This window comes from Scyliorhinus canicula, chromosome 20, assembly GCF_902713615.1.
Source record: "Scyliorhinus canicula chromosome 20, sScyCan1.1, whole genome shotgun sequence".
Lineage (NCBI taxonomy): Eukaryota > Metazoa > Chordata > Chondrichthyes > Carcharhiniformes > Scyliorhinidae > Scyliorhinus > Scyliorhinus canicula.
Genome location: NC_052165.1, coordinates 49969928 through 50217966, shown reverse-complemented (window position 1 = coordinate 50217966; position 248039 = coordinate 49969928). Strand labels below are relative to the sequence as shown.

Genomic DNA, 248039 nt, shown 5'->3' with positions numbered 1-248039 from the left:
CTGTCTGTCTATGGTAAGATAGCCAGCTCCACTGGCTTCATTCCAATATCGATCAAATTCCTGCGCCAGAGAGAAAGGGAGTCAGCTTAGTGTTGCAGCTGCTGACCATCATTACCTCCCCTGACCCATTAGCCTTCTGGACCTGGAAGCAACCAGTTCTAGACCTTAGCCTATGGCAACTGCTTACTCACAGCTCAGGTACCCTCCCATCTCTAGAACAGGACTGACCATGGCCTATGTCCTAGCCCACTTAGACTCACCTTTAGCCTCTGTCTGGTTCTCCCCTCCCTTAGACTCTCTAGCACTGGGGGTTGTGACAGTGTGGTTCAATGCTAACTCATCCCAAATGGCCAGGGACAACTGGGTGGTGATGTCCGCCTTTGGGGCTGATGGCCACCCGGTCACGAATGAAGCTAAGGAAGAGGGCCAGAGAGTCAGGCTGGATGACCCCCTCGGTCGTCCTTTGCCTGGACTCGTTAATGGCAAGTTTCACCAGTGTCATGAGAATGTCACTTTAAGAAATGGTAGTCTGCTAAAGTTACTGCAGTGATGTCAGAGTGTGGGTGGAGCTGGGCTGTCTGTCAGCTTTTTAGTTTCACTTTGAGAAAACCTCGGGTGTGTCTTTTTTTGGTTTTGTTTCAGTGTTGGAGCTGCAGTCAGCCACAGAAGGTGTAATATTGTTCTCTCTGCCATGTAAAGATTATCTCTTGATCATTTGGTGAATTAAGAGTGCTAACTGTTCTCAGTAGTGAATTTAAACCTGATGTGCTTCTGTTAAAAGGTTTTTTTTTAAGTCTCATGGATGTTAAAAGGAAAGATGAAGTATTACTTAGAATTTTGTATTCTTTGGGGGTTATATTTGAATTGATGGTTGCTAAGATGTTTACTGTGTTTTAAAAAGGTTAACTTAAGTTCATAGAATAAACATTGTTTTGCTTTAAAACATACTTTTCGATTTCTGCTGTACCACACCTGTGGAGTGGGCCATGTGCTCCCCATACCACAATCAAGTAAAAGTTGTGGGTCAGGTGAACGCCATGATACACTTTGGGGTTCTCTAAACCCTGGCCCATAACACCAGGAGCATGTTCACGAGGACATAAGAACATAAGAACTAGGAGCAGGAGTAGACCATCTGGCCCCTCGAGCCTGCTCCGCCATTCAATGAGATCATGGCTGATCTTTTGTGGACTCAGCTCCACTTTCCAGCCCGAACACCATAACCCTTAATCCCTTTTTTCTTTAAAAAACTATCTATCTTTACCGTAAAAACATTTAATGAAGGAGCCTCAACTGCTTCACTGGGCAAGGAATTCCATAGATTCACAACCCTTTGGGTGAAGAAGTTCCTCCTAAACTCAGTCCTAAATCTACTTCCCCTTATTTTGAGGCTATGCCCCCTAGTTCTGCTTTCACCCGCCAGTGGAAACAACCTGCCCGCATCTATCCTATCTATTCCCTTCATAATTTTAAATGTTTCTATAAGATCCCCCCTCATCCTTCTAAATTCCAACGAGTACAGTCCCAGTCTACTCGACCTCTCCTCGCAATCCAACCCCTTCAGCTCTGGGATTAACCTTGTGAATCTCCTCTGCACACCCTCCAGTCCCAGTACGTCCTTTCTCAAGTAAGGAGACCAAAACTGAACACAATACTCCAGGTGTGGCCTCACTAACACCTTATACAATTGCACCATAACCTCCCTAGTCTTAAACTCCATCCCTCTAGCAATGAAGGACAACATTCCATTTGCCTTCTTAATCACCTGTTGCACCTGCAAACCAACTTTCTGTGACTCATGCACTAGCACACCCAGGTCTCTCTGCACAGCAGCATGCTTTAATATTTTATTGTTTAAATAATAATCCCGTTTGCTGTTATTCCTACCAAAATGGATAACCTCACATTTGTCAACATTGTATTCCATTTGCCAGACCCTAGCCCATTCACTTAACCTATCCAAATCCCTCTGCAGACTTCCAGTATCCTCTGCACTTTTTGCTTTACCACTCATCTTAGTGTCATCTGCAAACTTGGACACATTGCCCTTGGTCCCCAACTTTAAATCATCTATGTAGATTGTGAACAATTGTGGGCCCAACACGGATCCCTGAGGGACACCACTAGCTACGGATCGCCAACCAGAGAAGCACCCATTAATCCCCACTCTTTGCTTTCTATTAATTAACCAATCCTCTATCCATGCTACTACTTTACCCTTAATGCCATGCATCTTTATCTTATGCAGCAGCCTTTTGTGTGGCACCTTGTCAAAAGCATTCTGGAAATCCAGATATACCACATCCATTGTCTCCCCGTTATCTACTGCACTGGTGAGGTCATCAAAAAATTCCACTAAATTAGTTAGGCACGACCTGCCCTTTATGAACCCATGCTGCATCTGCCCAATGGGACAATTTCTATCCAGATGCCTCGCTATTTCTTCCTTGATGATAGATTCCAGCATCTTCCCTACCACTGATGTTAAGCTCACTGGCCTATAATTTCCTGCTCTCTGCCTACCTCCTTTTTTAAACAGTGGTGTCACGTTTGCTAATTTCCAATCCACTGGGACCACCCCAGAGTCTAGTGAATTTTGGTAAATCATCACTAGTGCATCTGCAATTTCCCTAGCCATCTCTTTTAGCACTCTGGGATGTATTCCATCAGGGCCAGGAGACTTGTCTACCTTTAGCCCCATTAGCTTGCCCATCACTACCTCCTTAGTGATAACAATCCTCTCAAGGTCCTCACCTGTCATAGCCTCATTTCTATCAGTCGCTGGCATGTTATTTGTGTCTTCCACTGTGAAGACCCCCAAAAAACCTGTTCAGTTCCTCAGCCATTTCCTCATCTCCCATTATTAAAACTCCCTTCTCATCCTCTAAAGGACCAATATTTACCTTAGCCACTCTTTTTTGCTTTATATATTTGTAAAAACTTTTGCCGTCTTCAGCCCCATGCTCCTACTCTATGGGTACCGGGTACCCATAGAGTAGGAGCATGGGGCTGAAGTGCAAACAAAACTGCAATTAAAAGGTTTATTAAGAAACTAAAAAGGGGGTACAGCCAAAAACATGTTATGTAAACATGGTCCACGAACTCCACAAGGCCGCAAAAAAGGCAGGCATCTTTGGAGTATGTGAACGGTGTTGACTTTGAGACTGTGGGCAGCTGACATTGTTAAGAGTTAACTCTTGATGGCCAATTAATGTGACGAGCCTCAGTCTCAGGAATGTTAGAGGGCGGAATTGATTAATGCTTCGGGGAGAGGAATAGCTAATAGGCACCCTTCTTACTCTGGCTGCATCATTCAGAGATCTCCCCACCCCAGGATGGGCACTGCGGTCTCATCCACCCAGCCCATTGGGTCCGGCTCCTTGACTCTCATCACACCCGACCCCATATGCCCCACAGCCGCCTCTGCTCCATGCTCCCATGTTACAGATGGCAGCCCTAAAACAACACATACAGCAGAGTTTAGGACCAACCCCACCAACCTTAATCCCTATCCGGACCTGCGAGTGCAGTCTTATGTCCCCAACAATTGCCCAAATCTTTCTCTCACATCCTCCCAATGCCCCTTTCCAAACACCTGACCCACCCCCTCCAAACACCTGACCCACCCCCTCCAAATCCTGAGCCCCCCCCCCACAACCTCTGGAGCTGGTCAGCAGGCTCTGCCCCGTTGGACTCCCTGGTGCTCAGTGGAAACAGTGGTGCTAACTCCCTTCCTCCCTCTCGGAGGTCATGGCGCCTTGCCTCCAGTTTTTAAAAAGCAGTAATGATTCATGCCAGTCTGACATCATGCCTGGTGGGTGGGAAGATTCGATGAGGGCTGAAGATGCAACATTCTAAGTACGTTAACCTCATTGCGTCACTGAGGAGGGCCCGGGAAGATCGCGATCGGAAACCTCTCCAGCACAAATCCTGGGCTGAATTCTTCGCACCCCGATGCCGAAATCGCGGCCAACGGCTGGGTGGAGAATCCATTTCCCCGCACGGGATCGGAACCGGCCCAGTTCCCCAATCTGCAGGCCCTGAAAAGTGGCATACTCACCAAGCCCCGCCCCACCATTCTCTGCCCCCGACTGGCCAAAGTCCCGATGGCGTGGATCTAATGTGGTCCTGCCAGTCGGGATACTAGCGCGGCGGCTGTGGACTCAGTCCGCGGGAACCCTGGTCGGGGGCGGGCCGATCGGAGGGCAGGGGTGGCTTTATATGCGGCCGGGCAATGTTTGGGCAGGCAGTCAGGGTCGGGCGTGCAGCTTATCGGGGGGTCTGTTTTTAATGTCCAGCTCCGCGGTCCGAGTCCACCATGGAGCACAGCGTGGCCGCTGGAGGCCACCGCCATGTGCATGCCCCCGACCTGGAAGTGCAGGGGCCCATATCTGCAGAAAAAGCTGCTGGCTTTACGCCGGGTCCCTGCTCGCCCCCCTGCAGGACTAGGAATATGTGGCCCTTTCAAAAGTCCACAGTTTTTACGACGGTTTACGAGAACCAGCCCCCTGTTTTTGGCCTCTCGCGAGATTTAGCTGCCATGAGGGGTTTTGTGCCTGGGGCAACGTGGCTGCTAAATCCCGCCTCAGGAGATTGGAGTTTAGAGGGAAAGGACATGATTTGCCAAGATTTAATAGGATTTTGCAGCCCTTAAGCAGGCTTTCACATTCCATACCCATAGAGTTCATCTTAAAGTTGCTGCTGTATTTCATTCATTCACCGCCAGTGTAATTCCACTTAATGAAGCACAGCCAACCTCAGCTAAGGCATTTTATAATTAACAGCCCAACAAAGAGAAAAGTGATTGTTCCATGAAAGTAAAGCAAGTCTGTCTGCTGTGGAGGTTTAGGGTGCCAGATTGGAAAACTTCCTTTTTTAAAAATCCTTTCTGTTACTTGCTGCAGAATTACCAGCCTCTTATAGCCACAGTTTTTATATGGCTGGTCCAGCTTAGTTTCTGGTCAATCATAATCCTTAGTGGGGAGGTTCAGAGTAGTTAATGTCATTGAATGTCATGGGTAGATGATAGAATTCTCTCTTGTTGGAGATGCTCAACACCTGGCAATTATGTGACACAAATGTAACTTGCCACGTATCAGCCCATGCCTGGATATTATCCGGGTCTTGCTGCACAGAGACATGTACTGCTTCGGTTTCTGAGGAATTGCGAATGGTGCTGAACATTATGCAAACAGCAGTGAACACCCGACTTCTGACCTTACGATGGAGGAAAGGTCATTGATGAAGCAGCTGAAGATGGGTGGCCCTGGGATACTACCCTGAAGAGCTCCTGTAGAGCTGTCCTGGGACTGAGATGATGGACCTTCAACAATGTGCTCGGCCTGACTCCGATTTGGCAGGATTTCCTCCCGATTCTCATCAACTCCAGTTTTGCTCGAGCTCATTGATGTCACACTCGGTCAAGTGCTGCTTTGATGTCAAGGGCAGTCAATCGCACCTCACCTCTTGAATTCAGCCATTTTAGGGCAGCAGTGGTTAGCAGTGGTTAGCAGTGCTGCCTACAGCCCTGAGGACCCGGGTTCGATCCCGGCCCCGGGTCACTGTATGTGTGGAGCTTGCACATTCTCTCCGTGTCTGCGTGGGTTTCACCCCCACAACCCAAATATGCGCAGGTTAGGTGGATTAGCCACATTAACTTGCTCCTTAATTGGAAACAAATAGGGGCAACAAGGTAGCACAGTGATTAGCACTGCTGACTAAGGTGCTGAGATCCCAGGTTTGATCCCAGCTCTGGGTCACTGTCTGTGTGGAGTTTGCACATTCTCCCCGTGTCTGCGCTGGGTTTCCCCCCACAACCCAAAGATGTGCAGGATAGGTGAATTGGCCACGATAAATTGCCCCTTAATTGGACAAAAAGAATTGCGTACTCTAAATTTATTTATTTTTTAAATTGGAAAATAATAATTGGGTATTCTGAATTTATTTTTAAAAATTCAGCTCTGCTGCCCATGTTTGGACCAAGGCAGTAATGAGGTCAATAGCGAAGTGACCCTGGAGGGACCCAAACTGAGTGTCAGTGAGCAGGTTATTGCGAAGTAAGTGCTGTTTGCTAGCACTGTTGATGACCCTTTCCATCACTTTGCTGATGATCAAGTATAGGCTGATGGGGCGGTAATTGACGGGGTTGGATTTATCCTGTTTTTTGCTGACAGTACATAGCTGGGCACTTTTCCAAATGCCAGGTAGATGCCAGTGTTGAAGCTGTACTGGAACAACTCGGTTAGGGGGCAGTTAGTTCTGGAGCAAAAGTCTTTGTTCGGAAATATAGGTAGTTTTAAGTAAATTATACGTGTGCTGTGAGTGTTAGGAGTGAACTACAGCTTTAAATTTAATTAAATTTAATTTGTATGTTAACAAAGAGGGAGCTGAGTTTTGGTTTCACTTTAGAGTGATACCTGCACATATGTGGGTTTATTTATGTGGCAACTTCACAAAAAGGTAGTCGAAAAAGCTTCATAAGTTAATCTTCTTTAATATATAAAAATAACCAAATTTAAACGCAGTTGGACTCAAAAATGGGAGCAGCTAGTTAAACATCAAAAGAACTAACTGAAAAAAATCAGAACTAACGGCAGTAAAATACAAATAAACAAAGAATATACAAATGAGAAGATGGATAATAATAACACTCTATAACACTTCTCCCCCTTAAATTTGAATCCCCTTTAAAGACAGAAATACAATGAAACTAATGCCTTAATTATACGTCAGTCTTTCAGAAGTTTTGCGACTACGCTGTGATCTTCACAGTACCACTGGTGACTGTCAGTTTTGTTGATGCTTGACTCAGTTCAATTGAACTTGTGGGAGAAGGAGTAGGTAAAACGGAAGCAGCGAGTTAATAATCAAAATAACAGTAACTGAAAAGAATCAGAACTAACAGCAGTTAAATGCAAATATACGTAGGTAACAACAACAACTAACGACAGCACAGCATTTACTGATGACATGAGCAATGGAATTAAATAGGAAGATACAAAATAATAACACTATAACAGGTTGTATACCTGCATTTGAATGAGGTTCTACGACTCTTAAAGTAGGAAAAAAACTGCTGTTGTCTAGCAACAGGCGGCCCACGGACACAGGGAGTAACAGAAAAGAGGTTTTAGTTCAGTTGGTAGGAGGAGCTGGACAGAGCAGCAATTGCAGAAAGCAGACTTCCCAAAAGAACAGCAGGTCCCAGAATCCATGAAGTAGGACAAAAGAGAAGTTGAAGAACAAGAATAAGAATCTGAACAAGGTCCTGTTCTGTGAAGTTAAAGAAAGGAGCAGAGGAAATATCTCTGAATTAAAGAGAGAAAGCTGTCAGAGCATGATCAAAGCAAAGTGGGCTTCCTCCGGATGGTCTGGTTTCCTCCTACAAGCCAAAGATATGCAAGTTAGGTGGAATGGCCATGCTACATTTGCCCCTTGGTGTTCAAAGATGTGTAGGTTAGGTGGGATTACGGAGATAGGGCAGGGGTGCGCGGCTAGGCAGGATGCTTTCTTGGAGGATTGGTGCAGACTTGAGGGCTGATTGGCCTCCTTCTGCACTGTCGCAATTCTATGCTTCTACCTGAGAGTGTGCGTTGAAGGCAAAGCTTGAATCCATGTGGTGATCCAGGGTAGAGGAACAGCGGAAGGAGAGGTTCAAACCTTGGAGGTGGATCCTTGTTGAAGATGTCCGAGTGAAGGCCTAGTTTGGGAGAAAGTTCCAAGGCGAATTCTTGGGGAGCAGAGATTGGAAATCCTCGTTTGAAAGGCAGAGTTTCTGTAAGACCAGTTGGCTCATGGTGTGATAAGCATCTGGGGCAAGTTGATGAGAAATCCATAGAAGTTGCTTTGGGCGGCATCTGTTACTTGGTTTCAGAGTGTGTTGTGTCCGACCACAGGGCACACATTGGGCAGTACTTACTGTGAAAATTAAAGCATAAGTATAGGAAGTCTTCATTTGAAATGTCCCCTTTTAAAGTGGTTCCTTTAAAAGGCTTCATTTTTTAATGTTTGGGTTCCATTTAAAGTGCCCCGTTTTAACAGGAGCAAGCATTATGATGACATCAGCATTCGCCGGATGTGATGACATCACCGTACCCCCGAGGTGATGATACGACCAGGCCCGGTGAATCTGTGCGTGAAGTCTGCCTTGTGATTGTGTTGCTGCCATTTTGTCCTTATTGTGCACTCAAGGAACATAATTTTTTTTGCTGTATTTCCAGATACCCTCTGTGCTAAACTGAATGTCATTTTAAACTTTTTTTAAAACTGTACCCTATACTATTTGAGGAACTCTGTGGGCTTTGTTTTTGAAATAGTTCTTGCTGTACAGGGGTACTGCTCTATACTGTACTGTGCAGTACCTGCATTTTGAGGAACCTGTTGTAAACTTGGTGTTTTAAAGAGGTCTCTGCAAGGAAGAAGCCTGTGGACAAACAGCAATTTTAAAACCACTTACTGTACTGTAACTCTCATTTTAATTTACAAAGTATTTCTGTTATATAAAGTGATTTATTTTATTTTGCAAGCTATTTCAGATAGAAATGCACAGCGCTGTGTATGTATGGTACAGAGGTGCAATATTTATAGTGATTTTTTCAGGTAAGAAGGTAAGAATTGTCCTCAGGAACCAAACTCTAGTTTTAACTCTGATTCCTTTGGGAAACCATGCTTCACTTGGTGATTTTCAGGAATGCAACCATTACTTTAAGTAAGGACTTGCTGTAAAGACAAATTTTGTATCTCATGATGCACTGTATATCTGTAAATGTATAGTTGGGGTGAAGATGTAGTGTAAGAGAATTCTTTTTCGTGTTTAATAAAAGTTAAAAGCTCATCAGCAGACTCCTGTGACTCAGTTCAGTAGCTGCCTCCATATTTCCAAACGAAAGTTAGGATCTATCAAGCCAGGTTTCATTCTGTAATTTGACTTGACAAGTGGTAACATCAGATGGGATCATAGCATCTTCAATACTGTTGCTGGAAGTTTGTCGAGGCCCGTAGTCTTTGCTGTATCCAGTGCCTCGAGACATTTCTTGATAATGTGTGGACTGAATCAAATTAGCAGAAGATTAGCATCTGTGATGCTGGGGACCTCTAGAGGAAGCTGAAATGGGTCATCCACTTGGCACTTCTGGCTGAAGATAGTAACAAATGCTTCAGCCTTGTATTTTGCACTGATGCACTTGCTTCCCCCAACATTGAGGTTGTGTGTGGAAACTCCTCCTCCAGTGAGTTGTTTAATTGTCCACCATCATTCACTATTGCATGTGGCAGGACTGCAGAGCTTAGATCTGGACCGTGATTCAACCAATTAAAAACTAAGTGCTGCCGCCAATGGGAAAACCGGTCTGCTCTTCACTGGCAGCGCCAATGATGTTCTATTCAACGGCACTTGGAAACTTTTGGTTGAGGGGCATGTTTTGCACTTGCCTTGAGAGGGGCAGGGCCTAGACCTGCTGACAGATTGCGCTCATCAGAATAACATTGCAATACCCCCAATCACTGGCAAGCCCCCCACCCCACACCCGTATCACTAGCAAACGCCCCCTGAATTGCGTGGGCTGGGCTACAGCGGCTCAGGTCAGCGGTCTTCCCCAGGTTGGGGGCCGTATAGCAGGTTTTCCCTCTGTAGCTTTGAAAATCATTAAACTGGGTTCGGGAACGGCATTGTCGGGGGGTAATGCCCGGTCCTAAGGGCAGCGGAGGCAGCAAAAGTCGGGAGACAGCACAGGGAGGGGAAATGTCAAAGATCAGCAAAAATACGGCCGTGAAAAAGCGGCTGAAAGCCTGTCGGGGAGTGGAAAGGTCACCGCGGGGTCAGTAAAGAAAATGGAGGCTGGAGCACCAGGGGAGGCCGCATTGCTTACGGCTGAAGAAATAACTAAGATGATGGCCGTGGAAGTCGAAAGGCAGTTTACAAAACACTTGGAGGCTATGAGGAAGGAGATGGGGCGGTTTTGAAAGTGCTGGTGGAGGAGGCAATTACCCCGGTGAGGATGGCGGTGGCGAGCGCAGTGGTGGAGGTGTGGGAGCAAGGCGAGGCACTGAAGGAAGTGGAAGAGACATTATTGCAGCACGGTGATCAACTTACCTCGATGGGGAAGGAGATGTGGAAGGTGATAGAGATCAACAAGGATCTGCGAGGCAAAATGGAAGACCTGCAAAACAGATCCAGGCGACAGAATTTGAGGATTGTGGGGCTGCCCGAAGGAGTGGAAGGACCGAGGCTGACGGAGTATTTTGCCACGATGTTGGCGAAACTATTGGGGGAGGGGGAGGATCCCTCCCGATATGAGCTAGATCGGGCTCATCGGTAGAGGCCTGTACCAAAGCCGAGTGAGCCGCCAAGAGTAGTGATTCTGTGCTTCTGTAGGGACAATGTAAAGGAGACTGTCCTGTGCGGACTAAGCAGAAGCGGGTGGTGCAGTGGGCTGGAGCTGGTATACGCGTGTACCAGGACTTTACGGTGGAGCTGGCGAGGAGGGGGGCTGCCTTCAACCGGGTGAATAGGGCACTGTATATTAGCAAGGTGCAGTGCAGCATTGTATATCCAGTGAAGCTGAGGGTGACCTACAAGTTCAATGAGTTTTATTTTGGAACGGCGGAAGTAGCAGAGGAGTTTGCGAAGGCAGAAGGACTGTGGCAGAATTGAGAAATGGTCATGTACCGATGCAGCCTCATGACCGTATTTTTTCTTTTTTTTTTGTTTCACTGTGTGCTGGTGTGTGGGCTAAAGGAGCCAATGTTGTATATATTTGGACAAGGGAAGAAATGGGACTTTTAGTCGTAATGAGAGTTCTTTGGGGTGTGGGTGTGTATGCGGGGTTTGTGTGCTAAAGGGGATTTCTGGGTTTTTCCTGGGGCCGGGCAAGGGGGAAAGAGACCCGGGCGGGGGCCTCCATGCTGGCCGGTTTAAGCCGGCCAGTGAACGGGGTGAGGTGGGGGGGGGGGGGGGGGGGGTGGCTGCGATCATCGGAGCCTGGCAGAACAGGGTCCGAGGGGTCTAGCCAGGGTGGAAAGTTGGTGGGAAGGAACTGAGGTTGGGGGGGGAGGATTTTTACAGGAGGAAGTGGAGGGGAGGAGTTGGGGAGGGGGGGGGGAGGTTTACAACTCTTGGGTGTCATTTATGGTACTCTTTTGGAGATTGGATGGCATTGAGTGTCGTCGGGGGGGGGGGGGGGAATTTCTATAGGTTAATGGTGACCATGGGAGATTCCAGACTCCTTTCTCTTTTTCTCCTTTTTTTTTCCACCGTGGGAGGGTTTGTTTTACTTGATGAGTATATTGACAGGTGGGTCGTTGGTTGGAGTGGTGGGGGATGGGGTCGTTGTTGATGTTAAGGGTATTGACTTTGTGTTTGTTACCGTTTACTGCTGGTTGGTGGGGTGTTAATTTTGAAGGAAAATGTGAAAATGGAGAATAAAAACACTTTAAATAAAAAGAAAATCATTAAACTGTCTTTCAGCATGTCAAGTTGTAGTTAAATGTTTTCCCTTGGTCTCCTTGAAACCCTTTGATGTCTCTCCCAGCGTGTCAAGTTCTAAGATCTGTCAGGTGAATGTGAAAGTCTTCCTTCTAATGTGTTGGAAATCTTTGAAGTGCTTTTTTCATTCATTCCCCTATACATTTTTCAAGCCTCTGGGCATGCTGAGAAGCTTAAAATATTTGAACTGTATTGCTTACATTCAATTTCAAGGTCCATTATCTTTTAAAAGCCTCTTGATTGACAGATCCAGGCTATTTCAAAGGAGGGTGAGCTTTCTTGTTTTTAATGTGTGGTAATTTAACCTGGATTTTAGACCCAATAAAATTGGAGCTTATAAATTAAGAATTGGACACTTTAAATCAAACCGTAGTCAGTTCCAGCAGTCTGATGGGAATTCGAACTTGGCCAAGTTAAAATCCACTGAAAATCAGACAAGCATCCAGGACATGTCTGGACCTGCCCTATCAATCACCCATCAAGAGAATTAACTCTATTCATATGGTTGAGTAAATCAATCACCCATCAAGAGATCATCAACTCTATTCATGGATGAATTGTTTCGAGTAAACAAGGTTACATACAAACAGTGCACCAGGAATTGGACCCTCAATGTCCTGCTGGGTAACCATTAGTAAATCTATTGGATGGTGCCACTCCCAACCTGTGACCTCAATCGACTGGGGGCCGGAGAAGATTCTGGAAAGGCACGTGGAGGGGTATAAGAATCAAATCCCCGGACCTTCCAGCAGCGAAGACTTGGCTTGGAGGACCGTGACCATTCGGAAGACTGACCAGAGAAGGAAGGAAGCAGCCAGTGAGACCCACCTTCACGACGACAGCCCTGAGGAACACGAGACTCGGAGAATCGGACCAGCAGAACGGCGGAACGGCTAAGTTCATCAGCATGAGTAGTACAACGAGTCTGAGATCTTTTGGTGAAGGTTATTGGGTTAATGTTATTGGGTTGTATACTTGTATACACTTGATTTAACTTTATACTTGTGTTGTCCTTTGTTTGCCTTGCCAAAAGAGACATCTGGGTAAAATTTTGGATTAATACACTGGTCAAGGTATCTTGGGATTTTACAGATATAACAATAGCTTTTTGCAGTCCATTAATCCTGAAGTGTGAAAGGGGTTGGGGGGGGGGGGGGGGGGGGGGGGGAGAGGCCAGGAACAGTGAGCCAGGAGACTCACAACAGGTGTGACACCCAGCCAAAATCCCGATTTGGCACTTCTCCCCCAATTCAACATGCCATTGTGGATCCTGGATGGAGCTCGTGGCCTGATGCTTCTTTTGTTACTCTTCATTATTATCACTCTTCCCTGGCTTGGTGGTAATGGTAGAGTAGGGGATATCCTGGGCCATGGAGTTACAGATTGTGGTTGTATACAATTTTGCTGCTGCTGATGGCCCACAGTGCCTCATGAATGCTCAGTCTTGAGTTGCTAGATCTGTTCAAAATCGACCCCGTTTAGCACGGTGGAAATGCTACATGACACAATGGAGGGCATCCTCAATGTGAAGACACTCCTTCAGATACTGTCATGGATCACAGTAAATTCTTTGCCTTTGCCACCTTCAGTGCTTCGTTCAATTGATGATCAATATGGATGAGTACCGATTCATCAGCTGAAGGGCAGGTGATGTGTGGTAATCAGTGGATGTTTGTTGTCCAAAAAATGAATTACGTATGTGATAATAGAGGAATTCTGGAATAGCTTTGTCAAGATTAGATCATTAATGTAATAATTAGAAGTAAGCATGAATATAGCTAGGATTGCAAGGAATTGTCAGAATGGAGTTCCAATAAGAGAAACTTCATAAATGAAACATCTGTTCTCTTCTAAGGCCACTCTGCCCACTTTAGGCAGAATAGCAAATAAATATTTTGAATTAAACTTTCTTGCACTCTTTCAATTTATTTTGCTGTTGGGAACAATTGGTGTTGGCTAGCCGCCTGAGATTGCAATCTTATGGGAGGCATCTAACTAAGAGGCCACCTCTGCGTCCAATTAAGGATGGCAGGCAGGTTCCCAAGGTTGAGGCCTAATCACGGGGCCCGAAGGCCTGATTAGCTGACAGCCCCAGTGGAAGCAGTAAGCATGACTGAAGCATGCCAGAGTCAGCTAGATCACCTCAGTGGAGGTGCTCTCTGCAGCATCCTGAAAATACAAAAATCATTCAGGGACACAGCTGTAAGACCATCAGTATGTCAGGCTGTGAGGCCCACAGCCCTCGAGATGATGGAGAGGAATTAATAAAACAAACATCCATACTTTTGAGGCTTTTCAGTTAACTTGGCCTGATTTTAAAAAAAAATATTTTTATTAAGGTATTTGAAAATTTTTATCAAAATAACAGACAATGACATCAACATGGTATAATAAGCATCCCCCCCCCCATCTCAATCTTCACACACCCTAACCATACAACAATCTGGCCCTCCTCTCCCCCCACCAACCCCCACCACCCTTGGAATACTGCATCTGCTGACATTTTAATTTTCCCCGAGAAAGTCGACGAACGGGTGAACCCAACCATTGACCCTCTTAAGGCAAACTTTATTATCTCGGGACTGAGAAACCGTGCCATGTCACTAACCCAGGTCTCTACACTTGGGGGCTCCGAGACCCTCCCCATGAACAAGATCCGTCTCCAGGCTACCAGGGAGGCAAAGGCCAAGACGTCAGCCTCTTTTGCCCCCTGAACTCCCGGCTCTTCAGACACTCCAAAGATCGCTACCTCCGGACTCGGCACCACTCGTGTTTTTAGCACCGTGGACATTGCCTTAACAAAATCCTGTCAAAACCCTCTAAGCTTCGGGCATGCCCAAAACATGTGGACATGATTCGCTGGGCTTCCCGCACACCTCGCACACCTATCTTTCACCCCGAAAAGCCTGCTCATCCAAGCCACTGTCACGTGTGCCCAATGGACTACCTTAAATTGTGCCAGGCTGAGCCTGGCACATGAGGTATTAACTCTGCTTAGGGCATCCGCCCATTGACCCACCTCTACCTTTCCTCCTAGCTCGTCATGAGCGACGAGCTGCGTCAGTACCTGCTCGAGGCGATGCCCTTGTCGAGCAGGTACTGACGCAGCTCGTTGCTCATGAAGGACGAACCCCGGTTGCTGTGTACGTAGCTGGAGAAACCGAACAGGGCAAAGATACTATGCAGGGCCCTAATGACTGTGTGGGAGATCATATCGGTGTGTTGTTCCTTGTGTCTTAATAAAGCTCGTAGTCTCAAAGTTGGAGAAGATGCTTTATTGTGATTTTGTTCTGTCTTCAGAGCTTAACTTACAGCTACCTCAAATGCTGCCTGCCTGTGTGTCTTGCTCCCAGTTCTGTGAAGTGTGTCCTCACTTCCTGTCCCTCTGTATTTATAGCTCTCCCGTGCTCCCTCTAGTACTTGCTCAGTTGTATTGCATCTACACTGATACACAATCACCACATCCCCCCTTTTTTCTTTACATATTTTCTGTACATCGTTAAAGAAAATTGTACAAAATAGTTAGATTACTTATGATATGTGGATCTATACAAGTGATGGTGCTATTGCATATTTTACAAAGCCAATTTATATTTATGAGTCCAATCTTAATAAAAACATTAATGAGTCCAAACTTGATGAATTTGTTCACTGAGTTTTTTCTTTTTGAAAGTTGTAAGTTACCTTTTCCTTCGATCTGTACTGGATTTCAGTGTTTTGGCTTTGTGAAAAATTTATTCTTCCTTTTGATCTGTACTTTTCATTAGCGATTTCTTGACTGAACCCTTTCTGTTCTGATAGTGATTGTTTGAGTTTTGCATCACTCAGTCTCTGTGCAGTTTGGCCTCTGAGCATACAGTGCTGTTCAAATTTCATACAGTACTCTTCAAATTTTTTTGTATTATTTGTAAGTTGTTGCTGTCTTCAGCTTTTGAGTATTTAAATCCAGTATATACTTTTCTAGCTTCCTGTCCTGCAATGACAGTGCTATTTTCATTTTGTCTGAGGCTGCTGCTAAATCATTAGCTATCATATAAAAATCGATATTTGTTTAAATATTTTCCAGAAATTTCTTACATTACCGATCATGTTCAGCTGAGGTGGGCGTCCAACCCACATCCTCGAATAAGCGAGGTCTTCCCAAGTCGAATGTCCAGTAGGAGGTTTCCATGCCATTTTGGTCTTTCTGTGTCTGCAGCTGTGCTGTCTTGTAATAAGCGTCTGACGCCACTCCTGGTACCATGTGTTGTTCCTTGTGTCTTAATAAAGCTCCTAGTCTCAAAGGTTGAGAAGATGCTTTATTGTGAATTTGTTCTGTCTTCAGAGCTTAACTTACGGCTACCTCAAATGCTGCCTGCCTGTGTGTCTGTGTCTTACTACCAGTTCTCCCTTCCGTGAAGTGTGTCCTCACTTCCTGTCCCTCTGTATTTATAGCTCTCCCGTGCTCCCTCTAGTGCTTGCTCAGTTGTATTGCATCTACACTGATACACAATCCCCACAATTGGGGCACGGAATAGCAAAAGGGAAGCGGGAGAACTCGTCGATGATATTCAGGAAGTACACATTCCGATTAGTCGAGGGGAGTGGCCCTTTGAAATCGATAGCGAGGCGTTCAAAGGGCCGAGAAGCCTTGACCAGGTGGGCCCTGTCTGGTGTATAGAAGTGTGGTTTGCACTCCGCACAGATCGGGCAATCCCTGGTGATGGCTTTTACCTCCTCAGTGGAGAAAGGTAGATTTCGGGCCTTGATGTAGTGGGCGAGCCGGGTGACCCCCGGGTGGCAGAGGTCATTGTGGATGGCTTTCAGGCAGTCGCTTAGTGTGCTGGCGCACGTGCCGCGAGACAGGGCATCTGGGAGCTCGTTGAGTTTCCCCGGTCGATACATTATATCGTATTTGTAGGTGGAGAGTTCAATCCTCCACCTCAGGATTTTATCATTTATAATTTTGCCCCTTTGCGAGTTGTCAAACATGAAGGCAACCGATCTTTGGTCGGTGATGAGGGTGAACCTTCTACCTGCGAGGTAGTGCCTCCAGTGACGTATAGCCTCCACAATGGCTCGTGCTTCCTTTTTGACCGAGGAGTGTCGAAGTTCTGAAGCGGAGAGGGTTCGGGAGAAAAATGTGACTGGTCTCCCTGCCTGATTCAATGTGGCTGCAAGACCTACCTCTGAGGCATCGCTCTCAACCTGAAAAGGGACAGATTCATCCACCGCCCGCATGGCCGCTTTGGCAATGTCCTCCTTGATGCAGTTGAAGGCCTGGCGTGCCTCAGCCAACAGGGGGAAAAGTGTGGCCTTAAATAGTGGGCGGGCTTTGTCCGCATAGTGAGGGACCCACTGGGAATAGTATGAAAAGAATCCCAGGCACCGTTTGAGGGCCCTGGGACAATGAGGGAGAGGGAGTTCTAAGAGTTCCTGGGTCGGTGCCCAGGACTCCGTTTTCCATGACTTAGCCGAGGATGGCTAGCCTGGTCGTGCGGAAAACGCATTTCTCTTTGTTGCAAGTGAGGTTGAGTTTCTGGGCCGTCTGGAGAAATCGATGGAGATTGGCATCGTGGTCCTGCTGGTCATAGCCGCAGATGGTGATGTTATCCAGGTACGGAAATGTGGCCCGCAGCCCATACTGGTCCACCATTCGGTCCATTGCTCGTTGGAACGCCGAGACCCCGTTCGTGACGCCAAAGGGAACCAGGAGGAAATGGAAGAGGCGGCAATCGGCCTCAAACACCGTGAAGTGGCGGTCTTCCGGACGGATTGGGAGCTGGTGGTATGCAGACTTCAGATCAACCATGGAGCAAATACGATACTGGCCGATCTGATTCACCATGTCTGCAATCCTGGGAAGGGGGTACGCATCGAGGAGCGTAAACCGATTAATAGTCTGACTATAGTCCACGACCATGCGGAATTTTTCCCCGGTTTTGACGACCACCACCTGAGCTCTCCAGGGGCTGTTACTGGCCTCTATGATCCCCTCACGCAGGAGCCTCCGGACCTCGGTTCTGATAAACATCCTGTCCTGCAGGCTGTACCGCCTGCTGCGAGTGGCTACGGATTTGTAGTCCGGAGTGAGTTTGACAAAGAGTGGGGGGGGGGGGGGGGGGGGGGGGGGGGAGATTCGCAGCGTGGCTGGGCTGCAGATAGTGAGTGGGGATAGGGGTCCGCCGAAGGGGAGGGTGAGACTTTTGAGGTTGCACTGGAAGTTGAGTCCCAGTAAGAGTGGGGTGCAGAGTTCGGGCAGGACGTATAGTTGAAAATTAGAGTAGCTATCGCCTTGGATTGTTAGGGTCGCGACGGTGCGCCCTTGGAGGTGAACAGAGTGGGAGCCCGAAGCGAGGGAGATAATTTGCCGTGCAGGAAAAACAGGGAGCAAACAGCGTCTTACCAGATCTGGGTGTACAAAGCTCTCAGTGCTCCTGGAGTCGAAGAGGCACGGTGTACTGTACCCGTTGATTTCACCGGTCATCATGGAGTTGCGGAGGTGCTTCGGACGCGACTGGTCCAATGTAACCGCGCTGAGTTGTGGGTAGTCGGCGGCTCGATCAGCTGTGCTGGAGTGGCCCCGTGATGAATGCCCGCTGAGGTCGCAGTCTTCCATCTGTGTTGCCGAGTTTGGAGAGGATGGAGCCCAATATGGCCGCCCCCGTGGATCGCACGTGATGGGCGGCGAGGAAGATGGCGTCCAAGATGGCGGCCCCATGAGTCACACGTGGCCGGCTGCGTGGTGGGGGTTTGCCAAGATGGCGGCCCCCATGGGTCGCACGTGGTGGGTGGGGGCGGAGTCGGAGTACAGGCCGCGGCGTTACGGGGCCTGCGGGCCTGCGAATTCAGGGAGCGAGTGCTCTGGGCTGCGGGAGGGTTCGAGGCTCGAGCTTTCTTTGCCAGACATACTCTGGCATAGTATCCTTTGTGACCGCAGCTGCTGCAGGTCGCGTTGCGGGCCGGGCAGTACTGCCGCGGGTGCTGGGGCTGGCCACAAAAGTGGCAGGCTGGAGTAGCATAGTGGCTGGGTGGCCGCGCGGCGCAGGCCTGGAGTAGTCGCTGGTCGGGGGCCCATGACGGGGTCGCGGAGAACGAGGTGAGGCCTCCATAGTAGTGGCTAGTTCTACAGTGTCTTCTAAGTTTTGGGCCCCCAGGGCAGCACGGTGGCCTAGTGGTTAGCACAACCGCCTCACGGCGCTGAGGTACCAGGTTCAATCCCGGCTCTGGGTCACTGTCCGTGTGGAGTTTGCGCATTTTCCCCGTGTCTGCGTGGGTTTCACCCCCACAACCCAAAAATGTGCAGAGTAGGTGGATTGGCCATGCTAAATTGCCCCTTAATTGGAAAAAATAATTGGGTAATCTAAATTTTAAAAAAAATAAAAAAATGTTTTGGGTCCCCTTCTCAAGCAACCGCTGGCGCACGTAATTGAATCTGAGCCTGCAACAAATACATCGCGGACAGCGAGTTCCCTATGTTCTGCAGCATTTACAGCTTGGTAATTACAGTCCCGGGAATAGGTTTCTAAGTCTCTTAGGAATTCTTCTAGCGATTCCGTGGGGCGCTGGCGGCGAGTAGTAAAAACGTGGCGCGTGTAGACCTCATTGATGGGCCTCACGTACATTCTGCCGAGCAGGGCCAGGGCCTCTGTATATGAGCCCATACAATTAAGTTGAGTAGATATACGATGGCTCACCCTTGCGTGCAGTAGACTGAGTTTCTGCTCCTCCGTAGTTTCTGTAGTGCTTGCTTCAGCCAGGTAGGCCTTAAAACATCGGAGCCAGTGTGAAAAGATTTCTTTCGCCTCTGCATCCTGTGAGTCGAGTTCCAGTCGATCAGGTTTGAGGGCTGATTCCATGGTCATTCCTTACTGTTTCTTAAAATGATTAAATTGATGAGACCATCAATTCACGCGACATGTGGTTAGAAGCGAACAGTGGTTTTAATCGTCTTACAACAGAGCCTGCCTGTGACAAGATTAACTCTTGATGAACTTGCAGGCAGGCTCACAACAGCAACCTTTATATTCCTGGTTAGGGGGATGAGCCATGGGCGGAGCCCAGTACAAGCTCCTCATCTCCCCCTATGGGTAGAGCCGCGCAACTACACTTGATCTGATACAAAGTACAGGCTCAAGACATGTTGTACAATACAGTGTGGATTATTAGTGTTTATAATTCACCACACTCCGAAAGCTCCTGGTAAATATCTGAAACCTTCCCCTCTCCCACCCAGGTACTGGAGACTACTCTATCCTGTATCCCCCGTGGCGGCAGCAACGGAAAGGCCGGCACCTGTTTTCTCAGGAAGTCTTGCACCTGCAAATACCTAAAACCATTCCCTGCTGGCAGTTCAAATTTATCCTCCAAGGCTTTCAAGCTGGGAAAGCTCCCATCTATAAATAGATCCCCCATCCTTCTAATTCCTGCCCTTTGGCAACTCCGGAACCCACCATCTAGCCTACCCGGTACAAACCGATGATTATTATAAATCAGGGTCCAAACCGATGCTCCCTCCACTCTCTTATATCTCCTCCATTGCCCCCAGATTCTCAGAGCTGCCATCACCACCGGACTTGTGGAGTATTGGGCCGGCGAGAATGGAAGAGAGGCCGTTATCAGTGCTCCCAGACTGGTGTCTTTGCATGTCACTGCCTCCATCCCCTCCCATGCCGACCCCTCCCCCACTACCCATTTCCTAATCATGGCTGTATTAGCCGCCCAGTAGTAATTGCAGAAGTTCGGCAGCGCCAACCCACCCTCCCCCCGACTGCACTCCAGCAACACTTTCTTCACTCGAGGGGTTTTACCCGTCCAGACAAAGCCCAAACTAACCTTATTCACCCGCTTGAAAAAGGCCTTTGGGATGAAGATGGGGAGGCACTGAAAGACAAACAGAAATCTGGGGAGGACCGTCATTTTCAAGGTCTGTACCCTCCCCGCCAGTGATAGTGGGGGCATGTCCCATCTCTTAAAGTCCCCTTCCGTTTGTTCTATAAACCGGGATAGGTTTAACATGTGCACGCCTCCCATTCCCGGGCCACCTGGATTCCCAGATATCGAAAGCTCTTCCCTACCATTCTAAGCGGCAGCTCTCCCAGTCTCTTCTCCTGTCCGCTTGCCTGGATCGCGAACATCTTGCTTTTCCCCATGTTCAATTTATACCCCGAAAAATTGCCAAATTCCCCCAGGATTCGCATTACTTCCCCCATCCCCTCCAACGGGTCTGAAATATACAAGAGCAGGTCTTCTGCGTAAAGAGAGACCCGGTGCTCCAACCCCCTCCGAACCAGCCCCTTACAGTTCCTAGAGGCTCTTAACGCCATGGCCAATGGCTCTGTGGCCCGAGCAAACAGTAACAGGGAGAGGGGGCACCCTTGCCTCATCCCTCAGTGAAATTTAAAATACCCGACCTCAGCTGGTTCGTACACACATTTGCTACTGGTGCCTGATAGAGCGACCGCACCCAGTCAATAAAGCCCTCACCAAACCCAAACCTTCCCAGTGCCTCCTACAGGTAATTCCACTCCACCCGATCAAAAGCCTTCTCTGCATCCATCGCTACCACCACCTCCACACCTTCTGAGGGCATCATAATAACATTCGAACATTGGCCTTGAGTTGCCTGCCCTTTACAAATCCCGTCTGGTCTTACCGTATCACCCCCGGGACACAGTCCTCTATTCTTGTGGCCAGTATCTTAGCCAGCAGTTCAGTAGAGAAATCGGCCTGTATGACCCCCATTGCTCCGGATCCTTGTCCTGTTTCAGGATTAATTAAATCGAGGCCTGCGATATTGTTAGGTCGGGGGGGAGGGGGGGATTATTTCCTCAATCTCAATTGGGGCTCCCAGCCCTTCCACCACATCCTCATCTACCCTCGGGAACCTCAACTGATCCAATAACTGCCTCATCCCCTCCACCCAAGCCGGGGTTCCTTAAACACCTTGTTCACCCCCACTGGGTCCAGGACAATATTCCCGCCTCTACCCTTTACTTTACCTATCTCCCTGGCCGCCTGCCTTTTCCTGAGCTGGTGCACCGACATTCTGCTTGCCTGTTCCCCGTACTCATAAATCGCCCCCCCCTTGCCTTCATCAACTGTTCCACCGCTTTCCCTGTGGTCAACAGCTCAAACTCCGCCTGTAACCTCCGCCGTTCCCTCAGTAGCCCCACATCCGGGGCCTCCGAGTATCTCCTGTCCACCTGGAGTATCTCCTCCACTAATCTATCCCCCTCAGCCCGTTCCGCCTTTTCTCTGAGGGCTCATATCGAGATTAATTCCTCTCTGACCGCTGCCTTCAGAGCTTCCCAAACCGTCGCTGTGGAGACCTCCCCCGTATCATTTGTTTCCAGGTAGTTCTGGATGGACTTGTTAACCTGGGGTTACTGGGTTACAGGGATAGGATAGATATGTGGGCTTTAGTAGGGTGTTCTTTGTAAGGGCCAGTGCAGACTCGATGGGCCAAATAGCCTCCTTCTGCACTGTAAATTCCATGATCTATGATCGATGTTCCGACACTGCGATTGCCGAATACTCAGCATCCACCACCTCCGGTATTAGCGCCCTGCTCAGAACAAAAAAGGTCGATGCGAGAGTATACCTTGTGGACATGTGAGAAAAAGGAAAACTCCTTCGTCCTCGGCCGTGCAAACCTCCATGGGTCTCCTCCCCCGCACCCCCCCCCCCCCCCCCCCCCCCCCCCCCCCCCCCCCCCCCCCCCCCCCCCCCCCCCCCCCCCCCCCCCCCCCCCCCCCCCCCCCGCACCCCCTCTCTGTTCCATAAACCCCTTCAATTTCTTTGCTGCAACCGACCTCCTCCCTGTCCTGGATTTTGACCGGTCCAATTCCGGATCAATGGCTGTGTTAAAGTCTCCTCCCATGATCAGGTTATGTGACTCTAAGATTGGGATCTTACCGAAAACCCACCTCATTAATTCCACATCGTCCCAATTCGGAGCATATATGTTCACGAGTACCACCCGCACCCACTCCAGCTTCCCACTCACCATTATGTACCTACCCCCCTTATCTGATACGATTCTCCCTGCCTCGAATGCCACTCGTTTGCTGATCAAGATCGCTACCCCCATGGTCTTTGAGTCCAGCCCTGAGTGGAATACTTGGCTGACCCATCCCTTTCTCAATCTCATCTGGTCTGTAACCTTTAGGTGCGTCTCTTGTAGTATTGCCACGTCTGCCTTCAGCCCCCTCAAATGCACAAACATGCGAGCCCTCTTGACCAGCCCATTCAGCCCTCTGATGTTCCATGTAATCAGCCTGGTGAGGGGCTTCGCCCTCCACCTCTCCACCTCCTCGAGCCCCCCCTCGGGCAGTCGCCGTTCCCGACCTCCCATTTGTCCCCTAATAACAGTCCCTCCCCTGTCAGCAAATCAGCTCCCCCCTCCCCGAGAAACACTTGAAACCCAACCACCCCCCCCCCCCCCCAGTCAAGCTCCAGCTTAACACCTGCTCACCCCCCACTGCGCTTCCGAGAGTCAGCTGACCCATGCTGACTTGATAGCACCTGCCCCGGCACCAAGCAGTCTGTCTCCCCATTGTTCTCTCACATCACATTCCCCAGTAAACAAACAAACAAACAAACATCACCCAAAAAGCAGAACCAACCCCAAAGCCCATCCCCCTTCTAACTAGCTCCCTGCAAGGCAAAGTTACCGTTAGCCATCCAAACAGCCCCTTATTACACATAACTACTTATATTTATACAACCCCGCACAACAAATTGTCGCCACAGTACTTCTCCAAGGCCTCAGTGTCTTTTAATTCGCCTCCAGCCTCTTTTCTTTAATAAAAGTCCATACTTCGTCTGGCGTTTCAAAGTAGAAGTCCCGTTCCTCATGTGTGACCCACAGACGGGCTGGGTACAGCATCCCAAACTTCACCCCCTTCTTAAAGAGGGCCGTTTTTGCCCGATTAAACCCAGTTCGCCTCTTGGCCAAGTCCGTGCTCAGGTCCAGATAAATACGCAGCTCACAGTTCTCCCATTTGCTGCTCCACCAGGCCCACCACAGAACATGCTCATTGTCCAGAAAACGGTGAAAGCGTACCACCATGGCCCTCGGCGGCTTGTTTGCTCGGGGCTTCATCGCGAGGGCTCTGTGCGCTCTATCCACTTCCAGGGGCAGAGGGAATGCCTCAGCCCCCATCAACGTCTCCAAGGCATCCGTCACACAAGTCCTCACATCCGATCCCTCACTGCCTTCAGGGTGGCCGATAATTCTAAGATTCTGCCTCCTGGACCTGTTCTCCAGGTCCTCCAGCTTCTCCTGTATTCGTCTCTGGTGGTTGTTCATCATCTCCACCTTGGTCTCCAGCATGGTTATGTATTCCTCGTGCTCGGACACCTTATTCTCCACCTCCTGGATCACTCTCCCGTGTGTCTCTTGATTCTGCACAACTTGATCAATCGGATCCAACATGTCCTTCTTCAGCTTGGCAAAGAAATCTTCAAAAATCTTCACCAGCTGCTCCGTCGACCACTGTGCCATCTCCCCGCGGCCCTGCTTGTCCGCCATGCTTTCCCGCGTTACCAGCTCTGCTCACGTCTTCCTTTGTCTTCTCACACGGCCACTCCTGGTCCAATTCTCCATACACCGGAGGGGGATTTCTCCTTACTGTCTCACACTTCACCGATTTATCCCATAAAGTCCATCACAGGCGGGAGCTATCAAATGTGTGACCTACTCCTCTCTGGCCGCCACCGGAAGTCTCAATTTGGCCTGATTAAGATATTTGCTGGAATGCAAAAGCGGATTAGTACATGGAACTATATGTAAAACTTTTGTTAGGCCTAACAGATTTCAGGGTTCTGACCCGAGAATTTCAGAAATAATGAGGATGCACTCAAAAGCTTCAGTTAACCACAAAAACCGTTATTATTCTTTTGCAATGCAATACATTTAACTTAGAACGTACAGAATTATGGAGTTTCAAGGAGCTTAGATTTAAAACAAAAACAGAAAATGCTAGAAAACCTTGGTAGGTCTGACAGCATCTGTGGAGATGTTTCAAACCTGTTTGACTCTTCTGCAAGTCACGTGAATGGTCAGTTTGACATTGATTATAGTCTTCAGGGAGGCAGGGTAGCACAGTGGTTAGCACTGCCGCTTCACAGCGCCAGAGTCCCAGGTTCGATTCCTGGCTTGGGTCATTGTGCAGAGTCTGCACTTTCTCCCAGTGTCTGCGTGGGTTTCCTCCGGGTGCTCCGGTTTCCTCCCGCAGTCCAAAGACATGCAGGATAGGTAGATTGGCCCCTTAGTGTCTAATAAGGTTAGGTGGGGTTATGGGGATAGGGTGGAAGTGTGGGATTAAGTACGGTGCTCTTTTCAAGGTTCGTGACTTTATGGGCTGATGGCCTCCTGCACTGTAAATTCTATGATTCAGATATTGACCAACTTGACTCTCTCTCTCTCTCTCTCTGTCGACTGCATTACCCACATTCAAAAGTTTCTTTCTTTTATACAGTTGAAGTTTCCATCACCATGTGCTAGGACGTGGGTGGATCCTCACCTTCCGGTTGGCTGAACTCAGTTCAGATCGACTATGTGCACAGTTTTCCAGATGTGAAATCTGACTTTTTTGTTGAGCAGCAATTCGTTCTGTTTCTCAATTCTTGAGAACATTGACTGACACACATCTGGTTTTCCAGACCTTGGATGTCTGTTTTCCAGCCTTTTAAAATAATCCTTCATTGTCCTTTTTTGATAACTCTCTGACTTCCAGATGAGAAAGTTACTTCACAAAACATCCCACTGTGGAACAGATTTAAGCCAACCATAGCACTTCCCCAATAGCGCTGTTCTCAATGGTGCAAAATGTGATGGAAGTTCTTAGTCAACCTTAAGCATGAAGTTAATTTTTAAGTAAAGCTATTACTCTCTTGCACATCGTAAATATTTTAATAGTCTGATAAAAACTGAGAATGGTTGGATTGGCGATGCATAATTAATTAACAGCTTTGGACATAAATAACTAATAACAGGTAAATATGAATATTGAGGCCTCTGAAGTCTTAAACAAAGAACCCAACATACTATTAGACACTTCTATTGGACAATATGGTCCTATCAATATAACCCAGGGCTACTGAATTGTAGTTTTATTTTTTATTTTTAAAAAACTCTTTAAATTCTGGAAAAGTCCTAGAGGATTAGAAAATTGCCAACAAAGGATGGAGACAAGAAAAGGTAACTATGTGCCAGTACGTTTAACATCTGTCATTGGAAAAATGTTAAGAGTCTAAAAGTATGTAATTGCATAGTCTTTATAAATACATAATATCATCAAGCAGAGTCGGCATAGCTTCATGAAGGGGAAATCATGCCTAACAAATTTATCAGAATTCTTTGAGGTGACAATAAGCAGGATAGATAAGGGGATCCTTATCTATATGTAATATACTTAGATTTCCAAAAAGTGTTTGATAAATATACCACTACTTAATAAGATAAGAGCCATTTGTGTTGGGGCTAGTATATTAGCATGGATAGAGGATTGGCTAACTAATAGAAGACTGGGGGAAAATTTCCAAGTGTCAAGCCGAAAATGAGCCCCACGAGCTTCTCACCACAGTGGTCTCTCACTGCCTCATTCACTGGATTCATATCTCAGTAACTTGCCACTAACAAGGTGGAGCAGTTTTTAAACACTCCCGCACCACTCACTCCCAGCCAACACACAAGCATGGCAACGCTCAGTCCTTCTCCTCACTTGAGCAATGTTAACCTGGTCAGGCCTTTGGACTCAAGTGGAGGTCAGATGAGACATCCTGTTCCCCCAAGGGGGCCAGAGGCCCAGCAGCAAGGCCACCAATACCACCTGGGAGGCAGTGGCAGTTGCTGTCAGTTCGGACAGCTTGACAAGGAAGACTGCCATACAATGTAGGAAGAAGACCAATGACTTCCATCGAGCTACAAGGGCAAGTTCCACCTCTCTCCTGGCATCAGTTCTGCCAGCCACTCCTAAATTTCCCAACCGCCCCCCACAAATCACTGGCTGACACCTCGCACCTGCCCACATCTGATCTTTGTGCTTGTTCCTTAGCACCTCCTGGCACCCACCAACACAACCTCTTCATGGCCAGTTGCAGAGCGCACAGATGCCACCTGCCATAGACCTTCCTGATCCGTCAAGCGCGCAGCTCATAAAGCCCTCTCTTTGTCCCCGCAGGAGGAGAAGATAGCCCATAATAGGTAGGAAAGGGCCAAGACGGGGTACCAGAGATCTGAGTTCTGATGAGGAACGGGCCCTGGAGGTCACAAGGCTGACTTAGGAGAGAGCAATCACTGACAGCGAGGTTGGCCTGCACCGCAAAGGTGAGGATTCACCAGGATGACATACCACACGCAAGTTGTTCATGTCAGACAGAATGATCCTTCCCTTTCACTGACCACATGTTCATTCTCTCGCAGGATCTCCATCTGATTGGGCTGGGCCATCTGGAGTCCCCAACCCCTGGCACTACCCAAGAGACCGCCTCGGAGGAGAGCTCCAAGAAGAGTATCATCGAGGCGTCACAGCTATCAACCCCACCTTCCACCATCGCAGAGACACTTCCATTGGGCGACATTAATGGATAGGCATCTGGGGCACAATCTGGTGAACACCACACAGTTGCTGATGCACCATCACGTGGAGGCAGAAACATCCAAGGGAGACAGCAGTCGGTGTCTGCTGGATCCCAGGACTCAGCTTAGCCCCAGTTAGATGCCAAGCCTCTGGATAAGGTTCTCCCAGGGCTGATATAGATGCTAGGACATGGTTGTGAGATACAGGAGGGGATGTCAGCGCTATTCTTCCAGGTGCATAGTTGATGGAGGACTTCCAAAAACTATGGGCGCAGGAGATGATGCTGACAATGTGTGGCACCGAGGCCAACACTGCTAGGGTACGACCACAGTGGAAATCCTGCAGCACGAGGTCAGCACCTTTTGAGTGGTGGTGTCCAAGGCATGATTCAGTCTGTGATGACCATGGCTGAGGGCGTCAACATCATGTCCCAGTCAATGAGGGACATGTCCCAGATGCAGGACATTGCCGAGGCCCTGCAAAGCACAGCCTAGTCACTGAGGATGTCAACACCATGGTGCAGGCAATGGGGAAGCGCCAGGACTGGAGGTGTCAGATGACACAGAGGCCTCTGGAACTCACTCCGGCTGCCCCTCCGTCCCATGGAATCCCCCAGGGTCCCAGGCGAGTTATCATCACTCTCCTGCCTTGTATGATCAACCACTGACAGTGACGTCATAGGCTCATCACCCTGGGGTGAGGCAACCACAGACACTTGGGAGGATGGAACATGGCGGTTGGTGGGGGTGCAGGTTGGGGAATGGGGGTGAGCTGATGGTCAAAACCTTGTCCTATGAGAAGCAGGTGAGGTTGAGGGCCACCGTGGTCCTCTGGGAAGCCAAATCCTTGCGGTGCTGCCTGGCCTCCATCCTCCTGCGGTTCCTCCCTTGGCCCATCCATTATCCCCACCTGGTTCGCCTCCTCCTCCTCCCCAGACAAAGCCGCATGCCCCTCCTCCTCCAATGTTACCCGGCTGCTGTGTTAGGTTATAGAGGGCACAGCAGACCACCACAAAGCGTGAAACCCTCAGGGGGGTGTACTGCAGTGCGTAGCCAGAGCGATCAAGTCATCGGTACCGCAGTTTGAGCAGTCCGATGACAACATGTGTGGCAGTATGGCCTTGTTATATCGGGTCTCCGCACTGGCGTCATCAGGCATGACCTTATCCTCCAAGAGCCAACCTGTCATCCTGGAATGGTCCTCGAAGTCGCTGGGGATCTCGAGTGTCCCAGGATGTAGTTGTCATGCATGCTCCCTGGGAAGTGTGCACACATGTGCATGATCCGGAGGTGGTGGTCACGCACAAAGTGAACGTTCAGGAAGTGGAACCCCTTCCTGTTAATGAAGGGCACTCCCTTATGCACTGATCCGCACAAGGTGACATGCGTGTCATCAATTACCCCCCTGAACCTGGGGCATCCCGGCGATGGCAGAGAATCCTGCAGTCCAGGCATCTTGCTGGGCTTTGTCCAACTGGAAGTTGATATAGTCAGCTGCCTGGGCATACCAGGCACCCGTGACCTCAGGGATTCACTTGTGGGCTGTAGCTTAGGAAATGCCGCACAAGCCCCGCTTGAACCCTGGATTGAACCAGTTGCATAAAGGTATGGAGCTGAGGTGACCTTCATGGCCACCGGGAGCAGGTGTCTTCCTCCTCAACAAAGTTCCAAGTCCGCGAGGACATGGTACAGATGCTGCACTGTCTCCATGAAAGACCAATGACACAAGTACACCTTAGGCTGTCGCCCCCTCTGGGTACCTCCTCTTCTGATGGGCGGCTGGGTCTTCAGGGCGTGCAGTGGCTCCTTGCACATGGGGTGCTGCCTCCAGCCTGTGTCGCCGCTGCTGCCTTCTCTGGTGTCTGGCCGACTGGACTGTCGCCAGCACCCCAAGGGCACCCTCGGCGGGATCGACACCACCATCTATTTTGGTATCTGAAAGGAATTGGAGAAGGAAAGAAATCGACAATCAGTTAGAGCTTCCACTCTAGGACCCTCAAATCTTCACTGATTAGTAAGTTTGCGGACGACACAAAGGTTGGTGGAATTGCGGATAGCAATGAGGACTGTCAGAGGATACAGCAGGATTTAGATCGTTTGGAGACTTGGGTGGAGAGATGGCAGATGGAGTTTAATCCAGAGAAATGTGAGGTAATGCAGGTAGGGAATATACAGTGAATGGTAGAACCCTCAAGAGTATTGACAGTCAGAGAGATCTAGGTGTACATGTCCAAAGGTCACTGAAACGGGCAACACAGGTGGAGAAGGTAGTCGAGAAGGTAGTCAAGAAGGCATACGGCATGCTTGCGTTCATTGGCCGGGGCATTGAGTACAAGAATTGGCAAGTCATGTTGCAGCTGTATAGAACCTTAGTTAGGCTTAGTTAACTAGGTTAGTTATAACCTTAGTTATACTTGGAGTATAGTGTTCAATTCTGGTCGCCACACTACCAGAAGGATGGGGAGGCTTTAGAGAGGGTGCAGAAGAGATTTACCAGGATGTTGCCTGGTATGGAGGGCATTAGCTATGAGGAGCGGTTGAATAAACTCGGTTTGTTCTCACTGGAACGACGGAGGTTGAGGGGCGACCTGATAGAGTTCTACAAAATTATGAGGGGCATAGACAGAGTGGATAGTCAGAGGCTTTTCCCCAGGGTAGAGGGGTCAATTACTAGGGGGCACAGGTTTAAGGTGTGAGGGGCAAGGTTTAGAGGAGATGTACGAGGCAAGTTTTTTGTTTTTTTACACAGAGGGTACTGGGTGCCTGGAACTCGCTGCCGGAGGAGGTGGTGGAAGCAGGGATGATATTGACATTTAAGGGGCATCTTGACAAATACATGAATAGGATGGGAATAGAGGGATATGGATCCAGGAAGTGTATAAGATTTTAGTTTAGACGGGCAGCATGGTCGGCACGGGCTTGGAGGGCCGAAGGGTATGTTCCTATGCTGTACTTTTCTTTGTTCTTTGTTCTTCCAAACCTTCCCCACCCTTACCTGTCCCGCCTCCTCTTAGAGCCAGTTGTGCTGGAAAAGCTCACTCTGCACACTCACCCCCGACCACAGCAGGAGCCCCTAGACACCAGATCCCTGCCGGGAACATTAGGGAGGATGTGCTCAGGTGCCCTTCCCTGATCCACACACTCACCCTTTGGTCGCGAGGATATCCCCAGTGCTGAAGCCCAGCTCTGGAGTGTTTGATTATTGGCTGCTGCCTCTATGGTGCTGATGCTTCTAGAGGTCAGGCAAACTGTTCAGGCTTCAAAGTTTGATTGAAATGCGGTGCAATAATCATCATCTGAGACATGGCACATGTACCCACGAGAAGCCACTTGAGAATATTTTGTTTATTAAAACGGTCAACAGTAACAAAAATTTGAAAATCAATTGCGTAACATTCCACATATTAACAGCCACCTCTGCAAATACATTTGTAAATTGGGGCCATTAACAGAAGAGATTGGGACAATGCTGAAATTTTGCTTGTGGCAGAAGGATTCGAGGGGACAGGAGGAAACCTTTTATGCAGAGGGTTGTGGATATCTGGAATTCACTGCCTGTTGGTGGCAGCAGAGACCCTAAACTCAAGTACCTGGATCTGCACCTTAAGTGCTGTGAGCTGCAGGGCTATAAGCTGGGTGCAGGGAGATGGGGTTAGAAAAGGCATCTGGGTGCCTTTGGGTCGGCACGGACAAGATGGGCCGAATGGCCCCCATCTGTGCTGTATTGTTTCCAGTGTTCTTCCTAAGCCTTAGAATGTGTTATCATGTCCAGAACTTTGTTGTAGAAATAATCTGTCCATCAATGTTGACTTGTTCCATGCATCAGTGCCATTCTCCGTCCAGGAGCCGCAGCTGTTCAGGCCCTCTCACACATCCTAATCTCACCGGAACCAAATCCTGCCGTCCACATATTCCATTGATGTTCAAGGTGCAGTTGACCATCCTCGACTTCCAGTGTGTTTAACCCAGGGTGACGTGCCAGTTACGTGCAGCACTCACCACACCAGCAACAAAAGCATCAGCAATCTGTGGAAGCATTTCTTCAACGGTGTTAATAGGTGGACCATTTGGAATAATGTCGCACACAAAGTCCCACAGTGTCTTCTTGCTTCAAACCGGATTGCCTTCTGGACTCATGCGTCCCCCTGAGCTTGGTGTTCGAGGACCCAGGTATCTCAGAAAGAATTGTCCTTCATTCCGACTACAGATAAAGGAAACAGCAACAGCAGCCTCCAGGCACTTGCAGCCACCAGCAGGAGCAAGCAGCAAACACATCCTGCAAATATTTTTAGTTTATTTATAATATCAAAATACAAAGGACAATACAATGAAAACGCCAATCGCTTAGCACCCAGAACACACTCACCCCCTGACCTACATCAGTGGAAAGGCCTCACCAGCCCAGCCCACCAGAAAAGGTCATTCCAACATGAAGCACGATGGAGGAGAGACACAACCATTCCACCCCTTCCAAGTGGGGGCACAGTTCTGTCCAGAACATGTCCGGCACATTATAAACAAAACCCAATACAGAAAAACCACTGAAGGAAAACAAAACAGGCAGGAAGGCAACAAAGACACCAGTCTTACACCAAGGACAAAAAGCAAAACAAAGAACAAATGAACAATGCAGCTGCTGAGGCAACGCACGCCCCCGGCCCCAGCATCAGACCTACATCGGCGGGAGGGAGCTAAGAAGCGACTCAAACCATCGGAACAGGACACCGGACACGGGTCAAGCAGAAGGAGATAGAACACCCCACCCTCTCACCCCACCCCCTCACCAGCACCAGTAGCACGCACCGATAGAAAACACAAAACAGGCAGAAATATAACGAGGACACCAGCTGCACATCAAAATCAAAGACAAAATCAAAACAAAAAAAACAAAAAGCATACAATATCACCAGCTGCCGAGTCACGCATGCCACTGCCTTCTCCCCCTCCCCCCCTCCCCAACCGGGCCCCAACAGCAGACACACACCGGTGGAAAGGCACCCAGCGCATGAATGTCAGTGTGTGCATATTGCCGAGAGATACAGTGGACCTGCATCAGTGGACAGCCGCTTGGTAAACCAGCCACTAGAAGGTCTCACTGACCTGGGGCATAGGGGAGGAAGGAGAGAGCGAAAACCACCTCCTCCTCTCCAGCACTTGTGTCTTCCAGTGACTCCTAGGCTACAGAGGCAGGAGGGGCTGCAACTGGCAAAAAGATAATCCACAGTTATATGGTTTCCATCGTACAATTCTTTCCCCTCCCTCCCAACAGACCAAAACACACCCTCCCTCCCGTCCCTCCCAACAGACAAAAACACCCCCTCCCTCCCGTCCCTCCCAACAGACCAAAACACACCCTCCCTCCCGTCCCTCCCAACAGACCAAAACACCCCCTCCCTCCCGTCCCTCCCAACAAACAAAAACACCCCCTCCCTCCCGTCCCTCCCAACAAACAAAAACACCCCCTCCCTCCCGTCCCTCCCAACAAACAAAAACACCCCCTCCCTCCCGTCCCTCCCAACAAACAAAAACACCCCCTCCCTCCCGTCCCTCCCAACAAACAAAAACACCCCCTCCCTCCCGTCCCTCCCAACAAACAAAAACACCCCCTCCCTCCCGTCCCTCCCAACAGACCAAAACACACCCTCCCTCCCGTCCCTCCCAACAGACAAAAACACCCCCTCCCTCCCAAACAGACCAAACACCCCCTCCCTCCCAAACAGACCAAACACCCCCTCCCTCCCAAACAGACCAAACACCCCGTCCCTCCCAAACAGACCAAACCCAGTGCAAACTGAAACATAGGAACACTCATAACGCGAACAACAGATGGCTATGCAACATAAGTCACCAGTAGTCCATGAAAGTTTCCCGGCGCTGTCAAGCCGGGCCACACACCCCTCCTCTCCTGCAGTATCGACGTCTGATCATCCATCTTCACCCTGTCCGAAGACTGGGCTACAGGAACACAGGGGGCATTAACAGGTGACCCACAAGTCCAGAACAGAAAACAGTCAACACACAAAACAGGTCTTTAAAAACATCTACAGACTGCTCGGGAAAGCCCTCCTGCATCCTTAACCCAGTAGTAGGCCCGCCAAATCCTCCCCTTGCTGCACTCCAGGTAAAAGAAGCCGAAAGGCAACTACCTTCTTTACTCTATCCAGAAAGCAGCAAGTGAGCCCAAGGAGAAGAGGCAGCTGGAAAGTAGAAAAAGCAGCAGCAAGGAGCAAACAAACTCCGCTACAGTAGCCTCCAGGCATTTGCAGCCACCAGCAGGAGCAAGCAGCAAAAACAACTTGCTCTCACAACTAACAAGGCCAATCCCTTATTAACAACAACCTTCAGCTGTGAAACTAGAGGCTGTTCACAGTTCAAGGGAGTTAAAATGTTTTTCAGCATATAACCAGCAACAGGGCTCTTCCCTGGAAGGGTTTGGCAGGACAGGCAGACAGCAGTTGTAGCTGCCCTTGTTATGGATATCCACAACATTTAAAGATAACTTAAAGGCATCACAGATGAAAAGCAGCCCCCCCCCCCCCCCCCCAGCCCAGGGGCGACCACAACCTGGAACGCGTCAGCACCCCACCCCCCCAATCTCTTTTCTACCCCCCGACCAAGCCCAACCCCCCCCCCCCCCCCCCCCCCCCCCCCCCCCTTCCGAGTCTCTTTTCCACCCCCCCATCGAGCACTAGGGCAGCAGCTCCTGTTTGGATGTTTGGATTGTGCAATGCAGTGGAACCAGTAAGAAATAGTGACATTGTATGCGTTTGACAAGTTACTTCATCTCGTCTAAGGTTATAGTTTATAAAGTAAAAACAAGATTGTACTTTTTCTTTCTATGCTTATTTAAATTTCTAAAGAAATTAGAATATATTTAAAATGTTTGTGTGTAAATGTAAAATACACATTGAATTGAATTTTAATTTTCCGTAGTCAAAAATTCATAAACTTGGGGGCAGCAAGGTGGCGCAGTGGTTAGCACTGCTGTCTCACGGCGCCGAGGTCCCAGGTTCGATCCTGGCTCTGGGTCACTGTCTGTGTGGGGTTTGCCCATTCTCCCTGTGTTTGCGTGGGTTTCGCCCCATAACCCAAATGTGCAGGCTAGGTGGATTGGACACACTAAATTGGCCCTTAATTAGAAACAATTATTTGGGTACTCTAAATTTTTTTTTAAATCATAAACTTAGACAAATCAGGTATCGGAAATAAAGCTTCAAAGTAAAAACAGAAAGCCAGCCGCGATCGGCCTTTAAATATGAACGATGGAGTCAGTCATTCATTCAGAGAGAAGTCAGACAGCCAGCACGTACATTGACGCCACTGCCTGTACATCCGTGCTTTGGGCACAAATCACGAAGGAGAGATTCCTCCATTTTGTAGCTGCCAGCAAGCAAGCAACAGGACTGTGTGAATGTAATAAGTTTACAGAGGCAGAAGCCCTTTCACCAGAATTCCTTTTATTTACAAAACCAACAGCCGAACCACCATGTCCATTCAGTCTGCTGTCTCCATTGGGAGTGCAGAGGATCTGACACACCCTATTATATACACAGAAAGGGGTTCCCTCATTGGGCCACTAATCAGGGAACTCATTCTAATTGGCCAATCACAAAGGCCTGGCCTAAGTCATTACACCCGCCCCCACCCCCCCAAAGTCCAAGGAGCCCCTGTGGACCTTGTGACTTACGGGTCTCCTGCTTCGTTTTTGCGCTGGGTCCGGATCCTCCACTTCGGCCTCCGACGTAGGGGGCGGTATAACAGCTAGGTGCCCGTCTTTTCCGATGTGAGCGCCTGAGGGGCTGTTCGCCCCTTTCCTCCGGCGGTAGTGATACAGCTGTGGCATCATCCACGGTGTCCATATACGAGTCCGATGTCCTCACCAGTGGTGTCGGAGGGGCGTGAATAGTTTGTCGGGGAGGTCTCGCCACGATCGTCGGTATGCTGGTCTGAGTCAGCTCTGGAGGAGGAAACGAATCTCAAGGCCCGCACCTGGCCCAGGTGTTTTCTTTTTATTACATGTTTTCCCCACACGTATCTCATACAACACAAGTCTTGTCCTGGCCTTGACTGTTCCTGCTACCCATGTGTGGCCATTGGCATAGTTCTGACCCATATTCACCTGTGTTGAACTGCCTTTCTTGGAGAATGTTGTTGTGGCTCCTGCATTGGGCCTCTTGGTGTCACTCTACTCTTCCGTCTAAATTTGGGACTAGTAGACTCAACCTGCTTTAGAGTTGTCTGCCCGCTGCTGCTATTCCCGCTGTGGCGTGTGGGGTTGTTCTGTAGTCAAATAGACGGCACGACAGTTTGGTGTCCAATGATGCTGCTGACTGTTTCTTCAACCTGACTTTTAGGGGCTTGACGGCTCTCTCCTCCAACCAATTTGATGTCAGGTGGTATGGTGCCGTCCTTATATGCTGAATGCCATTTGACTTCATGAATTTTGTGAAGCCCTGGCTGGTGAAAACCGACTCTTATCCGAAACTAACACTTCCGGGATACTATGTGTTGCAAATGAGGTGTGAAGTTTTTCGATAGTAGCTGTTGAATTTGCAAAGTTCATTTTGTAGACATTCAGCCATTTCGAATGGGCGTCTACTATTACTGAAAACATTGAACCCATAAACGGGCCTGCAAAAGCGACATGAAGTCGCGAGCATGGTCTACCTGGCCATTCCTGTGGGTACAGCGGGGCTGCTGGTGGCACCTTCTGCCCTTGTTGGCATTCTTGGCACCGACCTACCAATGCCACTATATCTGTGTCCAGGCCCGGCCACCAGACATAGCATCTTCATTTTGGAGATTCCAGGGTGCCCATGATGTAGTTCAGCCAGTATGGCTCGACGCCTCGACTTGGAACTATTACTCGAGCCCCCCATAGGAATATCCCATCTTCCACAGTGATCTGCTCTCTTCTGCTCCAGTAAGGGTGGAATTCCTGCTGGACCAGTCTTTCCATCTCCCCCGTTAGCAGCATGAAAATTGGGTCAGTTCGAGTCCACAAACGAATGTTTTGTGCGGTCACTGGAAGGGTGTCCAGGAAATGTAATGTTATCAGAGTTTCCTCTATTCTGGGTACTAATGACGGGGTCCAGTAATGACAGCCTACTTAGTGCATCGGCGGTTTGCCACCCAGGTTCCTGGCCGATGCCCCAGTTGATACTGATACCAGTAGTAGGACCCAGCGTTGGATCCAGGCCGAAGCTATTGGTGGCACCACTTTGTCTTCTTTCAGCAAACCCAGCAATGGCTTGTGGTCTCTGATTATTCCGTCCGTAACTGGCAACATTTCTTCACCGCAAAGATCACAGCCAGTCCTTCCTTTTCAATTTGGGTGTACTCAGCGGCGTGCAGACGGTGCGCTGGCCCCAGGCAGCCATTGGATGGGGGCAGCAGCGAAGAGAACGGAGCGCGCCTGCGAACAGCGGTCGGCCGGAGCGCGCCTGCGCACTGCGGTCGGCCGGAGCGCGCCTGCGCACCGCGGTCGGCCGGAGCGCGCCTGCGCACCGCGGTCGGCCGGAGCGCGCCTGCGCACCGCGGTCGGGCGGAGCGCGCCTGCGCACCGCAGTCGGGTGGAGCTTTGGACTCGGCGGCTGGAGAAGGAGCAGAAAGGGCGCGAATTATCCAGAATCGACGGCAATGCCACCATGGGTGAGTTTTATTTATTCTTTATCTTTATATTTTGATCTATTTTAAAACTCTTCTCTGTAGCTGTCAACTTACTAAACTGTCGTGCCCAGAATTTGACATTTGGGCCAGGGGCACCCATTTGGGACAGAACCAGTATTTTATAAAGATTCATCATGGCCTCTTAACTTTTGCCCTCTTACCCTTTATACTTAAAGCCCAGGGTCCTATAAATGGGAGATTCTCAGAGACTTGACTGCAAGCTGCTGGAGCTCGGATCTTGAACAGAGCTTTTATATCTGGATTTGAGGACCCTTTATGTACTGGCATAGTCCAAAAACAGGCCCCACATGACCAGGGTTTTGTGAAGAAGAAGGGATCTGGAAATGTGTTGACTGTGAAAATTATATTTGTGGAAATTGGGTGAAGTAGTTTGATGAGACTTGGTGCTAAAGCTTTAGAGAAATGAAGATGGAATTTGATTTGAAGAAGTTCAACGTTTTGAAGGATATTGTGGCTGAAATGAAAGCGATACGTGCTGAATGAGCTGACCGAAATGTGTGAGATATGTCTTTGTATCTGCTATGTGTAATTTATCGGTCATATTATTGCAATTTTCCTGTTAATTCATGTTTAATTTACGTTGATTTTGGTGTGATTGCTAATATAAAAGTGAAGTCTTGTATATTGGTCTTAGTTGGGTTGTTTGTAGTTGTTTCCACAAGGGTCATAACAGTATTTCCATGACGTTGCTGCTCTTATCCATCTCCATGGGGGTTGCAGAGGAGGGAGGCACAACTTTTGAGACATAACATCTCACCCATTGCTGCAAAGCAAAATGACTGAAGAAGAGAACAATATCCCTAGAATCCCAGCGCTAAGGGGAAATTGACTAACTTACAGCGCAATTTAACCTCAGGCAGCCGTCCTATACCTTAGAGATGGCAAAGATAAAGAGGTCAGTGAATTGCTCTAGAACGGGTGCAACTACGTTTTTTATAGGTTTTTTGGTGATATTTAATGAAATATTTACGTGGGATGTAGTAAGAGTGAAGCCTGGATGATCAGAGGAAGTAGAAATAAAGGAGACATTTCTGGGATTTTTCAAGTCAACAAGAAAGATGCAGTCAGCCTGGTAAATAAAATTCAGGAAAAATTGGAAGAAGACAAAATTTCCATGAATGACTGTCGTGGTCAAGCATATGATAACGCAGCAGTTATGGCTGGAGTGAGAGGAGGTGTTCAACAAAAAATTCTTGAAGTTAACCCAAAAGCTGTGTTTGTGAACTGCGAGAACCACAGCCTCAATTTGGCCTGTGTCCATGCAAGTGAGGTGCAACCTGTTGTTGTTACATTTTTTGGCATTCTAGAAAAACTCTTTACTTTTTTTTCTTCATCTACTTCTCGTTGGGAAGTCTTAAAATCATTTGTCACTCGGACTGTGAAAAGACAGTGTGACACAAGATGGAGTTCCAGCCATGATGCTGTGCAAGTAATCCGCGAAGAGTGTGACAACGTTATTGCAAGCCTTCAACACCTGCTGGAAGGAGAATTTTCAAGGGAAACTAAATCTGATGCAGGATCGCTACTTAACTCTATTCAACAGTTCCCGTTTATAGCTTTATTAAATTTTTGGTACTCAGTTTTATCATCAGTGGAGAAAGTCTCAAAACGTTTGCAGGATCCGAAAATGGGGTTCCATGAAGCTTCTTGTGATCTGAGAGGACTTATTCATATCTTGAATTTGAAGAATGACGAAATTATCCACAATGCAATAGATTTAGCCAATGAATATTGTGAAAATTGGGGAATACCAATTGCACGAACAAGGAGAAGAAGAAGAATGCCTGGAGAGTCAGCAAGAGATAGTGGACTGACGGCACAAGAAGAAACGAATAGAGTAATGGTAGAGATTGTGAACAGATTAAAAACTGAAATTGAAGACCGCAGTGTCCGTCTTCAAAGACTCAGTGACCGATTTTCTTTTCTTCTGAACTTGAATTCAGTAGTGATTGAAGATGAACAAGAAAGAGAGAAATTAAAAAAGGAATGTTCAGACTTAGCAAATTATTATGACAATGATGTGGTTGCAATTCAGTTATATGATGAAATTATTGATTTTGTGATGCTCCTTCGAGCTGGAGGGAATAGAGTTCCCCCTGATCCTAAAGATGCTCTGGAGTCTTTACTGCAGTATGGGAGGGATGTCTTTCCGACGCTGTGTGTTTCATACAGATTACTGCTTACAATTGCATTTTCAGTCACAAACTGTGAAAGGTCATTTTCAAAACTGAAATTAATAAAAACATATCTGAGGTCTTCTATGTCACAGGAGCGACTGACCAACCTGGCTTTAATAAGCATTGAAAAAGAATTTCTCACAGCTGATGTAAAAAGTGAAGTAGTTCAGGTGTTTTGTGACAGGAGGTATCATTTGGGGAAAAGAACTTAATAAATTTGATTGATTAATATTAAAATCGAATAAAGCGTTTATTTCATGTTTCATCTGTGTTTATATATTCAAAATGTTTTCCTTTCTCATAATATTTCTCAGTATATTAGGCCTTATACTTGAGTCTTTGGGGCATATAATCAAGATTGGCCCCGGGCATCACCAGACCTCTGCACGCCGCTGGGTGTACTTTCATTCTGCTGCTACTGCTAACGTCCTGGAAGCAAACACTATAGGCCGTTCCTGTGTGTTTTGCCCTCTGTGTGCCAGAACTGCACCAATGCCATATGGAGACGCTTCACAAGAGAGCACCAACTCTTTCCTGTGGTCATAGTGTGCCAAGACGTTTTCGGAGGAGAGCTGTTCTTTGATCTTCTTGAAAGCCCTATCTTGGCAGGCAGACCACTTCGAGTCTTGCCCCCTTTTCAGTAGTTGGTGTAGGGGGTCCAGGATGGAAGCCCTGTTCTGTATGAACAAACCTCCAAAGGGTGTAACCCTGTCTTGTCAACCTTGTAGCCAAGATAAGTTACTTGAGGTGCTAGAAAAACACATTTCTCCCTCTTTAGGCGCACACCTGCTGCTGAAAACCTCCCAAGGACTTGCTCCAGGTTTTGCAGGTGTTCTGCCTGCACAGGCTGACGATACCCCAAAGGGTAATCTTGTATACTGAAAAAGGCCTTTCAGGGGGTGTATCGTTGAGAATTTTTGCGAGTCTTCATCCAGCTTCAGATATGCGTGGCTCATATCCAGCTTTGAGGAGGAGTCCTCTAGCCAACTTTGCATATAAATCCTCAATCCAGGGAATTGGGTATTTGTCCAGTTGTGAGTAACGATTAATCGTTTGTTTGAAATCTCCACAAAGGTGACCGAGCCATCCAGCTTATGGATAGTCACCAAGGGTGCACCCATTCTGCAAACTGGACCAGTTTTATTATTCCCTCACATTCCAATCTTTTGATTTCCATATCAACTTTCTGCCGTAACGCGAAGGGTACTGGTCGAACCTTGTATAATTTTGGGACGGCCTCTGGATCTGCATATAATGTCACCTTTGCTCCCTTTATTGTTCCGAGCCCTTCTCAGAAAACCTCCGAGTATCTGCACAGGAGTTCACACAGGCAACCATTTCCCAGCTGGAAAACGTTTACCCAACCCAGCAGGATCTCTTTTAGCCAGTTTCATTCCAATTAGCTTGGTCCCGCACCTTTCACTACCATTAAAGGCAGCTTAACCAGTTGCTCTCCATAAGCCACAGGTACATGTGTTGTGCCCAACACTTTCCGTGGTTCCCCTGGTTTGCCGAGGTCCTGGTTAGGGATAAGGGTTGGAGTCCAGCGCAAATTTTATTAAATACTGTTTCCCCTATCACTGATACAGCTGCTCCCGTGTCGACTTCCAATTGTGTGGGACGTCCATTCAACCTTATGGTTAATTTAATGGGTTTTGATTTCACCATTGTTACATAATTTAGTTGTTCCTTGTCAGAGGTAGCTGGGGCTTCTAGGGTGTGCATGCTCCTGTACCCCAGCCTACACATCCTTCTCCGATATGTCGGTTTGGGGTTTCTATTTCTCCTTTCTGGCTCCGATCTCTGGCAACAACTGCAATTATTTTGCGGGCGAAAGGCTGCCGCCTGTCTGGATCTAATTTTCCCTTGCTTGGGAGCGGTTCGGTGAGTGGGCCTGGGTAACTTAGTATCCGAGTCATTCCCGTGGGTGGCTATGAAGTTGCCTATCCCCCAGCTGTAGTCCCTTAACTCAGTTTCACTGGTGTGGGTGTCTACCTCCATCAGAGTACCTGTAACTCATGTGCTCACCTTGCCACATTTTCCAAGGACAAAGCCACCTGCAATGCTTGTTTGCAATCCAGCTCGGCCTCTGCTAACAGACGTTTTTGTATTGCTAAATTATTTATTCCACATACCAACTGGACTCCGAGCATCTCATTTAGCATCAGGCCAAATTCACAAGCCTCTGCTAATCGCTTTAATCTTGTTAAAACAGTTTGTAACTGACTCCCAGTGTCTCAGAATGCTGAATAAAGCCAGTACCTTCGCAGGATCAGAGGTGGCTTAGAGTCATAGTACTCTTTTACTAAGTCCATCAATTCCTGGAAAGTGTGTGTCCGGTGCCTCAGGAAAAGTGAGACTGCACATAATCGCAAAAGCTGCTGGCCCACACACAGTCAGCAGAATTACCCATTGTTTTTCATCCAGAATTAAATATGAACGAGGTTTGGCTTTAATTGTGCCAATGCAAATCAGACTGCAAAGTCCATGTGTGTTATGTGCAGGGAAGAACTGGCAAATTAAAGATTAAAACCCTCAAATCTTCAAATGCATTTGAAGACTGCATGCCGATTTTGAGGACATACCTCTTGCTTGTTTTCAAAGGAAGTAGCGAGAACTTAAATTATCAGCTGAAGTCCTCAGCAGAAATGCAATATTGAATTTCAAAGCAAGGGAGATTGTGAGGACCAAGCAGGCTCACCTGCCGCATTAAAAGTAAGCAATAATGGTGTGTCGTGAAGGTCGGCCGGCATAGGTTGCGAACGTTGGCCGGTATGGATCCCGAAGGTCCGGCAGTTAGTAAAAGTTGGTCCCGGGAACTAGAAAGACTCCGCACGTTAAGGGCAGCACGGTAGCATTGTGGATAGCACAATTGCTTCACAGCTCCAGGGTCCCAGGTTTGATTCCGGCTTGGGTCATTGTCTGTGCGGAGTCTGCACATCCTCCCCGTGTGTGTGTGGGTTTCCTCCGGGTGCTCCAGTTTCCTCCCACAGTCCAAAGATGTGCAGGTTAGGTGGATTGGCCATGATAAATTGCCCTTGGTGTCCAAAATTGCCCTTAGCGTTGGGTGGGATTTCTGGGGATAGGGTGGAGGTGTTGACCTTGGCCGGTGCAGACTCGATGGGCTGAGTGGCCTCCTGCTGCACTGTAAATTCTATGATTAATCTAGGACAAAGGTTCGGCACAACAGCGTGGGCCGAAGGGCCTGTTCTGTGCTGTATTTTTCAATGTCTGGTACCATCTGTGGAGAGAGAAACAGTTTCAGGTCCAATGTGACTTCACCTTGGTTTCCCTCACCACAGGTGCTGCCAGGCCTGCTGAGTTATTCCAGCATTTTTATGTTTCTATTTATTTTTTAGATGAGCTGATCGTTCCAGTAAATATAGAACATAGAAAAATACAGCACAGAACAGGCCCTTCGGCCCACAATGTTGTGCCAAACTTTTGTCCTAGATTAAGAAAAAATTAATCTACACCCCATCATTCTGCAGGGTAGCATGGTGGTTAGCATAAATGCTTCACAGCTCCAGGGTCCCAGGTTCGAATCCTGGCTGGGTCACTGTCTGTGTGGAGTCTGCACGTCCTCCCCCTGTGTGTGTGGGTTTCCTCCGGGTGCTCCGGTTTCCTCCCACAGTCCAAAGATGTGCGGGTTAGGTGGATTGGCCATGCTAAATTGCCCGTAGTGTCCTAATAAAAGTAAGGTTGGGGGGGGGGGGGGGTTGTTGGGTTACGGGTATAGGGTGGATATGTGGGTTTGAGTAGGGTGATCATGGCTCGGCACAACATTGAGGGCCGAAGGGCCTGTTCTGTGCTGTACAGTTCTATGTTCTATGTTCTAATCCATGTACCTATCCAATAGCCGCTTGAACGTCCCTAATGTTTCCGACTCAACTACTTCCACAGGCAGTGCATTCCATGCCCCCACTACTCTCTGGCTAAAGAATCTACCTCTGACATTCCCCCCTATATCTTCCACCATTCACCTTAAATTTATGTCCCCTTGTAATGGTTTGTTCCACCCGGGGAAAAAGTCTCTGACTGTCTACTCTATCTATTCCTCTGATCATCTTATTTATTTCAGAAGATTCTCATGTGCACGTTATGATATTTAACTTATTGTGTCCATTTAAAAAAAATTAACCGCTACTCGCATATTCATCTTGGGCTGTAAGTTTGCATTTAACCAAAGATCTGATGCCTTTCCTGGAGCTCCAGATTGCTGTGTGGAACCCGGTGCAAAGGCGGTTGTTGTCGCCGGACAGCTTTACTCACGGACCCGGTATCCATGTGAACAAGCGGGAGCTTCGTTTCCGGACACGGGAGGGGGATGCACCAGTTGGATTTGGAGTGAAATCGGTGCCGGGGTTCTGGGGCCGGGACTATGGCCAAGGTGCTGAGGACCGTCCGCAATCACTGGAAGAAAACGGCGGCCGGGGTTTGCGGGCTGAGCTGGGCAGTCAACTGGTTGAACAACCGATACCGGTATTATAACAGCAGCAGTACTGAGAGTTAGAAATGACCCTGTAACTGGGGCAGCAGCGATACAGAGTTAGAAATGACCCTGTAACTGGGCAGCAGCGATACAGAGAGTTAGAAATGACCCTGTAACTGGGGCAGCAGCGATACAGAGAGTTAGAAATGACCCTGTAACTGGGCAGCAGCGATACAGAGAGTTAGAAATGACCCTGTAACTGGGGCAGCAGCGATACAGAGAGTTAGAAATGACCCTGTAACTGGGGCAGCAGCGATACAGAGTTAGAAATGACCCTGTAACTGGGCAGCAGCGATACAGAGAGTTAGAAATGACCCTGTAACTGGGGCAGCAGCGATACAGAGAGTTAGAAATGACCCTGTAACTGGGCAGCAGCGATACAGAGAGTTAGAAATGACCCTGTAACTGGGGCAGCAGCGATACAGAGAGTTAGAAATGACCCTGTAACTGGGGCAGCAGCGATACAGAGTTAGAAATGACCCTGTAACTGGGGCAACAGCAATACAGAGAGTTAGAAATGACCCTGTAACTGGGGCAGCAGCTATACAGAGTTAGAAATGACGTTGTAACTGGGGCAGCACCGATACAGAGAGTTAGAAATGACCCTGTAACCGGGCAGCAGCGATACAGAGAGTTAGAAATGACCCTGTAACCGGGGCAGCACCGATACAGAGAGTTAGAAATGACCCTGTAACCGGGCAGCAGCGATACAGAGAGTTAGAAATGACCCTGTAACCGGGGCAACAGCAATACAGAGAGTTAGAAATGACCCTGTAACCGGGACAGCACCAATACAGATTCAGAATCTCAGAAAAATACAGTGCAGAAAAGGCCGTTCAGCCCATAGAGTCTGCACCCCCGCATGAAAGTCACCTGCCAATCCTAATCCCATTTGCCAGCACTTGGCCCATAGCCTTGAATGTTAAGACGTGCCAAGTGCTCATCCAGGCACTTTTTAAAGGATGAGAGGCGTTTTCTTCAAGTCCCACCTGAACCTCCCACCGCTCACCTTGAACTTGCGTCCCCTCGGACCTGACCCTTCAGCGAAGGGGAACATCTGTTCCTTATCCATCCTGTCCATGCCTCTCATAATATTGTACACCTCAATCAGGTGTCCCCTCAGACTCCTCTACTCCGTGAAAACAACCCAAGCCTATCCAACCTCTCTTCATAACTTAAATGTTCCATCCCAGGCAACATCCTGGTGAAACACCTCTGCACCCACTCCAGTGCAATCACATCCTTCCTATAATGGTGATCAGAACTGCGCACCGTGCTCCAGTTGTGGCCTCACCAATATTCTATATAACTCCAACATGACTTTCTTGCTTTTGTTATCTATACCACGATTGATAAAGGCAAGTGTACCATATGCCTTTTTCACCACCCTATTAACCCCCTTCTGCCCTCTGAGATCTATTTCCAGACACGCCAAGGTCCCTTTGTTCCTCAGGACTTCCCAGTGTGGTGCCATTCATTGAATATTTCCTTGTCAAATTGCTGCTTCCAAAGTGTAATACTTCACACTTTTCGGGAATAAATTTCATCTACCACTTATCTGCCCATTTGACCATCCTGCCTGTGTCTTCAGAGATAGAAGTGACCCTTTAACTGGGCAGAGAATGATAAATGATCCTTTAACTCATGGTAGTTTAATGGGACACCTTTGGGCCACAGGTAATGGGTAGCAGGTATGGACAGGAGTAGCCAAGTGACATAAAAGCAAATTACTGCGGATGCTGGAATCTGAAACGAAAGGGAAAATGCTGGAAAATCACAGCAAGTCTGGCAGCATCTGTAGGGAGACAAAAGAGCTGACGTTTTGAGTCCGATGACTCTTTGTCAAAGCCAGAGTGACATGCTGCCTTTATGGTGGTGTGGTAATTTGCCCTGGGGCTGGGATTTGGCCAGGGTGCGTGTCGGCAAGGAAGAATATTGTGAGGAGGTTGTTGCTTTAAGCCCCCTGAGGCAGTTAGTGATTGGGAATGGACAAAGGAGACACAAGAGCTGCAGTAGGCATTTCAACCTGTTCTACCATTCAGATTGTGCCAGCTGGGTACTTTAACTCTTTCTTGACTTTGATCAGATAAACCTTACTTGTACCAATTGATCTCAATCTTCAAAATTTCATTTGAATCTATAGCCATGGCCTTTTGAGGTAGAGAATTCCATAATTACCATCAAGCTTTGTTTTTATCATTTTGTTCTTGAGTAGTTTAGCTCTAATTTTAAGAATTGCCCCTTTGTTTTGACTCCACCATCCAAGGAGAGGGAAAAGCTTCTCTGCATTGACTATCCTTTATTGAGTTTTTCATCAATCATCTTTTAAACAAATAAACCCAACGCCAGCACCCCCCTACCCCTTGACAGCAACCAGATCCCCAAAATGTAAGATGAACAAACCCCATCTCTTGTGGAACCCCTCATCTGTCCCTCTCAGAGCAAGTACCACCTTCTCCAGATACAGGAACTCCATTAGATCCCCCAGCCACGCCGAGACACAGGGGGGAGAAGCTGATCTCCACCCCAACAGGACCTGCCTGCAAAGGCTAAAACATCTGCCCGCGCACCCGCCTGCAACTTCAAACAGGTCTGACACCCCGAATATGGCGGTTTCGGCTCCAATTTCACATGTAGACCCTCAGACATGGTGGTGAAAAACAACCTCCCAGAATGTCTCCAATTTCGGACAGAAGTAAAACATATGGAGATGATTGGCTGGAGCCCTCCCACACTGCTTGCCCCCCCCCCCCCCCCCCCCAACTCCCACCCCCTCAAATAGCTGGCTCATCCTTGCCTTCGTTAAATGTGCACTGTACACCACTTTTAATTGAATTAACCCAGCCTCGCGCATGAGGTCGAGGCATTGGCCCTTCGCAGCACTTTGCACCATAATCCTTCCTCCAACTCCATCCCCTACTCTTCCTCCCACTGGCCTCAATCCCTTCCACAGACTCCTTGGCCTCCTCCATGATCCCACCGTAAATTGCCAAAATGACCCCGCCTTCCAGTCCCCCCCACCTGCAGCACGTCCAACAATGAGGAGGACAGTGCCACTGGAAAGGTCAGGTAGACCTTTCTTGTGAAATTCCGCATCTGCAAATACCTGAAGCCTTCACGCTGTAGCCCATGCTTCACCCTCAACTCCTCCAAGCCTGCCCCTCCAAAAAAACGATCCTTCATTTCTTTCACCCCATTCTCCTCCCTGGAACCTCTCATTCATCAATCATTTTAATTCATCAATTAAATCACCCTTGATCTTCAGACCGGAAGAAGATATTACCATTTATAATTTCCTCTGGAAGTTGATTTCACCATTCTTTTAGGTAGTGGATTCCAGGTCTTAACCCTGTCTGAATTGCAGAAAGTTAAAGCACAGAGTAAGGCCATTCGGCCTATTCTGCCGTTGCGGCCTTTTTGCTTAGTCACAGGTCCCCAACTTCTATCTGTAACTCATCTCAGATTCAAGTATCTGTCCAGCTCCATTTTAAAATTATTTAATAAATCGTACTCCATTACCTTTTCAGGTAGAACATTCCAGAATCTGACAACTCTGAATGAAAGATAAATCCTTGTTCTCCTCTCAAGGTTTTGCCAGTGATTTAGAATCTGTGAACTCAGATTATTGACCCTCTCATTAGAGGGGGTAGTTTTTCCTCTCTCTCCAATATCAAAACAGCTCATCATTTTAACCTTTTATTAGGTCATATCTTAACTTTCTCTGTTCCAAGGAGAATGTTACTATTTTTTCCAACCTCTTTATAACTAAACATCTTCATCCTTAGCAATATTGTGGTCAACCGTATCTATTTTTTTCAATGGCCTTTACATATTATGCCATTTATAGTACATTATTTTTCCATATTTGTCCTCTCAAAATGGATTGCTTCGTATTTCCTCTCTGCAACAAACTCCATCTAACATGGTGCTTATTTCACTTTCATGCCATCCTGAAGTCTATAACTATCCTCTTTACTCTACTGTGTTCCAAGTTTAGCATAATTTACAAACCGTATAATGTTCCATGCATCCAAGGCTAGGTTGTTTATTAACATTTTAGAGTCATGAACCCAAAACTGACATTTGGGGATCATCACTGTGAAACACCTCAGTCTGAAAAATACCCTCTGTTTCCTGTTACTGAGTCAATTCCATATCCATACTGCAACCTTTTCCCCTTAATTCCGTAGACTGCCATTTTCTTAACAAATCTGCTTTTCTGATTTCCTTTTTGCATCTGACGTGGATTGGCTTAGCTCAGACCTCCTCACATTGACCTCTATCTGCCATCATTTTGCCTACTCAATGTTGTACATCTTAACACCTGGAAATTGACAGATGCAAGATTTTCAAGTGAATTTAGGCCTTGCAAAATCTTCTTGGAATTGCTGCTAATGCAGTTATAATCCTATCTTAAAAAAAGAAACCGACACAGTACTCTAGATGTGGTTTCACCAATATCCTGTACAACTGTAGCAAAACATCACAACTTTCATATTCCATTCCCCTTCCAATAAACAATAACCTTCCATTTTCCTTCCTAATCACATCTGTATCTGCATATTAAATATTTGTGATTCATGTACCAGGACACCTGAATCCCTCTGTACCTCAGTTTTGAAATCTTTTCCCATTTAAATAATATGCTGTTTTTTATTCTTCCTGTCAAAATGGACACGCTCACATTTTCCCACATTACACTGCTGGCTGAAATTTTTGCTCACTCAATTAACCTATCTATATCTCAACTTTCCTACTTATCTTTGTGTCATCAGCAAATTTAGCGACCATACACTCTGTCCCTTCATCCAAGTCATTGATATAGATTATAAATAGTTGAGGTCCGATCACTGATCCCTGTGGCACTCCACTCATTGCATCTGGCCAACCTGGTAATGACCCATTTATGTCTACTTTGATCCCTAATAGCTAACCAATCCTCTCTCCATGCTCATATGCTGTACCCTACATCATGAGCTCTTTCTTTGTGTGGCGCCTTGTCAAATGCTTTCTGGCTTTAAGGACGCCACATTCATAGGTTCCCCTTCATTCACATTGCTTGTTACTGCTGCAAAGAGTTCTAATAAATTATTCAAAGCTATGTTGACTTTGCCTCAGCGGCACAGTGGTTAGCACTGCTGCCTCAACGTTCCAGGGACCCGGGTTCAATTCCCCCGCTCGGGTGACTGTATGGAGTTTGCATTTTCACCCCATATATGCGTGGCAGGTGTTCCGGTTTCCTCCCACAGTCCAAAGGTGATGTGGAGATGCCGGCGTTGGACTGGGGTGGGCACAGTAAGAAGGCTTATAACACCAGGTTAAAGTCCAATAGATTTATTTGTAATCACTAGCTTTTGGAGCGTCACTCCTTCATCAGTCCAAAGATGTGCACGTTAGGTGGATTGGCCCAAAAGGCGTGGCGGGGTGACTGGGTTACGGGGATAGGGTGGAGTCGTGGGCTTAAGTTGGGTGCCCTTTCCAAGGGGCAGACTCGATGGGCCAAATGCACTGTAAATTCTATGACTACATTGAGATTTTCAAAATGTCCCACTATAATCTCCTTAATAATAGATTCCAGCATTTTCCCTCTGACAGATGTTAAACTGACTGGCTTGTACTTTCCTGATGCCTGGCTACCTCCCATCCTGAATAGAAAAGCTATATTAGTCTGATGGGACCTTTCCAGAATCTATGGAATATTGAAAATGTAACAGCAGCTCCTTTTATGATCCTAGGATGAAGTCCATCAGGGCTTGGGAACATGTCAGATTTTACTTCTAATAATTTTCTCTCTACTCTTTCCCTGGTGATTGTAATTGTTTCAAGTTCCTCTCTCCCTTTCACCTCTTGATGCATTCATATTTTTTGGATGTTCTTTGTATCCTGTACAACGAAGACAGATGCAAATTTACTTACAATTTTCCTTATTTATTCATTATTATTTCCCCAGACCGACTGTATTTTATATTCTGTCCAATCTTCTAACCTGTCACTAATCTTTGTGGAATTGTCACTTTTTCTTTTAGTAATGTGACACTTAAATTTACAATGAGCAATTAATATTACTGGATCAGTATTGAAATATTATTTTATTCCTTTGTCACCTGTATTTACCTCAAACTTGTGGCAAATTTTCAGAAAACCTTTGAGATGCCCCATAATAGACAAATGAATAAGGTTAAAGAATGTGGAGTCAGCGGAAATGGCAGAATGGGCTGCCAGTTGAATTCAAAGACAGAATAAGGAGTCTTACTTCACCAGGATAAAGTTCAACAGGTTTCTAATCACTTTTCACTTTCGAATCACTAGCTTTCAAATCACTTTTCACTTTCGAATCACCTTTCACTTTCGAATCACTAGCTTTTGAATCACTTTTCACTTTCGAATCCTAGCTTTCGAATCACTTTTCACTTTCGAATCACCTTTCACTTTCGAATCACTAGCTTTCGAATCACTTTTCACTTTCGAATCCTAGCTTTCGAATCACGTTTCACTTTCGAATCACTAGCTTTCGAATCACGTTTCACTTTCGAATCACTAGCTTTCGAATCACTTTTCACTTTCGAATCATCACTTTTCACTTTCGAATCACTAGCTTTCGGAGTGCAGCTTCTTCATCAGGTGAGCACTCTGAAAGCTAGTGACTCGAAAGAAACCTTTTGGACTTTAACCTGATGTTGTAAGACTTCTTACTGTGCTCACCCCAGTCCAATGCCAATATCTCCACATCACTGGCGATGATACACCAGCATCAAGGTAAGATACAGGCAACAATCTAGAGGTGTATGAATAATGCCTAGGCATAGGCAACAGAAATTTCAAGAGAGACAGTGGGAATAAAGGGGATTTATTCATAGTGGCAGAAGGTAGGAATGATGTTCCACAAGGATTCTTGCTGGGACGGTTGCTGTTCACAATTTTCATTAATGATTTGGACTTTGGAATCAAAAATAGAATTTCTAAATTAGCAGATTACACCAAATTGCAGGGAGGGGGCACACAGGGGAACCAGCATGGAATGTCTCTACGCATATAGAACGTAGAACATTACAGCGCAGTACGGGCCCTTTGGCCCTCAATGTTGCGCCGACCTGTGAAACCTACGTAATTGTATTAGTTACTACAGGATATTGAGGTTATTATGTTGTAGGCCTATTAATAATTTGCCTTTTTGTGAGTCATATTACGTTCTCAAGAAGACATTTTGATAGAAATGAATGGGAGAATTCATTGAGAAAACTGATTCATTTTAGATTTAGATTAGATTTAGATTTATTGTCATATGTACCAAGTTACAGTGAAAATTATTGTTTTGAGTACAGTCCAGGCAGATATAAAATCCAAACGACATTAAAAACTGAGAAAGAATAAAATATTAAGTCGGGCTGAAATAGCCTTTTCAATGAGCATGTCTGCCATTCCATACGGTCACTTGACATATCTTTTTATGTATCATTCAGGGACAACCTCTTGCGCAGGGCAGCATGTCAGGAAGCAGAGGTAAGGCAAACTCAAATTATTTTCTTACTGGTTAGTTAGCTGCTGTAATTAACTCCAATCCTCTTTGCAGGCATTGAGTGAGACATTAGGGCAAAAGTTCAGTTTGCATCTCTGGATATAAATCTGGTATTGCGATTGGCCAGTTGCTACAGAGGCTGCCCACATTTGTCACTCCCAATGTTTGCCAATAGATACTGTATGACTTCTATTACAGGCGGCTGATTTGCAACGGCACTTTTGCTCCTGGGTGAGAAGTAGAAAATCAACCCCATTAACTCTAGTACGTAGGAGGAATAGCAAGAACTGGGTTGACCGAATTTGATATTGCTCTTGTGTATTATTCTGTAAGATATAACTTTATATTGTTCGGCTCAGTGATACCTTGATGCTGCAGTATTATATACTTTCGAGTAACTTGCATACAGGAAATTCAATTTCTGGAGGTGACTGCATAGATTAGTTAATTTTAATCCATGTTCTCCATGTAAAATATTTTTAAATCAGCGATTCGAGAGACAAAAATATACAGATGTGGGACACCTGAAACAAAAATTTAAAATGAGCAAGCTTTTGAGTAATTTTTCTAATATCTTGGGCTGGATTCTCTGATTTTGAGGCTATGTCCCCACGCCGGCATGAGAATGGTGGCTTTTTACCTCCAGAAAAATGGTGTAAAGCGGCCAGTAATCCTCCGTTTGGCTGGGGGCTAGAATCACGGCAGCGTAGAGCATCCGGCTCTAGCTACCGATACGGCCTGGAGAATTGCTGGGTCCATGGCCGCGCATGCGCACAGCAGTGGCCAAGCCATGCAACATGGCACCGGCTGCTCGCAGACCCAGCCTGGGAAATAGTGCCTCCCCTTTAGCCGGCTCGCGTGGCCCGGACAGTGTCCCCGTCTCTGTCAAAGTCCCCTCTGCCCGCAGATTACCCCTCCTCTGACTGTGGCGGCGCTGTATTGAGTCCGTAGCCGCCATGCTGAGTTCCCGACCAGCTGTCCATACCAGCAAAATAGTTTAAAAATAATCGCAACCGATGCCTTCGGGAACTTGGCCGGTCGGAGGCGGAGTATCGGGGGGTGGCCTCGGGCAATGTCCTGAGGCCGTCGATACACTGCTTTGGAGGGGGGGGGGAAGCATCGCGAAAGCAGCACCATCCCCCGTTTGGGCGTGAACGGGGATTCTCAGGCTGATCGGCAAACGTGATTTTGGGGCCAGCGACTGGAGAATCCCGCCCTTGTTCTTTGTTTCGACGTCCATTCTTTCTTTACACCTGTATGTAACTTGGTGCAATGCATTTCCACATTAAGAAGTCTTGCAACACCAGGTTAAAGTCCAACAGGTTTGTTTCAAACACGAGCTTTCGGAGCACTGCTCCTGAAGGAGCAGTCCAATGCCGGCATCTCCACATCATTTCCACATTAAGGCACCATATAAAATGCAAGTTATAGATTTAATTATGTTTATGATCTACCCCCCCCCCCCCCCCCCCCCCCCCCAATCTACAATTAGAACGGGTCCCAAATCTCTACTGGTATAATACATAAATATTGCAGCACGGTAGCATGGTGGTTAGCATAAATGCTTCACAGCTCCAGGGTCCCAGGTTCGATTCCCGGCTGGGTCACTGTCTGTGTGGAGTCTGCACGTCCTCCCCGTGTGTGCGTGGGTTTCCTCCGGGTGCTCCGGTTTCCTCCCACAGTCCAAAGATGTGCAGGTTAGGTGGATTGGCCATGCTAAATTGCCCGTAGTGTCCTAAAGAGGAAGGTTAAGGGGGGGTTGTTGGGTTATGGGTATAGGGTGGATACGTGGGTTTGAGTAGGGTGATCATTGCTCGGCGCAACATCGAGGGCCGAAGGGCCTGTTCTGTGCTGTATTGTTCTATGTTCTATTTGTCAGGGCATCCCCAATACAGTAAAACCAGAAGCACATTTGTCCTGCTCTGTTTTGGACGAAGAACATTTACAATACTTCAACTTCTTGGCTTACCAGGATAAAACTCATCAAATGTGTTTTATAGTTCTTGGTTTAAATGTGTTCTGTTTTTATATAAAGTTTGATGTAAGAAACTAACTTTTTAAACAATCACTTGTGGCTGGAAGCACTGAGATAAGGAGGAACTGATTTTGTTTCTAAGTTTTGTTGCTAGAAGGTTGGCTAACCATTAAAACTGTTATCCGTTTGAGACAATAGGAATTTGTAGCTAACATCTACCTGTAGTATGTTGGAATGGTTGCATTCATCAAGCACAGCTGCAGATTGGCTGTCCACTCCAAGGTTGGTGGTAACTTGTTCTTATTGGCCAAACCAAAAGAGGAAATCTTTTTATTTTAAGCACAGAAGTGAGTAGATGTATAAAAGACGTATTTAGCCCACCAATTGGGGTAGTGTAGCATGCTTTGTTAACGTTATGGAATATATAGAGAAGAGTGCAAAATAGATTCATGAGACTGGTCTCAGGGACGAAGAACTTCAGTTACATAGATTAGGTAAGTTAGGACTGTTTTGCTTGGAGAATGTTGAAAGGGGAATTGATAAAGGTATTCAAGGTTATTATGAAGGTTCGAGACAAAGATGGGGAGAAATTGTTCCCATTGGTGGAAGGATGGTGAAAACGAAGGCACAGATTTAGGGTAATTGGCAAAAAAAGCAATGGTGATGCATCAAATAAAATTTAAGCAGAGAGTGGTTAGGATCTGGAATCACTGCCTGAGTGGTGGAGGCATTTCAATCAAGGCTTTCAAGATTGTTGGATTGTTACCAAAAAGGAGGAATTTGCAGGGCTATGAAAGAAGATGGGGGAATAGCAAAGTAAAGTTTTGCTGAGGAGAGTCAGCATAGACACCATGCCCTCTTGTGTTGTGACAATTCTGTCGCGTTAACGTTTGCTGTAATAATTACTCTGCTCATTCACAGTAAGAAGTCTTACAACACCAGGTTAAAGTCCAACATGTTTGTTTCAAACATTAGCTTTCAGATCACTGCTCCTTCCCCAGGTGAGCAGTGCTCTGAAAGCTAGTGTTTGAAACAAACATGTTGGACTTTAACCTGGTGTTGTAAGACTTCTTACTGTGCTCACCCCAGTCCAATGCCGGCATCTCCATATCATGGCTGCTCATTCATGTATGTGAATAATAATTTGGCTGGTTGATTTCAAATTGACTATATTTCATTAGTATTTACCTGCTTGCCATTTAGAAGATGGAGAGAATGCATGTGGAATTGAGATAATCATATCCTACTCATGTAAAATAGGACTTTCATTTGTTACGACCCTGTAAATGTAAATATCACCACAGTCCCAGAGTACCATAGGCTGCTCTCCCCTTTGAGAGCTGGCTGGTGGTGGGTAAGGTTGAGAAGGCGGGGCCTTCCTGAATGACCTCGGCCAGTATGGGAATTGAACCCGTGCTATTGGCGTTGCTCTGCATCACAAACTAGCCAACCAGCCGACCCTACAATATTCTACTATCATATGACTGACACAAAGGTAATCCCTTGATTTTATGGGACAGTTAGCCGGCATATGCAAGAGACTGGTGATGTCAAGCTCAAAGGCTAGATTGAGCAAATCTGAAGTTTTTGACTGTTCTTGCCTGATAACATATTTTCCTGTCTGTGTGTCTCCTTTCTCTACATGCCCTCTCAACAAATGTGGGCTTTATAGCATGATCTGTCTGTCCAGTTGACTCTTTCATGACATCAAAATCCCCTCTCATACCGCAGCATGGTAGCATGGTGGTTAGCATTAATGCTTCACAGCTCCAGGGTCGATTCCCGGCTGGGTCACTGTCTGTGTGGAGTCTGCACGTCCTCCCCGTGTGTGCGTGGGTTTCCTCCGGGTGCTCCGGTTTCCTCCCACAGTCCAAAGATGTGCGGGTTAGGTGGATTGGCCATGCTAAATTGACCGTAGTGTCCTGTAAGGTTAGGGGGGGGGGGGGGGGGGGGGGGGGGGGGGGTGGGGGGTGGGGTTAGGGTCGGTATAGGGTGGACATGTGGGTTTGGAGTAGTGTGATCATGCTCGGCACAACATTGAGGGCCGAAGGGCCTGTTCTGTGCTGTACTGTTCTATGTTCCTATCTGTGCAGCTGGAAGAGCATTTGGCTAACCATTAAATTAAATTAAATTAAATTAAATTAAATGAAATGAAAATCACTTATTGTCACGAGTTGGCTTCAATGAAGTTACTGTGAAAAGTCCCTAGTCGCCACATTCCGGCGCCTGTTCGGAGAGGCTGTTACAGGAATCGAAACCGTGCTGCTGGCCTGCTTGGTCTGCTTTCAAAGCCAGCGATTTTAGGCCTTGTGCTAAACAGCCCCTATAAATCAGTGCTCCAAGAAGGGCTGTGGTATCAGTGTACCTTTGCCTACTCTTGGCTGGTTGTACTAAGAACAACATACTTCTATCTAAATGAAAAATATGAGCAATCAGTTTTGCTGTTATTTTTGTCGGCTATTACCCACACTTATCCCTATATGACTGTGTCAGCACTACAAACATGGTATTTTCAGTAATATTTCAGTAGCTTTCTGTATATTTCCATAAACTTTAAGCTGGTAAAGTTGGTGAGGCTGTCTCCAATGAGTATTGAACAGCCAGCATTGCATTAGTCTGACATTGCTGTATAGACTTGTTTTTCTATTGCACTGTGTCTTGGGATTACCAGCAAGTTGGATGGCCTGTGGAGTTTTTCTTCTCGAATCCTGAGCCTCGGCTGTCTGGAGTGACAGTTGAGTCTAAATATTTAAAGTGTTCTGCTGGCTACAATTTGGGGTCTTTATGATGTCTCAACTAAAAATATGCGTTTAATTTAAATGCTGATTTGTTTCTTTTTAAATGCCAATTTTAACACTTCCAGGCATTCTAGTTGTGCATGACCTCAGTGCACCACTGTTGTTATCCTATATGTAAACACATGCAGGATGTTGCATTTTTATAAAGTACAACGTGATTCTAGGTTCTATGTTTCTTCAGCTATTGTAAATCCCGTCTAACATTCATTTCTCTTGTGTGACATGTATAGAACACCCGGCTACCATTATTATGGCAGCTGTTGATCATAATGGAAACTTAAACTGAAAGTTAAATAAAAGTAAGCTGCTTATTTGTAATGTTTAAAGTTGGAAAGCAGTATCAAGGCTGTAACTTGCTTTATGGGTTGACATGACTGTTAACCGTATTTTGAGTTGTTTTTTTTACTGCCTTGTAAAGTTTTGTTGACTTTACTAATGTAACCCTAATACCTTATTGCATCAGTCAATTGATGGATACTTTTCCTGAATATACTGTTAATAAATCAATTGAACTGTACGAGTTTAATTTCAACTTGCTGGTTAGAATTCCAACTTGCATTGCTGGATGCATTTTGCGGTTTGCTTTTGTGAAGAAGTGTTTTATTTTTGGAAATATTTTTTATTAAAGTAACATTTTTACACTATATGTAAAAGTAGATGCAACGGTTATGATTTACATGTTCCTCTTTGGCACCTGTCTCTCCCACCCCCCCCATTTCCCCTCTTTTGCTGTTTCATGTCTTAACCTTGGCCTTTATTTCACCATGGGTGGTTGTTCGGTGTTTGTCTGTGGGCAGTGCCCTCCTTCTCCCTTCCCTCTCCCTGTCGCTTGGCATCCCCTCCCTTCTTTTTCGCTCTTCCCTCCTGTTCCCTGCTTGTCGTTTGGGGTTCTTTTTTGTGTGGCTTGTGTTGGGTCCTCTGGTTCCCATGTTGGTCTCTATCTCTGGCTGACCCCTTAGTATTTCCTCCAGGGTCGTTCCCCCCCCCCCCCTTCTCGTTTCTGTTCTCCCGTGCGTTCTCCCCCCCCCCCCCCCCCCCCCCCCCCCCCCCCCCCGGCTGTATCTGTTGTTGGCTTCTGTGTGTTGGAACAGGTTGGTGAATGGCCCCCCACGCTTTGCGGAAGCCATCTTCAGACCCTCAGATGGTGTACTTGATCTTTTCCAGATGGAGAAATTCCGACTGGTCTCCCAGCCAGTCTACAGTTGTGGGTTGCCAGCTGAGCAGGTCTGCCCGGTGTGCGATTAGGGAAGCAAAGGCAAGGGGGTCAGCTCTCTTCCCCATATGAAGTTCTGGCTGGTCCGATACCCTGAAGACTGCCACTCTCGGGCATGACCCCCACCATCACCCCCACAATCTTGGGGCATCCACCTCTTAAAAGATGGAATCTAGCATGGCTGGCAGAAACTTGTGGTTGCTGCAGTTGGGGACCATAATGGACACCTCTGGTAGACCAAAGTTCGGCCTCACCTGGTTCCAGGTTCTGTTTGCAACTACCACGACTGCTTGAGTGTTTTGCTGAGGGGATGGGAGTGATTCATGGCGAGGGTCCGGCGGGTTGTCCTGTACAGGAGGACACCATCTTCATCCATTCCGTGTTTTGGTTCCTTCACCCATCCCCTCACTTCCTCAGCCGCGCCTGCCCAGTGGTGTTACTGCAAGTTCGGCCAGGCCTCCCATGTTTCTTCTCCTTTTCAGTGTTGTTTAGGGATTTCTTGGTTCTTTCCCCCCTGTGTAAGCATTGGAGGCAGGGTGTCCCTCGCTAGCGAGCGCTTCAGCTAGCGGGTTTGTCAACATTTCCCACAGGTGGCAGAACCAGCGTGAATTTTTTTGTAGAAGTCCGATGGGCGGGGGGGGGGGGGGGGGGGGGGGGGGGGGGGTGCTGCTATTCCCCCTCCCTCCTTCTGAGGGGGATCAACCATACTTTTGCTGAATGCGCAGCTGCACTCCGGGGTTTCCCTTTGTTAGGGGGCCATCCAAAATGGGCACGGTCACCATTGTCACCATGAGGCCAGGACCACCCAACATAGCCGGCAACTGTATGTATGTCACGTGGGTGAGCCTCTGCACTCCAGGGTTTCCTGGTGTTTAGGGACCCTCCAAAGTGGCTGTGTTGTTCCATCATCCTGAACTGACCTGCTGAAGCCAGTGTGGAGCCCTTCCCTTCTTTATCATTTGTGTTTCCCCCCTGCCGGGCACTCCCTCTGCTGGGGGATGTGCCGCAGCCGCCTCCCTCAGCTTCCTTGCGCTAGCTTTCCTGCTAGGTGGTGGCCCCACTCCCATGTTGTTTTAAACCCCTCCTATGCTTGTTCCGTTGCTGTCCTCTGTCTCCTCCTCACGCTTTTCTGCGCTCTGCTACCCTTGCCCCTTCCTACCTATGAGCTCGTCCTCCTACTCCTCGCAAGGTAGTGCAGTCCCGCACAAAATGTCCATGTCCATCATTTTTTTTTTCTCACTGTGTCTTCCTCACCGCTGCCCTTGTTTGCCTTTTGTCCTATGCCACACACAAACTCGTCTGCCCCTGCCGGGGTGATGAATAATGTTCTTATTCTGGCATATCACCTAGAGCCTGGCTGGGAATAACATCCCGAATGTTACACTGTCTTGTACAGGGCCGAATTCGCGAGGTTATGTGCCAGGTCCACCCCAAGTTCTCATACACCCTTATTCTGTGTCCTTCCAACTGCTTGCCTGGTCTGCCAAGCCCAGTGCAGGATCCTCTCCTGGTCCTGGTATCTGTGCATCTTGGCTGTTATCTCCCTCGGCTGCTCCCTGGCCATGGGCTTTGGTCAGAGTGACCTGTGGGACCTGTCGATCTCCGGCAGCTTGGGGAAGCTGTCTAATGAAGTTGCCCAGCATCTGGGCCACGTAGTCAGTTGGGTCTCTGTCCTCGATCCCCTCTGGCAGGCCCACTATTGGTATATTCTGTCGCCTGGATGGGTTCTCTTGGTCCTCGACCTTTCCTGTCAGGATCCCTTGGGATGCCAACAACCTTTTTTATGTCTGCCTCCAGGGCGACGCTCTGGTTGGTCGATGGCCTTTTCCAGCTCTTGAATCAGTCTTCCCTGTGCGTCCAGCTTCTTTGCCATCCCGTCAAGTCCCGTCTGCATGGCGGCTATCGCCTCCCCCACCCTGACTGCCACCTTGATCAGTTCCTTAGTTAGGAATGTCTTTCAACTGTCGCCAGGGGGGGGGGGGGAAGCCCACCGTCCTGGTCGCTAGTCTCCCCCTCTCGTGGGTGGCTGGTGACCCCTCACCGCGTGAGTCCGCCGACTCGCTCGCTTGCTGCTCTTGCCCTTTTCCACCATTTCTGGCTTCCCTGCGGCTTCTCGGGCTACTGCTTTCTGGAATACTTTTCTTCTTCCATGTCTTTATAGTTGAGGAGATGAATGAGTCCAAATCTTCGGGCTAATTTCAGCCAAAAGTGTCTATTTTCCCGTGTTCTGGAGGAGAGCCACCTGATGTTCGATTACTCAGCACATCCCCGTCACTAGAAGTCTCCCAAGTGTATTTGTAATGAAACATTTTTTAACTTCAGCACTGGGCACTCCCATGTCGAGTATGAATCTCTATTCCAGCCACGGAATATGGAACCCCCAGCACTCCAGTATATCATTTTTGTTTCCCAATTCAAATCGTTTATAGACTTGTGTGTGACTGATACTTTAGAAGATGTATGCAAGGGCATCTGATCACTAGAAACTGAGTCTAAACTCCCCCAAACGACTTTGGTTGCAGCTGTACAACCTATTGATCAGGGCTACCCATGTCTCAATGGTCACAGAACATCACGCAAACCTGGTTATCTCATATCCTGCTGATACGATGATAGATTTTTGCTTTTCCTTCTGCAGTGTGTGTACTTTTTCTGATCAACTACTTTGTGTCTTTGTTCAGGAATATGGAAACCAGCTTCAACCGATCAGTGCAAAGGTGAAAAAAGCCACCGTTTTTCTCAATCCAGCTGCTTGCAAAGGGTGAGATTTTTCGGAGACTAATCCTGATGGCTGTTTTTTATTGAAGGATCGCATTGTTTTTTTTTAAAACATCTCAGTAAGAGATATTGCACGTTATAGATTCTTTTTATCTGCATTTATCAGCAATGTGGCAACAAAGAACAATCATAAAATCCCTACAGTGCAGAAGGGGGCCATTTGGCCCATCGAGTCTACACCAACCGAAAGAGCACCCTAACCTTGCCCACTTCCTCCCTTTCCCCATAACCCCACCTAACATTTGGACACTAAGGATCAATTTATCATGGCCAATCCACATAACCTGCGCATCTTTGGACTGTGGGAGGAAACCGGAGGAAACCCACGCAGACACTGGGAGAATGTACAAACTCCACACAGTCACCCAAGGCTGGAATTGAACCTGGATCCCTGGCTCTGTGAGGCAGCATGCTAACCACTGTGCTGCCCTAACAATGTTTTATCGCTATGTCAATATTATTCCAGTCTGGCCTATTATGAATATGGAGTGCTTTAAATCTTCCCCTTTATGCCAAGTAATTTTCTCTAGCTCTAACAACATATACTTGAATAGCTTTTCATGTTTTTAGCTAGAAAATTAAACTGTGACCGTCTCTACAGTCAGATGCAACATTAACAAAATATAATCCCTCTGGCGCCTAAACATATTTACAGCACAATGAGTCAGAGATAGAAACTTGGAGGAACACTTGAATAATTGTTGAAATGTATTAAAGGGATGATTATTTAAATATGTTGCATTGGCATCAAGATGGATGTACTACGCCAGACAACAAAAAACAGATTTGAATTTACATGTTGCCATTCTCAACCTAACTTCACAGTTAGTACTTTTGAGGGGTAATCGCTGTTGGAATGCAGGAAACAAGGCAAGCTAATTTAAAGTGGATCTTGTGTATTGGGACTTGCTGAAGTTGCAAAGGTACTATACAAGTGCTCTTTCTTTCTTCAATAACTATGTGAAGTGGAAACCATGCTAAATATGTGGTAATGAATGCACTGCCAATGACAGATTGGAGAGAGATACCAGCAAACTCTGTGAACAGGAAATCAGTATCTGGTTCTAGCTAATTTTTTTCATTATTTTCCAATCTTGATAAAATTTGGTAACATGCAGCTCAGCTATTGCCACATCATCTGAAAGTAAGCTCAAGAAACTTCCCTAAACTCAACGATTTCTGTTTAATTCCTTCAGAAAAGCAAGAAATCTCTTTGAAAAGAATGCAGCACCAATTTTACATCTTGCTGGACTTGATGTAACAGTGGTTAAGGTGAGGATTCAACAAAAAATTGTATTTAGTAAAGGTTGTGACAGAAACCCAGAATGAAGTGACACCCAGTTGTGATTTGCAGCATGAGATGCAAAGTAAATTTTATAGCATTTGTAAATATAGCTGATTCACATTCTTAAACATATCAATCTAGGGTTTTCTAACACCATGCAATCAAATAAATGAAAATAATGACATTTAGTTCAAGTCTTTTGATTAATCTGAAAAATAGGTATTTGTTAGACCTTGATATGTGATCAACATTTTGCTGCTTAGAGAGAAGGCATTTTACTGTGGAATCTTGATTTGCAATGGTTAGATTAGGGTTGCGATGTAAAAGAAATATTGCTGTGACTATCTTTTTAAAATTAATTTACGGGATGTGGGCATCGCTGGTTAGACCAGCATTTATTGCCCGTCTCTAGTTCCCCTTCAGATGGTGGTAATGAGTTGCCTTCTTGAACCGCTGCAGTCTTTGAGATGCAGCTCCACCAACTGTGCTGTTAGGGAGGGATTTCCAGGATTTTGTCCCAGCGAAGGAACAGCGATATATTTCTAAGTCGGGATGGTGAGTGACTTGGAGGGGAACTTCTCGGTGGTGGGGTTCCCAGGTATCTGCTGCTCTTGTCCTTCTAGATGGTAGTGGTTGTGGGTTTGGAAGGTGCTTTCTGAGGAACCTTGGTGAGTTACTGCAGTGCATCATGTAGATGGTACACACGGCTGCCACTGTGTGTCGGTGGTGGAGGGTTTGAATGTTTGTGGAATGGGGAGCAATCAAGCAGACTGCTTTGTCCTGGATGGTGACGACCTTTTTTTAAATTAATTTAGAGTACCCGATTATTTTCTTTTCTCAATTTTAGCGTGCCAATCCACCTAACGTGCGCATCTTTGGGTTGTGGGGATGAAACCCATGCAGACATGGGGAGAATGTGCAAACTCCACACGGACAGTGACCCAGGGCCGGGATTCGAACCCGGGACCTCAGCGCCGCAGTCCCAGTGCTAACCACTGTGCCACATGCCGCCCTGGTGTCGAGCTTCTTGAGTGTTGTTGGAGCTGCACTCATCCAGGCAAATGGAGCGTATTCCATTACATCCCTGATTTGTGGTGGACAGGTTTTGGAGGTTCAGGAGGTGAGCTATTCGCCGTAGGAGTCGCGAAATGTGCTGAACATTGTGCAGGTATCCACAAACATCCCCACTTCTGACCTTATGGTAGAAGGGAGGTCATTGATGAAGCAGCTGACAATGGTTGGGCCGAGGACACTACCCTGAGGAACTCCTGCAGTGATGTCCTGGAGCTGAGATGATTGCCATTCCTTTGTGCCAGTTATGAATCCAACCAGCGGAGAGTTTTCCTCATTCCCATTGACTCCAGTTTAGCTAGCGCTTCTTGATACAATACTCGGTCAAATGCTGCCTTGTTATCAAGGGCAGTTACTCTCCCCTCACCTCTGGCATTTTGTCCTGAACCAAGGCTGTAATGAGGTCAGTAGCTGAGTGACCCTAGCAGAACCCAAACTGACCGTCTGTTAATAGGTTATTGCTGAGTAAGTGCCGTTTGATAGCACTGCTGATTATTCCTTCCATCACTTTGCTGATATTGGTGAGGAGACTGTTAGAGTAATTGGCTTGGTTGGATTTGTCCTGTTTCTCGTGTACAGGACACCTGGGCAATTTTCACATTGCCGGGTAGATGCCAGTATTCTAGATGTACTGGAACAGCTTGGCTAGGGGTGCGGCAAGTTCTGGAGCACAGGTCTTCAGCACTATTGTCAGGGCCCATAGCCTTTGCAGTATCCAGTGTCTTCAGCCGTCTCTTGATATGATGGGGAGTGAATAGTATTGGCTGCAGACTGACGTCTGTGATACTGGGGACCTCTGGAGGAGACAGAGATGGATCATCCACTCGACACTTCTGGCTGAAAATTGTTGTGAATACCTCAGCCTTGTCTTTTGCATATATTTGCTGGGGATATTTATGGAGTCTCCTCCTCCAGGGAATTGTTTAATTGTCCACCACCATTCATGCCTGGATGTGGCAAGACTGCAAAGCTTAGATCTGATACGTCTGTTGTGGAATCGCTAGATCTGTTCAAAGTTTATCCTATTTAGCTCAGTGGTAGTGCCAGACAACACAATGGAGGGTATGTGAAGACTGGGCTTTGTCTCCACAAGGACTGTGCGGTGGTCAATTCTACCAATACTGTCATGGACATTATTATGGGTGAATTACTGCAACAGTATGGAAGAAGTGGTTTCTGATTGACCCAGAGTAAATCTGATTGCACCTGTACACTCCCTTGTGCAATGCCATTGTCTTTAAGAGCCAGAGAGGGTTCCACTATATGAATATTCACAACCAAAATACTGTGGATGTTAGAAATCTGAAATTCAAACAGAAAATGCTGAAACTCTCAGTTGATCTGGCAGCATCGATGGAGAGAAAAACAAAAGTTGGCATTTCTGGTAGCACAGTGGTTAGCACTGCTGCATCACAGCTCCAGGGACCTGGGTTTAACTCCAGCCTCAGGTGACTGTCTGTGTGGAATTTACACTTTCTCCCCATGTCTGCGTGGGTTTCCTCTGGCTGCTCCGGTTTCCTCCCACTGTCCAAAGAAGTGCAGATTAGGTGGATTGGCCATGTTAAATTGCCCTTTGTGTCCAAAAAAGGTTAGGTAGAATTATTGGGATTCGGGGATAGCATGGAGGTGTAGGCTCATTATGTGGGATGCTCTTTCCAAGGGCTGGTGCAGACACGATGCGCCAAATGGCCTCTTTCTGCACTGTAAATTCTACATACTCATAGGCCGGCAACAGTAATGCACATCGCTGGATCCGTACAGACAAGACTGGAGAGATTGCCCTGTCCTCTTTGAACAACCCCAGCAAGGGTTTATGTATCGTCAATACCGTGAAAGTCCGAGAGGCAAATGCGATGGGCCATTCTGTGCCATTATCCATTCGATGAGCCAAAATCTCTGCGCTGTATGGCGAAGCGTCACAGGTGACTATCAGCGGTTTGGCAGGGTCGATGTGTATAAGCAGGCATGAAGACGAGAACTGTTTCTTTATCTCTGTAAAAAGGCCGAAAAATGACGCAGCTGCTGATATAGGTCTATGCTGATATTTGCCATGGACCCCAGCCCCCGGATGGTACTCGACCCCTTCTGGAACACCTTGGGGAATTCGCCAGTATAGCATCTGGCACATTTGACAAACCCGCTGCCTGTTGAGATGGAGATCTTTTCGCCAATCTTGGCCCAGTAAGCTAGGGCCACCTCCTCGTACCACGATTAATGGCAAACAGGCGGATTGCTGTCTGTACTCGATGGGAACCACTGATGTTCTGGCAATTGTTGACTGCTCTCCTATATAGTTGGCTTCAATGTATCTTGCAAAGATGAGGCTTGGATCCTCGACCGGATCTGATTGAAAGTGAAGCGGCTGACGATGGAGACAGCACCTCCTGTAGCCATCTCCATCAAGGTCGGGTGGCAGAGCGTGACTCGTATTGGTTCTACTTTTGGTGTAGCGATGCCATTGGCAGTTGTTAGCTGTCTCGTCCACAAAAAATGTCTGAGCCCAGGGACGGTGGCCGTATCTGGCGGGGTGATGGGAGGGTGAGCCATCTCTCTGGTGCCTCTTACCACGGTCCTGGCAGCCTTCTCTTCCAGGTCAGGAGAAACGCCCGTCTAGCATCTTGGCCCCTCCACCCTTGCTCCAGCTCTCGGTGGTTTCGCCCCCGGGGTCGGGGATTGGAATCATCTGACCACAAAGGCGTTTCTCTGCAGGCGGTTGAACACCCTAGACTGAGGCCTTCCATGCCCTGTAACTCCTGCATGCCTTGTGGGATAAAGCTATTTCAATTGCTCTCTTCAGGTCCAGCCATGGCTCAGCTAATAGTTTCCTGAGTTGCCGCATTGAGAATGACGTAAAGCAGCCTGTGCCAAATTCACAGAACTCTGCAAGCCCACAGGTGTGCCAGAAACTTCAGACATGGATTGCACCTTGGCCTGGTCGGCGGTATGGAAACGGAAAGTCCAAACAATAATGAATGGCCTGGGGTTGAAATGTTCACCCACCAGTGTGACCAAGTCCGCAAATGACCGTGGGTCGGGTACATCAGGTTGTTGATCATGCTGTACGTGGCAGTCCTGTAAGCCGGGAGGTGGATGACCACCTGGAGCTCACTCCAATGATGGCATTGGTGTGAAAAGAATATTACATTCTTGAAATGAAAATGAAAATCGCGTATTGGCACGAGTAGGCTTCAATGAAGTTATTGTGAAAAGCCCCTAGTCGCCACATTCCGGCGCCTGTCCAGGGAGGTTGGTACGGGAATCGAACCGTGCTGCTGACCTGCTTGGTCTGCTTTAAAAGCCAGCGATTTAGCCCGGTGAGCTAAATCAGCATTCTTTCCACACTGTGACCAGTCATCCATACCTGCATCGAAAGCCTCCAACTTTCCTATGTGTGGCATGTCTGCTGTTGGTAAGGCGGCCTCCTGAGGTCTATGAAAAGTCGGCCGAGTTCGGAGAAGATTGCGCCGGTGGTAGCTCCACTTTATCCTCATCGCCAGTGTTCGATCCAGACACACTTACCACAAGGAAACGATAATGAAAGCAACAAAAGTTTTAATTCTACAATAAGCTACGATATCCAATTCATTCGTTCACTCAAACTAGTGGCCCGATGGCTGGATTTCCTCAGGGATCCCTCGTATTCCATTCATAAATTTCCATGGAGAAGGGATACTGAATCACCTCCCGATTTGCACTTCCGGGGTGGTGGTGGTGGCGGGGGGAGGGGGGGGGGGGGGAGGGCTGTAAATTGGTCGCAATTCTCTGAAGGGAGGGAACATAATCACCCAAAGGGAGAATCTTGTCCATAGTCTTAGTTATATTGCAGAAAACTTCAAAAACACATATCTAGTTACGAACACTCATCAATATTCAATGCAACTCTTTACCTGAATCCAGAGTAGATTAGTTGTTGGGGCAGTTGGACCAAAACCTGTCTGCTTTACGATTTCCAACTCCTTGACAACTGGAGAAACATTGAACGGGTTCTCAGTACTTTTTGTACAATGTCTTTGATGTTCTGAAAGGAATCTGGAACATCAGATTACATCATTCTTCAGCAGCAATGGGCGTTGCCTCTTTGATTAACTCTTCTTCTTGGGTGTGCCCTTATTATTCTCTTATTTATTTGTTAAAATATTGTGAGCCAGTATATGGTTGTCATGTCCTAAAATATGTCGTTAATATATTTGCTATTTTTTTCCAATTGTTTTTATTTCTAAAGAAGTGATTTTAAACTTTTTATCGAATGATATTTACAGTCTGGTTTTTCTAATTTGCTACGGTAAGACTTAAGAATAACTCCTGAGTAAATAAGGACAGACAATGCCATCATAAAAGCTTTAAGATTCCTTTGAAAATGACTTTCAAGCTTTTTTTATCTTTGCTTAGTGTGAAGAGAATTTGAAAGGCCCCGCTGTTGTTTTGTGCGTGGAACAGACGAGGTCTGTTCAACACCTGTTGAAATCAAAGCGTCAGCAAGTGCTGGCCATGTATATAATTCAAGTTAAAATGACTATACTTGAATAAGTTTCCATTTTCTCAATTCTAAAGTATAATCCAAATACGTATGAATTTTACCCATTCATATATTTCCTTGTCACCTTCAATCCCTTAGTGCACTCTCTCTGGATTATTATCTTCAATCCCTGAGTGTGAATTTATCTGAATTCATTTTTGGGAGGCATAGAAGTTTTATGAAGTACGGGTTGGTATGTTCAATACAGTGGGACCTGGCCAGGTTCCTCTGAGGAAATTGGCCAAAGAGAAAAGGAAAATGTGTTATGATAATGGCCTTGTGAGCTGTCACCATATATATAGCTTTTAGTTGAAGGAGTGACATATTTGAAAATGAAAAAATGAAATGAAAATCGCTTATTGTCACAAGTAGGCTTCAAATGAAGTTACCGTGAAAAGCCCCTAGTCGCTACATTCCGGCGCCTGTTCGGGGAGGCTGGTACGGGAATTGAACCGTGCTGCTGGCCTGCCTGGGTCTGCTTTAAAAGCCAGCGATTTAGCCCAGTGTGCTAAACCATGAATGTGAGAACACGATAAGAAGACTTTCATAAACCTTTGCTGATGGTTATCATAGAATTTCTACCGTGCAGAAGGAGGCCCATTGAGTCTGCACCAATCTCTGAAAGAGTACTCTACCTAGGCCCACTTCCCCTCCCTATCCCAGTAATCCCACATAACCTCCACATCTTTGGACACTAAGGGACAAATTTTGTTTAGCATGGCCAGTCTACCTAACCTGCACATCTTTGGACTGTAGGAGGAAACCCGAGCACCCAGAGGAAACCCACGCAGTCACCAGGAGAAAGTGCAAACTTCACAACAGTCACCCAAGGCCGGAATTGAACCTGGGTCCCTGGCACGGAGAGGTAGCAAAGCTAACCACTGTGCCACCATGCCACCCTGACATTATCTGATAAAATGAATGCTATTGGTTCAATAACATGGTATTTTTACCCTTTAGACTATCTCCTTTATTTCTACACCGTTACAGACAAAACATGACCGAAGTAGCAACAGAATATGATGGAGTGATCTAGTGTGCAAAACCAGCAAACATTGGGCAGAAATGGCAATAAACCAGGTGTTGTTACAAAGTACATCTGCTTCCTTAATCGATCCACCCTTGTTTCCTCCCTCTCTGTTTCCAGGAAATCCATGTTTTCAGGAAATCCATATGGTTAGAGTCATCCCGTGAAATAATTTGGGTTCAACATTGTAAATTTAACCCTCGAAATAAATTCACTAACCTATGCTAAAACCTAACCTCACCCCAAAATCTAAAGCCAGTTTCACTTAAACGCTATCCCAGGGTTTTATTTGAGACGGTAAGGCAGTCAGCAAAATGGGAGAGTTTGACACCAAAAACACTGAGTGAAGACTGGCAGCAACCTGACAAGAGCTTAAAAATATAAATTAGCCTTTCTCTGATCTGGTAGCACATTTGAATATGTCTGAACATTTCCTGATTAATGAAAAAGGCTAACTTGGAAGTAAGGTTAGATTTCAAGAGCTAGTGTTGTACGTATTGTAAACCTCTGAAAGTGACACATTTTCTTCCATGGTTTACAAATTCCACCTGTAGCACCTGGTTATAAGGTGCATCCTTTCACATTCTGTTTTGTGTTTTTTCTTGTTATCCTCATCAGTCTCGCTGAGGTCTTTCAGCTCTTTTTGAGCTTTCATTACCTTCTTTTACATATTTTTCTCCCTCCAGTCATATATTGTTTAATCTCCTTCACAAGCTACCAAGTGCCTGAGTTTCTGTTTGGTGGTTGTTTTATGTCTGATCTTGTCCATGTTCCTGTTGCAGACTGATTATGAGGGCCAAGCAAAAAAGCTGTTGGAACTGATGGAAGACACTGATCTGATTGTTGTTGCTGGAGGAGATGGCACCTTACAAGAGGTATAGCCTAACTTTAATGTTTATGCTTTGCACCCATATGGCCCATAAAACTCACTGGGATGGCATACTTGTGGCAGAAAGGGAAGTTGCAAGATTGACTGGAAATAATTTCATTGCAAATCTTAATCAGTGGCAATATATGATGTGGAGATCTTGGATTCATGTGTCATTACATTTAACCCCCACCATCTGGCCTGGGCTTGTTCAATCCTACCTACTGTCCTGGCTTGAGACAATTCACACTTCTTTAACCTGTGATTATCCCTCTCTCCAGTTGCACTGCCTGATCTGTAAAGACTTAATTACCTGCAAAGACTCTCATTCAAAGTATCAGCTTGCATCATTGGCTTTGTCTATATATGCTGTGTTTGTGTAACCTACCTCTTCACTCACCTGATGAAGGAGTTACGCTCCGAAAGCTCGTGATTCCAAATAAACCTGTTGGGCTTTAACCTGGTGTTGTAAGACTTCTTACAGTGGTAATAGTACTTGGGCAAATCAGTGTGTTGTGCATGGGAGTGGTAGGATGCAAATTTGATTCTATACAGGATGAAAAGCTAAGCTTTTGTAGAGGTGAGCCAAGTGAAGTTCTGGACAAATCACCCTGAGTTGCCTCCTAGCAGATTGGCAGTAGTAGTGGCTACCCTCCAAACTGAGGATTGATGCATATGGGAAAGGGAGCATCTGCTAGTGGCTGGGCATGTAAAGCACTGGCAGATATTTGCAGTAAATGTTTTGTTGTAAGCTCAGCAATTGATCTGCCCACATCATCTTTGATTTTGCTGCAAAAGCCTCATGTAGATTTTTCCAAAACTTAGTATTTCCAGGATGAAATGTGTCTTTTGTTGTTTCGCCATGGTGGCCTCATCTCATTACAGCCTTCGTTCAAGCATAGACAAAAAGAGCTGAACGCCAGTGGTGAGATGAGAGTGTCTGCCCTTAACAAGGCAGCATTTGACCGAGTATGGCATCCAGGAGCCCTCGCAAAATTGGAGTCACTGGGAATACCTCTTCCTCCTCTTCCTTCTCCTCTTTCTTCTTTTCTTCCTCTGGATAACTTAGGCCCAACCATTTTAGTGCTTTGTCAATGACCTTCCCTCTATCATGATAGAGAAGTTGGGACGATTGCTGATAATTGCATAACATTCAGCACCATTTGCAACTCTTCAGATACTCAAGTTGTTTATGTCCAAATGCAACAAGACCTCAACAATGACACGAGGCAAATGACATGGTGCCAGACAATGACCATCTCCAACAAGAGACAATCCACTACCTCCCCTTCACATTTAGTGGCATTACTTTAGCTGAAACCCCACAACAAACATTCTGGAGGTTACCATTCAGATTTTCCCCATAAATTCTTCCCCTATTTATGCCTATAAAATGTAATTTGCTGTTACATTTGTACCGTGTCCAGTATATTCCAAGTAATTCCGAATTATATTTTTAGGCGATTATTTTTTTTTCTCTCAATAGCAATTGGACAACACTGTTACAGTGCATTTTAATTGATCCTGAATATCCAACTCCTAGTAGGTAACTATTGATTGTGATCATATGGACTTTAATTTGAAACCTGCAACTTTGAAAGCATTCACAGGAACGGCTCTCAACGCTAAATAAAATAGCTTTATATTTTTAAAGGAAACAAATAACTGATTCTCGAGTAATTGCTGCTGTTCCCTTACCCGTGTTGTATCAGGTATCATGACTAAGAGGGTGTTGGCAACCATGGACTTCCATTGTATTAACCAAGATTATGCTTGACAAAGTACTTTGGTTTGTTGTTGCCTTCTGCAGTATTGCTGACCAGGAAATTCTCCAACCTATCACCAGGATTTACAGGCTAATAAACCTATTTGGCCATGTTATAATCATACCTTACATGACCTTAAAGCCCTGAAATGGGACTTGATCCCAGAGATACGGACGCTACCCGCTGTGCCACAAGACCCTCCTATCTGATGTAGTAACCCACATTTTAGATTCCATGGTGTGTGGCTCTCTTTGTGCGGAAGCATGGTTCTTGACTCCAAATTATATTGATTAAAACTTACAAATGCCATTCAACGTCCTTTCAGTAAAAGATTATGAAATGAATGATTTAGATGTTCAAATGAGACTTTGACAGCAAGAAAATGAATGTGGTGCAGTGTGTTATGATGAGCTGATTGTTCATTCGTTACCATTTAACATGTATGTGCCTGTACATACAAGTTAACAGGGCATGTAAGTTCAACAGGGCATATTCAATTGTAATAGAATTGGTATTTTGTACAAAAAAATTCAAATTCAAGAACAAACCCAATTGACAAACTTTTTAAAAATTTGTTACATAATGTAATCGTAGGCCTGGAAACTAGAAATGCACCAGGGCTCATGATTTGTTTCCCTGGCCCTGTTTAGAAGTTGCTGGGAGGTGCTTTCACTTTTTCTTTTCCTTTTTTGATATTAGGTAATAACTGGGCTTCTACGGCGAGAGGATGAGGTAAGTCTTTCACGTCACAGTTCCTAGTCCAAACTGACCATAGCTGGAGTAAATGCACAGACCATAATCATATTTCCTGTTTGAGAGTTCTGCCACTTTGACAGTTTACTGATGTGACTGTGAAATTTGGTTTTAATTGGCAAGCTTTTATTTAGAAAAATATTTTTCCCCCCTTTCTCCAGAAGAGTGTGAAGTTCATTGACACATCTTTCAGTGGTGACATCTCTTCTACATGCTTCTGCTAGCCTTGAACCAAGGTCTAGTGTAAACCCGTGGAAGACAGTGCAATACTATTTTTTAAAAAATACAGCAGAACATGACTGTTTTTGAAAAGCATGTACTCGCATCTTTTAAAGCAGAGGCATATTCGGGTTTTAAATGTTTAAACCATGAGCCTGCTTAGATGTTTGTCATTTTCAGTACAGTCCTGGATTTGAGAAGGGAAAAGCAGTGTTCTTCACCAACAGCGACTGTCTGCTGACCACTGATGACAAAACATTGTGATTATGAAAACACTCATTGTCTCTGGTGTTCTGGTGAAAGGAAATGGGGGGAAAAGAACAACCTTTTTTATATTTCAAGTGTTTCTACTCTTTTTAGGCTGTCTTTAGCAAGATCCCCATAGGATTTATTCCATTGGGAAAGATGAACTCCTTGAGCAAGGTTTTGTATCCTTCCAACAAAGAACAGGCCAGGTAAATGATAATTAAAGTTCTGAGTTACTTTGATCAGGAGGTACAGATGGTTTGGCTGATGAGCTAACGTGCTCTTGGATTTGTGTCCCAACTATATGAAAAGTGATTGTGCAGATCACCAGCTTTACTCTTGGTCTCCTGAACATAACATTCCATTTTATGGTGACCAGTTGTTGAAATTGTTACCAAACTTAATGTGGAGGCGATTGCTAATACTCTGTTATTGTGTAAAAGGACTGACCAGGTCACTCATTGCTGCCGTCGTTTGCTTCTGATACTCTCCAGTTTCCCAAAGTCATTGCTGGATTTAGCACGAAGGCAGGCAGGCTGGGGGGTGGACTTGTCGATAGTCCCTCAACTGTGTTGCAGATAATTCAGGAGTTAATTTCTTCCTCCCTTCCCATGAAGACACAGGCTCATGTTGTGGGCTAATAGGTACCACCCAGTCTCCAGTAGCTCATTAAGCATTCACTTTTCACATGTCAACTAGACTAAGTTACTAAGATAGAATTTACAGGACAGAAGGAGGCCATTTGGCCCATCGAGTCTGCACTGGCTCTTGGAAAGAGCACCCTACCTAAGTCATACCTCCACCCTTTTTCCTACACCTCCACCCTATCCCCGTAACTTCAACTAACCTTTTTTGGACACTAAGGGCAATTTAGCATAGCCAATTAACCTAACCTGCACATCTTTGGACTGTGGGAGGAAACCAGAGCACCCAGTGGATACCCACACAAAAATGGGGAGAATGTGCAGACTCCGCACAGACAGTGACCCAAGCCGGGAATCGAACCAGGGACCCTGAAGCGGTGAAGCAACTGTGCTAACCACTATGCTACCATGCTGCCCTGGTGTAGGATGATTTTTTTTTTTATTACCTGATGCCCATTCTGTTAACGGGAGTGACTAGGTGGCAATCTGGAGGAGACACTGGTTAATTTGTTTTCTTTTGCCATCTCCTTTTCCTTTCCCTGCTTAAGCATGAAGACCAGTTATAAACCCTTCTCATCATTCAGGCTGACATCAGCTAGCTTACCATGGTTAGGAATTTGTACCTGATTCACTCCTAAAGTGTGTTTCGCACAGGTGATGTGTTAACCAAATAAACCATCACAGGACTTCAGAGTGATTTGCCGCCTGAGCATTTGTTTGAAATGCATGATAAAATTTGCATTTTAACTGCTGCGGTTAAGCCCAATCTCCAGTGCATCCTGGTCATATTTTTCACTGCTGTGTGTTGCAGACACATCTTAAATGCCACACTTGCTATCGTGAAAGGAGAGACTGTTCCCTTGGATATACTAGAAATAAAGGTAAGTCTGAGCGCCATGGTAACAGCGGCGCTACCACTGGCACCAAGGAGGTATATGGAGAGCCTGGTTGTACAGTCCACGATTAGGGTGTGAAACTAGTTGAGACACTTCAGGGTTGTTGGTGTTAACATCACTGTGTGAGAATGCCAGGGCAGACGGATGGCATGTATAGGAGATGGGGCTGGTGAGGGCGTGGAATCTATACATGGAGGAGAGGCTTGAAAGTCTTGAAGAGCTGCGGGAGAGGGTAGAGCTGCCGAAGGGAAGCAAATTCAGGTATATGCAAGTGAGGGACTTTGAGTGGAAGGAATGGAGAGGGTTTCCCAAGCTGCTGAAGTATACTTTATTGGAGCGGTTGCTGCTCCCAGATATGGAAGGGGAGGGTAGGATTGCGGACATGTACGGGTGGCTGGAGGAGCAGGGGGAGCACAGTTGGTGCGGATTAAGGAGAAGGGGGAGGACGAGTTGAGGGGAGAGAGATGGGATGAGGTGTGTATAGTGAGGTGATGCACAGGGTGAATTCAACCTCCTTGTGCGTGAGGATGAGTTTGATTCACTTGAAGGTGGTACACAGGTTGCATATGACTTGGGTGAAGATGAGTGGGTTCTTCGAGACGAGTGTGGGCAAAGACCAGCAAACCACGCACATATATATTTTGGGGCTGAGAAGTTGGAGAGATACAGGGAGGGTTGTTTGGGACGTTATCAAAGATTGTGGGGTAGAGGCCGGGCTGGACCTTTATCGGGGTGAATTTTGGGGTATCAGAAATGCCGGAGTTGATAGAAAGGAGGAAGGCTGATGTTGTGGCCTTCGTGCCTCCAGCTGCCTGGCAAAGGGTTTTGCTGGAATGGTAGTCGATAACACCGGCCTGGCTGGGGACCTGTACGACTTTCTTTGGCTGGAGGAGATTAAGTTTGAATTGAGGGGTTCAGCGGAGGGCTTTGATACACGCTACAAACTGTTCATGATCATGTTCATGGCATTGTTCGTCGGGGCCGGTGGGGGGGGGGGGGGGGGAACTTGTACGAACTGTGAGATGTAGAGAATGTTCTTCAATTTATTTATGCTTTTGTACTTTTGGAAATGTTTGGAATAAAATACTTTACAAGAAGTATTTCCCAGCAATTCTCATGCTTCGGATTTAAGGCAATTTGAAAAAAACACTTGAGATCTCCCCTGGCATAGTCAACAGGTAGACCAGGATGTAGAATGAGTTTACTGGGTGATCATGCTGAGATTAAATATCATCGACATGGGTATCACCATTACACGCGAGAACACCGCCCCACCAGGTACGCATTACATACTTGTGCGACTCGGCCAACGTTGTCTACCTCATACGCTGCAGGAAAGGATGTCCCGAAGCATGGTACATTGGCGAGACCATGCAGACGCTGCGACAACGAATGCACGGACATCGCGCGGCAATCGCCAGGCAGGAATGTTCCCTTCCTATCGGGGAACACTTCAGCAGTCACGGTCATTCAGCCTCTGATCTTCGGATAAGCTTGAAATTCCGTGATCGTTGGTGCTAGTTTGACTGATTTTGGCTGCATTTTGCTCTTTAAATTTTACATATTTGCTCACTCATGCAACATCAATAAACAGTCTGATCCAATATTTCTTAAAATTGTTATTGGCTTAATGTAAAAATAAATTGGCAGCTTAGGATACTGATTTAGTAGGTCTGAAATATTCTGTTTGTTTTAATCTTGCATTCCTTCTTCTGTTTCTCTCAATCTTTTTTACTTTCTTGTCTCTCACCACCTCCTTCTCTCTCTGTCCCCTGTCTCTCACTCTACCTCCCTCTCCCTGCTGATCTCCTGTTCCTCTGTCGATCTTTCTACTGCTTTTCCTGTCTCATCGTTCTATTTCTCTATCTCTTTTCTGTTTATCTGCCTGTCTTTTTCTGTCTCTATCCGTGCAGTGTCTCCTTTCTCCCCTTATCCCTCTTTTCATCTTTCAGGACTTTCAGAATACATCGCAAAACTGAAGTCTATGGGATTAATGTGGCAGCTTGACTATGAAGTTGGTTAAGCAACAGCGACAATGGTAGTGTTGATGGTTGTTTTTCCGACTGGAGGGAAGCATACAATGGTGTCCCCCAGGGGGTCAGTATTAAGACTTGCTCTTTATGATATATATTAATAAGCTGCACTTGGATATACAATGCATAGGGTTGGATTATAAACTCCCTGCACCTGAGCCAACTGTGCTTGGCTGGCTAGCCCCAATTTACTTTTTTGGGCACTAGCTCTTTAATTAGTAAGAAACGGTCAGTCTAATGGAGGAAGTTCCGCCTCATAAAGCTGCTCGTCAATCTGAAGCCATCTCTGCGCCAAACAAGGATTGATGGCCCCTGCGAAATTGCAGGAGGAAGAAAACCATAGATGCCCCAAAACCAAGGGAAGTCCGGAATCTCAGCTGTTTTCCTGCCCTTGGGTGGCCCATCTAATTCATTCTCATAATTTAAAAGTCCTCAGATGAGACTCAAAAATCTGATAAAGAATGAAGAGGATAGTAACAAAATTAAGGAGGCTGTGAATTGACTGGTGAAATGGGCAGACTAGTGGCAGGTTACATTTAGGAAGCATGAAGTGTTGCATTTAAAATTGAGGGGCATTATAAGCTAAATAGTTGTTGTTTCTTTTCCTGCACCTAATGCACAAGGCAGATTTTCATCTGTTCCCGTAGCGAGTATTCTTCTGGAACAAGTTGCTCTCCTCCAGCTCAGAGGCTTATAGCTTGAGGGGTACCACTCCACATGAAGCATGGCTGACAGGAGTCTCTCCCTCTCTTACCGTCGGCCATTGGTGCATTGGAAAGGTTTTGCAGGTTGACCCTCAATCCGTTTGACCGCATTTTGAACGCACCTACCTTCGCCAACCAGTCTTCGGGTGGGTCTCTCACTCAGCTTCTGGCTCAGAGGCAGGGGCACTACCCACTATGTCACAAGATCTCCTATAGACAAAATAGTATAATTTTGAAGGTGAGAAAATGGTACAAAAACAATATAGCCTCCTTGTCCTTATTAATAGAAGAATTGAATGCAAATGCAAGGAGGTTATGCTTTATAAATTATGTCTAATTTTGGGCAATTCAGTATGTCAAGACCTCAGCGCGGAAAGGATGTCAAGAGCTCAGTGAGGGCACAGGTACCAGGAATACAGGTACATGGAGAAGTTAGAGAACCTGTACTTTTAGTCTCGAGCGAAGAAAGTGAAGGGGAGATTTAGATAGATGTCAACATAATGAGGGATATTGGTAGATAAATAATTGAGAAACTCTTTTCATGTCAGAAAGGTCAGCAACCCGAGGAGGCAGATTTGAAGAAATTAATAAAAGAAGCAGGCGTATGGTAATTCTTTTTTACGCAATGTGTTGTCTGAAATGGTGAGAGCAGCATATTTAATAATTCTTTAAAGTTAATTTTACAAATACCTGAAGAGATTAAAAACTGGAGGCTTATGGGGAAAGAGGTCAGTGAGACTAATTGGATAGCTGTACCAAAGGGCAGCATAGGCAATGGGCTGAATGGCCTCCTTCTGTATCATTCAATGATCCTCGCTCTCCCTCCTGCTTTTCTTTCCACTTTCATACCACACTAGTTTGAATATTCTTTGAGGACTTTCTCCTGCTTATTCGCAAATTCCTCAGTCTCCCTCGGTCTGTTTTATTCTTGGGCTTTTCACTTTGCTACCTTCTCTCTTTTTTCTTTTCCCTTTCTCACTCACTTTGGGAATTTCTCCTGCTCACCAGTTCTCATTTCTTCTGGAGAGGTATACCCTTGCTTCATATTTTCTACTACTCTGAACTCCACTTTTCCCCCTTTCTCCTTCTTCCTCTCTTGCCCCTCCCTTCTCTCTCCCTCTTCTCCTTTCACTCTCTTACTACTCTTCCTCCTCCTCCTCCTGTCTCCCTCCCTCTCTTATGCTGCACCCTCCCTCTGTCTCCCTTCTTCTTCCTCCCACTGCCCCTCCATTCTCCCTCCTCTGTCCATTCCTCCTTCCTTCCTCCCTCCACCTTCTTATCCCTCCTTTCCTCCATCCATTTCCCTTCCTGCCTCCTCTCCTTTCCTTTCCTTTCCCTTCCCACCATCTCCCTCCCTTCTCTTCCCTTCCTCTCACTTAATTCATTGCAGTGTTTTGTTAATAGCTGTTTGTTGCACCAATATCTGTACTGTTCAGGTTCTGAACCTAACTTCTATTTTATTTTTAGGGTGATAAAGACCGTCCGGTATTTGCAGTGTCTGGGCTGCGGTGGGGAGCATATAGGGATGCATCTGCTAAACTCACCAAGTAAGAGAAGAGTGAAAGTAAACAAAGTGTAAGAGGTGCATTAAAAGCACACTGAGAAATACAGGCCTTGACAGTCAGTTCATCTTAAAGCTGAAAAAAATCTGGAAATTACCCTCTGTCTAGAATAACGCTGAAATACCTTACTCTCATGTACTGCTGGCAGCTGATTTATCCTGGTGCTGATATTTTACATCAGTATCTGCACACTGTCTTTTTGAACATAGTGATAAAGTAAGTTTATATTAATAAAAAAAAGAACAGCCAGACACTCATGGCAAAATTAATTAGCCTTATAGTGATTCTACCTATTTCGCAACCATGATTCCACAAATAGCATCACCTCAGCACTGCCAGAAGGGTTGGAAGAGGACCAGTTCCACGTGAATGGTGTAAATATGTGACCATTATGCATAAGCCAGAGCTGCAGTGGCTAGTTATCAGAAAGGCCATTGAAAAACTGTCTGCCAGATTCCCCACAAATTAATCTCTTGCCCCAGCAATGCGGTGTTGCATGGAAGAAGAGAACGTAAGATGGTAAGAAATAGGAGCAGGAGTAGGCCTTTTGGCTCCTTGAACCTGCTCCAACAGGCAATAAAATTGAGACTGATCTGGTTGTGGCCGTAACTCTACTTTCCTGGCTTCCCATCACAATCCTTGACTCCCTTGGAGATCAAAAATCTGCCAACTCAACACGGGATATATTTAATGACTCGGCCTTCAGTGCTTGTTGGAGAAGAGAATTCCAAACACTACTGACCAACTGAGAGAAGAAATTCCTCCTCACCTCTTCCTTAAATGGGAGATCCCTTAATTTCAAACTATGTACTCTAGTTCTAGAGTCTACAAGAGACTAATTAAAATGGAACAAAAACAAATTATTCATTTCCACATTTACAAGAGCAAAGCATTCATTTCTGTATTACAACAGTGACTACATTTTCCAAAGTGTTCAAAAATTGGCTGTGAAATACTCTGGGGCATCCAGAGGTCCTGAAAGGTGGCATCTAAATGCACTGGAAGAGTGAATCCTTCTACTTGAATGTAGCCTGATTCCTGCAGTTTTGCTAAGTGTTGATGCTTTATAAGATTGTTTCATCTGTTCAGTGCTGCTTCAATGTTATCCCTCTGCAGGTTTTGGTATCTTGGTCCTCTCAAAGACAAGGCATGTCATCTGCTCAGTGTATTTCAGGTGAGTGCGTGTTTATAATGTAGAAAATTTTAATTCTCTATTGGAAGGGTACAAACTCAAAAGGCCTCCTACAAATCTACACACTTGGCAAAATTATATTCTTAACAAGGCACTTTTTCAAGGGTTTACATTGATGAGACTGGGCAGTCCCCTTCTTCCCCTAACATAGAGCCTTGACCAAAATAATTGGATCACTCATCATTTGCTTGATTGCTGCATTAACTAGAATGAGTGGCACTTGACCTTGATTGAGGCAGATAGGAACAAATTCCAGTAAAATTCATGACTTCCAGCACCCTACCAACTACAATTCTCTATTAACCGGAATTCTAAGGTGGTATTATTTTTGACTGGAGATGTCAAACTCACCGGTAGTGGCTTTCATCAGCCTGCCCTCATTCTGGTCCCAGCCCTCCCACCTTTCTGCAGCACCATGTTCCCTTGGTGCCACTCATTTAACTCATTCACTCCCCACCTCTCCTGAGACCTCAACACCCATGTGATTATCCGGGAGCTTTCTGATTGAATGAAAACCTTACATATTAGGTAACTGGCAGATTTGATTAACCGCAACAAGCCATTCCTGGAGCATGTGGGATAACGGATATTTTCATGTACTTCTGGTTTACCTGCCCGAATCTGGTGGATCGATAATCGAACAGCTAAAGAGATGCCTGTTTAGAAAAAAGGGAATACATCTGATTGTATTGAGGTAGCTTAATAATACAAATCAACATTTTAATACACATGTGCAAATTCCTCCATGACCTCACCCCTTGCTATTTAATTAACCTCCTTGAGCTCAGCAACCATTTGCATCCTCTGTATTTCTCCAACTTGTTTCTTGTGTGCCCCCCACTTCCTTTGCAGCAATGATAGTGGTCATACCTTCAGCTGCCTCGACCCTGAGCTCAGTAATTCCACATCTGAACCTTTTTGCCTCCACCTCTCTTCTTGAAGATGCTGCTAAAAACGGATCTCTTTGACCAAGCATTTGGCCACCAGTCTTAATATCTCCAGCTTTGGTTCATTGTCACTTTCTGATAACCAGACTGATTCCTGGGATGGCAGGACTGATGTATGAGAGGGCGGCACTGAACACCGTGGGTAGCACTGTTGCTTCGTAGCGTCAGGGACCTGGGCTCGATTCCCAGCTTGATTCTCCACTGTGCGGAGTCTGCATGTTCTCCCCATGTTTGCGTGGGTTTCCTCTTGATTCTCTGGTTTCCTCCCACCAGTCCTGAAAGACGTGCTTGTTAGGTGAATTGGACATTCTGAATTCTCCCTCTGTGTACCCGATTCATTGCAGTGTTAATGTAACACTAATAAAGATTATTTTTTTTAAAAAGGACTGTCATATGAGGAGAGATTAACTAGGTTACGATTGTTTTCGCTGGAGTTCAGAAGAATGAGGGGGGATCTCATAGAAACCTATACAATTCTAACAGCACTAGACCGGGTAGATGCAAGAAGGATGTTCCCGATGGTGGGGGTGTCCAGAACCAGGTGTCACAGTCTGAGGATACACGGTAGACCGTTTAGGACAGAGATAAGACATTTCTTCACCCAGAGAGTAGTTGGCCTGTGGAATTCACTACCATTGAGGTCTAAACATTGTATGTTTTCAAGAAGCAGTTAGATATAGCTCTTGGGGTGAGGGAAATCAAAGGATATGGGGGAAGGTGGGATCAGGATATTGAGTTGGATGATCAGCCATGATAATGAATGACGGAGCAGGCTCGAAGGGCCGATGGCCTCCTCCTGCTCCTATTTTCTATGTATGATCACATTGCTGAGAAGCATCTCGGGATTACATAAATGCAAATTGCTGTTTATGTTTACGTGTATTTGAAGGTATGGATCAGGTTTCCTGAGACCACAATGTTGTACTGGCTGCTAATCGGAACCAAATCCAACCATTGTTAATTGTAAGCTGCATTTCTGTGTTCACTCTCTAGGAATGGCCACCAACCCGCCAGACCTCCATTGCCTACCTAGGCCCCACAGAAAGGCCACCAGAGGAATTAAAAGAGAAACAACCAAGGCCAAACCTGTGGCAAAGGATATTGAGGAGACTAGAATTGTATTGGGCAACTCCCAAAGAGGGTAGGATGCTTGAGTGCTTTCAGTCTTATTGCTCCTTTTAGTACTAATTAAGTATTGTTATCTTGCTATATTTACATGTCATTAATTATATATGCTATTCATTCTATGCACTTTGGGGGAGGAGTACAGGTGCTGTACATCCTTCTTTTGAGGAGAAACACTTATTAAAAATATTTTTTTCCAATGCAGATTCGTTCCTCTAGAATAGGCCTGTCCAACCTTTCCTCCTGAGGGGTCACATTTCAATGTTTTTTCCACTCACTGGACCAATGAGCAAATTTCAGAAAGATAAGGTTTGACACAACATTAGCATGAATTTCCCAAAACAAAAAGTAGTTTAGAAGAAAAGAATCAGGACAGCACGGTGGCTGAGTGGTTAGCACTGCTTCCTACGGCGTGGAGGACTTGGGTTCATCCCGGCCCCGGGTCACTGCCTCTGTGGAGGTTGCACATTCTCCCCGTGTCTGCGTGGGTCTCATCCCCACAACCCACAGATGTGTAGGTAGGTGGATTGGCCGTGGCTAAATTGCCCCTTAATTGGAAAAAATTAATTGGGTATTCTAAATTTATTTTGGGGGAAAAAAACACAACTTACTAAGCAAATAAAATACAATGTCAAAGCAATAAATAGATAATTTTAAAAATAAGTAATTAATAAAGATGACCATTAGAATAAGTGTGAGCGATTGTGGGTGTGAGGTTTGGTGTGTGGGGCTGAAGGTGAGTGAGAACCCTAATACTAGAAGTGAGCCAGACACGCACACCAAATTTCTTCAGCCATTCGCTGGCTATGGAATTCTGTAGTCCTGCCAGCAGTGTACTCCCGCCCGTGGGTTTCCTGGTGGTATGGGATGGCTTCAATGGAATTCCCATTGTCAGTGCCAGGAGCAGAGAATTCCGCTGCCAGCGAACAGCGTGCTGTCTCCCGCCACCGAGAAACACATGGCTGGGAAGCCAGAGAATCCGGTTCACGCGCTCTCTCTCTCTCTCACTTTCCCTTTTTCTCATATCCGCGTGCACATGTACACTCGCACTCACAACACACACACATAATCTCACTCTGTCACAAACCTTTGCACTTACACGCTCTCGCTTGTGCTCTCACACTCAAACACTCACTCCTGCGCATGCTCCCTGCTGCGCAAGCGCTCTCCCTCCTCTACCTTTTGGAGGCCTTCTCTCCCCACCCACCCTGGACGGCAGGATTCAATCACACTCCTGACTAGACTTATAGATGTGCACAAGCTTTGTGGAGTTGGGAGGTGAGTTATTCACTACATAATATCAACCTCTGACCTGCTCTTGTAACCACAGTAATTACATGGCTGGTCCAGTTCAATTCTTGGTTAATCGTAATCACCAGAATGTGGAGATTCAGCAATGATAATGCTTTGAATGTCAAGGAGAAATGGTTAGATTCTCTCGTTGGAGATGGACATTCTTTGGAACTTGTGTGGCACATACGTTATTGTTATTTTGCATGAAACAAGTGTCTCCAAGTTCCATCAGAAAGTTTTGGGATAATTCCTAGTTCCAGATTGTTCAGCAAAATCAATGGAAGCAAACTGTTCACTATAAGAGAAACAGGCTTTGTTCTCTGCTGTCATTACTCCTAACTCCATGTTCTGAATTGAGATCCAGTGAGATGGTCTCACGCACTTTGGAAGATACATTGCCCAAGATAATGTATTCCAGAAACCCAGGCCTGGTTTCGCATGCTTGAAGCACCATTGCCAAATTCTTCTTGACCTCCACTTTCCATGCCTCCAGAATACCCTCCATGTGGTGTGTGGTCAAGTATATCCTTCCTCAACGCTGCAACCAGCTCCTGCTTTCTGACATGGCTCTAAGTGATCAGTGCCCTCTTGTTATTCATTCACTTAACTTGTCTATATCTCTGCAGCCTCTTTGTAGATTTGGGTGAGAATTCTTGGGATGTCCTGGAAGAAAAATATTTTCTTCCCATGGTGGGGGGGGAATTAAATTGTGCGCTTCACTGGGATGGAATTGTTGGGAAAGGAGAGTCTAAGCATGATATTGAAGCAAGAGGAGGAATTAAATTTGCAGCATTTAATTGGAGGGTAAAGAAAGAGGAGCGCCAGATTGAAACAGGGGACAGATGGGTGGAGGAGGAGAAAACTACCAACTAAGAGAATATGTGAAGAGTAAAGAAGCCTTAGACCTCCGGAGTGAACAGTAACACATCAGCACATAGACTGATAAATCTGTAGCAGAGTGCAAAATACCACTTAAATCCACTTTTTTCCATTGGCTACACCAACACCGTGGGTGGAATGGTGGCACAGTGGTTAGCACTGCTACCTCACCGCTCCAGGGTCCCGGGTTCAATTCTGGCCTCACATGACTGTCTGTGTGGAGTTTACACTTTCTCCCCATGTCCGGGTGCTCCGGTGTCCTTCCACAGTCCAAAGATGTGAAGGTTAGGTGGATTGGCTATGCTAAATTGCCCCTTAGTGTCCAATGGGGTAGGTGGGGTTACTGGGTTACAGGGATGGGGTGAAGACATGGGTTTAAGTAGGTGCCCTTTCCAAGGGCCGGTGCAGACTCAATGGGCCGAATGGCCTCTGTCTGCACTGTAAATTCCAGGAGTCTATCATCCTGATTTAGCAACACGATATTGTCATATTGGAAAGGCGGCCATATCATGTGGATATGGATGATACACTGTGAAGTTCCATGATAGTAAATTAAAGTCAGCATTATATTGTGAAAATCCCATCAGTGGACACATTCTCAGAATGGATTGAGGCCCTGTTCCTCTTTGCTCCTCATCTGCACTATGCCAGGCAGGAAGGTGCAGCAGCATTTCCCATGTGATGAAATGGGGACAATTGTGCCCAACCAGTTTGTGCCATTTCCTGGTGATCTGCTATGAAGAACACCGTCAATAACCTGTGAACAGACCGTGTCCATACTTTCCATTGCAGTAGTCTACGGACAAGCAGATGAGTGGACAACAGTATGAAATCATGGAAAACGGACCCAATTATTTCCCAATCATTTTTAAAAAGGGAGGGAGGGAAATCAAATGATGGTTGTTATTTGGTTGAGAGTGATGTGCATTCTCTGGGTTTAGAATAGGTCCGCTCAGGCACCATGGAGCAGGATGAAATGGGTCTGCTTATAAGTGGTTTGTCTTTGGAAAATGGTGTTCAGAGTTTTCATTGGGTTCCTATTCTGACTGCAGTGATGTTAATGCCATTGGAGCCCGAGCAGTGGGAGGAAGTACAGGAATCAGCAGTGGAAGTGACCATCAGCACACTCAACAAGCAGGCAGATCTCAAGGTGAGAGCATTTACTATTTGTACCTACAGCCAGGAGCTGACAATGGGCACATGCTCCATTTAGTGCTATTTTACTATAATTTCACTAAATTATATTGGGATTTGACTGCATGAATGTAGTGATATAAGTCAATGGGTAAAAAAAAATGTTACCCAAGTCAGTAGGGAATATGAAGATGCGCACTCGTGATTAGACTTGTTTGGCCTAAATGCTTTTTTCAGTGCTGCTGCTTAATCATGTAATGGAATAGGCAATTGATGTCTGATTTACCTTTATCTTCTCTTGGCTGGAACCAAATGTAATCCATGTGAAATGGGCAGAGGAAGCACTGGTGTGCTCCCAGCAGCTGTACTCATTGCTACCAGTGCTTTTTGTGCAATCAGAGTTTCGCTGAGTAGGAAGCATTGAATCCCTTTTTAGAACATAGAACAGTACAGGCCCTTCGGCCCACGATGTTGTGCAGACCATTTATCCTAATCTAGGATCAACCTAACCTACACCGCTTCAATTTACTGCTGTCCATGTGCCTGTCCAAGAGTCTCTTAAATGACTCTGACTCCACCACCTCCCCTGGCAGTGCATTCCACGCACCCACCACTCTCTGTGTAAAGAAGCTACCTCTGACATCTCCCCTATACCTTCCTCCAATCACCTTAAAATTATGTCCCCTCCTGACAGCCAATTCCGCCTCTGGCTATCCACTCTATCCATGCCTCTCATCACCTTGTAGACCTCTATCAAGTCACCTCTTCCTTCTTCGCTCCAGTGAGAAAAGCCCTAGCTCCCTCAACCTTTCTTCATAAGACATGCCCTCTAGTCCAGGCAGCATCCTGATAAATTTCCTCTGCACCCTCTCCAAAGCATCTACATCCTTCCTAAAATGAGGCGACCAGAACTGGACACAATATTACGTGTGGTCTAACCAGGGTTTTATAAAGCTGCAGCAAAACCTCGCGGCTCTTAAACTCAATCCCCCTGTTAATGAAAGGCAACACGCCATGTGCCTTTTTGACAACCCTATCAACCTGGGTGGAAACTTTCAGGGATCTATGTACGTGGATTCTAGGATCCCTCTGTTCTTTCACACTTCCAAGAACCCTGTATTCAGTATTCAAATTCGACCTTCCAAAATGAATCACTTCACATTTTTCTAGGTTGAACTCCATCTGCCGCTTCTCAGCCCAGCTCTGCATCCTGTCAATGTCCTGTTGTAACCTGCAACAGCCCTCGACACTTATCTACAACTCCACCAACCTTTGTGTCATCGGCAAACTTACTAACCTACCCTTCCACTTCCTCATCCAAGTCATTTATAAAAACCACAAAGAGCAGAGGTCCCAGAACAGATCCCTGTGGGACACCACTGGTCACCGACCTCCAGGAGGAATACTTTCCATCCACCACCACTTGCTGTCTTCTTTCTGCCAGCCAGTTCTGTATCCAGACAGCCACATTTCCCTGTATCCCATGCGTCCTAGCTTTCTGAATGAGCCTACCATGGGGAACCTTATCAAATGCCTTACATATACACCACATCCACTGCCCGACCTTCATCAATGTGTCTCGTCACATCCTCAAAGAATTCAATGAGGCTTGAGGCATGACCTGCCCCTCACAAAGCCATGGTGACTATCTTTTAATCAAACTATGTTTTTCTAAATAATCATAAATCCTATCTCTCAGAATCCTTTCCAATATTTTGCTCACCACAGACGTAAGACTGACTGGTCTGTAATTCCCAGGGATTTCCCTATTTCCTTTCTTGAACAGGGGAACAACATTTGCCTCCTTCCAATCATCTGGTACTACTCCAGTGGAGAGTGAGGACGCAAAGATCATCGGCAACTGCGCAGCAATCTCCTCCCTCACTTCCCGTAGTAACCTTGGGTATCTCCCGTCAGGCTCAGGGGACTTATCTATCCTGATGCTTTTCAAAATTTCCAGTACATCCCCCTTCTTAATATCAACCTGGTTTGAGTCTATTAACCTGGTTCGCGCTGTTCTCATGAGCAACAAGGTCCCTTTCTCGTGAATACTGAAGCAAAATATTCATTTAAGTTCTCCCCTATCTCGTCAGACTCTAGGCACAAGTTCCTCTGCTATCCCTGATTGGCCCTATTCTTACTCTGATCATCCTCTTATTTCTCACATAATTGTAGAATGCCTTGGGGTTCCCCCTAATCCTTCCTGCCAGGGCTTTTTCATGCCCCCTTCAAGCACTTCAAAGTCCATTTTTGAGTTTCTTCCTGACTACCTTGTAACCCTCTAGAGCCGTGCCAGATCCTTGCTTCCTCAACCTTACATACGCTTCCTTCTTCTTCCTCTTGACTGGAAGCTCCACTTCTCTTGTCATCCAAGACTCCTTCATCGTACCATTTTCTCATTCGTTATCTTCTCAAATGAAAAATGTGCACATCCAGTTTTGGATTCAAGCTATATTCTCCCTTGTTTGTTAAACATGTGGTGGGGTTAATATTAACACTGAAATTCTAAGCAAACAATTCAACGGTGTAAGGGAACACCCTGCTAAATGCCTTTTCATTTTTCTACAGCGTACAGAAGATGCCATGAGTATTTGTATAGAACCAGACACAATCAGCAAGGGGCAGTTTGTAGCTACAGGGTAGGTGTCATGTGTCTCCAGTTTATTTGTTAAATCATTTGCTGTTTCAGAGCTCAGTTTCTGGAAGAGCATGTGTTAGAAATGTTGTTGTCTTTCCAATGTTGTTACCAACCACAGGTCTACCCGAAAACAAACATGTAAGTTAAACTTTTCATAAAATTATCTACATTTTTTTAAAAGTGCTTTCCCCGTTCCTGTATTAATTCCAGAGTCCAGTTCTGTCTGCATTGACTGATGTGACGGTACGGACTCTGGCAAGTAAATGTGCCACATAAGTGCCAGGCAATGGTGATCTCCAACAAGAGAGAATTTAACCGTCGCCCATGACATTCAATGGCATTACCATTGTTGAATCCTGGGGGGTTCAACATCCTGGGGGGATTACCATTGACCAGAAACTGAACTGGATTAGCCATATAAATACTGTGGCTACTAGAGCAGGTCAAAGGCTGGGAATCCTGTGGTGAGTAACTCTCCACCTGACTCACTAAAGCCTATTCACCACTTACAAGGCAGAAGTGAGGAATACTCTCCACTTGTCTGGATGAGAGCAGCTCCAACAACACCCTAGAAGCTCAATGCCATCCAGGACAAAGCAGCCCACTTGATTGGTACTCCTTTCACAAACATTCATCCCTCCACCACCACCGAACAGTGGCAGCCATGTGTACCATTTACAAGATGCACTGCAGGGACTCACCAAGGTTCCTTAGACAGTACCTTCCAAATCCACAACCACTACTATCTAGAAGGAGAAGGGCAGCAGATACCTCTGAACACCACCATCTGGATTTAGATTAGATTTAGATTTATTGTCACTTGTACCGAGGTACAGTGAAAGTATTATTCTGCGTACAGTCCAGACAGATCGTTCCATACATGAAAAAACATCGGACATACGATGTAAATACATAGACATAACATTTGGTGAAGCATACGGAGTATAGTCGTACAACAGTAGAGAAGATGTGTAGAGTCTGTCAGTAAGTGTTCTCAGACTTTTGTATCTTCTGCCCATTGGAAGAGAGAATGATCCGGTTGGAAGGAGTCTTCGATTATGCTGCCCATTTTCAAAGGCAGCAAGAGGTGTAGACAGAGTCAATGGATGGGAGGCAGGTTTGCGTGATAGACTTGGCTGTGTTCACAACTTTCTCTGTAGTTTCTTACGGTTTTGGGCCGAGCAGTTACCATGCCAAGCTGTTGCGTAGCAAGATAGGATGCTTCCTATGGTGCATCTGTAAAAATTGGTAGGAGTCAATGTGGACATGCCGAATTTCCTTGGTTTCCTGAGGAAGTATAGGCATTGTTGTGCTTTCTTGGCCATAGTGTCGACGTGGGTGGACCAGGACAAATAGTTGGTGATGTGCACACTTAGGAATTGGAAGCTGTCAACCATCTCCACCATTGATGCTGACAGGGGTGTGTACAAGACTTTGTTTCCTAATGTCAATGACCAGCTCTTTAGTTTTGCTGACATTGAGGGAGAGCTTGTTGTCCTTGCACCATGCCACTAGGTTCTCCATCTCCCTCCTGTACTCTGACTCATGGTTTGAGATCCGACCTACTACGGTTGTGTCATCAGCAAACTTCTGGGTGGAGTTTGAGTTGGATTTTGCCACACAGTGGTGTGTATAAGGTGTATAGTAGGGGGTTTAAGTATGGAGCCTTATGGGGCCCCCGTATTGAGTACTATCCAGTCATTGTTTATCCTTACTGATTGTGGTCTATGGGTCAGGAAGTCGAGGATCTAGTTGCAGAGGGATGAACCAAGTCCTAGGTTTTGGAGTTTGGATCTGAGCTTAGCTGGGATTACGGTGTTGAAGGTGGAGCTGTAGTCAATGTATAGGAGTTGGGCGTCTTGGTTGTCGAGATGCCCCAGTGATGAGTGTAAGGCCAGGTAGATGGTGTCTGTTGTGGACCGGTTGTAGCAGTATGCAGTGGATCTAGGCATTCTGGAAGTATGGCGATGGATGTTTCTCATGGCCAACCTCTCGAAGCACTTCATAATGATTGATGTCTAGTCCATCGGACGGTAATTGTTGAAGCACATTGCCTGTTGGTTCTTTGGCACTGGTATGATGGTGGAGGTTCCCCTCACTCACCATCCTGACTTGGAATTTTATTGCCATTCTTTCACTGTTGCTAGGTAAAAATCCTGGAACTCTCTCTCTAACAGCACTTGTGGGTGTACCTATACCACATAGACTGCAGCAGTTCCAAGAAGGCAGCTCACCACCTCCTTCTCTAGGGCAACTCTGGAAGGGCAATAAATGCTGGCCTAGCCAGCGATGCCGACGGCCAATAAAATTATTCTTTTAAATATCTAAAGTTTCCAGTGTAAACATGTGAGTATTAACCTGGATTCCCGTTCTACCTGAGAAATCAGTCACTGTGGACACTGAAATGGAAATCAAAGGCTCCGTGCCACGGCAAATAATTGTTGCATGCACTTTGTGAATTTCCCACAGCTTAAGAGCAGTAATGGAGTTTAAACTCTTGAAAACTAAAAGTAAAAATAAATCATCCTCCATTTGCCAGATCATCCTGAATGATATTATCAACTTGTTCACTCCATCGCATCCAAGAATAAATACAGTATTAGATGAAGAATAGCTGAATGTTTATACATGACATGAAAATCGCTTATTGTCACGAGTAGGCTTCAATGAAGTTACTGTGAAAAGCCCCTAGTCACCACATTCCGGCGCCTGTCCAGGGAGGCTGGTACGGGAATCGAACCGTGCTGCTGACCTGCTTTAAAAACCAGCGATTTAGCTGAGTGAGCTAAACCAGCCCCTAATGTAGTTAGCAATAGTGTGAGCTCTCGTTTGCCCTTTCCTTTATTGTTTCCGTGTTTCAAGAACAAGCATTGAAAGGAAGTTTGTACTTGTGTTTTCCAACAATAAGCACCATTGTTTTAAATAGAAACTATCCTGTAGAAATGGTGACCTAATTAAACAGCAGGAGCAGAAATAAAACAGTGAATGTAATGAAATCTGAAATAAAGATGGGAAATATATAATGTCTTTTTCAGATGCTAATCGACCTATTAATATTTTGAGTGGAAAATGTCAATAAAAAAGACAGTTTCAGCTATTATTAGGCTGACTGAAGCAAGGGGAGTTGCAGAAATAGTTTCCAGAGTTTTCAATCTACAGATAGTCAATGGATTTAATAGCCCAAAGACACTGGCATGCTATATTGGCATTTATGCATGTGAAATCTCTTCATTATTTTGAAGGAGGCATTCATTTATTTAAAGCAAACCTATAGAAAGGTAGTCTCGGTCAGTCAATGGAAAGACGCAAGGCAAGTCACACCACTCCAAAATGAATGGGAAAATACAACATCCGTACGTCCCTTTATGAGATGATGGTAACAGATGAGGGATTTTCTTATGAGACGAGGTTGGGTAGGTTGTGCCTGTATTCGTTGGGAGTTTAGAAGGATGAGAGGCAATCTTATTGAGACATTTGAGATTCTCAGGGGGTTTGACAGGGTAAATGCGGAGAGGTTGTTTCCCTGTGTGGGAGAGACTATCTAGGACTGGAGGGCATAATCTCAGAGTAAGGGGTCACCCATTTAAGACCGAGCTCGGGAGGAATTTCTTCTCTGAGGGTTGTGAATCTGTGGAATTCTTTACCACAGAGGGCTGTAGAGGCTAGGTTAAGGTAAGGAGACTATTAATCAATAAGGGAATCGAAGGGCGGCACAGTGGTTAGCACTGTTGCTCCACGGCGCCGAGGACTCTGGTTCAATCCCAGCCCCAGGTCACTGTCTGTGTGGAGTTTACACATTTTCCCTGGGTCTGCGTGGGTCCTACCCCCACAACCCAAAGATGTGCAGGCTAGGTGAATTGGCTACGTTAAATTGCCCCTTAATTGGAAAAACATAAATTGGATTATCATATTAGATCAGTCATGAGTAGGCTGAATATTGCTTCATAATATGGTCTTATTCATCAGCTCAGTCAAATGTGGAGTAATACCTTCCATATTTTATTTGAATTCGAAATTATTTTACAATGCTGAATCAGTACCATATCCGTAACTGCTCCTTCTTGTAGTCGTGCTCCATTCTGTAATGTTTGGGTCAATTCTGAAACTCCCTTCCTAACACTGTGGGTGTACCTTCATCACATGGACTGCAGCAGTTCAAGAAGCTCAACATCACCTTCTCTGTGGCAATTAGGGACGGGTAATAAATGCTGGACCAGCCAGTAATGTCCACATCCCATGAACTAATAATTATTTTTTAAAAGGGTGACCATCATACTTTGAAGAAGCCATGTAGCACATTGTCATGAGTTCTGTTTCAAGTTGTGTTTTGGTTAATCTCACACAATTTCTTGCTTGACCATTAACAGGAGTCGGAAGTTGACTGATCCACTCTTGTGTCCTGAAGGCACCCAAATTCTCCAAGCCAGTTTCTGTAAACTGCAGCTACCCCAGGTAAGGTCTCACTTTTAGGCCCTATACATTACATTAAAGAAAATACAAGCACAAGGGTTCCCTGAACTACTTTATCTAACTTCGAAAATGTAGCTTGTGTTAACCTAAACTCCCAATGGCATTAAACTCCACTTGCTCTTATCACACTAGTATTAATTTTAAGGATAGGGGGAAAGTTCTGCCCAACAACACCTCCACCTCATGCTCTTATGAGCTTTCACATTCCATTGACTTCTTGCAGGCTGGAATTCAACTGTCTATTAACCTCAAATATATGTCGTCATACTTTTTGCAACCGCTCCACTGCCAATCAGACATCAGAGAGTAGCCGGTAACCTCCTGAAGGAGAACAAACTCCTCTAGAAAGAAAAATTGAAAATGTTCTGGTGTTTGATAAATTTCTGTTCAGCATTAATCATTGCAGGATGACTGTTATATACAGGTGATATTATGCTTTGGAGACTATTTGGTTACATACCATAAACTGCCAATTCCTTTCATAAGAGGGTTGGATGCAACCCGAATAACTAATGTATTATTTCCTTCCCCCAAAGAGAAAATGCTGGAAAATCTCAGCAGGGCTGGCAGCATCTGTAGGGAGAGAAAAGAGCTAACGTTTCGAGTCCAGATGACCCTTTGTCAAAGCTAAAAGACAGAGAAAGTGGGAAATATTTATACTGTGGAGTGAGTGAATGATAGATGAGTCATTGCCACAGAAACCAAGGGAACAGGGTGCTAATAGTCACAGAAACCAAGGGAAAGAGTGCTAATGGCAGTCCACAGAGAGAACAAAATATGTGAAAGGCCAAACAGCAGAGAAACTAACATCAGAGGGTAAACTATGACAGATGTAGATGTGGAGGGAAGGGGGAAGCAAAGGGGAGAAAAGGTGATGAAAGGGGGATAAGATGGGGGGGGGGGGGGGTGTAAATATATATAAAGCAAGTCAAGAAAGAAAGAAATGGTAAAAGACAGTTAAAATGAAATGGGATGAAAAAAAGGGGTCGAGGTAATCATCTGAAGTTGTTGAATTTGATGTTGAGACCGGAAAGTAGTAGTATGCCTCACCGGAAGATGACATGTTGTTCCTCCAGTTTGCGTTGAGCTTCACTGGGACATTGCAGCAGGCCATTGACAAGAGATGTGGGCATGGGAGCAGGGCCTTGTGTTAAAATGGCAAGCAACGGGAAACTCTGGGTCCTGAATGCGCACAGACCGAAGGTGCTCAGCAAAGCCATCACCCAGTCTGCGTTGCTCAGCAAAGCCATCACCCAGTCTGCCAGACCGGAGATTTTCAGCATTTTCTCTTTGGTTTCAGATTCCAGCATCTGCAGTTATTTGCCTTTATCCAGTATTATTTCCTTTCTCTCTCTCCCTCTCTCCTCAGGGAACAGAAGGTTTCTTCAGTATAGATAATGAAGACTATGAGGCTGTTTCTGTTGATGTGAAGCTGCTTCCTCGAAAGCTCAGGTTTTTCTGTGATGCTATCAAAAAACAACAGATGCAATAGTTACAGACACAGAATGTTCAATTTGATAGCTCTGTTGTAGAGCTGACCATTATCTGTTCACTTAATACATCCATAAATATTCTTCTATTTACCCATTAAGTATTGCTGAATCTAATTTCATGTTGAGAAAACCACCTTTCCATTTGACATTCTTGGACTTCCCAGACATGAAGAAGTCGTGCAGGAGGACACCAATGGGGTGAAAAAAAATCTTGCACACATCTTTACTATTAATCTGCTGCTTTCCCAAACTAAAGCTGCCCACTATTACCTGAGATTGTGGAATTATCTGGAAGATCTTTTCGTCCAAAGCTGCTATTGGTGCTGTTTGTCTGGAGGTCAGTTTTCCGGGATTGGATGAGTTTCCTGCTAATCTTTCATTCCAACTTCTTGAACTGATGAGCTATTCCAGTCTCTCCAGAACGGACCCATACTCAGTTGGAAAGCCAATTGAAGACAGACTTTGCAATCAAGAGCTGTAATGAGTCAGTAAAAGTTGAATGGAATTTACGTTTCTAGAACTGTTCCAGTTTTTGAAATGACCTTGAGCACCAGCAGACAATGAATTATTCTGGAAAAGTAATCACTGTTGATTTTGTAGACAAATATGGGAGTCAATTTGCATGTGAGGGGTGGCACAGTGGTTTTCACTGCTGCCTCACAGCTCCAGGGTTCAATTCCAGCCTCGGGTGACTGCCTGTGTGGCGTTTGCACTTTCTCCCCGTGTCTGCGTAGGTTTCCTCCCACAGTCCAAAGATGTGCAGGTTGGGTGGATTGGCCATGATAAATTGCCTCTTGGTGTACAAAGGTTAGGTGGTTACAGGGATAAGGTGAATGCGTGGGCTTCAGGGCTTCAGTCGGGTGCTCTTTCCAAGGGCCGGTGCAGACCCGATGGACCAAATGTTCTTCTGCACAGTAAATCCTATGATTTTATGATGTGTTTTGGTGGTGCCTGATGAATGTTGTATAGAACTGATTGATTTTCTTTGAGATCTTTTGAATCCACCTGAACAGGCTAAGAGATAGCTGAAAATTACACCAGTCAATGTTTGTTTTATTGTAATTTATGTGAATTGAATGAAGAAAAATAATATTGCATTTCTGCAAGCTGGTACAAGTTAATGATCAGAGTTCAATTAGTCTGTCCAGAGAGATACTAAAAGCATTTTTCCATTACTCCTGGCAGCCAGATTAAGAGCCCTTTCAGTTGAAAGTTTTGTGGCTCGGGAAAACTTAAAACAGGAAAAAAAACTGTCAATGATTTTGCCTCCAAATACAATTGAAGAGTTCAAAGTCAATCCAAACCACATACTGGGTTACCGGTTCAGAGTTTGATTCCACAGGGAAACTGTGGTTTTCCTGATTCTTGCTGTTGGCTGGTCATCTTTCTGAAAGTGAACACATCTCTTCAAAACAAAAGGTGACACTTTGGGTATTACTCGTATTTGCTCACAATGTTTTTAGAAAAATCATGTATCCAAAGCAACACTTTTGACGACATTAAATAGCAAATGTCCAATTCTGGTTGTCTTGGTGATTAAAAATATGAATGAGCCATCAAAAGAGTTGGCCAATAAACTATACAGCTGCGAGTTTGTGCGCAGTTTGAAGGCAATACACACGGACTGTCCAATGGCAATATAATCCTCAGCAGGGTCTGAAATATATATATATATATATATATATGGAAAAGAGTAGCTAAATTGGGTAATGGTTCCTTAGAGTATTAGTCTGGGGAAACTAATGATTGGAAACAAGGAAATAACAGACTCTGAAGAAGTATTTTGTACGTGCCTTCACAGTGGAAGACTTGAGAAGCATCCCAAGATAGTAGAAATCAAGAGGCAAATGGGAGGGAGGAAATTAAAGCGATCATAAGAGGAAGAAGTACTGGGAAAACTAACAGGACTAAAGGCTGAAAGTCCTTGGACCTGATGGCCTGGATCCTAGCGTCATTAGCTGAAGAGATAGAGGATGCACTGGTTTATAATCTTCTAAAAATCCCTAGATTCTGGAAAGGTCCCAGCAGGTTGGAAAACTACAAATATTACATCTGTATTCCAGAAAAGAGGAAGACTGAAAGCCGGAAACTCAGCCAGTTAATCTAACATCCACCATTGGGAAAATGCTGGAATCTATTATTGAGGTAGTAGTAGGATACAAAGTCAACATGGTTTTGTGAAAAGGAAAATTTGTCAAATTTACTAGTGTTCTCTGAGGGGATAACGAACAGGGTGTATAGAGAGGGACCAGTGGAAGTAGTGTATTTGGTTTCCCAAAAGTCGTCCAGAAGGTATATCATACAGTACAAGATAAGCACTAATAGTGTTGAGGGTGATATATTAGCATAGGTAGAGGATTGGCTAACTAGCAGGGACTGGTTTAGCTCACTCGGCTAGAATCGCTGGCTTTTGAAGCAGGCCAGCAGCACGGTTCGATTCCCGTACCAGCCTCCCCGGACAGGTGCCGGAATGTGGCAACTAGGGGCTTTTCACAGTAACTTCATTGAAGCCTACTCGTGACAATAAGCGATTTTCATTTAGAATCAGGATAAATGGGTCATTTTCAGGTTGGCAGGCAAACTAACTAGTGCTACAGGAAATTAGTACTGAGACTTCAACTGTTTACAATCTATAATAATGACCTTGATGAAGGGACCAACTACATTGTAGCCTAATTTGTTGATGATACAAAGATCGATAGGAAAGCAAGAGGATATAAAATGTATGCAAAGGAATACAGATAGGTTAAGATATGATGGTAGAAAGGGGAAAAAAATAGTATTTAGAGAGACTACAGAACGCTGAGTTACAGAAGGATCTGGGTACACTTGTACATGAATTACAAAATGTTAGGATGCAGGTACAGCAAGTAATTAGTAAGTAAAATGGAATGTTGGACTATATTGCAAGGGGGTTGGCCTACAAAATGTAAGGGAGATTGGCTAAAACTATACAGGGTATTGGTGAGATCACATTGATCTGGGTACAGTTTTGGTCTGAAGAAGAAATATTTTTAAAAATAAATTTAGAATACCCAATTCATTTTTCCCAATTAAGGGGCAATTTAGTGTGGCCAATCCACCTAGCCTACACATCTTTAGGTTGTGGGGGAGAAACGCACGCAAACACGGGGAGAATGTGCAAACTCCACACAGACAGTGACCCAGAGCCGGGATCGAACCTGGGATCTCGGTGCCGTGAGGCAGCAGTGCCACTGCGCCACCATGCTGCCTTCTGAAGGAGAAATATACTTGCATTGGAAGCAGTTCAAAGGAGGTTCACTCAGCTGATTCCTGAGATGAAGGTGTCTTATGACGAAAGGCTGGGCCTTTACTCATTGGCGTTTAGAAGAATGAAAGGTGATCGTATTGAAACACAAGATTCTGAGGGGGTTTGACAGGGTAGGTGCTGAGAAGATGTTCACCCTCAGGTCAATGTAGGGCAAAGGGTGCAGTTTACAAATAATGGGTCACCCTTTTAAGATTCAGATGAGGGGGGATTTTTTCTGAGTGCCATTTAGTCTTTGGAATTCTCTCCCACAGAGGGTCGTGGAGGCTGGGCCAATTAATATATTCAAGGCGGAGTTAAATTTTTGATCCGCAGCCTCAATGGCCTATTCGTGCTATCTTTCAGTTTTGCCAACAGGTGGTGTTTAGCCAACGCATATTCGAATTCTTCAAGTTCTCACATCAAACACTAGTTCCCAGCAGTCCGATAACTTGGATTGGGGAGCATCGAAGCAACGTGCAAATCAGTAGGTATCTAAACCAGTATCCAATCTACCTGTGTTAAAGGGAAACGTCTGAGAAGCTGCACTTTCACCAGATATGTAATAGATATTTCAGCTATTGAAATCTGACCTGCAGCCAATTTCCACCAGCAACAATATCTTGTTAGTAATTGTAAGGTTGATGACTGTTCCTTCTTATGTATCCAATGTGGCGTCTGGTGACTAAGGCAATGAGCAGTATATCTGTGGATTTGACAGGTAACAGGTACCTGGTTAGATAAGACTCTAATTTTATTTACTTTTCCATGGACCCATTAATATGAGAAATAATCAATCAGATTTTTTTCAAGCACCTGGATTTCCTATTTATGCCATCCATGTGGCAATAAAGGACTTATCTGAAAATGACTTTCATGCATATTCACTGTTGGATTCAGCAATTATAGAGGGGGGGTCCTTTAAAATATTAGCTAAAAAAGATTCCTGAAAGTGACTGAATTTGTAGAAATAATATTAGTACGTTATAATTATAAACATTGTCCATGGCTGTATCAAATATTACAAGTAATGAACTGCAAGTTCTGACATTATCTGATATGAAGGTACATTCAACAAGATTGAAACAGTATCCTAGCTGAGACCAGACGTGAGACGGAGTTTGAACGTGGCACAGAAGTCAGGAGACACTTAGAGACACAGAGAAAGCATTTTCCAGTTAATTTTGTGTGAATATACCCAAATGTGTTTTTAAGAAATAAAAACTTTGCTTCCATTCATCCAGAGTGATGATGGCAGAGTATGTTTGCTTGCAAGTTAACTAACCTAAAACTTACTGACTTATGTGACTGCTGCAGTACTTGTATGAAAATGAAATGAATCGACAATCACTTATTGTCACAAGTAGGCTTCAAATGAAGTTACTGTGAAAAGCCCCCTAGTCGCCACATTCCGGCACCTTTTCGGGGAGGCTGTTACGGGAATCGAACCGTGCTGCTGGCCTGACTTGGTCTGCTTTCAAAGCCAGCTCTTTAGCCCTGTGCTAAACAGCCCCATGAATAACTGTCTCCCAGTTCACCCTTCCTTCTGTGTAATTTATTCCAAGAAAGTTGCAGTTTGCAAGGGTGGCTGGGAGATGAATATATCCAAAAATGTCAGCAGCTTAAAACTTGGGTCAAAATGCCAGAGACAAGGTCAAAGACAATCACCACAAGCATGAAGATCCCCTCATGATAAATATATTTCCCTGCTGTGCTTTTTCAAATGTTTATGTTCTGGATGTCCTACCAGGCATGTTGATCCCATTCGAATTAGCTTGACCACTATAAGCAGTGGCCACTGTACAGTGAAACATTGAGTGCTTGTATTTGTGCAGACCACTGGAATTTTCATGACCTGTTTCCACTGTCTGGACAGGTCAGGGAGTGCTCTAGTCTAGAATACACCAAGGTTTTCCAGAAGTTTAGTGATGCCAGTATGAAGGAACTGAACGTTTCATCTGCACAAGAAGAGAAAGAAGGTGGAGAACCCAAACTCCTGATCAAGGAAAGGATGAAGAAAAGGGGAACTAGTTCAGGTCAACACATTATTAAAAATATGAAGGACATTGGTGACTTTTTCCACTGTAAAGGGTATGCTCCTTCTTCATGGAATAAAAAACCCTTAATTATTTCTTGCTTTGTTTTCAACAAGATTGAAACAGTATCCTAGCTGAGACCAGACATGACATAGGGAGTTTGAACGTGGCATAGATATCAGGAGACACTTCGAGAGATACGGAGGAAGCATTTTCCAGTTAATTTTGTGTGAATATACCCAAACGTGTTTTTAAGGAATAAAAACTTTGCTTCCATTCATCCAACTGTGCTGACTTATCTATAAATGAGAGATGAGACGAATCTTACTTTCACCAAACCCACAGATATTGAATGATGGTAGCTTACGTGGCCAGATGCCATGATTCTTTTATACTGGGGGAAATTCAGGGTACCAGTGCTGCTTAGCTCAAACAATGCCTCAAAGTGGCCTCAAGATGACAAATCATCCAACCCTGATACCAAAGTTCCATGCTATTTTTAACAAGAGTGTATGTGAGAGATAAGTAATTATTTTGTCCTAGCCAACCTTTATCCCAATATTAACACCATTAAAATATATTGTTTAGCCATTTATCACATTGGTGGGAAGTACTTTGAAAGTCCTGAGGCTATGAAATACTCTGTATCAATGCAAGCTCTTGCTTGTTGAGGATTGCCTTTCAATTTGATGCATTCAAAAATGTTTATTGACCATACCCAATAAAATTAATCTGACAAAATATAACAAAACAGATTTTGGTTAATCAGATCACTGAAATAAATAGAATTTTCTTACGTTACATGAAACGATCTCTGGTTTTATAGTGTTACACTCTTATAGGTACAGAACAAGAATAAGGGTTGACGGGGAGCATGTCTTTGTGGACTCCATTCAGTTTGGACCATCCTCTCATTTTGAATTATGTTCTGAAATCCCATTCCCATTAATTGGACAAAACAGTATTTTCCATATTCCATGGCATAACATATTGTAGACATGTATATATTTACATCTTCTCAACATTTGACTTCTGAGCCACTGCCATTGTTCTCAATGTCTTTCATGTGATGAACTCATTCAACAGAAAAGTATTTGGTCCAATCAAGGAACTGGAAAGGCACATTTTTTAAATAACGCTTCTTATTAAACCGGCTGGTTTTCCACAAGTATTTTTAAAATGAACCCTTGCATTTAGTGCAGACAATTGACCATTAATAACTCAGTGGCTGATTCTCTGATCACTAAGATGTGCTGCTGGCGCAGTGGTTAGCACTGGGACTGTGGCGCTGAGGACCCGGGTTCAAATCCCGGCCCTGGGTCACTGTCCATGTGGAACAAAGAAAAGTACAGCACAGGAACAGGTCCTTCGGCCTTCCAAGCCCGTGCCGACCATGCTGCCCGACTAAACTACAATCTTCTACACTTCCTGGCTCCGTATCCCTCTATTCCCATCCTATTCATGTATTTATCAAGATGCCCCTTAAATGTCACTATCGTCCCTGCTTCCACCACCTCCGGCAGCGAGTTCCAGGCACCCACGACCCTCTGTGTAAAACAACTTGCCTCGTACATCTACTCTAAACCTTGCCCCTCGCACCTTAAACCTATGCCCCCTAGTAATTGAACCCTCTACCCTGGGAAAAAACCTCTGACGATCCACTCTGTCTATGCCCCTCAATGTGGAGTTTGCACATTCTCCCTGTGTCTGCATGGGTTTACCCCCACAATCCAAAGATGTGCTGATGAGGTGGATTGGCCACGCTAAATTGCCCCTTAATTGGAATGAAAAATAATTGGCTACTCTAAATTTTTATTTTTTTTAAAAAGATGCGCTGTACCTAATAATGGAGCATACTGACCCACTAATTAATAATCTCAAAATGAATAGAATGGGGTTTAAATTTGCACTTCGCCACACTGAGTTCCTAATCCCAGGTGGCTCTGCAGGGGAGGAGTTGACCATGGTTAAAGTATTGTTGACTGAGGGCTGGGAGAGTAAGTATGAGAGTAACATCCTGTGCCCCCCCCCCCAAGTTGACATTTAATTCCTAATTGCCAGTTAAAGAGTAACAAAGGCTGGCAGCAGGCCACTCCTATGACAACCTCTGCTAAGGAACAAGTATTAAAAGGATGAGAGAAAACTAGGATTAGGCAAATGTGAAACCCTATTAGCCTCAGTGCAGTTGGAGAATCAGGCCCAAGGACTGATTTTCAGAGGCTGCTTGTTCACTCTCTGCATGGGGTGACATGGCGGCATAGGGGTTTGCACTACTGCCTCAAAGCACCAGGGACCCGGGTTCAATTCCAGCCTTGGGTGACTTGTTTGCACTTTCTCCAGTGTCTGTGTGGGTTTTCTCCAGATGCTCCCATTTCCTCCAATGAAGTGCAGGCCAGGTGGATTGAAGAATGCTAAATTGCCCCTTTGTGTTCAAAAGGTTAGGTGGGGATAGGGTGGGAGCCTGACTCTAGGTAGGGTGCTCTTTCAGAGGGTTGGTGCAGATTCAATGGGGCGAATGGCCTCCTTCTGCACTGTTGAGTCTGTGCTAACTAAAGCTTTGCAGATCCATAATAAATACCGAACTTACTGTTTAATGCCATTAAGCAGCTGGAGTGCTTCTAAAATATCTTTTTACCAGGAATATGTAAACTAAAAGCCACCTAGTGATCATGCTGGTAACTTGTCTATGTTAAACTAGAGTATAACGCCCCTGCCAAAAGTTACATTACAGTGGTTTGAACATCAGTGCCCTTTTACCTTATACCTATTTCCATTATCATAGCTACTTTATGATTTAACCTGTTTGCCCTCTGCCTACTGTTAATATTCTGTGACAGTATTGCTTATTTTTGTATTGTACTGCCTCATTATACTGGTTGTCAGTCTGAATATACCAGCAAAAATAAACAGTAAGCATTGATCAGTACAGCTGATTTCTCAGAACATACAATCCCCTGAATGGTAGAATTGTGTGGTACAACAGTTCCTTGTATTGCACCTCCACAGGTAACAGATTACAACTGTGGCCAAAGTGACAATTGCTCTCCTCTATTCCAAGGCACTGTTGTAGGCAGCTCCTTGTGTTTTGTTGCAAACTTTGATCTTTTTAGACTCTGTAATCTACAACATTAACTTGTCACTAAAAAAAAATCCATAGCACAAGCATAGTTTCCTACTTGAGAGAATCACAATCTAAATGATCCGTACACACCAGGCCGACTGAGATCGCGACAAGAAACCCCTTCAAACCCACCTTGTTACGTGATGTATATAATGGCAGTCAAGTAACCAGCTAAATAAAATTGGCAGTTACTATGCAGAAATAAACTCTGGGTTATGTACTGTTGCTGGGCTTTGTTTATTAAAACTGCAAGGTGGGCACCAGTGATATTTCCATATTTACAATTACTTCAAGTATGTATAGATAGATAATCATTAAGAGCTATCAGAAAGGGCTTATTCCAAGCAAAGTGAGTTGGATGCTCAAGCTGCATCTCCCTTACCCATACTCTCCCAACCCAACAGCTCCACAAAATACAATTCTCTACCAATTCAACCTGGAATGCTACAAAAACTCACAGTTCAGATAACTTTCAGACACAGCACATTGACACGATTGAGTGGTTCTGGAGTCTGAGTTTTGTACACTATGATAATGTACAGAGTATTCTGGACTGCATCACCCCTTCAGCATATTAGTCCCCGTCACCAAGCAGGCAGAGGAAAAGTCTTTATTTACCTTGCCCTGCTGTATCCTCCCCTACTGACCAGCAAAAACGTACATGATAGCTACAGTATGCGATTGCACCCAACTGGCAGATCAATTTTGCTTTTCAAGCTGACCTGAAGGTAAAACCACATTTACAATCTCAAACCCAGTGTTCCCTCGGCTGGCAATGTGTTACATAGAAGATGACAGATTTTCCATAGGTCCTGGCGTAGTTAGATTTCCTCTGTCTCGTACTAAACTGAACAGGACAAAGTGTGTGGCTCCTGAGTATTGACAGTAGAGTTCAAAACCAAGTAGAAAGTGTCAGAAGTTAGTCTTCCTTTTTATCAATGTCCACCTTTTTCTTTCTTTTTCCTCCTCTTCCACGTTTTCCATGTTTGCAAACATCTGTAGTACTATTTGAAGGTTGTGTACAGTACATTCTCCTTGTTTCTCCAACTCTTCCATTGACATCCCACAGGTAAAGTTTATCCAATGACAAGTGAAAACCAGGCAGAGGCAAGGCAGACTTTGTGCAAGTCGAAACAATAAATATTCAATGGAACTGGTTTCATTCCCCACTCGAGGCTTTCACATTAGAGTGAGCACAGCTTTGAATTAATAGTCTCCCTTTATCTCCAACGGCTAATCCTGTATTGACAATCTCAAATCAATGAACCATTGAACAAAAGAAAAAGTGACTGCTAGATTCAGCCTTCCTTCCCATTCAGATGTCTTTCAACGGTTGTTCACTTCTTGTGGAGGAATTTCATTTTACTACCTAGAAAAGGACAAACATTTGATCAACTTTCACAATACTGCAAGCCTGAATATTAGCTCAGAAACAGCAAACACACAGGAAAAAGCTAACGCCTAGTTGCACAGGAAATGAACAAACTAAGAGTTATTGACAAAATGGACAGGTGCTAAACTATAAAGAAGATGTGAACAAAAATGGTTGATTGAAAGTGATCAGAGTGCTTTTGATGAAGCCCTTCACCATAAGCAAATGAAAATGTATTACCTAGGCCTCTGAGAAATCGGTTCATCCCTCTTTGCTCACTCCCAGGGAGAGTTTCAAGGTAGTCCTGTGCTCTAATCTCAAATAATCCTGTAGATGACAAAAAGTAGTCACTTATGGAATGGATACAAGGGAAGTGTATTAGATATGACCAAATTTGGCACAGTATGAATGAATCTTGGTGTGCCTCCTAATGCAAATATTGCAGTGCACCCACTTTCTTCTATATTCTCTTCATCCCTTGTAGACATGTATGACATATCACAAGTAAAGTTTGATAACTGAAAGCTAGGCTAAGGTGAGGCAGTCCTAAAACAAGACCAAATGATGAATAGTAAATGGAATCACTTTTATTCCCCACCCAAGACCTCTGTTGCTTACCCTGCTCAAATTAATATGGTTAGGGTAATTTACGCATGAATAGCAGGTGACTATGCAACTAGGGCTACATTAACTATGCTCATTTATCATCTAGAAGCAGGACAGTTGGCAAAATCATACCCGTTCAAGATGTAATACTCATCCACATCCACCAACCCATCAGCAAAAGGTTTGATGGGAAAACTGACTTTCAAAGAAGCCAAAATATCTCCAAAAAAATGTACTAGGTGATGGTGCGTCTAGGCTTGACCCTTGCCTGGACTCCCAAGTCGTCTTCAAATCTACCTGTTGAGATGCAAAGACATCTTCTTTCACTGGACATACCAGATATCCACCCTTTCTCTATCAGCTCCAACTCTGGAGCATAGGAATACCTAGCACTATGGTCCATGGCCTACAATGTCCTTAACCTTGTTGGAAAACAGGTAGAGCAGTTCTTTGCAGTTTAATTAAATGGAAATCATCCAGATGAGGTGAATAGTTCTGCATTTTTGTCTGCACCAAAGCCACCATGTTCGAGTGAAGCCAGTACAAGGAGGTCACTCTCATACCAAGCTAGGTTACATGACAAATAACAGAATTGTTACAACACAGGACCCTTACCCATTTTGTGTGCACCGATTCTCCGTATGGGCAATTCACTTAGTGCCATCCTCCCATCTTCTCCCTGTAACCCTGCACATTCTTCCTTTTCAGATGACAATCTAATTCCCTTTGAATGCCTTGACTGAACCTGCCTCTATCGGACTCTCAGGCAGTGCATTCCAGACCTTAACCACCCACTGCTTGTAAATGGTTTTTCTCATCGTGCGTTTGCTTCTTTTGTCAATTACTTATCAGTGCACTCTCATTCTGGATCCTTTCACTGGAAATAGCTTCTCCCCATCTGCTCTGTTCAGATTCCTCGTGATTTTGAATACTTCAATAAAATCACCTCTCAGCAAATGGCAGAAAGAGCTGAGTAACCAAGTGAGGAAGACAGGATGCTCTACAGTAAGGACACCAGACTGTCATCCGACCTCACTCTGATTGTTGGGCGAACTGAGCAATCTTTCTTCACTGATTTCCATTCTCCGTTACGCTCATTGTCTGTCCCATAGAGAGGCCAATCCAAAATCTGATATTATCTATCTTTGCCATCATGGGTCTTTCTTTTGTATGTTTCCTAGGACTCATTACATCTTTTTCCAAACACTCCCCTCCTGTTCACACCACTTGTCCTAAACATGTGAGCTTCTTTGATGTCAGTACCTCAAATTCCCCTGAACACCAGTTTTCTCGAGCACCTACTTTTTTGTCCATGGCACACGTATCAGTCGGAATCTTTTCATTTCAAATGCTCTGATTCATGCCTCATCACTCTTCTTGGTGTTTGAGCTTCCACAGCCATACATTGTCACCAATCACAAAGATGAATGTTTGTTGGAACAGACGCTGTGGTTACTCCATACTCTTTTAAGTGAGTTCATAACGCCATGATCCTTGTTAAGTCTGGTCCAAATTTCTTTGGTACGCTCTGCATTTTCCGTGATGAGTGACCCAAGATAGCGAAAGGTACCAACCTGATCAGGATCAACTCCGTTAATCAGAATCTTGCAGGTCTTTCCACCTATCCCCACCACCTTTGTTTTGTTAACATTGATCAGGCGACTGAATTTCCAGTTAACTTGATCAAGGCTATACACCAATTCCTGCAGCTTCTTCACTGAGTTAATGAGCAGAATAATGTGATCAGCATTTTGAAGGTTCGAACCTCTCCACCACCAAGTGGTATCCCCTCTTTGTACCTGTTAAAAGGTCGCTCATAACCATTTCTGCTGGGATGTTGAATAAATATCGGGAGAGGATGTGCCCTTGTCTAACCCCCTTTTCGACTCTGAACCATTCCAAGAGGGTGCTGGCAACTCTGCTCTTAGCTCACTGCACACAATAAAATTTGTTGGTATTCCATGTCTAACGTTGCAAACCAGAGTTTCTTGTGTGAGGCCAAATCGAATGCTTTCTCAATATGAATGAAGCATGTGCACATTGGCTGCTGATATTCTTGGACTTTGCATATTATAATTCTGAGGCTAGTGATTGATCTCTGGTTCCTCTTCCACATGGAAATCCAGTTTGCTCATCGACAATCTCATCCAGTCTATTTCCAGATCCGTTCTGTGGGAGATCAAAGCAATTGTTCTATAATATGTGCACGGTTGCAGGTTACCTTTCTTCAGAAGAGGGATAAAGATAGAATCAGTCTAGTCCTCCAGCCAATGGCCAGGATCGCACGGTGCCACACATATTCTACCTATCCTGTCCACTACCTGAATCCCCCTCAAGTAATTCTGCCAGTATATCGTCCGGGCGTTACGGCTGGCCATCGGATGAATGGTTCGCAGTATCTCAGCTCAAAATGAAGACTGTGCTTTGTGAAAATTTGCATCATTGTCGTGGACTTTCTAATTCAGCCCCTTCCAAGTACATCTTGATATTAAATGTCTTATTCTCAGTAACAGAGCAATTGTTTTATTCTAGATAGTAGGAATGAGGATGTGAATAAGTTTTATTAAATGTTTCCACAGGGAAAGAATGTTATAATCACATTATTTGTTCTTCCATGTGACATGATTGATTGACAATTTGAGAGTGAGTTAAACAGTGGTGGGGAGCGAGAGAAGAGGAAGGAAGGGGCAGTATCATGATCCAAGTCCTCACCTTTCACCCCAAGCTTCCTTAGCTCTCGATCTTGAATGAATCCCCCAAACATCTGCGTCTCCATGAAAACCTCCAGAAACCGTCGGACACTTTTTGATGTGATGGACTTGCGAAATGCCTCCCACAGGAAAATTCTTTCATCTTTCTCATTGGTAGTCATGTACAAGGAGTAATGACCAACAATCTCCACAAAGAAGCGGACAAAGGTCTCAGACACCACGGTATTAAGCGAGCTAGGATCTACAAAGAGAAACGGACAGGAAACTAAAATGAATATTTTATTAGGGAGGTTTGGATGAGCCACAAGGACAATGCCTCATTTGTACATGTATTTATATATGTTTTCCCTTTGTTACAATCACTGCAGAGATTGATAAGATATTTGAACTTCCAGTGACTGACTGATACAAGATTTCAATTTATAAGATTTTTACTGTATCAATTGAATGAAAAGCAATATTCATTGATCACTCATTAGTGGGCAACTTATACAAGATCCCCATGTGACTTTTAACAGCTGACAATCTCGTAACCTGGTCATGCTTTATTTTGTCCCTTAAGTGGACAGTTTATTTTCCCAGAACCCTTTATCCTTTCCCAGCCGAGAAACTCTGATCCCAAACTGTGATGGTTACAAGGGAGATTCCTTCACTCCAGCCCAAACTAGCACATCTTCCAGCCGCCTTGAAATCCTCCCAAGCTTGGTCTCGTCAATCTGTGCACAAGCTCCCACCCACGTTTTGCATGGTGAACAATAGGGTTTGCATTTCTCTGCTTCGGGTGCAGGACTAACTGCCTCTCAGATTTATTTTTGAGAGTTTCAAGGACATGATGGGTGAGGTGGTGATGGACAAGGTGGGTGGCATTGTTAATTAGAGATAGCATAACAGCTGCAGAAAGGCAGTTCGAGGAGGATCTGCCTACTGAGGTAGTATGGGTTGAAGTCAGAAATAGGAAAGGAGCAGTTACCTTGTTGGGAGTTTTCTATAGGCCCCCCAATAGCAGCAGAGATGTGGAGGAACAGATTGGGAAACAGATTTTGGAAAGGTGCAGAAGTCACAGGGTGTCATGGGTGACTTCAACTTCCCAAACATTGAGTGGAAACTCTTTAGATCAAATAGTTTGGATGGGGTGGTGTTTGTGCAGTGTGTCCAGGAAGCTTTTCTAACACAGTATGTAGATTATCCAACCAGAGGGGAGGCCATATTGGATTTGGTACTTGGTAATGAACCAGGGCAGGTGATAGATTTGTTAGTGGGGGAGCATTTTGGAGGTAGTGACCACAATTCTGTGACTTTCACTTTAGTAATGGAGAGGGATAGGTGCGTGCAACAGGGCAAGGTTTACAATTGGGGGAAGGGTAAAACAATGCTGTCAGACAAGAACTGAAGTGCATAAGTTGGGAACATAGGCTGTCAGGGAAAGACACAAGTGAAATGTGGAACTTGTTCAAAGAACAGGTACTGCGTGTCTTTGATATGTATGTCCCTGTCAGGCAGGGAAGAGATGGTCGAGTGAAGGAACCATGGTTGACAAGAGAGGTTGAATGTCTTGTTAAGAGGAAGAAGGAGACTTATGTAAGGCTGAGGAAACAAGGTTCAGACAGGGCGGTGGAGGGATACAAGATAGCCAGGAGGGAACTGAAGAAAGGGATTAGGAGAGCTAAGAGAGGGCATGAAAAATCTTTGGCGGGTAGGATCAAGGAAAACCCCAAGGCCTTTTACACATATTGAGAAATATGAGAATGACTAGAGCGAGGGTAGGTCCGATCAAGGACAGTAGCGGGAGATTGTGTATCGAGTCTGAAGCGATAGGAGAGGTCTTGAACAAGTACTTTTCTTCAGTATTTACAAACGAGAGGGGCCATATCGTTGGAGAGGATAGTGTGAAACAGACTGGTAAGCTCGAGGAGATACTTGTTAGGAAGGAAGATGTGTTGGGCGTTTTGAAAAACTTGACGATAGACAAGTCCCCCGGGCCTGACGGGATATATCCAAGGATTCTATGGGAAGCAAGAAATGAAATTGCAGAGCCGTTGGCAATGATCTTTTCGTCCTCGCTGTCAACAGGGGTGGTACCAAGGGATTGGAGAGTGGCGAATGTCGTGCCCCTGTTCAAAAAAGGAATAGGGATAACCCTGGGAATTACAGGCCAGTTAGTCTTACTTAGGTGGTAGGCAAAATAATGGAAAGGGTACTGAGGGATAGGATTTCTGAGCATCTGGAAAGACACTGCTTGATTAGGGATAGTCAGCACGGATTTGTAAGGGGTAGGTCTTGCTTTATTGACTTCTTTGAGGAGGTGACCAAGCATGTGGATGAAGGTAAAGCAGGGGATGTAGTCTACATGGATTTTAGTAAGGCATTTGATAAGGTTCCCCATGGTAGGCTTATGCAGAAAGTAAGGAGGCATGGGATAGTGGGAAATTTGGCCAGTTGGATAACGAACTGACTAACCGATAGAAGTCAGAGAGTGGTGGTGGATGGCAAATATTCAGCCTGGAGCCCAGTTACCAGTGGCGTACTGCAGGGATCAGTTCTGGGTCCTCTGCTGTTTGTGATTTTCATTAACGACTTGGATGAGGGAGTTGACGGGTGGGTCAGTAAATTTGCAGATGATACGAAGATTGGTGGAGTTGTGGATAGTGAGGAGGGCTGTTGTCGGCTTCAAAGAGACATAGATAGGATGCAGAGCTGGGCTGAGAAGTGACAGATGGAGTTTAACCCTGACAAGTGTGAGGTTGTCCATTTTGGAAGGACAAATATGAATGCGGAATATAGGGTTAACGGTAGGGTTCTTGGCAATGTAGAGGAGCAGAGAGATCTTGGGGTCTATGTTCATAGATCTTTGAAAGTTGCCACTCAAGTGGATAGAGCTGTGAAGAAGGCCTATGGTGTGCTAGCGTTCATTAGCAGAGGGATTGAATTTAAGAGCCGTGAGGTGATGATGCAGCTGTACAAAACATAGAACATAGAACATAGAACATAGAACAGTACAGCACAGAACAGAACAGGCCCTTCGGCCCTCAATGTTGTGCCGAGCCATGATCACCCTACTCAAACCCACGTATCCACCCTATACCCGTAACCCAACAACTCCCCCCTTAACCTTACTTTTATTAGCACACTACGGGCAATTTAGCATGGCCAATCCACCTAACCTAAACCTTGGTCAGGCCACATTTGGAGTACTGTATGCATTTCTGGTCACCTCATTTTAGGAAGGAATTGGAAGCTTTGGAAAAGGTGCAAAGGAGATTTACCAGGATGTTGCCTGGAATGGAGAGTAGGTCTTACGAGGAAAGGTTGAGGGTGCTAGGCCTTTTCTCATTAGAACGGAGAAGGATGAGGGTCGACTTGATAGAGGTTTATAAGATGATCAGGGGAATAGACAGAGTAGACAGTCAGAGACTTTTTCCCCGGGTGGAAGAAACCATTACAAGGGGACATAAATTTAAGGTAAATGGTGGAAGATATAGGGGGGATGTCAGAGATAGGTTCTTTACCCAGAGAGTAGTGGGGGCATGGAATACACTGCCTGTGGAAGTAGTTGAGTCGGAAACGTTAGGGACCTTCAAGCGGCTATTGGATAGGTACATGGATTAGGGTAGAATAATGGAGTGTAGATTAATTTGTTCTTAAGGGCAGCACGGTAGCATTGTGGATAGCACAATTGCTTCACATCTCCAGGGTTCCAGGTTCGATTTCGGCTTGGGTCACTGTCTGTGTGGAGTCTGCACATCCTCCCCGTGTGTGCGTGGGTTTCCTCCGGGTGCTCCGGTTTCCTCCCACAGTCCAAAGATGTGCAGATTGGGTGGATTGGCCATGATAAATTGCCCTTAGTGTCCAAAATTCTATGATCTATGATTAACCTAGGACAAAAGTTCGGCACAACATCGTGGGCCGAAGGGCCTGTTCTGTGCTGTATTTTTCTGTGATTCTATGATATCTTGGAAAACCCTGTAACCGGATATTAAAATGACTTTCTATGTACTTTTCTGTCCCCATGGCAGTATAAATCATGTGGGTTTATCTCCAGATAGAAATGCTAATTTTCTATCTTCTAGACCCCTAACTCCATTCTATCCTAGAATTAAAGTTTAAAATATAACCATTTATAAAACCTGACATCGCTGACATCTCCCCATGGGGATTGGAGACAAAGTCTACCCACAGTCAGTACAACTATTCTTACTATTGTCTACAGCTGTGAACATCTATCAGATTCTTCCCAGAGGCCCTCCTTTAACAACCAAGCCACCCAGGTTTGTTGGTGGGCAGAATTCAAAGGTAACATGATCCCCGTCATTCCTCCATTTTATTTTAAATTAGAGACAGTTCCAAAACATAATAATCTTATAAACTTTGTACTGTTAAGACCAGACTCATTTAATTTGTTCCTCATTTTGCCTTTCAAGGGTTTGCCAGAAGATCCCCCAGAAATGTTGAATTCAGTTAGTTATATTTTCCTTCCTGTGATTACAAATGTAGGAAATTGGAGGGTGCTGAGGAGTGTCAGTAAACTATCAAGGCTATTGAGAAACAAAAACACAGAAACTTTTTATCAAATGAAGCTGAGAACAAACAAACAGCGGAGTGCAAATTTGAACTGGTGGACGGAAGCATATTGATGGCTATTGCAGTTAGCAAGGGCATGGACCATCCAGCTAATAACTCAACATGGAGTAATTCATCTAAATCTGGTCTTATACCAACTTTACAAGAAGACAGTGACTAAATGCCTTTGACTTATTACAATGCGATCATATGTGGGATAAAGGAATTTGGGTTGAGGGACTAGTGGCTTTACTTATATATAAAGCACTTACTGCATTTTTAATATGTTTACCAAGGCCTGAGGTACAGAGTGATAAACTTTAAAAGATGTAAAATGCGCTTAGAAAATTGACCAAAAGAGTTGGAAGATATTTGTAAGTTGTGGATAGAAGGGAAGAATATAACAGGTTAAAATATCAGTTGGGGATACCAATGAACTATAATAATATATATATATATGTTAAATAAATATTCATTCATGACATTACTGGTTACGTATTGTTAGGAAAACAAAGGTAGTTTTAAGGGATTTATATTTGTATTGGTAAACATTAGAAATAAAGTATAGTTTTAAGTGGGTTTAATTTAATGTTTCTGTGCCTGGAAGGGTAAAACATATGGATTGATTCATGCTGGACAAAGGTGTTTGTATGTGTGGGGGTTGGTTTCAATTCCAACTGTGATTCTACTGTGCTTAGAGGGAGTTACGGCATGACGAGTAAATAGAAGTCGCTGCTTAGCAACAGGATGCCATTTTCCAGAGAGAAGAGCTTTCCCTGGTTCTTAATTTTAACTGGAAGCCAGAGCAGTTGGAGACAGGGTGCTGGGGAGTGAACAGCTCTCAACTCTACCAGGCAAAACTGGACAGGGCAAGGGAGTTGCAAAGGTGGAATCCTGGACTGGACGCGTTGTTAAAATGGTGAGTGGAAGTTCTGTTTAAAAAAGATAGTTGTAAAACCTGGACTGGATTTCAAAATGCAAACCGCTAATGAAAAGCATTATTGTGAGAGAAGATTTTAAAGCGTGTTTTTGGGAGTGGAATTTGGAATCTCTCATGAGAATCATCTGGGGGAATTTGGAGGAGAAATCCATAGACAGTAAGTTGGCAAAATGTGTTTATCTGACCACAGCCAATCTGTGTGCTTAAAGCGTCTTCTGTTATGGAACCATTGTCGTTTAAGATGTACTCTGTAATCCATGTTGATCTTAAAATATATGCGTATTTGTTAAAGTGTGGGGGGAGGGAAAGAGTAAAGAAGTATTGCACCATAATCCAACTATTCATGTTTAATAAATGTTTTTCCCTTGTTGTTAATACTAATTAGCGGTCCTATGTCCCTTTTCCTCCATGTCTTATTTTAAAAAGCAAAAGTTATGGTCTTTTGAGCCAGGGTTTCATTCTGGGTTCTCCCCGTCCAGTTATAGCATCAGCTGGGATCGTAATAAAAGTGACCAGTAAAATTCATAGTTCCTTCGACTTTTCACGATAAATGTGAAGCAAAGTCCTTGTGTGGTACAAAGCGTAACTAGATTTAGTCCAGAACACTAATATAGAGAGGGCAGGAATGCCCATATTCTGGGGGTTTTAAAGGGACCGCTTTGGTCGGGGTTTGGTTGAAATATTCTACTTAGACAAACAGGAAAGAACTATCTCAACAACAATTCTGTTTTGAGGTTCTGATGAGTGACTATTTGAGACTATTACAACCAAACATTTTAGTAAGTAGGAGACCAGAGTTTGGAAAAAGTGCAGTTGCTACTTCAACAGTCAGCTGCAGTTGATGCTGATAATACTGTGCAGGTCACATGTATCCCTCACCCTAGGTATGCCTGTAACATGTGAGGAGCTATCGGAGGATGAAAAGAGTCATGTAACAAAACGCAGTACTTCATTCATGATGTATTTTTGTTCAGTGTTTTAGAGGTTAAAAAGTTAATTGAAGAAATAAATAGACTTAGAGCTGCGCATTTCATTCTAATGGTATATCTATCCCCAGCGACAAACGAGCAAGGATGGCTCCATCGAGAGAAGACACCAGTAGGCTTTTAGATATGAATAAGATTTAATTGCAAAGTCAGTGGATTGACATCAACTGAACGCAGTTTAATTTGTTCTGTGGATGTCCCAGTTGAACTAAAGGGAGTTTTACAGTCGCCATTCGGGCTTTAGAAATAAATATGCAGTCAAATGATAAATGGACTTTGTCTAATACCTATGAGATAGATATTCTCTATGTCGAAATGTAAGTTAATTGACAGCATCATTTTATTTCCTTTGTTCCAGTTCAGAGATATATCTGAGGGAACATGCTCCTAGTTCACCATTTTTTCTAAAGTTATTACTGCAAAGCAAGGGAGAGAATTTCCTGGTGAAGAGACTTTGCCAGCTCAGGTCCCATGTTCATATTTTTTTTTTTAAATCAGTGAAGAGTCACACTTGATTATTATTTTATGTATCTCATCAAGAATTGAAATGAATGTTAGCCCTCAACTGGGGTGCTGTGTCCAATTCTGGGCAGCACATGATAGAAAGGATATCAACTTTTCTCCTTACAGCATTGGAGGGGAAGGGAAGAAGTGTTGAAAATTTTGAAGAGTTTTGATAGGGCTGATGGGGAGAAAATGTTTCCACTGGTAGAAAGGTTAGTAATCAAAGATGACATGGAGGGTGGGGGGGGGGGGGGGGGGGGGGGGCATGCGCGCAATGATTAGCACTGGGACTGCAGTGCTGAGGACCCGGGTTCGAAACCTGGCCCTGGGTCACTGTCCGTTTGCACATTCTCCCCATGTCTGCATGGGTTTCACCCCCAGAACCTAAAGATGTGCAGGTTAGGTGGATTGGACACGCTAAATTGCTCCTTAATTGGAAAAAAAAAATTGGGTACTCTAAATTTTAAAAAGAAAAAAAAAAGATGACAATGGATTTCAGATAATTGGTTTTTTTTAAAAACAGTTGGGGCCCAGCCCCTCTTCCCCCCACACTACTCTCCCCTGACCACCAGACTTCCCCTCAACCTGACTACTATCTCACAACCTAAACACATCCCTTACCCATTTCACCCACCTACCCATCCATTCATTCACTTGCATTCAGACTGGACATTTAAACTTAAGCCAGTGCCACAGAATGATACAAACACTACCGTGCAGAAGCAAGCCATTCAGCCCATCGGGTCGGCACCCACCCTCCAAAATAGCATTCCACGCAGGTCCACTCTCCTGCTCACCCTACCTTATCCCTGCAACACCGTAACCTAACCTGCAGATCCCTGGACACTAAAGGACAATTTACATGGCTAATCCATCTAATCTGCACATCTTTGAACTGTGAGAGGAAACCAGAGTACCCGGAGGAAACCCACGCAGAGAAGAGGAGAAAGTGCAAACTCTACAGTCACCCAAGGCCGAAATCAAACCCAGGACCCTGGCACTGTGAAGCAGCAGTGCTAACCACAGTGCTGTAAAATGAGGGCGTATTTTGACCTCCCTTAGATGGAGTTCTCCGTGGGACGCTGCGCTCTGCATCTCTGGGATAGCTGGGTTCTGAAGGCCGGAGATATGTGGAGCAGCGTCAGGTCAGCAGAAAGTTTGAAAATGGTCGAAATCCAATAATGATAGAACCATATATGAGTTACGACACAGAAAGAGGCCATTTGGCCCATAATGTCTGCACTGACCAAAAGGCCAAAAAGTAAAAAATTTAAAACTAGCTGACCATTCTAATCCCACTTTTCAGCACCATGGTCTTGCAGGTTACAGTACTTCAGGTGCAGGGTTTCTGCCTCAACCACCAAACCAGGCAGCAAATTCCAGACACCACCCTCTGGGTGATGAAGTTTTTCCTCATGCCCCCTCTAATTCTAACCAATTATCTTAAATCTGTGCCCCTGGTAATTGACCCCTCATCTAGGGGAAACATGGCACCCCGGTCTACTCTATCTAGGTAGGCCCCCTCATAATTTTGTACACCTCAATCGGGTCACCCCTCAGCTTTCTCAGTTCCAACGAAAACAACCCCAGCTTACCTAACCTTTCCTCATAGCTGTAATTTTCAAGCCCTATCAGCATTCTTGTAAATCTCCTCTGCACTCTCTCAAGAGCAATTATGCCCTATCTGTAATGTGACTACCAGAACTTTATACAAACTTTCAGCTGTGGCCTAGCCAGTGTTTTATACAATTCCATCATTGCATCTCTGCTTTTGTATTCTATCCCTTTGTCCAATGAAGGACCTTCTTCACCACTTCATCCACTGGTCCTGCTACTTGTGGACATGCACTCCCAAGGTCTCTCATTTCCACTACCATTTCCAGTCTCCCGTTTATTGAGGGTTCCCTTGCTTTGTTTGTCCTTCCCCAAATGCATTACCTCACACTTCTCTGCTTTAAATTCTTTCTGCACTTTTCCACCCACTCAACCAAACCAGTGATATAATTCTGGAGACAACAGCCATCCTCTTCACTGTCAAGTGCACAGCCAATTGCCATTTTGGGCCAATATTTTGGGATCCAGCCTTGCAATCACCTGATTGACAAGTTGATGTATCATTGTCTGTGCCGACAGATTCTGTCTTTTAATTTCTGTTTATGGTTTTATTGTCCGTTCTCAGTCTTTTTGCAGTCAGACAGCATCTTGACAGCAATTGCATTAGAAGAAAGGTTGCCCGATTGTCTTATGCACTTACTATCCAGGAGAGTGTCCTGCTCTTCTTGACTGGCCAACTCATTCCGCATCTCTAAGACATGTTCTAGTGCCACTTGCAGTTTACGCGGGAGAATGAAATCCTCATCATCCACCTGACACAAATAAAAGAAATAAGCAGTGAGCAACTATAAGAGCAAACGGCTGCATTAGTTACCATTTAGGCTTAGTGGCAATGCTGCTCAAAGGACCGGTGATGGGACAACTATCGGTGGAAAAACAAATCCACTCAATAGTGCCTGGGCTGTCCTGCACTTAGAAAAAGCTGCATTTTTGCATCTTTCAAGAATATTACAAAATCCTATAACACTATTGAAGGAAGTGCTGGAGTGTTCTGATGTCTTGGCCAGCACTTGTACTTATTTCTCAACTCATGCAGATTTTTAAAAAAACAGCTCAAACCGCCATTTATGTCATTGTTTCTTGAAATCTTTCTGTGTGTAAATTAGCTGCTGCATTTGCCAACATAACACTGACTACAAATCCAATATACTTCATTGGTTGTGGAGTGCTTTGGGATGTTCTGAAGATGAGTAAGGTGCTGTATGAATACATCAATCCCCACATCAGCTGCTTGGAGTAGATTTTGACATTTGTGCATTGATATCAAATAGTGAGAGTTGGCAGTTTGATTTACATCTCTCCCAATTTTTATTTCCGTTAACTTGAATGCCAATTCGTTACCATCTGTGTTACACAATTTCAACAAAGTCATAATTCATATCTCAATATTGAGAGAAGTATGGAGTAAGAAGGAAGGTGAGTGGAACACCTCATCCCTTTATTTTGAATTTCTTATTCATCCTCAGTTGAAAGAATATGGACAGTTTTTCAATATGTCACACTTTCTTCACAATGTAAATTGAGAGAGGTGGATATTCAGCGAGACCTTGGTGTCCTCGGACATCAGTCGCTGAAAGTAGGCACACGGGTACAGCAGGCAGTAAAGAAGGCAAATGGTATGTTGGCCTTCATAGCGAGAGGATTTGAGTATAGGAATAGGGATGTTATACTGCAAATGTAAGGGCATTGGTGTGGCCACACCTGGAGTATTGGGTGCAATTTTGGTGTCCTTATCTGAGGAAGGATGATCTTGCTCTCGAGAGAGAGAGAGTGCAGCAAAGCTTTACCAGGCTGATTCCTGGGATGGCAGGACTGTCATATGAGGAGAGACTAATTCGATTAGGATCATGTTCATTGCAGTTTGAAAGGGTGAGGGGGGATCTGATAGAAACCTAGAGGATTAGACCGGGTATGGTGGGGGAGTCCAGAACTAGTTTGAGGAAAAAGGTTAAACCTTTTAGGACTGAGGGGAGGAGAAATTTCTTCACCCATAGTGGTGAATGTGGAATTCACTACAACAGAAAGTAGTTGAGGCAAAAACTCTGTGTAATTTCAAGATGGAATTAAATATTGTTCTTGGGGGGCGGGGAAGACAAGATCAGGGTATTGAACTTGATGATCAGCCATGACTATAATGAATGGCAAAGCAGGCTCAAAAGGCAAAATGAGGGCAGCACGGTGGCCTAGTGGTTAGCACAACCGCCTCATGGCGCTGAGGTCCCAGGTTCGATCCCGGCTCTGGGTCACTGTCCGTGTGGAGTTTGCACATTCTCCCCGTGTCTGCATGGGTTTCTCCCCCACAACCCAAAAATATGCAGAGTAGGTGGATTGGCCACGCTAAATTGCCCCTTAATAGAAAAAATAATTGGGTAATCTAAATTTATAAAAAAAAAGGCAAAATGGCCTCCTCTTGCATCTATTTTCTATGTATTCAATTTCCTCCATACATTAACATAGCCATTTGCAAGCAGTGTCACAGTTAACAGTCATCGTGTCATTACAGCTCTGTGCAAAGCCTCAAACAAAGGTGGTACTCACCTGTCTGAGAAACTTGTTTGTCCCAAGATTCACCACCAACACCTGCAAACAGGAAAAAAAAAGCAGCTTCACGTCTGGACTCACCTTTCAGAAAGAATTTCTCTATTACCAGTCAACAAAAATAACCTTGGCCATAGCATGTGAGAAAAGCCACCAGTTTTCAAAACCCCTTAAGGAGTGAGAAGTCAATTCCTTTCTCTGCTAGATACAACCGAGTTGTGACCAATATCACCAGCCCTCCTGGGTGAAGAATACCACTGTTTTAACGTCCCAAAATGTCTCACTGTTTGCTAAAAGAGGCGTTTAATGTTTTTTTGAGTGTTATTATCAGCCTGTTAAAGCAATTCTGGAATTAGTTTACATTCCCATCCCCAACTGTGTGCTTGGTTTTAGACCAGGATTAGATTCTTAAATCTCCTTCCTTTAGCTCTGCAGAAGGCTCCATGGATAGTGGGCTAACCTCATAGAATTGAAATGGGAATTACCCTTGCACTAAGTCTGTATTTCCAATCAATCTGCAAACCCAGGGATTCACAAGATAATTACAAATGAAAGATGCCATTCAGTCCATCAATCCAAACATAACTTGAAGTTCTCCTGTTCCAATATCTAGTTTGTCCTTAAATGATTTCAAGGTTTTTCTCACTGTTACCATATCTGCAGATCGTCACTGACATGTACATACTCTGAGAAAGAGTTTCCTGATGTTGGCCTTGAATTTGTCTTTTAATAGTTTAAACCTGTGTCTTCTCCTTCTTGAGCAATTTACTTCAAACTAACAATAATTATAAGAACAGGGAGGTTATGCTAGAACTGTATAAAAGCACCAGTTAAGTCACAGCTACAGTACTGAATATTCTTCTGGTCACATTATCAAAATCACAATAAATAAAAAAGGGAGGAGATTTCCAAGGAGGTTGCCAGGAATGGAGAATTTAGCTCGGGGGGAAAAAATTGGATAGGCTGAGGGGGTTTTTCTTTGGAACTCGGCCAAGGGAAGATGTAATTGAGGTTTAAAATTATGAAGGGCTCAGATAGACCAGATGGGGAGGATCTTGTAAGCATTTTGCTAGATGGGCTGCACAGTGGTTTAGCACGACTGCTTCACAGCAATAATTTTGTCTGTGTGGAGTTTGCACATTCTCCCCGTGTCTACGTGGGTTTCCTCCGGGTGCTCTGGTTTCCTCCCACAGTCCAAAGATGTGCAGGTTAGGTGGATTGGCCATGATAAAAAGAAATTGCCCTCTCGTGTCCAGTGATGTATATATGTGGGGTTAGACCAAGAACAGTACAGCACAGAACAGGCCCTTTGGCCCTCGATGTTGTGCCGAGCAATGATCACCCTACTCAAACCCACGTATCCACCCTATACCCGTAACCCAACAACCCCCCTTAACCTTACTTTTTTTTAGGACACTACGGGCAATTTAGCATGGCCAATCCACCTAACCCGCACATCTTTGGACTGTGGGAGGAAACCGGAGCACCCGGGAGGAAACCCACGCACACACGGGGAGGACGTGCAGACTCCGCACAGACAGTGACCCAGCCGGGAATCAAACCTGGGACCCTGGAGCTGTGAAGCATTTATGCTAACCACCATGCTACCGTGCTGCCCACAAATTTATTGGAATATTTGGGTGGGGGGGGAGAATTCTTTCAGGGGGTTGTTCCAGACTCGATGGGCCAAATGGCCTCTGTTCTGCAGTGTAGAGATTCTATGATTCTATTTCCCTTAGCAGAGGGGGCAATAACTGGGGGAAAGTGAATTTAAAGAAGTTGCTGGAAGGATTAGAGAGCAGTTGAGACAAAAATGTTTTCACCCTGGAGGTGGTGGGGATCTGGAAGTCACTGCCTGAAACAATTGCAGAAGCAGACGTTTCTCCAATCTTCCTGTTAGCTCATACATCTGACAGTAGTGATCAGCCTCATGGCTCTGCATTAACTTCAATGACTGAACTCAGTGATCAGAGCCGCATACAAGGGACCGAATTTTCATTCGCGAAGCCGGACCTTGGTTAGGACCGTTTACTCCACATTGCTGACAGACACCCAATGATATATTGATAAGCGTGGTCAATAAGAAGCCGCTGTTACACCTGCTGTTCAATCAGGAACTGGAGATGCATCGTGGAGGTCGGATGTAGACATTGTGGGTCCAATTTAAATGATACCCAGAAGCTATGATTGTGGTCATCAGTATCCTGGACGACGGCAGAGGCCAGAACACAGCGGAATGGAAGGGAAGCCTCACGATTTGTTGACAGGTCCCTGGAGGTGCTGTCAGAGGCAGTCCGCAAGAACGTCCTGTTTCCGGAGAGCAAAGGGAGGAGGCCAAGGGAGGTGGGGGGGAGAATTTAGAATGTCCAAATTATGCGACTGATCCACCACTGTTCTCCTCTAAATTCTATATTAACTCTGCAATGAGCTCTCAAGTGGCATTTAACTGCCTCAATTGTTTATCCACCAACTTTGACTCGGTTGTCAAAACTCCCGAGTAGATAGGGAGGGACAACTCCTGAGAAGCTGCCTCTGCCAAATTATTTGGGAGGCAGGAACGCAGAAGAAAGGCATGGTGCTCAGCGCTGCAAATTTCCAGGGTACCTCCAAATCTGCCTCTTGGGATAGAAATTCAGAAGTTTGGCCACGACATTATATGTCTGGTTTCTACTTTTGCTAATTAATTCAATGTTCTGTTGGCTTTTTTTACTGTTGTTGCATACTGGTTGGACATGTTGAGTGTGATTTAACTAAAACTGCTAGGTCTCTTTCAATGTCTTCTTTATTTATGTAGACACCATTCCTCAAGTACCGATACTGCACATTTTTTATTCCTGTGTCTTCAATCTATGAAGCACTACTCCTTACCTCTTCAAGTGGCAGATCCCTCAGCTTGGGCAAGGAGCTGGAGAGAAGTCCTATCAAAAACGGAGTGGGAGAGCAGGCTATGTCAATCATGGACGGAGGTAGTACAGGGATGTAGGTGTGCTGCCAGGCAAAAGGGTAAAGAAGTGCCATCACCGCATGGCAGCACTTTGATAGGGTACTGCAAGAGGGAGAACAAAGCACCAGTTAGAAAATCTGCATTCAATGACACCAGGTCTCCAAGTAATTAGCTTTTATCACAATTCTTTCCTCAATCCCGATGAACAAAAAACCTGCATTCCAACAAAAAAATCCCCGTTTCAGCCTTGTGTTGTAATTTGTCTAGGGATGAAAATTATTACACTGAATTGAGTATCCACTTATATTCACAATAATTAATTTCAGTGAATACCCTGGCAATACTGTAGATCTTAAGCTGTAAAACCAATATTAATGAGAATGCAATAAAAGTAAACTATTGGAAACTTATAATCAAATTCCGAGTACAATTTACAGCAACTGGAGAAACACCGAGTTCTTGCCAAAGAATTCTGCATTCAAATCCAGTTGGCCGATGGGGTGAAAGTCATGTATCTGCTGGTTGTAATAATACATGAGTGAGTTTAGATCATTCCAGCCCAGATCCCAGTGGATAAGGGCCTCAAACCTGGCACAAGGTCAGGAGATGGTGAGTGAGGAAAATTTAAAAATGGCCTCATCGGTTCAGTGAAATGACTCTTGGCGGGTTTGAGGGGCATTATTATAGCACGATAGAGAACAATTTAATTGAATTTAACCATTGTTATAAGTACTTGATGTCCACAGAGTATTTAAAATGGAAAGTGTTCAATTCCCTAGCACGAATATACACCAACTGAAATTCACACAAAAAGACTTAAAAGAATTTGTTGACATGTGCAATAAATCGGTATTTAAGTCACAAAGAATTCAAGATTCGGGTTTTTGTGATCTCAGATCAAGCTTTAATATTTTAGAGTGAGATAGAGGAACAAAAACAAGGAATAATGTTTTGACATCAATATCCTGATAATGCTTGAATAGTGGATATATGTTGAAATACAACATCCAATATTATGCAATGAGTACAATATCGTAATCGCACCTCACGGGCGGCACGGTGGCATAGTGGTTAGAACTGCTGACTCACAGCGCCGAGGTCCCAGGTTCAATCCCAGCCCTGGGACACTGTCTGTGTGGAGTTTGCACATTCTGCCAGTGTTTGCATGGGTCTCACCCCCACAACCCAAAGATGTGCAGGGTAGGTGAATTGGCCACGCTAAATTGCCCCTTAATTGGAAAAGCAAATGCACAGACAGTGTGGAGTCTGCACGTCCTCCCCCTGTGTGCGTGGGTTTCCTCCGGGTGCTCCGGTTTCCTCCCACAGTCCAAAGATGTGCGGGTTAGGTGGATTGGCCATGCTAAATTGCCCGTAGTGTCCTAATAAAAGTAAGGTTAAGGGGGGGTTGTTGGGTTACGGGTATAGGGTGGATACGTGGGTTTGAGTAGGGTGATCATGGCTCGGCACAACATTGAGGGCCGAAGGGCCTGTTCTGTGCTGTACTGTTCTATGTTCTATGTTCTAATTGGGTACTGGTACCTTTGCTCTCACTATTTAAGATGTTGAACTTCTGTTGTCCTGTAATTAGCTAAGAGGTGATGCAGAGTGGCTCCGCCGACCCACTTACTGACGCTGGAGAGGGTTACGTGCTGTTTCTACTCTTCTTTCACTCCTTTCACTTAAATGCGTCATTAGAAGTGGGCAGGGTTCCCAGTGAAAGACCAGAGTTATATACAATGTTTATGTGACAGGGCTTCAGGATGATAGACAGCCAAAATATTGGAACAGCTGTTTCCCATTAGATTCTGGAACATCAGAATTTGCGAAGAGTGAACAGGATTTGGCAGAACAAGACTCCCTGGCCTCTTACTGAGCTCAATCAGCATGCAGAGGAATTTAAACTAAAAAGGTGTAAGGCATGAAAGGAGCTCTACTTAAAGTAGTAGCCCCTCCCTCAAAAACTGCAAGTAAAACTTAGTGGGGGTAGAAAACCCCAACTTAATGTAAATTTGGAAATTGTGGCAACTTATGATTTCCATATTTTTGCGGGCTGTACAAGAGCTAGCAGCTGGTCCCAGATCACGTGACCATGTTGTGACCATTTATTCTGGTCTCCACATTTTATGTACTTTTCTTTTCCAAATTATTTTTATTTGTATGAGTTGCAATTCTTCCTATTTTGGTCTATTGTATGGTCCCCTTCTCCTTTAACTGGCCATGCCTTCAGTGCCACATCCAGCTCCCTGACAAAAACACGGATTCCAGTTATCTGCCTCTGGAAACAGCAATAGGACACAATGGGGATCATACAACAGGGTATATAGGCTCATTCATGGATTTTGTTCCCTCCCTCTCAGCCCGCCTCATCCACGGGAGTATCACATTTAAGCACAAGGTGTTAACACACTTTTGTCCACCGTCTTGTGCCGCCCGAACTCAAGTAGCTGGCACGGCCGTGAGATTAAACATCAGCTTGGAAAGAAATATGAAATGTTTACATCAGCTTGCTACAAACTAGAGGAATGCACTCGATTCTAGGTGCTACAAAACCAACCAAGTCCTATTTTGTAAGAAACACTGACATCCATATACAATGGTAATCATTTTTTTTTTAAAGGCTGGGTCTCTTCTCTAGAAAAGACTGAGGAGTTGCCTAGTAAAGATTTTTTTTAATTATGGAGGGGTTTGATAGGAGTGACAGAGAAGATGTTTCCATTTGTGTCCATGATAACAACAATAAATACAAGGTAGTCATTAACAAGCCTAAACAGGAGATCAGGAAATATTTCTATACTCAGAGAGCAGAACGTGCTGCCACATGGACTGGCTGTGATAGTTTATGCACATTTAAGGGTAAGCTAGATAAATACATGAGGGACAAGGACATAAAATGGCTAGATTGATTGGGCTAGATGGATTAAGGTGGGAGGAGGCCTGTGTGGAGTCTAAATACCTGTAAAAAGACCTGATGGGCCAAATGGCCTATTTCTCTGCTGTAAACATTTCATATTTCTTTCCAAGTCCATATTTCTGTCATTTATTTTATTCTGAGAACATGATTCTATTTCATGTTTCATTCCATTTTCAGCATTTTTGTTTTACATTCTAGTTTCCAACATTCATCCTCTTTAGATCATGTCTGCAGATGTTCCAGGATGGTGACCAGCAGCGCGCTATCAATGCTGAAAGAAAATCTCCCAGTCACCTTGGGCTTAGGTGATTACTCTGGGTATCTGAAACTTGATCCGTTTCTCCATGGCCAGCTCTTACTGCCAGATTAGATAAAAGGTAAGGAAGGCCAAGTCTGCTGGTCAGTGTAGTCGCTGATCAATGTGCATTGGTAAAGGTAACAAAAGTTTGATGTCTGGTCTCTGGTGAGTCAGTTAACGTCAAATACGGTGATCACAATGGAATTCAGTATTGCAGGGAAGAATGCATTGAGCCTAACATTGAGTCGGTAGTAGTGAAGCTGCTGGAGTCCATTATCAAGGATTTCCTAGCACAGCATTTGGAAAACAGTGGCGTAATCAGATAAATTTAGCATGGATATACGAAAGGAAAATCATGCTTGAAAAATCTACCGGAATTCTTTGAAGATGTTAATGGCTCGGTAGCAGTGGTTAGAACTGTTGCTTCACAGCATCAGGGACCCGAGCTCGATTCCAGGCTTGGGTCACTGTCTGTGCAGAGTCTGACGTTCTCCCTGTGCGTGGGTTTCCTCCGGGTGCTCCGGTTTCCTCCCACAGTCCAAAGATGTGTGAGTCAGGTGGATTGGCCATGCTAAATTGCCCCGTAGTGTCCAACGGGTAGGTGGTGTTACTGGGTTACGGGCGTAGGGTGGAAGTGTGGGGTACTCTTTCAAGGGCTGGAATAGACTTGATGGGCCAAATGGCCACCTTCTGCACTATAAATTCTATGATTCTATGTAACTCAGAGAATTGACCAGGGAGAACCGGTGGATGTGGTTTATTTAGGCTGAATATGGGCCTTCCCTCCATAGATTTAACCAAGGTGGCGGTGGGAAGGGTCTCCCGTCCACCACCCAAACTCGCCACAGGGGAAGGGACAAGATTCCACCCACAGGCACAAGTATAATATATCTAATTAAAAGCCAATTGTGATGAACTCTGTGAAGTAGGTATGTGGCATGTTATCATGCTAATTCAACTGGAATTCATTTGAGTTGAGCACCTTAATGATTGGAAGTTGGGTTTCATATGCAACTTTAAACTTGCAAGCAGCATTTGACGACCATTCCACGGGACACAAGCCCTTTCTGTCTCTTTGGAGGTTTGACTGTTCTTGACCAAGTACATTGCAGGCTATAGGACAGCTGGCGAGCTGTATTTGGGGGTGAAAGCTATATTTTCCACCATAGTCTCTATCCTAAATGTGGTTTCCAAAGAGAGAGAGAGCTCCGTAGTAGGGTTTCATTTTCAATGGACAATCTACTGAAATGAAACAATAGATAGGAAAGATTGATTATTCGTTGGAAACTTCTCCTTTACTGTCATTGCTTTGGAGAAGTCCAAATTGAAGCGGAGGTAGTAAATGTTTGCTTCTCTCTGTATTGTGCACTTTCCTACTTAATACTAGTAAGCTTGAAAGCATTATGATGCATCTTTGTCAGCACTATCACCAACATTTGTGCTAATCTGACATTTTACCTTCCCTCCAATCAACTGGTAGCATGTTTTTAACCTGATTTTCCCCTAATGACTTAAAATGTTTTTAAAAAACAAACTTCAGATCATAATATATGGAGTTGCATTCCAGAGGAGAGGACATTCTGATGGTAAATTGGCATCTGACTGTCCTGCATTATTGCGCCAGGGGCAGTATCCTGTGGAAAGGATTTCCAATGTTAGTTTCAGATCTCACAAGCTAAAGCCAGACTCCTTTAGCATCACCCCTTATAGAGTAAAACAAAACCAATTTGAAATCAACCCAATTGGATAGCACGTTCCCTCTGAAGCCCCGATGATGTTTCCATAGTGATGCAAAAGAAACAGATATAACAGCATTCCTTCCAGACTCTCTAAGAACTAAACTGAGGCTGGAATGTCTGACACAACGATTATCACACAAATCAATACAACCAACAACAGATTTTCAAAAAAAATCTGTAGCTTAAAAGGACATTCATTCTTAAAGAAGTGGAAATAATACTAGGAATAAAATGTGCAATTAAAACTTACATTTCTGTAAATTTCCTTGAATTGGTTAAAAAAAACAACACACACAGACAAGGAGGGGCCATTCCATAGATTTCTCATGGAAATTGGAACAAATTTACAATACTGGTCTCCACCCATAGACAGATCCAGGTGAAAGGTTAGAATCCATGAAAATTTGCCGTTTATTTTCTGGACAAGCTCAGGGAAACCCGAACTTCTCAGCAAAATATTCCAGGGCTGGAAACTAGGGCAAAACCCCATCGTAGAAAAGAAATGATAATGGTGGACATGAATAGCTGCTTCTTCCAAATTCTGCAATTTACTTTCCTTTGGCCCTTTACATACTCATTTCCACAATCAATTGTCAGCCAGAAAACCTGGACATTTATTCTAGAATCCCGACAGTGCAGAAGATCATTCGGCCCATCGAGTCTGCACTGGCCCTCTGGACCGTGGGAGGAAATGGGGAGCACCCGGAGGAAATCCACACAAATCCACACAGAGAATTTGCAAACTCACACAGGCAGTCATCCAAGGTCGGAATTGAACCTGGGTCCCTGGCGCTGTAAGGCAGCAGTGCTGACCACTGTACTACCATTCAGCCCTACGAGCCTGCAACAACATTTAAGATCATGGCGGATTGCACCAAAGCCTGCCTTGTGGATTTCCTGCTGTGGGGATCAGTGCATAACAGGGGGCGGTGTATTGAGCTTCCAGCCCATTAATTACACTGAAACAGATGAAAATCGAATGCTGGCATGGGGCGGTAGCACGCTGAGGGAATCAGAGCATCGCAACATGCTTTTTTCCCCCTCTGGGTACGCTCCACTCTAAGCCCGATTGGAAATCCTGATTGCGGCATTGGGCAATGAAGAATCCATCCCAGTTTATTCACATAACAAGCGCAAATAAGGGCACTGTGAAACCTTGGGCAGGGAATGGATGTGACAGATGGGCCCATTACATCATCAACAGCACGCATTAGAATTTCATAGAATTCCTACAGTGCAGAAGGAGGCTATTCAGCCCATCGAGTCTGCACAGACCCTCCAAAACAGCACCCTTACCCGGCCCACTCCCCACCTAGCCTTTTGGACACAAAAGGACAATTTAGAATATCCAGTCCACCTAATGTGCACACCGTTGGACTATGGGAGGAAACCGGAGCACCTGGAGGAAACCCACGCAGACAGAAGGAGAAAGTGAAAACGCAGTCACCCGAGATCGGAATTGAACCCGGGTCCCTGGCGCTGTGAGGAAGAATGCTAAGCACTGCCATTGTGCCACCACTGCACAAATTAGTTTAGAAACTAAGATGTAAAATCATTTTTTGAACAGAAACGTTAAAAAAACAAAACATTTGCTCCCTATCAGACCAGGTGAAACTAAACGCATCTTGCTTTATTCTTCTTGGCACTTACAAGGGGATCAAACGGTTCATTGTGCAATCTGTGATTATTAAAGCTAATCTTCGCTGCCCTATTTCCTGTACTGGAGTTGGGAGATCACTGGTGGTCCTGGTTACAATGCTATTTCTAAACATTGGCTACTAGCGATACGCATGGCTGACAGAAGCTGACTTTCTAGCCAATTGAATTAGCCCTTATTTCCTTGCATCATTGGAAAACAAACTATTCAGGAATACCTCCAATCTATTGGCTTCCAACCCAGCTGTTCTAATTCACCATTATAGTGGTTACTCAATGGCTGCAGTAGATTACAAGACAGTGCCCTAATCAAAGGGTCAAATGATCTCAAACACTATCAGAGTAAATTACATTTTTGAAAATGGGCTCTGCAATTCAGTTGGTCATCCAGTGACGGTTAATTGACGATAAAATATTTTATCCAACATGTAGTTTAAGAGCCCCAATAATGTCCCATGTCTGCTCTCGGATAGACCATTGTCATGTGAAATAGGATTACCCAGATAACTTTCTCACGGTAGGATTTCACAGTTATGCTAGGTCAAGTTAGTGACTTCTAGACCTACTTTACTATGCTTCATGTATTCCTACTTTTGTTGGTGTCATTTGTTTTAATTATCTAGAACTTTCCTCTAGCGGCCGCTTGAAGTGTAATGGGATGAGACTCCCACTCTACTGACAATATTGACATTTGCATCTTGCTAGTCTCGGGGGTAAATTCCAAAATTCTAGAAAACTGTAAACAAGTTCCAGACACTGGGCATACCGCTCATTGGGAGTTCAGGGTGACCCTAAAAGCCTGGAGTAGTTGAAAGGGTTACATCCAGTCATAAACAACAATCTATTCACTGCAAACCAAATTGAAAATAATAGACAAATCTGAGTACTTATCTCCTTCCCTCTTTTACAGATGTCAAAGTGTTTCCCACAGAAGACCAGTTGAGACTTCAAACAGAGCAGTGGTGAATAAGTAGGTCACAAAAGGCAGTTCAAGTGTCAATTCTAGTATTTGAAACACCACCACACAATACCACAAAAATGTTTAATGACATTACCAAATCAAAAGATAGCCCGTTACAAATGAATTGTACGAAACATACATGCTACTATTCAAGATAAATAACAACATTATGTTTTTTGAGCGACAAGCCCCGATGGCAACATCCTGCCTCTCTTGGAGTTAAAATGCCCGAGAGTGTCGTGCCCTTTACACCCCCAGTTTCCAACTTGCAAACGTTCCTTGATTCACAGCTTTCTACGGAATCACATGGAACATTACTATTTGGTTATTCAATTTTTAGCAGTCTCATTGCATGTTTCATGCACACGCGGGTTTTATTGCATCTCATGACTTACTGAGACTATTTTGGCCCCTCTGTTTTTCTTTCTCTGAGAACTAAATAACCAGTTGCAACTGGTAACAATCAATGACGCATCTCCATCTTCTCCTTCGCTATGGGGAGAAAAGACTGGAGCTCTTGGGAAAAGAGGCATCACAGGGAATCAGAGACAGAGCTGCGAGATGGCAGATACCACTGCTAGATTTGGGCGATTTTCTGTTGTTTCCTTTCTAACCTTATTACACTTTGCAATACCTATCAGTAAGCCATCACAAAACCTTCATCATGTGAACTCTGTTCCTTAACAACCCAGTCTAACCTCTTTCTTTTCTGGTCACATCTGAAGAACGAGGAGGAAGGAGAACCAGACCCCTTTACTTCAGCTCCTTCCATCACTCCATTATTCTCTGTCTGCACCCCAGAAATATCCAGCCAGAAACATAGAGTGATGTAGACAGCACAAGTGGGAAGGAGAATGAATCATGGTAATCAGGGAAATCTTAATCCTGAAACCCAGAGACCTATATCTCATGGATCCTTTCTAAAATAAAAGCATTGGTCAACTGGAGGAATCTATTACCTGCATCCGTGGCTCCCTTGGTGAATCACTTTTCAGCACAATTCAGCCTCGTGCCTCTAACAACTTCAGGGACATATACAGGAGGTGCTCATGATAGAGAGGTCCATGGACAATCTGTGGCTTGCCATGCACGCTCAGGTAGCCATTGAAACTTGACGGGAGTGGCCAATCTGCACAATTCCCACTCAGGCCGAGCTTGTATACATAGTGTCCATGGTGTCACTGATGGGGCCCCTGGCCTTCAGCGGGGATCATACTCAACGAGACTCCAGGGGAAACTAATTGGTCTGGCCCCATGGGCCTCATGAGGATTATAACAGCACATTCCCCTCCCCCGCAAAGTCCAAAGATTCCACGATGAAGGCGCAGTAGGAGAGCCGTCTACTTCTTTACGCCCGAACCTGCACTTCATGCACATTTGGAGCTGGATCAGGCGGCATATATCAAGCCAGAAAATGGCATTTCCTCATTGATCGTAGTGGTTGGAAAGATACTGGTGGTTGCTCGTCTGTCTGTTCACCGTCAGAAAATTCCGATACCTTGACCTCCTTCATTTCTGCATCAGGCTCTGTTGGGGTCAACGCCTTGAAGCTGCTGGTGCCAGGGCTGTCTGAGCTGAAGCTAACTCCTCTGGATTTCTTTTGCATATTGCTGGTCTCCTGGTTCGGAGATAACGGTGGCATGGTAGCACAGCAGTTAGCACTGTTGCTTCACCGCACCAGGGAACAATTCCCGGTTTGGGTCACTGTCTGTGCGGAGTCTGCACGTTCTGTGTGTCTGTATGGGTTTCCTCCGGGTGCTCTGGTTCCTCCCACAAGTCCCAAAAGACGTGCTTGTTAGGTGAATTGGACATTCTGAATTCTCCCTCTTTGTACCCGAACACGTGCCAGAATGTGGCGACTAGGGGATTTTCACAGTAACCTCATCGCAGTGTTGACGTAAGCCTACTTGTGACAATAATAATGATTCTTATTATCTAGATGCTTCTTCATTTTGCTGTCCTGTATCTGAACCTGGTACGATATCGGTCTTGTTTGTCGAACTACCGTGCCTGGAATCCACTTGGCACTGTCACCGAAGTTCCTAACATAGATTGCGTCACCTGGTACGAACTGTCTACTCTGTGTACGCTTGTCTGGGCAATGCCATTGTTGCTCTTGACCGCGGCATATTTTCCCGCCAATATCTGGAAAAGCAAGGCTGAAGCAGGTCTGAAGTCTGCGCCCCATCAGAGGTCCTGCCGGAGCAGGGCTCCGTGGCCCAGTGGTTAGCACTGCTGCCTCACGATGCCGAGGAACCGGGTTTGATCCCAGCCCCGTTGAGTCGCCCTATTATTCACACCACAGATCTATCTGTCCCGTCGCAGTTCAGGGCCATATTCACAAATTTCAGCCACTTTCCTTAGGCGTGTCAAAAACTTGGTTACAGACGCCCTGAGGTTCTTTCAGTAGTAAAACTGTACCTCTGCATGATGACCAACGGCCTGAGGGGGGGGGCAATGGTCTGCTACTAGCAGCACCAACTCTTCAAATGACCTAGTATTCAGGGATGAGGCGTACGTCAGGTTTCTGATTACGCTAAAACTGGACACTACACAGGCAGTCAATAGCAGCACTTTCTGGCGCTATCAGCAAGTATTGCGTTCGCCATGAAAAAGTAGCGCAGTCATTCTAAGTATTGCACCCAATCTTCCATACTTGCATCAAATTTCCTAAAGAGCGGCATTTTGAAAGTCATGCACACCTTTTACCCAGTGTTATACATAGAGATGGCATGGTTTCCAATGATTAGTGGCACCGTTTGCAGCTCCACTTTACCCTTTTCACCAATACTGTGTCCACAGAGGCGTCCACGCGAGAAACTAAAAGAAACTGTTTGTTTATTGAACAATTATTATTTACATGGTGTACACAGGTCCCTATCAGGACTTCTCTGCTCGGTTCCCACTCAGGCCCATCTTTTATACATAGTGACCATGACTCCATTGACGGGGGCCCCCGTCCCTCAGTGGGGAAGCTCATATTCAACAAGACTCAGGGGGAGACTAAATGGTTCGACCCTGTAGGTCTCATGCAGGTTATAACAGCCTCCCACAAGCATCCTCGGATTCCTATAGTGACTTTATATACACACGATGACTAATATACAATGCATTCACATGGTCTGTATATATTACAGATAGTCACTGCCCCTTGTATATCAGATGGTATACATTACAGTAGGTGTGATTTACGTGCATTTATATCGTACGGTGGGGGGGGGGAACAGCTGAACACAGAACCTCCAGTAGTTCCTAGTTGTAGGAGGTTTTTTTTCTGACCATAATTCGTTGTAAACGACAGCAATGACTATTAGTCACCTGAGTTTATCCGCTGTGAAAATCACCCTCCGTTCTAGTAGAAGTGAAGCAAAGACTTTAATCAGCTGGCGGACAGTCAGTGACAAAAAGAGACACTCAAAGTCTACGTGTTCCAGACGAGAGTCCAAGGGCCTGCACAGCTGGATCACCTGCAGAAGAGGGCACGGGTCAAACTAAATCAGAAGCAAAGATGCCACCAATTGTAAATAGACATGTTTTGGCCTGTTCTGTTTATGGAACAGCCAGGGATAATCTTGCTTCAAATGTTACATATAACATATTTTAAATCATACGACATAAGAAGGGAGGTATGCTAGAATGGTATAAATGTTAGAATGGTATTAAATATTTGTTAAGACAGAGTGCATATCGTTCTGAACACCACACTACAGGAATTGATTGTACCAGAGATGGTACAGAGGAGTTTTGGGAGGATGTTATAGGACTGGCAAATTTAGCTGAGGGGAGGCTTGGGTCGTTTTCCTTGGAACAGAAGAGGCGGAGGGGAAATATTGAGCTGCATAACATTACGAGGGAACTAGACAGATTGGCTAGAGATAAACTATTTCTCATGGCAGGGAGATTAATAACTATGTGTCACAGATTTAAAGTAAAGTAATTAATAGAAACATTAGAGAGGAGTTCACGGGATTTTCTATCCCCACCCCGAGAATGTTTGGTGTCTGGAACTCACTGCCGGAAAAGGGTGGGACGCAGAAATCCTCATCATATTTAAAAAGCACTTGAATAGGCACTTCATAAGTTCATAAGATATAGGAGCAGAATGTGGCCATTCAGCCCATCGGGTCTGCTCCGCTATTCTATCGTGGCTGATATGTTTCTCATCTGCTACCTACAATGTTACAGGCCAAGAGCTGGACTGCGAAAATAGCCACAGCATCTCCTTCCTGGAACACATGACCTCGGAGCGCGAGCAGGCAAATTAGCCTCCCGCGCCTCATAGCTGATCATGGCTGATCCCATCCTAGCCTCAACTCCACTGTCCTGCCCGTTCTCCATAACCCTTCAAACCCATTACTAATTAAAAATCTGTCTAATTCCTCCTTAAATGTACTCACTGTCCCTGCATCCACCGCACTCTGGGATAGCAAATTCCATAGATTCACAATCCTTTGGGAGAAGTAGTTTTCCTCAAATCAATTGTTTTAAATTTGCTACTGCTTTTTCTAAGATTACGACCTCTCATTTTAGAATGAAGTATCGTAATCTATAAGGGTACAGCGCAAGAGCGGTGAATGAGCGTTGTCGCCGAAATCCGGCACGACGCCGCTCCCGCGATTCTCCGGTTCCAGAGAATCGCATGCACGCGGTCTACGCGGGTAGGGGGTCCATTGACAGAGGCCCCCACGGTGATTCTCCAAGTGTAACTGGCCGGGTTCCCGACGGCGTGGATCTCTCATGGTCTCACCCGTCGGGAACTCGGCGTGGGGGCTGTGGACTCAGTCGGCGGCTGCCCTGGTGGGGAGTGCGGGGGGGATCTTTCACTGGGAAGGGGGGGGGGGGGGGGGGGGGCGCAGGCTATTGATTGGGGGCCACCGATCCGCGGGCGCACGCGATCTCGGGGAGGGACTATTTTTTTGGTGCCAGCCCATGGTGTGGGTTTGCCATGTCGCGTGGGGCGTCCGACGTAGGCCACTGCCGTGTGCATGCACGGACCCCCGACCAGAAGTGCAGGGCCCTGTATCAGCAGCCGAAGCTGCGAGGACTACTTTGGGGCTCTGCTAGCCCCCTTCAGGTAGGAGAATCACTTTGGACTTTCGTCAGGATGTTTTGACGCTGGAGTGGGGACATAGCCCCATTATTGGAGAATCCCACCCTTGAGTCCCATTATTGGAGAATCCCGCCCTTGAGTCCCATTATTGGAGAATCCCGCCATTGAACTTTTGCCTTACCTCATTCCCTGATCCTGGAAGGAAGTTTCTAACAGTGATGGTTCGCCCCGGAGCAGGGAATGGAGCTTCCATAATGCTTCTCATGAATGGCTGAACAAGAGCAGGGGAAATCACTCGCCGCTTCTCCACCTCATCCAGGACCTGCAACATGGCAGAAAATAATAGAAACTGATTAGTCTTCTGCCTCATGGAGGAGAAATAGAGCCAGACTTGACTGAACTCAAACAGCATAAATTAGAAAGAAGCACAAAAAGCTGCAACGTTCTGTCAAATATTATATGGTTGCTGCACCTCTCAAGTTTATTGCTTTGAAATCCAGGCCTACAGTGATAAGAGTATTTAATATTTCTATTCTAATGTTTATTTTCCGGTGAGTATTAAGTTATGAAAACATACTAGTGCAAATGACAGGTGGGCATAAATAGTCTGAGGTACTCAAAAGCTATAAACAATTTCTACATAACAGAGTAAATGTAGTTCCAAGTGTAACTGCTCCATTGTGACTGAAAGAAGGAAGACACTCAAATGCCAATATAGTCAGTTGCCTTGAGCAGTGAATAGTTGGAATGAATCACAATGAGCATTGGTGGTTAGGCTGGAGTGAGCACAGGCTCTTACACTTATTACTTAAATAAGTATGGAATATCATAGAATTTACAGTGTAGAAGGAGGCCATTCGGCCCATCGAGTCTGCACCGGCTCCTGGAAAGAGCACCCTACCCAAGGTTAACACCTCCACCCTATCCCCATAACCCAGTAACCCCACCCAACACGAAGGGCAATTTTGGACACTAAGGGGAATTTATCATGGCCAATCCACCTAACTTGCACATCTTTGGACTGTGGGAGGAAACCGGAGCACCAGGAGGAAACCCACGCACACACGGGGAGGCTGTGCAGACTCCGCACAGACAGTGACCCAAGCCGGAATCGAACCTGGGACCCTGGAGCTGTGAAGCAATTGTGCTATCCACAATGCACAATAAGGACAGTCGGAGAAGGTTTCTGATTAATACACAAATATAATGAACATGTAGCCCTCATCGTTTGCAGTACCGTGAAGCAGGTACACTACAAGAGAGACTCGATGTATTTACTTCACCACAACATCTGCTCACAAGGGCAGCACAGCAGCGCATTGCTGCCTCACGGCGTTGAGGTCCCAGGTTCGATCCCGGCTCTGGGTCACTGTCCGTGTGGAGTTTGCACATTCTCCCCGTGTTTGCCTGGGTTTCACCCCCACAACCCAAAGATGTGCAGGGTAGGTGGATTGGCCACGCTAAATTGCCTCTTAATTGGAAAAAAATGAATTGGGTACTCTTAAAAAAAAGTTTTAATTAAATAAAAATGTTTTAAAAAATTTTTTCAAAATGTATGCTCACAAAAAGATAGCTCAGCAAATGCATTCATAGGAAACCTAGAAAACCTGTTTTTGGATTGATGTAAAGGGAAGTACTCAGAATTCCTCAGGTACTTTTAAAGTATTAGTGTGAAAAGAATCAACACAAATCATTTCACAAAGTTTCCCGTCCAACACCATTCCTTTGCACCATTTTCAGAAAATGGGGAACAGAACAAACAAGCACCAAAGTCCAACAGCAAAGGAAATTGACAAGATGTTGGTTCAATTCCTTAATCCAAGGGCTCAGTTATTTCACCTTGCCAGTCCCTGACTAACATTGATCTGTAACCGTACCTTGGAGAAGAGGTTAAAACAGCCCAGCCGACTAACGATACAGTAAACCTCAGGTAAACGTTTCCCCTTCCCGGTGGGCTAAAAGGAAGAAGAGAAGATGTAACTTTTAGCCTGTCATAACCTGTCCCAAAGTCATTGCAGAAGAGGTTCGGAAACATCATTTTAATTTTTAATAAGGTTTATTCGGTAATCCTACCAGCAGCCTCCGACAATACCCGAATCGTCTGCTCCCATCCTCACCAGTCAGGACAAATGAAAAAGTTTCACTATTACAGTGGAAGACAAGGAACATTTATTAGAATATTCTGTGCTATTGCAAACCATAGCCCTGGAAAAAAAACATTGTAACATTGCTACAAAACACACCGTGTAAAACATACTAGATGCAGTATGTCCACAATAAGACTCACGGTAGCATGGTGGTTAGCATCAATGCTTCACAGCTCCAGTGGTCCCAGGTTCGATTCCCGGCTGGGTCACTGTCTGTGTGGAGTCTGCACGTCCTCCCCGTGTGTGCGTGGGTTTCCTCCGGGTGCTCCGGTTTCCTCCCACAGTCCAAAGATGTGCGGGTTAGGTGGATTGGCCATGCTAAATTGCCCGTAGTGTAAGGTTAATGGGGGGATTGTTGGGTTACGGGTATACGGGTTACGTGGGTTTAAGTAGGGTGATCATTGCTCGGCACAACATCGAGGGCCGAAGGGCCTGTTCTGTGCTGTACTGTTCTATGTTCTATGTTCTATCATTTTATCGATCACATGAAAAAATGAAAATCGCTTATTGTCACGAGTAGGCTTCAATGAAGTTACTGTGAAAAGCCCCTAGTCGCCACATTCCGGCGCCTGTTCGGGGAGGCTGGTACGGGAATTGAACCGTGCTGCTGGCCTGCTTGGTCTGCTTTAAAAGCCAGTGATTTAGCCTAGTGAGCTAAACCAGCTCCTGAAACCATATATCAACAAAATGGGCTAGAAATATGCCTTGGCTCAGTGTCCGAACTTATGCCTCAAGAGAATCAGAAGGTTACTGGTTCAAGCAACTCTCGAGACACATCATCTAAGCTGACACCTCAGTACAGTATTGAGGGTGTGCTGCATCATCAGGGGTGGATACCTTTCAGATGAGTTGCTAAAGTGAGGCCTTGCCTACTGTCAAATAATATCAAAGATCAGGGCTGGAATTCTCCGCCGCCAGTAGCAGAGTTCCCGGTGCGTTGGAAAATCTCATTCGGGCAAAAAATGGGATTGGTACCCGTTGCGATGCTCCAGACCCCTGCTGGTGGCAGCAGCATACAGATTCACACTCTGCACCAGCGGGAGGATGCAAATAGGTCATTTGAACCCATTCGCATCCTAGTAACGGGCTGGGCACTCAATTCTCCACGCCTCCATGGTGCTCAAGCCCTCTCAGCCGGGATTCACGCGTGTATGGATTGGTGCATGTGTTTGTCAGGATTTCCCTGACGTGGTAGACCAAGGGAGCAAGAATTTAATGCAGGTGCCCCCAAAGTTCATCAGAGGGCCCCCTCCCCTACAAAGCAAATCCTGCCCTGCCGACCCCCCCAGCCCCCCCCCCAACAAAGATCCTCATCTGACCCCCCATATCAGAGAACCCACCCCCAATCAGTCACCCCTGCCTGGAAGCTAGCCGCTGTTACTTCATAGCCTCTGCAAGGTTTCTATTCACTTTCAAAGAGAAATAACTTTCATCAGGCTGTAATTGACAGAGTAATAGCTTCCAGACAGCCAGGTGTCTGGATTGTTTATTTTCATTTTTCTTCACACTTGAATGCATCTCAAGTACCCTGCTTTCAACCTTACCACAATGCTTATAAACATCTAGGAGATAAGTGCTTTCACTTCCTCTTTTTCTCATCAGAAATAACTAACTGCTTTTGATGTGGTCAGGAGCTGGCAAACATAGCTAGATGTTTCTAAACTATACAATTCCTACAGAGCAGAAGGAGGCCATTTGGCCCATTGAGTCTGCAGGACCCTCTGAAAGACCATCCTACCTAGGCCCACTCCCCCACCCTATCCTTGTAATCCCACCTAACCTGCACATCTTTGGACTGTGGGAGGAAAACGGAGCCCCCAGAGAAAACCCACGCAGACACGGTGAGAATGTACAAACTCAACACAGTCACCCAATGCTGGAATTGAACCCGTACCCTGGTGCTGTGATGCAGCAATGCTAACCACTGCACCACTGTGCCATGCAATTGTCGTTGGTTCAAAGTGGGGATACTAGAGATACACTCAAGCATTATATGGGGTGTCTTTGGCAGGGGCGAGGAGGGATAATAAATATAGATCTTACAGGGGTGTATATAGGGGCTGTTTTGCACACAGCTAAATCGCTGGCTTTGAAAGCAGACCAAGCAGGCCAGCAGCACGGTTCGATTCCCGTAACAGCCTCCCCGAACAGGCGCCGGAATGTGGCGACTTGGGGCTTTTCACAGTAACTTCATTTGAAGCTTACTCGTGACAATAAGCGATTTTCATTTCAGTGCAGGAGGCCATTCGGCCCATCGAGTCTGCACCGACTCGTGGAAAGAGCACCCTACCCAAACCTCCACCCTATCCCGGCAACCCCATAACCCAGTAACCCCACCCAACACTAAGGGCAATTTTGGACACTCTGGGCAATTTAGCATGCCCAATCCAACTAACCTGCATGTCTTTGGACTGTGGGAGGAAACCGGAGCACCCGGAGGAAACCCACCCACACACGGGGAGAACATGCAGACTCCGCACAGACAGTGACCCAAGCCAGGAATCGAACCTGGGACCCTGGAGCTGTGAAGTAATTATGCTAACCACTATGCTACCGTGCTGCCCAAAAGTCAAAATCAGGAGTGGGATCTGGTCATCCTCAGCTTTGCGTGCTGGAAACGGGGGATGGTGACTCAGCAATTAACGTGGTGATGGAGCAGGATGTGTTTGGCCGGGGGGGGGGGGGGGGGGGGGGGGTGCCAGCTGCCAACCTCAGTATCAGGCCGCCCGCTCAAAACAGCGGCCCAATAGTGGGATTCAGAACAGAATCTCTCAAGCTTCCCGCAATGCATAAATTAGCATAGCAAAGTGTTGCCAACGCAATCCATGAGCGATTCACTTCTGGCAGGAGGACATAGAACATATTCTACCTACCGGAGAATCCTGCCCCACATGTTTAAAGCAGCACAGGGGGTTCTCCTGCTGTTTTCCCCAACATTTATTCTTCAAGGGCATCACCGCAGAAACAGATTGTTTAGCCATCTATTGCATTGCCATTCAGAGAACTTGCAGTGTGCAAATTGGTTACAGTGTTTTTACAACAGTGACTATACTACAATTGTATTTTATTGGTTGTGAAATGATTTGGGATGTTCGGAGGACTCAAGGTGCTTAATAAGTGCTATTAAGTGCAAGTTTCTATTTTATCAATGTGCTGGTACAAACACAAAAAAGCTAACTACTTCTATCCATGTTGTAAAATTCTACAGTCTGCAACCTTATAATAAACCATCCCTTTCACAAGATACCTAGCGCACCTTGCATACATTCAACCCACATTATTTAATTCTCCAATAATGCTATTTTGTATCAAGCATTGTTCAAGTGATCTATACTGGTCCAAGAGGTACAGATAAAAGATTTGTAAAAAAAAAAAATCACTTTACAAATATGGGGAAACTCATTAAACGCAAAGCAGGTGAACATTCAACCTTTATCAGGCGCCAGCCTCAACCACATCCTACCCCCAACCATTCAGTAGTTGAGAAGACGAAGATTAAACATAACCTATTAAAATATATACCTGGCAAATTCAGAAACGGGAACCCAGTCTCTGGCATCAGGGAAACAGAACTGCGGGATGACTTTTAACTGATCTTCAGTTTCTCGCATCAACTTGAATGGTTTGTCCAGCTGAACCATTAGGAAAAAGATATATTACTCACCATGCTGTGTTCAATGATTGACACACATTGCTTAATATCATATTTCATATATATATCTACCCTGCGCCTCATCAGCCTTCACATTTCTCATAATGTGTCATTTTTCAGCCAGGATATTCGCTCGGCAGGTTCAGCGACGGGAGTAGAGAATCTCGCGAGATGTCCAAATTGCATTTCACTAGACGTTGACGCGTTATTGTATTATCCCCACTCCCCTGCCCAGTGATGGTGACGTTTGTTTCCATACATTTGCATATTATCTCTACAGGGGAGTGCATCACTGAGGGAGGAGAGGGTCATATGCAGGCAGTGCCAGTGGCGGTGGCGGGGCAGGGCATAGACGGGGCGGGGGGGGGCTTCCAAATGAACCTTTGTGCACTGGGATGGCCTTTAAAGATGGTGCCTCGAGCATTGAAAAACTGAGTTACTGGCGGGCTGGGCTCTGCCAGTGTGACATTATGGGACCTACCCCTTGCTGTTTTTCCTCTATGTCCTGAATGATGTGGTGGAAAAAGCCACCATTGGTGCCAATAATTTCTTTTTTTTTAAGAGACATAATATTGGACGCATTTTTAACGTATACACAAATACAAAAGCCAACCGTGGGAATAGATAACAAAACCCCACCCACCCTGCATCACTCCAACCATCACTCCCACTCACACCCCCCCCCCCGGTACCCACCTCCCTTTTCCAACCTATCACCCCGCCCAAACAAAGAGAAAACTCCCACTGCCCCCCTCACACCCCCACGCCGCTGACGACGCAATACTCCTCAAAGAAGTCAATAATCAGCTTCCACCTGAAGGTGAAGCTGTCCTCCACACCCGAGTGGCGAACTTAACTTATTCCAAATGCAGGAATTCTGCCAAATCACTCACTCATATTCCCGCCTTTGGCAGCTCAGAGCCCCACCAACCCAATAAAACCCATCTCCAGGCTAACGGAGGTAAAGGTTAAGACATTGGCCTCTCTCCTCACCCGAATTCCTGGATCGTGCGACGTTCCAAATATCGGCACCTCCGGACTCGGAAGCTACCTCTACTCCCAGAATCTTTGACACTATGACTGAAACTCCCTCAACCTCTGACACGCCCAAAATATGTGCACATGGTTCGCTCCCCCCCCCACGCCTTGCACACTGCCTACACCTATCCTCCACCTCTGCAAAGAACCAACTCATCCTGGACACTGTTATGTGGGCTCTATCAACCACATGAAACTGGATAAGACTTAACCTAGCGCATGATGAGGACACGTTCACCCTCAGCAGAGCTTCCCTCCACACTCCGGCCCCCAATGCACCCCCAACTCCTCCTCCCACTTGCACCTGATCTCCACGGGTGCACACTCCCTTTCTTGTTCGCAACCCTGCCCTCCCCAATGTCACCTTCAGACAAAAGCTTATCCTGCAGAAATGAGGGGGTGGCAGCACCAAAAAAGGATGCCACCTCCTTCCTAATAAAGTCCCTAACCTAGAGATACCTGAACCTGTTTCCCTTTGGTAACTGGTACATCTGCAAACCTTTTCCCCACGAACAAATCCCTGAGGTACTTTATCCCCACCTGGCGGAACCTCACACCCAACCCTGTCAGCACAAACCAGATTGTCACAAATGTTGTCTACTCTGATTCCAAACCCACCATCGGGCTGCAGAGTACCGAAACGGCGAGAATGGAAGGGGCACCAACAACAGTGCCCTCAACACTACACAAGGTTCCGCTACACAAGGCTGCCTCCAACCGCACCCATCCGACCGCTCCTCCACCATCCATTTCCTAGTCATTGTGATGTTTGCTGCCCAGTAGTAATTCAGCAAGCTCAGCAATGCCAATCCCACCACCGTTGATCTTTCCTCAAGAACACCCTCTTCACCCACGGAGCCTTCCCCACCCACGCAAATCTCAAAGTCAACCCATTCACCTTCCTAAAAAAAAAAAGGACTTGGGAACAAAAATTGGGAGGTTCTGAAATAGGAAGAAAATCTTCAGCAGCACCGTCATCTTCACCATCTGCACTCGCCCCAAACACAATGGCAGCACATCCCACCTCTGGAAGTCTGCCTTCATTCCTTCCATCAGCTGAGCCCAACTCCACACCACCTGTATCCCAAGATAGCGAAAGCTTTCCCCCACCACTCAAAGTGGCACCCCAGCCTCCTCTCCTGGGGGCTAGCAATTTCAACGCCGGTTTTCCCGTCCACAATTGGCCTTTGCCGATACACAGGAAAATTCTGCTCATTTCTCACTCCTGTGGGAATATTTATATTGGGTTCTGGGAAACACAAATCAATATCTCATTTCCAGTACCACAAAATTCAATCAGGAATAACATTAATAAACTCATACCAGAAAATCGAGCCATAAATTTTCAATTTTCCTACAGCATGATTTCAGAGGTAAGGATTTGCTAATACAGCGTTTAAGTTTCTACAGAGTACTTATTGTTCAAAGGGCACCAGTAAAGTGTCTAATAATACAAATCTTTGGGCAGAATTTAATCTTTCGAGAGGCCGCTTAAAAATGGAGCCCCAATCTCTTGCTGCAAGGCGAGCTGAGTTTGTTGGTGCCGGGAACTGGTCGAAGTGCAGCCTCGATGGGGCATTCCTCACAGAGGACCAAAAAAGAAGCAGAGTCCCACTTAATAGCGAGGTCATTCTCGGTGTTGCAAGAAGTTACAGCTCTCTAAACTAAATTGGAGCATTCAGGAATGCAGTCACTTGAATACATCGGGAGGGAAGGAGGTTAGAATAGATGGATGTCTGCTGCAGAAGAAAATTTAAATACTTTTACTTTTATGTATTTCAAGAGACAATGGGAGTACTTGAAACAAATTTGAAACAGATTAAACTTTCTCAAACTTTCCTCCCTTTTTGACGGGTGGGTATGTTGCGCCAATGACTACCCTCCCCCGCTTTCTGACATCACATCAGAAATTCCAGGAATTTTCTTTTCAAAGCTGTAAACTGTTCCACATCCCAACCCATTGGAGCAGATGGAGAAAGGGCCTCTCTCTCCTTTCTCTGAAGTTCAGCATCTTCTTACCTTCAGGGGGAACTGTTGGGTAACCTCAGGGACGTACACATTGGTGCCCTTCTTCATGTGGAGAGCAACCACCACAAAGAATTCAAATAATTGCCACTCCTGGAATTCGATGAGATCTCTCTCCAAAGTCCGATAGCGGCCCCTTTGTTTTAGCATTGACTTGACCAACACAAGGCGCTGGCTGTGAGCTATGGATGGGGAATGAGGTGGAATTAATTGAATTCAATGATGTATTAAGAAATATCAGTCTTAATAATTGAAATGAAACATCAGTCATTATTCAAAAGACGGCATTTATTATTTTCTTCAAACTGCAGTATTTATTCACGGGTGCAAACCCACTGCTGAAAGATAAAGGAGTTTAACGTGCTCACTTGGGTCAGATTTTTTATGTGACCCAGACTTAACAAACTCTTGGAACTGACAGGAAGTTGCATAGCCAGACTTCACTAATTCACATTTCATAGATTCTCATAGAATTTACAGTGCAGAAGGAGGCCATTCGGCCCATCGAGTCTGCACCGGCTCTTGGAAAGAGCACCCTACCCAAAGTCAACACCGCCACCCTATCCCCATAACCCAGTAACCCCACCCAACACTAAGGGCAATTTTGGACACTAAGGGCAATTTATCCAGGGCCAATCCACCTAACCTGCATATCTTTGGACTGTGGGAGGAAACCGGAGCACCCGGAGGAAACCCACGCACACACGGGGAGGATGTGCAGACTCCGCACAGGCAGTGACCCAAGCTGGAATCGAACCTGGGACCCTGGAGCTGTGAAGCGGTTGTGCTATCCACAATGCTACCGTGCTGCCCCCATTTAGACTCAGGAGCCCCAGAATTTCTTATGCCAGATCATTATAGATTAAACAGAGACTTCTGAAGTGTGGATGCTAAGATGTACACTCAGTCAGACCATGACAAAAGAAGTGGTGCTTGAAATGGCAAGAGCAAAAATAACTCGAGTGACATCCAGAAAAGACAATGTCAGTATTTCGGCCATTTGAACCGACCTGAAAAGCTACCCAGATCAAGAGGGTAAAGTGGAGGGCAGTAGAAAGAGCAGCCACTGGGCTTGGATAGACGTCACAGAGCAGTTGTGGATCACAATGTATATGTGAGGACGTCTCAAGACAGATGAACATGACATACCATGACAGCAGATCTCCGAGCAAGAGCAGTTACAAGCAGCAGAATACAGATACCTAGTTTAAAATCTTTAGTTATCGGGCGGCACAGAGAGCTGCTGCCTCATAGTGCCAGGGACTTGGGATCAATTCCAGCTGAGTGTGGCCGTCTGTGTGGAGCTTACAATTTCTCCCATGTGTAAGCTTGGGTTTCCTCCAGGTGCTCCAGTTTCCTCCCAGAGTCCAAAGATGTGCAGGCTAGGTGGGATTGTGGGGACAGGACAGAAGAGTGGCCCTGGGTAGGGAGTGGGCCCGGGTGGTGTGCTCTTTCGGAGGGTCAGTGCAGACTCTATGGATCAATTGGCCTTCTTCTGCACTATAGGAATTCTATGGGTAGGTCCAAGAGAATTATGTCTTTTTATTCTTAAAAACCAAAAGCTTGGAGGAGATTTTTATATCTAAAGGTATTTAGAATAATTAAGGGAATAAAATGTATGCAAGTGTATTTGGATAGGCATAGAAAAAGGGCTATGATCTAGTAAAATGCTATTTTTTCCATTTACCCCAATCCTGACACGCTGTGCAAAGTGAAAGAAACTGTACCTTTAGAGCAGAGGTTTTCAAAGTGCGGGCCGCGATGCATGGATCAGTTGCAAGCGGATGTCGGGAGGGTCGCACAGCGATCGGTCCTGGTGTTCCACAATGGTCCCGATCATGGGAGAAGTGCCCAATGGTCGCTACCAGCATTTAAATTGAGAATGGTGGCCGCTACTGGCTTATATTTTAAAGAAAATTAGGCTATGTGTAGTCCTTAACAGACAGCCAGGGACACAACTAGGCCGTGTACCTACTGGCCAGGATCTCATATCTGAATCTGCTGGGGAGAGGTGTTCAAGAGATTCCACGGCAGGACAGAGCTATGCTAGTGTCAATGCCCTACAGAGTTCTAGGCCCTCTGGTTAACAGACTACAAAGAAGAAACTTAACTCTGGAACAAAACAGTATAGAGATAAATTCTTGAGGTATGAATTTTTCAATTGTGCCAATGCAAATAAGGATACAAAGCCCATGTGTATGCAGGGAAGTACTAGCAAATTAAAGAAGTTTCAGATTTTGAAAGAGAAATTGTGGGTGAAAAATTCCCTTCGAGTTTGAGACCTCAAGAGTCAGTTTAAAAAAAAATTAATTTAGAGCACCCGATTATTATTTTTTTCCAATTAAGGGGCAATTTAGCATGGCCAATCTACCTACCCTCCACGTCTTTTGGGTTGTGGGGGTGAGACCCACACAGACACGGGGAGAATGTGCAAACTCCACACGGACATTGACCCAGGGCTGGGACCAAACCCGGGTCCTCGGCGCTGTGAGGCAGCAGTGCTAACTATTGAGTCACCGTGCCGCCCTTCAGAGTCAGATATTAACTTACAGCTGACTCCAAATGAAAAGACTACGCTGCTGTGCCTTACCTGCGATAGCACATTAAAAACACACCTAAATGCTGCCAGCATTCTCGAGTAGCATCTGCCTGGGGAATCCAGTGCTCAGTAAAACCAGCATTTTGTTGCCCTTCACGATGAGGTGGATTTTTCATTCTCACAAAGGTGAAGACCGCAAAATGAACCAGCTGAACTCTGCACCTGATATGTGCATTTCCCTCTTCTCCTCTGAACCGGTTTGGAGTGAGATAGTGAGGACCAAGCAAGCTCCCCTTTCGCATTAAAGGTAAGTTTGGCATGCGTCACAAAATTCGACTGGTGTGGGTCAGCAAAAGTAGGTCCAGGGAAAAAAGTTTGAAAAACACTGCGCCTCCAACTGGGGCAACCATACAATTTTAAATCAAGTTAATTTGTTACTTGACATGGCCTCTATTTCCAGGCAGGAGGGCATAGAGGAAGACAGAAAATATATTTAATAGAATTAATTATGAACAATTTGTACAGGAATGTGCTTACCTTTCAGTTTCTCTTCAGTCTCGCTGTCAGTTTCACTGTTTTCATCTGTAACTGAATCGACACAAGAAGTTTAGTCAGGGATGCCTTTTGCTACTTGGTAACTATGGCAGACCAAGTTTAGATTAACTGTTTTCTCAGGTTCAGCAACATTACCTTCTCCCACACTACATTCCTTACAATCAAGAATTTACCTTCATTGCCTAATAACTTATTAACTCTTTCATAGCGCCCTTTGGGGTCAAAAGAACAAAATGCTTTGTAATATAAACTGCATTCTGCAATCTTCAGTGTTTCTCCAATCTTCCAAAAAGGTGGCCTGATTACAACATTTATGCAAGATGAGGCCAAGTATAAATCAACAAACAGGTTTAGTTTGCAAGCCATACAAGGGTGGCAATTATTGCTTATTTTGTAATGTCCCATGTATTAAAAAAAAATTGTTTCACTGGCACCATTAGTGAGCTAATTATAATTTTTCTGATCGCTGGTTCCTTTAAACCAAATCAGCAAGAGAGTGTATTCTTGGAGACCGATTCTGCTGAGTTCCAGTGTCGGTGGAATTCCAATACCTGTGCCGGGATTCTCCAATCCCGCGGCCAAGTTCTGACGCCGGCGTGAAAAACGGCGCCAACCACTCCGGCGTCAACGGTCCCCGATAATGAGGAACGCTCCCCTTCCTAGGGGGCTAGGTCGGCGCCAGAGTGGACCCGCAGCTCCAGCCGGTGGAGAACGGCCGGCGCGAGTTCACGCATTCATGCTACAGGCGGCGTGATTCCTTGCAATGCGCGTGGGGTCCTGTCTCCGCGCCGGCCCCCAGGCAATATGGCGGAGCCCTACAGGGGCTCGGCCCGGAGGAACATAGGCCCCCGAGGAACCAGCCTGCCCGCCGATCGGTAGGCCCTGATCGCGGGCCAGGCCACCGTGGAGCCCCCCCCCCCCCCCCCCCCCCGCTGGGGTCGGATCCCACCCCTCCAGGACGACCCCTGCAGACACACTTTCCAGGTGCCACCGTGTGGGGCCTGAGGAGCCCACGCCGGCAGGACTCAGCCAAACTCGGTGGCCACTCGGCCCGTCGGGGCCCGGAGAATCGCCGGCAGCGCGGGGGGGGTGGGGGGGGTGCTTTCAACGGCCCCCAACCGGCGCGCCGTCGATCCCGTGGGCACCGGAGAATCGGTAAGCCGGCGTCAGGGCGCGATTCTCATATCCCCCCAGGGTTTCTCTGACCCAGCGTGGGGTTGGAGAATCCTGGCCCTGATCTGTGAGTTATCTAAATGTCTATTGCTGACTCAGAGTGAAGTGTACTGCAGGTATTCCCAGAATGGTTCCACTAGCTCTAAACTACATACACCAGCATTTGAACATCCTGTAGGTTTAATCACCTGAGGAGTTAAAGTTAACTTGTCACCACCTTAATATAAATTCTTCAAATGGTAAAATAGTCATAAATTCAAATAAGTAAAAAGGTTCCCTCTAAAACACAATAGTGAGGTACACTGCATGATATATATATATATATATATATATAAATATTCCAGCGAAGTAATATTTCCACTTGCAAGTTTAAAATTATTTTTGTGGGCACTAAATTGGCCTATTATAAGGCCTATCCCTGCCACTAAATGTTATTCAATAACAATGTGCTGTACCAGCAGCATGATGGCGCAGTGGTTAGCACTGCTGCCTCACGGAGCCGGTGTCCCAGGTTCGATCCTGGTTCTGGGTCACCGTCCGTGTGGAGTTTGTACATTCTCCCCGCGTTTACGAGGGTTTTGCCCCCCACAACCCAAAGATGTGCAGGCTAGGTGGATTGGCCACGCTAAATTGCCCCTTAATTGGAAAAAATGTACTCTAAATTTATTTAAAAACACAATGTGCTATAACATAGTTTGGTGCCAATTACACACAAACAGTACCTCTTCCTGTGCTGGTTTCAGGAGACTGAGTGATCCTCTTCACTTTCTTTTTGCCCCTCCTGGCCTCGTAGATTGAATTAATTTTCAACACCACCTGCATGAGACAACAGTGAGGAATCAACGAAGATCTACGGTTAAGAGGTTAACATTGCTGCACATCAATTGCTGCTCTGCATCCAAGGAAATTTTATTTGTACTCAGTTCACCTCGATGCACAGAGGTGATTGTGGGCCTTTTTGGATAGTATTCGGCCATCTAAAATAAGGACGGCAACCATGTTCCAACCTGTGCTAAACGGCAATTGGTTTGTTTGTTTTTTTCTCACTGACTACAGCAGACAAGTAAGAAGTCTTACAACACCAGGTTAAAGTCCAACAGGTTTGTTTTGAATCACCAGTTTTCGGAGCACTGCTCCTTCCTCAGGTGAATGAAGAGGTACAGCAGACAAAGTCAGGTGATTATTAACCCTGGCCCTCAAACTAATTAAAAGATAATCTCCCATGGGCAGAAACATACCTTGGGAATCTTTTTTCTTCTCTTTAATAATTGTGAGTCTCCTGCTAGGCTCAACGTGTCATCTGGACTGCTGGGGGTGGATGGTGGGCTGGCTTTTGGTGGTGAGCTTATCCCATCTTTATTGATTTTCCTCAGATCCAACAATTTGAAGCTCCTCCTCTCCGAGGAATGTCGAAAGAGGGAGGGAGTCTTCAACGGAAGCTGTGAAGGCAGAATAGATCTCCAGAGTAACCTTCACAAGTACAGTAAAATGAACAGAGCTAACCAGATTACTACTGACCAGGTTAGTTAATAAAGGGTTATCAGAAGCTTACACGATGCCAATGTCAGATCACATGACAGATTAGTGAAAGAAACCCTGGAGTGAGATGTTCTGACCTCATGCAGAGGTCCAAATGTAAAATTACTTGCTGTAAATAAATAGTTCTAGTTAAAGACGATGGACCCGAGCAGCGTGTTTTTGGGAGACTAGACGATCGCCAAACCCACAATGAGAAACAGCACTACAACAAAAGTACATGATGCTTAGAGCTAGTGTTCCAGTATTGGACAATTCTGGTCAAATCCTGCCAAAACAGCATTAGAGTAATTATGTTCAGTTAGATTATACCTTAACACATTCAAATCTTTACCAGATCTGCTCAGCAGAATGAGAGCACAAATGTTAAAGCCTTCCAACTAAATGATTCTAGTTCAGCAAGAGTATTGGCCTCTCAAGATGCCTCCAGCTCTGGTGACAAAACACTGGATTTCTGTGCCACGTGCCAAAATTCAAAGACCTTCAATGAATCTTGGTTCACTTATATGGCCAATATTCATTTGATGTCCTTTGGTCGGCTGAATGACGTACTCAGTTATAACAGAACAGGATGCACAGGAAAAGCAGACTAGGCCCATCAGTCTGCAAAAGCCCAACATCTCTCAAGCCAACTATGTAGTGGAATTGACAGAATGAAGATTGGGCAGATTCTACAACTAACAGGCATTTGGCTTTTGCCAGATTCCCACCCAAGCGGTAAAGATGGAAATCTACCATATTCCTGTTACCTTTGTAGGAGTCTCAGGCCTAATTTCTGATGGAGAGCCTGGTTTTGGGGTGGACCCAGCCGATGCAGGATGGACTTGGACACACCGCTTACCCAACAAGTGCCGGTCGGCAGATTCTATGTCTTCATAAGGGTTTTCCTTGGGAACATCTGCAATATCAATAGAAATAATACCAGTAAACATAATAATCATTTACCCTTCTCCTACATCCTTCAGAAACTTTATTGTTCTTTCCCTTCAAATTACCATCCTCTGCCCTTACATTTCAACTGACCAAAGTTCTGCCCATTGTTGTTAACTTGCAAATTATCTAGAACAAAACAATTTCAGTTTTACATCTCTTCATATTGCAAAGTAATTCCTACATTGCAATTAACTGTCATCATTTCTGCAGGGGTATTCCTGATTGACCATCATAATTTCAGGAGAAAATCCGCAGAAATCCTGGAGAAAAGTTGTAAATGTAATTTCTTTGGATTTTTTATAGCAATCAATCAGGAAGATGCTGTGGAAATTCGGCATTCCCCAAACTGCCTTTCACATCTTTCTATTTAACTATAAATTCCAATTAAAAAAACAAATATTACATGAAAATTAGCACAGAATGAAACAGGGTGATTAATCCTACAGCCACTCATTCCTCTTATTGTCCAACCATCCACCTCAGTAATCTGCATTAAAGTTGGGTGTACTTAACTATTGTTTTGCAAAATGTACCATTGCCTCTGACTATTAAACATTTTCTCCATTCCCGCCTTCCAAATCCTGATGAAGTCTCAGACAGTACAGGAGAATGAGGAATCTACAACTTAACTATGCCCCACACTCTTACACTTGCAAGCACCAACTCAGAAGCTGACACCCTGCAACCTTAATAGCAACTTGGGAGGGTCAAAGCTGGTTGATGCTTTCAGCACACAAAATGTGCATGAGCAAGGACTGGATGTTTCAGGAGGCAGCTCACTGGAGGGCAAGCTCACATTGTAGCTTAATCTTAAGAGGACAGAAGTGATAAATTCCATTGCTCAGCTTTGTGGCATATCTATGGGAAAAGACATAAATCCATTGGACAAGTGTCTGCATGTAGTAAATATAACTGATATCACAGATGTCACCTGCTGCAGCCAGCAACGACTAGAGGCATAAACAATGAGGGAGCTCCAGTGGCTTTGACAGCTACAGGCTAGGATGTACAAGACACAATAGATACTACAGATCGTCTATGGCCGCTGCTCCTTGGTGAACTGCAGGTGAGAGCTCGGAGTTCTGGATGCCTCCTGCGTGCTCCCCTCCTCTCTCTGAAGCTGCAGCTCCCTGGATTCTAGCCTGCTTCTCTTCCAACTATTAAAAATGCCAAATGCATCAAAATTAATCAGAAATTTTCCATAATCCAAAGTCAAAAACTTTCTGCCAATCCACCAAATTAACTTCCACAAATGGTTATTGTTCATTCCAGCAGCCAAGGCATCCAAAAAACGCAAAAGCTGCACAATAGCAGTCTAAATAAACTAACTGAGAGAGAGAGAGAGAGAGAGAGAGAGAGAGAGAGAGACAGAGAGAGAGAGAAAGAAAACAGCTAATGATCCCTTTAAATGTCACCAGAAATTACATCTTCCATGCTGACCAGTTTAGAATTGATGAATATAACATTATTTAAATAAGTAACTGCCGTTTTCAGAAGGATAGGCAGGATGCTGGAAAAAGCACTGATTCAAAATGATGTAGGCTAATTCTGTGTGAAGTAGTTTTCTTTATATATTTAGAGTACCCAATTTTTCTTTTCCAATTAAGGGGCAATATAGCGTGGCCGATCCACCTAGCCTTTGGGTTGTGGGGAAGAGACCCACGCAAACACGGGGAGAATGTGCAAACTCCACACGGACATTGACCCGGGGATGGGATCGAACCTGAGACCTCAGCGCCGTGAGGCAGCAATGCTAACCACTGTGCCACCGTGCCGTCCTATGTGTGTGAAGTAGTTTGAAAGATTGTGACCCATTGTATCTGGAAAGCTTACCTGGGAGGTAAAATAGGTGTTCAAATTGAAAATAAATCGCCAAATCTGCCCATCTAAAAATGAATATACCTATTGCACAAATCATTTTGTTAAATCATAAACTTAACCATAAACTCCACACATTGTGGCTTCTGCCGACAGGACGTTTGGACACGACGTGCTCGACTAATTCCTGGTTATGGACTCGGTATCGTCTTTTCTCTCATAGGTTTCTTGTCCATTTTTTTCCCTATATATCAATTCAATATGCCTAGGATCATACTAAAAACCAGGTGGACAAACTTCACCCCAGAGGAATTTGGGTCCCAATTCCTGAATCTTACCCAGGATATCCTCGTATATGTTCTCTTCTGATAAAGTGTAGTTCAGTGCTAACTTTGACTGGGCATACCAATCCACTTGACCATTTCTGCAGAAAGTGGGGGATTGCAGCCTCTGGAAGTCTGGTACATCTTCAAACTCAAAGGATTTCCGACTGTATCAATAAAAACAGATGACAACTTTAATTCACATTAAATGCATTGCTCACTGAAGTTACAAAATATATAATTTTTTGCATTTAGTCATCTCTATTTGTCTTTTTTTTTAAAAGTGGATTTTGTACTCTTCAGATTGTGAGATGTAATACTTCCCAATTTAACACTAAATGGTAGTATCAAAAAATCCCAGATTAGATATACTCATGAGTTTTGGTACAGGATGAAATTGATGAAGTAATTGATGAGCGTATTGAGGTTGGCATTTCCATAGGGACTTTCAAAAAGAAAATGGAAATATACCACATATATACTTGCTATCAACATTCAAGCCACGGAATTAAAGGGGTAATAGCGTAGTGGATACGAAATTGGCTAAGGAGCAGAAAACAGAAAGTAGTGGTGAATGGTTATTTTTCAGACTGGAGAAGTATACCGTGATTATCCCTGGGATTTAGTATTAGGACGGCTACTCTTTTATTATATATAGATCATCTGGGTAGTTAGAAGGCTTAATCTAGGGGAACATAGACAAACTGGTGGCACAGTAGCACAGTCCGGGGGGCGGGGGGGGGGGGGGGGGGGGGGGGGGGGGGGCACGGTAGCACAGTAGCTAACATTGTTGCTTCACAACTCCAGGGTCCCAGGTTCGATTCCCAGCTTGGGTCACTGTCTGTGCGGAGTCTGCACGTTCTCCCCGTGTCTGTGTGGGTTTCCCCCCGGGTGCTCCGATTTCCTCCCCACTGTCCAAGGATGTGCAGGTTCAGTGGATTGGCCATGCTAAATTGCCCTTAGTGTCCAAAAAAGGTTGCGTGGAGTTACTGGGTTACGGGGATGGGGTGGATGTGTGGACTTAAGTGGGGTGCTCTTTCCAAGAATGGTACTAGGGATATGGGACTTCAGCTCTTTGGAGAATCTAGACTTGTCTCCTTAAAGCAAGGGGGGGGGGGGGGGGGGGGGGGGGGTTCAGTAGCTGCAGGGTCAGTATCCAGAGAACAGTTTTGAGGTTTAACCAGAGGCAAGATGAGGATTAAAAAAAAATCACAGCACGTAAGAGCAGCACGGCGGCACAGTGGTTAGCACTGCTGCCACATGGCGCTGAGGACCCGGGTTCGAACCCTGCCCACTGTCAGTGTGGCATTTGCACATTCTCCCAGTGTTTGCTTAGGTCTCACCACCACAACCCAAAGATGTGCAGGCTCGGTGGATTGCCCACGCTAAATTGCCCCTTAATTGGAAAAAGAAGAATTGAGTACTTTAAATTTATTTTATAAAAACACAATAAGTTGTTATGATTTAGGATGCAGTGCCTGAAAGGATGTTGGGAGCAGATTAACTGGTAATTTTCCAAAGGGGATGGGATAAATAAATGAATGGAAAATAAAGTAAGTGGAATGTAGCTAGTTAGATCACTTTGCCAAAGAGCCAAAATGAGAGAAATAGCCTCTTTCTGTGCTGCATCATTCTATGATTCTGCAAAATTCCCTCAATAGTGTGTCAGGTCAGTTTATAATGAGTTAAATACATGTAAAACTCCCTCTTCACTGCTAACAGGGCTTAGGCCCAACTCAAAGTTCTACCCACTATACATATACACTAGATCCACTTCCCAGACTTACCATCCTGTAGGACTTTTAAACAAGAATATTATTTGTTTTTTAAATGTATTCTTCCAGGAGATGTGAATGTTGCTGGCAAGGCCAAAATTGGTTGCTCAGCCCCAATTGCACTCAACAAGGTAGTGGTGTACTACCTTCTGGAACTGCTGCAGTCCATGTGGTGTAGGTACATCTTAGTCCCAAATGCTGACAAATTAGGTCTAGTAATGTGCTGTGAAGTTGCTCAGAACTAGGTAGAGAGTATCTAAATTCAATTTACTTGGGACTATGCCAGATAGTGGGCAACGGTCACTTTTATCCAATTAATCTGCGTGCATTTGAACCAAAGTTCCAAAAGGAACAGGAGGTGACCTATATCCTTATTTTTCAGTGAAACCCGTTTTTCTTTTTTTTTTAAATCAGATTTTCCCCCTTCTCTTAATTGGACCTTCTCTTCTAACGCATCATCCCATACCTCGATCAAATTTGATGGGAAACCAAAACGAGAAGATCCACAAGTGCAGGCCACCTTAGGAATTATTAATCTCTATACTTTATCTCCTGGTCTATAGGAAAATATCTGGCATCCCACTGAATTTGTTTTCTCATCAGCAGCAACATAAGGAGTTCCATACTTGGAGAAATTCAAGCAGGAACCTAAACTTGACACATCTGCAGAGGCTCCAATGTTCTGCTCACCTTACTATTGCAGTTTACTCCCTCACATGTATATCACATATTTCTAGATCATTGTTTTATAGCTTCCACTTATCCCAACAGGACTAACCTTCCTGATGACACAGATGCCTGCTTACCGGTTATCCTTATTGTTTGTCCTTAGTTTCCCATTTAGTGCCCCTGTACTGACTGTAGGAGGAGGTGACAAAGGGAGAGGTGGGGGGATGGCTGGTAAGTCTGGCAATTGCCGGGTGCTCTTCCTTAAGGTACACAGGCCTGCTATTGTTTCTGTCCCATATTCAAAAGTTCGCCTAGGTTTGGGTACAGGATTCACTGTAAGCTCCTGGTCCAGGGTTCCAGGTTCCGAGTAGATGTTCTCAACATTTCTAATTTTGCAGCTTGCCCAGGAGACCTTCACTTCGTCTAGATTCCCAAAGCTCAGTTCGCTTGCTTCAGAGTCAGAATTGGACTGGATGTGCTTGCGCTTCAGCTCAGAGCTACAGCTGCCATCCGTTTTCTCCTTGGAGGTTGCCGTCCCCTGGGCTGCCAGTGCTTCCTGAAGTCTCTGAGGGGTATAATAATCACCAGGCAGCTTGAGTTGGCTTGATGCCGAATCTTCCTTTGCCTTCTCTTCCAGCTTCTTGATGTGATTCGACACAGTTGTTCTGTCTCTTTTCAAGAGCTGTGCTGTGGCAAATTTAGCACAGGCAACCTCTTTTGCTTTCCTGCCAACTTGCTGTGTCAAATCAGACATTATCATCTCATTCTGCTTGCCCCCAGACAATCTGCTTTCAGTCTCCAAGGTCCTGGCCTTCCCATCATCTACTTTGTATTCATTCTCTTTCCCAGCATCTTTGCTATCTAAATTCCAAACTTTTGAGTGTTTACATTCAGTCTTTTTAATGACATTTTCTTCAACCCATTCCACCCTGTCCGACTTGTTCTCAAGTTCTTTTGCTTCTTTATTTTCCGCTTTTTCTTTATCTGCTGAAAGCGCTGGTTCCTGCTTGCCCTCCCATTCTGAAATCTTTTGCTTGATGCTTGGATTCCTAATTATGAGGCTTGTTTTATCGGGGGAAAATCTTTGGCTGGAAGTATTCTTTAATGTTTTCTGTATGGAAAGTTCATTTTCTGTAACACTGTTGATGTCCAGGTTTGGGTTGTTGGAGCCAAGTTTTTGATTCAACATTTTTTGCTCACTTTTGGCTGGTCTCGACTTTGAAAGGCAGCTATTAATTGGCTTTAAGGGACACTTAACCTCTGTGCTGTCAACTCCCGGTGTATCAATCAGGGCCTTCGTTGAACTCTTTTTAGTGGAATTCCGGTGCTGATTACCAACACTTTCAGATTCGAACCGATGTGGCTCTTCAACAATCAAAACAAACTTCTTACCATCTGTTCTGATCCTAGAAGATAAAAAGATCTGCATTATAAACCAGAATAGTATAGAGTGTAAACTGTCTTACACAAACGCATGTGTTAGTCCTTTTGACGGTAAAGATCTCCAAATATTTTAGTTTTGCTTGTTAACTCCTGCTTATAGGCCTGAAGAAGCCATCACCCCAAGTATTAGTCAACCTCTCTTCGCTGAACCAGATCCTCTGTTTTACACTGGCGTGAGCGGCTCATTAGAGAGAATGGTGTCTAGAATTGTTAAGTGGTGTCCACAGGACTGAGAGTTGATAATCTGATATTGCATATATATCAACAAGACCTTACAGGGCACAGTTACAACATTTACTGAAGATCTGAAACTTCGAAGCATTACAAAAGGCTCATCTAACCCGCACATCTTTGGACTATGGGAAGAAACCGGAGCACCCGGAGGAAACCCACGCAAACACGGGGAGAACGTGCAGACTTGGCACAGACAGTGACCCAAGCCAGGAATCGAACCTGGGACCCTGGAGCTGTGAAGGAACTGTGCTAACCACTGTGCAGCCCATTTTATTAATTTTTTTTGATGACAGAAAGAAGTCGGTGGAATAGGCGGACAAGTGGCTGGCGAAATCTAATGCAGAGAATTTTGAAGTGTAAAATAAAAGGTACAATTCTAATGGGGATGCAGGAGCAGAGAGATCAGGCTGTATATGTGCATTGACCATTGACTGTGACAGGACAGGTTGAAAGTGCAGTTAATAAAGAGTACAGAATGTAGACTTTATTAATAGGAAGATAGGGTATAAAAGTGGGTTATACTAAACTGGTATGGAACACCGGTTCAGCCTTAACTCAAGTATTGTGTCTAGTTCTGGGTGTCACAGTGCTGGGTGTCACAGTTTTAGGAAAGACGTGAAGGCACTGGAGAGAGTGCCAAAGGGATTCATGAGAATGGTCCCAAGGATCTGGAACTCGGTTATCTAGACAAATTGGGAAATTTGGGACTTTTTTATTCTTTCTTGGAATGTGGGCATCATTGACAAGGCCAACATTTGTTGCCCAACCCTAATTGCCCTTTGAACCGAGTAGTTTGCTAAGCTTTTCAGAGAGCAAGGGTCAACCACATTGTTGTGGATCTGAAGTTACAAGTGGACCAGGCTATGTAAGGACGGCAGATTTTGTTCCCTAAGAGGGCTTCAGTGTACGAGATGGATTTTTACAACCATTGATGATAGTTCCATGGTCACTATTACACAGGCTACCTTTCTATTCCAGATTTTAATAATTGAATTTAAATTCCACCAGCCGCCATGGTGGGATTTGAATCCATGACCTCAGAACATTAACTTGGCCTTCTGGATTGCTCATGTAGTGACATTACCACTACCCCACCATCGTCCCCATGTACTGACATTACCGCTACCCCATCATCCCCATGTACTGACATTACCGCTACCCCACCATCGTCCCCATGTAGTGACATTACCGCTACCCCATCATCCCCATGTACTGACATTACCGCTACCCCACCATCTTCACCATGTAGTGACATTACCGCTACCCCACCATCTTCACCATGTAGTGACATTACCACTACCCCACCATCTTCCCCATGTAGTGACATTACCGCTACCCCACCATCTTCCCCATGTACTGACATTACCGCTACCCCATCATCCCCATGTAGTGACATTACCACTACCCCACCATTGTCCCCATATACCAACATTACCGCTACCCCACCATCTTCCCCATGTAGTGACATTACCGCTACCCCACCATCTTCACCATGTAGTGACATTACCGCTACCCCATCATCCCCATGTAGTGACATTACCACTACCCCACCATTGTCCCCATATACCAACATTACCGCTACCTCATCTTCCCCATGTAGTGACATTACCACTACCCCACCATCTTCCCCATGTAGTGACATTACCGCTACCCCACCATCTTCACCATGTAGTGACATTACCGCTACCACACCATCTTCCCCATGTAGTGACATTACCGCTACCACACCATCTTCCCCATGTAGTGACATTACCGCTACCCCACCATCTGCCCCATGTACTGACATTACTGCTACCCCACCATCTTCCCCATGTAGTGACATTACTGCTACCCCACCATCTTCCCCATGTAGTGACATTACCGCTACCCCAACATCATCCCCATGTAGTGACATTACTGCTACCCCACCATCTTCCCCATGTAGTAACATTACTGCTACCCCATCCACCCCATGTAGTGACATTACCGCTACCCCACCATCTGCCCCATGTACTGACATTACCGCTACCCTACCTTCGTCCCCATGTAGTGACATTACCGCTACCCCACCTTCGTCCCCATGTAGTGACATTACCGCTACCCCGACTATCTACCTCATGTAGTGACATTACCGCTACCCCGACTATCTACCTCATGTAGTGACATTACCGCTACCCCGACTATCTACCTCATGTAGTGACATTACCGCTACCCGCCATCTACCCCATGTACTGACATTACCGCTACCCACCATCTTCCCCATGTAGTGACATTACCGCTACCCGCCATCTTCTCCATGTACTGACATTACCGCTACCCCACCTTCGTCCCCATGTAGTGACATTACCGCTATCCGCCGCCTTCCCCATGTACTGACATTACCGCTACCCCATCATCTTCTCCATGTAGTGACATTACCGCTACCCCATCATCTTCTCCATGTACTGACATTACCGCTACCCCATCATCTTCTCCATGTACTGACATTACCGCTACCCGCCATCTTCTCCATGTACTGACATTACCGCTACCCCACCTTCGTCCCCATGTAGTGACATTACCGCTATCCGCCGCCTTCCCCATGTAGTGACATTACCGCTACCCCACCATCTTCCTCATGTAGTGACATTACCGCTACCCCATCATCCCCATGTACTGACATTAGCGCTACCCCACCATCTTCCCCATGTAGTGACATTACCGCTATCCGCCGCCTTCCCCATGTACTGACATTACCGCTACCCCACCATCTACCCCATGTAGTGACATTACCGCTGCCCCACCTTCGTCCCCATGTAGTGTCATTACCGCTACCCCACCATCTTCCCCATGTAGCGACATTACCGCTACCCCATCATCTATCCCATGTAGACAATACCGCTACACCACCATCTTCCCCATGTATTGACATTACCGCTACCCCATCATCGTCCCCATGTAGTGACATTACTGCTACCCGCCATCTTCTCCATGTAGTGACATTACCGCTATCCGCCATCTTCCCCGCGTAGTGACATTACCGCTATCCGCCATCTTCCCCGCGTAGTGACATTACCGCTACCCGCCATTATGGCTACCACACCATCTGCCCATGTAGTGTCATTACCGCTACCCGCCATTATGGCTACCACACCATCTGCCCATGTAGTGTCATTACCGCTACCCGCCATTATGGCTACCACACCATCTACCCATGTACTGACATTACCGCTACCTCATCATCATCATCCCCATGTAGTGACATTACCGCTACCCCACCATCGTCCCCATGTAGTGACATTATAGCTACCACACCATCTGCCCCATGTAGTGACATTACCGTTACACCGCCATCTACCCAACGTAATGACATTACCGCTACCCCACCATCTTTCCGTGTAGTAACATTACTGCTACCCCACCATCGCCCCTTGGAAAAATGAAGGGATGCCCATTTCTTTTTCATCACCACTACCTGAATAATCTAATAGGATCTACCTTCTATCAGATGAGTCTCACATGAAAAGCTTTTACATAAAATATTACATAATATTTAAAGTACTGGAACAGGCCATTCACACCATTTGGTCTGTGCTGGTACTTATGTTTCAGATGAGTCAGTAACTGTGGCATGGTGGCATAGTGGTTAGCACTGCTGCCTCACAGCACCAGGGATCCAGGTTCAATTCTGTGTGGCGTTTGTACGTTCTTCCAGTGTCTGCGTGGGTTTCCTCCGGGCGCTCCAGTTTCCCCCCATAGATGTGCAGGTTAGATGGAAAGGCCATGCTGAATTGCCCGTAGTGTCCAAAAGGTTAGGTGGGGTTATGAGGTTACAGGGATAGAGTAGAGGAGCGGGCTTTGGTAGGGTGCTCATTCAGAGAATCGGTGTAGACTTGATGGACTGAATGGCCTCCTTCTGCACTATAGGGAGAAACTGTTCCCATTGGTGGAAGGATCGAGAACCAGGAGGGTACAGATTTAAGGTAACTGGTAAAATAAGCAAAGGCAACATGAGGCAGAACCTTTTCATGTAGCTAGCCATTGGAATGCACAGCCCGAGAGTGCAGTGAAGACTGAATCAATGGAAACAAAGAGGGAAGTGTGTTGTGAAAAAGGAAGAATGTGCAAGGCCGCGAGAAGAAGGCAGAGAGTGGCACTAGGTAATTGTTCCTGTGGAGGGCCAGTGCAGACACACGCCGAATGGCCTCCAGTGCTGTAACAATTTGGGCAGCACGGTAGCATTGTGGCTAGCACAATCGCTTCACAGCTCCAGGGTCTCAGGTTCGATTCCGGCTTGGGTCACTGTCTGTGCGGAGTCTGCACATCCTCCCTGTGTGTGCGTGGGTTTCCTCCGGGTGCTCCGGTTTCCTCCCACAGTCCAAAGATGTGCAGGTTAGGTGGATTGGCCATGATAAATTGCCCTTAGTGTCCAAAATTGCCCTTAGTGTTGGGTGGGGTTACTAGGTTATGGGGATAGGGTGGAGGTGTTAACCTTGGGTAGGGTGCTCTTTCCAGGAGCCAGTGCAGACTCGATGGGCCGAATGGCCTCCTTCTGCACTGTAAATTCTATAATAATAATTCTGTGATATATTGTTATTGTATAAAGTGGGGCTGTCACCTTGAGTGCATTTTCAATTTATGACCCTGCATAAGCCATGTCTCCTCCCATAGCCAGTCCAAATAGCAACTTATTGGCCTCCATAGGTGTGGTGAGTTTTTAAATTAGTTATTGGCTGGACACCAATCCAATAAAGAAGCAGGGTCTGAAATTTTAGGATGGTGGGGCCTTGGTACACAATCCTGCCAACTTTAGCAGGCTCGTAGCCATATCAAGCGTTGACTGACATACGGCAGGACATCCACCCTCAGCTCTCCAGGGACAGTGCTACAGTAGCCAGAGGAGACACTGCAAGGAGCTGCCTAGCAACAACTCCCAGGACCCAGAGAACATGTAGGTGATGAGGTCCCAAGGCCGTGAGGGTAGGGAATGTCTGGGGGCTCATGGGGAGTCGGGGGAGCCTTTTAATGGAGCCCTATCCCCACTTCCTGTCCAATACCACCACCTGAGAACCAGCCGGGGAGGTGAGATTCAGGCCCATTTCTTTTTCATCACCACTACCGGAATAATCTTCCATCTGATGATTCTTACATGTAAAGTTTTTACACAAAATACTACATAGTATTAACAGCAGAGGAACAGGCCATTCAGCCCATTTGGTCAGTGCTGGTATTCATGTTTCACATGAATCAGCAACTAATCGAAGCTTTTTAGTCCAAAATTATTAACTACCTCGAGTTTAGTGCTGGGCTATTTTCTGCCGATTTTTGAAAGCAACAAAGTACATTGAGCTAGAATTGGGTGACAATTAATCAGTATTGCTAAGTGAAGCCACAGATTGAAGCTCGGACCATCCCTCCCCATCCTAACCCCATTCTCAATACTTCAGAATGTTTCACTGATTCCTGCTGCAAATGAACATGGACAACACTTTAGACAGTAGATTTGTCTTTTACATCATTCCATTATGTTGCAGAAATAGTGCAAGGCCTCGCAGTCCCCTTCTTGGCCAGATCAATTGGGGTGAACGCTGGCCTAGTTACCCCTAGTGAACCTCCGTCAAAATGCAATTCATTTGTCTTGCCATGTGTGTACTTGATGCGACATATGAGAAATGAAAGTATGAAACTCCCACTTACGGATGGTGGAGTAATATGGAAGAACAACTGCACACACAGCTGGCAAGCCTCAACGGAAAACATAAGCACTGTGGGAAAGTGCAGTTAGGGTGCTCTTTTTATGTTCCCTTTGCAGGACCCTGACAACCTTCCCAGCATTTAAACAAAGAGAAGACAGCCCAGAACACAAGAGGCGCACAGTAGTACAAATCAATCAGTTCCTGCATGAGATGCTGCAAAAACTGGAGCATCAGTCAGGTTGGTAACCTCTGGGGCTAGAGTGGAGAATTGCACAGAAATCATCGGATGAATTCTTAGAGAATGTGACTACTCGGTTATTCAAATTCCAAAAGACTTATGGCGCAGCATGGCAGGCAGAAAATGCACTTCATTCTGCAGCAGTGCACATTATTTTGGTTAGGGCTCCTCAAGTAATTGCACAGGGGGTTTGCCTGAAATAAAAACAGAAAGTGCCGGAAAAACTCAGCAGGTACGGCAGCATCCGTGGAGAGAGACACAGAGTTAACGTTATGACTCCTCTTCAGAACTGAAGAGACATTGGAAAGTGATGGGTTTTATGTTGTTCAAAGAGGGGTGCAGGATGTCAGGTGGAAGAAAAAGGTAGGTCAGGGATAGGTTAGAGGGCGGAGAGGATTAAAATGTCATTGAACAAAAGGCAAAGAGTGTGGCAATGGTAAAGAAACAAAACATTGGTCCAGGGTAGGTGTTAATAGCAGAATAAAAGGTCAGCTCTGCCTGAAAACAAAAACATGGGGAAAAGAAACTCAAAACGGAGGACAGAGTTCATGGTCTGAAGTTGTTGCACTCAATGTCGTGTCCACAAGACTATAAAGTGCCTACATCAGAAGATGAGGTGTTGTTCCTCCAGTTTGCGTTGCACTTCACTGGAACGTTGCAGGAGGCAGAGGACAAAAATGTGAGCACAAGAGCAAGATAGAGAACAGAAACGGCAAGCGCCTGGAAGGTCAGGGTCATGCTTGCAGACTGAGCTGATGTGTTTTGTAAAGCGGGCACCCGGGCAGTGTTTGGTCTCCCCAGTGAAGGGGAGACTGCATTGTGAGCAGTGAATGCATCAGACTAACTTGAAAGGTGTACACGTAAATCTCTGCTTCATCTGGGAGGACTGTTTGGGGCCTTGGATAGTTAAAAGGGGTAAAGGGGCAGGTGTTACACCTCCTGCGATTGTATGGGTACGCGCCATGGGAAGGGGGTGAGATGTTGGGGTAATAGAGTGGACCAGGGGGTCACAGAAGGAACCCTCCCTTCGGAATGCTGATGGGGGAGGGGAAGGGAAATGTGTTCAAAGAGAACAAAGAACAATACAGCATAGGAACAGGCCCTTCGGCCCTCCAAGCCTGTACCGGTCATGATACCAACCTTGGCCAAAACCCTCAGCAGCTCCTTGTGCCATATCCCTGTATTTGACAAGATGCCTTTTGAACACCGTTAATGTATCTGCTTCCACAACCTCCCCTGGCAGTGCATTCCAGGCACTTATCACCCTCTGCGTAAAGAAACTGCCTCACACATCTCATCTAAACTTTGCTGCACGGACCTTAAACCTATGCCTCCTGGTGGCTGACCCTTGGAAAGAGTGCCTGCCCATCCACTCTATCCATGCTCCTCATAATCTTGTAGACAAGTGGTGGAGTTGTTGGAAATGGCAGAGGATGATCCTTTGAATATGGAGTCTGGTGGGGTGGAGGTTCTGGAGGGAGGAGACGCGGGGAGAACAGAAGTGTGGGAAATGGGTCTGGCATGGTTGAGGGTCCTATCAACCACAGTGGTGGGGCAGTTGGGGGGGGGGGGGGGGGGGGGGGAGTGATTCCTCGTTTCAGGAAAAAGCCAGACATTTTGAAGTGCCATCGTGGAAAGTAGCATCATCAGAATAGATGCAGCAGAGATAGAGAAACTGGGAGAATGGTTCTGGTTGTTGAAAGGAAGCAGGATGTAAGAAATTATAGTCAATGTAGCTGTGAAGGCAGTGGGCTTACAATGATTATTAGTATACAGTCCATCCCCAGAAACAGAGACGGAGAGGTCAAGGAACGGAATGAATGTCAGAGATGGACCATATAAAAGTGAGATTCGGGTGGATATTGAAAGCAAAATTGTTTAATTTTTATTACCGGATTAGAGCAGGGAGGGAACTCAAGTAGGACCGGAACAAGGAATTTTCCACATATTCCCACAAAAAGACAGACATAACTGGAGCTCATGAGGGTATCCTTAGCCACAGCCTTTATTTGGAGGATGTGAGACAAGTTTACAGACAAAATCATTCAATGAAAGAACAAATTCAGCCAGGAGGAGGAGGGTGGTGGTGGATGGGGACTGTTCTGGCTTCCTCTCAATGCGAGAGCCCTCAGACTGTCATGGTGGGAGATGGGAGGGCGGCATAGTGGTACAGTGGTTAGCACTGCTGCCTCACGGCGCTGAGGTCCTGAGTTCACTGTCTGTGTGGAGTTTGCACATTCTCCTTGTGTCTGTATGGGTCTCACCCCCACAACCCAAAGATGTGCAGGCTAGGTGGATCGGCCACGCTAAACTGCCCCTTAATTGGAAAAAAAAAAGAATTAGGTACTCTAAATTTAAAAAGAAATAGTGAGAGATGTGGCTATGATTTGCCTACCACACAACTGAGCTAGGTATATAGGCTGCATGTCCCAAAGATTGGCTGCTCAAATCAAACAACAAGTTCCTCCGGCTATTCGTAATAGGCAGAGTGCAGACTGTATTCAACCAGCCTGTGCTTGCAAAACCTAAAACAAAATGTTTGTGTTAGATGTGATTCTGCGATTGGACAGCACTTGCTCAACAATCCCAATTGTGTTACTAGCTACACTAACAAGCAATTTAAGATAATCAGTTGAGTTCGTAGCGTGACTTATTTATGTTGGCTAGGAGCAACAGACATTTATAAATAGTGACCCATTGAATAGGTTCCAGCCTTGCACCTTTTTTGAATTATGCAGATGCATGGGGAACCTATAGTTCCCTGTTGCTGTCTCTATGAAAATGCCTTTATTAATCAGATTCAACTTGCCAATCAATCTGCACTCCCTTTTCTTCAGTGGTATAAATTGCTGTGATTATTTTCAAATTTGGTATTCTTGCATCTGTCCTGCTGAGTGGCGAACAAAAAGCTTCAGCACCATGTTTCTTCTTTCAGCAATATTCAAGGTCTACTGCCAAGTGATTGTTTGTACTGAACACTGTGCAATCATCAACAACATTCCCATTTCCAACTTAAACTTACTCGTTGGAGTTTAGAAGGATGGGGGAACTTATTGAAACTTACAGGATGCTGAGACCCCTAGGCCAGGATTCTCCCCTACCCGGCGGGGCGGGGGGTCCCGGTATGAACCACTCCGGCGTCGGGCTGCCCCAAAGGTGCGGATGTCTCCACACCTTTAGAGGCCAAGCCCTCACATTGAGGGGCTAGGCCCGCGCCGGAGTTCCCACTCCGCCGGCTGGCGTGGACGGCCTTTGGCACCATGCCAGCCGGGGCCGATAGGACTTCGCCAGCCGGCGTAAGTCCGCGCATGTGCCGGAGCGTTAGCGGCTGCTGATGTCATACCGGCGCATGCGCAGTGGAGGGGGTCTCTTCTGCCTCCGCCATGGTGAGGAACATGGAAAAGGCGGAGGAAAAAGTGACCCCACGGCGCAGGCCCGCCGGCCGATCGGTGGGCCCCGATTGCGGGCCAGGCCACTGTGGGGGCACCCCCCCGGGGTCAGATCGTCCACGCCCTCCCCAGGACCCAGGCGCCCGCCCGTGCCGCCAATCACGCCGGTAAGGTAGGTGGTTTAATCTACGCCGATGGGGGAGGCCTGTCAGCGGCGGGACTTTGGCCCATCGCGGCCCGGAGAATCGCCGCGGGGGGCCCGCCCACCGGCGCGGCGCAATTCCTGCCCCCGCCGAATCCCGGGGGGCGGAGAATTCGGAGACACGGCGGGGGCGGGATTGATGCCGGCCCCGGGTGATTCTCCGACCCGGCGGGGGGGTCGGAGAATCCCGCCCCTAGATAGAGTGGACGTGGAGAGGATTTTTCCACTAATAGGAAAAACTAGAACCCGAGGGCACAGCCTCAGACTGAAGGGATGATCCCTTAAAACTGAAATAAGGAGGATTTTTTTCAGCCATAGAGTGGTGAGTTTGTGGAACTCTTTGCTGCAGAATGCTGTGGAGGACAAATCACTGAGTGGCTTTGAGACAGAGATAGATAGGTTCTTGATTAATAAGGGGATCAGGGTTTTGGGGGAGAAGGCAGGAGAATGGGAATGAGAAATATATCAGCCATGAATGAATGACGGAGCAGACCCGATGGGCCGGATGGCCTAATTCTGCTCCTATGTCTTATGGTCTTATAAACTATAGAGGGAAGGCTATCAATGAGGTGACTCTTCCCCCCCCCCGCCCCCAGCAATACTACAGCTGGGATGTTGTCATGTTGTCAGGATCTTTGTTGTATCCATGGCACTCAGCCATATGTTGGTATCATATGGAGTCAATCAAATTGGCTGAAGATTGGTATCTATGATGATGGGGATCTCAAGAAGAGGCTGGGATAAATTATCCACTCTGGCTGAAGAAAGTTGCAAATGTTTCAGCTTTGCTTCTTGCACTGATGTGCTGAGCTCCTCCATCATTGAAATGGGGATATTCATGAAGCCTTCTCATTCTATTTATTGGTTATCTGCCACTATTCATGATGGGATATAGTAGACTACCTAGTTGTAATCTGATCCATTGGTTGTGGTATCCCTTAGCTTCTGCTATTACCGGTAGCTTCACCAGGTAGGCACCTAATTGGTAGGTAACCCTGGCGGTGCTCTTGACATGCTGTTCCACAGGTGGCAATCAGCAGGAGGTTTCTTTGCTCATGTATCACAGAACGCAGTGAGGCTTTGTGGGGTTTGGAATCAATGTCAAAGATTCCTGGAGCCACTCTCTCTTGACAAAACCACTATGCCACCATCTCTGCTGGATCATTCCTGCTGGTGGGTCATGCTAAACCAGGAATGTCGCTCCTCCCATCAAAAGCCTGGAATAGGACCTCCAAAAGTGGCATCAGAAAACCTCAACGTCCATTCCAAAACTTTTGCAACCAATTTTCTGCTTTTCCCCTCCTGTCTGCAGCCATGCAATAATGAGGTTGACACTGCCTTTTAAGCGGCATGAGAGACTGCCGCCGCCCCCTCCTCCTAACAGAGGTTCAGCCAATAAATCACAAGGTTGGCATTGGCTACCTGCAGGTTCATGTTTGGGCGCGATTGATTTTCTAGACTTTGCTCGTTACTTGCTTGTAGTAGTCCTGAATTACAGTCAGCTATACCGGATTGTCTGGGTTATCTGCATATATTTTTTCCCCCAATAGGAAAATGTCACAAAGTGCTCCACTGAGCTTGTCTCATTTCCCTGATCCCGTGAAAGAGCTTTGGTCTCAATGCTGGATCTAGTTTGTTGAGTCAATCAGTTCGCCCCTCATCACATTCCTGTACGTGCATGTTACACCAATTCCATTGCTAACTTGACCAGATTTTAGCTCAGCAAATGCAAAGAAATGTAGAGAGAGGCTCTGCAACCAGGACCTGCCAATGAGTTTGAACTTTATCATTTGAATTTTTTCCTCCATAGTAAGGGGTCTTTAGAGGGAAAACGCTAATTGGACCTCAAGTCATGTGTGTGCATATATCAACAAAAGAAAAAGGTTCACCAGGGTGACAATGGTAATGATTTATACATTTTTAAACAGCATATTCTGCTGCAAAACTCTCTCAAATAAAGGCACCTCATTCACTTTCTCCTGTTACTTCAAAAAGGTTTGACGGCAATCCAAGTCGAGCAAAGGCTGAATCAAATTGCTATGCTCGGAGAAAGGCGCTGAAACAGACATTGTAGGGAACAAAGCTACCCTTGGGGATGGGTTGGAAAGTTGGGATGAATATCACAGATTACACGACTGTAACACTGCAATCAAAAAAGGCAGACTGGGCAAGGCATTAAAATATGGAGGACTTGCGTTTTTTAACAAAAAAGCAAAAATAACATAAATATACTGAATGGGACTAAGTGAAAATACAGCTGTTTCCCAGATTCCAGCTGCATATTTCCCTAACTGTAGGTCCCAAACCACAGCCATATTGTGTGGTTAGGTCCCAAGAGGTCACCGATTGATGTGAGGAGATCTCTACTTAAGCTAAGCACTTTGAATAAACAGTACCTCGCCGAATATCTCAGAGATGCCAGCAACCTCTGCAAGGCGGCTTGGACAGCCCCAGGCAGGAGCATTACTAACTCCAAGTGTTCTTTAACGTGCTGCCAAATTTACAACCACCAATGCCACATTCTCAGTCATCAATATAGTTATGCAAGGTGTTTGAGGAGGACGGAAAAAGATGATAAATTGCAAAAAGGGACAGTGGGAGGTTATAAAAAATGCACACAGAAGGTTTCCTGAGACCTGCTTCAACTGTTGTGTACAGATAATGACTGCTCTGGTAATCCCACTGTTTATAGGGGTGGGGGGAAATCATGTTTCCATGGCAATTTCTGCAGACTATACATAAATAAAAGTTAGGTGACCTTTAGGAAAGCTGATTATGGACGATATGTAACTCCTCCTGCCCCCATTTAGTAGAATCATAGAATGCTTATAGTGCATTATAGGTGGCCATTCGGCCCATCGAGTCTGCACAGACCATTTGTTTTTGGCATTTTGATAATCTGCCTACAACCACCAATTTTCCTATTTATTGGTACATAATCCAGTTGGGCAGCTGTCGGCCAGGGGGGGTGGGCCTAGATTAGGGTGCTCTTTTGAAGAGTCAGTGCAGACTCGATGGCCTGAATGGCCTCCTTCTGCACTGTAGGATTCTATTAAATCAGCTGGAAAGTACTAAAGAATCCACAACAACGTCCCATTCATTAACCCCCCCCTCCCCCAATCAAACAGTGCTCACCCCATCATGCATCCTTGGACAGCACTGGGGTATTAGCACTGTCAGTGGTGTGAGGCTGTGCAGTTTTGGAAGTTGGTAGCCCCAAGCAATCTAAAGCCCCAGGGCAATCTACAACCCCACAAGCTGTTACCTCAGTCTCAGCCTGTTCATTCAAAGAATTGCAAGTAATTTGATTTAAAAATGTTGGCCACGTGATATTTAATAATTGCAGATACTAAAAATTACATTTCTCCTGTGAAACAGAGCTGAAAGTAGCAGAATTAACACAAGCGTTGGAACATTCAGACTTCCCAGGATACAGCAGCTAGTACCATAAAAATGGGGCATGGCTTGGCCTCTCTTGCACTGTGCTGAGGCCTGCCTGGTTTTCGAAGATGGAGGCTTCGAAGATTGGCCTTACAAAATGTTGGCAAGCAGCTCTGTATTTTTTTCTGGGATTCAGGTCGATTGACATTATTCCAGTGGCAATTCTCTCAGGTGTAGAACATAGCTGCTGGATGTCAATGGTTTGGCACTGTTACACATCTAACTGCAAAATTACATATACCGAGGACGGGATCGCGTGATTTCAGCATTCTTTTAAACCAATCCAATAATTGAATCATTGGCCCTTCAGCCAACCACATCAAAGTTGCAAATAACCAGATCCCAAATTCTACTGCCTCTTCAACCACCTTCCTCAGTGGCAGAGGTGCTCAGTATTGTAATCTCTGATTATTTCTGTCATAAAAATTATCATTCACCAAAATAAGGTTTAGGTTTATGATGATCAACCATGAGACACTGGAAATACACTACAATTTCCCACAGCAAATACGCTACAATTTTTAATAGCAAGGAAATCTGGGTGGGGGGGTTCAGCTCACTGAACTGATTAATAATGGGAGAATTGTTTGAAGTGTAAAATAGGGGCGGATGTAGAACAAACGAAAGGGAGTTGCTATCCCCTGAGAAAATAATGGCACATGAAATGATTGATTGGCATTGGAAAGTTGTTTTAGTTTAACTAAGATAGAAGGAAAAGTAGAATGTGAATAACATTAACTCTTGGCTACAAGTGTCAAGCCTCAAATTGTAGCAATAACAGTAGATGATTAGCAAGCAAGGGTCCAAGCGCCTATCAGGGATCTCAAATATTCTTGCAGTTAACATTGGAAAATGCACTCACGGCCACGCACTGTGTACAACATCATAGGAGATCTACTAATGTCACATCACATCATACACTACAATAATGGTGTAATGTTTTTGTATTTTTCCACTTATCCATTACCAATCCATTGAAATGGTACATTAAACATTTAATTGTAGATGTTACACTGCTATAGATGTAAAACAATCTTAAAATAATGACAAAGAGAAACGAGAAAAAAGCCAGTTACAGGATGTGGCGGATTTGACGCCAACACTGATGAACACCCTACAATTTGCTAAATTCCCTGATCATAGAAGAATTAAACTGAGTGACCAGAGTTTTATTTACCAACAACAATTAGCACCTCAGCATTATGCATTACACGGGATACAATTAGTGCCCATTTTGAAGCGGATACAATTCAATTTAGCAACAATACCACAAAGGCTTCTAGTAATAGAATTAGCAGACACAAGTGCACATGTATACACTATACTCCAGGATTGTACATTATTAAGCAAACTATTTTTAGAATGCCTCCTGAATTGCAATGCGAAACTGATGATTTCATTCTAATCTGTAAAATTTACTGGTTTAAGCAATGACTAAACGGAGTGGTCTCAACCTGGTATTATCCCACATGAAATGAATGGGTTGCATGGAAGATCTGGAGATTTGAACCTTCACTTTCCAATATATTATCAATGATTTTGCCACCCAAGTACTTTGCAAAGTGGGAATTCAAAACACAACACTTGTCCACATATACAGATTTATTTATTTATTTTTTAAATTTAGAGTATCCAATTTTTTTTTCCAATTAAGGGGCAATTTAGCGTGGCCAAGCCACCTGCCCTGCACATCTTTGGGTTGTGGGGGTGAAACCCACACAGACACGAGGAGAATGTGCAAACTCCACACGGACAGCGACCCAGGGCTGGGATTCGAACCCGGGTCCTCAGCACCGTAGTCCAGTGCTAACCACTGCGCCACATGCCGCACATATATAGATTTATTTATGAAATAATCTATTTTATATCTGGGTGCAGTAAGGAAAACACAAATTATTTCTTTATGAAAATAATTTCAAAACTATTGCAAACTTCTTTTTAAATTCCATCATTCGAAACATGCACATCTCCACCAACTTCGTGGCTCAAACAATATAGGGCGCGATTCCCCGGAAAGTGTTGTAGCGAGCAGGAATTGCAGCGAGCTTCCCGCCGCTTGGCCCAGCTAGGCCAGCATTGCTATTCAACGTTATTTGGTCCACTTAACAAGACTTCATAGGCTTTCCACCCTAAATGAAGGCTCGCCAGCTGATTCTCCGGGACAGCGCTCGCCAGCCCCCACTAACAAGGTCTAGCAACACTCAATCTGCACTTGCTCAGCCAACCCCAGCCAGCTCGCAACAATGGCGCCAAGGGGACCAACGCAAGTCTCGGGAAAGCTGACCTGGGGTGGCCCTTGGACGCGGTGGAGGCCAGGAGGATTGTCCTGTACCCCCAAGGGTCCAGAAGCCACAAGACATCCAGTGCTGCCTGGGACGAGGTGGAGGCAACCGTCAGCTTGGGGAGTCCGACCAGGATGACTGGCTTTCAGTGCAGGAAGAAGGACAATGACTTACACCGGGCAACACGAGTGAGTAGACACCAATGACCCCACCACTCACTCTCTTCTCTCCCCCGCCCCCCCCCCCCCAAATAGGGGTGCCCATCCCTCAATATTCAACTCCCTCAACACTTCCTCCATCCCCTTTCCCCTTCAATCCCCCAACTCTTCCTTCCCACACACCTCTCCCCCACCACCGTCAACCACGCATGTGGCTAACAATGCCCTCTCTGGAGGGAGGCCGATGTTCTGGCCTTCTGTTCCCTGGTGGCCTGGAGACGGATTTTGCTGGAATGGAGGGAACTTAATATACGGGCAATTAGGAAATAGTAGGTAGTAGGGGATGTTATTTGCGTGTGTCGGCCCACGCGGTTGTTTAAGAAATGTTAAAGTGTTTAAACTGTGAAAATTACAAATGCTTCAATAAAATATTTTCTTAAAAAAAAACAATGCCCTCTCTGTGTCTCCTCAGGAAAAGCTCTCCCACAATCAGCGAGAGAGGGCCCAAACTAGCAGTGGAGTGCCGGACATCAGAATCCTCACCTCCTTTGAGGAATGGGCCCTGGAGGTGACCGGTGTGGTCAAGGACAGGGCGGTCTCCAACGCAGAGGCTGGCGGACGCTGAAGGGGTGAGGAACCCACGGGCTCCATCAGGAGGACCTGTCAAATGTGAGTTATTATTGCCTTACTGACTACCCATCCCTCCCACTGACCACATGTCCATTCTAGGTTCTCCAGCCGACAGAGCCGGCCCATCCCGGGTGGCCCCCTCGCTCCGAGGAGAAGTCAGGATGGGAGCTTCAGGGATGCAACTGTTTTAGGTCGCTGCGCAACTGTCATCCCCACCCTCCACCAGTGCAGATACACACACCTCGGTGAGTGGTTAGGCGTCTGGGGCACAATCTGATGAGCACCATCCTGCTGATGATGTACATCAGGTGGAGGCAGGAGCCACCAGGCGAAACAGCAGTCGGAGGGCTGCTGGAGCATAGGACCCAGCTGGTTCCAGCCCGATGAATCTCTGGAAGGGGGCTACCCGGAGCTGATGGAGACGATAGGGTTCGGCTGGGTCATTCAGAGGGAGATGTCAGCGCCGCTCCAGCAGATTCATAGCAGCTTGGAGGAAACCCTGAGGCTACAGGCGCAGGAGATGGCGGCAGCAATGAGTGGCACCGAGGCCAACACATTTAGGGTGGCGACGGTAGTAGAGAGCCTGGTTCACATTCGTCAGCACCATGAGTGAAGGTGTCCAAGGCTTTGCGCAGTCGGTGACGGCCATGACTGAGGGTCTCAGAAGACTGTCTGCCTCACCTGGGGATGTCACCCAGTACCAGGCCGACATTGATGAGGTTCTGCTGGACACGTCCCACTCTCAGATGGGCATGGCCTATGCACTGTGGAGCTTGACAGGTGGACATTGCCAAGATACTGCATAGCGTGGACTGGTCGCTGGAGGATGTGTCCCAGTCACAGAAGCATCATCGAGGGTGTCACACCATGGTGCAGACATTGGGGAACCACCAGGGCTGGCAGAGCCACGTGATGTAGGGACAGCAGGGTCTAGAACCAGCTGCCCCTCCACCCCAAGTTGACTCCCAGGGCCTTATGCGCACCAAACAGGAGGAGGTTGTGTACAGCACGTTGAAATCCTTTTTGCACAACCATTTTGATGCTTCGGAGACTTTCAGCCGCAATGCGGGCTGAACCCCGGACCCTATGCCCGTCACTTCAAGCATTTCCCCCCCCCCCCCCCCCTTCCCCCACCTCCCCATGGCACTTACCCATCCTCCGACATGTCCCCGGAGCTGTGTCCCATCCCCTGGATGTTCGGATGTTGGCTGCTGTCTGTGTGGTGTTGCCTCCAGACAGTGTCCAGGCATTAAGGTTTGATTGGGATGCTCGGCAATGACTCCCACCTGCTACATGGCTAGCGCACCCACAGGAATCCACTTGGCATCTATGAAGTGCTCACTTAACCAAGGTTGCCAATTCCCTACCAGCAATAGCCAGAGAGCTCAGCCGTCAGTGGGGGTTACGGGTGGGCGTCGGGTGGGGGGGAAACACACGATCCAGGGTTGGCATGGTATACCGCGAGCAATTGCACCCAGTTACCCTTCATGCGCCCCCCCCCCCCCCCCTCCCCTCAACCAAGCCCTGGGGTGGCAAGCCCACCACCCTCAGGCTCTTTGCCCGTGAGCAAAGATGGCTACTCACATTCTCGGCTTCCCACAGAAAGCCCTTCCGCCAGGTTCATGTCTTTGAAAAGGAGTACTAATCGGCGCAAGAGTGAGTATGGGGTATGGGGTTGTTCTCATTAATTGAATGGAAATGGGGCTTAAGTGGTGATAATTGGGTTTCTCGCCACGCTATGGCGAGATGCCGATTTCGCCAAGGGGAGCGGGCCGGTTGCATCGCAAACTGTTTGGCGCCTGGCACGAATCTCGCTTTTGGCCTCTCCCACTATTCACTAGCCTCGTTGCGCCTCGCTAAAGCGTAACGAGGCTGGAGAATTGCGCCCATACTTTCTGACTCATAATGGGTAATATCACAGAAAGTCTGCTTGTACATATCCAGATATAATTTTTATATAGACACACACACACATAGCCATTTATTTATAATGCATTAACCAAGCTCTGCAGGAACAGAAAAAACTGAAGTTACAAAGCCACATATGTGCAGCCTCTTCAGTAACTTGCTTGCAAACAAAGCCAGGGTCTTCAACCATAACCATTAACTTTGCATACACGGTGGGGGTAATTTCAACATTTATTGCTGGCTGAAAATGAGTCATGTTGAATTGATAACCTTTTTCATACCTCGCCCAAATTATTTTCCACGGGAGTTTTAATTAGTCGAGGGTGAAATAACCTTACTGTTTATTTTATCAATCACCACATGTTTCATCCCCAATGGTTTCTGCAACAAAAGTTACCTCAATTGAGATTTCAAATCCCTATATTAAATTTTTCCGGTGCTCTGGTTACCTCCCACAGTCCAAAGATGTGCAGGTGAGGTGGATTGGCCACAATAAATTGCCCCTTAGTATCCAAAGATGCACAGGTTAGGTGGGTTGCTGGGATAGGGTGGGGTAGTGGGCTTAGGTAAGGTGCTCTTTCAGAGGGTTGTCGCAGACTCAATGGGCAAATGCCTCCTTCTGCACTGTAGGAATTCTTTGGGTTCTGTTTGATGGATAATTCCATTTACAAAACATGAAGGTTAAACCAAGACGACCCTGGCTCTTTATGGCTATATGGCAGATTTTGCTCACCGGTCAGTGGACTTTGAGTTGCAGGTTGTTGTTGTCCAGTTTAACACCGTTGTCTTATTGGCTGTCATTGTGTTGGTAAAAGGCATGGTCCTTCACCTGTGAAGGGGTATAACATATAATGACTCAGTCAGGTTTGTGATTATTATCATCTTGTGATAATATGATATAATTAATTGTGATAAGGGAGTGGATGTAGGGGAATAGACACAATATAGATACGATTTCCCATATCCATTCCCTTTCCAACAACTCCGTGCCAGAGGCAGGGACACCATCACAGTCCATCACGCAAACCTGTCTCCCATCCATTGACTCCATCTACACCTCCCGCTGCCTGGGGAAAGCGGGCAGCATAATCGAAGTCCCTCCCACCCGGCTTACTCACTCTTCCAACTTCTTCCATCGGGCAGGAGATAGAGAAGTCTGAGAACACTCACAAACAGACTCAAAAACAGCTTCTTCCCCACTGTCACCAGACTCCTAAATGACCCTCTTATGGACTGACCTCATTAACACTACACCCTGTATGCTTCATCCGATGCCAGTGCTTATGTAGTTACATTGTATATCTTGTGTTGCCCTATTATGTATTTTCTTTTATTCCCTTTTCTTCATGTACTTAATGATCTGTTGAGCTGCTCGCAGAAAAATACTTTTCACTGTACCTCGGTACAAGTGACAATAAACAAATCCAATCCAATCCATCCATTTCGGCAAAGTGATGTGCTCCTACATGTTGCCCGATTCTTCTGTGAAGTTACAGGCACATTTTACTGCTGTGATGGTCATCAAAATGGTAGGCAGCATTTTGCTGCAATTAACACTTCTTACAGAGATGCATTATGTAAGGATCAAGAACCTCATTCCACAGTTATAAGTCCCACAACACCAGGTTTAAAGTTCACAGGTTGTTTGATGACTCACCTGATGAAGGAGCTGTGCTCCGAAAGCTAGTGACTCCAAACAAACCTGTTGGACTTTAACCTGGTGTTGGAAAACTTCTTACTGTGCTCACCCCAGTCCAAAGCCGCATCTCCATCTCATTCCACAGGGGTTGGGCATAGGTTGGCATGGATAGAGCAGAAGAGAGTTGGCCCAGGGAGGAATGAGAGCTGTTGTTTTTTTTTACAGAATTTACAGTGCAGAAGGAGGCCATTCGGCCCATCGAGTCTGCACCGGCTCCTGAAAGAGCACCCTACCCAAGGTCAATACCTCCACCCTGTCCCATAACCAATAGCCCCACCCAACACTAAGGGCAATTTTGGACACTAAGGGCAATTTAGCATGGCCAAGCCACCTAACCTGCACATCTTGGACTGTGGAGGAAACCGGAGCACCCGGAGGAAACCCACGCACACACGGGGAGGATGTGCAGACTCCGCACAGACAGTGATCCAAGCCGGAATCGAACCTGGGACCCTGGAGCTGTGAAGCAATTGTGCTATCCACAATGCTACCGTGCTGCCCTTTATTCAAAAAAAGGAACAAAAACAATTGTTGAATTGCTTGTTTTCATAGTCCTGACAAAGCACCAATGCAACCTTTGTTGCAGACATTTCATTTAAGTCAGTTCTTCAGTGTAGCCATGCAGGCTAGAGGGTAGAGTAGGCACGCAGGCTAGAGGGTAGAGTAGGCACGCAGGTTAGAGGGCAGAGTAGGCACGCAGGTTAGAGGGCAGAGTAGGCACGCAGGTTAGAGGGCAGAGTAGGCACGCAGGTTAGAAGGCAGAATAGGCACGCAGGTTATAGGGCAGTAAATTGCTGGAATTAGGGTTCGTTTGCACTAAGTTTATATCCATTTGCTCATGTTTAGTGACCAGTTTTATGAGCCTAGCTGTTTCAGAGTGTAGTACATAGGAACAGGGGAATCCCTTGCATCTGTCCCAGTAGCTCAGTAAGTAAATTATATTTCTATACAACATGCTACCAAGATTCAAGGCCGATGCCAGATTAACCTACCTCAACTGGAGGGAATGTTGGGCTCTAACATTGCCTACAACAGCACTAAGATATGGACTAAGATATGGAATACAACATCATTCAGGAATCTAACTCTGATTGCTATAAACTGGCCCCTTTCTGGAAAACGTAGGGCAAGATTAGGCATGATTGTGATAAGTTCACAACTGAGATTTTGAATGCGGATATTATTTCCATGGTCTTTCGTATTTTAAGTTATTAAAAGTGATTATAATCTTGGAAACTAACTGGTAGGAATTAATCAGCCCAATAAGATGAAGGATCGAATTAGTATAAGGAAAACTAGCTAGAAGGTTTTTCTTTAACGTAGCTTCCTATACAGGGCGCTGAACGTCCATGGACAGGTCCAGGTAAAAAGTGGGATAGGTACAGGAGCAAATTGTGGTGGGTGGTGACATGGGATGGCACTAAGTTGGCATTTGGGGCAATGAAGGGCTATAGGGGTTGGGCATAGGTTGGCATGGATAGAGCAAGAAGAGAGTTGGGCAGGGAGGAATAAGAGCTGTTGTTGAATTGCTTGTTTTCATAGTCCCGACAAAACTACAATGCAACCTTTTGCCAAGCTACCCTTCACTTGACCAATTTGGATGTCTTTCTGGGGTCCCCTTCTCCTCGCCTCCCCACCCTGCCCAATCTGGACAACTAACGCTGTTGCCTAAAAAATACTTTCTGAACAAGTTATTTCATCATTATCAGTCGTCATGTTTAGGAAAAGAAAATCAACAAAACCAACAAAAATAAATAAATGACTTTTAACATGATAAATCTTCATAACTAGACTTAAAATGATCTCTCATTAAACATATAATTTTCGCCTGCCAGGTACTCCACCAGCCCGGTGGTGGGGGCAGCCCTGTGGATATGGGGCCAGTGGAGGAGGCATGTAAGGGAGGTAGTGGGCCCCAATTTGGTAAACCATCGATTCGCCCCCCGGGAATATGGACGGAGGGTTCCGAACATGGCAGCGGGGTGGGCGATATGTTCCTGGAGGGGAGCTTTTCGAGTCTGAGGGGTTTGGAGGAGAAATTTAGGCTGGTAAAGGGAATGACGTTAGGTACTTACAGACGCGGGACTTTGTACGCAGACAGGTCCCATCCTTCCCACGCCTCCCGCCAATAGGGATCCAGGACAGAATAGTCTCTATAGGAGAAGGAGGAGAGGGTAGAGGTCTCGGATATTTACAAGGTGCTCATGAAGGGGGAAGAGTCCCAGACGGAGGAACTGAAACTCAAATGGGAGGAGGAGCTTGGTGGGGAGATGGAGGACGGGCTGTGGGCAGAAGCCCTGAGTAGGGGTAAAACTCACCGCAACAGTGCCAGACTCGGCCTGATTCAGTTTAAGGTCGTTCACCGGACCCACATGACGGTGGCTCGGATGAGCAAATTCTTTGTGGTAGAGGACAAGTGCGCTAGAATGCGCGGGAGGATCAGCGGAATCACGTTCACATGTTTTGGGCATGCCCTAAGCTTAGGGGTACTGGGAGGGATTTGCGGGGGTCATGTCCCAGGTGCTGAAACAGGGTGGTGATGAGTCCAGGGGTGGCAATTTTCGGGTTTCGGAAGACCTGGGAGTCCGGGGGGAGAAAGAGGCCGATGTTCTGGCGTTTGCTTCCCTGATAGCCCGGGGCGACGAATACTGCTGGCATGGAGGGACTCAAAACCCCCGAAGACCGAGCTATGGCTTTCGGTCATGTCACGTTTTCTGGGTATGGAAAAAAATTAAGTTCGCCTTGAGGGGATCTGTATCAGGGTTCGCCCGAAGGTGGCAACCATTCATCGACTTCTTCGCGGGAGGGATAAATAGGCGGGTAGTGTCTATGGGAGAGGAGCGGGTATGTGCATTATGGTTTGACTGAAGCATTGGTTTTCCGTTGATGTTTTGCATATTTCTGTTATCTGTAACTGTTTACAATGCCAAAAAAATACCTCAATAAAATTGTTTATTTAAAAAAATTAAATATATAATTTTAACTCTACCAAGACAGTGAAATAAGCCTCAGATAAAATACGGTTTAAAAAACACCAATGATCAGACTATTGGCAATTGACCTGTAGCGACCATCATACACACTGTTTCATTACATTGCCCTGCCCCTCACCCCAGACTAATTGTTTTGTTTTACACGTTGGGCTGGATTTTGCCGACACAACCAGTGCCAGGTGGAAGGGAAAGATGCAGGGGGGACTGGAACTAATTGCAACCTCATTCCAGTCGGCCAGCGTTTTGACTGCTGCAGTTTACATTTCATGGAAGTTTGAAAATGGAGTCCGACCTTATCAGGTCTGATGGGTGGTTGAAAGAAGTGGGAATCCTGTTTTGGAGGCTTCACAGATAGGTATCTAAAGGTGTAGAAGTTGTTGGAAACTTCTACGTCATAAGTTGCCGCATGATAACTTAAAGTACGCTTTTAATGTAGTGATTGGTGATGGGGCTTGTTCTTAAAAGATAGTGGCTATTAAATGTACCAGCATTGTGAAAGTTTTCAGATGGATTGAAGTACATTATCCACTGAATAAAGTGAAATTCCACTTTGAACAGTACTGAGATTCGGAGAGGTCGGTGTGGGGAGCGGGTGGAGCAGCCTCATGTAGGAGCACAAGTTTAGGGCCACTGCTGTTCTCGCTGGCTCGGTACCCCAAGCTCAGTAGTAGTGGCTGCCCTGAGGTGTGTGGTGACAGTGGCGGAAGTATATGGGGGAGGAGGGGGGTGCCGGTATGGGCATCAATTTGTGACAACAACCAATATGCACTGGGGGGGCTCGATGGGGGTTTTGCGGGATGCAGCAAGCTGGGATTGAGCGGTTTGGGGACTTGTTTATGAAGAGGTGCTTTCTATGTTTGGAGGAATTGGAGGAGGAGTTTGAGCTACCTGGTGTGAATGGATCCCGCTACTTGCAGGTGAGGGACTTGTGTGGAAGGCACGTTTCGACCTTTCGCACTTGCCGCCCCAGGATATACAGGACAAGGTGGTATCGAAATGGGAGTGGGGGAGCGGAAGGTCTCGGATATTTAAAGAGCTCATGGAGTGGGAGAGAGTCCCAATAGGGGAGGTGAAGCGAAAGCGGGAGGAAGAAACTGGGCAGAGAATTAGAAGCGGGGTCCGTGGGAGGATGTCCTGAGTAGAGTCAACTTGTCCCTCGCCGTGTGCCAGGATCAGCCTGATACAATTCAAGGTGGTCCACAGGGCCGCATATGACTGTGGCCTGGATTAGCAAGTTCCTTTGAAGGGGTGGAGGACGGTGTGGGCACCTGTGCGGGAGGGCACGCAAATTATGTCCATATGTTTTGGCAAGTCCCAGGCTTAGGGGATTTTGGCAGGGATTCGCCGATGTCATGTCAAAGGTATTGAAGTTACTGGTGGTTCCGAGTCCAGAGGTTGCGATTTTTGATGTGTTGGAAGACCCGGGAGGCCAGGGGTGAGAGAGGATGATGGTTTTGGCCTTTACTCCCAGGAAGCCCGGAGACGGATCTTATTGGCGTGGAGGAAGTGGGAACTCCCAAAATCAGGGTATGGGTTAGGTGACATGGCATGGTTTCTCAGGCTTTAGAAGATCAATTTAGCCCTGAGGGTTTCGATGCTTGGGTTTGCCCGGAGATGGCAGCCGCTTATCGACTTCTGTGGGGAAAATTAGGGAGGGGAGGACTCTGCACAGGTTCCAACTTCAATCGAAGACTTTCAATAGTTCCGGCTCACTAAACTGGGATAATTTCCCAGGATTCTAATCTAATTCCTAGGTAAGTATACAACTGATCCACCGCACCATTCCCCCCCAATTCGACCTGACCACACTACGAGCACCCCCCTGAACCCCGACTTCCCCTCCCGATGCCCCTAATACTCCCCAACCTCATACGTCTCACCCCCCCAACTAAGATCCTGAACCCCCGACCTGACCTGTCCCTCACACCTTACCTACAAAACCCCTACTCCCTTACCCAACTACCTAACCCACTCTAACCCTCTTTTCCACTTACCTTATCCACCCTCCCTCTTTACCTTCTATCTGTTGATACCGTACCCTGGCGTGGTCAATTCCAGCCCCATGTACCCTGCCCCGGAGTCACAACACAGGTGAATGAACCAATATTTTTTATATAAGTACCAGAAGTCTTTGGCCCTTAGCTGCCCAATAATCACAGTCACCAGGTTTGTAAATGTAAACACGATTACTGTTTATTTATAACAAATACAATAATGAAATGTGCAGCAAACATAACTGGTTAACTATTAACTAATATCCAATTCTCACTTTATCTTGCTCCGCACCTTATATAGGGTGAAAAGGGGTAAAATCACAGGTGAATGAAAGAAATAGTCTTTGTTTCAGGTGCTAGTTCTTAGCACTCTTTTCTTCAGAGCAAGCTTGCAGCTTAACATTTATGGTTTACAGCCTGTAGCGATCTTCTTTGTAGATTATTATTATAGATTAATTCATTCAGAGTCTATGTAGTGTTTAGGAATGCAGTACTTGCAGCTTTTTTTCTACGGGGCCCTTACTTCTGTTCAAACTTTGCTTTTAATTCATGGTTTGTATTCAGGCCTCTGTAGTTTCAGGAATACAGAACTTGCAAGCCTTCGAGAGAGAGAGAGAGGAGAGAGATAGCACTCCACAGCTTGGCTTCTAGGAGAGAGGTTAGCAGGTTCACATCAGCCATTGTGGAGAATTAGAAGGGTCTGATGTCCTTCTTGGCTCCAGAATCAAAACTGAAAACTTGGAACTCTGAAAAGTATTCCAGTCGCATAGGATCCAGTCACCACCTGTTACCAGGCAGAGCACAGCCTCTTGGGCCAGTTGATTTGGTCACCAGCCAATCAATCAAACCCTATCTCTCTCACTGGTGCCGCAAAGTCTTCATCTACAGTTTAAACCAGCACCAAATAGCAGAATGATTTAAGACCATAAGACATAGGAGCAGAATTAGGCCACTCGGCCAATCGAGTCTGCTTCGCCATTCAATCATGGCTGATATTTTCTCATCCCCATTCACCTGCCTTCTCCCATAACCCCTAATCCCCTTATTGATCAAAAACCTATTTATCTGTTTTAAATGCACTCAGTGATTTGGCTTCCACAGCCTTCTGCGGCAAAGAGTTTCACAGATTCACCACCCTTTGGCTGAAGAAATTCCTCTCATCTGTTTTAAAGGATTGTCCCTTTAGTCCGAGATTGTGTCCTCTGCTTCTAGTTTTTCCTACAAGTGGAAACATCCTCTCCACGTCTAGGCCCGCAGTATCCTGTAAGTTTCAATAAGATCCCCCCTCATCCTTCTAAACTCCAACGAGTACAGACCCAGAGTCCTCAACCGTTCCTCCTATAACTTCTGGATTCTTCCACTTGCCTGAAAGATACAGGCTACTTTAAAGTGACATGTCCAATCACCATTCACAGATCAAACAATAAACAGCAAAATAAAGGGAAAATAAGTGAATAAACAGAGAGGACCCTTACACTGTAGCTTTTCAAGCTTTAGGACACTTTAATTACCAGAATATGGCTGCTACTACTGCCTTAAAAGGGGGGATGTTGAGCATGTTGCCTTCACTGAGTGGTCTCCAAGGTTTCTTGTGCTGAGTCAGTGGACGATTGCCCAGAACATTGGAGGAAGGCCCAAGTGGGTATTTTCTGTCTGTCGTCAACCTAATAAAATAGGGGTTCTTCTCCTGATTGGAAGATTTAGGCAATTGTCTTCGGGACAGTCAGAGGTTGACTGAGAATCTGCCCATTTCCCAATGCAACCATTTCTTAAATTCTTGTATTGGAAACACTGTGGTCTCTGTACCACTGATCCTCTGGAAAAGTGTGGGCGAAATTCTCCGACCCCCACGACGGGTCGGAGAATAGCGGGAGGGCCTTCCCGCCATTTTTCCGCCCTCCCGCTATTCTCCCCCCCCCCCCCCCCCGCCCAACCCCGACACGAATCGCTGCCGCCGTTTTTTTACGGCCGGCAGCAATTCACAGCTGTTCGATGGGCCCGAAGTCCCAGCCCTTTACGCTGTTTTTACGAACGGCAAACAGACCTGGTCTGGCCGTTCGTAAAAACGGCGGGAACAACTCGCTTTTTATAACCATGGCACCGATTGGCACGGCAGTACCACGGCCGTGCCAAGGGTGCCATGGGCCCTCGATCGGTGGGCACCGATCGCGGGCAGCGGGCCCGATGCCCGCGCACTATTTGTCCTTCCGCCGCCCCGCAGTATCCATTCGCGGGGGCGGCTGAGGGCATCCCGGCCCGCGCAATGCGGCGTTTTCGCGGCAAATACACGATGACGTCATCCGCGCATGCGCGGATTGGAGTCTTCCAATCCGCGCATGCGCGGCTGACGTCATATGACGCGTCAGCCGGCGCTAACTCCGGCAACGGGGCTTAACGAAATTCGTTAAGCCCGTGATGCCGGAGCTTGCGGCGTCGGGCTGCTAGCCCCGACCGGGTACCAGAATCGGTTCCCGGTCGGGGAAAGGGGCGCGCTGGCGTCAAACCCGCCCGGGTGTTGACGCCAGCCTTACAATTTCTCCAGTCCGTTTTGGGAGAATCGCGCCCTGTGTCTTTGTCTCTTAACCCTACACCCCCCCCCCCCACCACCCCCCCCCCCCCCCACCCCCCCCCCCCCCCCCCCCCCCCCCCACACCACACTTACCAAAGGACTGTAACTCCAGTTTATACATGCCTCCTGTTATACCCTCCTTGCTCATAGAGGCCATTTACCAAGCCCACAGAGTTACATGTTCCATTGCAAACCCTGTCTCGGTACATAGACAGCTTCCAATCAAGGGAGGATGTTTTTACTGTTTTTAAGCCCTACCAAGGAGACCACTGACTTTATTTCACTCCCCTACAATATACCTGATGTGAATTAGTACATAACCATAGCAATGCAATAAGAGAGGAAATAACAGGAAGACACCATTGTCTGTCAGACAAAGAAGCCACAATAAAATATGTGAACTGCTCAGCGTTCTATTTTTCCAGACACTCTACATTTCACTTTGGCACTGTGCCCAGAACTAGGAAAGTTTTAACTCTCGTCCTGGCTTATTCCTTTACTTGTACTCCATTAACTAAATTAAACACACAAGATCAGTCATTTCATGACTAAATTTGGTCAAGAAAATTCTCATGACAATCACAAGCTGCGTCATAATGGGTAGTTGGGACTTCTGTAGTTTTTTTTGTACATTTAGTGTTTTTGCATAGCACAGTGCCTGAGCCATCATCGCAGGACTGAATATAGATTCTCTAGACATTAACTTCAGAGTGGAAAACTAGATCACAACAATGTTTTTCACTGAAGAATATTTAAATACTTAAAAAACATTTCTGCAAGAGGGAAAAGGATAAACTCACTCTGTGCCATAGAAACATTCATGAAGACCTCTCTACTATGCCGCAACAAGAACATAAGAACTAGGAGCAGGAGTAGGAAATTCAGCTCCTCAAGCCTACTCTGCCATTCAATACGATTATGGCCGATCTCCCCTCGGCCTCAACTCCAGTTCATGCCCGTTCTCCATAACCCTTCAACCCATTACTAAATTAAAAATCTGTCTATCTCCTCTTTAAATTTATTCAATGTGCCTACATCCACTGCACTCTGGGGTAGTGAATTCCACAAGTTCAATACCGTTTAAGAAATAATTCTTTCTCATCTGTTTTAAATCTGCTATCCCTTATCCTAAAACTATGTCCTCTCGTTCTAGATTGCCCCACAAGATGAAACATCCGCTCTACGTCTACTTGTCAATACCTTTTATCATCTTATACATCTCAATTAGATCTCCTCTAATTCTTCTAAACTAGATAGGGTATAGGCCTAAACTGCTCAATCTCTCTTCATAACTAACCTCTCATCTCATCTCCTCTGAACTGCCTCTAATGCAATTATATCCCTCCTCAAATAAGGAGACCAAAACTGTCCACAGTACTCCACGTGCGGTCTCACCGATTCCCTGTACAGTTGCAGCAAGACTTTGCTATTTTATTACTCTATTCCTTTAGCTATAAAGACCAAAATTCCATTGCCTTCCTTATTACCTGCTGTACCTGCATGCTAGTTTTCGGCCATTTATGCATGAGGATGGTCATATCCCTCTGTACCGAAACACTCTGACGTTTCTCTCCATTGAGATAATAAGATGCCTTTTCCATTTTTCTGACCAAAATGAACATAGAAACATCTAGGGATGCTTTCCCATTGCAGTTCTGGAGAAACCTTTTGAAGATCACCCAGTGGCAGTGACAAGCTGAGAGAGTCACAAATGTTCAGAAGATGCCAGGTTTGATCCTGAGGTATGGTGAGCTCAGCCAAATGAAGGGTAAAGAGAGATGGAAAAAGTGCAATGGGTTTGCCGGGTTGGGGTGGTTATGGAAATAAGGATGCAAACATTGTACTATACCCTTACATGAGCATAAATGGCAAAGTTCCCACTCTACATCGTGACTCCTGCTGGAAGTGCACATAGATATCGAAGAATTACAGGATTAGGGATGGTTCAGATAATCTCAGTTGATTCACCTGCCCAGACTCTCATGGTTCATACATAAAAAAACAGATGCCTGAGTAAGACACCAAAAGTTTTAGCATCTGTCCTGAAACTCTAGCTGTATAAAGACACAAACCCCTTCAGCAGAGGAAGAAATGGGAGAAGATGTGGCCAAGAAAAATATTCCTTTGGCTAATTCCAACCGTATCACTAAATAGACTCATAACAAATCTCTAACCAAACCTTTCTCAATAACCCCTTCACATCATCTTCAAAGAACTCTTTGGGGGAATTCTCACAGGCAAGGGGAGGCTGATTAAATGCACTGAAAGTGACATTATATTGGGATCCCAACATTTTCATCCAGCCAGGTTTACGCAAGCAGGGAAGCTCTGCGCAACAAGGTAATTGGGTTATTCGAACAAGCAATTAGGTGTCTCTTTAACACTGCTTTCTGGCTTTAATACTCAGAGGATCTATTACCCGACTGCCAGCAACTTGCCAGGCTCATCCAGATGAAAACAAAACAGTGGGGAGTACTTCTTCAGTGAAACTGACAGGCTGGGAAGCATTTATTCCAGTCATTTTCAAGCTCAGGGTGAGTCATGGGCGGGATTGGGAGGGTCGCGGGGCCATCGGCCGCAGCGTTCGCGATCACTGGAAAAAAGTGCCGAACGCCACGACTGCTTTTAAAAGTATCGTCTGCAACCGGCCCTTCAGGATGTCCTGCACATGCATTCCCCCTCAGCAATGCTCAGGCCTGGATCCCAGAGAGGCAGACTGCCTCCTCCTGATGTCAAGCACGCTGACCCAGGAGCCGATTTTTTAATTTAATTTTTAAAAAATCGTTGGGGTCTTCTCTCCAGAAGCGACGGCAGACAGCGGGTCACACACCCATACACTGATGTCAAGTGCTCTGGGCTTGGGAGAGATTCCTCCATTTTGTAGCTGCCAGCAGTACTGGTTTGAGCTCCAGGGCCTCTGGTGAACAACCCATGTGATGAAGCTGAAACCAGGAACAATATACAGATGATTTCTTGAGGTAAGGGTTTATTAATTGTTTAAATCAGGATGCTAAGTTTGTGTGTGCTATATGCAGGGAAGTACTGGCAAATGAAAGATTAAATCACTCAAAATTTACAAGCATTTGAAGACTATGCATGGCGAGTTCCGAGGACAAACCTCTTGATTTTCTTCCACTGATGCAGTGAGACCGTAAATCATCAGCTGAATTACTCAGCAGAAATGTAACATTGAGTGACAAAGCAAGTGAGAAGGTCAGGACCAAGCAGGCTCACCTGTAACATTAAAGATAAGTGAAAATGGTGGGTTGTGAGGTTTGGGCGGCATGGGTCGCGAAGGATGGCCGGTTGGTAAAAATGGGCCCGGGCAAAAATGTTTGAAAAACACTGATTTATTCAGTGAAACTGAACAACTTAAGCCATAGCCAGATGAGAGGTTGTTGCTCACAACATTCCTGTTCAGAGAGTGCTTTCAGTGCTTGTTAGGGGATTGCAAACTTCTTGGAAGTCACTTCACCTATCTTGCACTTCACTTACCTGGGAGCTGCACTTCCCTGCTGCCAGCCTTCATCACAGTATGGGAGCAGCTCATAGTTTATTGTTCTTTGTTCTCCTTTCATGGGATGTGGGTATCGGTGGCAGGGCCTGCATTTGTTGGTCATCCCTAAATGTCCTTAAACTTAGTGGTTTGCCGGTTCTTTCAGAGGATGGTTAAGAGTCAACCAGGTTGCTGTGGGTCTGGAGTCAGATCTAAGTAAGGAAAGCAGATTTCCTTTCCTCAAAGGACATTAGTGAAGCAGACCAAATTGATGGTAGTTTCATAGGCACCATCACTGATACTAGCTTTCAATTCCAGATTAATTAATTGAATTTGAACCACTGTCCCTGGAATATAGTCTGGGCCTCTGGATTACTAGTCCTGTGACATTACCATTATGCCACTATCTCCCCGCTCTTGCACTATACTCATCTACACCAAACTAATTAAAGATGTAAATGATTTACATTTACAAAGCACCTCATCACTTCCTAAATATCCTAAAATACCACACAGATAAATGAAGATGTGCCATTATGTTTGCAAACACCGCACAATTTTGTATGCAGCAAGACCCTGCAAAAGCAGAGATGAATAATATTCACTTTTCATAAAATATGTTGAGAAAGGAAGCTTGGTCACAAGATCCAAAAATCAATGCCTTTGCATATGCCTTGGATCATTACTATCTATCTGTACAGTTTAAACATCTCATCAGAGAGATGACTCTTCTAGCATTTCTAGGGCAGCACGGTAGCACAGTGGTTAGCACTGTTGCTTCACAGCACCAGCGACCCGGGTTTGATTCCCGGCTTGATCACTGTCTGTGCGGAGTCTGCACGTTCTCCCTGTGTCTGCGTGGGTTTCCTCAGAGCGCTCCGACTTCCTTCCACACGTCCCGTGCTTGTTTTGTTGAATTGGACATTCTGAAACCTCCCTCAGTGTACCCGACAGGCGTCGGAGTGTGGTGACTAGGGGAGTTTCACAGTAACTTCATTGCAATGTTAATGTAAGCCTACTTGTGACAATAATAAAGATTATTATTATTTTAGTCCTCCCTCTGTACTGCACTAGAAATCAGCTTTATTGTCCAATAGAAATTGATGATTAGCTACAGGCATGACCTTCAGCTACATGTATTAATTTGACCACATCACCGGTGAATACAATTTGGGGATGCTAGCAGTGGCACTCAGGCAGCCCTGGAGGTAAGAGTGGGGTGGATAACAATCAGCAGGAAGGGGTCTATTGGAGACTAGCAACACTCTTTAGTTCTGCAGTGTGGCTGGGAGGAGCTGCTGGCTCCACCTTCAGACTGACATTCATTTAAAGCCTACCTTTCTGATGGTCTCCATGGATTCCTTGGAGGAATGCCTGTTAGGTTGTGTGCAGCGCACATTTTGTTGAACGCAGTCAGCTGTGTTCTGGCCAACCATAACTTTGCATAGGGAGCCTCAAACAGGTTTGAGTTTCCCGATTTCTATTTGCAAAGGGTCCAAGACATGTTTCAGGTTCCATTACTTTTAATGGCCCTTTGTACCTTCATCAATAGTGGGCAATGCACTACTCTTCTATCATGAGTGTATGCGCATCATGTTGGATGCTTTGTTGCCAGTTTTGCAGACCAGAAACAGGCGTGGGAAAATCGCATTTCTAGGCCACTGTCTTTAATTTAAATACAGAGTAGTAGAATGGAATCTGGAACCAACAACAAAATCTTTAAAACCAGTTTTGCTGCAGGTTAGGGGTCATTAAACAGAGTCTTCGACAGGATCCCAGTGTGATGACGTAATTGTGAATAGCTCTACGGTATATTCCCCTGCTTAATCCAAATGAATAGATGAAAGGAAAACTACAGTGTTATAAAAGATCACTCCATGGAGCACCTGCATGGTATCCTGACTGACTGACATAGCAGCACTAGTGTATCCACAGGGGGAGGGGGGAATTATCTGTTGTCATTCTACCCCAAAACCCATTCCGGAGCCACTGACACCCTCTAAAATTGTTTTAAAAAAATCTTTGCAGCGTCTCACTGCGAACAGGTCATTTCAACATAAAAACAGAAAATGCAAGGTCACAAAGAGAAAGCCAGATAGTCATTTCAGGTGGAACCAATCCCCAAATTCCGATGAGGGGAAACACCCAAACATTAATTGTCCTTTTTTGTTCAAATGGCAACAAACTTTAGTTTATGTTAAGCGTCTTGTTCTTGAGATTTCAAGCATTTATGCTTTTCTTGTCGTCTCATTTTCTTGTATTTCAGCCAACTTCGTGGAAAATCTAGGGAAGCTTCAACACCAAATTAATCAGTGACACATCAGCACATCACTTTACACAAGAGATGTGATAAAATTCATGACATTTCAAGAAAACGTCTACATTTTAAAAAGGAGACAAAAAGTCACTAATCTTAAAATTCACAATTACAGGGAAAACATTTATTACATGATACAAGTGGATCAATGAGGATAGAAAATGAAAAGCACCGACAAGTTTAGGAATGCACACTTCTCCATCTAATTAAGTTTCTTGCTTTAGTTGGGCAGCCCCACTCCATAGGGGATGATGTAAATGCTTGAAGTAACTCAAGCAGGCCTCAAAATTACTCTCAAGGAGTTTGGCAGAAGGCCAGGCCCACAGAAAGGCAGCTGAAGAAAGAGTCGGATTCTTGTCTATAGTATGTAAATCTTCAGGGAGCAAGCCAGTAAGTCAGTGTGCAGTCAGAGTCTCCAGCGCTAAACATTGCCAGGAATAACCCATTGTCCGCTGGAACAAAAGCACGAGCTCCTGCATGTGAGCCAAAAGGGGCCATCTGGCTACTCTGTATGAAAACCAGTGTTAAGAATGTGACCTGTGGGATATCTTTATTTGTGCTAGGAGACAGGCCCTGGAACGAAAGAGAGGACAATGCCCCTTGTGTGAGCTCAGGAATACATACTGTAATGAATTTTAAAAGGTAGGGAAGTGAACCACAGCAGGCCTAAAACCTCAGCATATACAACTAAAGGAAGCAAACCAGTGATAAGAAACCTGACATGCGGTTCATTAGTACAAGCTGATACCAACACTCCATGGCATTTGTACTAATACTTACAAAGCTAGCTAACTTTTTCAAAACCCTGGGAAGTTTGTCGTGGTCTTCGCAAATCACTACTGGTACAGATTCCCTGACATACTGGAAATCTGCACCACTTTAATGTAATTAGTGTTCACTTGGGGAGTGCGCGTGACAAGAAACTTCCCAATATGACCCCAACTATATCCTACACATAAAGCCGGAATGAGCTTGGACACAAGTCCGAACTGTATACATACTGAACTGTATGTTTCACTTTTCTTTAAATAAATTATTTTTAGCAATTCTTGTCCCATGTATGCTAAACATCTGCAGTCAGCGCTTTAGGGTTAGTGCCTGTTTGTCTGTGTTCGTAGAGCAAAAAGAAAAATCAGTACCATTCTTGGCTCCACTTCTACCTGCAGCTGTCACTCCAGAGGACTGAACCCTGCTGTGGGCAGGAAGATTCAGGGTATTCTTGCAAGTTCAGGAATTTCTTCCCCAAATGTTCAATCCTCTACAGTAACACAAGAAAGAGTGCATTGGTGGCACTTGAGTGACAACAGAAAGTAGCAAAAATGTGCCCAAATACCCTGAAAATTCCCCTTACAGATGGGGAAAAATCCCCACAATTATAAGTTTTTTCACTAAATAAGACATGGAATATTAGTTATACAGCCCAACCCTGTGCCGTTTCAGTGTAGCTACATTCTATAGCCATGTATTTGTCCCATTTTCAAGGCTGTACAAGCTAGTTTTTTACATAAGTACCGTTGATCAACTCCCGACAGCTTTAAAATGATTTGTCTGTTCTCCCTTCCATTTCCCCATCTTCACCCCCGATCTGACACTGGGCCAAATAGGGAGGAGTGGATGCACGAACACAGTACAGTAATGAACAGGACATCATTCTATGTATTGTGAATAGCTAAACACATGACTCAGTCATAGTCCACTTTTGAAGCTCTTTTATGGAGCTCGCTGCATTCTATTGCACTAAATGAATCTTGTATCTGAGAGAGGAGAATCATTTGAAGCCGTTAAATTATTTAACTTCCACCCACACATTCAGATTCATCTTATTAGCTTCATCAGTCATTCAGTCTTACATGGAAGGAAGATTTTGTCTGATGGTGCAGGGATAGGCCGGCAGCTCCTGAGATTCAGGTTTTATAGGTTTTGAAAGATTCACTTTGGATTCACCAATGGTGAACTCTGAATATTGATGCAAATGAAACAATCTCCTACTCTTGGCATCCAGCGTCAATATTAAGCACTCCCAGATTAAATAGAGAGCAATGATAATTTATACTGCCCCTCAATTATTTCTAAATTCTGTAGTACATAGGTTAAAGATGCCGAGCAAAGATAGTTAACATTACCCATAGCAGTTCCTCTCTACATAGATCAAAGCTCTCTTTGCACTGTCGCTCAAGCATTTCCAGGTCATGTGGAAAATAAGTAAGATAAAAACCTTAGATCTTTGTGCAGATTTAGAGATTCATGTTACACATCCAATGCATTAAACAACTTCCCATTCCCCAAATTGCACGATTTTCCAGAATCAGATGCGCAGGTTTCATAGAATTTACAGTGCAGGAGGCGGCCAGCCGGCCCATCCAGTCTGCACTGGCCCTTGGAAAGAGCACCCTACTCAAGCCAACACCATCACTCTATTCCTGTAACCCAGTAACCCCACCCAATCTTTTTGGTCACTAAGGGCAATTTATCATGGCCAATCCACCTAACCCGCACATCTTTGGACTGTGGGAGGAAACCGGAGCACCCGGAGGAAACCCACGCAGACACGGGGAGAACGTGCAGACTCCACACAGACAGTGATCCAAGCTGGAATCGAACCTGGGACCCTGGAGCTGTGAAGCAACTGTGTTAACCACCGTGCTAGCCGTGCTGCCTTCAAAGACCACTGGTCTTGAAATTTATTTGTGTTTGAATACTTACCTGGCAGGAGTGAACAATGATCATGAAGCTTGGATTGAATATGTCTCTCTTGTGGGACCACGGAGTGGATTCAAATTTGAATTGGGTTTAGGAGCAGCAAGGAGATGGATTAATGGTTTGCCCCCGTCCACGATGCGCATTGACTTTGTAACCTTGAAAAAGGAATTAAATCCAAATAAATAAAATAAACCATTTTAACATTTGTAAGATGGAAACCGCGCAATGCCGCTTCGAGGCTACGGTCATTATGAAAAGTTGTTTAAACACGTATTTTGCTTGCAGTTAAAAATAATTCAAAGGGCTGCCTTTGGGCATCTGGTCAACAGCAAAGTTGTGACCTCAGAGACCTCCCAAGGATCTGAAATGTCTCTGAATACATGGAGCTGGAGGAATGCCAAAGCCTGTTAACATCTTACTAAAGATTAAGGAAGGAGGTAGACTTCACCAGGTGGGGGAAACACAGATTGGTAAATTAAACATTCCAGCGTCTTGGGAATGGCAAAGCACAACACACGGTTTCTGTGAAAGCACGTTAAAACAATAAGAAGTGCAAAAACTGAAGGTAAAGATTTTTAAAATGTCCCTAGATAAACCAAACTTTCAAAACAACTTCAGAGCAACTTAAAATTAAAAGTTTCAAAAATGTAAAAATTACTCAAGGGCCTGAATTTTTTTGCTCAGTGGGACCCAGAAGCAGACGTGAAATGTGCTTCCAGCCCCCAAACATTACGCTGGCTGGCCAATTAACGGACAGCCAATGTGAAACACGTACTGAGAAAATCTCAGCATTGCCCGGCAGATACCAAGAAAAGTGTGGGTGCAGGTGGGCACAGCGAGCTCCCTGTTGGGGAGAGCGGCTGCGGAGATGCCTCAGGGAGCTGCAGACCTGTACGGATTAAATGAGAGGAAAGGAAATGCAGCAAACGGTGACAATGCAGCACATTCAAGCACCTGACAGCAGGACTAAAACCTCAGCCCTCCGATATCCTTCCTGGTCATGTTTCACCCTGGACATTTCATTCCACCCTGGATTGAGGTGGAAGCAAAAAGTGTGAAGGCAGGTTGCAAAGAAATGTGAAGGCGGAACGGTGGCACAGTGGTTGGCACTGCTGCCTCACAGCTCCAGGGACCCAGGTTCAATTCTGGCCTCAGGTGTGGCACTGCTGCCTCAGAGCTCCAGGGACCCAGGTTCAATTCTGGCCTCAGGTGTGGCACTGCTGCCTCACAGCTCCAGAGACCCAGGTTCAATTCTGGCCTCAGGTGACTGTGTGGAGTTTGCACTTTCTCCCCGTGTCTGTGTGGATTTCCTTCGGGTGCTCCGGTTTCCTCCCACAGTCCAAAGATGTGCAGGTTAGGTGGATTGGCCATGCTAAATTGCCCCTTAGTGTCCAAAAGGGCACAGGGTGGCGGCATGGGCTTAAGTGGGGTGCTCTTTCCAAGGGCCGGTGCAGACTTGATGGGCCGAATATCCCCCTTCTGCATCATAAATTCGATGATTGGCCCATTCGGCAAAGGGCCAACCAAAATCGCTTTTATTTGACTCCTTGATGGGCTTAATTTCCTGCTTAATTGTTGGCAGATGCACCTCCTTTGGGAGGATGTAATCAATGAGCCCAAAGAGTTATGGACCACATTTCTTATGGGGAAAGAGGTTGGGAGAGAGGACGCCTGACAGCAGTTGGAAATATGGGATTTAATAGCAGGTGCTCATTAGAATGATTTAACTCCATCTCTCTCCAGATTGAGAGTCTGGTCAGCTGCTCAGCAGGAAAGCATGTGATTGGTCACAGCCAGGGTCTATTGGGAACGATCACTGCCAAGCAAGTAGATCAGCGGTCAGAATGGGAAGCCGCAGTTCAAGGGGCTGGGAGAGGGCAGTGGCTGCGTCAGCCGATCACGGGAAGGTTTGCTCAAGAGGGCCGACAAAGCATCTTGACAGGCCAGAGAAGCATTCTGACTCCACAAAGCAGCGATGGAAAACATATAGCTGCTGAATCTGGCCACTGTTGTCTCGTTCAGCTGAACGTGTTTCCGAAGCCCATACGTGTTGAGCCTTGCCTCACCGAGTATTTGCTCAATCCAACTTTCAGAGAGGTTGAAGAAAGTACACAGGTGAAAGGGATGAATATCTGGTTCAGATCACAAAGAGACATCATTGTCACATCCTGGACTATGCTATTGTGCAAAAACAGTGAAGAGTAGTAAGTTAAACATTCAGACTGCTGAAAGGCAGACTCAAATTCTTAGCAGCCATGAAAGAGGTTTGCAGAGAGGTTTCAATGGATTAGGAAGTTCACCTGTAAGTTAGTCCTGTCTGATGCTTTCCCATTCAAGTGCATGACTGCAGCCATGCCACTGTGTAACAGTTACTTTCCAATCTATAATTTACAGTCCACATTGCGAAATTAGTTACTTGTTATTAAATGTCCGGTTATACACATATTAAACAGACATTGTAATCCACCACAACCTCGACCACTTTCATTCATGCCCACCATAAGTCTAAAAACCTAAATGGGGGATGATGGTGGGGGGTGGGGGGTGGGGGGGGGGGGGGGGGGTCAGTCGTCGGGGGAAAGTGGAAAACCCAATTTAAAGGAGGAGATAAGAGGGCAGGTTAGCAATGTGGTGGATGGTTACCAGAAAATTAAAGTGAGGGACAGAAAAGGTGACTGTCTTTATGCACCAAGGAATTATAGAAGAGTAGGAAAATCTGACATTCAAACATCTTTGTATCTATATGAAAGAAGCATTCATGACAAACCTAATGAGCTAATGGCACAAATAGAAACAAAAGGTTATGATTTGGTGGGATTACTGAAATGTAGTTACAGGAAGACCAGGGGTGAAATTCTCCGACCCCCACGACGGGTCGGAGAATAGCGGGAGGGCCTTCCCGACATTTTTCCCGCCCTCCCGCTATTCTCCCCACCCCCCACCCAACTCTCGACCCGAATCGCTGCCGCCGTTTTTTTTACGGCCGGCAGCGATTCACAGCTGTTCGATGGGCCGAAGTCCCAGCCCTTTACGCCGTTTTTACGAACGGCAAACACACCTGGTCTGGCCGTCGTAAAAACGGCGTCACAAACTCGCTTTTCATAACCATGGCACCGATTGGCACGGCAGTACCACGGCCGTGCCAGGGTGCCATGGGCCGCGGGCCCGATGCCCGCGCACTCTTTCTCCTTCCGCCGCCCCGCAGTATCCATTCGCGGGGCGGCTGAGGGGCAACCCGGCCCCCGCATGCGCGGGTTTCGCGCAAATACGCGATGACTTCATCCGCGCATGCGCGGGTTGGAGTCTTCCAATCCGCGCATGCGCGGCTGACGTCATATGACGCGTCAGCCGGCGCTAACTCCGGCAAGCGGGCTTAACGATATTCGTTAAGCCCGTGATGCCGGAGCCTACGGCGTCGGGCTGCTAGCCCCGACCGGGGACCAGAATCGGTTCCCGGTCGGGAAGGGGCGCGCTGGCGTCAAACCCGCCCGGGTTTGACGCCAGCTTACGATTTCTCCTCCCGTTTTGGGAGAATCGCGCCCCAGGTGCGGGATTCTCCCCTACCCGGCGGGGAGGGCGGTCACGATGCCGAGGAGTGTCATGAACCACTCCGGCGTCAGGCCGCCCGGAAGGTGGGAATCCTCTGCACCTTCAGGGGCTAGGCCAGTGCCAGCGGGGTTGGCACCCGCGCCAACTGGTGTGGAAAGGGCTTGGCATCGAGCCAACCGTCGCTGAAGGGCCTCCGCCAGCCGGCGCGAAGTTGGTGCATGCGCAGGAACGCCAGTGTGTGCTGGCGTCATCCCAGCGCATGCGCAGGGGAGTTCATCTCCGCACTGGCCATGCCAGAGGTCCACAGCAGCCGATGCGGACGGAAAGAGTGCCCACACGGCACAGGCCTGCCCGCGCATCGGTGGGCCCCGATCACGGGCCAGGCCACCGTGGGGGCACCCCCGGGGCCAGATCCCCCCCCCCCCCGAGGACCCCGGAGGCCGCCCACAGAGGCAGGTCCTGCTGGTAATTACTAGGTCTAATTTACGCCGGCGGGACCGGCCTAAAACGGGTGGCCGCTCGGCCCATCGCAGGCCGGAGAATTGCCCCGGGGGGGGGGAGGGGGGGGGGGGGGTGCTGCCAGCGGCCGCTGACCGGCGCGCCACGATTCCCAACCACGGCAAAATCCCGGTGCCGGCGATTTGCTGGTGGTTGGGGGGGGGGGGTTGTTGGAGAATCCCACCCCAGGTGTGGGAATTGAATACCCAACGGGAAGGGGGGGGGCAGTATTTTGGAAAGATGGGGTGAAAGGAAAGGTGGTGGCGTAGCCCTGCTGGTGAGGAGGGATCAGTGCTGTAATGAGAAATGACATAACACTGGAGATCAGATCATAGAATTTACAGTGCAGAAGGTGGCCATTCGGCCCATCGAGTCTGCACCAGCCCTTGGACAGAGCACCCTATTTAAGCCCACGTCTCCATCCTATCCCAAGTAACCCAGTAACTCCACCTAACCTTTTTAGGACACTACGGGCAATTTAGCACGGCCAATCCACCTAACCTACACATCTTTGGACTGTGGGAGGAAATCAATGCAGACACGGGGAGAAAGTGCAACCTCCACACAGACAAGCTGGGAATCGAACCGGGGACCCTGTAGCTGTGAAGCAATTGTGCTAACCACTGTGCTACCGTGTTGTATCAATGTTGAATCAGTCTGGGTAGAAATAAGAAATAACAAAGGGAAGAAGTCCTTGGTAGGTGTAATCTATAGGGCCCAAACAGTAGTTCTACAGTGGGGCACAGTATAAACCAGGAAATACAGCGGGCTTGCAAGAAAGGTGAGGCAATAATAATGGGTGATTTTGATATGCACATTGACTGGAGGAATCAAATTGGCAAGGGTAGAATTCATTGAATGCATTATAGATTTTTTCCTGGAACAGTATGCTGGGGAACCAACGAGGGAGGAGGCTACTCTCGATTTGGTATTCTGTAATGAGAAGGGATTAATTAATGACCTCATAGCTAAGGATCCATTAGGGAGGAGTGATCATAGTATGGTAGAATTCAAGATTCAGTTTGGGGGCGAGAAAGTGGAGTCCCACATTAGGGTTCTGGAATTAAACAAAGGAAATTGCATGGGCTTGAGGACAGATTGGCCCCTATAGGCTGGGCAGGAAGGCTAAAAGGTAGGACAGCTAATGAGCAGTGCCAGATGTTTAAGGAGATACTCAATTCCTCACAACTAAAATATATCCTAGTGAGGAAGAAAGATGGGAAGAGGGGTAAAAAATTCCGTGGCTAAACAAGGACATTATAAAAGCAAAAAACAAAGTTATATCATATTGCAAAGGCCAGTGTAGACTGGAAGATTGGGTAACTTTCAAACATAAACAAAGTGATACGCAAAAGGTAATAAAAAGCTACAGGAAAGTACGGGAAAAACTAGCACAGAAAATCAAAAAGGATAGCAAAAGCTTCTACAGGTACATAAAAGGGAAGAGAGTCAATAAGGTGAATGTTGACCCCTTGGAAGACGAAACTGGTGAGTTAATAGTAGGGACACAGAAATGGTAGAGATGCTAAATCAATACTTTGCCTCAGTTTTCAAGGTGGAGGATACTAGCACCATTCCTATAGGAACAGGCAATTCGGAGGTAATAGAAAGGGTGGAACTTGCAACAATCAGCATCAATAGGGAAATGGTACTCAACAAACTCTTGGGATTGGGGCAGACAACGCCCCAGAGCCTGATGGTCTACATCCTATGGTGTTAAAGGAAGTGGCAGCAGAGATAGTGAGTGGATCCATTGATTACGATAGTCCAAAATTCCGTGGACACAGAAAGGTTCCAGTGGATTGGAAAAAATGCTAACGTAGCGCCCTTATTCAAAAAAGGGAGGGAGGCAGAATGTGGGAAATTTCAGACCAGTTAGTTTAACTTTTGTTGTTGGAAAATTGTTAGAATCAATTATCAAGGACGGAACATCAGGACATTTGGAAAGCCATAGCGCTATCCATCAGAATCAGCATGATTTTACAAAGCTATTTCACAATCTATATTAATGACTTGGATATGGGGATGGAAGGTTCTGTGGCCAAATTAGCAGATGACACAAAAATAGGTGGGACAGTAAGTTGTAAAGTGGAAATAAGAACCTTACAAATGGATATAGATGGGTGAGGAGAATGGGCCAAAATGTGGCAGATGGAGTTTAACGGGGATAAGTTGAGTTTGTGCATTTGGTCGAAAAAATGGAAAGGCAACTTATTATCTAAATGGGGAGAGACTTTCGGGGTGCCGAGGGATCTGGGTGTCCTCGTGCATGAGTCTCAGAAAACAAGCATGCAGGTGCAGCAGACAATAGGGAAAGCACATGGAATGTTGGCATTTATAGCTAAAGGAATTGAGTACAAAGGTAAAGAAGTATTGTTGCAACTATACATGGCATTGGTAAGACCACACCTGGAGTATTGTGCAGAGTTTCGGCCCCCCTATTTGAGGAAAGATGTAGTGGCATTGGGAGGCAGTTCAGAGGAGGTTCACTAGATTGATTCCAGAGGTGAGGGGTTTATCACATGAGGAAAGATTGAACAGTTTAGGCCTATACTCTCTAGAGTTTAGAAGAATGAGGGGAGATCTAATTGAGGTATATAAGATGCTAAAAGGTATTGATAAAGTAGACGTGGAGCTATTAGAAAATGGATATTGGGGGGGGGGGGGGCAGTCGGCGTGGGAGCGGTTAGAGGCGGCCTCATGCAAAGGTACCAGCCTAGGGGCACTTGTAACGGCACCTCTGCCGTTCTCGCCGGTCCGCTACTCCGCTGGTCCGGTGGTGGCATTAAACATCTGGGGTCAGTGGAGAAGGCACAGGGGGGCGGAGGGAGCCTCAGTCTGGACCCCGATACGCAATAATCGCAGATTTGTCCCGGGCAAGATAGGTGGAGGGTTCCAAAGCTCACATAGGACAGGCATTGAAAGGATGGGGAACCTGTTAGGGCAGATGCCCAAAGCAGGGTCAATTCCTCATCATGTGCTGGGCTTAGCTTAATCCAGTTTAAGGTGGTCCACCGGGCGCACTTGACGGCAACCAGGATGAGAAAGCTCTTTGGGGTTGAGGATAAATGTGCGGGAAGCCCTGCAGATCATGTCCATATGTTCTGGGCATGCCCGGCTCTTAAGTGATTCTGGCAGGGTTTTGCTCAGGCAATGTCCAAGATCTTAGACACTCGACTGGTGCCGAGTCCAGAGATAGCGATCTTTGGTGTGTCAGACGATCCGGGTGTTCAGGAAGTGAAAGAGGCTGACGTCTTGGCCTTTGCCTCCCTGGTAGCACGGGGACGGATCCTTTTAATGTGGAGGGACTCAAAACCCCCGAGTGTAGAGATCTGGATTGGTGACATGACCGGGTTTCTCAGTCTCGAGAAAATAAAGTTTGCCTTGAGAGGGTCCATGGCGGGGTTCTCTCGGAGGTGGCAGCCGTTCCTCGACTTTCTAGGAGCAGATTTGAGGAAAAACTACTTCTCCCAAGTGGTTGTGCATCTGTGGAATTTGCTACCCAGAGTGCGGTGGATGCAGGGACAGTGAGTAAATTTAAGGAGGAGTTAGACAGATTTTTAATTGGTAATAGGTTGAAGGGTTATGGAGAACGGGCAGGCCGCTGGAGTTGAGGCCAGGACGGGATCAACCATGATCACATGGAGGGTGGTAGGCTCGGGAGGCTAAATTGCCCACTCCCGCTCCGAGGTAATGTGTTCTAGGGAGGAGATGTTCTGGCTAATTTTGCAATCTAGCTCTTGGCCTGTAACATTGTAGTTGGCAGATGAGGAATATATCAGCCATGATAGAATCGTGGAGCAGACTTGATGGGCCAAATGGCCTAATTATGTTCCTATATCTTATGAACTTATAAAAAATACTTTACACTTAAGTGTATATAGCACCTCATCACAGCTTTCAAAAATGTCTCACGGTTTTGATGCAGCAACCACTTCCGAATGTCAATATATTAACACAAAGTCCTAATTCTTTTCCTGACACAGTCCATTCTCAGAATATCAATCCTTTTATAAACATTATCCTTACTTGAGTTGTACTGAGATAGCCGAAAATGTTAAAAACACCAAAGGGTCTGTAAGTACGGAGACAGGCAGGCATAATATATACATTTTTGACCCAATGTGTGCAACTTTCATGGGACTGCTTTGTAAAGTAATTTCAGATCCCCATTACATAGTTGTACCTTTTCAGTTGACAGTTACATAGTGCAGCATGCTCGTCAAACTGAACACTCCCGTCTTGTTGCTATAATACGTATTTTGTGGGTGCTCCAAGTGCACAGAGGACAAGACCGATTAGTCTTCATCCTTATGAAACTGACCAAAAGCTGACAAATTTCTGGCACAGATTGCACAACTCCAAGTGTGGTTGTCTGAACTCCTGTGGTACGTAATTATTGTGGTTTCTAGGTCCCAGTCTCTGAAGCCAGTCAGGATTATGGTTCTGTGACTAAAGCTAATCTGATTTAAATTAATTGGAAAATCAAAGCCAGAATTTTATACTTGGAGTGTTCCACACTCCTCACCACTGCATTGCGTCAATCTGTTGTTACTGTTGGGCATATTCTGGCCAGAAGAGCAGCACTTACTGAATGTTTAAAGTAGATATTTCTCTCATTTCCTGCACCTATTAACTTCCCTCCCCTGCTACCATCCAACGGGAAGAGCGAGATCAGCAGCTTATCACTATCTCATCAATAGTACCAACCAAAGAGGTTCCAGAAAGAAAAGTCAGCATGACTACAAAATGGAGCTCTCTCGTTTGGGTTCAAGTTGAATTTTCTATTGAAATTATCAGTAAGAATTTATTTTAACCAAACCCACACGTTTCAGGCAGAGAAACACATCCTCGAATCGTCACCATATCGTCAAAGCCAAACCAAGCCAACAGATTTAAGTTCGTAGGAAAATTTCAAACCAGCAATCTCCTGAGAATTTGCTTGTGATGTCAATGCACTGTTCCTCAACCTTTTGGCTATTGATCCTTCATCAAAATTATATATTAGTGCCCCCTGACTCCCTTAGAGGTAAACCTAAACACGAGTGGACAGCTAAGTAGCCTGTTTAATCCTCTACCCTGTGTCAGCCTGTAATTGGAAGTGTTGGAGCAACTCTCGATAGTCTGTCCAAATCTCTGGACTCTCACACTTCCAAACAATGCCAATACATGCAGTAGTGTTCACAAACGTGCAAGCTGAAGAATGGCAACAGCTGTCAAGATAGTCGAGTGACATATCATCTCGATAGGAGTCCGTCCACTACTCACATCCCCTTCCCAACACCTCAAGGACAGGCTAGACGTCATTCCAGCTAGCCCTGGATCATTCATTTATAATTCACTAAAATCAGTCTTTAAGTGATCCCACCGCTCCTCCCTAATCCAGCTGCCATAAATCAGACAGTCTGCCAGAAAGCAATCCCGTTAAAAAGCAGCAACCCTGTACAGAAGACAGGGTTCCAAGAATCAAAATCTGGGTGTGGAAATGATTCAGCCGCCATTAGCAATTTAGGCATCAAATTCTTTCCATCTCGCAAAGGGTGATGCAATGCATTAAGATCCACATGCTGTGACTCGTATTGTCAGGATGTAGCCTGCAACCAAAATATGGCAAGTTCACAACCTTAACTGCGCTTGTTGGAGACAGCTGTCAGTGAAAACTAAGTGGCAAAAATACAGAATGAACCTCATACTGTATGGCCTGTGGTAGAATGGCACTGCATAGAGTCTTGGGGGTACAAGTACATTCAATATTGATTAATGCTCAATGTTGAGAGATCAGAATGGGGACTTGAATGGAAACTGTCCATAAGGTAATAAATTAACGAGTAAAATTAATTAATTAATGAAATAGGCACGCAAATTATGGGGGCGATCTAACCAAATTGCAACAAGGTCTAGTGACGAGTGCGTTTAGCCGGGTGTTTCCCGCCGCTTCCCGCACGCGAGAATACTATGCTATCTATATCAGGACTTGGTTGCAATTCGGGACCTCAGCAGGGAATGCCCTGCCGAGGCTGCACTTAGTCCTGTTTCCTGCTCCAAGGAGCTCAGCTCGTCAGTGCAGTAAGAGATCGGGGTGCCATTTTTAAATGGCGTCCCAATCTCTCGACTCCCCCAAAGCCCCAACTCTCAAGTCTTGCTCTAATATGCAGATTTGCCAGACAGTGATCCTGCCCACAATGGACGAGATTCAGATCGCGAGGCGGGTGAGCTGGGTAAATCCTGGAAGAGGGATCTCCCGGCACTTACCAGCTACGCCACCATTCTGCCGCAATGCAGCCAGTAGTTCACATCCAATATATTTTTGCTTACAAGATTAATAACATACTATGGTGTAATGAGGTCGGTCTTATATTCAGGACCCTCTTTGGTCGCTGCATGATTAACACCCATCCACCACACTCAACATTCACTCCCTCCACCACTGATGCACAGTGGCAGCAGCATGTCCCATTACCAAGATGCACTGCAGCAACTGACCGAGGCTCCTTCAACTAGCACCTTTTAAACCTGTGACCTATACCAACTATAAAGGGCAAGGGCAGCAGATGCATGGGAACGCCACCAGCAAGTTATCTCCAAGCCACCACACAATCTTGACTTGCAACAATATTGCCGTTCCTTCATGCTGTCAAAAGCCCTGGAACTCCCTTCCTAAACAGCACTGTAGGTTTACCTACATAATAATAATCTTTATTGTATCACAAGTAGGCTTACATTAACACTGCAATGAAGGTTACTATGAAAATCCCTAGTCACCACACTCCGACGCCTGGTTTGGGTACACGGAGGGAAGAATTCAGAATGTCCAATTCACTTAACAAGCACGTCTTTCAGAACATGTGGAGGAAACCGGAACACAGGAGGAAACCCACACAGACAACGGGGAGAGCGTGCAGACTCCGCACAGTCATTGCCCCAAGTCGGGAATTGAAACCTGGGACCCTGAGCTGTTGAACAATGGTGCTACCATGCCGCCTATGGCTGCAGCAGTTCAAAAAATACGGCTCACCATCACCTTCTCAAGGACAATTACGCATGGGTAATAAATGCTGGCCTAGCCAGGGATGCCCACATCCCTTATCAATGAAAAAGGTGGGAATATTAACCACGATTATTAAATAGTGGAGCGGCTCAAAGGCTCCTAGCTTCTGTTTTCTTACATCGCTGTGGTCTGACTATTTTTGAGATGAGCACCATCTCAACCTAGTGTAGTGTGAATGGTCTATTCCCTTAGGAAAGGAAAAGAGACAGAGTGATTTGTGGTGGCAAAGGGGAAATAACTTTCTTTCCTTACACGGACATAAAATAAAAGGAATAATGAAAACTGAATGTGCTCATGGAATTATGCATTCAACTAGAAGCAGTGTCATCAGATTTTTGAAGGGTAGCAGAAGGCCACATAAGTCTACTCCTGCTCCTATTCTAGTGTATTCTTGAGAGCATTACTGAATAACTTCTGTTATATAGGCCCAAGCTTACCAGTGCCTCAGTATTTCGGGAGCAAAATCCAGTTTGAACCAAATGGTTTTGCCATCAGCCCTGACTTCACCTTCACCACCCAGTTGCAACTCCTCCAAAAGATTTTCTTTGTTGGCCACAACGTTTGACCTTCCATAAACTACTTTCCCAAAGTTCCAACACCCTTATCCCATATCAGATAAAACCTACTTGCCCAACACCCCAGCCCAAAACAGATAAAACATATGCCAGACCTGGACTTCTGAGAGATCCAGTCCATCAGCGCAAGTGTGACAGAACAGAACTTTCAGCCAACCATGGAGCCCACTGTGGACACTGTCCCAACTTGCAAAGGTACAGTTACCAACACACTCGGTGGACCACTTGTGAGAATACATGAATGATGTTCACTAATAGAGATGTGGAAAGATGGTTCGATGCCAAGCCAATCCGATGCAACAAAGACCTGTGAATGGCATTCCCAGACTGATCATCAGACAGCAGCTCCCAAAGATACTATTGGTCTCCTTATAGAGGGTGATAGAATCCTGGCAATCCAATTTATACTTTTGCAAAACTGGCCATGCCCAAAAGTATCTCAGGTGATACACATGCAAGCAAGGAGACACGCACAAATATGTACTCTTGACAACCAGCATCCCATATACACACCAGAACTAAGGCACTACCTTCTGCGGCTCAATGGCTAGCACTCTTTCATCGCTGGCAAGACCAACATTTGTTGCCATCCCTAATTGTCCTTGAGCGGAGTGGCTTGCTAGGCCATTTCAGAGGACAGTTAAGAGTGAAGCACAATATGTGGGTCTGGAATCAGGTAAGGATGACAGGTTTTCTTTTCCCAGAGGGGATTAGTGAACCAGGGGAGTTTTTATGACAATACTTTTATAGCTATCATTACAGAGACAATAGTGGTGATCCACCGGCCGCGTTTGAGCTCTTGCCCGAGCGCTGTTGTGGCTGGTGAATGCCGAGCGCGTGTCTCTCGTTGGCTTCCAGGCAGCCATCACGTCTGCGCGGGATCCACTCAAGTCACGCGAGGCGCCATGGTCAGAAACACGTCCACAAGGGGCTTGACCAGAATGATGTGTGCCAAAGCCGGTTTTAAACCAAATTCCAACAAACTTACCCAGGATCCACCAGCCTCCCAGAGAGTGCTGCAGCTGGGCGCCTTTCAGCATCGGTCCACACAGGACCAAGCGGAATGGGACCCAGGGGGTCAACCGGGCCATTGGAGGCCCTTGGGTGGTCAGGTTCAGTACAGGGTGGGTCGCTGGCCCTCCCCCTAGAAAGTGGATACCTTACCAGATGACACCTTGGCAAGCTGGCAGGAGCACTGCCTGGGATGCTAGTGCAAGGCTGCCCAGGTGCCACTGTCAAGGCTCAGGGGCCGAAGGGGGGGGCCATGCCCTAGGGTTTTGCCCTAACTGTGGGCTAAACGGTGAGAAACTCCCCTGAGCCCCAAAAAAGTGACAAGTGTCATTGAGTAGGAGTAGGAGAACTAGCTGGCAGAGCCGGTGGGAAACCCCCTGAAATACCTGCCATAAATCAACTTACTTTTTGGAGTGAATGGCACCCTAGCTTCTAATTCCAGATGTTTTATTTCATCAAATTCCACCAGCTGTCATGGGGAGATTTGAACCCCTGTCACTCAGCCTCCGATTATTATCTAGTGAACATTATCAACACAATGTCTCCCCCTTTTTTATTCATAGGATTGACCGTTCCTGGGAAGGCCAACATTAATGTCCCATCCCTAATTGTTCTTGAGAAGGGTGGTAAGCTGCCTTCTTCTACTGCCGTGTCCCACCTCATGCAGGTAACCACCAACAGTGGTTAGGATGGGAATTCCAGATTCCAGCAAAAGTCCGGAATGACGAGGTGATATAGTTCAAAATCTATATCTCAGCCCCAGGACAATGCGAGTGTTACTTGCTAGTTGACACCCCAAGTGTGAAAGTTGTTCATGTTGTGCTGTATGCAGGAACAGACTGCTTCGGTATCTGGAAAGTTGTGACTGGTAATGAAACACTGTAATATCAGTGATCAGCCCTACTTCTGACCTTATGCTGGAAGGGAAAGTTATTTATGATGTTGGGTCTAGGATGGTACCCGGAGGAACACCTGCAGCAATATCCAAGGCCTGAGATGGTTGACCTCCAACCATCTTCCTTTGTACGAGATATGCCTCCAACTAATGATGACTTTTCCACCCAATTCCCACTCACCTCAATTTTGCTAGGCTCCTTGATGCCATTCTCAGTCAAATGTTGCTTTGACATCAAAGACAGTCACTTTCACTTCACTTCTTCTGTTTATGTTTGGACCGAGGCATTTGACTGCACAGCAAAAAATAAATACCTTCTCGTCTTTGCCTAGAAATAATTTGAAGCATGGTAGCACAGTTGCTTCACAGCTCCAGGGTCCCCGGTTCGATTCCCGGCTTGGGTCACTGTCTGTGCGGAGTCTACCCACTCTCCCCGCATCTGTGTGGGTTTCCTCCGGGTGCTCCGGTTTCCTCCTCCCACAGTCCAAAGATGTGCGGGTTAGGTGGATTGGCCATGCTAAATTGCCCTTAGTGTCCAAAAGGGTTAAGTGGGGTTACTGAGTTACGGGGCTGGGGTGGAGGCATGGGCTTGAGTAAGGTGTTCTTTCCAAGGGCTGGTGCAGACTAGATGGGACGAATGGCCTCCTTCTGCCCTGTAAATTCTATGACCTATGATTCTATGAACAACTGGGGCAAATCTCTATCTAGACCAATGTTTAGGTCGGTCCTTAGTCACTCAGATGCACAGAAATAGTCTACCCCTCTCACCAGAAAATGTGCTGCTTTCTTAGACACTACTGTATAGCAGCAAAACTTAAACATTTATTTATAAGCAAAGATTAATTATTTTGCGTTGAGCATGATCAAGATGGTACCATGCTACAACTGATCCTATTGTCATCAGCCAGATACGTTACCCTGGCAAAGATATTCTCATCTAAATGATCGCTTGAATTCCTATCTTGCAATTCCCCCCCCCCCCCCCCCCCCCCCCCCCCAAAAGCAGTGCTCTGACACTTTTCAAAAGCTGTGACCAATATAAAGGGCATCAGATAAACCGCTTTCCTCCAACAAGGAGCAAATCAAAAATATTACTGCAAGAGACCAGAGGGAAATCTGGCTGAGGAATGCATTTGAATAGAGGACCCCACCCCTGACTAATAAGAGTCAGATTACAGCGGGACTGGAGTATGCCACTCACTCACAGCTTCAAAAGGTTCGCAATTGTGCTGCGCCTGTGATCTGCAGTAATGCCTTTAGCAAAGAACCACTTGCAGCCACAACAGAAACACTTCTTCACTCCCAGTGAATTCACCCTGATAGTCAATCCTGTGCAGTGGGATTAAACACAGTATTAATCCTTAACGACACTGAGCCCCAGCTCCGGTCCTTCGCTTTAAAAGTGACATAATTTTCCCCACCCTGTGTCTTTAACTGAAGCATTATGAAATGAAAATCGCTTACTGTCACGAGTAGGCTTCAATGAAGTTACTGTGAAAAGCCCCTAGTCGCCACATTCCGGCGCCTGTCCGGGGAGGCTGGTACGGGAATCGAACCGTGCTGCTGGCCTGTTTGGTCTGCTTTAAAAGCCAGCGATTTAGCTTGGTGAGCTAAACCAGCATTAAAATAACAGCTGGAAATTAACCCTTTGTCTATTAATAATAATAACCTTTTATTGTCACAAGTACGAAGTTACTGGGAAAAGCCCCTAGTCGCCACATTCCGGCGCCTGTCCGGGAAAACTGGTACGGGAATTAAACCTGCGCTGCTGGCCTTGTTCTGCATTACAAACCAGCTGTCTTGCCCACTGAGCTAAACCATGTATTTCTAATCACTTTTACCTTTTTTCCAGTGGTATGAAAAAGAGGTTAGTTTTTGCAAATGTTTTACATTTTTCGATCAGCAATTAATACATCAGATCCAAGTGTTGTCATGACACTTTCTAACATAAACAGACAGTAAAGGTGATGTAGTGTATTAACTTTAATGAGATAATACTGGCTGGGTTCCTCAGGTGTCAGCATCGGCTTTGAGTACTGCCAATGGCCATTATGATGTAGACTGTATCTCAGCATCTTTAGCTCGCATTGAACCCCAAAGCCCCTCCTCCCAGTGAATCAAAACACAACTTTAAGCAAGATGTGACTGGAATGGCATGCCATTAGGAGAAAAAAGACCCCTTTTTGAACTCGAGGCATACACTGGAAGTAGTGTGGCATCCCACTTTACACTCCTAATCTCTCAAATTACATCAACACAAAAACATGGGCGGCACGGTAGCACAGTGATTAGCACTGTTGCTTCACAGCGCCAGGGTCACAGGTTCGATTCCCACTTCGGTCACTGTCTGTGCGGAGTCTGCATGTTCTCCCCGTGTCTGCATGGGTTCCTCCGGTTTCCTCCTACTAGTCCCAAAAGGTGAATTGCACATTCTCCCTCTGTGTACCCGAACAGTCGTTGGAGAGTGGAGACTTTTCACAGTAACTTCATTGCAGTGTTAATGTCAACCTACTTGTGACACTAATAAAGATTATTATTATTATTAACAGACCAGGAAAGCTACAAAACAATAAAAATTCACAAAACAATAAAAATCAAGAATCTCTGCCAGTTGTCAGTAGTACTTTCCCAATTAGACCATGTGCGTCCGATGAAAAGCTTTTTTGTGAAAATGAACTCAACATAGTCCTTCAATAGCCTCCAGCCCACACTTATGAGCCTCCCCCACCCACCCGTCAGTTATACAACTTTTTATTGGTTCAACCAAACTCGAGCTAGACAGACACCTATCACACACAATTAATCAAAGACAGCCCCATGAGAACAGAAATACTTCTTCCAGTGTACGACCTGTTAATCAAGTCAGGTCTATACATGTAACAAGTACAAGACAAGAGAATTACATCCCTTTGGGATATTCCTAAACTGTGAGACTCTTCCTTGTAGGGCCTCTTGCAAAGGCCATATGCTGATTCAGAATGATTGATTTGATAGCCAGATAGTCTCCAATCACGTGTTAAACAGAAAGAAAGGAATTGGCATTTATATCATAACCAATAAATTACTTTTTTAAGTTCAGTGATGGTATATTCTTTCCTTTCTGGGGAATTTAATGGAGGTGATAATGGAATATACACCTAGTTCAGTTCAGATGACATTCACTTCAATCGGAGACAACTGGAATCGTCAGCTAAGGTTTCAGGGATGACGATACGGGAATTGCTGTTTGCCGATGATTGCGCCTGGATGTCACACTGTGGGCATGGCCTTCAGCGGATCTTGGACTGTTTTTCCAAAAGCGTCTGATGACTAAGGGCTGATCATCACTTTGAGGAAAACAGAGATACTCCACCAACCAGCACCAAACTCTGACTATATTGCACTTCCTATAACTACCAATAACACAATCCTGAATGCTGTGGATAACTTTACCTATCTCTGAATCAGTATCCAGAAATTTGCAGAGAGGTGACAAATAGAGTTGTCTAATCAAGTTCAGCATTTGCCTGTTTACTTAAAGGTCTGTGGAGGAAACAAGGTATCAAACGCAACAACATTTAGAACATAGAACATAGAACAGTACAGCACAGAACAGGCCCTTCGGCCCTCGATGTTGTGCCGAGCAATGATCACCCTACTTAAACCCACGTAACCCGTATACCCGTAACCCAACAATCCCCCCATTAACCTTACACTACGGGCAATTTTAGCATGGCCAATCCACCTAACCCGCACATCTTTGGACTGTGGGAGGAAACCGGAGCACCCGGAGGAAACCCACGCACACACGGGGAGGACGTGCAGACTCCACACAGACAGTGACCCAGCCGGGAATCGAACCTGGGACCCTGGAGCTGTGAAGCATTGATGCTAACCACCATGCTACCGTGAGGCCCCGGTACATTTGCTGTGTACAAAGCTGTAGTGGCTAATCCGCCCCCGCCACATGCCTGTGGAACATGACTACCTACTCCAGACATATTAAACAATTGGATAGGTTCCACATGAAATGCATTTTGAACATCATGGACATCAAATGGGAGGACAAAGTGCCCGACACTGAGGTACTTCAAAGAGCAGAAATGTCTGGAATTGAAGCACTCATCATCAGAGCACAGTGCAGATGGTGGGGACACGTTGTATATATCTCAGAAATTGCTACGGTGGTACAGTGGTGGGGCAGCACAGTAGCATTGTGGATAACACAATCGCTTCACAGCTCCAGGGTCCCAGGTTCGATTCCGGCTTGGGTCACTGTCTGTGCGGAGTCTGCACATCCTCCCCGTGTGTGCGTGGGTTTCCTCCGGGTGCTCCGGTTTCCTCCCACAGTCCAAAGATGTGCAGGTTAGGCGGATTGGCCATGATAAATTCCCCTTAGTGTCCAAAATTGCCCTTAGTGTTGGGTGGGGTTGCTGGGTTATGGGGATAGGGTGGAGGTGTTAACCTTGGGTAGGTTGCTCTTTCCGGGAGCCGGTACAGACTCGATGGGCCGAATGGCCTCCTTCTGCACTGTAAATTCTATGTAACGTATTCAGACCTTGAACTTGGACACTACCTGCAAGACAGTTCGAGGTTAACTTTCAAGGAACCCTTGAAGGCGAACTTCAGGAAATGTGACATGTCCACCACGGAATGGGATAAAAAATGCACAAGAAATAACTATCTGGGGAGTAATCTCAATTGGTGGTGTTGCTTCCTTCTAACAGCGAAGAATTTTGACAACTAAGGATAAAAGGCAAGCTACAAAGATGGGACAGTCCCAACAAAATCAGACAGTTCACCTTTGCCCAGACTGTGGGAAACCACGCAGGTCTGGAGTCAGGCTCCACAGCCATGTCAGAACACAAAACAGGTAACTCTACGTACGCGGGAAATGGTCATCTTCAATAATGAAGGGAAACTGACGAGAATAGATTTGCAACCAAAGATCGTTTGTGCAAAGCAAAGTCCCACAAACAGAAATGGATTGAATTATCAATCCAGTTGATTTGATGGTGTAGCCTGAAGCAAGAATGACCGTTACTATTCTCGAACACTCCATTCCATCAAATAATGGCATGGTCTATTTTTTCTATCTACCTAAGAAAACCAAGGGCTTCAGCTCTGAACCAGAGAACACTCACTCGCCCAACACTGCAGGGAAACTACTGCTCATACTACATGCCAGTGGTCTAGAGTAGACTTAAATATACCAAATTTTGACTTGGTAGGTTAAATAACAAATCCTACCAATTAAGTCAATTAACTGTGCGGAGTCTGCACGTTCTCCTCGTGTCTGCGTGGGTTTCCTCCGGATGCTACGGTTTCCTCCCACAGTCCAAAGACATGGAGGTTAGGTGGATTGGCCATGCTAAATTGCTCTTAGTATCCAAAAGATAAGGAGGGGTTATTGGATTACAGGGATAGGGTGGAAGTGAGGGCTTAAGTGGATCGGTGCAGACTCGATGGGCCGAATGGTCTCTTTCTGCACTGTATGTTGTAACTTATAAACCACTCAAGATCATTTCTCACCTTCACCTGTGCACAGAGACACAAACATCTATCAGAAACGTGAGAGGTATGAAGATCTGCTTCATTTCAGGACACACACAAAGGTTTAAAATCATCTTGAGAACTGCTTTGGAGGAGTTACTGAGCCGGGCAGCATAAGGAGCTGAACAATTTGCCTATTGAGGAGTTATTTTGTTAGAAAAATATCAGCTTGGTGCATCACAAAATACTTACCTGGGATTGCCAACGACTTCTAAATAAACCAATGTTAAAATCAAGTGCAAAGATGTTTTAACGAGTCAGAGCTTTGAATGTTGCGAGGAAAAATTCCCTTTTAAAAATGGAGATTCCAATTTTAATCCTGTAATGACAAAGCAACCCGAGAAATACTCTCACTTTCAAAGGCAGGGGCTACCTCCTGGAAAGGTGGCAAAGCTTTCTCTTTAAAACTACCTTGTTTGTGACTTTCTCTTTCAATAGGTTTGGAGGCATCCTCTTTAACAGCTATCCGAACCACTACGGTAATATACTACATGTAACTAAAATAAACAGGTTTCCAGTCTATTTTGATTTACTCTCACACATTTAAAAACAGATAATGAATAGATGGCATCCTGTGCATGAATCACTGAGAGATTACTACAACTTCAAGCACCCACCTATATAGAGACCATTGTTTGTTGCTTGGACACAAACTTCATTGATTTTTGGGGGGGGGCAATAGGCAATATTGCAATATGCACAAAACAGCAGGGGGAAGAAAAGAGGCAAAGAACCACACCATTTCTAACTTCAAATTTCACGCACTTGGAACATCACCAACATAGCAAGGAACCAGAAGAACCAAATCGTATTTCTGTTTTGCGCACAGTGACATTATTACAAGGCATTGACATATTCAAAGTAATTAACATCCCTATGTCAGCCACTTGCCAAATATTTCCACAGAGAGTTGCCGCTTAAAAATAAACACTTCAGCCAGAACTCCAACCACCTCGATGATCGACAGGCTAAAGTGCAAAATTCTTATATTGTACACAAATCAGACAGGTCATGAGAAATTTTCTCACCATAAAAGTATTTTTAAAATTACCTACAAAATAAAGCTGACATAACAGATTTCCATATGGTCAACTTCCAAACGACATTTCAATTTGCATTATTCTGAAATATTTTATTTTTTTTAACTCTTCTGCTGTCCAAGCCGATGATAGGTCATGAATTCAAATGGCAACATTCAGTCAAGTGATCCCCTGCCCGAGCTCCTTTCTCAGTGCCATTCTGGCTATCTAATGCAATAATTGCTGACCAATTTCAGCAAGCTTTGCACAAGTCTAATGTTCGAGCTGCAGTAGTACCCTATATTGGGGATACTCTGTTTGGTAACTCAGGGACTGCTTCTTTAAGAGCTGGAGCCGAAAATGCCAGTCAGGGAAGTCTGAGACCTGGTTTAGTTGCTATATTTTCATTGTTCCAATGGCAGGTGTGCATCTTAATACTTCAGGCTCGCTCATTTTCTTTCGTTGTGCCTAAACTCTGAAGAAGCGGGTCCACTGGCCCTTGCATCAAGAGGACACAAATTGCAAGATGCGGTGACCCTGAATATTTAACTCAAATCAAACACAGCACGGAACTGCTTCGGAGCTCATGCCCGAGATTCCCTTACTTAACAACTAGATTTTCGGTTTCAAATACCGGGGGGGGGGGGGGGGGGGGAGGGGGCAGTGCGTTGTTCCCGACTGTGGGAAGAGACGGAGGAGAAAACCACATTGCATGTCACACGAGGCTACTTCTGTGTAGCCCTCAGTACACTGCTCCCCACGCAAGGGCACTGAAAGTGGCCTGGGAGCAGTTTGCTAGGCAGATGTTTAGTCTGAGGAATGGTACACAGCAAACCTTGGGGGAGGGGGAACCCAAAGGAGGGTGAGAACCAAGGAGAGGAACCAAGTCTGTGATCAAAATGAACGTCAGTAGCTTCTCAAGGGAGCAGTGCAAGAACGGAACAAAGCCAACATTCTAGTGAGCAAGGGGTTAACTTCATAGAACAGCTCTACAGATAACAGACACGTATTCCACAGGAAGCCTGATTTGGGAAGGGGAAAGGGGGGGGGGGGGGGGTCATCCATAAATATTTGGCCAGTTACTGAAAAATTCAAATGATTAAAAATGACACGTTCATAAACATAGAATCGATAGAGAATAGTAGATGGTGCCTGGAAGAAAAAGTATGTTTCGCCTGAAGCACAGGGTCTCAAGTGCAACGTTCACAGGGTACTTTTCTCCCTACCCCCAATGCTCTAGAGTACAGACTTCCTTTGAAAATCAGTTCTGCCTTTTGTGAGGGATCAATTATAATCCAAAATCAAGAGAGGAAGATAGAAGTTAACTCAATTTGTGGAATGTCCTACCTCACCGACTCTGCCTGCTGGTGAATCTCTCTTGCTTGCAGCCTCATTCCTGCAACAAATAACCCAATTAGGCAGCATTTGTCTGTATTTCCTTTTGAAACGAAAACTTCACTTGGGGAGGAGAGAGAAAGAAAATCGACCCTGCCTTTGGCTTCTTTACAGCCACGGAGCTTCAGTAACACTCTCCATGACTTCAGCCAGTAATAGGGTGCCTCTTTTACTCCGTTTGCTTTGTTTCAGGTCTTTTTGAGTGGGGGGGGGGGGGGGGGGGGAGGAACTGTCTTTCTCTATCATCCTTCTCCTCGCTGACTCCCTTTCTTCGCTGGCCCCCAGCTTACTGGCTCTGACGTTTCTGCTACGCTCCTGCCTCCCTATTCCCACACCTCCCTCCTTTGACCTCCCTTGACTTCTTTCCATTGAACTAATCACCAGCTGCCTTGTCACCATAGCAACCGCTGTCCCCTCTCCCAGCTCCACTGGGCAAAGACTACAATAAACACAGATTCTCCAGTCTCAGGCACATCACACGTTCTCTTAAAGGGGCAACAACACTACAGCGCAAATGCTGCTTCGGCGCTTGGCAACCTCTCAGCAACACAATGGAATTTTGTCACTGTACTTTAATGTTCATGTATTCCTGACAGATTAATGGAGATCTTTTTTTGGGGGAGGGGGGGCCAGAAAAAAAAATGTTTTCTTTTCAAATTCTGTAAACCCAGAGGATGTTGCCACTTGCCATGGGTTAAACTTAATGCCAGTAGCAATTCCATCTCACAAGTGAATAATTTACCATTTCTGTCCGACTCTTTGAACAGAGGTCGAGCAGGCAGCTTTTATTCCATGCAGAAGAGGAAAATACTCTGGTATGAATAGTGGAGCAGGCTCAAAGGGCCGAATGGCCTCCTCCTGCTCCTATTTTCTATGTTTCTAAAAAAACACCAAACCGCACCAACAAACCCGGCTCAGTGTGAAGGAAACAGGTTCTGCAGAAATAAAACCAAATCCAAACCACATTAACGGGGTTATAATACACCCGATGCCATGGCCATGCTACTATGTAGGACTACTTCTTGGAGCCCGTCTCCTACCTACAGGAATTTGTACACTCAGGAATGCGGTTATTTCTGGGCAGTGAGGTTGACCATCCTGCCCCACCCCCGCGGGTTCAGGCTGACTAGGAGACTCATCTGCTCTTAACACCTGCCCATGGCATACTGGAAGGGCTTTGCTGGTTTATTGTGTCATGATACGAATGTGCCTTCATAGAATCCAAAGTGAAGGAGGACATTTGGCCCATCGAGTCTGCACCAACCTTCCAAAAGAGTGCCCACCTAGGCTCACTCCCCCTCCCTATCCCCCATAATTTCTTAACCCCACCTAACCTGCGCATCTTTGTGACACTAAGGGGCAATTTAGCATGGTCAATCTATCTAACCTGGACTGTGAAAGGAAACTGGAGCAGCCGGGGAAAACCCACACAGAAAGTGCAAACTCCACACAGACTGCCACCCAAGGTCGGAATTGAACCCGGGTCCCTGGCCCATTGAGGCAGCAGTGCTAACCACTCTGCCGTCCTTGGCCATCAAGTCCTGGAATGGGATTGAAAGCCAGAGCTTCTGGCTCAGAGGTGGGCAGGCTGCCCACTGCGCTCAAAGACCTCACAATAATGACGATCACTTAAAATAAAATACTCCGCTGGCTGTAAATCGCATTGGAACGTCCGGAGACGTACAAATACGTCTTCCTTTTCTCTATTTAAATCCAAAGATTAAAAGAAGATCTCGGTCAGTGAAACTGGGGAAACCAGTAAATGATGTGGAACGTCACAGCATCTGTTCAGACAGGGCTGATGACTTTGGGAGAGAGGCGGTATTTGTGGTATCACAGCGACCCCACACTTTTCCCGTATCTCATGCGATAGTTACGTCAGGTGCCGGGAAATTCCCATTTTCCCCCCCACAGATCCTCTGCCTGCACAACACGGGTAAACGAAAGATCAGCTGAATGTAAATAAGCCATGTAATTAATTAATTAATGATTCATTTCGGGAAATCAACCTGCGAGAGAGAGGGCGTAACCCAACTCCTGCGGATCAGTGTTACAGCTGTCACTGCTTCACCGAGTCTCCCTAACGCTACAAACCGACAGCATCAAGGCTGGGAATGACTACCACTGCCTCAAATTGTATCAATGTTAGCAACTTTCAAAGGACATTGAGAATAACAGTTTTAATTAGATTTTTTTTTTTTTTAAAAAAGGTCCCATTATCTTTCAGGGAACTTCCAAGATCAGAAGGGGCTGGATTTTCCAAACGTCACCCTCCAGAAAAAAACCTTAGGTGCAAGTGTTTAATACCCTGGAATAAACCTCCAGCAGGTACCTCCCTGCCCCCAGGCAGGAAGTCAGAATGAATAACACTGCGGAGCTGGGCGCGACGTGACTGCTTCCAGACCCTGCTTTCTGCTGAATTTTGTACTCATCATTAAGTGAAAGGACGTCAGCACTTGTTGGGAGTTCGTCACCCTGGGTGTTAGCATTAAACATTCCCAGGTCAGGAGAGTTGAGCCAGCATCGGAGTAAAATCCCTCCCAGAGTCACAGTGGGCTAAATAGCTGGCTTGTAAAGCAGACCAAGGCCAGCAGCGCGGGTTCAATTCCCATACCAGCCTCCCCGAACAGGCGCGGGAATGTGGTGACTAGGGGCGTTTCACAGTAACTTCATTTGACGCCTACTTGTGACAATAAGCGATTTTCATTCATTTTCATTCAGGAACAATTTCACCCAACTCCAATCTCAGCCCTGATGTACCAGTCTGACAATCAATCAGTCTCCGATTGCAGCTAGCCTGTGGCATGTCTGGCTGAGTGGGTGGAGGGAGTGAGAGAGAAGACGACAGGAGGAGTTTCTACACAATTTGCTGCAGTTTACAGTAAGGGGAAAGGGGATTTAACCCATTAAAGCTACCTCCTTCCACAGTGTGATTCTGTCTCCTGTACACTTGTGGATCTCACAAATTTACTTAAGCACTTCAAGAAGGTGAATGATCCCAGTTAGAAATTTGAAAAGAGAAACTATTTCTCCCTGAATCTCAAACCTAACTGAACACTGATCGCTGTGTGCAGTATCCTGCTCGAAGCACATGGGACTGTGTTGATCATCTTCCCAGTGTGGCTCGAGGAGCATTCACACCCCGTTAACTACAGAGCGGGGACCAGTGTATATAAAGATTGGCATGAATAGCACAGGCCTCCAGAGAGAGAGAGAGAGAGAAAGGACCGGTGAAGCCTAACTGGGTCCTGAGTGTATACACATTTCTGTTGTGAATAAACCAGTACTTTATTTTTACTTGACTGACCTAAACTGGCAACGAGGATCAACTGGAAGCTGTCGACGTCACCTCTGTCGTCTGTTGCTGCTTTTGCTTGTTTGGAACGAAGGTACACCTTGCTTGCTCATATGGCTGTATTTGGATGCTTTTGACCCTGCGATAGAGTCCCGGCCCCAATACGCAGAGCGTCTCAGTTATTTCTTCAAGGAGAATAATATTACTGAAAATGAACACCAGACAGTAATTCTGCTGACAGCCTGCGGCGCAATTTTGGAATTATTCAGGGCCTTGCATTTCTGGTGGCCCCCAGATACTATTGCGTTTGACCAATTAATTACGATGGTGGGGAACCACTTCAACAGAGTGCATTCCGCCATCGTGCAGAGGTACAGATTTAATATTGCGGTGTGAGCGGAATGGGAGTCAGTCACTGAATATATCTCCCGGCAACGTAAAATTGCCGAGTTCTGTGATTATGGAACTGTGTTGGGGTTTCTCTGGGTATAAGTTGAACCTAGGCAAGAGTGAGTTGTTTGTGGTGCATCCGGGGGATCAAGAGGAGGGGATTGGTAGGCTCCCACTGAAGCAGGCAGGGAAGAGGTTCAGGTACCTAGGGGTCCAGGCGGCTGGGAGCTGGGGGGCCCTGCACAAGCTCAACCTCACAAGGTTGGTGGAGCAGATGGAGGAGGAGTTTAAGAGGTGGGATATGTTGCCGCTGTCACTGCAGAGGGTCCAATGTGCACAAGGACACATCTGTTAAGATAACAAAAATAATCACCTTTCCTCTTCTGTCTGTCACTAGCAACCCCCCCCCCCCGCACCATCGTCCCCAGCCCCCATCAGTTCTCAATTAAAATAGCTGAATATTGTGGGTGGCACAGTAGCACAGTGGTTGGCACTGTTGCTTCATAGCGTCAGGATCCCAGGTTCGGTTCCCAGCTTGGGTCACTGTCTGTGCGGAGGCTGCACGTTCTCCCCGTGTCTGCGTGGGTTTCCTCTGGGTGCTCCAGTTTCCTCCCACAAGTCCCGAATGACGTGCTTATTAGATGAATTGGGCATTCTGAATTCTCCCTCTGTGTACCCGAACAGGCGGCAGAATGTTGCGACCAGGGGATTTTCACAGTAACTTCATTGCAGTGTTAATGTAAGCCTACTTTGTGACAATAAAGATTATTATTGTTATTAGTGCTGCCTTAGTCCAAAGCCCAGGCGCAAGAGACAAAGGAAGAAACAAAATCCTTTGCCAAGTCCATCAGGAAGGGTGCGGGCATAAGATGAGTAACGATCCCAGGTGGTGGAGGCACTCAAGTCAAAGCCTCCCTGTATATGGACATCGTCACCCTCCTCTACTCATATCTGCTGTCAGTGCAGACCGAGCAACATCTGCAACCAGTTAAACCAGTCTTGGGTGCCAAGGTAAATCATGGCAAGAATGAGGCCGTGTTGTTTGTGAACTGGGCTGGCTGATCCCTTGTCTCCTTCAGTCAGATCAGGCGGCCTGAAGGTGCTGGGGTTATGGTTCCTCGGTCCATAATCTCCAAGTGCTGAGGTTCTACCTGCCCCCAGTGCTGCAAAGGATGGATCCGGCCACACTGCCGGGGAACTCTCCAAGTAGTTGGATCATTCTGTACCACCTGACCCTCATGACAAAATCCATGCAGAATAACCCCTTTGACCTCAAGTACATCAGGCAGTGTGTACAAGCAATGTTCTCAAGGCCCTTTGGGAAAAGGAAATGGCGGATCTTGTTGGATAGTTTCTTGAACAGACTGTCAAGTTATTTGGCAGAATAACTCATCACCAGAACTCTCAAGAAAGCACTAGCTTGGCTGGTGGCAAAAAAAGCCCTCCCCTACGGAAAGATCTTTCCTACACATCCAGAGTCTCATCCCATCTGAGTGTTGTCCTCGAGGTGGCTGTGGTGGGAAAAGACGTCCTCGTGGAATATGCCTATGCAAAGGAGATCTGGAAGGAGATGAGGATGAGGTGGTTTTTGTCAAGGTTCATCCCAAGCAGTTCCATGACTCAGGACTCTACGGGCTGTTCCCAGGGACACACCGAGGCACACGCGGCTGTTTGCTGGAGGATCATCTACTTGGGGAAAGCCACCCGAAACGTGTTGGTCTTCATACACAAAGAGTTGGCCCCAACTAAGTGTTGCAGACTGGCACATTCTAAAGCCCAGGACCATGTGCTAAGGAATGCACCAAAGCTTGGGGCAGCTGCCACAGGGACGCAATGGGTAACGGTCGCTGTCTAAGACCTTTCAACCATTGAGGGGCTGGGAAATTTATAGAACCCCCTCAGATGTATGACTCGTAGTGAATACATACTGTTATGGTGCCCAGACCAGACCCCAATAAATTTTCAATTTACAAATTGAGAGGAAAGGACACTTTGCTGCAGGAGTGATTCCACTGACAACTAGGATATTTTATATTAAAACAAATTTTGTTTTATTAACACAGCCCCTATTAACATCCAAGTAAAAAACAGCTTTTCAATTAACAGTTCTTACTAACATAAAGAAAGGTCTCTTTCCCATCTACTTCTAAAATTTCAATCAAGCAAAATCTGCCCATATAAGTCAAATCCCACTCATTAATAAAGTTAACATTCAGTGGCTTACAGATTTATGCACACAGTCCCTGGAGGAGAAGCTTTCAGAAGTCAGTCTGGAGAAACTCACCTTTCTTCAGAAACCAGAGCAGAACTCTAAAAAAATAAACTAAAAACAACAGACCGAAGATAGGAATGATAAACAAAACTAATAACCAGACCCAGACCCTCCCATGAATGACATCACATCATTCTGCCTCGCTGTTAGCTCTTAATCATACGTTTAGCAGACACAGGGCGTGACTTAACAGCTGTGTTCCATCCCAGCGTAGATCCGTGTGCGCCGGGTAGATCGCAGGAAAAGCCGAAATCGGGATCTGCGCCAGGCACCAGACAGTTTGTAATTTAGAGAGCCCTCTCCCGTTGGTGGGCTCTGGATCCCACCTGGATGCATCCAGATGCTAATTATCACCAATTAAGGGCATTCTCCATCTCATGCCCTATCTAACGGCCTTCTGGGATCTAACCGGCTCCCCAGCGAGAGGGCAAGCGGGCACCAATTAGTACTGATCCACACAAACGTCGACATGGTTTCATGGTACCTGGGGGTGGATCTGTCAGGCCATTGGAGACCTCTGGGTGATGAGGGAGAGCAGGGTGGTACCGTGGCTCTCTGGCACCTAGGCACTGTTTAGGGCCAGGGCCTTGTCCGTGAAATGGGGGGGGGGGGGGGGGGGGGTGATGATGAAGGGTGGGGTATGAAAGAGTCTCCGAAAGGTAGGAGGGGTTGAAGGATGGGGGTCTGAAGGAGGGCAAGGGGAGGCATGAAAAAGGGAAGCCCTCAGTGACTACATAGCGGGATGTCCTCTCTTAGGGGTGGTGTATGTTCTGTATTCGCAGCACAGCAGTCATTCCCACCCTCTATCAGCGCAGAGACACACACCTCAGTGGGCAACAGTATTGGGCAGCCTTTGGGGCACATTCTAGCGAGCCACACACAGTTGCAGATGCACGTTAGGTGGAAGGAAGACCGTCCAGGCCAGGCAGCAGTCGGAGGTCTGCTGGATCCCAGGGCCCAGCTGGGTCTGTCAGATGCTGAGCCTCTGGACCAGGTTTACCGGAGCTGATGCAATTGATAAAGAGTGCGGCCGTGAGATTCAGAGTAGAATATCAACGTCACTCCAACAGGTCCATAGCCGATTGGAGGAGTGCCAGAGGCTAAGGGCACAGGAGATAGCATCGGCAATGCGTGTCAGCGAGGAAAGCACTGCTAGGGTGGCGAATGCAATGGAGGGCCTGGTGCATGATGTTAGCAGCCGGAGGTGTCCAAGACAGTGACAGCCATGCCTGTGCACCTTGACAGCATGTCCCAGGTGGACCTTGATGATGCTGTGTCCCAGAGACACACCCCGGGATAATGGCGTGTCTTGGAGTCAGCACCCGGGACAGGGTAGCATGGCACGGCATGTGCTGTCGGCAAGTGGGCCGGCACCCTCCGGCCCCAGTGCCCCATAGGATGCTGGCCAAGGACCAAAGGCTACAGAAGGCAGCAGGCTTCCTCCACCTGTGCATCCTGGAGACACACCTCAACGTTGTGTAGAGTGGAAGCTTAAGCAGGTTGAGGATCACTGAGAGGCCATCGGGGGAGGGTTGGGGAAGATGGGGCGGCACCATCAGGGAATTGGGGCAGTTAGAGACACAGATGTACAGCATTAAAAATGTTGCACTCGAGAAATATGACGCCTCTGCCACTTCCTTCCGCAGTGCGGACTGAGCACCAATCGCCTGCCCCAGCTCCCCGAGCATAGAGGTCTGGATGTGTCTTTTCTCCCTGGCACACCACATGCAGGCAATGGGTGTGAACACGCATAGCGGACAGGCAGGAGCCAGACTAAGTTGAGGAGCACTAGCGCTCAGCGGGTTATTACCACCCCCCCCCCCCCTTGACAGTGATCCGCTGCCAGTGCCGACACAGTCCCATCGCCCTGAACTGATGTTACACAGATCCTGGGGAAAGTGGAAGGGGGAGGTGGAAATGAAGAGGAAGAAGAGAGAAATGACGACGAGGCCACGTCCTATGTGAAGTGGGCTATGAGGAGGAGGACCTCCCTGGTCCTCCGGGCTTGACGGACCCTCGCCGCAGCCATCTTTCCTCCATCCGGCTGGTGCTGCAGGTCTTCATCGGAGGTGGGCACATGTTCCGTCCCCTCCACCTGCAGCACGTTGCCCCGCTGCTGTGCCAGATTGTAGAAGGCACAGACCACCACAAAGCGGGCGACTCTGGGGTTGTACTGCAGTGCACCACCGATGCATTGGAACCGCATTTTGGAGAGTTCACTGCACCGCTTAATGACAGCCCGGATGGCCGCATGGTCCTCGTTATATCTCCGCATTCGTCACCAGCCTCCCTACTGGCATCAGCAGATATCCCTTATCCCTGATGAGCCAACTGACCATCCTGGAGTGGTCATCAAAGAGGCCGGGCTGTCCGACTGTCCCAGGATGTAGCTTTCATGCACACGTCCTGGAAAGCATGCACACACTTGCATCATCTCCATGTGGTGGTCACACACGAGCTGGACATTCAGGGAGTGGAACTCCTTCCTGTTGATGTATGGCACTCCCAGACGACCCAGTAAGAACAAGGCGACATGCGTGCCACTGTTACCCCCTGGAGCAGGATCATTCTGGCAATGGTGGAGAATCCTGCTGCCCAGACATCCTATTGGGCCTGGTCCAACTTTATATAGTTTGCTGACCGGGCATCTGTGACCTCACTGATGCATTTGGGAGCTGTAGCTTGTGCGATGCCGCACCAGTCCCCACTCAAGCCCTGGAATGGTCCCGAGGTGTAAAACGTCCAGGGCTGTGGTGACCTTGACGGCCTCCGAGACCCGTTATGCTTCTCCCCCACGTGGTGCCAAGTCCAATAGGACATCGCACAGGTGCTGCTCTGTCCCCTTGTTGAGGTGAAGTCTCCTGCAGCAGACGCTGTCCGTCATCTGGTCGAAAGTCTGGCACGACTGTCAACACTTGGCGCTGGCCAGCTCCTCTGGGTCCCTCCCTGGCCTGATGGGCAACTGAGTCCTCAGGGTGTGGGTCGGGACCCTGCACATGGGCCACTGCCTCTAGCCTCTGACGACATTGCTGCTGCTGCCTTCCCTGGCATCTGGCCGCTTGACCTACCAGCAGCACCATGAGGGCAGCTTCCGCTGTATCTCGGGCTCATTGACTAGGAACAAAGATGGCTACAAACCTCCTCGGATCCCCAAATCAGCCCCTCCGTCAGCGTCATATTTTTAGATCACGGGAGGCCATTAGATAGGGGGTCGCTCCTGTTAATTGTATGGAGATTGGACTGAAGTGGTGATTATTGGTGTCTCCACTACGGTGGGTTCCTGATTTTCACCAACGGGAGTGGGCCGGCTAGTTTGCAAATCGTTCGGTGCCTGGCGAGGTTCTTGTTTTTGGCTCCTCCCATGATCCAACGGCCTCATCGCGCTCTCGTTTAAGTGTAACACGGCCATTAAATCGCACCCCTAGAAACTTTTCCGTTAAATCGCACCCATAATAGTGATACCTTAAGCTAACCTCTTTTCTTAACAACTTAACATAACTGCAACAGATACATAATGCAATATATATATATAAAAAACTACTACGTTCACAGTGAATATTACATGTATCACAATTGTGTTGAAGTACCTCAACAGTGCAACTTGATGTAGACAACTTAAATGCCTGTGCACCCTTCGTAATGACCAGTTTGAAATGTCTGAAATGTTTCTTTGACGACATTGAAGTACATGATGCATGAAGAGAACCTGAATATTATTGTATTTTGTGATGGCCATTTTTTATGGCCTTTCAGACATTTTAAGAATAAAAATTATTTTTGCAAAAAAAAACCTCTTGTACAGAAGGATCTACCTGTCTTGGTATCTGAATCACAAAACATTAGTATGCAGGTACAGCAAATGATTGCAACGGTAAATGGAAAGTTGGCATTTATTGCAAGGTGAATGGAATATAAAAGTAGGGAATTTTTATTGCAGCTGTTGGACAGCTTGGTGAGACTACATCTGGAATAGTGTACAGTTTTGGTTTCGTTATTTGAAAAAGATGTAACCGCATTAGAAGCAGTTCAGAAAAGGTTCACTCAACTCATTCCGAGGATGAAGGAACTTACCTTGTAATGATCTTAAAAAGGGAGGATGTTTTATCTTATGGGAGGGACGGGAACCAGTGCACATAGTTTAAGAACAAGTCTACCATTTTAGACAGAGATGAGGAGAATTACATTCTCGCAAAGATAGTCTGTGAAATTCTCTTTCCCAGAAAGGAGTGGAGACTGGATCATTGAATTCATTCAAGGCAGATTAGATAAATTTTTGAATGACAAGGGAGTCAAGGGCTATGGAAGACAGATGGCAAAGTGGAGTTGAGGCACAACCAGATCAGCCATGACCTTATTGAATGACAGAGCAGGCTTGAAGGGCTGAATGGCCTACTCCTGCTCCCAAGTCCTATGATCATATGTTCTATCACTGCTATTGTGTGAGTTTCAAAGATTCGTTATCACACCAAGCAGATACTTGAAACCTTAAACCCTTCCTAAACCTTTACACTCGCTTTCATTTGCCCTAGTGTCTTATGGATTCCGCTATCAGTAAGGTGCGTTTACCTTGTGTTTGGCAAAAAGTGGATCACAATGTCAACGTGTTTAAGTGAAAATTTCCAGCTTTAATACAACCACAAAAATTGAAAACCATACAGTAAGCAATAGATAAAGACCACACTCCCAGACACAAAAATGTCATGATCTCTTTCTTTTTTCTCTTCCTGTACATAAAATTTCTTCTTGTATTAACTAACAATGCAAAAAATTATCACACTGAATATATGCGAGCAGCTTCTTCCCATCAAAATGAAATTGCAAGTGAACATAGGTGCCCAAAGAATGCAACATCATAATTGTAAGAAACAAAAATATGTCTTACAAAAGTGGACACATGTTGCATCTCAATAAACCTGTTATTAGACAGGGGAATCTTTACATTGGTGAACAAGGTCTTGGGAACAAACGTGGAACTTGAGTCTTGCAGTGACGATGGACAGGGCCAAAGGTATGATAGGGCCATCATATGGTTCTTTGTTTAGATCAGGGGTGGGCAAACTACGGCCCACGGGCCGCATGCGGCCTGCCAAAGGTCTTTATGCGGCCCACCAAGATCAAGTCATTTAAAAAAAAATGTTTTTTTTTAATTTAAAAAAAATTTTTTTTTTATAAGGTTAAATGGGGGGGGGGGGGGGGGGCTGTTGGGTTACTGGTATAGGGTGGATACGTTGAATTGAGTAGGGTGATCATTGCTCGGCACACCATCGAGGGCCGAAGGGCCTGTTCTGTGCTGTACTGTTCTATGTTCTATATGAGGCGCCTAGAATCATAACCGGGTGAAGCGCCATTTTTGAAAAGTAGAGAAAAAGAGGGCTAAAGGCAGGATGCAGCCGGGGGAAGCGCTGAGGTATATGCCGCACGCTAATTGGTTACAACCGGGACTATTAATTAATATACTATGCGGCCCTTTAAAATTGTGAATTTCTGAATGTGGCCCTTGCACGGAAAAGTTTGCCCACCCCTGGTTTAGATGGTCCTATTCTGCCTTCTCTGACAGGGGTTCTTGTTGGGGTTTTTTTGATCTATCGCGCTCAATGGCAATGCAGTGTTCATGAAACAGCTGGGTAGAAATCCCAGTGGCAAAATCAGTCTAGGGAACCACCTAGTGGACAAAACCCAATGCACAACTAAAGAAAAGAACCTCTCAAGGTGCCAAGTTGTTCGCTGGCAATGATGCAAGCAGCAGTGATACTCTCTCGTCCAACCAAAATGAATTGTCATTCAGCAGTAAGTGGGATGTTATCCACTCTGAAGAGTTACTTGAAGAAAGGAGGATGACAGTGTCCGGAGGTCAGCACAAGTATGGCAGTTAGCTTTGACCCATTCAATGGAAGTACCCTTGTCGAACGCATAGAATTATCAGTGGGTGACCGATTTGAGTTGATGCAATGGGTGAACAAGACACAAGTGGAAAGCGATGATGAGGCCTTCCAGGAGATCATGTGAAATAACACACTCTGTGGAGGTGGCAAGGGGCTCATCATGCCAAATGACAAGTTAAACCATTCCATGCAATGGAAGGGGTCGCCCATTCAAGGCAGAGATGAGAAAAATTATCTTCTCTCAGAGGTCAGTGGAAACAGAGTCTTTGAATATTTTTAAGGCAGAGTTAGAATCTTGATAAGCAAGGTGATGAAAGGTTATCAGGGGTAGGTGGCAATGTGGAGTTGAGGTTGCAAACAATTCAGCCGTGTTCTTATTGAATGGCGGAGCAGATTGGAGTGGCCTACTCCTGCTCTTAATTCATATGTTTGCATTTTTGTAGCAACCTGGAAGTAGCATTTGATATCACGGATGTTACAAGATTTTTTGAAGTGCGTGTGCCTTGCAGCAGGTGAGCGTGCATGCAGCAAAGGAGGGGACATTCAGAGTGGATAGCTAGCCACACTGACTTGCTGGTGAAAGGGAGCCTTATGGAGCCTGACACAATATTATCAATGGACATATAATCAACAGCAGAATCAGGGATCTGGTGTATTTAAGGAACAGACACAGTGCGGACACATGGACAATAGTTTGTTATGGGCTGAAGTGTACCACAGAAACTGCAATGGACAGAGCTTCAATTTCACAAGGCAACCAGGCAATTTGACAAAACAATTTGCACTGAAAAAACAAGCAAGTTTGAGTCTGTTACCACGGCTCACGTACAGTGTAATGCGATGTTATTCTTCGTAATAGCACAATCTGTGACGAGCCAGAGTTGGCCAGGGGAGGTCAATTAATTGTTTCAGCAGATGAAAGAGCTTATTGTGATCCATAGAATCCTTACAGGGCAGAAGGGGGCTTATCAGCCCATCAGGTCTGCACAGACCCTCAAGAGCACCTGACCTACACCCCCCCAAAACCCCATCTAGCCTGCACATCCCTCAACATGAAGAGGCAATTCAGCACTGCCAGTCCACCATGTGGGCAGCATGGTAGTAGAAGTGGATAGCACTGTGGCTTCAGCATGCCAGGGTCCCAGGTTCGATTCCCCGTTAGGTCACTGTCTTTGCGGAGTCTGCACGTTCACCCCGTGTCTGTGGGGTTTCCTCCGGGTGCTCTGGTTTCCTCCCAGTCTAAAGATGTGCAGGTTAGGTGGATTGGCCATGATAAATTGCCCTTAGTGTCCAAAAGGTTAGGAGGGGTTATTGGGTTACGGGATAGGGTGGATGTGAGGGCTTAAGTGGGTTGGTGCAGACTCGATGGGCTGAATGGCCTCCGTCTGCACTGTATGTTCTAACCTGCACATCCTTTGGACTAGGGGAGGAAACCGGAGCACCCAGAGGAAATCCACGCAGACAAGGGAAAAACATGCAAACTCACAGTCACCCAAGGCCAGAACTGAACTCCCGGTCCCTGGTGCTGTGAGGCAGTAGTGCTAACCACATGCCATTGTGTCACTCTGGTGATGCCTGGCAGTAACAGCATCCAAGGGGTTGTGCACAAGGCATACTGAGGAAGGACTTATAAGATCTCATGTTAGAGACCTTCTCCAGTAGGCAGCAGGTAGAGAGGTTGGCCACATGGTGTCAGCTAGCTTGCAAAGTGCCCTGGAACTAGGTCCATCCCAGCTTAGTTGTGGGCGTAGGGACAGAAAGGCAGAGATCACATTGTGACAGAGCATGTTCTGCAAGTTGCCAGCTGCAGGGGTGAGAGGACAAAGATAAAATAAATCTGAAAAGAAATGGCCCAACCAAGATGAAGATCTGAACATTTTTTTTAAGACATATTATAGCACAAAGCAGCAAAATTACTGCAGAGTGAGGGACTGGAAACTTCTAGCACTTTATATGACCTGTGGTAAATACAAATGCTGCTGGGCCACTTCAAATGGGTGGAAGTGTAAAAGTACTGTGAAGTGAATGCAGTTGGGCTCATTTTTGGACTCTAGGTACCTGATCTGACCAGGATACGGGCTTTCCAGTTAATTCATTACAAGGGAATAGAATGCATCAATGATACCTGAGAGAGGGAGAAGAGGAAAAGAGGGCAAGGCAGGGGAAGAGTGAGAGACCCTTCACCATCTCCCTGGTTCACTTATCTAATCCTGCTATGCACAAATATCTGGTATCCATTTCTGCGGGAAGCTCAGTTAATTTTTTTAAGTCTTGCATTTTCTGCAGTGCATTTCACAACCGCGTGACATCCCAAAATGCTTTATTACCCATGATGTAATTTTAAAACGGTAGCCGCAGTTGTAAAGTAGGAATATATAGTGTAACGTACAGGAGATCTAATGTGATTTCTTCATTAAACCACCAATAGGCCACTCAGCAAGCTTGGAAACGTTTCTGGGGCCCGACAAATACAATCAAATGCTGGCTACTGAAGTCCTCCTTTGGAGGTCAGTGGTCCCAGTATTTCTGATGCTTTCCAGTCTTTTCCTTGTCACTGTATATCACCCACCACCTGTTTCTTTAACCGATACAGCAACTGCTGGGGGTGGAACAAAACAAGCTCTTCATCCTATTGCAGCAGATGTTGCCTTCCCGCTCTGAGTTTTAAACACAAACAGGACAAGTCTTTATCCCCGAGAAACGAATATGACCCTCCCCCCCGCCCCCCCAAAGGCAAACTCAGATATGGTCTGGATGGGCTGCAGCCTGTGGAAGGTCAGACTGGGCTGCAGCCTGTGGAGGGTCAGACTGGGCTGCAGCCTGTGGAGGGTCAGACTGGGCTGCAGTGCGGAGGGACTGACTGGGCTGCAGCCTGCGGAGGGTCAGGCTGGGCTGCAGCCTGTGGAGGGTCAGGCTGGGCTGCAGCCTGTGGAGGGACTGACTGGGCTGCAGCCTGTGGAGGGTCAGACTGGACTGCAGTGTGGAGGGTCAGACTGGGCTGCAGCCTGTGGAGGGACTGGTTGGGCTGCAGCCTGTGGAAGGTTAGACTGGGCTGCAGCTTGTGGAGGGACTGACTGGGCTGCAACCTGCGGAGGGACTGACTGGGCTGCAGCCTGTGGAGGGTCAGACTGGGCTGCAGCCTGTGGAGGGTCAGACTGGACTGCAGCCTGTGGAGGGTCAGACTGGGCTGCAACCTGCGGAGGGACTGACTGGGCTGCAGCCTGTGGAGGGTCAGACTGGGCTGCAGCCTGTGGAGGGTCAGACTGGGCTGCAACCTGCGGAGGGACTGACTGGGCTGCAGCCTGTGGAGGGTCAGACTGGGCTGCAGCCTGTTGAGGGTCAGGCTGGGCTGCAGCCTGCGGAGGGACTGACTGGGCTGCAGCCTGTGGAGGGTCAGACTGGGCTGCAGCCTGTTGAGGGTCAGGCTGGGCTGCAGCCTGTGGAGGGACTGGTTGGGCTGCATCCTGTAGACTCTGTGCAGTGTAGAGAGTCTCTCACATTATTCAGGTCTGACACACTGAGGAGTAATTATAAACTGGCAACGCATCTAACGCCGTAACTTTATTTATTCATAATACATCAAAGGTGTAGTTTTGTCTAAGAATACATTAAAGATAATAATAATACTCTAGAGTCGTACCTGATCAGATCCCTGCCCTCCACTTCCACCTCCACACAGCCTGTGTTGGGGACCGGCCTGAAACTTCACTCGGACCGACAGGGCGGGGCAGGGTATGGGGCGGGGTAGGGGGCGGGGCAGGGGGCGGGGTCTGTGACCAATGGGGCGGGGTAGGGAGCGGGGTCGGGAACCAATAGGGCGGGGCAGGGGGCGGGGTCTGTAACCAAGGGGGCGGGGCAGGGGCGAGGTCTGTGACCAAGGGGGCGTGGTCTGTGACCAATGGGGCGGGGAAGGGGGCGGGGTCTGTAACCAATGGGGCGGGGAATGGGGCGGGGCAGAGGGCGGGGTCTGGAACCCATGGAGCGGTATCTGGGACCAACAGGGCGGGGCGGGAGGCAGGGTCTGGGGCCAACGGGGCGGGGCAGGGCAGGGGACGGGATCTGGAACCAACAGGGCGGGGCGGGGTCGGGATCTGGGACCAATGGGGCGGGACCTGGGACCAGCAGGGCGGGCATGGGGCGGGGTCTGGGCACTGGGACCAATAGGAGGTAAGGCAGGTTTGTTTGCGTGCGCGTGCGCAGCGTCTTACTCTGGGCATGAGGTAATTGTTTGTGTGGGGGCGGGGTCTCTGGGGAGGCTCGGGAAAAGCAGTCAGGAGGAGGTTCTTGTTCGGGGTGGCAGTGAGGAAGGAGCAGAGAGAGAGGAGCCGTGCATTGAGGCTGGAACAGCCAGCCTGAGAGAGAGAGAGAGAGAGGGTTGGCCATAATGAGAGGCGAGCTGCTGATAACACACAGGCCTTGTTGAATCGTTCCCTGCGGTTTATCCCAGAGCAGCTTCGTTGCTTGATTCATTCAGGCGGAATATTACCCGGTGAATCTTCTTCAATATCTCTTGGGATTGAATAGATTGGCTGTTGGAAGAGATGAGACGGCAGTTTGGTGTTTTTAAACGCTGTTGCTGATAAAATGCCAATTTGCAGAGCTACATTGGACCAGATGCAAATCAGGAACAACAAATAGTGCGTGTTGACTACCTGGCCTCAGTATAAAAGCAACTTACTGCGGATGCTGGAATCTGGAACCGATCTGAATCAGCTTTGACAAAGAGTCATCCAGACAAGAAATGTTAGCTTTCTTCTCCCTACACATATGCTGTCAGTCCTGCTGAGATTGTCCAGTATTTTTTGTTTTTGTAACCTCAATATAAATCTTGTTGGGCTACATAGTTCTTATAGGATGGCTGCCTTTCTCTTTAGTTGTAGAATATCTCCAGCAATATTCAGACCCATGTTGAGAGCCACTGTCTTGATATCAGGCAGTCCTGCATTGAAAGCATCTTTCAAGTTGAAGAATTTACCCAAGCTTACTCTTGCTGGTCTAGGTCTCGGAGCTTCATCAGTTGCAAACTCCCAGAAGATGGTCACTGTGGAGGCAAAAGTGCTAAACCGGCCAAATTCAAGGGTTACGTGCTCATTTTTGAAAGATCTGTTCTGGAAGCTCCACTTCACTGTCCATGTGTCTATCCGAGCTGTGATCCTGCTGCTAAGGTTTGGACCTTTGTTGCTGCTGTATCCAGTTTGTTTTACATCCTCCGGTTTGGCTTTGTTCTGGTGTGATCTGCTATTGAAATCTATAGAGGCTGCAGGCCCTACTTTCATTAAACTGGGCCAGTGGTTCAGCACTAGAAGAGACCTCTTCTCAGCAGAATTCTGTGATAAGCTGTCCAGACTTCATGTTCACGTCACGCCACACCCATGGAACTACACTGAGTATAGTATGAAGAGGGCCTTTGGGGAAGGCTGGAAGAACATATTTCAGTTTGAAAATAAGGAACCCATCAGATCGGGTTGCATTGCTCAGGTCTATAGAGCTTCCAGTGATCCAAAGAGCATCAATAATTCTGAATTTCAGAAACTTGCAGAAAGCTTTGAAAAAGAGGACCAATTTGAAGCCTGGGAGGTGTTTGGGCTTCGAGGGATATTTCATCATGTGTTTGGTGAAAAACAGAATGATTTTCTGGATCAGATCAATGAAGTTGGCCATCATGATCCCAAAAATGGATCTGAAACTGCTGAGGCGCTCATTGGAATACCAGAACTGGAGGATGGAATGGCAACCCTTCACCCTGAATCAACAGCAGAGCAGCACTCTCTCATTCCAGTGGTTATCAAGGTATTATCATTCCTACAGAGTACAACCTGTGTGGTCTAAATTACATTTGCATTTTGTAATTGAGTAGAGGGAAGTTCATGGAAAGAAAAGGTTTCACATTTTTGCCCACAATGCCTGCATCACATTATTAGATATAAAATAAAACTCCTAAAAAAAAACAAGCAGATCTCAGATTGGGTACTGTCACAACACCCTTGGCTAGGGCGCGGTCAATCCCAGCCCCACTTTACCCGGAGTCACAACGTAGGTGAAATTAGATTTTAGTTAAAATACCCAAGGTCCTTGGTTGAGCCCAATAAACTCCAGTCACCAGGTTTGTAACTGTAACACAAGTAATTTTTTATTATGTATAGTATTAAAATTAAACAGTCAGAAAATATAACTGATATCTGCTATAAATTTCCAATCTCTTCTCTCCCCCCCCCCCCCCCCCGCCCCCCTTTCCAACCTGCCCAATCTCTATATATACACAGACAAACAACAGAGTGGAAAGGGTGGTGGAAAGGGAAAGAAAATTTTAATAAAAGAATAAGGATATGGACTGGGATCACTTCCAGTCAATGTGTCTGAAGTTCAGGCGATTGTTTTGTTGGTACTTCCTTCTCGGCTTAAGATAGTCTCCAGCAAGGTTCTCTAATTTCTCTGCAGACTCAGCATTATTTCAGGTTTACAGCAAAGGATGTGCCAGGTACTCATTTCTGAGCAGTTCTTTCACTCCAGCAAGCAAGAGAGAGAAGAGACTTGCTTTCACTTCCAAGGTCTAAACTCTTCTGCTTGGTTCCACAGTGATGCTTTCTGAGAGAACCTATCATTGACTGTTGTCAGGCAAAACACTGTCCCTGGCCAACCCTCCAGTTAACCAATTGAACCGACGCCCTCCAAACCTGGTTCCTATGATCCACTCTGTGCCGAAGAGTTTGGCTTCTCCTTTCCAAAATACAAAGCCTGGGAACACCGTGTCTTGGCAAGCAGGCAGTTTCAACTTTGAACCTTCTGCTTGAAGGCACACCCTGGGGCAGCAGGGTAGCATGGTGGTTAGCATAAATGCTTCACAGCTCCAGGGTCCCAGGTTCGATTCCCGGCTGGGTCACTGTCTGTCTGTGCGGAGTCTGCACGTCCTCCCTGTGTGTGCGTGGGTTTCCTCCGGGTGCTCCGGTTTCCTCCCACAGTCCAAAGATGTGGGGGTTAGGTGGATTGGCCATGCTAAATTGCTCGTAGTGTCCTAAAAAGTAAGGTTAAGGGGGGTTTGTTAGATTACGGGTATAGGGTGGATACGTGGGTTTGAGTAGGGTGATCATTGCTCGGCACAACATCAAGGGCCGAAGGGCCTGTTCTGTGTTGTACTGTTCTATGTTCTATGATTATGGGTCCAATGGCCAAAACAATAAAAAATTAAATAAATGGGATGAAAGGAAACGAGCAGGAAGGACTCTTGCAATACTGCAACAGTGTAGGGTGATGCTCCAAACCTGTAGGATCAATGTGCCTTAATTCCCATTATCAAAAGAGCCACCAGCATAATAACCTTTTCACGCCACACAATTGCCATCATTGAGTTGGACTAAATTTCAGTGTCAGTTAATGGAGAACTTTTGGCATTTCTGTAATCTTGGCTGAGTTCTCCAAACTGATCCAAATGATCTTTTTGGGATAGTTTACAGTTCTCAGAAAGAGATCATTTCATCCCGGAATGTTTGGGTTGTTTATAATATCAGGCTACAGAGCAAGGCAGTGTGTGGAGCCCTTCTATAACCCAGAGGTTCACAATTGTTTCTTTTTGTAGGTGTTGCATCCTGGGATAGCACATCGAGTCAATATGGATCTGCTGCTGATGAAAGCAGCAAGCTGGGTTCTCGATCTTCTGCCGGGTCTTAAGTGGCTGCACTTGACTGAAGTAGTGGGAGAGTTTGAAAGGCTCATGACACGACTGGTGAGGGCACAAATTAACTCCATCAGGTTCTGACCATGATCTCTCTCAAATCTGCGAGGAGGAAGCAGGAGAGCAAGTTAATAGGGATATTCTTTTCCATTCCACTTGCAACTCAAGTGCTCTTCAAAAACCTTTCAGGGAAATATATGTATCTATCACGTGACATTTCTAAATGCCATATGGCTAAAAGTGTTACAAATCAGTGTACATCAGATGGGTGAAATTAGTAGTTGCGAGCATGAAAGTTAAATAATAACATATAGCATTGACTAAACATTGATGAAATGAAATGAAAATTGCTTATTGTCACAAGTAGGCTTCAAATGAAGATACTGTGAAAAGCCCCTAGTCACCACATTCCAGCCCCTGTTCGGGGAGGCTGGTACGGGAATTGAACCGTGCTGCTGGCCTGCATAGGTCTGCTTTAAAAGCCAGCTATTTAGCCCAGTGTACTAAACCAGCTCCTGATGCATCAAATCACCAAAATGAAGAATTAAGCAGCAGAAAACTGAGCAATGAAAACATTTACATATTTTTTGACAATTTCACAATCCCAAATTGGTCAATAACAATAAATGCCAAAGCTAAAGTGGCAAGTTACTGGTAGTGACCAATCAGATCATACAAACATTTAGCAAACTTGGTTTGAACTGCCATCTTGCATTCCTTCCCCAACTGGAAAAGTAACATGTATAACCATCGAACCCTAATAATAAAATCAGAAATAATTCTCAATAAAATGCTTATTTTAATCATAGTTAACTGTATAGTCTTTTTATTCTTAGGAGAGACCCAAACGTGGGTCTCTGAGAGCCTACTCAATCTGAAGCACTTGAAGTACTTGGCTGGAACTTCAGTTGTTGAGTTTTGCCTGTTCCTTTTGCAAATGCCGTGCTACTTTGTGATTGTCTGCAGTTTGTGATAGTTGTTGGAACATCTGCAATTAGAAAACAAAATCCCAAAGTAACAGTGGCAGGATTACTTGTTTTTGATATATATCCCAATGTTATTTCCCTTTAATTAAATGTAAAATCTTCCTCTCTGAGATCCTTATGATTTTTCTCAGGTTCGTAAGTATTTGTTTGACTCGGGATTTACTCAAACAGAATTAGTGAGAAATTACTTCTTTCTAATAGCACACCTCAAAGTGTATTTATCTAAACTAATCACTGTTTCCTGGCATTACCCCACAGATTGACCTGAGATACGAGGCAAAGAATATGGAGAGGTTCCGAGAGAATTTTCAAGATGTGGAATCTGTCAAGTTTCCAATACCTCTCAGGCCATTTGTCACAAGAACAATTCTGGTTGAAACCTTTGAGGTATTTTTTTTTTTAAATATGTGCACTGCCAGAGCAGTAAAACATGGGGCTACATTCTCCAACCCTGCCCGCCACAAAAAACACCACAGGTGAGATGCCGACAATAGAAAAGTCCATTGACCTTGGGCAGGATTCTCCGGGCAAACGCGGCTGGAAATTGGTGGTTTTCACTGAGTTCTTAATTCCAGACGTTAAAAGAGATGAAGATGAGAATTTAACCACAGGAAAAGAGGGAGTTGATCCTATTGTGCTGAGGATAACTCAATCAAGGAAATATAACAATTAATTCCGTACCTGTGACACATGTAGTGCAGGAATATACTATGCAATACTATGCAATCTGTTTAACCAGTTCCAAAACTACTGCAGTTCACAATCGTGAATGGTAACTAATTTACAATTTCAGGACTACAGCACAAGTACAAAACTAACTCTTGAAGGTAGCTGGAGGTTGGAAGAATTCTTCCTCCAGCAGAACAGTTGTACTGATACTGATCATGTGTCAAGTAACACCCAGCATAATATCGGACTCGGAACATTAGCTCTTTTCTCTCCCTACAGATGCTGCTAGACTTGCTGAGATTTTCCAGCATTTTCCCTTTCGTCCCAGCATAATATAGTGACTGTACTCCAAAATAAATTACTTATGCAAAAGTCCTTTGAGATTATTGGAAATGATAAGTACTAAATAAATATCCGTGTCTTAATAACGTTTTAAAAATATGTGGTTAGGAAAATTATTAAAAGACGTAGAGGTATGTGTAGACAAAAAAGGTATTCTAGTCTTACCTGACGATTCTCAACTTTGCAAGCAGGTCTTCACAAGTTTCAAGGGATAGTGTAAGATATAATTTTACACAGAAGCAAAATCAATTACAGGACTGGTAAGTTTAAAACGGCCTCTTAATAATCTGTTCTCCAAAATAAAGAAATCCAATTTTGTTGAACTATCATAACTTAAGTGAAATGACTATACTTAAGAGGCCCTAATAGTGATGGCGCCTATATTTAATACATTCTGAAAAAAAGAGAAATTATAAATCCTAGCACATGCTGCTGGAAAATATTGATTCTTTGCCTCATTGATAAGACTGGTGAGCTTAATTGCAGAGCAGAGTTTCTAAATAATTATCTCTTAACAGCCTTTAGAATGGACTACATCCGTAATATTCCCAGCCAACTAAGTGATATGGAGGTGGATGCATTTGTGTCAATACATGCAGGCCAGTAAGAAACTGGAACAATGAAGATAAATATTGCCTAATGCATAGATGGAATGCACCTGAGGCAGCAATGGAAGTGTGAGGTAGGGTTTGGGATGGGTTAAGGAAAATGTTGCAAAACTTACTGAACACAAAATGCAGAAGGATAGAGAATATATGATAAGTTTTCATCTTCACTGCACGGGCGGTAACCTGAAGGAATGGACGACTCGTCATGATAGAACATCTCCTCACCGTGATAATCACTCCATTGTTTTTGATGGAATGAAGATTGGAGCTGCTTATAATGTGTGGGAGAATCGCAGATTGCCGCATGTACAGTAAAGTTGCAAAATTACCCCTTTTGTGTTCAGATTCTTTCTTTTCAAGTTTAAATATCAATCTATGTAATATGGACCTGTTGGTCATTCATGCATAGTACGAAAATGGGTCCACGGACAGCAATTTCTCATTGGAATAAGGAAAAGAAACATGATCCAGGCAGTTAAAATTTTCACAGAAATGATGGGATTTTGGTCCCAAGTGTTTTGTGTTGAACCAAAAGAGAAGTATATGGCAGTAAGTACTTCACATACAGTTTACCTGTGAAACAAGCAGAATGCCAGTTAGTATAATGAATGTGGACTCAGCTTTCAAAAAGAGAGTAGATGCACCTGGGCTTTGGACTAAGCACTAACCATAATAATAATCTTTATTGTCACAAATAGGCTTAAATTATCACTGCAATGAAGTTACTGTGAAAAGCCCCTAGTCGCCACATTCCGGTACACAGAGGGAGAATTTAGAATGTCCAAATTACCTAACAGCACGTCTTTCGGGATTTGTGGGAGGAAACCGGAGCACCCGGAGGAAACCCACGCAGATACAGAGAGAAGGTGCAGACTTCGCATAGACAGTGACCCAAGCTGGGTATTGAACCTGGGACCCTGCAGCTGTGAAGCAACAGTGCAACCCACTGTGCCACCGTGCTGCCCCACTAGATTAAAATAGTCTGAAAGGGTTCACTGTTATGGACCTAAATCAATGGTATCCAAACCTGTAGCTCTCAAGCCCTTGAAATCTCCTCAAAGGCCTGGTAATTTGGAGGATCCTAAATCTGTCAAAAACTTAAAATATATATATGCAAATTAATATGTGCATTGATTTAAACTCTTATGTGCTCCATGGTATGAGGCAATCCCTCACCTAAATGAAAAGACAAACTAAATGAGGTGAATTACATTTTTTAATTCTTGCTGTCTTGTGATCTTACGCATTGCCCAATGTATAGTTAACTGTGGTGTGTAAGCCAGCCTCCAAAGAATAGAGCAGAAGCGTCCTTGAAGTATGTATTCTCAGCCACCTCACATCAATCTATATTTATTACAATCTATATGTGTAAGCTTTATATGGTAATAACTTTAGCTCAGTGTCTCCGACAAAACAACATTCTTTGGCTGATAAATCAATATTCTAGAGTCTGGACACAAAACTCAGAACATTCAATATTGAATAAAATACTCATTAGATGCTATCGTGAAAGGTCACACTATTCTTAATCCTTCTGTGTCCATTGTGTTTTAGGAGAGTGAACCCATCTCCATGTACTTGACAAAGGATGTACCCAACACATTGAAACAGAGGTTGGCAAGAGCCGGGATGGAAATGCTGCTGAAGATGGTAACTTGGGGACAAATGGTCATGGGAAGACACGTGAAGGGGAGGGTCAACAAAGCATTTAATGTGGTGGTCCACATTATGTAAAAGGTGGATGGGAGAATATGGGAAAAACTTGTTGATTGAACCAGATGGCAATTACAATTCCATATGAGAAAACAGGGTTGTGCTGGGAATTACATCCACAACTCAATTGCTGGTAACCAATTAAACATTTTACTCTGACTCATGCTGAGTACCTTCCCAATTTTAGGGTATGTGTCTGGACGGTGAGTGTTGGCAGATTATTTCACTGGGGCATTCCAAAACTAGCACTTAGCTATGCCTGACATTTATATGCAAGCATTGTCCAGGAAGGATCACCTTGATTGATCCTCACGTTTTCCCTCGCTCAGGGACATTGAGGCCAATTGAGGCATTTCCATCCACCAGAACCCTAGTATAGACTGGAGTTCAGCTGGAAACTTTTTAGTCCATTTGGCTCATGTGAGAGAGCGTACAAAATGTGTTTATCCATTTGTATGTAAGTGTATAATATGTGTAATGTGTATATATACCTGCTGTTTCTCTTCCTTAGTGTTGTTCACGGCTAATCGGAGGAAACAATGGGCGGGATTCTCTGGTCCCCCACCCCACGCCGCCACGATCCCGCACTGCCAGCGGGAAAAGTGAATCCTGAGGACCGGAGAATTCCGGCAGATATGTTTCTTTGTGTGTTTGTTGTGCCAGTCTGAGGGAGCAATTCAAGTAAAAATAACAGACACTTCCTTGAACTGTTATTCCACATCATTTCCCCGTTGCTTCCCATGCATTCCGTCAGTGCACTCTTTCTTTGCCGACCTTCCCTAAAACTGCTTCATTCCCTCCCACAGCCCTAGTTTAGATAGTTTACCTGACCTTATAACCTTGCTTTTTGGAGGTTATAGCACCATCATCTGGAGCAACTAAGAGCAGCAGATATTACCGCCACTACGCTGCTCACTGATTGTGATAGACCGTGTTGCTCATGGTAAGGCAAAGATTTGATGCAAAGAGAGATGCTTATGGTGTTGGGGATAACGCCTGGGCCACTGACTTACAATAAAAAGTCAAATTCCATTTTATTAAAGCTGGGCAATCCCTTGTGGTATTGGACATGGGAATTCAAAGCCTAATGCATTTATTCTGGACATACAGACTTGGCAAATAAGGGAATAATTGGAATGAGAGGTAGGTGAAGAGGATGGGCGAAGTGGGGTAGGAAAGTAAGAAAAAGAAGGGAGTGAGCAAAATGAAGAGAGAGGAGGAATAGGAATGGGTGGAGAGATGCAGGTGTGGGGTGATGAGTATGAGGAGGGGACTGGGGTGATGAAGCATGGGGATGAGTGAGGAGATTGGGTGGGAATACGCACAGATAAATTGGGGTTGAGGGAGGGTAAGGTAGATAAAGAAAGAGTATAGGTTTAGGAAAAGCATGGGAAGGATCAGGAAATGATTTGGAATCCGAGGTGAAGGAAGTAGCGGGGCCAGCTCGACGTCGCAGGGGGACCAGCTCGGGGCCAGCTCGGGGCCGCAGTGGGACCAGCTCCACGCCGCAGTGGGGCCAGCTCGGGGCCAGCTCGACACCGCAGTGGGGCCAGCTCGACGTCGCAGTGGGGCCAGCTCGGGGCCAGCTCGACGTCGCAGTGGGGCCAGCTCGACGTCGCAGTGGGGCCAGCTCGGGGCCAGCTCGACGTCGCAGTGGGGCCAGCTCGGGGCCAGCTCGATTCTGCAGCGGGACCAGCTCGGGGCCAGCTCGACACCGCAGCGGGACCAGCTCGGGGCCAGCTCGGGGCCGCAGTGGGGCCAGCTCGACGCCGCAGTGGGGCCAGCTCGGGGCCAGCTCGACGCCGCAGTGGGGCCAGCTCGGGGCCAGCTCGACGTCGCAGTGGGGCCAGCTCGGGGCCAGCTCGACACCGCAGCGGGACCAGCTCGGGGCCAGCTCGATGCCGCAGGGGGACCAGCTCGGGGCCAGCTCGACACCGCAGCGGGACCAGCTCGGGGCCAGCTCGATGCCGCAGGGGGACCAGCTCGGGGCCAGCTCGACACCGCAGCGGGACCAGCTCGGGGCCAGCTCGACACCGCAGCGGGACCAGCTCGGGGCCAGCTCGACACCGCAGCGGGACCAGCTCGGGGCCAGCTCGACGTCGCAGTGGGGCCAGCTCGGGGCCAGCTCGACGTCGCAGTGGGGCCAGCTCGGGGCCAGCTCGACGTCGCAGTGGGGCCAGCTCGGGGCCAGCTCGACGTCGCAGTGGGGCCAGCTCGACGCCGCAGTGGGGCCAGCTCGGGGCCAGCTCGACACCGCAGCGGGACCAGCTCGACGCCGCAGTGGGGCCAGCTCGGGGCCAGCTCGACGCCGCAGTGGGGCCAGCTCGGGGCCAGCTCGACGCCGCAGTGGGGCCAGCTCGGGGCCAGCTCGACGTCGCAGTGGGGCCAGCTCGGGGCCAGCTCGACGTCGCAGGGGGACCAGCTCGACACCGCAGTGGGGCCAGCTCGGGGCCAGCTCGACACCGCAGTGGGGCCAGCTCGACACCGCAGTGGGGCCAGCTCGGGGCCAGCTCGGGGCCAGCTCGACACCGCAGTGGGGCCAGCTCGGGGCCAGCTCGACGTCGCAGTGGGGCCAGCTCGGGGCCAGCTCGACGCCGCAGTGGGGCCAGCTCGGGGCCAGCTCGACGCCGCAGTGGGGCCAGCTCGGGGCCAGCTCGACGTCGCAGTGGGGCCAGCTCGGGGCCAGCTCGACGTCGCAGTGGGGCCAGCTCGGGGCCAGCTCGACGTCGCAGTGGGGCCAGCTCGGGGCCAGCTCGACGTCGCAGTGGGGCCAGCTCGACGCCGCAGTGGGGCCAGCTCGGGGCCAGCTCGACACCGCAGCGGGACCAGCTCGACGCCGCAGTGGGGCCAGCTCGGGGCCAGCTCGACGCCGCAGTGGGGCCAGCTCGGGGCCAGCTCGACGCCGCAGTGGGGCCAGCTCGGGGCCAGCTCGACGTCGCAGTGGGGCCAGCTCGGGGCCAGCTCGACGTCGCAGGGGGACCAGCTCGACACCGCAGTGGGGCCAGCTCGGGGCCAGCTCGACACCGCAGTGGGGCCAGCTCGACACCGCAGTGGGGCCAGCTCGGGGCCAGCTCGGGGCCAGCTCGACACCGCAGTGGGGCCAGCTCGGGGCCAGCTCGACGTCGCAGTGGGGCCAGCTCGGGGCCAGCTCGACGCCGCAGTGGGGCCAGCTCGGGGCCAGCTCGACGCCGCAGTGGGGCCAGCTCGGGGCCAGCTCGGGGCCAGCTCGACGCCGCAGTGGGGCCAGCTCGGGGCCAGCTCGGGGCCAGCTCGACGCCGCAGTGGGGCCAGCTCGGGGCCAGCTCGGGGCCAGCTCGACGTCGCAGTGGGACCAGCTCGGGGCCAGCTCGACGTCGCAGGGGGGCCAGCTCGGGGCCAGCTCGACGTCGCAGCGGGGCCAGCTCGGGGCCAGCTCGACACCGCAGCGGGGCCAGCTCAACGTCGCAGCGGGGCCAGCTCGGGGCCAGCTCAACGTCGCAGCGGGGCCAGCTCGACACCGCAGCAGGACCAGCTTGGGGCCAGCTCGACACCGCAGCAGGACCAGCTTGGGGCCAGCTCGACACCGCACCGGGGCCAGCTCGGGACCAGCTCCACGCCGCACCGGGGCCAGCTCGACACCGCAGCGGGGCCAGCTCGACACCGCAGTGGGGCCAGCTCGACACCGCAGCGGGGCCAGCTCGACACCGCACCGGGGCCAGCTCGGGACCAGCTCCACGCCGCACCGGGGCCAGCTCGACACCGCAGCGGGGCCAGCTCGACACCGCAGCGGGGCCAGCTCGACACCGCAGTGGGGCCAGCTCGACACCGCAGTGGGGCCAGCTCCACGCCGCACCGGGGCCAGCTCACAGCCTGGCTAGTTTAGTTGGTAAATGATGGGACTGTTTATCCTGGTCTTTATCGAGACATATTTTTTTTCTCTTAATTGTTTTTAATTGAATGTTACCATTGGTGAGAGTCCAGCTTTGAGAGCACTAATTGGCTGCTGGGGAAAAAATAGCGAGCTGTTACAGCCTGGTAATCTTTTGTTCACTATTTGAATATCTGTTCAGAACTGTTTGCATGGACAAAACGGTTGCTGTCTGACCAGTTACAATTTTTGCCACTAACTAATTTTGTTGTAAAGGAGACAGTTACAAGACAGCAGCTTGCAAAAATATGTTCACTGACAAAGCCAAGCTGCATTTAAAGGCATTCCTCACTTTAAACAGTCACAGGCATTGACACTGCACCAGCTCGTGTGCAGGAAGTGCTTCCCCCTAGTGTTGTGCCACAATATATATAGCAGCATGAAAGGTGGCTTCAGTCAACAGGAGAGAGCCTACTGATGGAAGGAACATTGTATCAACTCAAATTGCATTAGAAATATTTTCCCAAAGTATACCAAGTTAATGATTCTCAAAACGAACCCTTCATTTTCAGTGTTATTGTGACATTGTCCCCGATTAACCTATTTGTCTTTTGATCTCTTTGTCTTTCCTTAGGTATTTGTGGATAGTTTTATTCATGGAGACCTTCACCCTGGAAATATCCTCATCCAGGGGACTGATCAGTTCAACTTACAAAATGATGACAGGACAACCATTGTAGATTTATGTGATACACTCATTGTTAATGTGAATCCATCTCCATGTCCATTGAAACTTCTTCTTCTGAATGCTGGCATTGCTACTGAGCTCCAGCCATCTGACTTGCATCATTTCAAGGCTATCTTCACTGCTGTAATTGAAGGGCAGGTATGAATCTGTGAATTTGGGTCCCACTCTGTGCACCACCCCATCAAAAGACCAGGCAGGGGAAGTGCTACATACTATCTGACAATGTAGGCCACATGGCTTGTTGTTCTTTTTATCACAGTGTTTAATCTAGCTGAGGATTTCAAGTTGTGGAATTGCTGTTTACGTTTAAGTAAGGCAAACAATTTATCACTTTGGTCCACTTGGAAATTGGAATTTTCACCGTTTCCTTCTGCACTTGACACAAAATTGTAATATTTGGACATCAAATCATGAGACACATCTTTGTGGGGTAACAAGCTGCGCCAGAATTGCTAGCTTTAATTTAAGCAATATGTGATAGTGGGAGCAGGAACGGGTAAATCCATCTGCCTTTTGCTTGCCGGAGTGGCAGTACAGGAAGAGATGACAGGTATTCTCCTCTGCGTGGCACTGTGGGCCTCACACTGGCCTTTCTCTTGGCCCAGTCAAAGTTAAAAGCTTCTTGTTGCTGAGATTAACTGATTTTGTCAAAGGTAGTGCAATTTGCTGGTATGGATTTAGCATCATTCAGCAACGTAAATATGGAGTAATTTAATTCCAGTATTAAATATTTTACAGTTTTGCTTGCATAATTGACTTTGTAACGCATGGTGATCGTTCAGTACTGATCATTTCTCTTCGAGTCATTCAATCCAAATTTGCTTTCCTGTTCATTTGGTTCTTGGCCATGCTTCTGATTTCTTCGTTCTCCAAAGCTGGGCTTTTGGTTGGAGAGGCAATGTGTTGGGGGTGGGGTGCTCAAATTGCATGCAGGGTTACCAAATTCATCTAGATTTCAACTTCAGAATGTGTAATTCTGTGTTTTATTCTTTTCAGGGTGATCAGGTTGCAGAATTAGTACTGACCCAGGCCAGAACCAGTGAATGCCGGGATATTCAACTGTTTAAATCTGAAATAGAAAAGCTCTTCAGCGAAGCCAAGATGAAGACTGGTTCTTTGGGAGAGGTAGTAGCACACTAACATTCCTTAGTTAAGGGAGTCGAGGCCACACTGATATAATGCAGCACTGTGGAGCTGGCAATGCCAGATCACAAAGCTTATTCAGAGTTCACTAATTAATGTATTTATAGTAATAATGCTGATTTCTACTTAATTGTCCCAGAGTGAAGTGACTGCATGGAATACTGCAGTTGTATTAGTTCATTTTAGCCCAAAAGATTGCTACCAGATAGAATGATAGGTTGGCTAATACTCCTGGTTGTTGAGGGAGGAGGAAAGGATTGTTTATTGCCTAGTGATATATCTGTGGTGGCTGATCTCATTTTCAACACTTTTCCTCTTATCTTCTCAGCTCCATATTGCAAGTTTACTGTCTCAGATTTTGGAAACACTCCTTGCACACAAGGTAGAGTGGAATTCTGGGCTTGGATATATGTGTAGTTCTTTTTTTTTTTGATTGATTGATTTGAAATATGACTGCACTTTATGTTTGTCAACACCAGGTCAAGGTGCAAAGTAACATTGCCTCCATCATCTTTGTCTTCATGGTCTTGGAGGACCTAAGTCGTTCTCTCAATCCCAGGTTGGACTTGCTGGAAGTGGTCAGACCTTTTCTACTGAAAAACACCACAGGTTTGTAACGGCAGTCACAGCTGCCTTGCATTGCCCACCCTTACAAAGGAAAGGAGAGGAGAGAATACATCTACCAGAGTTCTACATCTATTCAATGTTCAATCATCGTGATAGTGGGGATTTAATGATTTATTTAACTACAGGCTGATACCAAAGCCGGTAGAAGTCCATTTATAGAATAATTCCTAATGTATCCCAGTGTGAAACTGTGAGCAAAAAGTGCAAAATAAAATGTGTGAATGTGCAGTGTCAGAACACATTAATTCCGTCCCATTGCACTGACAGACTGAACAAATGTGATTTTCAAAGACGCAAGTCAATGTAATTAGAACAAAGTGGGGAGGGTTAAAAGTTGTGGTAACGGTGCACAAGTGAAGAACTCTGTATCATAAATTAATAAAATGTGACAACCCAAAGTTTCCCTATGTCTCTGTGTTCAGTCGTGTCATCCCTTCTGTTTCATGAGAGAGAAAGAAAGAAATGCTTGTGTGCATATATCTATATATATATATATATATATATATATATCACCTTTGATGTTCTCAGGATGTCCCCAAACAGTTCACAGCCAGTGAAGTACTTTTGAAGGGTAGTCACTGTTATAATGTAGGACATGCAGCAGCTAATTTTCACATGGCAAGCTACGTGATAACGACCAGATAATCTGCTTTTAATGATGTTGATTGGCCAGACAGCGAGGATAAAGCCCCTGCTCTTCAAAATAGTGCCATGGGATCTCTTCTGTCCACTTGTGAGGGTTGATAGGGCCTCAGTTTAACATCCCAACCGAAAGATGTAATCTCCAACAGTGCAGGATTCCCTCAGTGTTGCACCGAGTTATGCTGATATGTTTGTATTCTCATCTCTGGAGTGAGACTTGACACCACAATCTTCAAACTCAAGGGAATGTGCTACCCATTGAGCCACAGCTAAGACTCTGAGTGTGGAGGACTCTGGGGAAACACTGAGTGGGGAAGCTTGATCATATTTTGCATGGGTGGGGATCTGAAAAGTGAAAAGCAGCTTACCATAATTTGGATATCACAAAGGAGTGGAGATGCACAACTCTGACAATAGCCTGTATTTTTAGAGTTATTTTTGGATGGTAAGAATACAGGCGATATTGGATTGGTTACCATTTATACACAGCGTTTGACAGTCAGCTCTATATTATGGGAGGCACGGTAGCACAGTGGTTAGCACTGTTGCTTCACAGCACCCGCCGGGTTCGATTCCCGGCTTGGATCACTATCTGTGCGGAGTCTGCACGTTCTCCCTGTGTCTGCGTGGGTTTCCTCCGGGTGCTCCGGTTTTCTCCCACAAGGGGCAGCATGGTAGCATGGTGGTTAGCATAAATGCTTCATAGCTCCAGGGTCCCAGGTTCGATTCCCGGCTGGGTCACTATCTGTGTGGAGTCTGCACGTCCTCCCCGTGTGTGCGTGGGTTTCCTCCGGGTGCTCCGGTTTCCTCCCACAGTCCAAAGATGTGCGGGTTAGGTGGATTGGCCAGGATAAATTGCCCGTAGTGTCCTAAAAAGTAAGGTTAAGGGGGGTTTGTTAGGTTACGGGTATAGGGTAGATACGTGGGTTTGAGTAGGGTGATCATTGCTCGGCACAACATCAAGGGCCGAAGGGCCTGTTCTGTGTTGTACTGTTCTATGTTCTATGATTATGGGTCCAATGTCCAAAACAATAAAAAATTAAATAAATGGGATGAAAGGAAACGAGCAGGAAGGACTCTTGCAATACTACAACAGTGTAGGGTGATGCTCCAAACCTGTGGGATCAATGTGCCTTAATTCCCATTATCAAAAGAGCAACCAGCATAATAACCTTTTCACACCACACAATTGCCATCATTGAGTTGGGGTCTGGCCCGCGATCAGGGCCCACCAATCGGCGGGCTGACCTCTCCAGCCCCAGCCCTATTTTGTTACGTGACCGGCCCCTGAACCCCCCACGCCATGTTGCATCGGGGCCAGCGCGTTGAGGAAGTCCACCGCGCATTCGTGGGTTGGCGCGACTCCCAATTGGCGCCGGGAAGGGAGGCTGGGGCGGCGTGAACCGCTCCAGCGCGCGGGGGCCAGAATCAGTAGTGCCCGCGCTCATTTTGCGCCGTCGTGAAACAACGGCGCGAACACTCTGCCTCCATTTCGGAGAATCCCGCCCATCGTTATTCCTGAATATCACTCATTTTTGACATTTCCATGGCCTGCAGCAGCCAGCATTCATTCACAGCCCTGTCAAACTATCAAATTAATCACATACTTAATAAATACTACAATCACTCCAAAATGAAACTGAGAACTGGTCTGTGATTACTATTGCCCTATGAAATTGTATAAAAGTGTCACAAACATCTGAAAAGTCACAAGGCTACAACTATGAATGCAATTCCTAGAAAATGATACAGTTTTTAAAAAAAAATAATTCTCTGGATATGGGTGACACTGGTAAAGATACATTTATTATCTATTGTTAGTTACCCTTAGAAGATGTTTCATATCTACAGTGATTATTTTAAATAACTGAATGGCTTGCTCTGGTACACAATCAGGTAATGTGCATCTGAGACTATTAGTGAACCAGTGCTTTTAATGATAACCCACAATTTCTGGGTTACTTTTTGTCTGCCAGTTTGGATATTACCATATTTATTGAATCAAGTTTCACAACTTGACCAAGTAAAGATTTGAACTCGGAACTGCTGCTTTGGCTGGTCCAGTACCATAACTCGCACTACTGAACCCTGTCATTATTATAGGCCAATGACATTGCTCAAAAGATGAAGATCCAATTTATTTAATTGTAATAGATTGATACAGCAAACACAGGGAACAGTGTAAAGATTCATGATATTTATGTGGTCATTAGAAAAATTTACACAGCCATGAAGGAAATTCAGAATTAAATCTAGGCAACTGAACAACTGAGAATGCTGCCTTCCGATCTTGCACAATTTCATGATATTATATGAAACTGATCCTAGTTCACAAATTCAAATATTGAAGAAAACTACTTTTAAATTTGTGTGTTCCTGATTTTTGTTTTCAGAACTAAGTGACTTCCTTCACGGTCAGAATATTCAGCTTGACTACAAAGTTAAATAAAGATTAATTGACAGTTCTTCTGCTGACTCAATAAGTAAATGTCAGGAAGTTTGCCGGTTATCTGGCCTGTGCTAAGTTAGCTGTTATTGGGGCCAGAAGGTGAAAAATAGCCAGGGGTTCCGTACATCATTAGTATCCAGCTAATGCTACTGGAAAGTAGTGTTTGTAAACACCTGGGTCAGAATGCCAGAATTAGCCTTAATGCCCCTTGTGAACTAACTCTCCAACACACATTCTTCATAATGGCTGCTTGCAAAATGGAACTGTAGCCCAGGAGGGATAAACTTTCAGGAGGAGGAGGGTATCTTTATCATGGGTAGAAGACCAGGTACTCAATTTACAAATGTGAGGTGCCTACCGTGATGAGGGATGCAGGCACAGTGGCGAGCTGTTATTGCTTAAGGCACTTGCAAATGATTAAAGCACTGTTTAATGTAATAAGGTGTGTGTCTTAATGAGGACTAAGACCTGAATTTGTCATTATCCAATGACCAAGTAGTGACAATTCTCACTACCTAAGAATAGTAGTGAGAACCGGGTCTTGGCACACTTGAGGGGGCTGGGAGCAGATGTAGCTATGCTCCAGGAGACGCACCTTAAGGTGGCGGATCAGGTGAGGCTGGATAGGACAGGTGTTTCACTCGGGGCTCGATGCGAAGAATCGAGGGATGGCGATCTTAGTCGGTAAGAGCTTGTCGTTTGTTGCGTCGAATGTGGTGGCGGACAGTGGAGGTAGATATGTAATGGTGAGTGGTAGACTTCAGGGGGAGCGGGTGGTTCTGGTCAATGTGTACGCCCCCAACTGGGACGATGCGGGCTTCATGCGGCGCATGCTGAGCCAGATCCCGGACCTGGAGACGGGGGGTTTGATCCTGGGTGGGGACTTTAATAGGGTGCTGGATCCGGCTCTGGATCGCTCGAAGTCCAGGACGGGTAAGAGGCCGGCGGCAGCCTCGGTGCTGAGGGGGTTCATGGATCAGATGGGAGGGGTAGACCCTTGGAGGTTCTTGAAGCTGGGGGGTAGGGAGTTCTCCTTTTTCTCCCATGTTCACAAGGCTTATTCCAGGATTGACTTTTTTGTTCTCAGCAGGGCGCTGATCCCGAGAGTGGTGGGGGCGAAGTATTCGGCAATAGCCATATCTAACCATGCTCCGCATTTGGTGGACCTGGAGCTGGGGGAGGGGAAGGATCAGTGCCCGCTATAGAGGTTAGATATGGGGCTTCTGGCAGAGGAGGAAGTGTGTGGCCGGGTCCGTAGGGGTATAGAGGGGTATTTGGAAGCCAATGACAACGGGGAGGTGCAAGTTGGGGTGGTTTGGGAAGCGCTGAAGGCAATAGTTAGAGGGGAGCTTATATCCATTCGTGCGTACAGGGAGAGGGGGGAGAGGGAGAGGCTAGTGGAGGAAATGGTAAGGGTGGATAGGAAGTATGCGGATGTCCCGGAGGAGGGGCTTTTGAGGAAGCGTCTCAGTCTCCAAGCGGAGTTCGATATACTGACCACCCTGAAGGCAGAGGCGCAGTGGAGGAGGGCGCAGGGGGCGGTATATGAGTACGGGAAGAAGGCAAGCCGGATGCTGGCCCACCAGCTCCGGAAGCGGGAGGCGGCGAGAGAGATAGGGGGAGTCACAGATGCAGGAGGGAACTTGGTGCGGGGTGGCAGGGACATCAATGGGGTGTTCAGATCCTTTTATGAGGTGCTGTACAAGGCGGTGCCCACCGAGGGAGGCGGGTGGAATGGGGTCTTTCTGGATGGGCTGGAGTTCCCAAGAGGATGAGCGGGTGGAGGATCTGGGGCCCCCAATCGAGTTGGGGGAGCTGATGGAGGCGCTGGGCAGCATGGAGACAGGGAAAGCGCTGGGACCTGACGGGTTCCCGGTGGAATTTTACAAGAAGTTCTCAGATCTGCTGGGCCTGCTGCTTGTAAGGACCCTGAACGAGGCGAGGGAGGGGGGGCTCTGCCCCACGATGTCTAGGGCAATCATCTCTTTGATCCTGAAGCGGGACAAGGATCCCCTCCAGTGTGGGTCCTCTAGGCCGATCTCGCTCCTTAATGTGGACGCAAAGTTGTTGGCAAAGGTACTGACCAGAAGGGTGGAAGATGTGGTCCCGATAGTTATCCATGAGGACCAAACGGGGTTTGTGAAGGGGAGGCAGCTGAATGTCAACATACGGCGGCTTCTTAATGTTATGATGATGGCGCCGGTGGCTGGGGAGGCGGAAATAGTAGCATCGATGGATGCGGAGAAAGCTTTTGACAGGGTGGAGTGGAGCTACCTGTGGGAAGTGCTGAGGAGGTTTGGGTTTGGTGAGGGATTCATCAGCTGGGTGAGGTTGTTCCCCGGTGGCGAGTGTGGTGATGAACGGGAGGAGGTCGGAGGACTTCCGGCTTTCCCGGGGGATGAGGCAGGGGTGCCCCTTGTCTCCCCTGCTCTTCGCGTTGGCGATTGAGCCCTTGGCCATGGCGCTGAGGGATTCGAAGAACTGGAGGGGGATTGTGCGGGGGGGGGAGCACCGGTTGTCGTTGTACGCAGACAATTTACTGTTATACGTCGCGGATCCGGCTGGGGGGATGCCAGAGGTGTTGAAGATACTTGGGGAGTTTGGGGACTTTTCGGGCTACAAACTCAATGTGGGGGAAAGTGAGCTGTTTGTGTTGCACCTGGGGGACCAGGAGAGGGAGATAGGGGAGCTCCCGTTGAAGAGGGCGGAGAGGAGCTTTAGATATCTTGGGGTCCAGATAGCCAGGAACTGGGGAGCCCTGCACAGGCTTAACTTTTCGAGGCTGGTTGAACAGATGGAGGAAGAGTTCAGGAAGTGGGACGCGCTGCCGCTTTCGTTGGCGGGCAGGGTCTAGTCGGTTAAAATGACAGTGCTCCCGAGGTTTTTGCTTCTTTTCCAGTGCCTTCCCATGAATCCGAAGGCTTTTTTCAAAAGGTGAATAAGAGTATTCTGGGGTTTGTGTGGGCGCGGAAGGCCCCGAGAGTAAATAGGGTAATCCTGGAGCGGGGACTTTGTCCAAGGTGGTCGGTTCCAGGGTGGAGCCGGGCTGGGGGCTCGCGATCTTTGGGGTAGTATCAGAGCCGGGAGTGCAGGAGGCGAGAGAGGCCGGTACACTGGCCTTTGCGTCTCTAGTAGCCCGGCGTAGGATTCTCTTAAAGTGGAGGGACGCGAAGGTGGACTTAAAGTGGAGAGCCCGGAGGCCTGGATCAATGACATGGCCGGGTTCATCAGGCTGGAAAAGATTAAGTTTGCCCTGAGGGGGTCGGTACAAGGGTTTTTCCGGCGATGGCAGTCGTTTCTCGATTTCCTGGCGGAGAGGTAGAGAGTGGTCAGTCTCAGCAGCAACCCGGGGAGGTGGGGGGGTTCGAGATTTGTTAAGGGGGTTTGTTTTTGCGACGGTGTGTTTGCTATTTTTTTTTTTCTTTCTTGTATTGTTATTAGTTATT

At 46.1% G+C, this 248039-nt stretch overlaps 3 protein-coding genes across 8 annotated transcripts; 2 read left to right on the top strand and 1 right to left on the bottom strand.

Annotated features, from left to right (window-relative positions):
• Window positions 1–43093: 43093 nt before the first annotated feature.
• On the top strand, window positions 43094–97845 carry agk (acylglycerol kinase). 3 transcript variants are annotated; one of them, XR_005458321.1, is made up of 15 exons: window positions 43094–43396; window positions 50867–50906; window positions 59590–59669; window positions 68368–68460; window positions 70919–70951; window positions 71552–71646; window positions 72893–72962; window positions 77182–77261; window positions 78393–78450; window positions 80409–80556; window positions 83765–83862; window positions 86415–86485; window positions 90852–90936; window positions 92324–93866; window positions 97592–97845. XR_005458321.1 is itself a non-coding variant. In XM_038780438.1 (15 exons), exons 1-15 carry the CDS (start codon window positions 43296–43298, stop codon window positions 92444–92446), a joined length of 1251 nt encoding a protein of 416 aa, XP_038636366.1. In that variant the 5' UTR covers window positions 43173–43295; the 3' UTR covers window positions 92447–93965. The 3 variants fall into 3 exon arrangements, 2 of the variants coding, with proteins under 2 accessions (XP_038636365.1, XP_038636366.1); XM_038780438.1 differs by lacking the exon at window positions 97592–97845 and adding an exon at window positions 60883–60958 and having other exon boundaries at window positions 43173–43396; window positions 92324–93965; XM_038780437.1 differs by lacking the exon at window positions 97592–97845 and having other exon boundaries at window positions 92324–93965.
• A 3245-nt stretch (window positions 97846–101090) lies between these two features.
• Window positions 101091–226869, bottom strand: si:dkey-82f1.1 (DENN domain-containing protein 2A). 4 transcript variants are annotated; one of them, XM_038780622.1, is made up of 21 exons: window positions 226791–226865; window positions 211264–211312; window positions 172755–172850; window positions 152580–153848; window positions 150014–150165; window positions 147674–147822; window positions 146627–146827; window positions 146111–146204; window positions 144198–144248; window positions 141116–141303; window positions 137929–138038; window positions 134333–134402; window positions 134137–134214; window positions 132441–132581; window positions 130528–130676; window positions 119569–119746; window positions 116701–116742; window positions 114803–114914; window positions 105563–105802; window positions 102485–102571; window positions 101091–102241 (listed from the first exon to the last, which is right to left on the bottom strand). In XM_038780622.1, exons 3-21 carry the CDS (start codon window positions 172838–172840, stop codon window positions 102210–102212), a joined length of 3429 nt encoding a protein of 1142 aa, XP_038636550.1. In that variant the 5' UTR covers window positions 172841–172850; window positions 211264–211312; window positions 226791–226865; the 3' UTR covers window positions 101091–102209. The 4 variants fall into 4 exon arrangements, with proteins under 4 accessions (XP_038636550.1, XP_038636551.1, XP_038636549.1 ...); XM_038780623.1 differs by lacking the exon at window positions 211264–211312 and having other exon boundaries at window positions 226791–226869; XM_038780621.1 differs by lacking the exon at window positions 226791–226865 and having other exon boundaries at window positions 211264–211522.
• Window positions 226870–227400: 531 nt separating this feature from the next.
• adck2 (aarF domain containing kinase 2) lies at window positions 227401–241911 on the top strand. Its single transcript, XM_038780262.1, has 8 exons — window positions 227401–228940; window positions 230724–230870; window positions 232064–232192; window positions 234979–235074; window positions 239619–239870; window positions 240729–240857; window positions 241204–241257; window positions 241355–241911. The coding sequence occupies exons 1-8, from the start codon at window positions 227918–227920 to the stop codon at window positions 241490–241492; spliced, it is 1968 nt and encodes a 655-aa protein (XP_038636190.1). The 5' UTR covers window positions 227401–227917; the 3' UTR covers window positions 241493–241911.
• The last annotated feature ends 6128 nt before the right edge of the window (window positions 241912–248039 follow it).

Excerpts from the sequence above, each read along its gene's own strand:
- si:dkey-82f1.1 (XM_038780623.1), bottom strand. The coding sequence starts at position 172,840 with ATGCCTTTTACCAACACAATGACAGCCAATAAGACAACGGTGTTAAAC. Across the intron at positions 141,304-144,197 it reads GACTGAAGAGAAACTGAAAG|CTCACAGCCAGCGCCTTGTG; the intron begins GTAAGCACATTC and ends CCCCATCCATAG. Across the intron at positions 134,215-134,332 it reads GGTATTGTCGGAGGCTGCTG|CCCACCGGGAAGGGGAAACG; the intron begins GTAGGATTACCG and ends TCTTCCTTTTAG.
- agk (XM_038780437.1), top strand. The coding sequence starts at position 43,109 with ATGCCTTTCCTGGAGCTCCAGATTGCTGTGTGGAACCCGGTGCAAAGG. Across the intron at positions 68,461-70,918 it reads GAGATGGCACCTTACAAGAG|GTAATAACTGGGCTTCTACG; the intron begins GTATAGCCTAAC and ends TTTTGATATTAG. Across the intron at positions 80,557-83,764 it reads TTGGGCAACTCCCAAAGAGG|TGATGTTAATGCCATTGGAG; the intron begins GTAGGATGCTTG and ends TTCTGACTGCAG.
- adck2 (XM_038780262.1), top strand. The coding sequence starts at position 227,918 with ATGCTGTCAGTCCTGCTGAGATTGTCCAGTATTTTTTGTTTTTGTAAC. Across the intron at positions 235,075-239,618 it reads TGGAAATGCTGCTGAAGATG|GTATTTGTGGATAGTTTTAT; the intron begins GTAACTTGGGGA and ends GTCTTTCCTTAG. Across the intron at positions 241,258-241,354 it reads AAACACTCCTTGCACACAAG|GTCAAGGTGCAAAGTAACAT; the intron begins GTAGAGTGGAAT and ends TGTCAACACCAG.